General features: G+C 42.3%; 2 protein-coding genes across 9 annotated transcripts; one reads left to right on the top strand and one right to left on the bottom strand.

The window, feature by feature from the left end:
* Positions 1-117,038: 117,038 nt before the first annotated feature.
* On the top strand, positions 117,039-229,082 carry LOC130120534 (PTB domain-containing engulfment adapter protein 1). Of its 6 annotated transcripts, XM_056289111.1 has the most exons (13): positions 117,039-117,150; positions 161,177-161,262; positions 191,054-191,134; positions 208,339-208,400; positions 213,408-213,479; positions 218,929-219,027; positions 219,204-219,341; positions 220,103-220,219; positions 221,412-221,498; positions 222,094-222,324; positions 222,582-222,720; positions 224,685-224,779; positions 228,233-229,082. In XM_056289111.1, exons 3-13 carry the CDS (start codon positions 191,107-191,109, stop codon positions 228,302-228,304), a joined length of 1,140 nt encoding a protein of 379 aa, XP_056145086.1. In that variant the 5' UTR covers positions 117,039-117,150; positions 161,177-161,262; positions 191,054-191,106; the 3' UTR covers positions 228,305-229,082. The 6 variants fall into 6 exon arrangements, with proteins under 6 accessions (XP_056145086.1, XP_056145080.1, XP_056145085.1 ...); XM_056289105.1 differs by lacking the exon at positions 222,094-222,324; XM_056289110.1 differs by lacking the exons at positions 222,094-222,324; positions 224,685-224,779.
* Positions 229,083-230,672: 1,590 nt separating this feature from the next.
* col5a2a (collagen, type V, alpha 2a) lies at positions 230,673-281,609 on the bottom strand. 3 transcript variants are annotated; one of them, XM_056289137.1, is made up of 54 exons: positions 281,276-281,609; positions 256,900-257,121; positions 256,026-256,045; positions 255,850-255,882; positions 255,713-255,745; positions 255,329-255,382; positions 254,207-254,302; positions 252,601-252,675; positions 251,401-251,445; positions 251,184-251,237; positions 250,942-250,995; positions 249,898-249,951; positions 249,675-249,728; positions 249,446-249,499; positions 249,194-249,238; positions 248,529-248,582; positions 248,241-248,285; positions 247,708-247,761; positions 247,461-247,559; positions 246,345-246,389; positions 246,121-246,219; positions 245,943-245,996; positions 245,579-245,686; positions 245,024-245,077; positions 244,614-244,712; positions 244,421-244,474; positions 244,191-244,289; positions 244,034-244,087; positions 243,804-243,857; positions 243,652-243,705; positions 243,427-243,480; positions 243,063-243,107; positions 242,882-242,980; positions 241,970-242,077; positions 241,722-241,775; positions 241,264-241,317; positions 240,891-240,944; positions 240,694-240,747; positions 240,322-240,429; positions 239,991-240,044; positions 239,240-239,293; positions 238,751-238,912; positions 237,711-237,818; positions 237,288-237,395; positions 237,107-237,160; positions 236,882-236,989; positions 236,205-236,258; positions 235,080-235,187; positions 234,513-234,566; positions 234,121-234,228; positions 233,132-233,441; positions 232,655-232,836; positions 232,059-232,301; positions 230,673-231,203 (listed from the first exon to the last, which is right to left on the bottom strand). In XM_056289137.1, exons 1-54 carry the CDS (start codon positions 281,364-281,366, stop codon positions 231,057-231,059), a joined length of 4,494 nt encoding a protein of 1,497 aa, XP_056145112.1. In that variant the 5' UTR covers positions 281,367-281,609; the 3' UTR covers positions 230,673-231,056. The 3 variants fall into 3 exon arrangements, with proteins under 3 accessions (XP_056145112.1, XP_056145111.1, XP_056145114.1); XM_056289136.1 differs by having other exon boundaries at positions 252,601-252,678; positions 281,276-281,608; XM_056289139.1 differs by lacking the exon at positions 241,970-242,077 and having other exon boundaries at positions 252,601-252,678; positions 281,276-281,608.
* Positions 281,610-288,358: the final 6,749 nt, after the last annotated feature.

The raw sequence follows: 288,358 nt of genomic DNA, 5'->3' as shown, positions 1-288,358 counted from the left end.
TTTGGATTTAGATTTAGGCTTATAAGCTCCTTAAACTGGCAATCAAAGAAGTACATTTTCAGCACAGATATGTTTGTTCTAGAGAGCAAAATGTTGTGAATTTCATACCAAGCACCAGTCAATTATTAACATCAAAGGGCCATGGAAAATGTGAAGTTTAAATCGTGGTGTTTGCCAGTTTGTTTCTTTTTTTAATCCTTGCAAATTACGGCATTTAGTCGCCCCGCACAACATCATCATTCAGTGTTTCTTTTCTTTTCTTAATGCTGTAGCAGCTTGAGAATATTATGCAATGAACCATTTGAAGTTTTCACAATATCTCAAGCCAACATACAAATTTGTTTGTGAAAGAGGGGAAATGTTTCCATAATATATGTTTATGCGCATTTTGAAGTATTGCATTAGAAAAGGTTTATGGAAACAGCAAAATTCGAGGAAAAAAACTTCAAAAAGGTTTTGACACAAGGTGGTTTTTGCCTTTTCTGAAAGCGCTAATGCGCTACATGGGAGAAACACCTTTGCCGAATGGGTTCTAGTAGCGAACATTTAACTCACGTGACTGATCAGCTGTTTCCGCTGTTGGCGTCTTCCGGGATATTCCCATAACGCGCGTGTCGTTGTCTTCGTCTCCAAGCAGCATGAAACGTGGCCAGTAATAGCTGACATGAAGCAACAACTTCAGGAAGCAAATTTCCGATGACCTCTCTTCATTCTCTCTCGTAGGTGGCCAAGGTAACTAGTTTTGTTTTCGGTTCGCAACCACTGTAATATTCTCTATTACGACCATGCGTAACGTAGCATATACCACCAACCTCTGACGGTACTATGCTTTACACAGCCTCGTTTATTCGCTCCAAACCAATAGATGGAAACACGCCCAATACGCATTTTATTGTCTTTCTTTTTTTAAGCTCACCTAAAATTCACTTGACGATGAAAGGAAACACGGCTCTTGGCAATTTACACGGGCATTTATCTATTCAGAGACATCCAGGCCTTCCAACTCATCCTCACCCATAGGCGAAACTATATGCAGGTAACGCAGCTGCATTGGGGCCCGCAAGTCTAAGGCCCGCCCGCACGGACCCCTCTTCATCTTTCCACTATAGTTTCAAAGATCTCGAGCACCGAGTCTACGGTATGTTAAAAAATACAGTGTGCCCGTGCCTAATTATGGACTTGCGCAGGGTCACCCATAAGCGGGAAAGTCTCATGGGGGCGGGCGGCATGGAGGCCAGCAATAATCATGTTCATCCGAAATATAAGCAGTGGTAATGGCAGTACATGCCATTGTGTGTGAACTGGCTAAGCAGATGGACTTTAAAGACATAAAGGATTTTGCATCCAGTAAGACGAGGTAGATGGCTGTATACGTGGCAAAGATGAAGCCATAAGGTAAGAAATTGCATTTTCTACTAAGAAATGTGTGTTGTAAGTGTAGCAGATCTTTTATGAGCTTGGTGTGTTTGTGTGTCAAACGGTTCCAGTGTGTGTGTGTGTGTGTGTGTGTGTGTGTGTGTGTGTGTGTGTGTGTGTGTGTGTCTGTGTGTGTCTGTGTGTGTCTGTGTGTGCGTGTGCCTATGTAGCCCCTGTTACCACAGTTTACATGTATGTGTAGGAGAGAAAACATGTGCATGCGTTGATATGAGTAAAGCAGATTGGGGGGATTGGGGGGGGGCATTCATTGGACCTCTTCAGGGGCCCAGCCATTTCTGTGGGCGGGCCTGGGCATACGTACTTCTGTGTAAAAAAAAAAAATCCACACAGAAGAGGTAGCTAGCTGACGAAGTGTCAAGACACTCCCCGCACTCTCCGGGCTTTGCGCTTATGATGTAAGTAAAACTTATTTATTTAATTAATTATCAACCTACACACTTGTGTTTTGATGGGCAGGCCCGCCGGGGCCTGCTTTAGGGTAGCCAACTCCTTGAAATGGAAATAAGGGACAGGGGACAGGGATGGAGGTTGGATGGATGGGGCGGCGTGGGCATAACAAATATAATGTGCCTTACACTATATACATACGCACACTCGCATATATATATATATATATATATATATAATAAGGAACGATTCCTTATTTTAAGTAACGGTTGGCAACCCTAGCCCGCTTTGACCATCTTGCACCGGGGCCCAGCACTAACCCATTACACCTGTCTTCATCACTACCGTATGTATCTCCCTCTCTCTCCTTTCGCTCTCTGACACTATCTCACACACACACACACACACACACACACACGTGTGCACACACACACACACCCACCCACACACACACACATACACATATAGACTGAAGGTTGATTCAGTGCACAGGTTCAGTTGCTATGCACAAACGCAAGAATTGAATCGCTTTTGCCCAAGGTCAGATGTATGTTTAAGCAATAGCTCACAAGGCTAACGTTTATTTCCTCCCTCACACGTGGTGTGATACTGAATTGCGTAAAGGAATTAGACATCATCACCATTGTATACGGTTGTTATGCCACGGCTAACAACCTGTCAGATTGCTTGATTTGAGCTATCCGTTTTATAAACAAATACATAAAATGCAGAGAGGGCGCAATCACTGACTTTCTGATACTGCAAACTCTTGCAGTGGCACTCAGGTTTAGAAATCTGCATGGGCCTGATTTTAAGGTCTTAGCCCAGCCCTTGACTGCAGGCATTCTGGTCCTAGTCCTTCTGCTGACAGGTTCTGCGAATTCTCAGCCCAAGCCTGCTCAAGATGTGAAAACTCTCTCTCTCTCCCTCCCTTCCGCGCTCTGTCTTTCTCTCTTTCCTCTTTCTCTATCGACCAGTGGTAGCTGGCCAGTACAGGGCGCTGGGGCACCGCCCCCTTCAAACATCATGAGACGAAAATCTACTTAAACATGTTAAATATAATTTAGTTGTGTAATGCAAATAATTATGAAATGAAAGTGTTTTTCAGTCTGTGGGCGCCTGTCAGCAGCCATTAAATACTGGTTCCAAATGGTATTTGGTTGATTTCTGTCTGAATACATATACTTCCTGGGTGAGGGGCGCCGGCCAAACGATACCTTATGTAAGCCCTCAAACCTTTGGTGAGCAGGTGACCTGAGGCTGCTGTGTAACTGGTTTCTTTAGATTTTCCACGGAGCGCAGTTCTGTGCACCCAGACGCTCCCACTGTTATTGGCAGCAAATTGGTATTGTTTTATTGTTTTTTGATCTAATGTGATTGGACAATTCTTGTGGCTGTCAATCATGTTCACATCCACCACAATGTCTCATCTCGACTGTCAATCATCCACTATCTACGAACCCTGATAAAATCTGTAGGCTACATTGTTTTGACTTGACATTAAAGCAGCTGTCAAGTGTGCTGTGCCAAGGTAAATTGCACCCCCCTAAAAAAAATCTTTAGCACCAGCCGCCACTGCTATCTACTTGGTTCAAATCATTTCGAGCCATCACTTTAATGGCATGACAAAACAACGCATTTGTATTACCAAAGGACTGTCAACATAAGGATAATTCTGATTTTTGTTTCTTTTTCTTTTTTCTTTTAGAATCAGAGTTGAAATCAGATTGCCAAGTACAAGAACATACAAGGAATTTGTCTTGGTATGTTGGTGCGAGAAAGAAAAATTAAAAGTAAATAGTAAAAATAAAAGTTAAAAAGAATAACAAAATAGATATACAAGATAAAGTAAAATGAAAATGGAAGGTGCAATAAGGTGCAATCAACGCTGGTTCAGAGTTGAACATACAGTTCATCCGGAAAGTATTCACACCCCTTCACTTTCCCCACATTTTATTATATTACAGCCTTATTCCAAAATGGATTAACTTCCTTTTTTTTTCATCAATCTACACACAATACCCCATAATGACAAAGGGAAAAAGGTTTTGTAGAAATTTTTGCAAATTTATTAAAAATAGAAAACTGAAATATTGCATGTACGTAAGTATTCACACCCTTTGCTATGACACTCAAAATTGAGCTCTGGTTCATCCTGTTTCCACTGATCATCCTTGAGATGTTTCTACATCTTGATTGGAGTCCACCTGTAGTAAATTCAATTCAAACGTCGTATCTGGAGGAAACCAGCCACCTCTCATCACCTTGCTAATGCCATCCCTACAGTGAAGCATGGTGGTGGCAGCATCATGCTGTGGGGATGTTTTTCAATGGCAGGAACTGGGAGACTAGTCAGGATCGAGGGAAAGATGAATGGAGCAAAGTACAGAGAGATCCTTGATGTAAACCTGCTTCGGAGCGCTCAGGACCTCAGACTGGAGCAAAGGTTTACCTTTCAACACGACAATGACTCTTAAGCACACAGCCAAGACAACGAAGGAGTGGCTTCAGGACAAGTCTGTGAATGTCCTTGAGTGGCCCAGCCAGAGCCCAGACTTGAACCCCATTGAACATCTCTGGAAAGACCTGAAAATAGCTGTGCAGCAACGCTCCCCGTCTAACCTGACAGAGCTCGAGAGGCTCCGCAGACAAGAATGGGAGAAATACCCCAAATAAAGGTGTGCCAAGCTTGTAGCTTCATACCCAAGAAGACTTGAGGCTGTAATCGCTGCCAAGGTTGCCTCAAGCAAGTACTGAGTAAAGGGTATGAATACTTACCTATGTACATTCAATATTTCAGTTTTTTATTTTTAATAAATTTGCAAAAATTTCTACAAAACCTTTTTCGCTTTGTCATTATGGGGTATTGTATGTAGATTTACATGAAAAAAAAACCCAATTTAATCCATTTGGAATAGGGCTGTAACATAACAAAATGTTGGGAAAGTTAAGGGGGTGTGAATACTTTCCGGATGCACTGTAAGACCACATAGTAGCCCTTGATGCCTGGCACTGGATGTCAGTGGCTGTATTTACAAAAAGATAAATTGGAATTTTAAGAAGTTTTTTTTTCTTCTTTTTTTTACAGAATAAGTTATTTACAGGGTAGTGTAGGTTTTATGCAGGGTGTCCATATACAGAGAGCGCAGTAGGGAAGATAAAAAGGGGTGGTGGGCAGCAATGTCGGGATTTGTGGGTGTCATGGGGCTTGTTAGAAAGGCCTACTGCTGTAGGGAAGAAGCTGTTCTTGTAGCATTAGGTTCTGGATTTTATAGACCTTAGCCTCCTACCAGTGGGGAGTGTTTTTAAGAAATCATGGCCTGGGTGTGAAGGGTCAGCCATGATATTTCCTGCTCACCTCAGTGTCCTGGAGGTGCACAGGTCATGCAGGGATAGCAGGTTGCAGCCAATCAACCTCTCAGCAGAGCGAATGATACACTGCAGTCTGCCCTTGTCCTTGGCAATGGCAGCAGCGTACCAGATAGTGATGGAGGTGGTGAGGAAAGACTCAATGATGGCAGTGTAAAAGTGCAGCATCATTGGTTTTGGCAGGTTGAACTTTTTCAGCTGCCATAGGATTTATATCCTCTGCTGTGCCTTCATGATGAGGGAGCTGATGTTCAGCAACCACTTAAGGTCCTTGGTGATGATGGTGCCCAGGAAGCAAGGATTCTACAGTGTTGATGGGGGAGTCTCACGGGGTGATAGGGGTGACTGGGGCCGGGTACTTTCAGAAGTCCACAACCATCTCAACCATCTTTAGAGCTTGTGTCAATCTCCCACCTGTAGGCGGACTCATCCCCACCAGAGATGAGCCCAATAAGGATGGTGTTGTCGGCAGAGGGGAGGCGTTGGAATAGGTTGTGACCAGGGTATGATGGGTCTGCAGTGATGTTGCCTCCCCGTTTCCTGACTCTTGAGATGTATAAGTCCTGAATGGAGGGCAGGTTGGCACCAATGATTTTCTCTGCAGACTTAACTGTCCGTTGTAGTCTGTCCCTATCCTGTTTAATGGCTGAACCAAACCAGACAGTGATGGACGTGCAGAGGACAGACTGGGTTATTGCAGTGTAGAACTAAATCAGCAGTTCCTAAGGCACGTTGAACTTCCTGAGTTAGCAGAGAAAGTACATCCTCTGCTGGGCCTTTGTGATGATTGTGTCTATGTTGAATGCCCACCTTAGCTCCTAGGAGATTGTGGAACCCATTAATCTATGGGTTTTTATCACAGACACCAGGCTGTTGAGTATGGTGATGGGGAACAGTGTTGGAGGGCTCCTCCTGAAGTCCACTGTCATCTCCACAGTTTGAGTGTGTTCAGCTCCAGGTTGTTATAGCCGCACCAGAGGGCCAGCTATTCAACCTCCCGTCTATATGTAGACATATGTAGACTTGTCACCATCCAGGACAAGGCCAATGATGGTTGTGTCATCCACAAACTTCAGGAGTTTAACAGATGGGTCACCTGAGGTGTAGTCATTTGTGTAGAGGGAGAAGAATAGAGGGGAGAACACACATCCCTGGGGGGTGCCAGTGCTGATTGTCCAGGGTGTCTCCTGTCTGTCAGGAAGTTTTTAGTCCACCGGCAGATGGGGGCTGGTACAGTTAGCTGGGTGAGTTTGGAGTGAAGGATATCTGGGACAATGGTGTTGAATGCTGAGCTGAAGTCCACAAACAGCACCCTTGCGTATGTCACTGGGAAGTCAAGGTGTTGGAATATGTAGTGCGATCCCATGTTGACTGCATCCTCCATTGACCTGTTTGTTGGTAGGCAGACTGCAGGGGGTCGAGCAGGGGGGCCTGTGATTTCCTTCAGATGGGCCAACACCAGTATTTCAAAGGATTTCTTGACCAGACATTAAGGCAATGGGTCTGTAGTCATTTAAAGGGGACCTATTATGCAAAACGAACTTTTTCAGTGTTTTTGCATATACATTTGAGTCTCTGATGGGCCAACTAGCACACAAACTTTGAAGTAAAACAACCCAGTCATTTTGTTGTGGGCAGTCAAATTAAAAAAATTTTGAAAAAAGGTCAGACCCAGCAAGCAAGCCGTTCAAATACCCTTCCGTCCTTTACGTCATGGAAGGAAAATCATTATAATAATCCCACCTTCAGTTGACTATCTCCTCCCACCTGCCTTACATGGCTATAAAGGTCGACATTTGTTGCAGGTACCGCTAGCTAGCATAATGACTTTACATGGAAAATGCACTGTTCTTGGCTGTAATAACCCATACAAATCGCTACATCGGCTCCCAACCTCAGAGGGCAGAACAGCTGAGTGGATAAAGTTTATTTTTGATGGCAACATTCCCGCTAAAGTTGGCAAAACACTGTTAATGTGTGACGGGTTTTCAGGAGACTGTCAATTTTCAATGTGAGAGCCAGGGGATGTGTCGGCCGTACCGCGGGTGCTTTCTCTGTCTGGGCTGCCTACACCATACCCGGACTCGCTTTGTGTCTTTGTGTCCTGATCAATGGGCTAACTTAACACACCTTCGGAGGGCCTCCGCCAGCCGGCCTTGCCGGCGTTCGGATGGTCGCTTCCTCCGGTCCTGCAGAACTTTTTTTTTTTGCAGCGAGCAGAGTGCCAAGTGGGAGGGGCTCTAGCGCCTACTCCTCTCCGTTGCTCCGCTCGTGCCGTGAGGTTCGCCACCCCTCCCCCGGTCCAAGAGCTCGGTGTGTATCTTGCGGCGCTTCCCGGAAGACATTTTCTCAAAATCCTCGCACGCTGAAGTGCGCGCTTAAATTTTTTTTAAAAAAAACAATTTTTTCTCCTCAAAGCAAGGGCCGAACTCCCAACCAGTGTTTACCAAACCCGGCTGGGGGGTCCGTCACCTACCCGTCCGTACGCCCCACCACCAACGGGGTTGTGGTTTTCGGGTCCGCCCAGCCCAGTCTGTTCAGCAGTGCTCGGCGACATGAGACTACCTGGTTGATCCTGCCAGTAGCATATGCTTGTCTCAAAGATTAAGCCATGCAAGTCTAAGTACACACGGCCCGTACAGTGAAACTGCGAATGTCTGTATGCACATTGAGTGATATAAATTATTTTTCACTCTCAAAGATCCTCAAGTATCAGTCAACTCGGTGGAGTGGATTGAAGAGGTTCTGTTTACGTCTCGTTCTCACCTGGTAATGACATCATGGAGTGGGGCGTGTCGTGCAGCAGCTCATTTGCATCAAATTAGCAAATGCTCAATCCAAGTAATCTGACCAGGAGGTCAACAGAGAGGTATAGAAGCATGCTAGAATGCTTAATTTGAGTGATATTTTCAGCAAAAATTCTTAGACATTTTTTGGGGACCCCAAAGACATATTAAATTGTTGAAAAATAACATAATAGGTTCCCTTTAATCCTGTGATATAGGGTTTCTTGAGGATCGGGATGATAGTGGAGCTTTTGAAGCTGGAGGGGATTTCACACAGCTCCAGTGATCTGTTGAAGATCAGCATGAAAATGGGGGCCAGCTGGTCAGCACAGACTTTCAGACAGGAGGGTCACACGCCATCCGGGCCCAGTGCCTTCCTGGTCTTGTCTTTGGAAGAGCTGGTGCACGTCCTTATCACAGATCCTGAGTGCAGGTGGGGGTGTCCGTGGGGAGGGGAGAGTGGCTGACGGGGAGTGCAATTGGTTAAGTGTTGTGGCCAGAGAGGGTGAGGGGTGTGAAATTTGCTTATCAAACCTGCAGTAAAACCCATTTAGATCGTCAGCCAGTTGATGGTTCCCTGCAGTGTGGGGGATAGTCTCCTGTAGTTGGTAATGTTCAAACCTCTCCAGACCGATACTGGGTCATTGGCAGAAAACCTGTTTTTCAACTTTTCAGAGTAGCACCTTTTTGCCACTCTGATCTCCTTTGTGAGTGTATTTCTGATTTTGTTGTACCCGACTATCTCCTCTCCTGTAGGCTTCCTCTTTGGCCTGATGAAACTGCTCGAGTTTTGCTGTGAACCAGGGCTTATTGTTGAGGGAACAAAGTTTTAGTGGGCACACACATGTCCTCACAAAAGCTGATGTAAGATGTGGAATCTAGATGAGAAGATAAGCAACAGCATTAAATATAATGCTCATTATGAAAATGAACTGGCACTCGGGTCTTGATTTTTATTTTATTTTTTTACTTTTTAAAGTGGTACAGGACATCCAAAAGGTTGCTGACCCCTGGAGTCTACCCAACTATAAAGCACAGTAATGCCATGCTCTGCCTGAGGCAAGTTGTTGTATAGGCTTGCATGACTCAAGTTATTCTGATTAAATCTTACTAAATTTGCACTATATATGCAACTGTATACAATGGGGGAGGGAAAGGTTTGAATGTGACGTGGGACCACAGTGGTAATGAGGAAGATTCAGATAATGAGGCAATCTCTTGACATTGTGGGGAAACACTTCAGTTTGCTAAGCCATCAGGCACAGTTAAGGTACTCATGGGTAAAGGACTAGATTTTTCTTAGTTCATATTTTTATTTTCTCCCTTTTCCTCCCAATGTAACATGTCTTAATTCCCTATTTTCCCAAGATCCGACCATTGCAACAACCCCTTTTGTGATTGGGGAGAGTGGCGACTACTAGGGCTGCAACAACGAATTGATGAAATCGATCAAATTCGATTATAGAAATAGTTGGCAATGATTTTCATTATTGATTCATCAGGTCTACGTTAGTGTACGCCCCTGAATCCCAATAAGTGGCCCGCCGGCCAGGTCTGGCCCGCGAGAGCCAAATATCTGGCCAGCGACAACCCATTGGCATTAATGCACCTGTTAAATAAAGTGTGCAATATGTGAAATAAAGTGCATACTGCCCTTCTTTATTTTGACCTCATGCCACACCGTACACTTGACCTATGCCATAGAGTGCGCACAAACGTAAGACGTACTCCTTGTCTCTATAGTCCTTGACTTGACAGAGCCACTCACCAGTTAAGGCATAATCAAAAATTGTCCTAAACCAAGAACATGGCCTGTCCAAAAAAAGCTCAACGTCGACCAAGAAAACCGTCAGTTTTCTTATTTTACCGGACCACACCAATGCCAAACCAACATGCTTGACATGTATGCTGAGTGTAGCTGTCTGCACAGCAGATAATCTAAAGCGGCAAAAACCCTGTGCATGCTGCCAGTTTTAATGCCAGCTGCCCTATAAAATCAGATCCCCGCAAACAAAAAATGGCAAATATCATAACATCATACAAGCACTCCGTTTCTACTATGTGTAAATCAACATCAGCACAAGCAAGTGCAACAGCTGCATCATTGCATGTTTCATGGAACCTTGCTAAAGCTAAGAAGCCATTTGCTGATGCCAAGTTGATTAAAACATATGTAATTGATATGGTTGGCAAAGTTTCAATTCACGATGAGAGAAAAAGAAAAGAAAACCACTGTAGAGCTAGTAAAGCAAGTGCTATTGTCCACTAACACGGCAACAAGAAGAGTAGAACATTTAGCGGAGTAGTATTTTTTCTGATCTACTCACCAATTGGAAGAAAGCAGAAGCCATATGTTACGTTACCGCCCTAGCGCTGCGTGTCTGTAATTTTCCGTCTCATCTGGGACACGACCGCCCGCCAACTGCGGTTCTGATGCTTACGTTTTAACGCCTCGCAGTCGGCAACCAAATGTTCAGATATATGGTAAAAAAACAAAAAAAACACTGTTTCTCCACTTTAGGCTTTGGAGGAGTACTGACACGTGAAGCTTGAGTAACTTGCAGGTTAGCATTTCGTGAGTCACCGCCGCAGGGGGAGGAAATATTATGCGGCACAAAGATATTTTTGTGTGGGAGCGCGAAGTCGTCCGCCAACACTGCAGCCTGATGCAGAGTGGACACTTTTTGTTAATACTGCACCTCTAGCTGTCACCTTTTAATAGCCGTCTCTGCCTCCAATTCCAACTCCCTGCCAAGCTGGAATTCTCTCTCCCTTTCCCCCTTTTCCAACTGGAGGCGAGCAAGACGGACTTTTAACTGCGCAGCCAGCTTAGAACCAGGAGTAGACACGTGATTCAAAAGTAGCCATAGCTAAAACAAACAACACCATACACGGGCTGAATGCTATTTAGCCTCCGCTACAGCCACTGGACCTCACACTTTTCAAAAATCACGTCCACCAGTGGCAAAATTACGGCAAGCCTGAAATAAATGTATGTTTAGCCTTACAAACAAACTCCCCCGGTTCCTGCCTGGTTGGAACGTCACCCATCCATCTTCTTTGAGCGTGCCGGGCTCGGGGCAGCCTTAAAGGCTGAACTTCGGTGGCCTGAGCCTCGAAATGCCTACCCCGACCAGGGAACGTTGTCCCAGCCCAGGATTACGCCTAAAACAAGAAAGGCAAAATAACAAAAGAGTTTCCGATGAAAAGACTGATCACAGCCTAGCTGGACACTCCCCTATTCTAACCAGTTAAGCTGTCTGAGACACCAAACAAATTACAATACTCACCGCGCCCGCCACCAGAAACAAACTACGCACAACAACGACTAACGCACACAAGGAATCCACCTCCGAACTGTCTTATGAAAAAAAAATTAGATATATATCTATCCCTGGTTAACCCCCAGTTGTTACGTTCCCCATTAAAGGTCCAGGGGATGAGGGGAAGTAAAGAAAATAAAAGTGTCCCGGGGAATAAGAAAGGTGGGAGGGGGAACAAACAGATTTATTAACAAAAATTAACCCCAAGTCAATATATACAATAAAAAAGGCAACTAAAGAAACTGACTCTTACCTAACCAGTCTTAGCTAACAAAACAAACTCATATCAGACCAAAAAGGAAAGAAACAAGAACACTAACACAGGTTTCGCCCTCCTTCTCAAGGAGTATAGAGTACTGACACAAGAGCTCATTCTCTGGTTGACAACAGTGGCCCACTGGCCGTCTCACTCTGGCTGCCAACAATGGCCCACTGGCCTTGTTGGGTGTCTCTCTCCAAGGTATATACCCAGCTGATGAGGAATTGGGGTCACCTGGGCTCAATCAGCAGTTCCACAGGAGGCGGGACATTACCTGGAGAGGGACAATTACAGACACTAGGGCCGTAACACCCCTCCCATAAAAACAAACCCTAGGTTTGTATACAAAAGGGTAATTGTACACAACACACGGCACTAGGGCCGTAACACCATATCACTAGCCAGAGACTCGTTCTATAACTGAACCATTATGGAAAATCTATCTATGTTTGCAAGATTTTTTGATGGGAAGACCTTTCAGGAAGAACTACTTTGTTTGCTTCCTCTGCCTGAGCCCACAACTGGGGAAATCAGCTTTAATGGATTAACACAGTTCTTTGAGAAGAATGGCTTGGGTGTGAGCAAAATTGTTTCCGTTGTCACCAATTGGGCTCTGTCAATGGTAGGACAACACAAGGGCCTGGTAAACAGGCTTACCACTGGTAACGCAGTGCTCTTAGCATGTCATTCCATTATTCATAAATCAGTGTTGTGCACTAAACTATGTGAGGAAATGAAAGAGGCAATGGATACTGTGACGAGACTGGTAAATTTTGTTCATGAGAGTTCTAGTCTGCAACATTGCCTGGTCAGAGCATTGCTAGAGAAATGTCAGTGAAACACAAGTATATTTTGCTGCATAATGATGTTCTCTGGCTGAGCAAAGGCCATGTGTTGGAGAGGGTGTGCGACCTACGTGATGGGTTTGTGTCATTTTTATTTGAACTGTGGAGCCAAAAAGCCCAAGAATATCAGAGGTTTTTAAGTGACAATTAGGTTATGGCATGTGTTCTTTTTTTTTTTTGTAACATCATCATGTCTCATCTAAATCACCTTAATCTGCAATTACAAGGTAAGGACCACACTGTTGTGGACATGTATAAAGCGGTTGAAACCTTCCGGTCAAAGCTGAACCTTTTGGAGAGATATATTCATGGAAAAAAGGCACACTTTCCACATCTGCTGGTGCATTGTGAGAAGAATGAAATTGACGAGCCTGGCAGAAAACTTAAAGGAATGATTTGAAAGCTCCCCTAAACTCTCAGGTGACATCCTCCTCTTCCTGAGACAGCTGTTCTCCATTTCGTCTAATGGCCAGTGGACTGCAGAGGCCAAAAGGCTTGTGCCTTCCATAGATGAGGCAACTCTCCAGATGGACGTTTTAGAGATGAGAACATCTGATTTGCTCAAAGCACAACACAAGGACGTTGGGTTGAGTGACTTTTGGATCATTGTGGTTCCCCAAGCTTGATTCAAAATTAGAGCTATTGCAATGCTCCTACTCACAATTTTCCCCTCCACATGCATATATGAGTCACTATTTTCTTCAATGAACTCTATCAAGAACCAGGAAAGAAACAGACTCTCCAATGCACATCTTGGCCAGTGCTTCAGTCTTGCCACAACAGCGTACAGGCCCGACATCAGAAGGATTGCCTCATCCCATCGCTCTCACTTCTCTCACTGAATGGTGAATGAACATCCATTTATCTTTGCTTATTTTTCCATAATTAAATGGTTGGTTTTGGACTTATTTTGTTTCAAGAATGCATTTTTTTTTCTTGTGTGACCCTCAACACAGACTTTGAGAATCTCAGGCCCAAATTATTACTTCTACCACTACCACCGCTAATACTACTACTAATGATAATAATAGTAATAATAGCAGCAACAACAATATCTATACATAAAACAGCTTTTACTGGCGCAATGGGTGAAAAAAACCTCCGGATATTTTGGCCATTGACTAGATTGGCTATTGGCATGCGTAACATAATCATGCCCTTGGGGAACCCTGGTGTACGCTATGTCGCAGAGCTGGCTACGTCACTTCAAGAAAAAAAAAATTGAAACTTGGTGGAGGCAGAGAAAACCGTTCGATCAAAATCACATTAAATTTGAGTATGTGTTAGCTGCAAACCATGTTAAAACTGATCTTGCATGGCACGGGAAGACCACAGTAATGAGAGAACACCTGAAATGAAAACATGTTGGATGAAGGGTTCTCACCAGCAGGGTAAGTACAAAATCTCAATTAAAAGAGTTTAGCGTTTAGACCCATGGCATGCGTTGCATTTTGAAGTGAGGAATCATTCATCTCACAGCAGGTAGTTCTTCCGCTTTATGTACATAATAGCTGGTGTTTGCTCGCGATCCAGCTTGAATCTATTATGTCCAATTTCCAAGAAGAGAGCTAGCCTTAGCCAGGAGCATGTGGACGTGTTAACATTTTTGCATTGCAATGCAAGGTTGAGAGAGAGCGAGAGAGAGAGATAGAGATACTGCAGTGTTGTTAAAGCTGTTTGATGTAGCAAAGTCTGTTAACACTTTGTTTTACGTTTTTCTTTTTTATTATTCATAATTATTATTTTAACAGCATGTCCATTCAAGCAGTGTGAAAAAAAATCTTGTTTTGTGCACTTTATTAAAAAAAATAAGCATACATCTTTTGCACATGTATAGCATACATTTGGGTCTGTTATTTGTGTTAATATTGTCAATTGGAATGAGAATTTTTTGAAAAAAATGATGTGAATAATATTTGTTTCTGTGTTTTTATCCGATTCATTGATTAATCAAAGAAATAACTGACAGATTAGGGCGTCCATGTGGAATAGTGGTCTAATCCGTTGCCTACCAACACAGGGATCGCCGGTTCGAATCCCCGTGTTGACTTGACTTACCTCCGGCTTGGTTGGGCATCCCTACAGACACAATTGACTGTGGGTGGGAAGCCGGATGGGGTATGTGTCCTGGTCGTTGCACCGCCTGCTCGGGGAGGAGGGGGGAACTGGGGGAATAGCGTGATCCTCCCACCCGCTACTTCCCCCCTGGCGAAACTCCTCACTGTCAGATGAAAAGAAGCGGCTGGCGACTCCACATGTATTAGAGGAGGCATGTGTTAGTCTGCAGCCCTCCCTGGTTTGGCAGAGGGGGTGGAGCAGCGACCGGGACAGCTCGGTCGCTGCTCCGACAATAGGGTAATTGGCCGGATACAATTGGGGAGAAAAAGGGGGGGGGGGCAATAATATCATTACAATTCTATAGTTTTATAGGACTACTGAAACTACTACAAATTTCAGTTTTCCATCTGTATTGTGGCATGAAGCAAATTTCAGAGTCACTTTCCACATAGGCTTCAGTGTAATGTGAGCTTGTGTCAAGAGAAATCAACAACCAAACAAAATCTCCCAATATTCAAATCAACAAGACCTGCATTTCATACAAGCAAAGTACGAGCTACATTATGTGTAACCTCTTGAAGTTTATGAGAGACTGAACATTGTTTGGTCTATGTAGCTCAAGATTTTCATGTTGGTCATTGCTGTTGTATGTTAACCACTGAGTTGCATGTATGCGTTTTGTTTTGGTTTTTGATCACTGATCAAACTGGCTCAACTAACTGGTTAGTTACAGATGCTTTAACAACTGCTATGGTGCACATAATGCTTCCAAAAATCTACGTCTTGCTGAAGTAACTTCAAGTAGCCAAGATCACGTCAGAATCTGGGGTCTGTGGTCACAGTACAAAGCTTCTGATGACTTGCTAAAGTCAGTGCACTTTGGCGTGTGTCACCTTCCATAAGTATTTTGCAAACCAGGTCTAGGATACTTTTTCAAATGCCCTGGACTATAGAGTCATTCTGTTTTTTTTTCTCACCCAAGTGTGAATAAAGACAAGGGTATTAGAAATCCTATTGGTCATGTATCGGATGAGGCATGTGGTAGTCTGCAGCCCCTCCCCGGATCAGCAGAGGGGGACCGAGATGGCTCGGAAGAGTGGGGTAATTGGCTGGATACAAAAGGGGGGAGGGATTCCCAAAAAAAAAAGAAGAAATAATTGACAGATTAATCGATTATCAAAATAGTTGTTAGTTGTAGCCGTAGAGGCTACCACATGTGTCTTCCAAACACATGGAGTTGGACTCGCAGGCCATTTTCTTTCACCGCCAGGTTTCTCTGGGAGACTGTACCTGATGTTTGTGGAGACCCATGCTATTTCTCCCAATTCCACCTGCAGTTTTATAGGCGTCCAACCAACTGTAGAAGTTTTTACTTGCAATGGTGGGACATTGTTAAACATACCTGTTCCCCACCCAGGAATATAGCCAGTTATATTCAGTTATATAGCCTGGGCGGCACGGTGGCCCAGTGATTAGCACTGTTGCCTCACAGCAAGAAGGTCCTGGGTTTAAACCCCAGGCCATCCCAGGTCCTTTCTGTATGGAGTTTGCATGTTCTCACTGTGCCTGCGAGGGTTTCCTCCGTGTGCCCCAGTTTCCTCCCACCATCAAAAAGACATGCATGTTAGGGTTAATACTCCTGTCTGTGTCCCTGAGCAAGGCAATGGAAAGAAGAACTGGAGTTGGTCCCTGAGTGCTGCGGCTGCCCACTGCTCCTATGCAATAGGACGGGTTAAATGCAGAGAACAAATTCATTGTAAGAACACAATCCGTTGTAGGAATACGCTGTCAAATAAAGTGGCTTTCGTTATATTCCCTGTGACACCCGATCGAAACAGAGGAAACGGGGATTTGAACTGTTAACCTGCGACGGGATGTGAGTGTATTTTTCCGCTGCACCACCTGAGCACCCGATTACCATTAAATCTAAAATGACAAGTGCTGCTGGGGAATTTATTTGGTAACGATTTACGTTAACTACATTACACAACACATTCATTACACAGCTATAGACAGTGTATAGATATGCCATAACTGATCCAGTGTGAGTCCTTTATCCCTCCCTGGATATAGGTGTGTAATGAATGTGTTGTGTAATGTAGTTAATGTAAATCATTACCAATTATTTTGTCAGATTGCAATTACTATTGCCAAACAAATTAACAGGTGGACAAACAAGTTACCTCTCTTCACATTTGCTCGTAGTTACAATAGGCAACTCAGTTAGCTTTCCACTTTCAAGTAAAAATAATGCAGCGCTTAAATATGAAAAACCAGTGATTTCAGTCTTATTGCATAACAGAGCCTCAGATGCATCCGATACATTTGACAGTACCTCTCGCAAACTGTTCCCTTGCTATCTCCTCTTATTATCTGCGTAGCGCGCCGACTTGGCTCACAAGGGAGCAGGAACATGAGCGTTCAGAGAGGAGACATGTTCATGTATCAACGAGACCGCAAGGCGGTGGAGTGATGCATTGTCCTGTAACTCAATTAAAGGCAGAACGGCAGCAAATCTCAGCTGAGGAATCATTTTTAACTCGGCCCGCTTTTAATCGGTGCCTTTAGATTGTGCAGTGTCGGGTGGGGATGTGCCATTACTCACAACACCTGAGGAAAGTGACAGGGGCAGTAATGAGATTCTCTCCATGCACCGTCTCTCATACATATCAGCCACCGAACATATCATGATGGGAGGAAGGGAGGGATCGTGTTTACGAATGCTCTTTGCGGAGTAAAAGAAAGCACCGTCATATGGTGTTTTTTACTCTACTTCCAAAATCCTGATTTTTTTTTTCTCTTTCTTTTGTGTCATTCCACGTATATAACCATAGGGCTGATCACAGAAGATGAATCGGTTCAACTGAACACAACGATCAGTGGGAGAAGCGTTTCCACACTCATCCAAGTGACTTCATCAGTCTCAACTGACTGCAAGTATCCTCGTATCCCCACCCTTATAAACAGCACTGTTGCATAACGACAGAAACCAAAGATTGGTGCATATGCAAATTGGCTTGACTATTAACTAGAGTTTCAATGGCCATAGTTATAGGCCAAAACATCAGCCTAGAGTTCAGTTGAGACTGACAAAGTCCCTTGGATGGGTGATGAAACGGTTTCTCCCACTAAACTCTGTGTCCACATGAACTGATTCACCTTCTGTGATTTCCTTACCTGGGTTATTGAGCATGCATGAAAACATTTTGGCCGTTTTGTACATGTTTAGTTATAGGGCTGATGTTTTAGAAATGATACATGAATCCCCTTACTGTAGCTCTTACAGCTGCTCTATTTTTTTTAAAAACATTTTTTAACGGAGCAGTCTACCCAAATTCACCAGACACTGAATCAGAAAAATGCAATAAGTAAATGCTTTCATCCCAAGTGCCCTAAAGTAACAGGAGGGTAAGGTGTCATACATGGTTAGATGCAGCAAGAATTGAAACCATAATAACCCTTGTGGTGCCCCCTCACTAAAACCACTGAGCTGCCCGGGGATTAACTCTTTAACGCAACAGTGGAAAATATGTTGGCATTCTTTGTGTGGTTGCCGATACCTTTCATGTGAACAGATTTGATATGTTCCATTGAGCGGAAGCCGCACATTAAAATGAATAGGAGATTACGATGAAATTATGGAAGTACAGTAGCAGTTGTAACTAATTGAGCATTTGCTTGTTGCTTTTGCAATGACATAAACTGTGGTTGTGTTCCTTCGCCCTGTGAGTAACTGTGGTGTTTGAAAAGTTGTAACTTCCAGACCCGGTGGGAGAACTTTCTCGTTTCTCACAGGGCTGCACACTGTGTTAATTAAATCTCAGGCTGTCCTTGGACGTTAGCAAATTGTTTGGATGATTAAATTCAGTGGTATCTCTTCCTCCCAAATCAGGTTAGCACAACAATTCTGTTGGTCATGGTTAAACCAGCAGTCATTTTAAAGTAAACAGTGGAAATTCCTGATGTGCACACTGCACATTCAGGAACCAAGTGGAAATCACGTCATGTAATACTCATGCAAGCGTCCCGCGGTGAAAAGACAGCAACATTTTTCTGACGTGATGCAGCAACCAGTGAGTGCATGCTTTGTTCTGACACTCGCCCTTGAGCTGGTGCTAGATGCATCAGTGTGAATACTTAAGAGGCTTTTGTGTTGAAGGAGATCAATTTATCTCATTCTCTAAGATGTCTCCTCTGACATCACTGCCTCCCACCTGATGTATTCTTACATGTAAAAGGCCCTTTTAAATGTGGGCACTTTTTTTGAAACAAGGCACAGATAACCAAACAAGGAAACACAGATACACAACACATGCACACGGAGACATGAGCACAGGTCCACACATGCACATCTGAATCTTTTAGAAGGGTTTTCTCTCACATCAATTATTCATAGAGGAAATGTGCAATGCTGAAAATGTGAGATAAATACATTCATGTACAAAACAGTATGGAACACATCCCCCCTTTTTCTTTCTTTTTTCCTCCTCAATTGTACTTGGCCAATTACCCCACTCTTCTGAGTCGTCCCAGTCGCTGCTCCACCCCCTCTGCTGATCCGGGGAGGGCTGCAGACTACCACATGCCTCCTCCGATACATGTGGAGTCGCCAGCTGCTTATTTTCACCTGACAGTGAGGAGTTTCACCAGGGGGATGTAGCGTGTTAGAGGATCACGCTATTCCCCCCAGTTCCCCCTCCCCCCTAAACAGGTGCCCTGACCGACTAGAGGAGGCGCCAGTGCAGCGACCAAGACACATACCCACATCCGGCTTCCCCACCCACAGACACAGCCAATTGTGTCTGTAGGGACGCCCGACCAGGCCGGAAGCAATACGGGGATTTGAACTGGCAATCCCCATGTTGGTAGGCAATGGAATAGACCACCCCGCCACCTGGACGCCCATGTAAAAACTTTTACATTTTTGTTTTGAAATTCATAATTTTATATGTCCATCCATCCATCCATTATCCAAACCGCTTATCCTGCTTAAGACTTAATGCATATCATTCTTACATTTATTTATATTTCCCTACACTACCCAGTACCTATGAAAACAAGGCAGGTGCTGATGTCGGAATATCCTGAATAAGAGTCGTGCATTTCAAAATGCCACAGTAATCTTTTGGTATATGCAGCGTTTCCATCTTTCTATGTTGTCTGTTCTATGTTGTCTTATTCACTTATATCACAATATCTTTTCTGGTTGGTTTCCATTATTTTCTGCCAGACTTTGACATTTAAAAAGATTCATCCCTTGGGAAAAATATCCTTCGTTCGCCTATACGTTATTAGCATTTGCATTTCAATCTCATCTAATTCAAAATGAAGTCTTAACAGTGTTGTCTTGATTTAAAAAGAGCTGTTTTAGATCTACAAATCTGAGCTGTGAGCATGTAGCTGTTGAAGGAAACTAATTTGAAAAAGTGAGTTTAAAAGGTCACAATTTAACCTCCACATTATCAACTTTCAGTTATAATGCCAAATAAATTCCCAGACAATGAACAAATCCAAAATAACACTTTTAGAAAGTGGGGTATTTTTGTTGTATAATTCTTATTTAGACTTATTCGGTACATCTGCTCATTATTGCAGATGATTATTTCTCCCCCTCGTCGGAACAGTTCTTGTTCTTGCTTAGATGCTATTTATCCTAGTTTCAGATCTTTGCTTATTTAAGGAACTCGAAACAAAAAAAAAACTAGTCTCAAAGAGCTCAAAATTGGCTGGACAGCCACAGGGAATGGTATACACTGTAACTCGAGGGAAGAAGTATTTGCCCTTGAAAAATTAAGCTAATCAACTGACATTTGTGACTGTGAATGGCCCCTACTCCCACAGTGCCTAGAGTGATAAAGGTCTCATAAGACAGTGAATTAAGACCTAAAACGGATTTAGTTCATTTGGCCATTACCTCCATCTCTTATTCCCCTTTTAAATAATTTGGATGGACTTATAAAAAAAGAAAAAAAGAAAAGAAAACCTCTAAGCCCTACATGAAACACTTTGAAGCTTTAGGTTTGTAATATTTGCTTAAATTGCGGATAATTGAATCATCACACGTTGTGCAGAGTTTTTTTTTCCAATATCATCACATTATTCTTTTTTTTTGCTGCTCCCCAGTTCGTGGGACATAACAGGAAAGCCTCTGTGACTTTCCATCATGAGTAATTTGTTTCCTCTTATCTTTTCAGAATAATGAATGACCTTTGAGTGATTAATGTATGGCCAGTCATTTCCCTGTTAGCTCCACACCCCGCCGCCTCCTCTGTCGCAAGCCGTCCTCACAAGCTCGCTTACTACAAAGTGTGACATTACCGGCCAGATGGTGAGGCCAGAGGTCCCGGAATGTTGTCTGTGAGGTGTTTAATTAAAATGTGTGACATTATGTTGAGTGCTCAAAATTGTTTTCAATGACATAAACTTGTATTCAGCAATGTGGGGATTTTTTTTTTTAGCTCAGACGTCTGGCCCTTTGATTCATAAAACTGTATATCCTCAAAAGGTGATAGCCATAACTAAACGGAGCACTGATTGTTTTACAGCCACAGTCCATTTCATTTCGAACATGTGCCTGCACATTGTTTTTAATGACAATAAATTGAATTGATTTGAACAGTCCTAGACACAACTAAAAGGGTCAATGACCAACATTACTAACCCATAACAATTTTCAAAAAGAGCCCTTCAGAAAGCTGCTGCTTGCAATTTGTTTGTCCATTTGACTTCACAAATAAATCTAAAGTGTAATCCATACATTATGAAACAGCCAAACCTGTCTTATCATAACTTATAGTTGGACCAAAACATCACTAATTGCTTTAATCATCATACATTTTGTACCGTCTCTTCGGGGGGGAAAAGAAAACAAAAAACTGAAAGTACAAAAGGAAGAATTCAGTTTCTCTGTTTTGCTCTTTTAAAAAGTGCTCCCACTAGTTCAGCTTCTTTTTATCTGATACTCATGGTGTCATCAGACAGACTCGTTTACATACAGCCAATCAGATCAAATCAAATTATGAAACTCCGCCCACCCTTACCACTCGTACTTGTCACTCAAAGGTCATCTCATGAATATTCATGAGGACAAGACCACTCCCTCACAGTTCTTGAGATAATTGAGAACCGTTGTGGATAAAAGTAAAATAAAGCAAAATTTTAGTCATTTACAAATAAAATGTTTTATTATGCCATGGTCAAGGGTTTAAACATGAAAAGTTAAATCTGATTTTGGTCTGACTTTGTTTCACTGTTCAAAAGGATACAGGTCTGTATCTGCAAGATGAGTTAAAACATATTTTTACACAAATGTGTTTAATATATAGTAATAGCGATAAGGCCACTATTAAGAGTCATTTGATATGTGAGAGGGAGTCTCGCAGAGAAAGACATTTTCTTTATAGGCACACAAATTGCAACACTTGTATTTGAACCTAGAGTAGCAAACTGACAACTACAGTTCAGGATTGCACAGCAGCTAGTCGGGGGCGCAGCCCATCAATATTAAGTTTGCATGTTCTCACCATGTTTGCATGTGTTTTCCTCTGAGCGCTCCAGTTTTCTCCCACAGTCCACACATGCAAACTAGGTGAAGTCGGGTCTCTTAATTGCCGGTTGAACATGAGTAAGAAAATACATCTGTGTTTCTGCTGCAATGGTCTGCACCCTGTTTAGGCTATCCTGCACAATGCCTGTTGAGATGGGCTCCTGGCACTCATGACCAGAGATTGTATTAAGTGGGTATAGACAACCTCCACACGGTTTATAGACCCCACGGTCCTTGGAAGGGGGTGGCCAGAGTCCAATGGCATGGAGAACCAAGATGAATGGGGACCAACCTTTGTTGCAACCTTCATCCACCTTCACTGCCATTGTGACCTGGAGACATCTTCTGCCAGTTCCACCATTGAGGTCTTTGTTGGATCGCGCTTCATCTGGAACCTCCCCCTTGACCTATCCACCTTGAGTGACCCTACCAGGAGCCAAGCTCTGGATGGAATAGCTCTTGTGATCATTGATACATGCAAGCTTCTCCACCATGGCAAGGTGGCGATCCAGGAGAAGAACACTGGGTATTACACTGGCATGAATATCTCACAGTGCATTGCGATAGTTCATGACAGTAACTAACAATAGCAGAGGGCAACTCATAAACAAGTAACACAACAGAAGCAGAAGATGACATTCACTGCGATGGTTTTTTGAACAACTTTATTTGAAGTGTGTTGTATCAACCCTCAAATGTCTGAAAAGATATTGTACTGTTTACTTACACACTAGTAGTACTCATATGTAGTATGCCATGCGTACTATGTATTTTCAAACCTTGCAATCACAAGACTGGCCATGATAGGTACAGGTTTCGGCTGGAAAAGAGCTCACAGGATGTCTTTTGATAAACAAATGTAGCTCTTGGATGTATTTTACATCCAATCCCTCGTAATGTAATTAAGCACAGATTTGATGTATTGCCTTGCATTTTTAACTGTAAAATAATAACAGATTGAAAAACAGGTAAATGACTCTAATGTTAGTAGTAGTTGTTAGTGGTGACTTGAGTACAGTTAAATGACTTACAAATGAGGCATGTAACTGTTTATCCATCAAGTTAATTTGAGGACAAATCTGACAAAAATATTTTTCCTTGCTCGACAAACTCAAAGCAAAAGTGTAAATTGCAATGTTACAAATGCTGGGAAGAGTGAATTTAAACCTGCCATTTTTCATCACATTTTGTAGATATTACCAGAGGAAATATGTAACCACAGAGCTAAAGTTAGTTATGTTTTATTACCTTGTTTAGTTAATAGCAGAATTTTTTTTCAATGGTTAAGTTTAACCATATCTCATCATAGCCAAATCCAGAGTGAACAGCCAGTCTCAGAATAACGCACACAATGGCGGACTCTTCTGTTCGGCAATAGAATATATTTAATAAAAGTTTTAAACAAGGATAAAACTCGAGGGTTCAATATTTATAGAAATCAAACACATACACAATGCTATACTTATTTTCTTGCATTTTGATTATTATTATTATTTGAGAGATAACAGAATGAATTCTTTCTAATGCAGAGCTTTTCCTCTTCAAAAATTGAGTGCGGTGTTTTTTTGATCAAAGGCTAAAACCTCATAAACATAATGAGCTTATACAAATTCTAAAATTCTTAGACTGGGTTAGAGAGTTAGATATTCATGGGACACATTATCCTACTTAAAATATTGAATACAGTACCTTCTTGTGAAACCATTCAACCTGTCAAGAAATAAAGTAACAGCCCAATGTTTGTTTTAGTGTCTCGTTTGAACATTGGTTTGACCAAAAGCTGCAACAGTCTTACTATTTCACATCTGTATCCATGGGTGGATTACCAAACGGGCCTACTGGGCCCAGGCCAAGAGACCCAGGAGGTCAGGGGGCCCCTAAGCCAGAGCCTCTGCGTCAAGTCACTGTTACTGTCTATGCGTTTATTGTTGCTTATTCAAAGGACTTAGTCATTCATGTCAATAAGAGACCCCCAAAAGTCCCACTGAATGAAACTGCAGGTGAATGTAGGTTTTAGTTAATATGCTGCTGGTATTAATTGTGTATTTGTGCATTGTAAATCCTGTTGAGGCAAAGGTGAATTTAGTTATTGTGTTGATGGCTGCAACTCAGTGTACCTGCCCTGCCAAGGGGGCGTTTCTATGCGTCCATGCCCAGGGGCCCATTTTCTCATAATCCGGCTATGTCTGTATCCAACTGCTCCTTTGAAAAACAATCCTTTCCCCCCCTCCTGCCATACACATGATTCTTGATGGCAGCTGTTGAAAAAGCTTCTTCTTTATTATGCAAATCTCCTAGGTCATGGCACATTTCATATGTTTGCCTTTCAAAAGGGGCCAAGCTATGCTAGCATCTGAGATAACTTCCAGTTAATTGTTTTGGAAGGTTATGTTTCACAGCACACAGCTAATGAATGTGCAGAATACAGTATAAGTTAAAAAAAAAACTTGGTAGTTTTTCATATATGGCAGGTAATTGGGAAAATACAGTCTAGTTATTTACACAAAAAGCAGACATAAAAGATTTGCAATTTGAAATCATTATTTCTCCAAACCAACAAAATCATCCCCATTCATTAAATGATCTTTCATATGTTTATTCTATCAGATATCTAGTCATTGCATTTTGCCCCATCCTACTGTTCACTACATAATATTGGAGTTTAAATAGGAACCCATTCCATGGAAAATGAGAGATACAAATAGGAAAAATAATGAGATGAAAGTTGTGAAATATATCATACAGTTCAGTAACTGAATAAGGACCTTCTTGAGGCATTAGTATGAGTCAATGGCTCACTTGATTTCCTATATGCACAGTGTTGCCTTGAACAAATGCAGTGTTGAGGGACTGAGAATGCTCTTTTAATATGAAGATTGCTCCATACATATGAAGCCAGTGATCTTAACAATAGCAACAGATAGTTTTTCCTTTTTATTAAACCTTTATCTACCCAGATCGTCCCAGTGAGACTGAAAATATTTTAAGAGAGACCTTCCCGAGAAAGCAGTATCATGGCAAACATGCAAGTTGTTGACAAGCAACACACACTGTTGCACACATGCAAAATTATATTACAACTAAAACAAAATAAATTCACCTGTGAATAGGCATGATATGCACACTACTCACTTTAATCCCCGAAGTCAATACTGGTCTTTAAATGTTTTCAAATGCAGCTTGCATATATTCTTTGTCAGGGTCTGATATTTCATTTTAAGTAGCTGCCAGCATTGTTCGGTAAAGTAATCTAGCATTATTGCAACCAGCAGTGCCAAGTCCTGTCTCAAGCTGTTTCCATCCTACCCAGTGCTCTTAATGAAAAATGAGAGCATTAACATTCAAATGTGACTGTTTTTTAAAATAAGGAAGTGGCTTGTCAAGTGAAGTCAAGTAAATTTTATTTGTATAGCCCAATATCATTTTTTTGCTTGTGAACATGTGTTTGAGTTATGGCATAGTAACCTGAAATATTAATTTTAAGAACTAGAAGAGTGCATTAGAGTGCAGATGCCCACCAGGCGTATCGCCCCTTCTCCGATGCTTGGACTTTGCGACAAACCACCCCTTATTTCGCCTACCGAGAGCAGGGAAAATAGGGAGACACTGCCTACATACCGCCCCCCCCACTTCTCCGGTGCTTGGACATTGCAACAAACCATCCCTTATTTTGCCTAATAAGAGCAGGGAAAATAGGGAAGCACTCCCTGTGGATCTCCCCTTCTCTGGTGCTCGGACTAAGGAAAAAAACCAGTTGAGTTGGCATTCAATTGCAGTGTAAAACATGTTTTTCAAAGGTTTTTAATCACCGCAACCATGAGAGGTCCTTGATCATACAGTCGTACAGGCCCAGAAACGGTTTGCTATGCGACCATTTTGGTCTAACCCTAACACTGTCTATTTTCATAATATAATATAGTTAGGTAAAACATTCATGGTTGTGCATGCGCAACTCACACAGTCTATGGCTGACTCAGATTGGACAGCAACAAGAATATGCAACACTTCCTGTTTCGACTGCAACCTAGAGGGCATTGTTCCTTTATAACTTTCACATTTCTTGGATTATCAAAATTCTTTTAATAACTTTTGACCATGTTGCTGCCTTCCATTTTACTACTACTACTACTACTTCCAGCTGCTCCCGTTAGGGGTCACCACAGCAGATCATCTGTTTCATCTCTTCCTGTCCTCTACATCTTCTTCTGTCATGCCAGCCACCTACATGTCCTCCCTCACCACATCCAATAACCTCCTCTTTGACCTTCTTCTTTTCCTCTTCCCTGGCAGCTCCATATTCAGCATCCTTCTCCCAATATAGCCAGCATCTCTCCTCTGCACATGTCCAAACCATCTCAATCTTGCCTCTCTTGCTTTGTCTCCAAACCATCCAACCTGAGCTGTCCCTCTAATATACTCGTTCCTAATCCTGTCCTTCTTCGTAATTCTCAATGAAAATCTTAGCATCTTCAATTTTGCCAGCTCCACCTCCTGTCTTTTCGTCAGTGCCACTGTCTCCAAACCATACAACATAGCTGGTCTCACTACCATCTTGTAAACCTTCCCTTTAACTCTTGCTGGTATCCTTCTGTAACCCTAACCCTTCATGTGACAGTAAGATATTATCTAAAATTTTAGGTAACCATCTGGACTGGATTATAACCTCCTTGATCCATCTTGACCAAGTTGGCTTTATATGCTCCCGCTCCTAGGGAGACAACATTAGAAGACTTGTCGATATTATGTGGGCTACTCCGAATAATAATTCTCCTATGGTTGCTGTCTCTTTGGACACTGAAAGGGCGTTTGACAGGGTGGAGTGGTAATATTTGCCCTCCACCCTGGAATGTTTTGATTTCAATAAGTTCAGTTCATAGATTGTGTTAGTCTCATATGGACTCACCCCAAAACATCTGTGCTTATCAATAGCATCATCTCTCCTACATTTGAACTGGGGAGAGGCACCGGAGAGGAGGACCCTCTCTCCCCTCTGCTTTTTGCAGTCACACTAGAACAGTTAGCAAAGGCTATCCATAGTGATCCTACATTTCCAGGCATTCAAACTGGTGACAAATATCATAAACTGATGCTGTATTCGGATGACATTCTTTTGTTTGTCTCAGATCATGACCACTCTTTCCTGCCTATTTAAAATTACTGACAAGTTCTAATCAATTTCGGGTTATAAATGAACTTGACTAAGTCCAAGGCTTATTCTTTTACGCCATATTGTCCCAAATCCCTCTTCCAGTCAGCCACTTTTGCTTGGCCTAGGAAAGGCATTAGTTATCTTGGTATAATCCTGCCCCCCCCTCCCATTTTGATTTAAAAAAAAATAAAAAAATCGAACCCCTATTGAACAGACTGTGTGCTGATGTAGAGCGATGGACTCCATTGTATGTCTTTATGTGGGGCATGGCAAACATTAAAATTAATTGTGCTCCAAAATTTAACTACCTGCTACAGGCTCTCCCGGTCTGAATCCCACTTAACTACTTTAAACAATTTGATCAACTTTGTAATAAATTCTTTTGGAATAACAAATGTCCCAGATTGAACCTGCAAAAAATGCAGAGGCCAGTGGACAGCGGAGGCCTTGGTGTGCCTAACTTGTTATTTTACCATTACGCTTTCACTCTTAGGCATATGGCACAGTGGGCCTTGCCCCCCCCCCCATTTGCCTACCCTCTTATGCCCATGAACTGTATCACAGCCAAACTAGCCCCACAGAACCGGTCACATCCTATTTTGTCCCATATTCAATGCGTTTGGAAGAGAATAGCTCAGATCTTCAAATTTGACCCTGACCTCCACCGGTCTTCTGGGATCTTGCTAAATCCCAGGCTCTCTAGATAAATCACTCTTCCTCTTGTCCTGGTTTCAAAAAGGTATCACAGCTCTAGGGGACTTGTATCAGGATGAAACATTAAAATCGTTTGAGGCACTTAGACAGGAATTTGACTCACCACACAATTTTGGAAGTATTTGCAGTTAAGATACCTACTGATACAAACTTTGGATCCCCCTTCAATAGCGCCATCGAGCGTTGGTAATCTAGAGAAGGTCCTAAACATTTTTGGACTTGGTCATGAAGCTTCTGCCTACTACTCAGAATGATCCTCAATGATCCTTACGGCCTCAGATTCCAATATTTCCCCTTAAATTGATATGGGAAACTGACTTAAATGTATCAATTACAGAGGCAAAATGGGGAAGAATTCATAGGAATAAAAAAAAAAAAGTCAAATGAACTGTGAACAAGATTGATCCAATTCAAAATTATAAAAAGAGTCTACTGGACAGCTCAGAGTGCTGGAGGTGTCTTGACAAAGATGGTGCTTTAGTACACATGCTTTGGAGTCACCCAAAAATTCAGGAGTCTTGGTCTACTATACATATCATTTTGGAAAAACAATATCAGCCTAGATATCCCTTTCTCCCCCAGTCTGTTTATTTTGGGAGACCCCTCTGCATTAAGTGACTTGACTCCACCACTCGCTGATTGGATGCAGACCACCTTTATCTTAGGATGGAAACTTCTGGTAAAAGAATGGAGAGCCTCCTCTGCACCAGCACCATCTTTGTGGCACACTTCTCTTGGGCAGCTGGCTGATCTAGAACAATTATCATATAGGCTGCTTGATAAGGTGGAGGTGTATCACCTGAAATGGGGGCAGTACTGATCTTATATATATATAGTGAGCATCAGAGGTGGACTTTACCATTAGACAAAGGTCGGCAATTGCTTTAGGCCCTAAGCTACTAAGGGCCTAATAAAATGCCTCATAAACTTATAGTTTTTTTTTTTACTTTTCTCTAATTATGTCTTCCTAAAACTCCATATGCTAAAATGGCATCAGAATGCTTAATTCACGAGTGTCTAAGCCCCCCGCCACAGTCCCCACTACATTTGGACTATTCCATAATCTTACTGCACATCTGCAGAAATTATTCAGGAAGAAAGTAACCAACTTTTGCAAACAAACATCTCAGCGTGGTGTACAGACTTGAAAAATGAAGCAAAGCTACCGTAGCGGTGCTGAAAAAAGGAGGAAGTGGGAGGAGAGCAGAAAGTTTTTGGCAAAACTGCCAAAGGTAACAACCTTTTTCATGGTGGCTACCTAGGACACTAACATTACGAAAGTGCAGTAAGAAGCTGCTGCTTGCACTAGCACTAGTGTTAGCATTGCTAATACTAGTGAAGAGCAGCTATCCATTGCTGCCAGCAATGTCAGCCCAGGTTGCTCAAGCGATGCTGCTGCTACATGCAAGACAATCTTACAGGATCCTTCGACTGGAGATAGTAACAGAACTGCCACGTTCACTCTGATAACTATGGCTATGACAAAGATGGCGATACAGATAATAATCAACAACTAGTGAGTAGCAGTCACCCTAACCAATGTGTTAACACTTGAGGATGAACCAGCACTCTGGCTGAAACAGCTGTCAGACAAAGAGCGCTGCTCAATTGTGCAGAGAGGACCAGTTCAGGTCAAGGATAGAAATTTTTCCAAAAAATCAAGACAGTGCAGATTAACAAGCATTAACAATAACATGCAAATGAAGAATGGAGAGAAGATCAGCAGGTCTTGGTTTGTGTACAGTGAAAAGAAAGACTGTTATGTGCTTTTGTTGCCACCTGTGTGGAAACCAAGAAAAGAACACTCAGCTAAATGGGGATGGGTTCAATAACTGGGAAACTCTTCCAGCCCACTTGAGACAGCATTCGTCTGCTGAACACATCACAAACATGGATACTTGGTGCAATCTATCACAGAGACAAAAAACAAATACAGCTATAAATCAGGTGAACCAAGACCTAATTGCTCTTGAAGTAAGCCACTGAAAAGAGATTTTAAGAAGATCAGTTGCAATTGTGAACCATCTGGCAGAGTGTAATCTTGCATTTTGTGGCCACTCAGACAATTTGTTTGAGTCTGGCAATGGAAATGTCCTTGGGCAAGTCGAACTGATGGCTCAGTTTGACCCAGTCATGAGTGCATTTGAGAAGAATTCTGGCAAAAGAGCTAAGTGACACTTATTTAAGCATTCATATGCAAAATGAACTAATTTCCCTTGTGGCAAAGTGAACAACTGATGCAATGTTACTCGGTCTGCATATTTACACCTGCACAATATTAATCGTCTTCGCCCATCACGTACACCTAAAGGCACAGCCATACTCACTCACACCCTGGTTACATCCCATATTGACTACTGTAATTCTATCCTCTTTGGTCTTCCCCTCAAGTATCGTCATAAACTTCAGTTGGTCCAGCTACCCATATCATTACCAGAACTCCTTCCATAGATCATATCACTCCTGTTCTTCAGCAACTCCATTGGCTCCCTGTTAAATAACGTATTGACTTCAAGATCCTGCTCCTCACCTTTAAGGCCCTTAATAACCTAGCTCCTTCGTATCTTTCCAAACTCCTTCATAGCCACACGCGCTCCCGCACTCTCAGATCCTCTTCCGCTCTCTACTACACCACTACACCATTGGCCCACTACACCATTGGCCCGCTTGACTACCGTGGAGACTAGAGCCTTCAGTCATTCTGCCCCCTGCCTATGGAGCTCTCTCCCACAAGACATTCGCAACATTGACTCTTTGAGCCTTCAAATCCCATCTCAAAATTTACCTTTTCAAACTGGCATATTCAGTCAGATCCACGCTTCATTGAGTTTTGTGCAGATGATGATTTTATACTTATCTGTTGTATTAATGTTTTATTGTCTACCCTGCTTTGTTTTGATTTTATGCTGTCTGATACAGTGCTGCTTGTTTTTTTGTTTTTTGTTTTACTGTGTTCTGTAAGGTGTCCTTGAGTGCTCTGAAAGGTGCCCACAAATAAAATGTATTACTGTAATTATTATTAATTGTAGAGAGAGTAAAGAAAGCCAAATAATATGCAGTAATCGTGGACTGCACTCCAGACCTCAGTCACAATGAGCAGCTGTCAGTGGTGCTACAAATTGTAAATTGTGAGACCTCAAAAGGTGCCTCCATTCATGAGTATGTTGTTGGTTTTCTTCAGGTACTTGACACAACAGGAAAAGGCTTATGTGAGTCAGTTTTAGGGCACCTACATACTCTAGGTTTGGATTTTCCCAACTGTTGAGGCCAGTCTTGCATGCAGGGTAAAAAGCAGGGGGTACAAATGAGAATTCTGGAACTAAACAGCAAGGTGTTATGTGTTCTTTGTGGAAGTCACACACTGAACCGTGATGTTGGTGATGCAGCCAACACATCTGTGACATCTGTGACATCTTTCAGCTTCTTTGGTCTGTTACAGCGACTTTACTCTCTGTTCAGCTCCTCGGTTCACTGCAGGACCATTCTCACAGAACATTTCAAGAACTTTACACTGAAGACATTGTCTACAACCAGGTGGGAGTGCAGGGTTGAAGTTGTTAAAACTGTTTTCTACCAGCTGCCTGAAATCCTGAAGCCATCGGCTACTCTAAAGGAGTACATTACAGAGAAAGAGGATGCAGATGTTGTCTCAACAGCTGGAAGCATCTGCCAGTTGATGCAGAGATGGCCTTTTGTGGTAAGTACCATTTTGTGGTACAATGTGTTGTTACAGAAAAATAATGTGAGCAAGATCCTGCAGAACCCCAAAATTTCAATTGAGACAGTGAAGAAAGAAATCAGGGCACTGACAGTATTCCTTCAAGAAATTTCAAGATCATGGATTCAACTCTGCCAAAACAGATGCCAGGGAGATAGTAGAGAGGCTTGAGGTGGTGATGAGCTGGCCAGGGGTGCATCAAAGAAGACAAACTAGACAATTTGAGTATGAAGGAAGAGAGCAAACTCAGTCAACTGCAGAGGGGCTCTTTAAAATACAATAACAAAGTTGAATCAGTTCATCTGGACACAATGTTTATTGAGAGAGAAACATATCACTCATCTAAGTAACCTCTTCAGTCTCAACTGACTGCAGGTATCACCACCCTTATAAACAATACAGTGGCATAACAACTGAAAACAACGATCAATTTCATATGCAAATTGCCATGAGCATTTCAATGTGTGTACTATTCACAGAGGATTTGGGAATGGTTGCAATCACAGCATTGTAAGATGGCGACGGATGTACTCTTACACCCTCCCTCGGTTCAAGGATGGTCGTTCCCTCTTCACGTAGATGGTCTCTTTGACTCCCTGTTCAAACCAGCTTTCCTCCCTATTAAGGATGTTTTTATATCTCATTCTTAAAAGAGTGGCCACTGACCTGTAGTTGGGCGTAGACTGTGGAGTCGTGGCCTGATGTGTTAGCTCTTCTGTGTTGTGCCATCCTCTTGGCCAGCGTCTCTTTGGTTTTCCCGATGTACAATTCACAGCAATCATACTGGCACTTAACAGCGTATACTATATTGCTCTATTTGTGCCGGGTGACCCAGTCCTTGGTTTCTGGCACAGAAAAAAACTGAGATGTGATGTTTGGAAAATACGCATCTCAACTGTTCCGACCCCCCCGCCACATACGGATCTTGTTAGCTCAGTGGCCCTTGACTGAAGATTTCATTTGCAGGCTCTTAGAAGTAATCCCGCTCTGTCTGCACATGAGACTGAAGATGGTTCCTGTAGTCTGCCATTTTACGCTAATACTCACGTACAAGTTTAAGGCAATCCTCACCAAAATGAGTCAAAATGTTTGACTCATTTCGGCAACCATTCCCAAATCCTCTGAATAGTACACATTGCTGTGGAAACTCTAGTTAAAGCTCACAACAGTTTGCATATGAAACTGCTCATTTTTTTCAGTCATTATGCCACTGTATTGTTTATAAAGGTGGGGATAACGGCAGTCAATTGAGACTGAAGAGGTCACTTAGAAGACTGATGAAACGTTTCTCTCTCAATAAATGTGTCCAGATGAACCGATTCAACTTTGTGTGATTTTCTTACCTGGATTATTGAGCATGCATAAAGAAATCTTCAAAAGACCGTTTTTTTCTGCCTCTTATAGATACAGCCCTTGTCATATTAGAGGCGAAATGTTCACACATGGAAACCTTCTATGAGCTGTATAGATTTCTCTACTCCATAGACATAATGAGAAGCGCTGAGAATGGAAGGAAACTGGATGAATGCTGCCACAGATTAGAGCAGAGAGTGGATATTATAATAACAGTAATAACAAAAGACAATATGCACAGAAAATCAACAGCCACTTCACTGATAGCAGAGATGCACGGTGCTTGTGGAAGGGCATCCAGGCCTTCATTGCCTACAAGCCGCCTCCTCAGACCTGTGGTGGTACACCCACTCTCCCAGATGCACTTAATGACTTCTACGCACGATATAGGAGACTGAACAATGTGCCAGTGGTGAAGACTACATCCCTAATGGATGACCAGGTTCTGCAGGTGACCGCAGATGACGTGAGAAAGATCCTCTCCAGAGTCAACCACACAAAGCTGTGGGTCCAGACAGAATCCCAGGCTGAGCCATCAGGGACTGTGCTGAGCAGCTGGCAGATGTCCTTGCTGACATCTTCAACATCTCACTGTCCCAGGCAGTCACCCCCACGTGTTTCTAAGTCTACCACCATCATACCAGTGCCAAAGAAGTCCCCTGTGTCCTGCCACAATGACTACCGCCCCATTGCACTGACTCCCATCACCATGAAGTGCTTTGAGAGGCTGGCCATGAAGCACATCAAGTCCAGCCTCCCCTCCACTCTGGACCCTCTCCAGTTTGCATACCGTGCTAACCACTCCACAGAAGATGCCATAACCTCTGCTCTTCATCCAGCCCTGTCCCACCTGAAGAGAAAGAACTGCAATGTGAGGATGTTGTTCAATGACTTGAGCTCAGCTTCTACACAATCATACCACAACACCTGATTGGAAAGCTGAGCCAGCTGGGCCTTAACACCTTCCTCTGCAAGTGGGTGCTGGACTTCCTCACGGGGAGGCCACAGTAGGTGCAAATTGGCACGCTCACCTCCAGGACCATCACACTGAGCAACAGCGCTCCACAGGGCGGTGTGCTCAGTCTGCTCTTGTTCACCCTCCTGACTAATGACTGCACAGCATCATCCACCTCCAACCTTATTATAAAGTTTGCTGATGATACTACTGTAGTAGGTCTCATCAGCAACAACGATGAATCATCATACAGAGTGGAGGTGGATCAACTGGCGGCGAGGTGCAAAAACAACAATCTCCCCCTAAATATAGAAAAAATTGAGGAGGTTATTATTGACTTTAGGGAGACTAGCACCCACCGTACCCCTCTGACCATCAATGGTATGGACGTGGAGAGAGTCAGCAGTTTTAAGTTCCTGGGAGTTCACATAACAGAGGACCCCTCCTGGTCCTAACATGTCACTGTGCTCTCCAAGAAGGCCCAGCAGCATCTTCACTTCCTGCAGCATCGGAAGAAGACGAGTCTACCCCCACCCATCCTCATCACATTCTACAGAGGCACCATAGAGAGCATTCTGACCAGCTGTATCACTGTCTGGCATGGGAACTGCAAGGTCTCCGACCGCAAATCCCTACATCGGATAGTGAAGACAGCTGGAAAGATCATAGGAACTGCTCTCCCATCCATCCAGGCATTTTATGAAGCACGGTGCACCCGGAGGGCTCTCAGCATCGTGAAGGACCCCACCCACCCTTTCCACATCTGCTTCACCTTCCTACCCTCTGGCAGGAGGTACCGGAGCATCTGTGCTGCCTCCACCAGTCTATGAAACAGTTTCATTCCTCAGGCTGAGGTTCCTCAAAAGCCTGAACACTTAGACCTTCCATAGAATTACTGTCAGTGTCAGGTGTGCTTGTGATGTCTAGGTCTGTGAAGTACATTTTTGTTTTTAATATTTATTAATTTAATATTTATTACGTGCTATTCACTTTTATGTGGCACTGTGGTCCGTGTGAAATGTAATTGCATTACCTTGTATGTATGGGACATGCATATAAGGCAATGACAATAAAAGCAGGCATAAGTCTAACTTTTATTTATATATCATTTTACTAAAACAATGTTACAAAGTGCTTTAAAAAGACACCAAACCAGACAAGGCAAGTAAAATAAGACCAAATAAGTGTAAAAATAAACACTATGAATAAATGAAAACAAATATCAAACATTTGTAAAAGCTTTAACAAAAAGAAAAGTTTTAAGACAAGATTTAAACGAAGCTGGAGACTTGGTTTGTCTTGGTTCAATAAGAAGAGAGTTCCATAGTGTGGGGGCTCTAAAAGCAAATAAAAGTGAGCAATACAAATTTAAAATCAATATGAAATTTGGGCGGCATGGTGGCGCAGTGATTAGCACGGTCACCTCACAGCAAGAAAGTTCTGGGTTCGAGCCCCAGAATAGTCCAACCTTGGTGGGTCATCCCCCATCGTCCTCTGTGTGGAGTTTGCATGTTCTCCCCGTGTGTGTGGGTTTCCTCCGGGGGCTCCGGTTTCCTCCCATAGTCCAAAAACACTTAGGTCAGGTGAATCGGCCATACTAAATCGTCCCTAGGAATGTGTGTGTGTGTGTGTGTGTGTGTGTGTGTGTGTGTGTGTGTGTGTGTGTGTGTGTGTGTGTGTGTGTGTGTGTGTGTGTGTGTGTGTGTGCGCGCGCGCGCGCGTGTGCGCGCGCGTGCGTGTGTGTGCGCGTGCGTGCGTGCGTTGGCCCTGTGATGGCCTGCTGGCCTGTCCAGGTTGTCTCCCCGCCTGCTGCCCAATGACTGCTGGAATAGGCTCCAGCATCACCGTGGCCCTGAGAGCAGGATAAGCAATTAAGATAATGGATGGATGAAATATAACAGGGAGCCAGTGTAGGCAGGCAAGCACAGGAGTGATATGGTCATGCCTCTTTGTCATAGTAATGAACCAAGCAGCGGCGTTTTGTACTAACTGCAGACGGTGGAGGGAGCCCTTGCTGATACCCGAGTGAAGTGCGTTGCAATAGTCAAGCCGAGAATAGTTAAAAGCGTGTACGTTTTGCAGATCAGCAATTGATAAAAATGACCTAATTTTGAGATAACCTTGAACTGGAGAAAGCATGAATGAACAACATGTTTGATTATTAGAACCGAGGTTAGAATTGAATATTACACCAAGATTCATAGCAGCCTGCTTAAGACTACCTGACAGACCACCAAGATTAGTACTAAAAGGACTGATGGAATTTGGGGGACCAAACAGAATGACTTCAGACTTATCATCATTAAATTTATGAAAGTTTTAGGACATCCAGGATTTAATGTCAGAAAGGCAAGTTGTGAGATTTTCTAGGGTGCTAGGATCTGTGAGTTTTTGTAGATTGTATAACAGGGTGTAGTCAGCATAAAAATGGTAAAACACGTCATTATTTTGAATGACCTGGCCAAGGGGCAGCATGTATATAGAAAACAGAGGGGGGCCAAGAACTGGGCCTTGAGGGACACCACAACTCAACTTAGCCATCATGGAAGTAGTTACCCAGAACAACAGAAAAAGTTTGTTGGTGAGGTAAGAGCGTAATAAACTAAGAGCTGAGCCCTTGATGCGAACCCAAGTCTCTATGCCAGAGGTGGGCAATCTTATCCAGAAAGGGCCGGTGTGGGTGAAGGTTTTTGTTCCAGCCAAGCAGTTACACACCTGATCCTACAAATCAACCAGTAGACTCTTTGCTGAAGGAGACACATGTGTGTAATTGCTTGGTTGGGACAAAAACCTGCACCCAAACCGGCCCTTTCTGGGTAAGACTGCCCACCTCTGCAAGTGATGTAAGAGGATGCTGTGATTGACTGTGTCAAAGGCAGTACTTAAGTCTAAAAGAACTAAAATCGAGTAGTCACCTCTGTCTGCAGTCAGAAGTAGGTCATTAGTGGCCTTAACTAGAGCTTTCTCTGTCCTATGAAGTGCTCTAAAAGCAGACTGGAAACTGTTAAAAATGCTTAGTGTTCATAAAAGAAATTAATTGAGATGAAATTATTCTCTCCAGAATCTTAGATAAAGACAATTTAGAGATTGGTCTGTAGTTACATAAGGACAGGGATCTAAATTAGGTTTCTTCAGCAATGGGTGAACAATGGCATGCTTAAAACTGTCTGTTGAAAATACCTCCTTGAGCAGCTTAGTGGGAATGCTGTCTAAGAAGCAGGTGGAGGAGTTCATATTGGAGTTGTACTCTCTTAACACTGATATTGTAATTGGTTGGAACTGGGTAAAAGAAGCAGAATTAATATGGGGAATGGAATGAATGCAAGGGTCAGGCTGGATTTGGGACCTAATATTCTCTATCTTATTTAAAAGACGAATGAGAAAAATTTCTGACAACTCAACATCAGGTTAAATAAAGAGGTGGAGTGACTATTAATAACAGAGTCTATTACACTAAAGAGAACTTTAGGATGGTGGTTATTTCTTGATATCAGTTCAGAGAAGTACGCTGATCCCACATCCTTAGCTGCCTTCTGACAAATTAACATTTGGTTTTTAAGAGTGTGATGTGCTAATTCAGACTTATCCAAAGGAGTTGAATCAAGTGCAACTGGACTTGGTATATATCCGTGAAGACGTGTCGCCTCTCATCCAAGACGCTTCCTCAGTTCGTGCCTTTCTGACTAGACCAAGCTAGTGAGACTGGCTGGCGATGATACTCAGAATGTACCCTCTAGGAGTCGTTATCAGAGCTATTGATATGCGTGGCTCTTTGTGATCAGTTGTTTACCAACGCCCGTCGCTAACAGAGCCATAGATATGAGTGGCTCTTTTGTGTACCGATGTTATGGCCACGCCCGTCGTCATCGGGGCTATTGATATGCGTGGCTCTCCTGTGCTCCGATGTCTAGCCGCGCCCGTCGCCATCGGAGCTATGGATTTGCATTTGTTTAGCAGCGACGGTCGTTGGGGGTGTTACTTTCGACTTCATTGTTAAGTGGTCATGAGAGTCATTGGAGCCGTTAGTGACCGACTGTTGTTCTTGGAGGCTAGGCTTATTGAGTCTCCTGGGTAGAGATGAAAGGACAGCATAGTAAGTGGGAGATAGGTGGTGTCGCAGACCTCCTCCTCTGCTGAGGGATGGTTTTTCCAGTTTTGCATAGATGGCTTCCTTCATCCCTCTTTCAAACCGTCTATCTTCTCTGTCCAAAATGTGTACGTTGCTGTCCTCGAGGAGTGTGTCTTCTCCTTTAGGTGTAGATAGACTGCTGAGTCTTGTTCTGAGGAGTTTGGCCTTCTGTGTTGGGCCATCCGTTTGTGTAGTGGTTGTTTGGTTTCTCCTATGTATAGGTCAGTGCAATCCTCATTGCATTGTACGGCATACACCAGATTGCTTTTCCGGGTGTGTGGTACACAGTCTTTGGGATGAACCAGTCTTTGTTGGAGTGTGTTGCTGGGTTTGAAGTATACCGGGATGCGGTGTTTGTTGAAAATTCTCCCGAGTTTCTCGGAGACCCCAGAAACATACGGGATGACTGTGCTATTCCTTCTGTTCATTTTCTCCTCCTTGCTCACCTGGTTGGTCTTTTTGGAACATGTTGCAGAATTTATCCTAGAGGATAAATTCCTAGAGGATAAATTCTGAGTCTCATCACCAGCCAGTCACACTAGCTTGGTCTAGTCAGAAAGGCACGAACTGAGGAAGCCTCTTGGATGAGAGGCGAAACGTCTTCACGGATATATACCAAGTCCAGTTGCACTTGATTCAACTCCTTTGGATAACCATGACCTGGATGAATGAGAACATTCACAGACATAATTCAGACTTGTTGACCTTCCATTGTCGTTCTGATTTTCTACAGAGTCTTCTAAGGGCATGAGTGTGATCGTTCAGCCATGAGGTTATTTGATTTTTGTTTCCTAGTTTTAAATGGCGCAATTTGATTGAGGATGGATAGGCACTGATCATTGAATGGATTTAACAGTGCATCTGGATTGGGGGCGGGATAAAGAGGGATTAAAGGATGGTGAATTAAAAGCATCACATAATTTAACTGCAGAGCCAACATTGAGAATGCGAGCGTGTGTTTTAGGATAGTGACTAGGAATAGCGAGCTGTATTGAAACCTTGAAAATTACAGCTTTATGGTCATTTACAAGCATATCCACCACATTAAGACACTCGAGAGAAACCAGATGAGAGTACAAGGTATAAAATGTGACTTTTGGAGTGTGTGACCCCTTTAACAGATTGAACGAGGTTAAAAGAGTCTATAAGATCCAAAAAATGGGAAGGACAACACACATGAATATTAAAATCACCAAGAATAAACACCATGTCTTATTTTAGCATGACAGTAGATAGGTCAGAAAACTCAGAAATAAAAAGGGGGAGGGCCAGTGATTAAAAAACATGAAACCTCAAAGGACATAAAATTACCAAAAGTAACAGGATGACACTTAAGACCTATCTTTAAAAAAAAAAAGAAGCAAAGGCACCCCCTCTTCCAGAGGTCCTGGGAATATGAAAATATGCAAAATCAGGGAGCCCCGCTACAATCGGATACAGTGTCCCCTGGGGATAGCCATGTCTCAGTAACAATAATAAAAAGTCCAGATTATTAGAAATAATAAAACCATTAATGATTAAGGTCTTATTACCAAGAGATCTCACATTCAAAAGGCCAAAATTGTTTGGTGTCAAAGCAGAGTTAAAACCAACGGCGAGTACAGCAAATAGGATGCAAATTGCAGATATTTGCTCCAGATATTTGGTTGTTGTTTATACGCCCTTTTGACCATTACGATCTGCAAATGGAGCCCTGCTGGTTATTCCCAGGTCTCGGTTTGTCACAAAGGGTGATCAGGCTTTTGCTGTTAGAGCCCCCACACTATGGCACTCTCTTCCTATTCAACTAAGCCAAACCAGGTCTCTAACTTCTTTGGAATCTCGTCTTAAAACTTCTCTTTTATGAAAGCTTTTACAAATGTTTGATATTTGTTTTTTTTATTTATACTTTTTTGCTCTTATTTTTGTAACTGTTTTGATTAACAAATTGATTTCTTCCCTTTTGCCCTTACAATGTTTTTTTGTGTGTCATTTTTAACAATTTTATCCTGTTCTGTGAAGCACTTTGTAACCTTGTTTAGAAAAGTGCTATAAATAATGTTTATTATTATTATTACTACACTGCTATGCTGAATACTCGATATTGATTGGTCATTTAAAGCATTGTGTGGCCAGTTATTTCTGAATAGAGGGCCTTTGACCAAACTGCTGTCAAGCTTCAGCCTCATCACCGTTCCTGTCCCATTCCAAATTAATGCGCTTCATGAAGCCTCAGCAAGCTCAACATACAGAAAGAAGACCGGTAGCTTGCGGCCCAACAAAATAATTTTAGATGACTATTTTCTCTTAATTGATTGACTTCTTTTGTTTCACAAGAAGACCACCTCAAGTTGATTATCCCTTACATATTGATTGTCTGTCCATCAGAATTGCCACATTGTCATCACATTTCAAATGGATAAATCAAACACTTATTAATTGACAAAAGTCAGAGTTCAGCTTTAACCTTTGCTCCATAATGTGTCAGAACTTTTTAATTTTTGCTTTAAGATTAGGCATCCATGGATCAGTCATCCAAACGTTGTCTTTACCCACTTCATCCCATTCAGGATCAGTGATGACAGGTATGGGCACCAGTCCATGAATACCGGGATGGCATCCAGCACTTTACCTGTGACCTTGTCCATAGGGTTATTGGTTGTGTCAGGAAGGGCATCTGATGTAAAGTTTTGCCAAATCATTATGTGGATTGACAAAACCATATAGGATTGCTTGAGGCTCACGACTGGATCCGTCGAGGCCCAGGTTAACAACAACTGCCGTTGGTGCTGTGCCCTCACCGATGGAAACTATAAAATCCACTGTGGCGACCCCTGAGAAACAGGGAGAAAGCTGAAAGAAGAAGATCCAATTCAGGATCACAGGAGACTAGAGCCTATTCCAGCAGACATTGGGTTGAAGGCCTACACACAATCATTCATAAAGCATTCATATTTGTGAGCATTTTAGAGTCTCCACTTCGACTAATATGCATATATTCAGACAGTGATGGCAAATTCCAGTACCCACAGGAGCCATGTTGCTCCTGCTATGAGGCAACAGTATACTCACCCCCTAACCAACGTGATTCTGTCTAAGTACCATTAATCATTTATTAAGAGATTAAAAATAAGACTTGTGCCGCAGGCTTTCCAAAGCAGTCAGCCAACAGCTATCACCGCAATTGGCAACAATAACTACAAAACAACTGTGTGACACTGTGTGCAAACTTAATTATATCTCCATTTATTAAAATGCAATAGCAAAAAAGGCCAGTGGTAGGAATGTTTTCTTCCCCACATTGGGGCTTAGTCAGGTGTGGCAAACCAAAATTCAATCCTGAATTCCATGTGACCTTTTGATTTTCACCCCCCTCCTTTTGAATAATTATTCTTCCTATGGGGGAAATTCCTTATTCCCTGTATAATATCTGGTGAGCCATGACATCTAACTTCCACAAATCGTACTCTTACTTACTAGCCCAGTAACTCAGGCTTTGCTGATAGTTCAGTATGTCTAAGCTCCTGCCAATTATATGCACCATTCACTTCACACCATCCACTTACCTAGGCACACTGAGCTCTACCCAGTTGACAGTCTGCTGAGTGTTTGGCCACAGTTGGCCCCAGGTCAGGTCTTGCGATAGACCGGTGCTAACAATGTCTCTTGGGACTTTGGCTGGCCAATATCTGATTGCATTTCTCAATCTGTAGCCTTCTACTGCTGCCCAAACATGTGTTCCAGGGCATTTTACCTTTTGTTTTGTTCTCTTTTCACATACAAAGGAGTTATATGGGGTTTTCCACTCTGACAGGTAAGGAACTGATTGCTGACAGTTGATAGCTCAGCCTCACTTGCTTCGTTCAGACCCTTCAGCACTTGGTGATATGAATCAATGCTGCCAGGTGAATCAGCTTTGGAAAACAACCATTTCATTCCTAAAAGGGATTTCATAAAGCTTTCATGCAAGTAATGCAAACGTGTGGGGGTCTTTACCTGGTTGCTGGTTTTGGGGTGTTGACATCCATCCATCCATTATCCGAACCGCTTACCCTGGTCTCAGGGTCGTGGGGATGCTGGAGCCTATCCCAGCAGTCATTGGGCGGCAGGCGGGGAGACACCCTGGACAGGTCACCAGGCCATCACACAGGGCTGACATACACACATACACACACGCACACATGCACATACATGGGCAATTTAGTATGGCTGATTCACCTGACCTGACCTACATGTCTTTGGACTGTGGGAGGAAACCAGAGCCCCCGGGGGAAACCCACACAGACACGGGGATAACCTGCAAACTCCACACAGAAGACGACCCGGGATGACCCCCAAGGTTGGACTACTCTGGGGATCGAACCCAGGACCTTCTTGCTGAGAGGCAACCGCAGTAACCACTGTGCCACCAAGCCACCCGGGGGCACGGTGTTGGTTGGGCAGGGTGTTGGGTGGGGTGTTGACAGCCAGTCATTAATTGCTGAGTTAATGAATCAAAACCTGGAGGTTTCTAAATTACACAAATACATGTTTTTTTTTTCCTTTCTGTGCTGGGACAGTTTATTCATGGTTCCCTCTTGGTTGGAGAATTTGCTGATGTATGCTTTACCTAACCTTTCACATGAGGGTGTTACTTATTTACTTTTACTCCATTACCAACAATGATATTTGCAAACATAGTGATTTCCTAAATATTGGTTTACTTGTGCCAAGAGTGTGGGGAATCATATTTATCAAATTTCATAGAGAGCCAACAGATTTATGAATGGTTCATGTGTTGAGTGAAATGACCTTGATCAGTTTGTAAATCTGTGGTGTAAATATTTGTGATGGGCTCCATTTTCCAATAACATTGTGGTGCAATCCTGGTTAAGTCCCTGTTGCAGCTGATTGTTTAAAGACATACAGAGGTTTTCTCTTTTATCTTTATATTCCTATTTCACCAGTGGAAGCTGTCTAGAGAAGAGATGGCAAACTATTTGCATGCAGTGCCTAAAATAAGGAGATTGGTGAGGATGGTGAGGATGCAAGGAGTGGAGGTGACGAGGGCATATGAGTTTAAATACTTGGGGTCAACTGTCCGAAGTAACGGGGAGTGCAGACGAGAGGTGAAGAAGAGAGTGCAGACAGGGTGGAGTGGGTGGAGAAGAGTGTCAGGAGTGATTTGCGACAGAAGGGTACCAGCAAGAGTTACAGGGATGGTTTACAAGATGGTTGTTAGACCAGCTATGTTGTATGGTTTGGAGACAGTGGCACTGATGAAAAGACAGGAGGCAGAGCTGGAGGTGGCAGAGTTGAAGATGCTAAGATTTTCACTGGGAGTAACGAAGAAGGACAGGATTAGGAACGAGTATATCTGAGGGACCGCTGAAGTTGGACGGTTTGGAGACAAAGCAAGAGAGGCAAGATTGAGATGGCTTGGACATGTGTGGAGGAGAGATGCTAGGTGTATTGGGAGAAGGATGCTGAATATGGAGCTGCCAGGGAAGAGGAAGGCCAAAGAGGAGGTTTATGGATGTGGTGAGGGAGGACATGCAGGTGGCTGGTGTGACAGAGGAAGATGCAGAAGACAGGAAGAAATGGAAACGGATGAGCCGCTGTGGCGACTCCTAACAGGAGCAGCCCAAAGTAGTAGTAGCATAAAACAAGGAGATTACATCAAAACAAGCGTATACTGTATTGCAGCATGGGACATTGTAATAATAAAGGGTCTTGACAGATATTTTAACTGCAATTACATTTCTTAATGATAATTGTTCTTAAAATCTTTTGAAGATGCATGACGAGATGAAAGAAACTAGTTGTCCTAAAAGACATTTTCATTTTCATTTTTGCTGTGTAAAGAATAAGTGTGTAAAGTAAGAGCGTTTATCCCAATATAATTTTATGAGAAGTGCAAATATCTTGCTATGCACATACAGCAGATTCATACATTTCTACATGCTTCCAGCTCCTAATCTCCCCTCCCAGGCTGCTGCCTAGTGCTTTAATGAAAATGGGACGAGACTCCTTTTAAGTTTTAGATAAAAATAACAGAGAGGAGAGGGAAATACAAACTGCCTCCAGGAAGCTAATAAAAAAAAAACCCAAAAAGAAAAAAAAAACTATCGAGGTGACAAACAAAGAAACCATTGCCAAACAAAAACTAAAGAAAATGATAACGGAACATCAACAATAACCACAGCAGCATAAATAATAAGCGAATAGAATAATTTCAAAAAGTCTGTGCTAAATCATAAGAAATGTGCCGAAACTGATGGCTGCACAGGTTCCTTGTGACATACTACATGCTCACTGTCTTGTGGGCATGTACAAGTCTATACAAACCATGGTCGAGTCATCAGACCAGAATAATAATCAGGAATCTTTATTTGTCATTTCATTCCATGCACCTGCGCACATGAAATGAAAGGAAATATCGTTTTCCCCCCTAAATGGACATTGCGTGGACTCCTTCACATTGCACATTTCTTCTGTTGGCTCTCTAATCAGAACTGCGCATCTTCATCGGACCAGTATTCACTTTCAAGTATGCTACTTGAACAGTTAATAGTTAAAACGTCCCTCAACCATTTCCAACCATGTTATGTATGCTTTACTGTACATTGTACATATACTGGTACGCTCTGTCGTGTACATTTACCTCAGGCATGTAAGTAAGTAACTTGCTAACATCTATTTCAGCATCGCTGATATAGTCTCTGCACCATTGCACTTTATCACCTCTTATTTTGCCTGTATATAGTCAATCCTTGTGTATATATCTGAAGATTGTAGTGTTGTTATTCTATGTTAAGTACACTGAGAGAGTCATGAAACTGGAGTCAGATTCCATGTACAGTGGCTTGCAGAAGTATTCATACCCCTTGAACTTTTCCACATTTTGTCACGTTTCGACCACAAACATAAATATATTTTATTGGAATTTTATGTGGAAGACCAACACAAAGTGGCGCACAATTGTGAAGTACAAAGAAAATTATACATGATTTTAAAAACATTTTACAAATAAAAAACAAAAGTGCGGTGTGCAAAAGTATTCAGCCCCCCTGAGTCAATACTTTGTGGAACCGCCTTTTGCTGCAACTACAGCTGCAAGTCTTTTGGGGTGTGTCTCTACCAGCTTTGCACATCTAGAGACGGAAATTTTTGCCCATTCTTCTTTTCAAAATAGCTCAAGCTCAGTCAGATTAGATGGACAGCGTTTGTGAACGGCAGTTTTCAGATGTTGCCACAGATTCTCAATTGGATTTAGGTCTGGACTTTGACTGGGCCATTCTAACACATGAATATGTTTTGTTTTAAACCATTCCATTGTAGCCCTGGCTTTATGTTTAGGGTCGTTGTCCTGCTGGAAGGTGAACCTCCGCCCCAGTCTTAAGTCTTTTGCAGACTCCAACAGGTTTTCTTCCAAGATTGCCCTGTATTTGGCTCCATCCATCTTCCCATCAACTCTGACCATCTTCCCTGTCCCTGCTGAAGAGAAGCACCCCTAGAGCATGATGCTGCCACCACCATATTTGATAGTGGGGATGGTGTGTTCAGAGTAATGTGCAGTGTTAGTTTTCCGCCACACATAGCGTTTTGCATTTAGGCCAAAAAGTTCAATTTTGGTCTCATCTGACCAGAGCACCTTCTTCCACATGTTTGCTGTGTCCCCCACATGGCTTCTGGCAAACTGCAAACGGGACTTCTTATGGTTTTCTTTTAACAATGGCTTTCTTCTTTCCACTCTTCCATAAAGGCCAGATTTGTGCAGTGCACGACCAATAGTTGTCCTGTGGACAGATTCCCCCACCTGAGCTGTGGATCTCTGCAGTTCGTCCAGAGTCACCATGGGCCTCTTGGCTGCATCTCTGATCAGTGCTCTCGTTGTTCAGCCTGTAGGTTTAGGTGGACGGCCGGGTCTTGGTAGGTTTGCAGTTGTGCCATACTCTTTCCATTTCCGGATGATGGATTGAACAGTGCTCCGTGAGATGTTCAAAGCTTGGGAAATCTTTTTATAGCCTAACCCTGCTTTAAACTTATCCACAACCTTATCCCTGACCTGTCTGGTGTGTTCCTTGGACTTCATGATGCTGTTTGCTCCCCACTATTCTCTTAACAAACCCCTGAGGCCGTCACAGAACAGCTGTATTTGTACTGAGATTAGATTACACACAAGTTGACTCTATTTAGTCATTAGGTTAACATTCGATCATTCAGCAATCATCAGGCAACTTCTGAAGGCAATTGGTTGCACTCAGAAAAGGGGGCTGAATACTTTTGCACACCGCACTTTTCATTTTTGTATTTGAAAAAAAAAATTAAAATCATGTGTAATTTTCTTTGTACTTCACAGTTGTGTGCCACTTTGTGTTGGTCTTTCACATAAAATTCCAATAAAATATATTTATGTTTGTGGTCGTAACGTGACAAAATGTGGAAAAGTTCAAGGAGTATGAATACTTTTGCAAGCCACTGTATATGTGCAAACCTACATGGCCAACAACATGATTCTGATTCTGATCAACTACTGTCTCTCTCTCATTCACTTGAACCCATTTTACCTCTGAGTTTGAACTTCAGAAAGAAGGAATACAATTGTTGGTCAAGGTCAAAGTAAAGGATGTGAAGGGTCTATACGCACAACTGCACACACAAGAAGGTCAAACTTGCATTCCCCTGTCGTGGCAAAGATCAGGAGAGAAGAGGCTCCTAATGCAGATGTACTGCTAAACAGAGGGAGGACACTCTCATGGTACGTTGTGACCAAGCTAAAGCTTTCTTACAGCAAGGTATAGCAACGAGGTTTCTGATCCAGCATATCGCCCAGTCATTTTGATTAATGGAGAAGATGTATGAGTAATGGGTTAGATAATTGGCCCAAGTGATTTCAGCATGCGTTCACTCAGCACACGGGGCAAATGACACCTTTGGGCGGCATGCTCAGCCTACCTTATTATTGTTCAGTTTACAAAGAGGAGGTGTTTATGATGTCAACCGCCTAGCTAACGATTCTGTGAAATGACACAAAGCCAGAGAGCAATGGCTGTGTGAGAAGTGAGACTCTCCATAATCTTCATAATGATGTGTCACCCTTGACTCCAGGTTTCAGAGAGCACTTACATCTTTACAGGGCAGTATAGTGTTCTACGCACATGAACAACAGCATGAGCAGAAGAGATGGAGATTAGGATGTGGCTTGATAACAATTTAGAAATGTTTGTCTGTGGTTCAGAGTCCCCTGCAGAATATGACAAAATGATTTACACAGACGGGATGCATAGCCACAATTAGAAGTACATTACCTCATCGCTGTAAATCTTGCAAACAACATACAAAAACAACTACATCCTGGGGGGGGGGTGGCAGTCTATTCCGTTGCCTACCAACATGAGGATCGCTGGTTTGAATCCCCTTGTTACCTCCAGCTTGGTCAGACATCCCTACAGACACAATTGGCCGTGTCTGCGGGTGGGAAGCCGGATGTGGGTATGTGTCCTGGTCGCTGTACTAGCGCCTCCTCTGGTCAGTCGGGGCGCCTGTTCGGGGGGGGGGGACTGGGGGGAATAGCGTGATCCTCCCACGTGCTACCTTCCCCTGGTGAAACTCCTCACTGTCAGGTGAAAAGAAGTGGCTGGCGACTCCACATGTATCGGAGGAGGCATGTGGTAGTCTGCAGCCCTCCCCGGATCGGCAGAGGGGGTGGAGCAGCGACCAGGACGGCTCGGAAGAGTGGGGTAATTGGATGGGTACAATTGGGGAGAAAAAGGGAGGAAAAACAGAACAAAACTACATCTCTCACTCTTAAAAACAAATGCATGCGCTACCAGAAAGTGAATGTAAATCTTTGCAACAGGAGGCGATACTTATAATAATAATAATAATAGCAATAATAACAATAATAATAAATTGAGTTTGTATAGCGCTTCTCATCTGCAGTGACAGATCTCGAAGCGCTTCATAGATTAAAAAAAATTATAGTAAAAGAAAAAAATAAAATATATAATATATAAATAATATATAATATAAAATAAAATAAAAAGTAAAAAAATGATAGAGAGGGAATAAAACCAGGGTGGGCCACTGTAACAAGAAAAAAAGAAAACCATCTGTTAAGCTCACTGAGCATCTGTTCAATGACGGGGTAGAAAAATGCTCTAGGAAACCCATCTTTATCTGGTTCTGACTCTGACCAGCAGCGCACAGTGTTCACCGGGGTTAGATCTTAGCCTTACTTATACAAAATGTTGTCGTTCTTCCACAAAACAGTACTGCTTTTGTCCACAAGGGTGCGCAAAGTCAAGAAATTCCAAAAGCCTTCATAACAGCTTTAAACTTTTTCAGGTTTAGGCCAAGTAAAAAATAAATAAAAAAGGAAGAAAGGAAACAAAACCAATAAAAACTGAAGCTTTGCCTAACTTTCAACCTCATTTCCGGTCAAATATCCTCTATTTTTCAGAATTTTTTTTGCTAAAACACGAGAATCATATATAATTGCAGTTGTCAGTTACCTCAAGGTGACTTTTCTCTCTATGAAGGTGATACATTGGGACAATTCCCATATGATTCTTGAGAACAATTTCAGTGCCTGCACATCCGCCGCATTTCATCCACTCCTGTCATAGATATGAACAATAGGCACATTGCCCCTGTGGCAAGAACAGAAAGCCAACATAACTACTGCCGAAGGCAAGATTAAGGGGCAGAGAGGGAGGGAGAGAAGGAGCTGGCATGGAAATCCTCTGATGCTCTGGAACTATCCGTGTGGCTCAGATTCGGCTCTGCATGCCGGCACCAGGGAGATTGCACTTAATTGTGTTTGGTTTATTTGTACAGGGACATATCAGATGACATGTGTCACAAGCTTCTAGTTTATACCGTTTTCTAAGGGCTTAGATGGCCTTTTGTTGGAAGACATCTGCAGAATAAATCAAAATGAATAGTTTACACTGAGCCAAAGTCTACAGGGAAAATTAAGACAGAGAAAATTAGATTGGGAGGGAAAAGATGGAGAACGATAGCCAATATATTTAATAGATAAAGCTTTTCTACAATGGCAAAAAAAATAAAATAAATAAAAACAAATTTTATGATAGCATGAGTTGAAATACAGAAGATGAAGGAAATACACAAATGCACACACACACACACACACACACATTCTTGTACTTCTAACTTTGTGAGGACCCCTTATTGACTACATTGATTCCCTAGCCCTTATCCCTAACCTGAACAATCAGACATACATGCCCAACCTTAACCCAAACCCTAACCTAATCTTAATTTTAGCCTTAACCCTACACCAAAGTCCTAACTCTAAAACAGAACCTTAAAAAATTGAGGACCGGCAAAGATGACCTTACTTTGCAAAAATGTCCTCACTGATGTTTAAAAACTTGCATCGGTCCTCAGTAATATAGAAGTACAAGAACTAACACTCAAACACACACTTTGACTTGTTTTCCTAGACTTGTTATTGACCATTCCTTCCTTACCCCCTAACCCTCACCATCAGAACTATGTGCCAAAGCCTTAAATAGACCCTTTGAAGAAGTGAGGACCAGCCAAAATATCCTGTCTTCACTTTTATGTTTAAAAACACTCAGTTGTCCTCACAAATATAGCTGAGCAAGAACACACACACACACATTCAGACGTTTAAGAACACCTCGGTTTCTCAGGGCCAACCTTGGCAAACCATCATGTTTCATGGATCAACGTTTGGATGAATGTTCCTCAATTCAAAATTCAGAATTATTTTGGGAGTTGAAGACAAAATCTTACATTTAATCACGTGGTGTTGTGATGCTGATAAATGTGGATTTCTAATTTGATTAATCATTTCCTGCAAGGAGTGAAGATGCGCAGGGGCGCAACAGGGATGGAGAGGGTGCAGTGCACACAGGTGCCGCATCAGCGGGGGCACCAAAAGACTGTACACAAAAATATATATATCATTTAAAAAAAATAACGTAACAATATATTCTAATCCAAAATTCCCATCTAAGTAATAGTATTTATAAATATTAAACTTTTAAAAAACAAATAAGCCTATAACCAGAAATTGTTAACTTTACACTGTACTTTTGGCGCCCCCGCTGATGCAGCGCCTGTGTGCATTGCACCGCCCCCCCCCCCCCCCATTGCACCCCTGAAGATGTGTCTCCCCGCTATGTAAAACTCTACTTGCATAATGAGTAGCTGCACTGTACCCTTACTGGAAGCTCTTGCAGTGCACCTCATTTCCAGCCCTGCACACTGATGATAACTTCGCTTTTCACTTGGGCACAGGGAATGGGCTGATTACTGGCCTGTACTTAAAACCCTGAAAGCCCCGCTCAGTCGCACCACATTGGCCTCAAAATGGGCTTCCGACGCTGGACAGCAATGGCTTTAGACTGCTATGTCCAGAACATGTCCCAAGAGAGGATGAGGTAGACAAATCATCGGTTGTTTGTTTTGTCTGCAGGTCATTCCACTTGGGACATGTGGGTTTGGTGGATTGCCAAGGTTCATTAAAGCCTTGCTTCACATTCCAGCACATCTTGTGGACACGGGGAGCTTTGTTTCTGTTTTGCAGTCAATTGCCCTCCCTACACACACACACACACACACACACACACACACACACACTTTCCATCTCCTCTCTGCCTCTCTAAGTCTCTTTCTCTCTCTTTTGCGTTCCCTCTCGTCTCGCTTGCTCTGTTTCTGTCTTCTTCTCTCTGCCTCCCTCCTCTTTCCTCTGCAGGGAAAACATACTCAGTGACACCTGGGCAAGGGAATGTGGCCCAAGCTCATCGAAAAGAGAAGTGTGGAAGAGCAGAAAATTGCTCTTGTTGGTCCCTTTAGTGAGGCCAGGAAATTAGATTGCTATGGTGATATACCTCCGCTGCTTCCAGAGAGGCCACCACTTAGCAGCTCGCGAAGCCCGCGCCGATATCAGCCATTTCCCTCTGGTCGAGGGAGCCGACCGTTGCTTCCTGATAACAAAGTCAGAATGCATCAGGACTTAGGGCATGCGACAAGTGTGTGTGTGTGGGGGGGGGGGGATGGAGGGGGGCTGAGGGGGTAAATCAACCAGGGCCACTGGAATAGCCTGCAGGATGAATGACAGCTGCGATTGTTGGCACTCAGTTTTGTTTTGTCACCGCTAGTCCTCCATTTTCAGTCCACATTTCGAATGAGAGGAGGCATGGGGGTGAAAATCCCTCGGCAAGGAAATATGTCGAAATTTGTTTTTCTATACGCGTTTCTAATCCATTTCACTGCCATTTCATTTCTGCCAAAGATGATATTTTGCTGGTCGGTTGTGTGCCCCCCCCCCCCCCCACACACACACACACACACAATACACAGCAAAAAGGGGCTTTTCAAACTTTTGACAAACTGTGATGAAGTTGTCACCATAGTCGGGTCGAAATGACCTGTTCTTTTTCAGAGATAGAGATAGCATCCTACGACCTGTCCTCAAAGTGCAGATACCATAGCAGTGTTTGGTAAGTGAAACATTTTGGAAATGTAAACTTTCTCACGGAGAGTTTTGTTCTACTTTTTTTGCTGATGGAGCGACTATGTTAGAGTAACACACACACACACAATTTTGCTATGGGCGATATAGGTGAGAAATACACCACTAGCAAGAGTTAATGTGTGCATAGGCTGCACAGTAGCCCAGTGGTTAGCACTGTTGCCTCACAGCAAGAGGGTCCTGGGTTCAAACCCCAGGCCGTCCCAGGTCCTTTCTGTGTGGCGTTTGCGTGTTCTTCCCATGTCTGTGTGGGTTTCTTCCGGGTGCTCCGGTTTCCTCCCACCATCAAAAAGACATGCGTGTTAGGGTTAATATTCCTGTCTGTGCCCCTGAGCAAGGCAGTGGAAAGAAGAACTGGAGTTGGTCCCTGAGCGCTGCAGCTGCCCACTGCTCCTGTACAATAGGATGGGTTAAATGCAGAGGACACAATTCATTGTAAGAATACAATTCGTTGTAGCAATAAAATAAATAAAGTGGCTTTCTTTCTTTTCTAAACCTCTTTGGGGTGTTGGGACTACGGTGTGTATTCTGATTGATGCATAGAAATTGCGGCTTTGTTTTAATTTTGCTGATCTCATCAATTAACAGTAAACACATTTAAATGTTTTAACTGTATACTGTCTTGTGTTACTATGCACCCCCCCACCCAGAAGGAATCCCAGTATAAATATTTTTTGATGAGGTGTTGTGCAATTACCCCTTTAATGAGGCCATCTGGTAGCACCCTGCAATAGAAATAGCTCACGATAATGATAATGATCAGTAATATGAGCCACTTTGCTTTTCAGTTTCTTCGACCCCACTGGAAAATGTAAGGATTCCAGCTTTTTTAGATAAAAGATTTGTTCTTGTCAGGATCTGCTGGTGAGAAGGGGTTTCTTTTTTGTATTTTTCTGGCTCAATTCTCTGCTCGTGAAGTCCTACCTGACTCTTAATTTAATTCCTCAGGTATGAATATGAGGATGTGTTTTCTTGAAGGCCGGCCTTGCACATCATAATTTTTTTTTTAATTCTCCTCATCCTTATCTTCAAGGAAAACCTTGCTGTTTTGAATTTTGTTATTTTTGTAAACCATGGTCACATAAAATCAGTAGGAAGAATCCCTGAAATTAAATTTGCCTTTTAATAACCTAGAGAAACGAGTAAGATGCAAAAGAGCTGCATATTAGGGCCAGTTATGTTGCCCAATCAGGAAAATTCAACTCACCTTGCCTTGAACTGTAATTTTTTTTTTTTTCCCTTACAGAATGTCCTTCATTCCCACAGAGGGTTAGTAATCTATCTTGAAAGCCCTTCATATTTTCTGTGGCTCATCTTGCTCGGAAGGGGGAAAATCAATGGCTAAGCTAAGTAATGAAATCCTATTGGCCTGCGGTGGCTATGGCACTGGCACTGCCAGCCGTGCATCTTGGGTAGTGAGGGTCTCTCAAAATAGTGTGCTGGAAAACAATTTCACTTTTCAGAGATGAGCTATAATTCACCCGTTAAAGACCACTTTTTCCATGGCATCCTTATCAATATAACATTTTCCTCCTTGACTACTACTTCCTCATTTGACTCTGTACAAATTAATTTTCATTAGAGAGTGATTCATCATGTCTTTGACAGTTAGGAAGGATCCTTTCAAAACTGAGTGGAGAAAGGTTTCCCTTACACAGATCCCCAACTGCCCTTTTCAAGATGTTTGAGTTTTATTTAAGCACTTTCCCATGCTGAAGTGTGAAATTAAGGTAAGCCAGTTGAGTAAGCAGCCAAGTTGTTATACATAGTGATCTGGTCACTCTGTGTGCACAGCCAAAGAACAGGACTCTACATCCCAAGACAGTGAAGTTAGACCAGACTAATGGTGAGTCATTCAATTACTATTTTCGCATCTTTCACAGGCCTCTAAATACCTAATTTTTACTCATCAGAAGGGTCAGGCCCCTCCATACAGAACTGGCATTTTATCAGAATTCATGACCTTTTTGGGCAGCATGGTGGCACAGTGGTTAGTGCTGTCGCCTCACAGCAAGAAGGTCCTGGTCATGGGTTCAAACTCTGGGGTCGTTCAACATTGGGGGGTCATCCCAGGTCGTCCTCTGTGTGGAGTTTGCATGTTCTCGTCGTGTCTGCGATGGGTTTTCTCCGGGTGCTCCGGTTTCCCCCACCATCAAAAGACACATGCATGTTAGGGTCTATACTCCTGTCTGTGCCCCTGATCAAGGCGATGGGAAAAGAACTGGAGTTGGTCCCCGGGCGCAGCATGAAGGGCGGCAGCTCACTGCTCCTAGCTACACAGATCACAGCTACGATGGGTTGATTTGCAGTAACTGAATTTACCCAAGGGGATTAATAAAGGAAACTTAAAATTAAATTAAATTAAATGACTCGTTATCAGCGTTCTCATATGAATATGGAGCTGCCAGGGGAGAGGAAAAGAGGAAGGCCAAAGAGGAGGTTTATGGATGTGGTGAGGGAGGACATCCAGGTGGCTGGTGTGACAGAGTAAGATGCAGAGGATAGGAAGAAATGGAAATGGATGATCCGCCGTGGCGACCCCTTCGAAAGTAGTAGTAGTTATCAGCATTCTCATGATTTCTCTCATGTTCATCATTCCCTCATGTCATGAGTGGGCATGCCTTACAACTTCACAAACTATCCTTTACGGACGCTTGCATTTTCACTTCATGCCTTTCAAAACTATATAGTCTGTCTCAGAGACTTGCTTTTTAAGTATACGATTGCTTAAATAAATTTGTTAAAGCTGAAATCCATGATTTAACCAATCTGTTCCTCCCTCTGGCAGGAAAAACTACAAACAAGGTGCAGCAGTCATTGATGCTTGCCGAGCAGTAAACAGTTCCCACTCTCGTAAAAATGGTGTCCTCAGACACAGGCAGTGTGTAACAAACTACATTAAAATATATGGGAACACTGTAAGACTGATTGTAGAATTGGCAGATTACCTGTTCAACAGAACCATCATCATTCATCATCACATTTGAATCCTTTTTTTTGTGCTGGAGCAGGAACATATTTGCCGCTGCATCAGTGTGCACAAAAAAATTGCAATAGCTGTATATGGAGTGTGTCTCCAACCATGGTAAAGATGCCAGTTAGTATTATGTGACCTGATTCCATGGACCAGATGGATTAAAATAACAATTTATTAATGAAGAAAATTTACAGATTTCAACTTTAAGATATAATCTTATTTGAATCAATAATATCAGCAACAGGAAATGCAGTGCAGTTTGTGTATGGTATACACAACAGAAATTAATCATGTTTTAAAATTTTCTGCATATGTAGTAGATGGCCCTGTGATGGTCTGGCGGCCTGTCCAGGGTGTCTCCCCGCCTGCTGCCAAATAACTGCTGGGATAGGCTCCAGCATCCCCGCAACCCTAGGTAAGGATAAGTGGTTTTGATAATGGATGGATGGATGGATGTAGTAGATGTGATAGTTCTGTGATAAATCATTATTTTCCTCACAAACCAACTGTGTTTTCAGTGAGGAAAAACTGGCATGAAACCATCTCCAACGGTACTTGTACTATTTAGGAACAAGGCCACAGCGTTGTGTACTGTTCACAATACTGTTATGAGGGTAGAGCAGTGATTATTGAAGGCACAAGATTCCGTGCAACCATGTGGGCACAGTGTGTATCATTGTTTAATGGAACCTTTGGGGTCATGTGATGATGAGAAATTTGCCTGTGACCGCAGTGATGATGAGGTCTGAATATGTGAATGAGTTCATAGAGCTTATATATTAAAAGTACAATGTAGTTGATCTTTGGGAATATTTGAAAATATTTTGCCTCATACATTTTTAATGGAAATTCCATAAAGTCCCGGGCGCAAACATTTCTTAAAACATAAAACAGGATTTTGAGCACCCTTGTTGTGCTGGGTATACGACTCTCGCCCCCTTCCTATGTGTTCCTCCTCAAAGGGAGAAAAATCGTTAGGTGTGAAATTGCGAGCCACTTTGAGCAAAATATGCCCATCTTATCGGCTGACCCAGGTTTAATGGGATTTCCAATTCCATCCCCACGGAGGTGTTCTGGCTGTGGGTGTCATCTTGTGTGGTGAACACACCCAGTCATCCCTTGCTGAAAAGAAATTAGATCCCTTTCATTGCAGTATATTTACACACACATACATGCATACTTATTTCCACATGCATATACTTAGCCATCTCCACTGTACATACAACTGCATAAACATGCTTGAAGACAGCCAATGCATATATGGGCCAATGCAGCCTAATAGTGGGAACTTGGTCCCAGTGTGGTGCAGCACCATGCATAGAGCATGGCCTGGAAACTGGCAGGGCTGGGTGGTCTTCAGTCCCCCTGTATTATTGTAAAGCCCACTGAGGCAAATTTGTAATTTGTGATATTGGGCTACAAGAACTATATGAATAAAATCGATTTGACCGTCGCCGGGGGGGGGGGGGGTGAGGCTGTGTGCTAACCTGACGTGTGAGTCCCTGCTCATTGACATGCATGCACATGAATCAGTCACACGCACATAGGTATTCTAGTTCTACTGTACACGTAAACTCATTGCAGTACATTTTTAACGAGAATAATACAGCATCATCATGCACCGTGTCTCATCTATGACTTTTTGCTGTTATAGTCTTAACAGTAAAACTATTGGCCTTACATCTTCAAGTCAGCTCAGGTGTCACTGTATTTTGGCATGTTACAATTCAGTATTTCAGGTCTACAGCCTACATTTCATTCAGATTTCAGATCATTTTTCAGACCGGTCACAGTCGCATGTACCCGCTAGCTTTGGACACCTGCTCATCCACCACATCTCTGGAAGTGCTGACAAATTCATCCAGGAATCCTTGCAGTGAATTATAAAATTCTTTCTTGTTTTTAATTTTTTTTCCTCCGTTTCTCAGCACCCAATTCGTGTTTATGAAATCGGTCGTGCTCTCATGAAGCTGACATTGTTTCCCCTTCTTCCTCCCAGTGAGCAGCGAGATGGTGCACACACAACATAATGACACAATATTGAAAATGAAAAAACCTGAATAATTTGTTAGATTTTTCTTTCATGTGACCTTGACAATGCATAATGGAACTGACCCACAGGAATTTCACTTTAGAAGCATGTCAGGTCAAGAATAGTCAGAAAAAAATTAGTTAATAGAAAGAAAAAAAAACAAAACTGCAAGACTGCAGGCCAGGCGTGAGGCCCTGTGCAGCTGCACACTTTGCACATCCCATGTGACAGTTCTGCTTAAAGACATACATATACCAACACAGATGAATGTGCAAGCATACAAGGACATAATCACTCACAAACACTCAAAGGTCCTATGTGTAATGCTACTTGAATCCAGGCCTCGAGTGTTCATCACGTGATGAACAACAAATCAAAGGATGCGAGACAAACATATTCAAATAGATAGGTAGCAGACACATAGCACATTTGCTAACATCTGCCATTATCTAATGCCCAGGATATATATCATTTGCACTGGTTGATTCGTAGTTTGCTGATGACTGCAAGCACGAGGGATGCCTTTAGAACAACAGGGTGTCAAACAACAAATACAACTCCGTATTTTTGTTTTTGAGTGCAGAAATCAGGAGAGTGGGGGGATCATGAGTTATTTACCTTGTACCATTCAGTGACCCGTACTGATATTTATTAGTTATATCATGCTTCAGGAACGCCAAAATATTACACATGGAACTATTAACACTTGCCAAGACAAGAGGCCCTGAACCTAGAAACAGTACATCACCCAGTAAAGTCAATTTTATTCGTGTAGCCCATTATCATCACAAATTTGCCTCAGTGAGTTTTATAGCAATACAACATCCTGTCCTTAGACCCTCGCATCGGATAAGGAACAACTCCCTGAAAAAAACCTCTTTAACAGGGAGAAAAAATAGGAAGAATCCTCAGGGAAAGCAATGGAGGAGGGCTGTCTCTCCCATGACGAGCAGACATACAATGGATGTTGTGTGTACACAGTTTACACAATACAACATTGAAAGAGGATGACTGAATTATAAGACATATGAAGAATATGATGAGGAGGATGCCAAGAAGTGCCCAGATGCCACCGGAACAGCCCAGGACCCCGAGTCATGCAACCACCATCACCATGTAGACCTGACAGGAGAACAGTCTACACATACACACAAGAGAGACTCACATCACACCCTTCACATACACAGAAGAGTTCAAAAGATAAATAAAAAACGCACGAGTCACACATCTGAGTGAGAAAAGGATATAATATTGAAACAGGGTAACAAAATTATATGGATTTAAAAGAACTATAAAAGAAAATGTGATGACGGGATGCCAATCAGTGGAGACCTGGGAGGAGGTCCTGGGACCTGGCAGTGCGCTGCAACATGCTATCCCGAAGCTGTGCCGTTACACATCATCTCAGCTAAAAGCATTGCAAAGGCATTGTTTCGTGTAGTCTCCCACGTCAAAACCCTGAAAAAGATTCTGACGGACCAGGGCACATCGTTTATGTCATGTGCATTACGCGAACTATACGAGTTATTGGTTTTAAAATTGATCTGCACAAGTGTTTCTCGTGGAGAGATTTAATAAAACATGCAAGAACATGATTTGTAACTTGGTGCACAAGGATAGACACAATTGGGATAAATGGTTGGATCCTCTGTTATTTTAAGTGTGGGAAGTGCCCCAGGCCTCCATGGATGTTGCTGTTTGGCAGAACCCCAAGGGGTGTGTTGGACCTGATTAGAGAAAGCTAGGAGAGTGGTCCAAGTGTAATGGAGTTGGTGATTCCACTTGTCATTACTAGCTGTCTTACTATCATAATTGAAGGTGCACTGAATTTAATTTATTATTCACTTGCCTGTTTTAATATTATTTTGTTTACTGTTTTAGTTTGTTACTCTTACTATAATGTATGTTACAATGGAGATTTGTGTGTTGTGTGTACTTGAACGCCCCTTTACTGGGCCCCTGCAGACTTGAGAGGTGCGCCCCGTGAACAGCCACCAGTCTGCTATGTCCAGTCCATGTGGTAGGTTGATTTGTACTAAACTCCATTAATATATTTTATAACTTTGTTTTATGTGTACAAGAGTACTGAATTTACTTTATATGTGGAGATAGGCTCCCAATTACCACAGCAAAGGTTTCGCAATGATATTGGGTGGTTGTAATCTGTGTGGAGTGGTTTGTTGAGTGCACCACGTTGTCTGTGACTTTGCTAGCTCAGTTTTAGCTCATAGCTAATCCTTGTGGTATAGCTGGATAAGCAGCAGTGAGTCTAATTAATTCTGCTTTTGTTTTATGATTTTCTGGAGCTGTACTATTTTTGGGAGACCTAATACCGCTGTGTTTATCACCAGGTACATCTACTAATACTACTTTCGGCTGCTCCCGTTAGGCGCCGCCACAACGGATCATCTGTTTCCATTTCTTCCTGTTCTCTGCATCTTACTCTGTCACAAAAAAAAAATTGTAATAAAAAAATGATTAATAATAATAAAAATAAAATAATAATAATAATACCATCCGAAAAAAAACCCACCTCAGTGAAAGTCACAGAGAAGCTGACCAAGTACAAAGATCTGGAGATTGAAATCAACAGGATGTGGGGTATGAAGACCGAAACAACACCAGCAGTCATCGGAGCTCTAGGACTCATGAAGAAGGGAATGGAAAAGTTCACCAACCGTATCCCAGGCAACAACATCCATGCAGTTGAGAGGATCGCCCTACTCGGAACAGCCCACATATTACGACGAGTACTGTCAATCAACTGACATTTGCGCTATAGTGCCTCAGGTCCATAGTTTGGACCCGGCTCTACAGGATGTAAAACCGGAAACACGAAAGAATTAATAATAATAATAATAATTGTAATAATCGAGTTTATCATCAGGTACATGTATTCTTTTATTTTTCTTGTGTGTAAAAACTGTGGACTAGTCTGCTATGTCCGGTCCCTGTATATTTTTTCGAGCTGTACTATTTTTGGGAGAACCCAGCCACTGAGGATGTGTTTCCGGTGTAGGAAGATGGTGGCACGAATTCACGTTCGCAGTGGCCTCACCCAGTGCCATCGGTGCAGTGTCTTTGTCCACGTTTGCATCCAAATTTTTATCTTCGATTGTTGGATGGGAGAGCTGGCGCTGGATTGGCTGCAAGAGCTTGGTCTGTTGTGCTGTGGGCCCAGGGACCGTGGCCTTGCCCGGAGCTGCACCCGAGGAGGTAACACCAAGGGTGGTCTGACAGGACGCAGAAGTGGGGCAGGCTAAGCTAACTGCTAGCCCATGCAGACCGGCAGTTCCGATAAAACCAAGGGCGGTCTGGCAGCAGCCTCACCTGGCATTGACTGGTGTTTTTGATGTTGTCATGTGGAGTGCAACAATGACCGCCACCAGTACTGTTGTCCAGCAGGGTGCCGGTGGAAACTATGCTACTGTTGGGTGAAGGAGAGGAGGAAGGGTAAGAAGAGTGTGGAGGTGCGAGTCAGAACTTTGAATGTTGACACTATGACTGGTAAAGGAACACAGCTGGCTGATATGTAGAGAGAAGAAAAGTAGGTATACTGTGTGTGCAAGAGACCAGGTGGAAGGGGAGTAAGGCCAGGAGCATAAGATGAGGTTTCAATCTCTTCTACCAAGGTGCAAATGGGAGGAGAAATGGGGTAGGGGTAATTCTGAAGGAAGTGTATGTCAAGAGTGTGTTGGAGGGGAAGAGAGTGTCGGACAGAGTGATGAATATGAAGCTGGAAATTGAAGGTGTATTGATGAATGTTATCATCACATATGCCCCACAAGTTGCATGTGAGATGGAAGAGAAAGAAGAATTCTGGAGTGAGTTGGATGAAGTGGTGGAGCATGTACCCAAGGAGGAGAGAGTGGTGATTAGAGTGGACTTCAGTGGGCATGTTGGTGACAGGAAAAGAGGTGATGATGATGCGATAGGTAGGTATGGTGTCAAGGAGAGGAATGTGGAAGGACAGATAGTGGTGGATTTTACAAAAAGGATGGAAATGACTGTGGTGAATACATATTTCAAGAAGAGGGAGGAACACAGGGTGAGGTATAAGAGTGGAGGAAAGTGCACACAGGTGGAATATATATCGAGGAGGTGTGATCTGAAAGGAACTGAAGACTGCAAGGTGGTGATGGGAGAATGTAGCTAGGCAGCATCGGATGGTGGTATGTAGGATGACTTTGGAGATCAAGAAGAGGAAGAGAGTGAAGACAGAGCTAAGGATCAAATGGTGGAAGTTGAAGAAGAAAGACTGTTGTGTGGAGTTCAGGGAGGAGTTAAGACAGGCACTGGGGTTGTAGTGAAGAGTTGCTGGATGGCTGGGCAAGCACTGCAGAAGTAGTGAGGGAGACAGCTAGGAAGGTACTTGGTGTGTCATCTGGACAGAGGAAGGAAGACAAGGAGACTTGGTGGTGGAATGAGGACCTACAGCAAAGTATACAGAGGGAGAGGTTGGCAAAGAAGAAGTGGGCTAGTCAGAGAGATAAAGAAAGTAGACAGGGGGTACAATGAGATGCAGCGCAAAGTGAAGAGGAGAGGTGGCAAAAGCAAAGAAAATGCGTATGGTGAGTTGTATGAGAGTTTGGACACAAAGGAAGGAGAAAATGACTTGTACTGATTGGCTCGACAGAGGGACCGAGCTGGGAAGGATGTGCAGCAAGTTGGGGAAATCAAGGATAAAGATGGAAATGTGCTAACAATCAAGGAGAGTGTGTTGAGAAGGTGGAAGGAGTATTTTGAGGGGCTAATGAATGAAGAAAATGAAAGAGGGATGGTTGGATGATGTGGGGAAGGTGAATCAGGAAATAAGGGGGATTAGCAAAGAGGAAGTGAGGGCAGCTATGAAGAGAATGAAAAGTGGAAAGGAGGTTGGTCCAGATGACATACCTCTGGAGGCATGGAGGTGTTTAGGAGAGATGGCAGTGAAGTTTTTTTTTTTTGTTTTGTTTTGTTTTGGTTTTTTTTGTTGTTTTTTTTTTACCCCTTTTCTCCCAATTGTATCTGGCCAATTACCCCACTCTTCCAAGCTGTCCCGGTCACTGCTCCACCCTCTCTGCCGATCCGGGGAAGGCTGCAGACTACCGCATGCTTTCTCCTATACATGTGGAGTCACCAGCCGCTTCTTTTCACCTGACAGTGAGGAGTTTTGCCAGGGGGATGTAGCGCATGGGAGGATCACGCTATTAACCCCAGTTCCCCCTCTGCCCCGGTCACACCTCCTCACCAGAGGAAGCGCTCGTGCAGCAACCCATACACAGACCCACATCCGGCTTCCCATCCGTAGACACGGGGACACTCGACCAAGCCGGAGGTATCATGGGGATTTGAACCGGTGATCCCGATGTTGGTAGGCAACAGAATAGACTGCCGCACCACCCGGATGCCCCGACAGTGGAGTTTTTAACTAGACTGTTTAACACAATCTTGGAAAGTGAGAGGATGCCTGAGGAGTGGAGAAGGAGTGTACTGGTACCAACTTTCAAGAATAAGGGTGATGCGCAGAATTGTAGCAACTACAGAGGTATAAAGTTAATCAGCCACAGCATTTTTTTTTTTGTGATCAACAATTTTTACTTTAAAAAAACAGGACACAACAAATACACAAACAACAATAACAGGGCGACACATTAGTAACAATGTTTAAGGACTGAAATAAAGGGGGAAAAATTACAAAATAAAAAAATCTTATCTGTAGTAGCTGAGAATGAGAGACAGACATTCCCAAAGGAAAAATAAATAATAGTGGACTGAAAATAAAATAAAAAATATACAACCATCAATTTCTACTAACTTCCTACAGAGGTATAAAGTTGATCAGCCACAGCATGAAGATTTGGGAAAGAGTAATAGAAGCTAGGTTAAGAGGAGAGGTGACGATCAGCGAGCAGCAGTATGGTGTCATGCCACGAAAGAGCACCACAGATGCGATGTTTGCTTTGAGAATGTTGATTGAGAAGTATAGAGAAGGCCAGAAAGAGTTGCATTGTGTCTTTGTAGATTTAGAGAAAGCTTATGACAGAGTGCCGAGAGAGGAGGTGTGGTATTGTATGAGGAAGTCAGGAGTTGCAGAGAAGTATGTAGGAGTGGTGCAGGATACGTATGAGGGAAGTGTGACAATGGTGAGGTGTGCGGTTGGAATGACCGATGGGTTCAAGGTGGAGGTGGGATTACATCAAGGATCGGCTCTTAGCCCTTTCTTGTTTGCAATGGTGATGGACAGGTTGACGGACAAGATCAGGCAGGAGTCTCCATGGACGATGATGTTCGCGGATGACATTTTGATCTGTAGCGAGAGTAGGGTGCAGGTTGAGGAGAGCCTGGAGAGGTGGAGGTATGCACTGGAGAGAAGAGGAATGAAAGTCAGTAGGAGCAAGATGGAATACCTATGCGTGAATGAGAGAGAGGACAGTGGAATGGTCAGGATGCAAGGAGTGGAGGTGACAAAGGCATTTGAGTTTAAATACTTGGGGTCAACTGTCCAAAGTAACGGGGAGTGCAGTAGAGAGGTGAAAAAGAGAGTGCAGGCAGGTTGGAGTGGGTGGAGAAGTGTGTCAGGAGTGATTTGCGACAGAAGGGTATCGGCAAGAGTTAAAGGGAAAGTTTACAAGATGGTTGTGAGACCAGCTATGTTATATGATTTGGAGACAGTGGCACTGACGAAAAGACAGGAGGCGGAGCTGGAGGTGGCAGAGTTGAAGATGCTAAGATTTTCACTGGGAGTAACGAAGAAGAACAGGATTAGGAACGATTGTATTAGAGGGACCGCTCAGGTTGGACGGTTTGGAGACAAAGCAAGAGAGGCAAGATTGAGATGGCTTGGACATGTGTGGAGGAGAGATGCTGAGTATATTGGGAGAAGGATGCTGAATATGGAGCTGCCAGGGAAGAGGAGAAGAGGAAGGCCAAAGAGTAGGTTTATGGATGTGGTGAGGGAAGACATGCAGGTGGCTGGTGTGACAGAGGAAGACGCAGAAGACAGGAAGAAATGGAAACGGATGATCCGCTGTGGCGACCCCTAACGGGAGCAGCCGAAAGTAGTACTAGTAATTTCTACTAACTTCCAAAGCTGGCCTGCTCCAGGTCTTCTGTTACTTGGTGTGGAGGGGTGCAGTAGGAGGACAGCCCTTCTTTTAAGGTAGTCTGTTACGGACACAGCTATGCCTGACCATGCCTGCATAGTGGCAGGCTTGGCTCTATTGAGTAGTGTTGTTGTACACTCAAGAGATGCTATGCTCTGGTAGGACACCATCCAGCACTAAATTAAAGGAAATTTGGGATTAAACCACAGTGTCAGTATGGCTTTTTTTTGCTGCAGTAAGTCCTGCCAGCATTAGTCTTCGCTGATTTAAAGTGAGGGACAGAGACAAATCGTCATTGAGCAGACAAAGGCTGGGCTCAGGCATTATTGTTGATCCTAATAACTCTGACAGCGTTGACATAACCGGTGTCCAAAAATCTCTGATCAGTGAGCAGTCCCAAAACATATGCATCGTTGTGCGCGTGCCAACCAGTGAGTAGAGTTAGGACTGGTAATTAGTTTCTGTCATGTATGAAACACTAATATTGTTCTAAACTGTTTAAGTAGATAACTGGAAAGTGCACAGGGCAGACTTATGACAGTAACGTAGTATATTTATTATTACGCTGTAACAACCTAGCTATCCCGAGTAGAGCGGAGTACCAAGAGAGCGCCCTGGTGGCGATTCTGCCTTATATACTCTTCAGGAACAACCAATAGCTGACCTCCACCTCATTCAGCACCAATCACATTTGAATGTGCACATTCAAAACCAACCAACCCACACTGGTTAATATTCTGTGTTGGGAACACCACAGCTCCTCCCCTGTAAATTCAAACTTCTTTTTTTTTCTAGGATTTTAACATATCCTTTTTGCTCTTAAACTCGTAACCATGTACAGTATTTCTTCAACAGTAATCATACATTACATTACAGATTTCTTCTTTTCTTTTTTCAATAACCAATCTTTATGTCAGTCACAAGTTCAGTCTATCAGGAGGACGTCTGTCTCTCACAGGACGAGTGTTCCTTTCCACAACTGGCGGTGGTGGTTCTACAGGTCGTTCTTCCACAACCTGTGGTTCAGGATGTTCTGACACATCAGTGTCTGCATTGAAATCATCAATCTCCCAAGAAGCTCCATCACGAGAGTCCATTTGAGTCTGATCTGGATTTCCCTTGACACCCAACATCTGGTTCACATGTCTTTTCACACAATTTCCATTTACTTCAACACTGTATGTGACAGGACCCAACACTTCACTTATAACTCCATTCAACCATTTCTCCCCTCCCCTGTAATTTTTTACCAACACGTGTTGACCAACCTTAAAAGACCTAACACGGGGAAGATTTGGTTCAGACTCGGTCTGCATTCTCTGAGAGAACTCTGGTTTGATAAGACACAACCTGGTTCGCACCTGTCTTCTCAGAAATAGCTCAGCTGGGGTCTTTCCTGTCTTAGTATGGGGTGTGTTTCTGTACCCAATCAGAAAATTTGCTACACAGTGCTCAAGCGTCATACCACCAATGGCTCTATTCTTTGCAAGGGATTTCTTAAGATTTTGGACCAATCTTTCAGCTAAACCATTACTTGCAGGATGGTATGCAGGTGACTTGATGTTTTACTCCATTTTTAGTCAAAAATGACTCAAACTCTTGCGATACGAACTGAGGTCCGTTATCAGTTACAACCTCTTTAGGCAACCAATAAGCTGCAAATAAATTTCTCATTGCTTCAATTGTCTTAGATGCAGTAGTAGTGGTCATAGGAACTATCTCTGGCCATCTAGCATAGGCATCTAGCACTACTAAAAACATCTGCTTGTGGTCCTCAGCAAAATCAAGATGTACTCTTTCCCATGGACTCGAAGACCATTTCCATGCTGCTGCTGCTACGCTGCTGCTGACAAATAGTACACTGATTCACTTCACCTTCAATACTGTCATCTAATGTAGGCCACCAGAATAAACTTCTGGCGAGGGACTTCATTTTAACTATTCCCCAGTGGTGCTCATGTAATTCCGACAATAGCCTGTCTCTTAGTTTATCAGGCACTACCACACGGTAACCCCACAATAAACAATCATCCTCAATGCTAAGCTCCAATTTTCTCTGAAAATTAGGCTTCAGTGACTCATCCTGTACATGTTTAGGCCATCCAGTTAACACCAACTGTTTAACCACTTTTAACACAGGATCTCTGTCTGTTTCTTTGGCTATTTCTCTAGCAGTAAGAGGTAAGTCTTCCAGGTAAGAAACTCTGTAAATTGGGTTTGACACCACATCTACATCAGGCTTCACAGGTAATCTTGATAAAGCATCAGCATTGCTATGCTGCTCTGACTTCTTGTACTGGATTTCGTATGTATACGCTGCCAAAATTAGAGCCCACCTTTGTAATCTAGCGGCAGCCAGTGTTGGCCCACCTGTTTTTTATTCAGCACATTTGAATGTGCACATTCAAAACCAACCAACCCACACTGGTTAATAGTCTGTGTTGGGAACACCACAGTTTCATTTTAAAACATGCGATGGGTGTAGCATATGCTCTGTGAATCATCTTATAGTGTATAAGTTAATGCACAATATTTTTAGAGGTACTGCTTATGTTAGACCATATCATTCCCCAATTTGGTTCCAGGCTGACAATATGGCGCTCTCTGACCCACACCCCTTCAACTGCCAGTGTCTTAGTAGAGCCATCACGTCACTGTCTCCCAAGAACCCCACCCAGGACCGATCCATTCCTCCATAGAGTGCTCCGGCAAAGGCCCATTCCAGGGCACTCCATATGTTTTCATTGCAGATCTCAGTCTCAAGTAAAAAAAGAAAGAGGTGCCCGGTAAATCATATTCGTCCCTAATATCTTGGAATGAAGGTGATAGTTATTCCATAGAGGAGATGTTTGATGGAATAAATCTATTTTGCCCATCATCAGCTCCACTTTTTTTCCCCCCACACATCAATAGAAATGGTTACAATGTTCCCGTATCATAGATTGTTTTTGCACCCCCTGCCTGTATATAATGGTGTGGCTTCACACATCCTGCCTCCATAGCCTGCCAAGGGACCTCAGATTCCTGGTTTCTCCAAACTTGCAGTGACCTAATTTGAAAAGCATAATAATAAAAATTAAAGTTCAGGACAGCTAAGCCTCCAGTGAGTTTGGTTCTTTGTAAAGTTGCAAGTTTGATTTGTGCACACTTTCCCCCCCCTGATGAACTGTGATATAAGGGAGTGCATTTCTGTGGCAGATTTAGGTGGTGATGCTAGGGGGATCATAAAAAACAAAAAAAAATAATCCAAGGCAAAATGTTCATTTTGATAGTTGTAACTCTGCCTTGTTAAGACACATAGAGAGAGTCCCACCTCTTCAGGTCATTTGTAATCTTCTTTTTCACACCCAAGAAGTTTCCCTGAACTATTCTACAAAGACTGGGGTAAATATTTACGCCAAGGTACATAAAGGATGTACAGTTAGGGATGTCAGCAGTCAAACTGGAATTTAATGTGGCGGTATTCAATGGAATAAGAGCAGATTTAGTCCAGCTGATTTTATATCCTGCCATCCCTTTAAATAGATCAAAGAGTTTTAGGACCTGCGGTAGTGATGTCTGAATATTAGATATGAAAAGAAGACAATCATCTGTGTATAATGAAATATAATGTCTAGATTAGTCTATGGTTATAAGAGATATTGTGTCACTCTCTCTGGTGGACTGAGCAAGGGGTTCCAGGGACAAGGCAAATAGCAGAAGGGAAAGTGGACAACGTTATCTTGTTCCGCGATGTAAAGGAAAGGGTTGTGATTGACACGTTCATGTGAGAACTGATGCTGTAGCATGACCTTTAGCGTTTTTATCATGAAGATGAAGTTAGGCCCAAATCTGAATCATTTCATGACCAGCCATAAGTAACTCCATTCCTGTCTGTCAAAAGCGTTATCAGCATCAAGAAAGAGAACAGCACAGTCCTCTGGAATGGTATCTGCGACCTTGATAACATGTAGGAGGCTCTTAACATTATCCAATGCAACTCTCCCTTTCATGAATCCCATCTGATCAAAGACAATTAACTTCCCAATTACTGCCTCCATTCGAGTAACCAGTACCTTGGCATAAAGCTTCACATCTCCACAAATCAGTGAAATTGGGTGATAGCTTGAGCATTCAAGTGGATTTTTACCTTTATTGAGTAAGATGGTGATGAGTGCATTTCTCTGGTCCCTGTGAAATGATCCCTGTTCAATGGCACAGTTTATAGAGCCCAATATAAGAGGTTCTACCTGATCCCAAAAGGCTAGATACAGTTCCAGAGATGGGCTGTCCAAACCAGGACTATTGCCTTTTGGAGAGCTTTTACTGCTGTTTCAAGCTCTTCTAAAGAGATGGGACTTTTTAATTTTTAGCTCTCTAAGTGTTCCAGATTAGGGAAAACTAAATTTTGAAGAAATATGGTGCACTTCACCATGTCTACACGGCAGTCTGATGTGTAGAGACTGCTGTAGAAATCTTTGAAAACATTGTTGTTTGCACTGGGATCTGTAACAAAGTCACCTTCTGTTGTACGAATAGCATTAATCACTGCTTTGGATTCATTTTGTTTTAACCAGAGGATTAATAGTCTACTCAGGCAGTTGCCATTATAATAATAGCTGTTTGGTTATATGTAGAATAAACTCGGCCCTGCTTATGGATAAATTTCTATATTCTCCCCTTAACACCTTGAGAATATTGGTGTTGGCTTCTGAGGGTGTTCCTCTCTGCACCTTCTCTACTCTATCTCCTGCTCAATTTCAGAAAACTGCTTATTGTGCTCAGCTTTTAACCTAGAAGCAAAACTAATACATGTGCCTCTTATAAAACATTTCGCTGCTTCCCATAATGTTTGGGGATTATCACATGACCCAAAGTTCTGTTCAATAAGTTCAGCAAGCTGCGTTTTCATTTGTGATAGAAAATCAGCATTGCTAAGCAGAGTCATTACATCTCCATCTGCATGCTTTGGGATAATCAATTAACGGTGTTAAAGTGCATGACACAGGAGCATGTTCAGAGATTAAGATAGGGAGCATGTTAATATGTGGTACATTATTTATAAGAGAATGCCTGACAAATATGGCACCTCCTCCAGGATTGATTATATGACGACCAGAATGAAAGGAATCGGCTTTAACCTTGTCATTACGAATACGTCAGAGAGCCACTAAGTTTAAGTCAACCAGGAAGGATATTAGAGCTAAGGATGAGGGAGCAGCTGCGTTAAGTGCGCCTGTAGATCTGTCAAGCTCTGGGGAGACTGTGGTATTGTAATTGCCAGAAACAGTGCAATGGGGGTCTTCATAATGTAACAGAGCCACACTGATGGAGGGCAAAAAGTTATCAAAAACATTAGGTGTGTAGATACATGCTAATATAGGTTTTGTATAATTAATAGAGAGCAGCACATAGACAAATATACCATCATTATCATTACCATTCTCCATAACCACAAGCTGTAATTTCCTTTCTGCTATAGTCAGGACACCTCTAGCTTTAGTTGACACACATTAATGAGCTATAATTTTATAGTGCTTGTTTTGGAATTGCTGTACGTCCTTCACTGTTAGGTGTGTCTCTTGAATCGGAGCTATAGAAACAAGTTTGCAGTGTAAAAATTCCAGGCAACGACTGCGCTTAATGGGTGAGTTTAGACCTCGAACGTTCCAGCTCAATATATTTAAGTTGGTCATTTAAATGGTGGTGTAGAGGTGTAAACAGTCCACTTTATATGAGTAGTAAAGAAAATAATTAAACTGAAATGTCTCTTAATAGCTAATGGCTGCAGAGTACATTTAACATAGACAAATTGAAAGTTTATCAACTGAACTATATACAAACAGGCAAACTGCCAGATCCTTGTAACACCTAAGGTCTGCATGGAATATGTACTAGTCGTTCCGATGGTGCGCGTACTGCAAGGCCACTCCTCACAACCCCTCTCCCCTCCTATGTCTCATGATGTTCAACAAACAACAGAAAACAAACATAAGAAAAAAAAATCCCCACACAGAAGAGATGTCACAGACTGGAGCACTAACGAAGAATGGAGCACTAACGAAGTCGAAACTAACACCGCCAACGACCGTCGCTGCTTAACATCAGATCACAAAGAGCCACGCATATCAATACCTCTGATAACAACGGGCGTTGCTACACATCAGAACACAAAGAGCCATGGACATCGTTAGCTCTGATAACGACTCCAAAGAGGATAGATATCGGAGTTTCATCACCAGCCAGTCAGACTAGCTTGGTCTAGTCAGAAAGGCACGAACTGACGAAGCCTCTTGGCGAAACGTCTTCACGGATATATACCAAGTCCAGTTGCACTTGATCCAATTCCTTTGGATACACAGAAGAGATGTTGAAATTGGAATAAAAAAGTAATAAATAGGCCGCTCTGATGGCCGAGCGGAATAAACCGTCGTTCTTGCAATCCGCGCGTCATGTGGCTGGGAGGTTCGTATTCCAGACTCGCCGTAACCGGTCACAGCCAGAGCGTTCACGGGGTAAGGCATTCATTAGGCCACCCTTACCCGAGGGATAGTGGGTGTAGATTGGTGTAGTGTTCGGGGACTCGTCGTTCTCCAGCGACCCCTCTGGCCCATCCGGGAGCCTGCAGCCAAGCAACCGAAAGCATTCTCCCTACGCCTACTTCGCGGCCCGAAGGTAATGCAATCCATGCGAGGCTTCGGCGTGTAAAACAGTGAGAGCAGCCGACACGAGCTTGAAGGAAGCTGGTGTTACGACTATCTCCTTCCCGTGGAAACATGAGCCAGGGGAGTTATTCGACAACAGTTCCGGCCATATGCCATTGGGTTAATCGGGTGGGATAAGGGGAAAAACTAAAAAAAAGAAGTAATAAATAATAAAAAAGTGGCAAAGTACACAAAGAGCTTCAGCACTGTGGGCTATTCAGTCCGTGATATAAAATACATAACAATAATCTGCTGGATGGTTATGCTAGTGCTCTTGGCCCTTTAGCTTCCTACAGTCACTCTTCTGTTCGGAATCTTGGGGTGATTTTTGACAGCTCTTTTAAATTTGACAAACAAATAAGCTCAGTAGTCAAAAAAAGTTTTTTTTCAATTGCGACTTCTGGGAAAAGTAAAGGCATATCTCCTTTCAAATGATCTTGAAATGGTAATTCATGCATTACCTCTCGTTTAGATTATTGTAACTCATTGTATGTTGGTGTAGCTCAGTCGTCGCTTCGTCGCCTGCAGCTTATACAAAATGCAGCTGCTCACCTGCTGACAGGAAAGAAGCGACGTGATCACATAACGCCTGTACTGGCCTCACTTCATTGGCTTCCTGTCTGTTTTAGGATCCAGTTTAAGATTTTATTACTTGTTTTCAAGTCTTTAAATGGGCTGGCGCCATCTTATTTATCTGAGCTAATACATTATCATACACCAGTCAGAGCACTCAGGTCAGCAAACCAGATGCTCTTACATGTTCCGAGATCCAGGCTTAAGAATAGGGGTGACAGAGCCTTTGCAGTTGCTGCCCCTGATCTTTGGAACAACTTACTAGTACATATAATATCTGCTCAGACCCTAAAGACTTTTAAATCTTGGTTAAAGACCTACCTCTTCTCGCTGGCATTCAATTCAAGTTGAACTTGACACTGTGATTTTATTGTGGAAATATACTTTTACTCTTGTGTTTTATTGTTTACATTTTAATTTCTTTATTTTATTATGTATTTTTTACATATATTTTTATATTCATATATGTTACTTATTTTATATTGTATTTTAAGCTTGTTCAGAACGTTGGTTCAACTGTGGTTGTTTTAAATGTGCTATATAAATAAACTTGACTTGACTTGATAACAGAACATCATAAATATCAACCAACTTATCTAAACAATAGGAAGATTGACCCCCTCTAAAGAGTGAACAATACGCGATGTGAACGATTTGGCCCCTATGACATAAACTGTCAGATAACCTTCCCAGCAGAATGTCACTAACTTCAGCCAGTATAGTTAAGCAATGTGAGGAATAAACAGCCCTAAAGAGTGAACAATACCAATGTCAGTCCAAGTCCCATCACTGTTGAATAGCTAAGGTAGCAGATAGTCACAGTCAGTGAAAAGTAAAGACTCTCTTTGAGCGGCTTGTCATGCAGCACATCAAGGCCTGCCTCACTGCAAACCTAGATCCCCTCCAGTTTGCGTATAGAGCCAATCGATCCATGGAAGATGCAATCGCTACCATACTCCACCTCACTTTGTCACACCTGGAAGGGAAAAACACCTACGCCAGGATCCTCTTCATCGATTTCAGCTCGGCATTTAACACCATCGTACCACAACAACTGGTGGAGAAGCTGAGGTTGCTGGACGTGGACACTGGTCCCTGTAACTGGGTCCTGGACTTCCTGACGTGGAAGCAGCAGACAGTCAGGGTCGGCAGCCACACATCAAATTCCATCTTAGTGAGCACAGGTTCACCCCAGGGCTGCTTCCTAAGCCCCCTCTTGTTCACCCTGCTAACCCATGACTGTACTGCCAAATTTGACAACCAAATCATCAAGTTTGCAGATGATACCACAGTAGTGGGTCTCGTCAGCAATAATGATGAATCTGCATATAAGATGGATCTGGAGCAGCTAATGGCATGGTGTGAATCCCACAACCTCTCCTTGAATATAAGCAAAACAAAAGAGATGTTGATTGACTTAAGGAGGGCCAGCAGGCACCATCATATACTGCTGACCATCAATGGCGCCACTGTGGAGAGGGTCAGTAACATAAAGTTCCTGGGAGTGCACCTGGCAGACGACCTGACCTCAACTATTAACACCTTGGCCATCGTTAAAAAGGCCCAACAATGGCTCCATCTCCTCCTGAGACTTAAAAAGGCAAGCCTCCCCATTCCAGGGGCACCACTGAAAGCATTCTAACCTACGGTCTCCCTTCCTGGTTCGGTAACTGCAAAGCAACCGAACATCAGCTGAACAGGATAGTGAAGACAGCTAGCAAGATCATTTGTGCCCCTCTCCCCTTCCTGTTGGAGATTTACCAACATCGCTGTTTTTGCAGAGCCTCCAGCATCATTAAAGATGCCCACCATCCTTCTCACAAACTGTTGTCCCTCCAGCCATCTGGGAAGAGGCACAGGAGCATCTACTAAATCCAGCAGAATGCTATATCGCTTCTACCCACAAGCAGTCAGGATTATTAACATACTGTGCCCCCCCACGGTCATGCCCATCCACCTACCCTCTAACCCCCCCCCCACCAGTGCTGATCACTTTTTGACAGCCAGTGTCTGTCAACATTTAAATTGAAATGGCCCTTTAATGGACTGTGTTGCACTTGAATGGACTGGGTTGTTAATTGTGCTTTTTTGTTTTGTTGTCTGTTTTTATGTTTAAGTGGTACTGTTTTTAGGGAATTTTTGGATGTGTATTTTTATCTTTTCTGTTGCAATGCTGTGGGCTGGGAGAAACGGCATTCCGTTTTTATTTATGTGCGCAGGTACATAATGAAAATGACAAACTAAATCTTGAATCTTGAATCTCTAGAGGGTACAGCATGTCGCTAGATCATTTAGCTGTGGGCAACATTAACTCATGGTGGTGGTGACGAGGCATCCATCTTGTCACCGTTGTCCGGCTCCTAGAGCAAAGCGGCCATTTCTTGGTTTTGCAGCTGGTGGAAGTTGAAAGGTGTTTTGAAGAAACTCATCGGCTTCATGTGGCGTCCCAAAGTTGATTGTGTGCCCACGATCTGTGCAGGAACGGCTGGAGCTCAAGTGAATCATCCTCCTGTGGACCGGGGCGAACTCCTTCCGTTTGCTTGTCGTTTCTCTGCTGTAATCCGGGAAGAACAGCAAGGTTTTCTTTTTATGTTTAACGGGCTCCAGGGCTGGGCAATCTTACCCAGAAAGGGCCGGTGTGGGTGCAGGTCTTTGTTCTAACCAAGCAGTTATACACCTGTGTCTCCTAATCAAGTTCCTCAGCAAAGACTCTACTGGTTGATTAGTGGAATCAGGTGTGTAACTGCTTGGTTGGAACAAAAACCTGCACCCACACCGGCCCTTTCTGGATAAGCTTGCCCACCCCCAGGCTAGCTCCCTTCAAATTGGTTTGACGGTCCGATTAGTCCAGCAGTTTGTAGACTCACAAGTCAGCCTCTAAACGCTTCGCTAAACTAGAGACTGAGAACATTCTCCCAGCTTTCGTTGCTAAAACTGGTTGGAAACAATTAGAGTTAAAAAAAAGTTAATTGCAGAACCAATCCAACGTCTTTAGGGCGGGGCCGCCACATGGGGGCGGTGATAGGCAGAAGTCGTGTGCTTGTAAACGCTGTCGTACCAGCAACAATACGCCCATTTCACACCGCGGCCATCTTGGATTTAAAAAAAACCAAGCGGTGAGAAGTTAGCCACGCCCCCTTCTTACTTCATTGAAAACACTGCTGGAAGCAACATGTCGTACTGCTGTGTACCATCCTGCAACTCCTATCAAAGAAGGGAAAGAGATAAATCCTTGACGTTTCACCGCTTCCCCAAACGCCTGCACACCCGTAAGGCATGGGTGGTGAAAATTAAGGGGGATACAGGGCCACATTTTCAGGTAACTACCAATACCTTTACCTAGCTAGCTGGCTGGATAGCTAGCTAGCTAGCTCCCTAGCAACGTTGTTAGCTAGCTTTCTGGTCTAACTACAACCATAACAGTTAACATGTTGCTGACAGTAACGTCAGATATCATTTGTCATTATAGATCACAGACAACACCAGGGTGTGCTCAAAGCACTTCACCAAAGACTGTTTTCGCAAGACGTTTCTTGGGCTGACAAAACTGAAACCCAGAACTCTACCGACCATTTTCACATGGTCAAATCAACCTACGCCGAGGAGGTAGCTAAGTTTACTAAGTTTACTAGCAGACAGACATCACGGTAGGTCATGCAGGGCTATAATAACTAAACGTTACTCACTCATCTGCTGACTCGGGTGTCACCTCCCCAGCAGGTTGACCACCACGAACAGGAACCCTAAAAATACAAGATATTAATGGCAGGTATTATGTTTCATTTCATCAACATCCTAAAATCATTTTCATGACAACATCCAGCTAACGTTGTGCACTCATGTTTACAACTAAATTCTACATTAAGATGCCATATGGCTAAATGTTTACTCCTCCTGCTATTATTGCAACAGACATTATGTACATGTAGGCCTACTGTATGCATTGAGCTGCAGAGGTTGCATGTACATTTAACGTTACTGTATGCATTGAGCTGCATAGGTTGCACCATGTACAGCCAATTAAATAATATTGGGGTGACCAGTTTCACTGTGACAAAAACATTAGAAGGGAGACAGAAGTTTGACGTTGAAAAATGTTTGCTCCTGTTTGTAGTCGCATTGGTGACTTAATAGCGGATGAAGAGGAACATGAGGGCGATAGGTGAGTTGTTACTGTCAGTACAATACAATTTTTCAAACATGTACATTACTGCATTGTATAATATGTATATAAATATATATATATATATACACTCACCGGCCACTTTATTAGGCACACCTGTCCAACTGCTCGTTAACGCAAATTTCTAATCAGCCAATCACATGGCAGCAACTCAATGCATTTAGGCATGTAGACATGGTCAAGACGATCTGCTGCAGTTCAAACCGAGCATCAGAATGGGGAAGAAAGGTGATTTAAGTGACTTTGAACGTGGCATGGTTGTTGGTGCCAGACGGGCTGGTCTGAGTATTTCAGAAACTGCTGATCTACTGGGATTTTCACGCACAACCATCTCTAGGGTTTACAGAGAATGGTCCGAAAAAGAGAAAATATCCAGTGAGCAGCAGTTCTGTGGGCGAAAATGCCTTGTTGATGCCAGAGGTCTGAGGAGAATGGCCAGACTGGTTCGAGCTGATAGAAAGGCAACAGTAACTCAAATAACCACTCATTACAACCGAGGTATGCAGAAGAGCATCTCTGAACGCACAACACGTCGAACCTTGAGGCAGATGGGCTACAGCAGCAGAAGACCACACCAGGTGCCACTCCTGTCAGCTAAGAACAGGAAACTGAGGCTACAATTCGCACAGGTTCACCAAAATTGGACAATAGAAGATAGGAAAAACGTTGCCTGGTCTGATGAGTCTCGATTTCTGCTGCGACATTCGGATGGTAGGGTCAGAATTTGGCGTCAACAACATGAAAGCATGGATCCATCCTGCCTTGTATCAACGGTTCAGGCTGGTGGTGGTGGTGTAATGGTGTGGGGGATATTTTCTTGGCACACTTTGGGCCCCTTAGTACCAATTGAGCATCGTGTCAACGCCACAGCCTACCTGAGTATTGTTGCTGACCATGTCCATCCCTTTATGACCACAGTGTTCCCATCTTCTGATGGCTACTTCCAGCAGGATAACGCGCCATGTCATAAAGCTCGAATCATCTCAGACTGGTTTCTTGAACATGACAATGAGATCACTGTACTTAAATGGCCTCCACAGTCACCAGATCTCAATCCAATAGAGCACCTTTGGGATGTGGTGGACCGGGAGATTCGCATCATGGATGTGCAGCCGACAAATCTGCAGCAACTGCGTGATGCTATCATGTCAATATGGACCAAACTCTCTGAGGAATGTTTCCAGTACCTTGTTGAATCTATGCCACGAAGGATTAAGGCAGATCTGAAGGCAAAAGGGGGTCCAACCCGGTACTAGCAAGGTGTACCTAATAAAGTGGCCAGTGAGTGTGTGTGTATATATATATATATATATGAACTCATTGTCATGTTCAAGAAACCAGTCTGAGATGATTCGAGCTTTATGACATGGCGCGTTATCCTGCTGGAAGTAGCCATCAGAAGATGGGAACACTGTGGTCATAAAGGGATGGACATGGTCAGCAACAATACTCAGGTAGGCTGTGGCGTTGACACGATGCTCAATTGGAACTAAGGGGCCCAAAGTGTGCCAAGAAAATATCCCCCACACCATTACACCACCACCACCAGCCTGAACCGTTGATACAAGGCAGGATGGCTTCATGCTTTCATGTTGTTGACGCCAAATTCTGACCCTACCATCCGAATGTCGCAGCAGAAATCGAGACTCATCAGACCAGGCAACGTTTTCCAATCTTCTATTGTCCAATTTTGGTGAGCCTGTGCAAATTGTAGCCTCAGTTTCCTGTTCTTAGCTGACAGGAGTGGCACCCGGTGTGGTCTTCTGCTGCTGTAGCCCATCTGCCTCAAGGTTGGACGTGTTGTGCGTTCAGAGATGCTCTTCTGCATACCTCGGTTGTAATTAGTGGTTATTTGAGTTACTGTTGCCTTTCTATCAGCTCAAACCAGTCTGGCCATTCTCCTCTGACCTCTGGCATCAACAAGGCATTTTCGCCCACAGAACTGCCGCTCACTGGATATTTTCTCTTTTTTGGACCATTCTACCTGATCATGACTACGATGTGAAGCCCCTTTCTGTGGAAGACCAACTTGACGCAGTAAAGAAACGCATCGCTTTCCTGGAGGACGAAAATAAAAAGCTGAGAAGTGAGCGTTTTGGTCTAGAACGCTTCCAGTGTGCGCCCAATCTGATCAGGTTTTTCACTGGTTTTAAGGATTACCACACCCTCAAAGCACTCTTCCTAGCTTTACAGCCTACTGCAGAGTCCATGGTGCGATGGACTCAAATGCAAAGGAACAGCCATAACCTAGAACACATTTCTGTGTCTGGCTTCCATGCAGAGCATTTATCGCTGATTGATCAGTTTTTCCTGTTCTTGTGCCGTGTGAGGCAGGGCTTTTTTGCTCTGGATTTATCTGTATGATTCAATGTGTCGCCGGCCACAGTCAGCAGGAACTGTACGACGTGGGCCAACTATTTGCTCTTTGTGCTAGGGACCCTCCCAATATGGCCTAGTAGAGCAGCAGTAGACGAGCTAATGCCACCAGTATTCAGGGAATTCTACCCAAACACAAGGGTGATACTAGACTGCACAGAGATCTGCATCGAGACAGCTAGTTCGAAGGTTTTGAACACCATGACATAAAAGTAACACTACACTGAAATCCCTAATTGGGATCACTCCCTCAGGGTCAGTTAGCCTGGTAAGTAATCTATACACAGGATGTATTTCTGATAAGGAGATAACTAAGAGGTCAGGTGTTCTGGACCTCTTAGAGTCAGGTGATGAGGTCATGGCCGATAAGGGCTTCCTTATCAAAGACCTGCTCGATGAAATAGATGTAAAACTTGTCATCCATGCATTTTTAGGCCTAAGTGGACAGTTTAGCTGTGATGAGCTCACAGACACACAGAGTATTGCTGGCTTGAGAATACGCGTCGAACAGTCAATAAGACGCATAAAGGAGTACCACATTTTTGATGGAGTCATACCCTTTTCACTAAATGGAACAGTCAACCAACTGTGGACTGTGTGTGCTCTCCTAACAAATTTTCAGGGACCACTGTTTTAAACCTTTGTTAAATTCAGCTGACAAGAAAATAGTGCACACAAACCTTAAACAGATTGAAACATATTTAACTTCATTTCAGTACAGTCCCATTTTTTAGCCCACACCTTGAGATGAGCAATCACTATCTTAGTTTAGTAAACAATTGATGATTTGAGTTGGTAGCGAGTTCCAGTTTATTGCCACAACAGAATGACAGTTGACCTAAAATATTTTAGTTTAAAATGAACCAACAGTTTTGTTAAAGTTAAAGGACAAAGAATTAAAATATTGTAGATGGGACAATCTAATGTATAAATATTGAATGTACAGTATAAAAATGAAATGTTTTTTTAATTTTATTGTGATTAAACAGCTTCTTTGAATACAGCCCTGTGTGTGTGTCTCTCCTCACTGGCACAGGAGAGGCAGAAAGTACTCGAAAAAGAAAAGATCCAGCTTAGTTTTCATATTCTCCCATTCCTCCGCATCAAAGTAGATTCGCTCCAGGTGGTAGTCATCTCGGCACTTCACAAAAAAGTCACACCACATCATCCCTGCGATTCCCATTTGTCCCATCATCTGATTGTAGTAGCCATGGCTGTGTTTGAGAGCAAAAGATCCATCTGGTCTTAGAGAAAGGTACTTGCACTCCACAAAGCTGTCCACATCAGGACACTTGATTTCCAGCAGTCCCTGAAGCTGACCGGAGTCATCCACCACTTTTCGGTCAGGGGAGGCACCCAAATGTGGAGCGTTGGGGTTGATGGCGAAACCGCAAGTGGAGACCGAGTGTCCAGTTACTTCCTCATACTGTGTAGCTGCAACGGGCTCCAACTCAATTCCTCTCATCATGGCCTGTGTCTGCACAGTCCTCTTCGGTCTCTGCCCCGGCTGCATTGATTTCCGATTGAGTAAGAAGGGAGCGTGGCTAAATTCCCACCACTTGTTTTTTTTTTAATCCAAGATGGCGGCGGCGTGAAATGGGCGTATTGCGTTATAGGATGGCTCAGGCGCAGTCACCGAAGAAAACTAGACAAACAATACACACAGTCAGCGAGCTAACATTAATTATGGTTTCAAACTCACCATTGCACTACAGTGTGTACTTCGTCAACAGCCACTCCAACCAGCCGCTCCCGAAATAACGGTGTTTGTAGAAGCCGTCTCTACTTTGCTTGGCCAACAAAAGTTTCTGGTGTGCCAAACACAAGGGCGAAATCACCGGCGGCGACCTGGTCATCGATGTCCTCGCTTTGCCCCGCGTGTGCGGCAGGAAAGCCTTTTGCTTTCAAAAACTGCACCGGCTCCTCCATTATCGACAGCAAAGGGCATACGACCAGCACCATATATTTCTGTCCCTGTGCGGAGAACAAGTCGCAGACAGCTGGCCAGGCTTGATAGACCCAAGCTTTTCCCGTAACCAGTTGGCACAAGCAAACACGTCTTTCTTGTCCTGGGTTAAAAGTTTTAAAGAAAGCCGCTGTAAATCCTTAATTCCACCAATCTTGTGGACTGAGCACACGTTCGATAAAACGGAATCAAATGATATAACGTTACTCGGGACATCCGTTTTCTATGTTTTAAAAAGCTCTCTCCGCGTTGCACAGTGACTCGCCATGTCTCCAGTTAGCTTCACTACGCAGTAGGATAGGGAGAGAGCATGGTTCCCGGTAAGGCGTGTCCTTGACAATATGTAAGGGGCGTAGCAGTAGGCGTAAGCTTGTTCTCGCCGCTAGTCTGGTCAGTTAAGGGCAAATATGGGGTCAAGGCTGCAAAAAGTCATTCACATTTGAGCCAATGTTTTTCTGTTAATTTAGGGTCCAATAAAGAAAAAAATGCAAGGAGCCCAAAATTTTAGGTGGGGGAAGTCTCTGAAATGGCCACGCCCACTTTTTAGGCCTGGAAATCAGTATCTCGGCTCCTGAATGTCGCAGAGTGATGATCATGGGCTCAAAAGAAGCAGAAGCACCACATTTATATAAGCATTATGAACAAACATATACCCCAAAACCTTTACTTTTTCAGGTATTTACAAAAAACTAATTTTCACTGGTCACATACATGGCCACGCCCACTTTTTAGCCCTGGGACTATATCTCAGGCTCATCTCTCGGAGGTTGCCCCGAGTTGATATTGGGCTCAAAAGATGTGGAAATAACTATTTATATTAGTGCTCTGAACAAATATACTGTATGCCCTAAAACCTTCACGTTTTGAGCTATTCATGAACATGTTCTTTTTTCCATTGAATTGATCAGCAGCATGCAATCAACTTTAGCCAAATCTGTGCAAGAAGGCTATACAGTTTGTTTGAGTAAAAGTGTTACATCTACTCATGGAGTGCTAGTATTCAAGTTGACTCTTTGTTATAAGAGGAGGAACCCAGTAACCACCAAAGAAACAAAGCAAACCATGTGAGGTCCAAAAAAATCTTTATTTTAACCTCACACATCCCATCAGACTGGATTCAAACACTTGCTGAGGCACTTGCAATAAATGAGACATTTCATCCCTCTGCCAGCACAAGAACATGAGGTACACTTATTAGATCTGCAACTACACACCCCTGTTACTTGAGACAATGTATCTCTTGTGGAAACTGTGCTCCACTTGACGAAGAGTTCCTCTCCTTCGGTAGTCCAACCCCATTCAATGACAGGGGGACAAGGGAGTTGTAGCAGGCTGTTTCCCCACAGCCATCCTGCCTGGAATGTAGCTCTCAACAGATGCTGTAGAAGCGCATCCTGACTTGGGGGTAGGTCTCTCAGCTCATCATTAACTGAGTGCTTGAACAGCTGGAATCTGAGCTCATCTATACTGACACAGTTGTACAGTCCAGTCTTGTTGTACCAGCTCATTACCCAGGGCTCAATAACTTCCATGCTTTCCTTAACTGTCTCGATACTAGGGCAGCAACTTAGTCCTCTCAAAGCAGCAGTGAGTTCTGTGGACTTACTGTGGTTTATCCAGGCTTTGTATTGAGCAGTCTTTGAGTGGCCAAAGAAGGCGCTCACAGAATCACAGCCACTAAAAGAATGGAACACAGGCATGGCATCGGCCACATCTCCACCAAGCTTCTTGTGTGCTTCTGTGATTGAGTAGAATTGGCGTTTGCCAGGAACTGCAAAGTCAACTATAAGTTGCAAGTCATTACATACTGATAGGAACTGTGTAGTGAACCCTAGTAGGATGACTACCACATCGGAGTCGACTGTTCTAACTGTAACTGACTTGATCCCCTTGTTTAGCATGTGCATCACATGGCAAACGATGCGGTTGTCAGCCTCCTCAAGCATATCTATGCTGTCATAAAGCTGGATCTCGAAGCTTTCGCCGAAGTTTGCAAGCACCTTTCTGCCGTAGGTGATGCTGAACTCCTTGTCCCAGTTCCACGCTTGTGCCTTAGCAATCCTGGCGAACATTAGATTCAGGGCTACTTTGTTGTCTACATTAGACAGAAAAGCTTCAAAGAATTGCTTAGATTCTGGCATGGTGTCATTCTCACTGAAAGCCATCTGTGAACTACCTGCTGATCCCCGGTTCTTCCTAGTCGCAGTCTTGATACTCATATTCTGGTAGAGGTCAGCCACAATGTCAATACGATTGGCTTTCTTCTCATGACCGATCCTGGCAATGCTGTTCAACACTTTGATTACAAAGTCTTGGAATGTCATGCCTTTGTTGAGAGACTTTGCCATGATTCGTACTTGCACAGACAAATCTATCACAAGTCCTTCTGAGGATGTAGATTGAACTTGTACACCGATGTCCTTAAGAATTTGAGACTTTTGGCTATGATAAATATCTCCATCCTTTGTTGACAAGGCGTCGGGTAAACCTGAAATTGAAATGAATAGTTAAGCTAAGTGTAACTCTTGGGCTTACTGTCAAATCAATTAACTTGAATGTGAAATTGAATCAATGAATATCACTGTATTAAAAATCTGGTAAGACTTAAGTAACATCTAAAATATTTGAATAACTGACTTTATATCAATTAGTTTCACCTGTGAATTCACCACCAAATAACTTCCTTGTCTCTTCTTCTCTTGATCTGCAGGCCTCCTTCAGCTTTGCAAAGGTTCCTTTGGGTGGCTTGATTGCAGGGCTAGCGAGTTGGACTTTTGCACATGAACTTGGGAGTTTCAGGGCATTTCGTGAGATGGTTGCATTGACATCCTTCTTACTTAATACAATTCGCTCCTGCACAAACTGGTCATGCTGAGTTTTGCCGACTGTAAAGACAAAACTGGAGTCTTTACTTATGACATCTGGGAAGGGAATGGATGAGTTCAACCTCATGAACTGAGCTTCATCGAACGGGTTGGTAAGGATACCCTGGTACACCTTGAGTGTGTGGCTTGAAAATGTTTCCTTGAAGGAATCCAGCATTTCTTTGTGCCCGTGTGATGGATCTTGACCTTCGACCTCATCTAGGTAGCGCTGGATTTCGGGTAGCGCAAGTTCGAGTTTCCTGAAGAACTCTTGATCTTCCCGATTGATGATATCGACATATCCAGTGTCAGACTTGATGACCTTTATGTTATGTTCCTGCTTTTGATCACATGCAATCTTTGAGAATGGGTTGTCTCTGGTGTTTACTGTGAAAGAGCCTGAAAGAAATTCCTTGAACAAGTATGGGTGTCTCCATTTGAGCTCTTTGAGATCCTGAAGAAACACTGATGCCCATCTGGCATAGTGTGTATGATCAAGTGCAAAGAAAAGAGGAATGAGCTGCTCAAGTGCACTGATCATCATGATGAAGTTTGCCTCTCGAAAGGATCTTATGAAGATAAGAACCTTCTTGATTGTGTCAACAACATTGTTCCAGTAGTGAAACATGGGGCTGTTTTCATTGGCCACCCAGTTACTCCAAGTCAAACTGTTGTCCTCTAGACGTTTTGCCTGAAATGCTTCATCTCTCTTCTTGGCCAGCACCACAGCCAGGAGTTGAATACAGTATCTAGCCTTCTTTATGGAATTCACATCGCAGACAGCAGTTGTCAGACCTGTGATATTCAGATTAGCTGAGGTTAAGATGGTATCAAGGCCAGTTCCTTTTATCAACTGCCCAACACAGACAAGAGAAACCTTCTCAAGGTGCAGCCCACCCATGAACGCGAAGTATGAATGAGAAAACTCTTCCCCCATGGCCCACTGTATCATCTTCTTGATGGCATAAAGGGGCTGATCGGATCCACCCACTGCAACCTGGCCTGGGTTAAGATATCTTGTGTATGATACTGCTATTCTCATGACATGGAGCTGAAGACAACTAAGATATTTTCTAAACTCATGATTCGTGTGTGTATTGTGCTTCATGCTTTATAACATAGGCAGCGAATGAGATTCATGTCAAATATAGCTTTTTACAACCTTCAGGAGCTGATACGTGAAACGTGACCAGTAAAAATTAGTTTTCTTAAAATATCTGAAAAAGTAAAGGTTTTGAGGTATATGTTTGTTCATAATGCTTATATAAATGTGGTGCTTCTGCTTCTTTTGAGCCCATGATCAGCTCTCTGCGACATTCAGGAGCCGAGATACTGATTTCCAGGCCTAAAAAGTGGGCGTGGCCATTTCAGAGACTTCCCCCACCTAAAATTTTGGGCTCCTAGCCTTTTTTTCTTTATTGGACTCTAAATTAACAGAAAAACATAGGCTCAAATGTGAATGACTTTTTGCAGCCATTTTGCCTTAACTGACTAGACTACGCCGTTCAAGCAACTATCTTGCATCGAGAACTACCCAGACGATTGGTAGGCAAAGATCTCTGATTGTCTGGTATCGCGAGACTAAGCAGTTTGACGCTCAGCGTGCGAAGCCGGTTGGCGCTGTGCTAACTCTGCTGTAAAGTCTATGGGCTCTCTATGCGGGTAACCCGTTTTCCCAATGAAGGTATCCACTTCAGCAAGTTTTTGCCCAGAAAACCAATGGCGTCTGACCAGTCTCACGTTGGACCTTTGGCTACGGTCTTCCATCTGAGACATATTTGAGGGGAGTTTCCCCACTTCATGCTGAAGCTCATTAGTTTGTTGCTTGCTAGCTCTCAAAGTAGCCTGCAGCGCGTCAAACTTTGTGAGAGGACTCCAGGTCTTTGGCCAGTTCACACATATTATCTGTGATATGTTGAATTTGACGCGTTAGTTCTGTTAACTGGGGTGAGGATAACGATGATCGCTTCTTTCACCGCCGACTGGATTAACGTGTTGAGGTCACTGCTGTTCTAGCAACGCGGTCTTAACAGCGTTAGCAATGGCGTCGTCCAGCTCTTAATTGGCATCGTAACCATAGTTTTTTTTCTCATTTTTTTTCAAGGAAAACGAATCGAACTGAACAATTGCAGTTGAAAGACTATGATATTTTTTGACATTCTAACATCCCCAAATCCAATTTACCCACATCCTGACCCCCTCTAGCTACTCCTACCCCGCCCGCAGGCCCCTTCTCAGAACAGAATTAAACCACATTACAGTAGGTTAAATATAAACACAGAAAAGGAAACAAAACAACCAAAAAACATTTTTAGATAAGTAAAAGATTAAAAGAAGTTGAAGAAGCGAGTAAATAAATAAAAGAATAACTACTGTACTCTATCTGAGGTATTTTTCTTTAATGGCGACACACTCGCCTCCCCGTTTGACCCCGGGCTTTTCTTGAGACATTATTCTGCGATGTGATATCAATATTGGTTGAAAGAGTAAATGAAAAAAGGAGCTGAGTCGTTGAGGATGAGCTACCGAGCTACGCGTGCATTGCAGCCGAGCGCCACCTGAAAGTCAAGTTGATCAGCCACAGCATGAAGATATGGGAAAGAGTAATAGAAGCTAGGTTAAGAGGAGAGGCAAGCAGTAGTATGGTTTCATGCCATGAAAGAGCACTATCGATGCGATGTTTGCTTTGAGAATGTTAATGGAAAAATAGAGAGAAGGTCAGAAGGAGTTACGTTGTGTCTTTGTGGATTTAGAGAAAGCATGTGTCATGGTGCCGAGAGAGGAGGGGTGGTATTGTATGAGGAAGTCGGGAGTGGCAGAGAAGTATGTAGGAGTGGTGCAGGATATGTATAAGGGCAGTGTGACAGTGGTGAGGTGTGCAGTTGGAATGACAGATGGGTTGAAGTGGAGGTGGGATTACATCAAGGATCGGCTCTGAGCCATTTATTGTTTGCAATGGTGATGGACAGGTTGACAGATGAAATCAGGCAGGACACTCCGTGGACTATGACATTGTGATCTGTAGCAAGAGTCGGGTGCAGGTTGAGGAGACTGGAGAAATGGAGGTATGCACTGGAGAGAAGAGGAATGAAAGTCAGTTGGAGCAAGACGAAGAGGGAGGACAGCGGAATAGCGAGGATGCAAGAGGTAACGAAGGCGTTTGAGTTTAAATACTTGGGGTCAACTGTTTAAAGTAATGGGGAGTGTGGAAGAGGTGAAGAAGAGAGTGCAGGCAGGGTGGAGTGGGTGGAGAAGATTGCCAGGAGTGATTTGCGACAGAAGTTTACCAGCAGGAGTTAAAGGGAAGGTTTACAAGTGAGGCCAGCTATGTTATATGGTTTGTAGACAGTGGCACTGATGAAAAGACAGGAGGTGGAGCTTGAGATGGCAGAGTTGAAGATGCTAAGATTTTCATGGGAGTGATGAAGGACAGGATTAGGAATGAGTATATTAGAGGGACAACTCAGGTTGGACGGTTTGGAGACAAAGCAAGAGAGGCAAGATTGAGATGGTTTGGATGTGTGCGGATGAGAGATGCTGAATATATTGGGATAAGCATGCTGAATATGGAGCTCCCAGGGAAGAAGAAAACAGGAAAGCCAAAGTGGAGGTTGATGGATGTGGTGAGGGAGGACATGCAGCTGGCTGGTGTGACAGAGGAAGATGCAGAGGACAGGAAGAGATGGAAACGGGTGAGCCACTGTGGCGACCCCTAACAGGAGCAGCTGAAGATAGTAGTAGCAGTACTACTATTTTTGGGAGACCTATCACCAGAATAAATGCGGACTGGAGCCAAGTGACAGTGTGTGCTTCATCTTTAACACAATGTACGAGCGAGAGTACACCACTGCTACACAAGCACCATTAAATAGGAAATTCAATACGTCCTAGACCTGATAGCAAAACTCCATACACTTGTGCGGTTATCAAGGGAGAATTTGCTCCAGGCCCACAAACGTCAGCTAACAGAATTATTTATCAAAGTTTGATGACTAACCAGGGCTGCAGGTCGACGAACTCTTGGACCAACTTGACTCTGCTTGCTTTCTTACAACAGTGGGTTTAACCAAGGGCTACTGGTAGATTCCTTTATCTCCAATGTCTAAAGAAAAGAACAGCTTTCTCTACACCGGGCGGTTTGTACCAGTTCGTGACACTTCCGTTTGGCTTGTTTGGAGCTCCAGCCACATTTCAGCACCTCATGGCCTGGGTGCTGCGGCCACACACTGCATATGCTTCCGCCTACTTGGATGATGTTATCATCCACAGTAGCAGCTAGGCCCAGCACATGCAGCAGGTGGCAGTGTTGCTCGAGTCATTGAGGGGGGCTCACGGCCAACTCAAAGTGTGCGGTCAGGCGGTGGGAGGTACAGTATCTGGAGTACAATTTAGGTGGTCGGGCGATGTGCCCCCAGATAGATAAGACCATAGCACATCGGACACAGGGCTAGGGGCCATTTTGTCCCAGGAAGGGGAGGGAGTCGATCGCCTGTTGTTCTACATAAGCCTCAGAGAGAGCCGAAGTACAGCATCATAGAGACAGTCACACTTGTACAGTGCATCCGGAAAGTATTCACACCCCTTCACTTTCCCCACATTTTGTTATTACAGCCTTATTCCAAAATGGATTAAATCCTTTTTTTTTCTCATCAATCTACTACACACAATACCCCATAATGACAAAGTGAAAAAGGTTTTGTAGAAATTTTTGCAAATTTATTAAAAATAAAAAACTGAAATATTGCATGTACATAAGTATTCACACCCTTTGCTATGACACCCAAAATTGAGCTCAGGTTCATCCTGTTTCCACTGATCATCCTTGAGATGTTTCTACATCTTGATTGGAGTCCACCTTTAGTAAATTCAATTGATTGTACATGATTTGGAAAGGCACACACCTGTCTATATAAGGTCGCACTCTTGACAGTGCATGTCAGAGCAGAAACCAAGCCATGAAGTCAAAGGAATTGTCTGTGGACCTCCGAGACAGGATTGTATCGAGGCACAGATCTGGGGTAGGGTACAAAAAATTTCTACAGCTTTGAAGGTCCCGAAGAGCACAGTGGTCTCCATCATTCGTAAATGGAAGAAGTTTGGATCCACCAGGACTCTTCGTAGAGCTGGCCGCCCAGCCAAACCGAGCAATCGGGGGAGAAGGGCCTTGGTCAGGGAGGTGACCAAGAACCCGATGGTCACTCTGACAGAGCTCCAGCGTTCCTCTGTGGAGATGGGAGAACCTTCCAGAAGGACAACCATCTCTGCAGCACTCCACCAATCAGGCCTTTATGGTGGAGTGGCCAGACGGAAGCCTCTGCTCAGTAAAAGGCACATGGCAGCCCACTTGGAGTTTGCTAGAAAGCACCTAAAGGACTCTCAGATGAAACCAAGATTGAACTCTTTGGCCGGAATGCCAAATGTCACGTCTGGAGGAAACCAGGCACCTCTCATCACCTTGTTAATACCATCCCTACAGTGAAGCATAGTGGTGGCAGCATCATGCTGTGGGGATGTTTTTCAGCGGCAGGAACTGGGAGACTAGTCAGGATCGAGGGAAAGATGAATGGAGCAAAGTACAGAGAGATCCTTGATGAAAACCTGCCCCAGAGTGCTCAGCACCTCAGACTGGGGCGAAGGTTTACCTTTCAACACGACAACGACCCTTAGCACACAGCCAAGACAACAAAGGAGTGGCTTCGGGACAAATCTGTGAATATCCTTGAGTGGCCCAGCCAGAGCCCAGACTTGAACCCCATTGAACATCTCTGGAAAGACCTGAAAACAGCTGTGCAGCGATGCTCCCCATCTAACCTTACAGAGCTCGAGAGGATCTGCAGAGAAGAATGGGAGAAATACCCCAAATATAGGTGTGCCAAGCTTGTAGCTTCATACCCAAGAAGACTTGAGGATGTAATCGCTGCCAAGGGTGCCTCAACCAAGTACTGAGTAAAGGGTGTGAATACTTATGTACATGCGATGTTTCAGTTTTTTATTTTTAATAAATTTGCAAAAAATTCTACAAAACCCTTTTTGGTTTGTCATTATGGGGTATTGCATGTAGATTGATGAGAAAAAAAAGGAATTTAATCCATTTTGGAATAAGGCTGTAACATAACAAAATGTGGGGAAAGTGAAGGGGTGTGAATATTTTCCGGATGCACTGTATATAGTTCTTGTAAATAAAGCCCTATGTTTGCCAAACCTGTGTCCATCCTCCATACCAAACCTGCCCAGTGGCAAGAACTTTGCCACAGTCACTATTTGCAACACTACAATTAAATTTATTTTGAGATTATTTCCCATCCTGCTCCTGGTGGAAATTTACAGGAAGAAAAACTGTTGAATAATGGAACAGAAACAGAAGCAGCTTTTGGCCACAGCTGCCCTAGTGTAGGCAGTAGGACAAATGGGATGATTTTTCTATGGTCCAAGAGAACCAAGACTTGACACCTCCCTGGAGTCCCCGCCATGTTGTGTTCACTACCCAGTTTGCTGCTTCTTGTTTGGTGTTGGAAAGAGTCAAAGCAAATCAACTTTTTTTGCACAGCCCAATATCACATATTATAAATTTACCTCAGGGTGCTTTACAGCAACACAACATCCTGTCCTTAGACCCTTGCATCGGATAAGGAAAAACTCCCTAAAAAAAGAAAAGAAAAACCTTTAACAGGGAGAAAAAATAGGAAGAAACCTCAGGGAGAGCAACAGAGGAGGGATCTATCTCCTAAGACAGACAACGTGCAATGGATGTTGTGTTAACACAATTCACAGAATACAACTTTGAAAGAAGATAACAGAATTATAAAATATATGAAGAATATGATGAGGAAGACGCCAAGCAGAGTCCAGATGTCACCAGAGCAGCCCAGGATCCATGCCATGCGACCAGCATCACCATGTAGACAAAAATAATTAATTAATAAAAAAAATCTGTCACACGTCTGAGTGAGAGGATATAACACTGAAACAGGATAACAAAATTGTATGGATTTATAAGACAAAAATGCCAAGCAATGTTCAGGTTGCGACCACTATGACCATGGAGACCTAGGAGGAGGACAGACTGCACATGCACATAAGGAAGAATTGCATCACACCATTCACAACACAGAAGAGTAAAGAGAAGACAACATTCATCATTCAAGAGTGCACCTATTGGTTGTTGACAATGTTCACGTCATTGAACATCACTATTTATGTGACCCAAGACTAAAGACCCAGGATAATATTAAACATGTTTGATTTTATTGGAACTTCAAGACAAGAAAGACAAAGTTAAGACAGCTCAGGCTAAGCTTTATGACTACCTTACACCAAATGATTGAGATAATGGGAGTGTGCCACAACTCTCGCAAAACTCTGATGATTTTATTCTGACATTGTAAATTTGTCTGCGACAGTGAAATTGCTTGAAAGGTCTTTTGGTTTAAGGCTAATATAACATACATGCCTTGAGATCCTGTCCATATTCATGTATAGGATCTCAAGGCGCAGCCAAGGTGAGGAGTATGTCTGTTTTGGGAACCTCAGAATTGCATCTCTGCTCTTCGCAGATGATGTGGTTTTGTTGGCTTCATCAGAATGTGACCTCCAGCATGCACTGGGGCAGTTTGCAGCTGAGTGTGAAATGGCTGGGATGAGAGTCAGCACCTCCAAGTCTGAGGCCATGGTTCTCTACCGAAAAATGGTGGATTGCTCCCTCTAGGTTGGGGATGAGTTGTTGCCTCAAGTCAAGGAGTTCAAGTATCTCGGGGTCTTGTTCACGAGTGAGGGTAGGATGGAGCAGGAGATTGACAGGCGGATTGGTGCAGCATCAGCAATAATACGGACGTTGTACCGGACCGTTGTGGCGAAGAAGGAGCTGAGCCGGGAGGCAAAGCTCTCAATTTACCAGTCAATCTTCGTTCCAATCCTCACCTATGGTCATGAGCTTTGGGTAGCGACCGAAAGAGTGAGATCGCGGATACAAGTAGCTGAAATGAGTTTCCTCCGTAGGGTGTCTGGGCTCAGGCTTAGAGGTAGGGTGAGGAGCACAGACATCAATAGGGGGCTTGGAGTAGAGCCACTGCTCCTTCGCATCGAAAGGAGCCAGTTGAGATGGTTCAGGCGTCTGATTAGGATGCCTTCTGGTCGCCTTCCTTTGGAGGTTTACCGGGCACGTCCAACTGGGAGGAGACACCAGGGTAGACCCAGAACGCGCTGGAGGGACTACATGTCCAATCTGGCCTGAGAACGCCTTGCGATCCCCCAGGAAGAGCTGGAGGGCGTTGCTGGGGAGAGGGACATCTGGAGTACCCTACTTAGCTTGCTGCCACCACGACCCAACCCCGGAAAAGCGGCTGAAGATGAGATGAGATGAGAGATGAACATGCACTGCCACCATATGCGTTTTTCAGTGTGGTAGTGCTTGTCCTCCTGTACTTAGCCTAACAGGCAGCAGAACTGTCACACATGAATACACACACTCACACACCTTGGTACTTGTGTATACAATGCAAACATGAATGCTGGTTTAGATCTTTGTTCAAGGCCATTTGCATGCAATTTACTTACAATTTGAAAATAATGCCCCAATCCCAATGCTCAGCTAAAATGGGATTAAAACCAACACCTCAACAACTGCTTGTGGTAGAAAAACTCCAATTATGATCCTTGCTTTGATCAATACACAAAAAAACATGGGCAATTATGCTCGACGGTGTTTTACCTTTTATGCCAATATTTGTAATGAAGTATTGATTTATCATTTTCCTTTTTGAGTGTCCAAAAGAACAGTTAACTGACGTCATGGTGGTCTCTCTGTGGTCAATTCTATGTCTTTAATAACTTACATCGCTCAAGAGTTATGACTACTGCATATCAGAATGCTCAAACTCGTTCCCAAATTTGTAATTTTGCTGATAGCAAGGAACACCATTATCTGCTTAAGTCAAACGAATAGATTTAATAGTGTGTACAAGTTAATGGATATAATGTGCCTATGGTATGCTATGTTGGAACACACACACACACACACACACACACACACACACACACACACACACACACACACACACAATTTCCACAGTGCCGTGATATCCCAGCACACTCTGTTCTGGCTAAATGTTGTGTCTTAAATCATTGATTCTGCTTCTGCCTACATCTATAAAATCTACACGCTTATATTTTATTCAAGACTTTCCGGGATAAAAATGAAACCCATCGCAGTCTGTCTTACACACTCATAGATGGCTATTAAAGTGGTGGGCAGAGGCTGCCCACCATTACGAAGAGGAACAGTCATCTTTCTGAGCTCTTTGATCATGCTTGTTCTCAAATATCCTGTTGGTAAACAGAGCTGGAGAATAAATCAACAAGATCACTATATGCCTGAATATGATACAGGCTACAATACAGATATTTCTCAGTTATTTCATGACAAGGCCCTCAGTAAGAGACTGGGGGCCCTTGCGAAGCGGTGCAAAGTGTAGCACAAGTGTCATTGCTAGTTTCCGACTGATGCAGTTGTCATTTTCTTGTCCAGCACCCACGTTGTTTAAATAGCAAATGTACTTGTGCCCATATTTGCACCCATGGGCATGTTGGTCTTAAAATATGTGGTCAGGCGCATTGTTTGCGCATTGCTATCGTGAGGCAGCAGAAAGCGATTGTGCCATTGACTAACAAAAACCTAGTTTAAAGTCAATTGTGCAGTATTTTCCTACTATTTAATGGGCATATTATTCAGATAGTAAGATGTGCCTATATAGGCGGGTACATAATGGGTGTACACTATGCTTGCTACCCATACAGGGACGCTCAGTAGCACACAAACATGCAAAGTCAATCCAGGTTCTATGTATGACCTTGATAAGGAATCCAGCCATGCGGAAACTAATTTAGAAACTATAGTTACGGTATTTCAGTTTGCAGAGATAGTCATGGTCAGTGGATGTATTAAAACTCTGTACAGGTCTTCCGCTTCTGGCCGAATGGAGTAGACTACAAAAACAAGCAGCTCCACTAAGTTATCTAGACCAAATATCGATATCTTGGGCCGCACTCGATAAGTAAACCCTTAGAGCTATAAAAAAAAGGAGACAAGTAGAAGCTACACAAAACAAAAAAAAATCTGCAAACTTCACCTTCACCAACAACAACACCGGCTGAGGATAAACGCTAGATGGTGGACAATAAAAAGGACGTGGACTCTCCTATCTCTGTGAGGACATTTTGGAGTGAGTCACAAGTCTATGAAGAGGGGATGATGAGCCACATAAAGTCACATAGAATACATGCACCATGAGATACAGAAAGACATTTCCTCTCACCAGGAAGAAGTTAAAACAGATATCAACATGCTCCAGAGTGTACAGAAAATACAGGCTCCACACAAAACTCACATAGAGACAGCAAATGAACAGAAAGAAATGAAAAAGTCACTCTGCAATGCATCCAATAGAATTATGTCTTTGGAAAAAAAAACATAAGACACTGACAAAAGAGTACAAGAAATTGCAGCAGAAATGCATAGTCGAAGTCTCAGAAGGCATGGAGGTGGGGAACCTGAGTCACTTTGCAGCTGAATTCTTTTCTGAAGGGCTTAGGGGTGAAAACTTTGAGCCGCCAATCGTGATATATCAAGCACACAGGAGTCTTGGCCTGAACAGGGGAGAGCGCCAACAAGCCATGATTGCCCGCTTACATTATTAATCTGATAAGAAAAAGATCCTAAAATGATCCAGGAACAAGTCTGTGAATGTTCTCATTCATCCAGGTCATAGTTATCCAAAGGAATTGAATCAAGTGCAACTGGACTTGGGTTATATATCCGTGAAGACGTTTCGCCTCTCATCCAAAAGGCTTCATCAGTTCGTGCCTTTCTGACTAGACCAAGCAGGAACAAAGGCCGCTTGCTCTACAAGGGCTCCCTCATACACATTTTGCCTGACATGAGCCCTGAGGATGGCAGACTATGCGCCTCATTCAACCAGGTGATAGCCAAGCTGTGGAGAGCTGGAATCCAGCCTACAGCCTATTTTATCCTGCAAGGTTGACGATAACTATGGACAGCTCCAGGCACTTGTTCAGCAATCCACTGGAAGATGAGAAATTCATCAAAACTAACTTATTTTAACTTCTAGTAAAATAAATAAAAGTGCCATAAAAACTGATAAATTAAAAGTAACAACAATTGGAGCAAAATATATAAAAAATAGCAAAATATACAAAACACACACACACACACACACACACACACACACACACACACACACACACACACACACACACACACACACACACACACACACACACACACACACACCAAGAACTTAGCTGTAGGCTGTTTTTTAAAGTAAGGATTTTAACCTGCATTTCAATGTGTCCAGTGTGGGAGCCTCTCTCAGCTGCAACTATTTTGCAAGCAAAGTGAATGCACGTTTTTATCATGTGTAATGTTTCTGTTTAAACGGCAGATAAAATCAGCTTAATAATGGCGACTGGAAAACAGACATGAGCTAAGCTAAGTTTGCTAGGTAGTATAGTCTCGTTTTTTTTACACCATATAAGAATAGCCTACTACTTACAGCATTCAGGTAATTTATCATGCTTGTTGTGCCACCGTGGTAGGCCAGTTTCAAATTACATATTTGGCACACTGCCCTGTCATCGCTCAATTTAAAGTGTCACCACACAGCTTCCTTCGGCCATTAAAAAGAAAACAAAATCCTTCGGCATTTTGTTTTCCTCTTAATGGCTAAGGTGAACTGAAGCGTGATGTCACTGCTGTGAGAGGGATGTCAGGCGCCACAGTTGAGACAGTATATATTTCTACATTTTAACAGTGAAATTAAAAAGGTATAAATGTAGTACAAGAATGGGCTGACAAATGTATTTTTCAGTTCACCTTTATTGATAGCCTACATTTAGAAAGAAAAAAAAAACCCTGGCTATCCGAATCCCAAATTTTAAACCAAATACCCAACCAACAAACGAAACTTTGAATACTCGGATATTCAGGCCCAGTCTTACAATCTATATCTTCTCTCAACACATTACCTAATATGGACTCTTATCAATTAATAATAGGTGGACACTTTAATTTAGTGCTTGATCCAGATTTTGATAGTTCATCAAACAGACCTGTGACTCTCTCCCAATCAGCAAAAATTATTCATGCATTTCTTAATACATAGAGAATAGTACATCCATGGAGAATCTTGTTTCCTAGCCCAGGACAGTATACTTATTTCTCACCAGTTCATCACTCTTATTCCAAGATAGATTTTTTTCTTAGTAGATTGTCAATTTTTGCTGTTAATAACACACTGTGAATATGAAACAATAGTATTGTCTGACCATACCTCACTCAAACTTCAATTGGCACATGGACATAAGTATACTTCAAGGACATAGCGAGTTGTTAACAATTTACTACTTGACAAAAAATGTTGAAGAATTAAAAAGCCAAATAGATTTGTATTTATTTATCAATGACACTCCAGATATCGCAATATCTACACTATGGGAGGCACTGAAGGCCTATGTTCGAGGGCAGATAATTTGTTGTAGCAACTTAATCAATAAGCAACGCAGAGAGAGAGAGAGAAACTAAGCTTATGGATGAAATTAAAGTGATAGCTCAACAGTACTCGGTTTCCCCTTCACCAGACTTGCATGAAAGAAAGCTACCCCTTCTAACTCAACCAAAGCATTAATATTACAAACATGGTGAAAAAGCTGGCAAAACCTTAGCACACCAAATAAAAGAACAAGCTGCATCAAGACTATTTACATAAATACAGACTAACTTGGGACAAACCACACGGGACCCAAAAGAGAGTAACAGTACTTTCAAAACTTTTTACACAAAATTGCACTCCTCAGAATCTATGGGGGATCCATCACTGACAGATTTTTTTTAAGAACCTGACATTCCGACGATCAATTATGAGAATAAGGCTCTATTAGAAAAACCTATAACCAGAGCAGAAATAGAGCAAGCCATACAAAAGATGCAGAATTCCAAAGCCCCAGGCCCAGACAGCTACATCTAAGAGTTCTATAAGGCCTACAGAAATCAATTTTCCCCTCTTCTACTTGATATATTTAATGAAACACTCATTAAAGGCTATCTCCTCCCAACTTCTAATCAGGCAAGTATCTCCTTAACTCATAAGAAAGACACTGGATGTATTTACTGGATGTAAATAATAAAATATAAGTTAAAATCTTAGCTACACACTTGGAGGGAATTCTGCCAACAATAATATATCAAGACCAGATAGTAGTCATCAAAGATAGGCTGCTATTTTTTAATATTTAAACATTATTCATACACAAGTTACTAACACTTAACATCCCGAGATACTTATCTCGTGGAATGCAGAGAAGGTCTTTGACAGGGTTGAATGGGATTTTATCTTTTTGACCCTGTCAAAGTTTGGATTTGGCCAAAAATAAATTTCCCTAAGTCATTATATGTCCAACCTCAGGCCTCAGTGAAAACAAACAACATCAGTTCCAGTTACTTTCCCCTATCAGTACTTTACTAGACAGGGATGCCCCCTATCACCGCTGCTGTTCGCACTTGACATCAAACCTATGGCTGTTTCTCTGCATACTGCAGACTATGCAGGGATTTAAAGAGAAGGGACAGAACATAGGTGTCATTATATGTGGATGACTTATTAATGTATATCTCTAACCCTTCAAAATCAATGCTGGTTATAATGTAGATCTGGTGTAATATTGGGATATAAGCTTAATCTCTCTAAAAGTATATTATTCCCAGTCAATCTTAAAGCCCAACAGTGCACATTCTTACTATTTGTAATGTCAAATCAGTTTAAATATGTTGGGATAAATATTACTCAAAGTTTTCCTATCTGTTTAAACAAAACTTTTCAAAGTTATATGACCAAACAATGCAGACTTTTGATGGATGGGCTAGCCTTCCTATCTATCTAGTGGGGGCGAATTAATATTGTGAGAATTAATATTTTGCCAAAATGTCTATTCTTCTTTCAGTGCATCTCTATCCACATTAATAATAATTTTTTTAAGAAATATCTACATTTATTTGGAACAAGAAAACTCCCAAGAATCAAGAACTCTTTTTTTATTCTTTTTTTTTTTTTACAAAGACCCAAGACACTAAGAAGCTATACCTAAAATTCATGGCGACCTGGCACAAATAGTCTGTACAGCCTCATTGAGCCATCTGAGAGGGGCCTGGCAGGAGGATCTGGGAGTGGAAATCACAGAACGGTGGAGAAAGAACACATTCATTCCACTTCTGTATGCACCAGACATGGATTGTTGCAATTCAAAATATTACACAAACTGCATCTGTCAAAACTGAGACTCCCAAGATGTTTCCTACAGTAAATCCATACTGTGATCGGTGTGGGGACACACCAGCTTCATTAGCAGACGTGTTTTGGAATGCAGCATTGTTAATTATTGGATGAAAATATTCCAGATTCTGTTCGAGGTTTTACAGAAGGAACTCAAACCAGACCAAGTTCTGGCAGTGTTTGGAGTAAAAATAGTTATGATGGAACTGTCAAATAATGAATATAATATGATACATTTTGTGACATTGTTAGCACGTAGACTGATTTTGTTAAATTGGAAACAGAAACACCCACCAGCCAACTTAACTTTGCTGAAAGATGTCATGAAACACGTACAATTAGAAAAATAAAATTTTCACTGAACAGTGAATATGTTCTATTTGATATGGCAACATTTTATAGCCAATTTCAATAACATAAATCCATAAGTGGTAATTGATAAAATGGTGGTATCTACAATGATATCTGTGACATCCTTTTTTGTGTTTTTTTTTCTTTTTCTCTTTTTTGTACTAGTAAATGTACATGCTATATGTACATAAGATATGTAATCATCCGGGGAAAAAAACCCTAATAAACAAAGGTTTAAAAAATACCATGTACAATAAATTTAACTGTGATACACTACATTAAATAACCATTGAAAGATTTAAAAGCACTAGAGTTGCCCAGTGTCCGTCACAGAATTCAGTGAACCATAACAGCTTTCAGGCATTCCTGATGCAATTCTTTAATCCCAAACTACAAAAAAACCTAGGCAAATAATAGTATAGTGTACAATAGGTAGTACTGTTTCTAATGGACTTAAGCAGAAGGCACGGATAGGATTTTTTTTTTAAATTTAAGTTTTTATTGAGTTTCTTTAAGGAACATTACTACAAATGAACAAGTACAAAGGACCAAAAAAATAATTAAAAAATGAATAAATAAAAATAAGCAAGAACTAAAACAGCAATGATTTAACAAAAGCACAGCATCATCTCTGCAGCATTCGTGACATGAATGATTCAAAAGTCTCAGCACATCAGTCCTTCAAGGAGTCACCAAGTGTCCCATTCTACAGCTCAAACCTGGAAACCAAAGAAAAATCCCTGTGCCACAACCAAAGCAAAAATAAGAGCTAGGTTAGGGCTAGCCAGAGCAAATGCTCATTTGGATATCTTGGTTAAACACAACCTGTCAAAGATGCATTTTTTTATTTTTTTTTAGCTTTAGAGCCAGCATACATCAATGAATAACCTTGGTACAAACAGTTAAACATCCAGAATGACTCGTATTTTGGTGTCTTGCTTTGGGACAACAATGCATTCACACACAGAATCCATGACACCTTAATCAAGCTGGTCTGACAGATTAGATAAATGTGAATATTCTTTACCAGGTTCATTTAGGAAACATTTTTTGGAATGTCTTTGCTCTACATGCTGGTGCTGGTGCTTTTCCAGGGTAAAGCAAATTGTTCCACCAATAGGATTTCTAATACCCCTTCCTTTATTCACACCTGGGAGAGAAAAGAAATAACAAAACAAAACAACAGAATGACTCCGTAGTCCAGAGCATTTGAAAAGGTATCCTAGATCTGGTTTACAAAATACTTATGGAAGGTGACCCATGCCAAAGTGCACTGACTTTAACAAGTCATTAGAAGCTTTGTACTGTGACCACGGACCCCAGATTCTGTCATGATCTTGGCAACTTGAAGTTACTAAAGCAAGACATAGATTTTTGCAACCATTATGTGCGCCATAGCAGTTGTTAAAGCATCTGTAACTAACCAGTTAGTTGAGCCAGTTTGATCAGTGATCAAAAACCAAAACAAAACGCATACATGTAACTCAGTGCTTAACATAGAACAGCAATGACCAACATGAAAATCTTGAGCTACATAGACCAAAAACAATTTTCAATCTCTCAATTACACAGTAAGATTAATTTTCTTCAACCTTGTGAAAGAATACCTAACATTAATTGAGTTACTTTCTAATTTATATAGCTATCTCTAAAACCTTTTCCCTGAAGGTACTGCTTAACACTCTGCCAAATCTTTATTAGAAACAGACTAAAATGATATCAGAAAAAACACACAAGGACAGAAACAGCATGATATAAAATAGGGCAAACATTTATCAGACATTAGGTTGATGAGGAGAAGCGGCACTGACTTGGAACCCCCTGTGATGTGATGTGATGTGATGTGCTTTTCAGGCAGAGCTCTGAGCACAGTGCATACAATATGCATAACAGACACTGCCACTGTCCTTACTCCAATACAAAGTAGATGTTTCTTATTTGTCAATAGATTTTTCTGCTTCCCATATAAAGGCAGCTGACATTTAATCTTCCAAGATCTCTGTCATTACTTGGGTTTATTGCCGTATTGCTCTGAGGTATCGTTGCTAGATTGTACTAAAAAGGTTTATCCAAAGGCGTCATCAAAGGTTACCATCAAAACTGGGTGCAGTTGCTTTTCATGGTCCTTGGTCACTTGAAGGGTGTCGTGTACACACAGAGCTAACTGCACAGACAGAGATAGCTCGCTGTCGGTGTGATGAGGCTGAGAAGCCGAACATGCACCATGCTGCCAATGACAGTGAGCTGTTCTAATCCTTTGGCAACTAACTTGGCTTTAGCAGAGGTGGATAAGCATTGCAGGCCATAACACTTAACTCAGCAGGCATCCTACCACTGCCACATGGCTGAAAAACCAGTATGTGTATGCTGCATTTTAGTAGGCCACTATACTGTACTTAGAGGGCCACAGTGGCTTGCTTTGAACATACAAAATTCTCAGGTATTTTCATTGAAATTCATTTTGTAAAGGGGAAATTTGCATCAGAATAATGGAAATAATAATGCTGTTTTCTGCAAACTCTGCTCCTGCATGAAAAACCCAGCTCAAAGCTTTGACTCACACCATTAGAAGCTGTGCTATTGTTCATGTCAGAAAACACATTTTGTGCCTTAATGTGAGAGAATGAGCCTGTGTGATTTATAGAGTCGGAGAGTCAGTGGTCTGATTTTGAAGGATTCTCTAATGTGAGTCTCCTCCCTGTCACGTGTACATTATAGCATATCTGGGAGAGGGGAGCTATTTTCCATGCATGCAGAAATATAATCTCTGCTCTAGATGTGTCTGAGACTATCTCAGATTTGCCGAAAATGTTAAGGCTTTTGTTGCCTGGATTGTTAGGTATGGAGCATTGTTTTAGTGCCGAGTGATGATTCAGGACACTCACCAGCTTTGTAGGGCTGTAATTATAGATGCCTTTATTGTATTGTTCAAAGAGAGTCATTTAAATTTAAAGGGCTAGGGTGTTTTAAATTGTATGGATATCCTAAACTTTGATTGAAGTTTTTTTTGTTAATATGAATTGATTCAGAACATGAGAACACACCATTAGAAATATCAACCACAGGGGCCAGAGCAAACAACACAGAAACAAAGTTACAGAAAAGCCAGAGATCTGAGGGACCTACTAACCAAGGGTTCATTATTCAGTTACGATGACTCGAGTTTAGAGTTGAGAATTTGCTGACATTGGTTTGAATGGGCCGATAACCTGAGGTTGAATTGAAAGGGTGTTGGTTGGGGATCTCAACTCATGATTTTAAATTGAAGACAATAGGGTTACTCACCTCTGCCTGAATTGGGTTACAAACAATCTAACCCCAAACAACAGGTGTTTTTCGTTGCCCTGATGAAAGTGGTCTGCTGCTTGAAATGCATTCTCTTTTGCTATTGTCTCAGGCTGAACATAGAGTTTCACAATCAGCTTCCTTGTGCAATAATGAGAAAAGAATATTAAGATATATGAGATTAGATGGATAGATAGATAGACAGATCGATAGATAGTATCGACAAGAGATTTGGTTTTAATGCTCCAGCTTGTGTCTCTATAATGGTTGCAACCATAGCGCGCTCATTAGTGCTGGGAAATGGCAGGTAACCTCCAGATTCGATTTTACAATGATGTTATAGTGCTGATATGATGCATAATGCAATTTTTCAAATATCACAATATCATTGATATTTTGGCCTATCATTGCAATTACTTAAGGCCTTCTCATCTACATTTAAATGCGAAAACTGCAATAATCTAAAGAAAACAGTAAAAATGCATTTATTTCATGCCCCATGTGTTACAAAAGCTTAGAACACGAGTACGCTTCCCTGAGTAAACATTCATACAATTGAAATTCAGACAGGTTCATAGGTGTAGAAATCATCACTTCAAACCGCTTCACAGTATCTGTTAATCACTCTTCAGCATTGCAATTCAGGGGAAATACTTGAGCATCAAAATCATCACTGCTTAGTATCGCAACCCCCCCGCCACCACCACCACCAGCCATATTCTTTATTCTTACGTATTTTCAAGCTCTCCTCTGTGTAAGGGGACTTTCATGCCCATCAATATTCAGTCTGTCTAATTTTGACCATTACTTAGATTTACTAATGCATAAGGTACTGGGGCATACAGGGAATATATTTCATTGGGTTAACTATTGGGCAAATACTCTTATAGAATAACAAATATTTCTTACAAGGAGGTTGATTATAGTGATAATGCAAATGAGATCTACAGAACATTATGCCTCAGTGTTTTGAATGCCTGAACAACATTGTGGAGCAAATTCAAATAATGATGAAAGTTTTAGAAAATATGCTGCTCTCTTCATGATATTGACTTACATATGGATTTTTGAAAATTTCGTTCATCAGATTCCCTATACTCCGATTAGCCAAAACATTAAAACCACCGAAAGGTGATAACAAAGGGATCTGCACTCTTGGTGACCTCTATGAGGGAGACTTTCTAAAATCCTTTGAGACCTTAGCCCAAAACTTTAGTTTACCCAGGACACAGCTTTGGCAATACTTACAACTTGGGCATTTACCAGTGGAAACCTTTGGCACAACTAGAATGATGCCACATAGCTCAGATTTGCTTAGCAACACAATCAAAATATTTGGTCTAGGTCATGAACCGTCACATTATTACTCTATGATCTTAAGCCGAGTCATCATCTAAACCTCTCATTCAGTGAGAAGGAATGGGACCGCATCTGTCAGAACTCCAAGGAAATGTCTAGGGATATTAGGATCAGATTTATTCAATTCAAAATACTTAATCGGTTCTATTGGATTCCAGCAAGGTTACATAGACTAGGGCTGAAAGATACAGCAGACTGTTGGAGGTGCCAGAGGTCAGTGGGTATTGTTTTACATGCGTTATGGGCATGCCCTGTTCTCCAAGATTTTTGGCTCCAAGTTCACGAGAAGACCTGTGACATTATGAATGTTGAGTTTACCTTTAGCCCTAGACTTTATGTGTTGGGGGACCCTCTGCTGCTCACCCACTGTGTGGGGCATGTTGCAGAGGGGATCCAGACTAGCATCACTGTAGGGAGGCAGATCATAATGAGAGGGTGGAAGACAACAAAGGGACCTTCCATGCAGGAATGGATTACGGAACTGGGTAGAGTTGTGGCATATGAGTGTCTGTCTTATAGGATGAATAATCGATCAGAGGATTATGCATTGAAACGGGGGACATTTCTAGTTTGTATTAATAACTGAGAAAGACTTGTATGGATAGCGTGGCACAGCAATCTGTTAGAGGAGTAGACCCTGGATTGACTGAGAGCTACATATAGGTTACTGAATTGTGCAAATGCAAGAATGTATGTTTCTGTTATTCTGTGTATATTGTGGTGTGGTGTGTGTGTGTGGTTTTTTTTTAATGTTTTTTGTTTTGTTTTTTCCTCTGTCTTTTTATTGTATGCTGTTATATGTCTGTTACACTTTCGTATTAAAAAAGGTGAATACACTATAAAGGCGGGGACTGGGGCGTGCCAACTTCTGGCATCGCAGACTGGTCCTCGGGACATGGAATGTCACCTCTCTGGCAGGGAAGGAGCCTGAGCTGGTGCGGGAGGTGGAGTGATACCAACCCCTCCATGGCAAGGTGCCAAGTGTGGATGAGATTCGCCCTGAGATGCTGAATGCTCTGGACATTGTTGGGCTGTCTTGGCTGACACACCTCTTCAGTGTCACGTGGAGGTCGGAGACAGTACCTGTGGAGTGGCAGACTGGGGTGGTGGTCCCATATTTAAAAATAGGGGAGGGGAGGGTGTGCTTCAATTATTGGGGCATCACACATCTCAGCCTCCCTGGGAAAGTCTACTCTAGGGTACTGGAAAGGAGGTTCTAACCGATTGTTGAACCTTGGATCCAGGAGGAACAATGCAGATTCTGTCTTGGCCGTGGAACAATGGACCAATTCAGCACTTCCACAAGGGTGGAAGTGCTGAGGGAGTCATGGGAGTTTGACCAGCCAGTGTGCATGTGTTTGTGGATTTGGAGAAGGCTTACGACCATGTATCCTGGTACACTCTGAGGAGGGTACTGTGGGAGTATGGGGTACCAGGGCAGTTGCTACAAGCCATCCAGTCCTTATATAACCAAAGTGAGAGCTGTGTCTGCATTCTCGGCACAAAGTTAAACACATTTTTGGTTGGTGTGGGACACCGCCAAGGTTGTCCCTTGTCTCTGATTCTGTTTGGGATATTCATGGACAGAATCTCAAGGCGCAGCCAAGGTGAGGAGTGTGTCCATTTTGGGGAACCTCAGAATTGCATCTCTGGCTCTTCGCAGTTGATGTGGTTTTGTTGGCTTCATCAGAACGTGACTTCCGCAGATGATCTGGTTTTGTTGGCTTCATCAGGATGCAACTTCCAGTGCACACTGGGGTGGTTTGCAGCTGAGTGTGAAATGGCTGGGATGAGAGTCAGCAACTCCAAGTCTGAAGTCATGGTTCTTTTTTTTGTGTGATTCCCCCCCCCCTTTTTCTCCTCAACTGTCAATTGTATCCAGTCAATTACCCCTCTATTCCGAGCCACCCCGGTCACTGCTCCACCCCTTCTACCAATCCGGGAAGGGCTGCAGACTACCACATGCCTCTTCCGATACATGTGGAGTCCCCAGCTGCTTCTTTTCACCTGGCAGTGAGAAGTTTCATCAGGGGGACGTAGTGCATGGGAGGATCACGCTATTTCCCCCCAGGTCCCCCTCCCTCCCGAACAGGTGGCCTGACCAACCAGAGGAGGCGCTAGTACAGCGAACAGGACATATACCCACATCCGCTTTCCCATCCACAGACACGGCCAATTGTGTCTGTAAGGACTCCTGACTGAGCCGGAGGTAACATGGGGATTCGAACTGGCGATTCTCGTCTTGGTAGGCAACGGAATAGACCGCCATGCCACCTGGACGCCCTGAGGCCATGGTTCTCTACTGGAAAATGGTGGATTGCTCCCTCTGGGTTGGGGATGAGTTGTTGCTTCAAGTGAAGGAGTTCAAGTATCTCGGGGTCTTGTTCACGAGTGAGGGTAGGATGGAGCGGGAGATTGACAGGCAGATTGGTGCAGCATCAGCGGTAATGCGGACGTTGTACCAGACCATTGTGGTGAAAAGATAGTTGAGCCAGAAGGCAAAGCTCTCAATTTACCTGTCATTCTTCGTTCCAACTCTCACCATGGTCATGAGCTTTGGGTAGTGACTGAAAGGGTGAGATCACAGATACAAGCGGCTGAAATTAGTTTCCTCTGTAGGGTGTCTGAGCTCAGCCTCAGAAATCAGGTGAGGAGCTCGGACATCCAGAGGGAGCTTGAAGTAGAGCTACTGTTCCTTTGCATCGAAGGAAGCCAGTTGAGGTGGTTCGGGCATCTGATTAGGATGCCTTCTGGACGCCTTCCTTTGGAGGTTTTCCAGGCACGTCCAACTGGAAGAAGATCCCTGGGTAGACCCAGAACTCGCTGGAGGGACTACATATCCAATCTGGCCTGGGAACACCTTGTGATCTCCCAGGAGGAGCTGGAGGGTGTTGCTGGGGAGAGGGATGTCTGGAGTGCCCTACTTAGCTTGCTGCCACTGCGACCTGACCCTGGAGAAATGGCTGATGATGAGAGAATGAATCTCATTACAATGGCAACTGTCAAGAGTGAGATATATTAGGCAGCAAGTGAACAATCAGTTCTTGAAGTTGATGTGTTGGAAGCAAGAAAAAATGGCAAGCATAAGGATCTGAGCAACTTTGACAATGGCCAAACTATGATCACTAGACGACTGGATCAGAACATCTCCGGATCGTGTGGGGTGTTCCCAGTATGAAGTGGTGCCAGTATGCAATACCTACCAAAAGTGGTCGAAGGAAGGATAACCAGTGAACCGGCGACAGGTTCATTGGCACCCAAGGCTCATTGATGCATATGGGGAGAAAAGGCTAGCCCGTCTCATCTGATCCCACAGAAGAGCTACTGTAGCTCAAATTGCTGAAAAAGTTAACGCTGGCTATGATAGACAGGTGTCAGAACACACAGTCCATCACAGCTTGCTGTGTGTGGGGCTGCATAGCTGCAGACCAGTCAGAGTGTCCATGATGACCCCTGTCTACCACAGAAAGTGGCTACAATCCGGATGTGAGCATCAGAATTGGACCATGAAGCAATGAAAGAAAGTGGCCTGGTCTGATGAATCACATTTTCTCTTACATCATGTGGACAGTTGGGTGCATGTGCAACATTTACCTGGTGAAGAGATGTCACCAGGATGCAATATGGGAAGAAGACAAGCCAGCAGAGGCAGCGTGATGCTCTGGGCAACGTTCTGCTGGGAAACTTTGGGTCCTGGCATTCACGTAGATGTTACTTTGACAATGTACCACCTACCTAAACACCATTACAGATCAAGTACATCCCTTCATGGCAGCGGTATTCCCTGATGGCAGTGGCCTCCTTTAGCAGGGTAATGCATCCTGCCAAGGTGCAAAAATGTTCAGGAATTGTTTTAGGAATATTACAAAGAGTTCAGGGCATTGCCTCTGCCTCCAAATTCCCAAGATCTCAATCTAATCGAGCATCTGCGGGAAAAACAAGTCCAATCCATGGAGGCCCCACCTCACAATTTACAGGACTTAAAGGATCTGCTGCTAACATCTTGGTTCCAGATACCACAGCAAATCTTCAGAGGTCTTGTGGAGTCTATGCCTTGATGGGTCAGAGCTGTTTTGGTGGCACGAGAGGAGCCTACACAATATTAGGCAGGTAGTTTTAATGTTTTGGCTGATCCAGAATATTCTATCTTGAAACTGCTCTCTATGCAGAAATTATGTGATGTTTGCATCACCTTCTGTATATACTATGTGCATGCATGTTAAACCCACAACCTCACTTAGGTTTTCCAAGCATTTGGCAGCAAAGACATATTTCAAAAATAGCATGACTAAGGATAGGGGCTATCATTTACTGTATGATATATATATAGCGTTTTTTTTCTGAAACCGTCAATGGTGTTGTAAGTACTCATCTAATGAGGTGCGGAATATCAACACGGATACAGGAAAAAAGATTTTAGTACATTGCAGTACAGGCCTGTTCAGTACCTACCCCATTGGTTGTTGTAGTTTGAATGTTTTCTCATCTGATTGATTGCTGTCCAACCGAAATTAGGGGCATGACGCTGGGCAACGTAAACTGCATGATTCTTTGTTTAACCACATTAGCAGCTGATGAGTGCACAACACATGAAACAGGCCTGTACTGCAATGTATTAAAATATTTTTTCCTGTATCCATGTTGATATATATATATATATATATATATATATATATATATATATATATATATATATATATATATATATAATCTTGAAATGGGGGGGTCTTGTTCACGAGTGAGGGTAGGATGGAGCGGGAGATTGACAGGCGGATTGGTGCAACATCAGCAGGAATGAGGACATTATACCGGACCGTTGTGGTGAAGAGGGAGCTGAGCCAGAAGGCAAAGCTCTCAGTTAAGCAGTCAATCTTCGTTCCAACCCTCACCTATGGTTGTGAGTTTTGGGTAGTGACCGAAAGGTTTAGAATGCAGATACAAGCGGCTGAAATGAGTTTCCTCCATAGGGTGTGTCTGGGCTCAGCTTTAGAGATAGGGTGAGGAGCTCTGACATCTGGAGGGCGCTTGGAGTAGAGCCGCTGCTCCTTTGCATCAAAAGGAGCCAGTTGAGGTGGTTTGGGCATCTGATTAGGATGCCTTCTGGACGCCTTCCTTTGGAGGTTTACCGGGCATGGCCAACTGGGGAGGAGACCCCGGGGTAGACCCAGAACTCACTGGAGGGACTAGATATCCAATCTGGCCTGGGAACGCCTTGGGATCCTCCAGGAAGAGCTGGAGGGCGTTGCTGGGGAGAGGGATGTCTGGAGTGCCCTATTTAGCTTGCTGCTACCGCGACCCTACCCCAGAGAAGCGGATGAAGATGAATGAATATTGACATGACATGATATGAATGGAAAACAGCAAATTATAGTACCTTGAAAATAAAATTACATAATTCCATGTTTGCACTTCGATGTATTTATGATTTGTTATATTTTGAATATTTTTGACTACTGCATATCATGTAGAAATGTATTCCTTTATGCTAATGTTTCCTTCTTTGCATCCCCTACAGGTCCCAATTCCTTCATTGTAGACAGGGCTTTGGTATTTCTTTCCCTAAAGAGTTTTTTGTTTATCATTTTTGAATTTATTCATATTGAATATTGTCTTCAGCCAAATGGAAAATGCTGTCACCAACTGAATACTGTTGAGACCATGAGAAAATGTCCCAAGTTTGTATGGAGGAAAATCTCATGAACCTGCAAAAGAAGACAAGTTCAATCATAAAAAAAGAGTAAAAGGGACATAATCTGTGCTCCAAATTGCATAACACGATTGAAACCCAAATTACAGTTACTATTTTACATCTGTAATGGATGACTTTCAGGAAAGAAGCAGACCATAGGACAATCCTTTTTTTCCTGTTGTCTATGCCAAGAAAATAATCTTTACCATGGAAGATGATATTGGAAAGGCAGGGTTGGCAATTCTCTGCTGGTGCCCTTTTTTACATTAGTTATTTCACTGGAGATCTCTTCTGACTGCTGCGCTGATGAGCTGCAACAATGATGGATATACAGATCTGTCCTTAGCTCCGCTCCTAATGTGGGACATCATTTCTCCAGATGGAAATGGATAGTGTTGGGATGTTCATGATGAATATTTGCTGAAAAGCAGTGGAGTTCCCTTTTATTGAAAGCAAATGGGGGTGCTGAAAACATCATGAAATATGAAGGTAGCTGCAACAAACTGCTGTTGCACAAGGCAGAAGACCTTATGGAGATTAGGAGGGAGGCCTTCTCAGTGCAACCAGAAAACATACTTTGATGTTTGTTGCTTTGATTTGTTTATTAAGATTCCCATTAGCTTCTGCATAGCAGCAGCTATTCTTGCTACGGTCCACACAGTTTACATTGTGACAATACAAAAATACACATTCACACTACTCATCACAAAACACTAACACAGGGGTTGGCACCCTATGACATGCGTGCCCATGGTGGCACATGAAGTCTTTAACATGGGCACGCGGAGCAATTCAATGACAATTTTTTATATACTTTTTTTTTATAAAAAGTATTTTAATATAAAATTTAGCCTAATGATGAACTAAATTAACAGTTTGATTTCAACTAATACGGAAATAACCAGTTAATCTCAAAATACACTATGTTTTTGACAGCAAGACAGACAGCACACACAACTGACAAATACTCTATCATCCCCCTCCTCCCCCTTCCTCTGATCTGCCAATGAGCATAGCATTACAGTGGTGGTGAAAACATAGCAAAGCTAGATGGCTTTCTTTTTTGCTTTATGCCTACAGCTGACGACGGTAGAAGAAGAAAAAAAAGTAGGTTGTCTAATATTCACCTTTCAGCCGTCTTGGACAAACGAATTCGGATTTATTTCACGAAAGGACAGTGCTGTGTGCACTCTCTGCTGCAAAAATGTGTATCAAACTTCAAGTGTAAAACGTCATTTGGAAACAAGGCACAAGAACAGAGACAAGGCTGATAAAGCTGAATCAATCAAGAGGGCAGTGGCCCAGTACAGGAAGCAAAGCAATGTGTTTACAACCCGATGTGTCACTGAAAACCAAGCTACAGAGGGCAGTTATAACGTCGTACAGTGCATTGCTTAACACGGGAAGCTATTCTCCGATGGAGAGCATATAAACGGGGCTTTCCTCAGCACTTCGGAGGTCATATTTGATGGGCTCCCAAACAAAGACACGATCATCAACAGGATCAAAGAAATGTCAGTGAGTGAATGAATGAATGAATGAATGATGATTTATTTCAAACATGTAATAAGCAGGATTTAACATACAGATAACCCATTGCCAATAATCGCAAGTGATCAACAAATCCACACATCAAACTCAGCTAACAAGTCTTCGTATGCATCAGATTATTTGTTACATGAAATGGAGAATGTATACACTTATTTTTTCCTACCCCTTCTCACCTACTCTTTAATTTAGCTACCATACGTTTCAAACTCAATTCCCACTGCACTGTATAGTTCAAAATCAACGCAAGTTGCACAATACAAACAACTACTGTGAACAATAAGAGAAAAAAGAAAAATCAAAAACACGAAAAAAACAGAAATAGAAAAACACATCCTAATGTCATCTACCAAGAATAAACAGATCTCAGTGCTACGTACAACCCAAATATCCACTCGGTATCATAGAAAGAAAAATGAAAAAAGTAATAAATGTTTAGTTGTGCAAGAACTGTGGAGAGGAGCATTACAGACATGGCTGAAAATGTGTAAGGCACCAGCAAACTCTTGCACTGAAAGATGCATCAGTATGCAGCATAGCTCTTGATGAGAGTGTGGATGCAAATGATGTTCTGTCTAGCAGCGGTTACCAGATATTGCAATAATCAAGGGTAGCACCAAACTGGTGAGATAGAATTAGTTTTATTTTGTGTCCTAGTAATTCCCATACTTTTGCACAAATAATAATAAAATAATTGTGTGTGTGTGTGTGTGTGTGTGTGTGTGTGTGTGTGTGTGTGTAGAGCGCAGATCATTTGGCATGTGGAATCTAGATGGAGAGACAAGCAGCAGCAGCAGTAAATAAATAAGTAGATAAATGTTCATTATGAAAATGAACTGGCACTCTGGTCTGTAGTTTTTTGTTTTTTAACTTTGCAAAGTGGCACAGGACACTCAGAAGGTTGCCGACCCATGCATAACATATTGTTAACTGCCCTTTGTGCAGAAGAGGAAGAGTACACACGTTCTAATGTTTGATGAAAATTGCAGTAATGTGGAATATGTGACACTCAATTGAAATGGCTTGTTAAAAAATAACTATATGGGTTGAACACAACACAATGGAGGCAATATCTATTTTAACAATGTTTCTGTTTCATACACAGTGAAATGGGAAAAAAAACAGATCAGGTGATTGACAATAAAAGTGGGGATCTTTTATTTACGTTATGTTGTTTTAGATGGAGGGCCTATGCCAGTGTGGTCAGTCTTTATTGTGTAAACCCTAATTTTCATTTCAGAAACCTGCGGTTTATTCGAGTATTCAATAGGGTTAGGCGATATGTCAAAAATTTCCCACCAGCACATCGTCAGCCCAACAATCGGCGATTGCCGATACCCCCGCGCGCATTGGCCATTTTCAGCCAATGTAATCATGGAAGAGCTCATTGCGAAAAAGAACATAAAATCCCCTATTTGGGATTATTTTGGTTTTAAATCGGATGCAACCGCTAAGCTGAAGGACCTAAATGAAGTAATTTTCCATCTCTGTAAACAGTCAAAAGGTGCACAAGCATTAATGTGAAAATCTAATTTTACTGAGACATTAAAGCCTATAGGCTACTCTTCTCCAATTAAACAAAACAAATCACCCTGAGATCTTTGCTAAGCAATAAGCTGTAATTAAAAAGTAGAGCTGTCCGATACTATTTAAAAAAAAAAAGAAAAAAGTCTGACGTCAGATGAGGGACACGTCCGCTTGCAGCCTCCAAATGAACAAACAGGTGGGGATAACATAGCTATGCTATTAAATGAGCAGGATGCAAAACTGCACATAGTTTTTGGTTTAGTTCTCAAATATATGATTTATGAATTGACGTTGCTTTTCAGCACCAATCGATCGGATCACAACCACTAAAGACGGCCTGATTGTCATTTTAGTCACTGTAATCACTGCCTTGGTTTGTGAAAGACTCGTGGGAAATCAGTGCAACAACAATGTATATATTGGCCCAACTCCAACTGCCAGTTCCTATTCGCTCAGGTGTTGAATTACACTTTACAGGTTAATTATTTACTGAGTTGAAGTCTCAAGGAGGCAGACCATGAAATTAGCAAAACAAAAGGACAAAAAATTGCCCAAAAAAAACCCCAACCGCTGACTGGACTCCGCCAATTGCTGATCGCCGATATATTCGTTCAATCGCCCGAGCCTAATATTCAACTACCCAATGAGCTGTGTTTTCATACCCAAAACCCACTTGGGCTTGAGAACAACCAAGATAAAATTCAGATACATAACATGGCTGTATGTGCAACTGCATTATCCTTGCATTATCCTATTATCCTTGGACTGACTGAAACCCCACACTATGCGGTACAAAAGAAGGACTGATATCCTAAACATTATAGTTGAATTTATAGTTGTCAATCTATCCCTTGATCACTAAACCAAAATAACTTGGCCTATGAAAAACTACTAAAAAAAATACAAAATTAAGAGTTGTGAATGGTAAATTGCAAAGGTGCATTGTCTTGGACAGTAAACAAAATTAACGGGATTATTGTTATATTATGTGGTTTATTATTAATCCCTGGGGGCCCCTTTGTGTAGAATTGTCTAAAGTGTATCTGGTAGGGATACAGTCACTTGCTCAAGGGCACTTAAACACAGTAGACACCTGCTGTCACAGAGGAATGAATCTGAGTCTTATTGCAGAAGGACAGTCTCTATTTCAACACCTCCTTGCTGGCTATACTTCAAAAATCATATGCTGATAGGTCAATTTTTCAAACTCAGTTTCCACCCCAAAATAGAATTTACATATAAAATACTTATCTTGGACAGTTTACCCCATCTTAGTTCATTAATCCACTTACAAAGTCTGAACTCCAGGCCAAGGGACCATAATGTCCTCCAGTGAAAACACGGGAGCTGTTCCACTGATAAATTAATGATGAATAAGAAATTATGAATGCTGTGACAGGACTGGGGTGGTTTTGCTGTCATATGGACACATTTTAAGCAAGTTGTGGATGGGAGAAAACAAACTGGAGCTGAATATCTGCTAGCTCCGTTGGGATCAGGCACTAATTCCCTGTGAAATATCCACTGAGTCAGTTTTGGACAACCATGAAGTAAAGTTAGTTTAACTGTATAAGCTTTGAACAACATTTGAGTCCACAAAGCATGCCTTTCTTCTATTCTCAATACAGCCACTAATGTATCTGAATACTGTTTTAGAAAGGATTTATTGGAGTTCTAAATATATGTTGTGTAGAGAATTTTTGCATGGATGCCACTGCAAGCTGTTCAGAATGACTTGCCTGTTTTGTAGTATCAGTTTCTGTTTCCTTCATGTTTGTCCCCATACGTGGTTAAAGCTCTGACCCTGAAATTTGTTGAACGTACTAACACCTATTTAATACACGTTTTCCATTCCAAATTGTGTTTGAATTGAAAGAGCCATCAGTGCTATTCTGTCAGCACCTTCCCCACCACTACTGCTATAAAACAGCACGGCTGCACTTTGGTTTTCACCATTAATGTTATGATACATGGTCTTCTACAAGCTTGGGTAGACCTTGCTTATTTGCTAAAACAAATTTGCTTTTTATTCAAACTTTTTTTAACTACTTTATCAATCCCTGTGGGGGAAATTCTTTCTCTGCATTTAACCCATCCTAGCTGTGTAGCTCGGAGCAGTGGGCAGCTGTCGTGCAGCACCTGGGGACCAACTCCAGTTCTTCTTTCCATTGCCTTGGTCAGGGGCAGAGACAGGAGTATTAACCCTAACATGCATGTCTTTTTGATGGTGGGGGAAACTGGCGCACCCGGAGAAAACCCACTGCAGACATGGGGAGAACATGCAAATTTCACACAGAGGATGACCTGGGATGACCCCCGAGGTTGGACAACCCCAGGGTTCGAACCCAGGACCTTCTTGCTGTGAGGCGACAGCACTAACCACTGGGCCACCGTGCTACCCATTCTTCATTACCTTCCTCATTCTTCTATTATTTGCTGCTATGATGAGGACATAAAATGATATTCTGTGAATAATTTTCCCCTGGAAAGTCCTATCCAAAAGAAACCATTGTTATAATGATTAAACCAAAATGAGTAAATGTAAAAGTACTCATTATTTGAATATCCTTGCATTAGCTATTGTCTTGAATACACCAGATAATAGAGAGAATAAAAAATGACATTTGTTTTGCGTGTCAATTTTCACGATGGTAGCTTTACGTTTAAGTTTATGTTCGATAAATATAACCCTTATTCTGCACATCGCCCTTATTCTTTTCAAGCAAAAGGGTGATGGACAGAGCTGTAGCAACTACAGAGGTATGAACTTGATCAGCCATAGCATGAATATATATGTGAAAGAGTAGTGGAAGCTAGGGTAAGAGGAGAGGTGATGATTAGCAAGCAGCGATATGGTTTTATGTCACGAATGAGCACTGCAGATGCGATTTGATGGAGAAGTATAGAGACAGTCAGAAGGAGTTACATTGTGTCTTTGTGGATTTAGAGAAGGCATATGACAGGATACAGAGAGGAGAAGTGTGGTATTGTATGAGAAAGTTGGGAGTGGCATAGAAGTATGTAAGTGGTGCAGGATATGTATGAGGGCAGTGTGACAGGTGAGATGTGCAGTAGAAATGACAGATGGATTCAGGGTGGAGGTGGGATCACATCAAGGATAGACTCAGAGCCCTTTCTTGTTTGCAGTGGTGATGGACAGGTTGACAGACGAGATCAGGCAGGAGTCTCCATGGACTATGATGTGTGCAGATGACATTGTGATCTGTAGTGAGAGTAGGGAACAAGTTGAGGAGAGCCTGGAGAGGTGGAGGTATGCACTGGAGAGAAGAGGAATGAAAGTGAGTAGGAGCAAGATGTAATGCATATATGCGTGAATAAGGGGGAGGACAGCAGGAATGGTGAGGATGCAAGGAGTAGAGGTGACAAAGGTGGATGAGTTTAAATACTTGGGGTCAACTATTTGAAATAACGGGGAGTGTGGAAGAGAGGTGAAGACAGGATGGAGTGGGTGGAGGGGGTGGAGAAGAGAGGTGAAGACAGGGTGGAGTGGGTGCAGACAGGGTGGAGTGGGTGAAGAAGAGTGTGAGGAGTGATTTGTGACAGAAGGGTACCAGCAAGTGTTAAAGGGCAGGTTTACAGCGCATCCGGGTAGCGTAGCGGTCTGTTCTGTTGCCTACAAATACAGAGATCGCCGGTTCAAATCCCCGCGTTACCTCGGCTTGGTCGGGCGTCCCTACAGACACATTTGGCCGTGTCTGCGGGTGGGGACGTGGTGGCGACAGGGTATTGTGTGAGCTCCACCATGGAACAACCAAGAAAATTACCAAGCAGAATTAGCCAACCCAGTGCCTCCACATTAGCCTGGCATCGTCAGACCAATTCGCGAATGTGAAGGGAAACTGATTTTCGATCTCCAAGCGGTGTTATCAAGGGGCGCAGACCAGAAGCTGCTATTAAAGTGACGACATCCTTTTCGTAAACAGAACGGACTGACATTCGGATAAATTCGCTTGCTAGCTAGCGCCATTGACATTTATTGTAAGTTATAATCACTCATACAAACAACTACCCTGCCAAATATGAAACTCTCAGACACACTGTTTCCTGTTGGTGTTCGGCACTACGGATAGGCCGGTGTGACACATTGTTTGTGTTTATACACTACGTGTTATGTTCTTGTTTTAAATGCTGCCGCTGCCGTGCAGCATGCAGTGGACGGGTGCGCCTGACAGCATGAATGGGTTGAACTAGCATGAATAGTATTGTCTAAACTCAGTAGTAGTAGTCACCGTCCACATCTGTTGCTCTCGATGTAATTTTGCGTGTGAAAAAAAGAGAGTGCAATCATCTAACCCATAGTCGCCTAATGCGTGGTATTTCTAACTGTTGGGAGGGGGCGCTATTCTATTGTGTATGTATTCACATTAAAATTCTAACATTGATTTGAGCCCCGCCACTGGATGGATTAGCCCCACCGTAATTTAGTCAAAAAATAAAGAATAAAGAATAAAAATAGTCTGCCCACTGGGTCGGATACGGGTATGTGTCCTGGTCGCTGCACTAGTGCCTCCTCAGGTCGGTCGCGGCGCCTGTTCGGGGGGAGGGGGAACTGGGGGGGGGTAGCGTGATCCTTCTACAGGCTACGTCCCCCTAGCGAAACTCCTTACTGTCAGGTGAAAAGAAGCGACTGGAGACTGCACATGTATCGAAGGAAGTATGTGGTAGCTTGCAGCCCTCCCCGAATTGGCAGAGGGTGTGGAGCAGTGACCGGGATGGCTCGGAAGAGTGGGGTAATTGGCTCTATACAATTGGAGAGAAAGGGGGGGCAAAGTTTACAAGATGGTAGTGAGACCAGCTATGTTATATGGTTTGGAGACGGTGGCACTGATGAAAAGACAGGAGGCGCAGCTGGAGGTGGCAGAGTTGAAGGTGCTCAGATTTTCTTTGGGAGTGATGAAGAAGGACAGTATTAGGAATGAGTATATTAGAGGGACCGCTCAGGTTGGACGGTTTGGAGACAAAGCAAGAGAGGTGAGGTCGAGATGGTTTGGACATGTGCAGAGGAGAGTTGCTGGGTATATTGGGAGAAGGATGCTGAATATGGAGTTGCCAGGGAAGAGGAAAAGAGGAAGGCCAAAGAGGAGGTTTATGGATGTGGTGAGGGAGGACATGCAGGTGGCTGGTGTGACAGAGGAAGATGCAGAGGACAGGAAGTGATGGAAACGGATGATCTGCTGTGGCGACCCCTAACGGGAGCAGCTGAAAGAAGAAGAAGAATCTTTAGGTTTGTTAGATGTGAGTAACCCTATTGCTGCATGGCACCCCCTGTTAAACACTCTCACATTTCTTCAGACTGACCACTGACCCTTAACCTAATCATACAGCATGCAAAAAAGTGACACCAAACAAGAGGTAAAAAAAGAAGCACATCTTACATAATGTAATTCTCAGCCAAATTTATAGCGTCTAGTACATTGGTTCTTCTCAACCTTTTTTGGGCCAGCACCCCCTAGGTCCCTTACCGCCCCCCCTCCCCATCAGTTAAAATGTAGGCTAATCATCTACCCTGAATATTAATGTTAATTATTATTCTGTGTTATATCATTAAAAAAACATGTAATTGAATGCCAAAAACAGATTTGATTTAACTGAACAGTTGGAATATCATTATCATCCGTTTCTCAGGGAGGCAAAGAAACCGCGTGAATAGAAATGTATATTTATGAGCGTTAAACGAAGGCAACGGTTAGAAATTTGACATTTCAACTTTAATTAGGTCTTGTTATTGATCAAAAACAGCAGTCGAAAGCTGCAATTTTGCGCTGGTGCTAAACAAGAAGCATTATTAATTGTTCCAACGGAAAACAAGAGCAGCCTAACAAGGAGAAAGGCCGAGGCTACCAAAAAAACAGAAAGCAGAAGAATGTGTAGGCTATCCTACATATATTATAGCCGTATTTATCCTCACCCTCGAAGGAAACGAGCTAAATTGATGCGGCTTCCGCCTCCTGTCTTTTGATGAGCATTCACGTCCTTGGGACACGAGGCTGTCATGGCCTCATTTGAAAACACTTGTTCACACAATAAACATCGGAACACTGGAAGCTGTGTATTGGTAGGAGACGGTACGAACCCATGGCGGCTGATACCGAAGGCGTTTTCCCTTCTGCGCCATTTTGCTATTTTCATACGATACAAACGCCCCCCAAGAACATCTCAGCGCCCCCTTTAGAAAATATTGCTTCCAGCGCCCCCTGACGTTCTCTGAACGCCCCCGTTGAGAAACGATCTACTACTACTACTTTACACACACGCACACACACGCACGCACACACACACACGTATGAAAATGAGAGAGCGCGAGAGAGATAAAAATTTTACATGCTCAGATAAAAAAAATGAAAAATCACGCGAACAAACGCGTATTAAGGCTGTCAGGTCAAAGGGAGTTTAAGTTTGTTGGGGTGTCCACATTTTTCGTGACACCTTCAGGATGTGAAAAACAAATGGAAGCGCATCTTCTGGGGGGGGTGGCGGGGTTTCGAGCAACCTGGATTTGTGACCGAAGTATTTGCCGAGCATCAGATCATTTGTACTGTTTTTTTCCTGTAACCTTATTACAATCATACTATAATCATATGTTACAGAGGTCAGGGGTTGTGGCGATTCGACTATACGATGACGTCATCAGACCCCCCCCACACACCCACCCACCCACCCGCTTGTAGCGCGGTGAGCGGGGGAGGAAGCAGAGCGGTCGGTGTTGATCCGGAGCAGCGTACCGCACCGGACCGCTTCCAACGGGACGACCTGAGCTTCACCTTGTTTCAGAGTAAGTTTTCAACAGGCTAAACGGGTTCCTTCTGCAATGAGAAAACAATTTTAAAAAGTGTTGTTTTTGTTTTAGTTGGATGCCACGTCCCCCTTGGTGCTTTGCGAACATTCTTTTGTTTATTGCCCCGCACACTGTCGCCTTGTCACTGCTCAGCCTGTTTTGTGTCGATGCGAAGTCGACGGTAACGTTGCAGTTCTTCGGTTGGATTTCTGCTCGCATTCTCTTTCTGGATGCTTCGTGCTCCGGGATTTAATTCGCTCCTGACTACTGTGGGAACTTTGTTTGTTTTGTTTTCTCTCTCTCTCTCTCTCTCTCTCTCTCTCTCTCTCTCTCTCTCTCTCTCTCTCTCTCTCTCTCTCTCTCTCTCTCTCTCTCTCTCTCTCTCTCTAGCTCTCCTCCCCCAGTAAGTTTTAATTTCGTGCAAGGTGGACTCTGGAAAAAGCGGCGTTGTGTCGAGTTGACCCTACTTGGTTGAAAAAGCGATGACACCCTTAGCGTGTGGTGCGTTTGGGGGGCGCATCCTCGCAAATGTCATCGTGTCTGCGCGCGGTGTGGCACGACCGGGCTCGTTAGGGCGTCTCTTTGGGTTGATCACTGAGCGGAGGTCTAATACAGCAGTGAGGGGCACAACATGCCAGTAATGATGCAACAGATCCCCCCCCCCCCCGTGGTTGTCAAAATAAACAAGGATTTGTTTGAGTCCACATCGGGCAAAACGGATAGCCTTCAGCGTCCCCAGTCCCTTTGTACTTGCCACAGTGGTGTGCCCCGGTCCGTTTTCTACTCCGGCGGTGAAATGAGCGATTCGGGCCGCTGCTGATGCGATAGTATAAGAACTAAACGCACTGTGTGCGCCTGATTGTTTTCCAGGCACGAACTTTGTTCTTGTTTCAGTCTCAGACTTCTCTTTTTTAGGTAACAAGTCATCATTTTTTCCGTGATTGTGAAACAGCCTCTGGACGGTAATGTAAATCAGTTTGTTGTCTCACTAACGGACAACTTCACATGCATTCTTTGGCAATAGTTTTAGGCGTGTCGTCCCTTTGCACATTGTGCAAAAGCAACGAAAACCATTAGCCTAGTTTTTTGGGGGGGGGGGGGCGGGGGGCGGGGTGTCGTCTCAGCTACAGTAATTGAATAGATTCTCCGGGAGGCTCTTTAATGTGGAGCGCCTATGGGCTCACATTGTATGCTATGAATATCCCAAAACTCCAGAGCGGTCTCTCTTGAGGCTTCGGGATGAAAAAGCTGCAATCTGGGGCGGCGCTTTGCAGTTTCCCAGCGTTTGTCCAAGGTCGCCTGTTGTCAAAGAAAGCACAAGTGGTCACGGAGATCAGATTTTGTGCCGTTTTGAATAGACGTCAGTCTAATTCAGCGAGATGGGGGGAGGGGGGGTTCCCCGACCCTCGTTTCCATTGTTTCTTGTCCTGTGCTTATCTGTTTTGACTGAGCCCCTCACTCACAGCATTTCTCGGTGTTGATTGATGCGGAAATCTGAAGGATGTCTCTCCTATGTTTCTGTATGTTTGTCTGCTATGGTGGCTCTTGTTTGAATTGAGGAGTGGGACTTCTAATATAAAAACAAGAGGCAGCGGTATAGTGGGTACAGATTAGTAAAAAACAACAACTTTATTTCGATTTTATTTTTTTCTTAATTAATCGCAGGCCTCCGTCTGCATATTCTAGTGTTACATTATGTCCAACAGTCTTTACAAAGTTGCAAGCTGAATAAACTTTGATTACCAATTGATTTTTGCTGCTGTCTTGTATTTCGATCCTGGCTTGTTGCTGCAAACATATTCATAAGAAATCAATGAGTTACTCTTGTCATGAAAATATAAAGTTTTTTTCTTCTTTAATAAACACATGCATGTGTCAAATTATTCAGAAGCATAAAGACTAAGTGAAAAGCTTGAAAATATGTTTCTATCAAGATAACAGAATAGCTGACTTGAAAATAATGTGCCAGCTGGGTAGAAACAAAGATTCCCTTTAAAAAATGGCTTATTTTTTTAGATTGGCATTGGTTAAGGTTTGTTTGTTGTTCCAACTGCTTATGAGTCATGACTGCTTCATTCACCAATTAAGCGAGGGAGTTAACATTAGTGAGCTGTACCCCAGGAGTGTCTGGATGGCCTGTGTTTTTCTGTCAGATAGGCTGGTTGCACATGCCCAGTGTTTAATTTTAAAAAGCTCTCCTGGCACGAGTGGCTAACGAAATATTATAATCAGTGTTTTGTAAGGGCGTGACAGCCCTTGTCTGCCAGTCAGTCACTTTTTTGTAAATAGCTCAAGCTATAAGTTGCCTCCATTTTCAAGGAATGCATCTGTATCACCTGCTTTCATAAGATAATGTGGTCTTGTATACGCAATGGATGTGTGGTAGAGGGATGTGTATAGTCTGCTGCTTCCTGTAGGCTATGTCTTGCCCTGTCCACTTGCATTGTGCTGCCCTCTTGTTCCTGGAGTTTATTTGTCACTGGCGTTATTAATCACACTGTCTACATTTCTGCATCAATGCCACTGTGATGCATGCATGTCTATTCACTCTTCTCACAGAACAAAATGATTCTAATTTTAGGTTCACATACAGGCTGATCATATTTGAAAAATGGCTGTACCCCAGCTTACAGTTCATTATGTAGGCTAGCTAGTTTAGAAGAAAAAAAAAATCAGTCATTTTATTGGTATTATACCCTTGACAGCATGGCAGTTTACAGCTCACAGCCTAGAGTCAGTAGTTTCAGCAGATACTTCATCCATCGGTACGACAGATCTCATTTGACGGATAACATCATCAATCAGCCCATGCGGCCTATTCCTCACTGTCATTAAAAACTCTATTACAACAAGTTCATCTTTCCACCTAGAGCTGTTTGTCGTCAGATCGTTGAGAGGCTGATATCTGCTGATGTGACTTCGACTCCAATCTTTTTTGGGAAAACAAAACCGTTTGTCATTCACAATAGCAACTGGAAAATAACAATAACAATTGCAGCTGTTATCTACACTCAGAACGGGCAGAAAAAGATGATAGGTCTTCTGTTTAGCCGCTAATTATTCATGTCATCATGTCCATGCCAAAACAAAATGCTAATGACATAAGCGTATCAGCTGGGAGTTGCCTAAGCCAAGATAATTGATATTTTTGTCTTGCTTGAGTGACGCATTGACTTGCACAAATGTCAAAGCTTTGGGTATCACCATCGCTGTGATTGAATTAATCCTCTCAGCACTTATTGCATATCTCAATTAATCAAATGCTCTTGCAAACGAGACAGCTGAAGGCGCCTGGGGTTTATGATCATGTCCCCAACTGTATTCTATACGTATGTCCTGATTCTTTATTTTTCATGGACAAGTGTTGAGACAAGTATTTTTTTTTTTGGTTGAATAAAGACATCCTTGTAGCGCTGATGGAGTTCTTGTGGCTCATACAATAGACCAACCTAGATATGCATGAACAGATTTGTAAGCCCAACAACTGCAGGAGTTAAAAAATGAAATATAGCTCAAGTTCAAGGCTCACTTTAATAGATATCTTTTGAATTCAATGCTTTGCTGTCACAACTGAAAAAAAGCACTTCTGTGCAGCTCTCTTCTGCATAGCCTAAATCATTCACTATGCTATGGCCAGCCAAAAGGACGTCTATCTGAGTGTTTGAGTACATCAAGTCTGTTTCGATAAACTGTGCGATGTGGCTAGAGACAGAAATAAAATGGCATTTATTTATTATCCATGGTCTTGCCCTAGAAGTAAACAGGTTGTAATAATGAAGATTATGACCTATTGAAACATGCAACATTATTGTACAGTGAACGCTAAAGCTTCTTGGAACTGAGCATACACATGTAAAAAATGAAAAATAAAATAAAATGAATAACCCTAAATCAATGACCCCCAATCCTTCACACAGACCAAAGTAAACTGCAACTCTGTATAGAAGATAATACAATAGTTATGTATTCATTAAAATGAGGTGTGGGCAAGCATAACATATTATCTAGGACTAAAGCCATATTTAGGAGAAGTTGTATCTTGGCCATCTGATGGGCTTTTTTTTTTTAATGTTTACAACAGCTGATGGACCCAGTCCCTTAAATCCAACACCAAATATGTAAAGGTAAATAAATCTGCTGAATGTGTGAACAAAATGAGTTGCTTGTCTAAGTGAAAACTTTCATTATGATAAATGTCCCATCTTATTGGCCCGGTTCCTCGGATGCAACATTACAGATCAGAGTGAAAAAGGAGTTTCTCTTAAATACTTCCCGTTGTACCTTTGGTACTGTTGATTTAGGATATCTGCCTGGTGCTGTGGAAAACTCTGACATTTTGACATTGTTCCTAGTTTTTCCATTACCTTTTTTTTTTTAACGTCAAAGCTGTCAGTCAAGCATCCCTAAAGTTTTGAAATCCTGTCATCTTTCTGGTGTGCCAATCACAGGATGATGTACTTATGATTCAAGAACTGCATTTTGTTACCTCATGCTAGGGCATTTATGACTGTGGCATTTTAGTAGTCATCGAAGAAGGTTGAATCAGTTCGTCTGGATACAACGTTGTATCCAGACGAACTGATTCAACCTTCTTCGATTTTCTTACCTAGATTATTGAGCATTGAGGGGCATTTGCTATTAACCTGTACATTGTTTGCAGTCACGTGATTCCCATGATGCATGAAATTCAGATGAAGGGCAGGAAAGGATTTTCTACTCGCGGTCTATTCTCTTGCCTACCAAAACGGGGATCGCCGGTTCAAATCTCTGTGTTACCTCCAGCTTTGTTGGGCGTCCCTACAGACACAATTGGCCGTGTCTGCTGGTGGGAAGCCAGATGTGGGTATGTGTCCTGGTCGCTGCACTTGCGCCTCCTCTGGTCGGTCAGGGCAACTGTTCGGGGGAAAGGGGAACTGGGGGCAATAGCGTGATTCTCCCTCGTGCTATATCCCCCGAGCAAAACTCCTCACTGTCAGGTGAGAAGAAGCGGCTGATGACTCCAAATGTATTGGAGGAGGCATGTAGTAGTCTGCAGCCCTCCCCGGGTCGGCAGAGGTGGTGGAGCAGCAACTGGGACGGCTCGGAAGAGTGGGGTAATTGGCCAAGTACATCCATCCATCCATTATCCGAACCGCTTATCCTGCTCTCAGGGTCGTGGGGATGCTGCAGCCTATCCCAGCAGTCATTGGGCAGCAGGCAAGGAGACACCCTGGACAGGCCACCAGGCCATCACAATTGGGGAGAAAAGAGGGGAAAAATACCCCCCCCCAAAAAATATGGTATTTTCTACACAGGAAGCACTATCACTAACTTTCAAAATGCCCATGTTTTACATCATTTACGGTTGCTCAAATCGATCAAACCGAGAAACTATGAGTGTCTTACCAACATTTGTCTTCCATGAGGGGGGAAAATGCAAGAAATTGACTGAAAAACACCAGAAAAAATGGTTTGCGAACCTTCATCTGCGATTGGGAGGAGCGGAATCGGATAATGCACACGTGTGCAGTGACCACTTTGTCAAAGGTAACGTAACTTATGTGGCTATGTTTATGTAGCTGTTCCCTTACTTTGTAATGTTAAAGGTATTGTTGTTTCTTTGCTTTGTTAGAGTTTGTATCCCTGTAACTGAACAACAATACGTAGCAATGATGTAACACTAGCTAACTACAAAGTGTTTTTCAGGGTGCAACTTTATTGCTACAAGTTTGTAGTTACAGGTTTGTTGTTCTTTTTAGGCTGCGCTAATGCTTTAAACGACATTGAGTCTGTAGACTGGACTCCTACAGTTAACCTCTGTTATCAGAAAGGTAAGCCAATGTCAGAGGCATCACATCTACCAGAGGAGAGGATGAAGACCAGAGATGATCCACAAAGACACCCAAAAGGCGCAAAGGCCTTACTGGATCTCCATGAGTCAGCTGAAAACCCAGAGCCAGAGGACATTACTGAGACATTACATGATCAACAAGGTAAATGAATTGTATTAATATATGTAGCCAGTATCTTAGATTATTGTTGAATAAGGCATACATGACTCTGACAACAAATAATGTATGGAAATGTTGAATTAGGCTTACAAAACGTAGATTTCTCAACTCACCTGGTTAAATAAGAGTATAAAAAACAAGAATCTGCAAATAAATTGGACCAGATTACTTGAACCTTTGTAACAATGTTGACAACTAAGAAGATAACTACATAACAATAATTAACATAAATAAATAATTTGGAGAGTAATCTGAATAACTAATCCCTCTCCTTACTGCCATATATTGTATGCAGATGCAGGATGGCAGGCAGACCTAACCATGGATGACATTGAGAGGATGGAGGATGTTCTGAAGCAAATCACAACAGAGCTGGGTGATCTTAGGACTAAAGCATTGGACACAACGTTTAGCCAACAGCCTTTTCAGAAGAATGAAGACAAGACAAAGTTTCACACCAGGCTGCCCAACTTCCTTAGTTTTAATGCTGGTTTTTCAACTTTGTGAGTCTTACATTACCTGTGGCTATTTGTCTGTGCTTTCTAAATTTGAACAAGTAATTTTAGTTTTGCTGAGGTTGAGACTAAATCTTAGCTTTCAGGTTCAAGGTCTCTTACTCCACTGCTCCTAGAGTTTGGCTTAAGTTAATTGGCATACTTCACGAGAGTTTGGAGTGTCCAGAGTGAGATTTACTTCAAGCTACAATGCCAATGGCATTCAGGCAAGCATTTGGATGTAGAGTTGCTGTGCTTGTAGACTGTTTTGAAGTATTTATTGAAAGACCTTCTAATTTGCTTGCTACAGCACAAACATGGTCAAACTATAAGCATCACTGCATTGAAGTTTCGGATTAGTGTTCGCCCCAAGGTTATGTCTCTTACATATCACCTGCCTGGGGAGGAAGAGTGAATTATCAGCAGGTTACTGAAGAGAGTGACCTCCTAAAAACCTGTTGCCTGGAGACAGGCCTGCCTCCAGAAATGGCTGGGCCCCTGAAAAGGTCCAGTGAATGCCCCCCAATGTGCTTTACTCATATCAACACATGGGCGTGCTCTCTCAATCCTACTAAACAGATACATGTAAACTGAGAGAGACTTAGTAACAGGGGCTACATAGGCCCACACACACACACATACACACACACACTCACACAGCATAATAGAACTCTATGACACAATTAAACACACAGGTCAACAAAGATCTGCTACATTTACACCACAAATTTCTCAGTAGAAAATGCAATTTTTTTTACTTTATGACTTCCTCTTTGCCTCTTATACAGCCATCTTGTTTTACTGAATGAAAAGTCCTCTATAATGTCTTTAAAGTCAATCTTTCTAGCCAGTTCACACTCAATGGCAACTATTTAACACCTGATAGTATTAAAGAAAAAAACATTGCTTCTATGCACCTTTGCCTTTGTGCACTGCCTGTTGACACCTATGTCCTATCAGACTTGAACCTAGTTTTTTTGACACTCGCGTTGTCACCTCCTGACTAGATCCTTGCTTGTGTTGTATTAACTCTCAGATGTACGTCGCTTTGGATAAAAGCGTGTGCTAAATGAAATTGTAATTTGTAAATATTACCATTATCATTGCTTATATTTAGAATGAACATGACTATTGCAGGCCTCCATGGGCCCCCCTAGTGGCTGGACCCTTGAAAGCGTTACTCTTTTTCCCCCCTTATGGCCGGCTTTGACTGGAGATATTGTTCTAGCAGACTGACGGTTTAATGTTGGGGATAGTGTAGGATTATATTGTGCTTCGCTACAGATACCTGCTTTCACTAAGGGGATAAGACAGTTGTCAACATACGAGGTGGAACAAACTAGAAAAATAGCTAATGTGCATATTCATGTCGAAAGCATGTTGAAAGGGTTATAGGATTAGTCAGAGGGAAATGTCAGATTCTGCAAAGCAGGGCCATGCCCATCAAACACATAGCAACAAAACCGGGCAAGTCACTGTCATTGATTGATAAGAGTCGAGTTATTTGCTGTGCCTTGTCATTTTATCAGTCTGTTTAAGGTTGGATTAAGAAATGGATTAAGAAATTATGAAAACTCGAGGAACATGGCCTATAGACGGGTTATGGTTGGTAAAAGTGATGCTCTAACAAGTGGTTGATTTTTTTCATTTCAAAGTAAAAGTAACAGAGGCAAGTAGTGCAAACTAATGCAACAATAATTGACAAAAGTTATGAAATAAAATAAACTTCTGATCTTTGGCAATGATTAATGTGGCTTTTTTCTGTCTAAACAACACGCTCAGCCGAGTGGTTGAGATGTCATTTCATGGTATAAAAGAAAATAAACTGCCAGTTGTTATGAAATGAAAAAAGTTTGGATCATTATCTGCTGTTAATGATATAATTATATGTATATGATGTATAAAAATGTTGGTATACTAACAGAGTAATAGCATTATAACAATAAACTTTGTTTTTAGTGAATTTTCTATATAGCCTAGGGGCTAAATTCAATCAAAGATGCTGCGGAGTCACCGTGTGCAAATAAACCCCAAATTAGTGGTAATCAGTTAGATTGGACGAAGGAAACTTGATCTAGCCCTTCACAATTCCAAACCAGCATGAACACAGGAAGATATAAAAGCGCCAAGCTCTGCCATACTCCCCAGTACCTTTTATTGAATTTAGCCCTAGGTCTGAAAAGTTCGAACTCTCGTGAAATTGAATCCAATTTGAAGTTGTACACTGTTTTAGATCTTGTAAATAAGAAATCACTAATACCTTTGTTGTATTATTTATTCCTCTCAATAAACACCCGATTGCCAAAAAAAAAGAAGATAACATTCATCTTACTCATGTGTTTTTCATTTGCAACATATGACTGAATCTAGTGCCTGAGCTGATGTGAGCTAGTGTCCTCTCGTCACGTTACATGTCAATATGTTACTTTGTAACTTGCTGTCCCAACACTTATGGAATTATACTGTTTCTGAAAAAATTCTCAACTTTGGGAATCGCATCATCTCAAAATTACAAAAAGTAAAATTATTTCAACAAAAATGTCATTATTGTTCCACACTACAAAGTCGCAATACTCAGCATCCACAATGTGAAGCTGTGCCTGGACTTGGAAGTAGTAAGCATGGCTCCTGTCCTGTGTAACAACATCCCCATCCTGATAAGGCAGAATACCTTGTCTCCAGCAGACAGGCGCAGATTAACATTGCTTGCAGTGTGGGTACTAAAATCTACAGTGAAAAGAACATGTAAACAATAGATGGACGAGGTTCATTTTGTATGTCTTTTTACTTGGTTCACTCGTTCTTATATGAAGATGGGTGGGTTTTTTTACCTGACATGTTTTGACTGCCAAGTCTGCAGTCTCCATCAGAGGTGTTGCTGAAGCTTCCTGTCAGCTAATTTATGTGGACATGGTTGTCCCGCCTGTTACCGCAGAAATCAGCTGACTGTAAGCTTCAGCAACATTTCTGATGAAGACTGCAGGCTTAGCAGCCAGATCAGGTAGAAAAAAAGAAAACACCCATTGTCTTTATATAAGAAATCAGTAAACTAACCTTAAAAATAAGTATGCATGCCAAAATATTTCCACAGTTTAAATGCTTCCTGTCTTTACATTAATGTGAAATTATGCATTTATATGTCAAACATCTTTTTTAGCATTTTTACAATAAACCATAATATTACCTTTATCTCACAAATCCCAGTTCCGTGACAGTCGCAAGTGACAATCCCATCAGGCAAGGTTCTCATGTATGGGCACTTGAGATTCAGCCAGAGACCACTTTTCATTCAGGAGAAGCCCTCATGCTCCAGACCCATCAGCTTCTCATACACTCTTCTGGCTTGTGCCTCGTGTTTTATCTGTAACTGTAAACGGTACACAGAATAAGCAAAAAATGAAATGGTAATTTAATATTTAGTGTTGAATTTAGAAACTTTGGAGTGGGTCAGTATTGTAGGCAACATTATTACAGTTCAGTGGTTTAAATATTGACTTATCCTGACCCCTATGCTTAACCCTACCTCTGCCTTACCCATGCCTTATAATGTTGTCCTTTGTGCGTAATACCTTGTCGTGACTGTGATGAACTTGTGTGCCTCTGGGTAGCATATGGCCTTAATCAAGCTCATAAATGGCTGTACAGGGTAAGTCTCAAGATTTTTTTTTTTTAAGCTTAGAGGCAAGTATGCATCCAGCTCTTTGTCGATACCAAATCCTGGATGCACCCTGCCTTTGAATTGCCTTCTCTACAGCCTGGACCCAAGTAGGGGTTAGTGCTTCCAGCTGGAAATCCTGGCATAGTTCTCCAAACTCTGGGGGGTAGCTGTAGACTCTCTGGTGTTCTGTCATAAAGTACTGCCCTACTAAGGGAAATGACAGTAACTGACAATTTCTAACACACACTTCTGTAATACATAACATGGAAAATCTATATATTTTTTTATAAAAATTTGTAAAACATTGCAACTACAATTTGTATTGTTTGCCTTAGTTTAAGAAAAACCATATAAATTGCAGTTTGCGGTGTTTGATCTTCGTTTCCCTGTGTTAAGATCTGCAGAAGTGTGTTTAAGAAATTGACAGTTACTGTCATTTCCCTTAGTAGGGAAGGGTAGGCTACAATTATATGCATATAAATCATATACGGTGTCGGAATATGGTGGTGCGAATTCACATTTGCAGTGGCCTCACCCAGTACCGTCCATGCAGTGTCTTTGTCCACGTCTGCGTCTAAGTTTTGTCTTCGCTTGATGGCTGGGAGAGTGGGGCAGGCTAAGCTAGCTGCTAGCCCATGCAGACTGGCAGTTCCAATAACACCGAAGGCAGTCTGGCGGCAGCCTCACCTGGCGTTGACTGTGGTGTTTTTGATGTTGTCGTGAGGAGTGTGGGGAGGTGTGTCGAGGGTGTCTGGCTGGGAGAGCTGGCGCTGGATCGGCTGGGAGAGCTTGGTCTGTTTCGTCCGGTGGGCCCGGGGACCATGGCCCCTGCCTGGAGCTGCGCCCGAGGAGGAAACACCGAGGGCGGTCTGACAGGACGCAGAAGCGAGGCGGGCTAAGCTGACTGCTAACCCATGCTGACCAGTGGTTCCGACAGTCATCCTGGCTGGCGTTAGTTCGCTTGGACAGTGATTTTTTTTTTGCTTAGTATTGTGTTAGTTTGGATATGTGTGTTCTTGTAGTTTTTGGATGTGTTTTTGTCTTTGTGTTGTATTGCTGTGGGCTAGGGGAAATGGCTTTTCGTTTCATTTCATGTATGCAAGTGCATGAAGTGAAACGACAAAGTATTCCTGGTTCCTGAAAAGCAATGATATGTACATTTAAACACCACATCGGCCACTTGCACTTGTTTTTTTTTGGGGGGGGGTTCCCCTTTTTCTCCCCAATTGTATGCAGCCAATTACCCAACTTTTTCGAGCCGTTGCAGTCGCTGCTCCACCCCTTCTGCTGGTCCGGGGAGGGCTGCAGACTACCACGTGCCTCCTCCATACATGTGGAGTCACCAGCTGCTTCTTTTCACCTGACAGTGAGGAGTTTCGCCAGGGGGACATAGCATGTGGGAGGATCACGCTATTCCCCCTGAGTTCCCCCTTCCCCCCTGAACAGGCGCCCCGACCAACCAGAGGAGGTGCTAGTGCAGCGACCAGGACACATACCCACACCCCACCCGTAGACATGGTCAGTTGTGTCTGTAGGGATGCCCGACCAAGCCGGAGGTATCATGGGGATTCGAACTGCCGATTCCTGTGTTGGTAGGCAACAGAATAGACCGCCACGCCACCCGGACGCCCCACTTGCACTTTTCTGTTGTGCAAGAGGCTGTATCTCGCATCTTAACACCAGCTTCAATGGAATACAGAACTGCTCCTACTTGAGAACAGGATTCTGACAACCTTTGAATAGAATAGAAATAAACATTTCTTTATCAAACACAAATGGAAAATTGCATTTTTCACAGTTAATCTGTGGGCGTGTACTGGTGATAGATTTAAAACAATAGCGGCAAGCAATACCACTAACGCTTAAATTGGTGTTGACAGTAACACAAAAGACAGGTGAATGTAAATAACTTACCCTGCCATGCAACTGTGTGAGCTGCACTGCTCCGTCTTGATTCGTGATGATCCACGTCTTTATTGGCGTTTCACCGGACCTCTGAGAGTGGTTAACCTTGTAAAGTAAACAATCATAATGGTAACATCGAGAGGCGCTGCAGCATTGAATGTTTGTTGCTAGGTTAATCCACAGGACAATAAAGAAAAGCCACTCACCCTGGTGAAAACCAAACAGTCATTCTGGAACACCTTGGTACCGAGGTCATGGACCCAACTGCTAACAAAATAATGTCATGCCTCCCTACTTTTTTATGCTTTCATTTGTTTTCTTGATGTCAGGAGGACAAGGTAGTTACTTACATCTACTGCCTGGATAGCAGGCAAGTCTCGCTGTTCTTCATAACATGAGGATCATGTCTAACATATCTTATTTTCTATTTATACCTTTTTTTCCTCATCTGAACCAGCACATTAAGGGCTTTCCACCATCTTGTCAATTCTTCTTTTCACTTCCTGGCTTCCGGAATCATGTGACTGCAAACCATCTGTTTTTTTGTTTTGTTTTTTGTTTTTTTTCTTCAGACCATCTGTTTTGGAGTTTTGTGCTGTCGGAGTTTCGGAGTTCCGAGCTGCGAGACAACTCTTGCCAGAAATAACACGACTCAGTACTGTGTGGGCAAATCACTGAAAACTGGGCGTTGTAAACTCAGCTCTGAAAGAGCAGCCTGCGATACGAGTGTGAATGTTCATCTGCAAAAGATTCAAAATAAAAATTCTCCCTTTCTACACTCAAGTTTCTACATTTCAAAACTCTTTGCCCAACATTTGCACACCAGTTTTCAGATCACCATTAACAAGGTTTCAAACCGGGAATACAAACTCATACACTGGGAGAACAGAGACAAATTTTAAACTCTGAAAATGTGTTGGAGAAACACTTTAAAAAGTGCTGCAGTTGTGAACAAGGAAAACTCAAATAGAAAATAATGTTTGCAGAGATCTGAATTATTTTTTTTTAGCCTATGACAACATTATGCAAGCCTTCAAAACTTAGTCTTGATCTTGCAAAACCTTTTTTGTTAGATTTCAAGCTTTCAAACACCGAGTTTCAACCTTTTGAAGTTTTTTTTTTCCAGTTTCGAAATACGGCATGATATCCATCCCATAAGCTAGTGTTGTTTATCAGTGCAAGACCGCTAACGCTAATGAGCGGTTACACTATCTTATTCTGCCTAAATGATGCAATGGTAAATAGTATGTCTATAGTTACAGTTGGTGCATTGGCAATTAGTAAACCAGAGGGGACACATAAATAAACCTGAGCTGTAGCCAACAACGTTATCTAGCTTCTCTTTCAAACATATAGTGTGAAATCCCAAAGTCGCAAGTCCTTGTTGCAGACAGTCATGTAGTATTACAACAGTGTTTATAAACACTGTTGTGTAAACTGATACTGTAACATCACTGTACCAGTTTACCGCATAGTTAAGATTGGCTAGATTTAGAGTTAGGTACTATTTATGACAATAAAACAAGTTTATTTTTAAATTGCAATATGTTATGTTATCTTAGTTAGGGTGCGGCACGGTGGTGCAGTGGCTGGCGCGGTCGCCTCACAGCCAGAAGGTCCTGGGTTTGAGCCCCGGGGTAGTCCAACCTTGGGGGTTGTCCTGGGTCGTCCTCTGTGTGGAGTTTGCATGTTCTCCCCGTGTCTGCGTGGGTTTCCTCTGGGTGCTCTGGTTTCCTTGGTTTCCTCCCACAGTCCAAACACATACAGGTCCTCACAGGTCAGGTGAATCGGCCGTACTAAATTGCCCCTAGGTGTGTGTGTGTGTGTGTGTGTGTGTGTGTGTGTGTGTGTGTGTGTGTGTGTGTGTGTGTGTGTGTGTGTGTGTGTGTGTGTGTGTGTGTGTGTGTGTGTGTGTGTGTGTGTGTGTGTGTGTGTGTGTGTGTGTGTGTGTGTGGCCTGGAAGTCTGTCCAGAGTGTCTCCCTGCCGCCCAATGACTGTTGGGGTAGGCTCCAGCGACCAGGATAAGCGGTTCAGATAATGGATCTTGGTGAGGACCCTTAAATAACTACACATAACAAATATAAGGGAAAATATCTGTTTATGTTTCTAAATAAAATAATATCGGCTGTTATATCATTATCAGATTTCTAATTCATCATATTGAAATCCGTATCGGTCGGGCTCTAAACACAAATGTCCACACGTTGCATAAAGACTACCCTCAGCGCCCCCAGCTGCATATCTACGGTAGATGCATTGCCACTGCTTTATTATTGCACAGTGCTAAAACCACAGATGGCAATTAGTCTACAGCTATGCACAGTGTCAACTTGTGGTTTTGATAGTTGACTAGTCAAGTATTCTGTGAAACCCCTACCATCAACCTCATGCTCTTTTTCAGGTAATAAATAATTTAACTTGAAAATATTCCGATATTATAGGCCCAGTTGTTTTTGATTTGGTCTTGGTTGATAGAGAATTATATAACTCTAGTACTAAATGCCTTATAATTAGTCAACTTGAAGAGATATAGACTTTTTCATACTTCACGACCTACCTTGTTGCCGTGTATCACAGTTAAGTATACGTGGTTTAATTTTTTTGTGTTACTACCTTGCATGATCCCATTGGTTGTGTTTGTTAAGGCTGATAGCAAGGGGAAATTTGGTGAAAGCAGTTTAAATAAATGGCCATGGTAGAAGTTATCAATCGAAGTAATGTGTGGATTGTAATTTTTTTATATTTTATATAGTTTTGTAAGTTTTTATAAGTTTTCACATAACTATAGCTCCCATGTAAGTCAAATCATGACGAAACTGGTGACTTTTAACACCAAGCACTGAGTTTGCTACCAAAATTTATTGACTGTAACTAACGTGTGTGCAATAAACAAATATAAGTGTTTGTATATTTGGAGAAATTTAAATCAAATTGGTTATAATGATTTTAATGCCATTTAAATCCTACCAGACTGTGACACTTGGACAGTAATTAGGAAATGAAACTTGATTTGTATGTGCATCTGCAAGAGTTAGAATCCCATACTACCCTGAAAGTCCAAATTTAGTCAACCGTCATAATCATTTGGGATAGTCCATTAAAAGTTCGGTGCTAGGATTACATTCATATTCATTACCAGCTGTTGCCCACCCATTGACATTTTGCAGAAATGTGTCTTACTGTCTCTGGAATAGGTCAGATTGATTTTATGAGTAAATCACAACTGACACAAGGCAAGTCAATGATTGAACTTTGTAACTAGACTGTGATGAGCTCGCATCTCCCTCATAATGTCATCGCTTGTCACCTTATTAAGCCCTTTTGTTGAGGAAAATTACTATTACCAAGTAAACTGACACTGGATGGCTGAAATTATGATTAATATCAACTAAAACCCTTAATTTAGGCGGTAGATTGGGTGTCCTGGCAACTTAATGGGCGAGGATGGATGTAATCTCAGGGTCATGGGCTCAGACCTGACACCTCCTTTGCTGTGTCATCCCCTCACTTTCCTTCTTCACTTTCCACATTTTGTTCTATCTCCTTTCATTGTATAGAGTACTGTTTACTCAATCAGAAATACTTTTTAGAAAAAAATAAAACAGAGCCAACAACATTTTGCCTACTCCGGCAAGCTTCATGGTTTCGGGTATTTGCCCATGAATATCTCAATCAATGTTTCAAATTTACAATTAAATCATTTGGTTTATTCACTCAGGCTGCCATTTGGTTTCGTTCTGATTAACTTTTTCCAAAGGATAATACAGCCCCAATTTTCCAACATGAGTCTGTGACTCAGGTTGTTTGGTATCACAGAAAGGTGGGCATTAGCTGAATATCAATGAGGTTTACTTGTGACAGTACGGGCATGGATAGAGTTATACATTTTGATTTATGGAATTGTCTCTACAATGTGATTTTCTGATTAGTGGGCTTCTGCTTTTGTAAGCAATGAACAAAAGGGACGAGAAACATGGCATCTCACAATTATCCCTCCCAGCAATCAAAATTTGATAGTGATGTTACTATATTTAGTTGTTGTGGAGTCTCGGTTTGAATGCCAATTGAGTTTGCAGTTTCAGGTTCCTTTTGCCACAGTTATCCTTCCCCAGAAATCCCAAAGATGATGACTAGCTCCCAGACACATTTACGGAAGCTGATCTTTCACTTTTTGTCAGAATCGATCAAGCTGTAAGTTTCAAAGAAATCATTACGTCTGCATGGTGGTGCATATCATTTGGTTCCTTCTGAGTTTAGGTTGTCCTCCCACTCATTGTGTGCTACCAATGAATTTGTGGCTCCTTTTATGAATCATGGCTTACCCAGTTGATATTGCATAACACCACATCCACTCTGGTGAAAAATTAACAGATTTTGTCACTATACCTTCACCGTAAACCAAAGCACTTGCTGCTCAAAGTGAAGGAAACCGCCAAAGAAGTCGTTCCAACAACCAAACAAAAAAGGGGTTTTGCATAAGGTTTTGAAAGACAACCACAAGTGTGTGCTGAGAATAGATGTGGGCTGGTTGAAAATTCAGAGACTGGCTTCTGAACTTGTGAGAATGGTGATGCTTCCTTTGTGTTTGTCCTAGATTGCTCGTTTTACAGATTTAAGTATGCATCATTAAGGAACACAGTGTAGAGTGGATAAAGGCACCACATATCTGCATTTTGTCATACCTAAAGAGGATTCTCTCCTCTTTAGCTTTGTGGGAGTAGAAAACAGCTTTTAGGACTGATGGTTTCTGTGAACCCGGCAAAACAGGCAGTGCAACAGACGGGCACTGCTGACAATGGTATTTCCATTTGTCTGAGGCAGAGGCATGTCTTTATGATCCAACATCACCAAAGGAATCACTGGCACTTCCAAAACTAATTTGAGGAGCCATCAGGCTGTGATTTAAAATTGATCGTTTGGTATGGCTCTTTTATTTCTAGATGAGCACCATTCATTTCAAGTGGCATGCCCCAATGCTTTGAAACAGACATTTTTCATATCCCTTGAACAACGTGACTGCGTTATCCTCCTTCTGGTAATGAGCAGGCAAGAATTATCTCTATGTTTTTATTAGTATTGTTTAGTGCTTTAGGGGGAAGGCCGATTTCGTGTTCATCCACAATGGGTGATGAGACTGCATATCTCATCACAGCAGGCCTGCAACGTCTATTTGTGCTGTAGGGGTTTTGCCCAGGCTGCAGTCTACAATACGCAGTCAGCCTCTCAAGTGCATAATTCATTTTCGTCTTTACCCTATCGGCCTGGAAGCTTCCTCCGTAATGTTCATTAACATCAGAAACTCATCAGATTTATTTGGGCCCCATGAAAATGTTGCTTCCTAGTGCCAGTGCAATTCGGATTTTGTAGTGGTTCTCCTGCATTTGTGATCTTTGTCATGTTTGCCGATCTCAAAACAGTAACTTTCTGTTACTATTTTATGAAGTAACTGGGCTATCTAAATAAAGTCACCAATATAACTGTTGTTGTGTAGTGAGATATAGAGTTACTTTATGTGGTCAAGCCAGCATATGTAAAAACGCTATAATAGCAGTGCATTATATGTGACTGTGCAGTGTGACTAGAAAGTAGAGCAAGGCAAGGCAGCTTTATTTATATAGCACATTTTATACACAAGGCAGAGCCACAGGTATACTGTTGTTACCATCACTGTCCTGCAGTGGCAGTTCTAGCTTGTATGGCACCCTGGGTTGACCCCCCAACTAAAATTGTATATCTATGCCTCCCCCACCAAAGAAAAAAAAGCAAAAAGCACCGTTCTGCCCTAACTGTAATTTTTGTTCAGACATTTGGAACAACAAAAATCAATCACCATAACATTTAAAACTATATAAATACAAAAATACTAGACTCATAGATATCAAAAAGATGGTTGTGAAACCGACCGTGCAAATGTCACCATTCCAATTTTTTTTGTGCGGGCGCCCCATGCTACCCCTGGCAAGATGCCACCCTGGGTGGCTGCCCATGTTGTCCATACCTAAATCTGCTACTGCAGTTGTGTCAAATAAAGTTTTCATTAACATAAAATAATCTTCTGTTGTTTCTACAAGGTAACGAAACAATACATGGTTAGAGACTGCTCATGTGAATGATGAGATATAACCCAGTAGCTGAGTATGTGCCCGGCAAACAGCTGGTCGTCGCAGTTGCACTTTCATGCCACCCACTGTCACCCACGATGCATGAGGAATAGCTGAAATAGCAAGTGACATCTAAGCTCTTGACGGAGGCAGTGAAGGCAGGATGGCCAATGTCCAGTACCAAGGTGAAATAAATGACAACCTAGGACAAAGACCTGCAGACGGTATACTGATATGTGACCTCTGTCTGGCCAAAGCATACAGCTAGTATCCCTGACAAGGTAGAACCCTTCTACCTCTCACAGCAGCACTTGTCATCATGCGATGGGTTAGTGCTGTATGGCAATAGAATAGTCATAGTTAGGGCCCTACCAAATTCACGGTACATTTCGCTCAATTTCACGGACCTAGTTTCTCGAAAATCACAGATTTCACGGAATCTATAAGAAAAATGCGACATTTCACGGCAATTATTAAATTACACTTTTTATTCACACAGGGCCTGAATAGCCCAGCCTACTGTACACAGCATAACCGTACTGGTGGTTTAATGTAAGCACTGAGCATCCTGCGATGGTGCTTGGCTTCATGCTCTGTCTCTGCGATGAAAATACTTGTCCGTGTTTTGACACGGCCCTCTCCGCGTCCAAAGAGTTCGTCGGCATTGACAGACAGCGCCACGCTACTTTAGCAAGATGTGGTAGCCTAGATTCGGAGGATTTCCAAAAAGCTAGCGCTAGTAAAGTTGTGTCCACCTCTTGTGCGATGTGTTTGTAGTTCGGCAATTCCAGCCTACAGTTTTTGTCAAATCCAGGAATGTCCGTGCTGAGTGAGTTTAAATCCACCGTCAAAATAAGTATTTGTGCAGGGTCAAAAATGCGCACTGCTTTCAGGAATTCGGCCGCTGGTTGTTTAAATCTACTTTGCGTAATGTTCTCGTTTGACTCGTCTCCGAACGACCTTGTGGTTCTTTTTCGGCAGCCCTCTTTTTGTTTCACTTTCCAAGTGACGCTGAATCGTTGCTCGTCGACTGTGATCTAACGAGATATTACAACTCGTACAAAATAATTTCCCGCCATCAGCGTGTAAAATATGTTTTCCAAACTCAATTACTCTGTCGTCTGCAGTCGTTTTTTGAGGCTTTAGATTTCGACATCTTCAGCACGTTAGGGCCTAAGCTAACATGCTGGCGACAGCTAACTCAAACTATGCTAGTAACAACAATGATCATTGCGACCACCCCGGATGCTCATTTAACCAATCAATGTCTTAGACACGTGAATGCTTTTATTCTCGCATCCAAAATGTCAATCATGTCAGCACAGTATTTTCTCAAACTGGTTGCGCACTTAAATTCTGCATTTCACTGCATTTCACGGCAAATGGTCAATTACACGGGAAGAGGCTGATTTCACGGTCCGTGACGCGATTTTCACGGCCGTGAATTTGGTAGGGCCCTAGTCATAGTAGAAGCTATGGGAGCACTGATATTGCAGCATCTACATGAGGACACCAGGGCATCTTCAAATGTAGGGAAAGGGCCAGCGGAAGTGTATGGTGGCCTGGAGTAGAAAGAGACATCCATGCGCTTATCACAGCGTGCAGCATGTGTCCAGCAGCTTAGCACAGTCAGCGCAAAGAACTTCTGATCACCACCCCCATACCCGACTGCCCATGGAAGAGACTAGGTGCAGATATTTGTGAGGTAAACAACCAACACTATTATTCATGATAGACTATTTATCTCGCTACATCACACCTCAAGATCATGTCATGCGATACAGCATGCTCTAGCCTGAAACATATATTTGCAAGGATGGGTTGTCCTGACAAACTTGTGACCGATAATGGCCCACAATTCTTTGGAAAGGAATTGCAGCAGTTTTCCATGACTTAAACCACAATGATACAAAGACTTTGTGAAATAGTGCATATTCTCAGTATGTGGCAGAATAACCCACGACATCTATGCTAGGTATCTGATAGTCTACTCGGATACCTTACCTTAAACAAAAAAAAGAAGACAATTGAAATGAAAAAGGACTCAAAAAATTTGTTTTGGAAGACTGTTTATCAAAACTAATCTGTCATGGAATTTTGTAAGAATTGCCAGTTAGTGGAGTAACACTTACCTGTAATGTTAAAACAGTCAGAAAATATTTACTGAAATTGCTTTGATATGTAACCTACATTGTGTAGAGGCATAAAGAGGTTTTGTTAACGCAAAAGTGGTAGGATGTTGTGTAGTGAGATATAGATCTACTTTATGCGATCAAGCCAGCGTAGGTATAAACACGATATTAGCAGTGCATTATACGTGGCTGTGGAGTTGTTGGTAGTGTGACTATAAAGTAGAGCCACAGGTGTAGATTCATTACTGTCAGTGTTCTGTAAAATAAAGTCTTCGTTAACATAAGAGGATCTCTGTTGTCTCTACAAAGTAACGAAACAATGCAACTGTTAACTTCTTCTGTATTTCATACAATTTTATCGTTTAAATTCTTGTCACTTTTCCATTTTTAATTTGTTATTAGCTCAGTATTATCACGTTTACTTTAAAATGTTTCCTATAAAAGTAAATATTAGAATCACATTTTCGAAGCAGACTGAGTCCATATGTACCTAGTTTTGCGAATGTGATCAAGTTTGAAAATTTGGAAAAATGCTCATCTCAGTCAACTTCGGACTGTAGAACTGGCAGTTTATCGAGATTTTTTTTGTTGTTGAGCGGATTAACAGTAAAATCTTTGGCCTTCTGATCCAGTTTGCATATTTTGTAGTCTGCCTTAGGATGGAGTTAGGCATCTTTTCTTTTGATGACATAAATCTGGATTGGCTTTCATTGCGAGAAAAGATTTGTAGCACATTATGTGAACAGAATCGTCAATGAACATTGGGAGTTAAGCTGCCGTGAGAGCAGGGCATTACATGAATGGTGTAGCGCTTTTATACAGATTTAGAGAATGTTATGCACGCCTGACTCTTAATAAACCCTCATAACACATTAAAGCCAATTGAACAGAGGTTAGAAGCCATGTTCTAGCCTCAACAATATAACTGCAGCATAATAATCACAGACAGTTGAATCAGTTCATCTGGACACGTTTATTGAGAGAAACGTTTCATCACTCATCTAAGCGACCTCTTCAGTCAGTTGAGACTGAAGAGGTCACTTAGATGAGTGATGAAACGTTTCTCTCAATAAACGTGTCCAGATGAACTGATTCAGCTTTCTGTGATTTCCTTACCGTGATTTTTGAGCATGCATACAGGATAATAAAAGCAAAAAAAGTCATTAAGGTCATCTGGGTAGCGTAGCGGTCTATTCTGTTGCCTACCAACACGGGGATCTCCGGTTTGAATCCCCGTGTTACCTCCGGCTTGGTCAGGCGTCCCTACAGACACGATTGGCTGTGTCTGCGGGAGGGAAGCCGGATGTGGGTATGTGTCCCGGTCGCTGCACTAGTGCCTCCTCTGGTTGGTTGGAGCGCCTGTTTGGGGGGAGGGGTAACTGGGGGGAATAGCATGATCCTCCCATACGCTACGTCCCCCTGGCGAAACTCCTCACTGTCATGTGAAAAGAAGCAGCTGGCGACTCCACATGTATCGGAGAAGGCATGTGGTAGTCAGCAGCCCTCCCCAGATTGGCAGAGGGGATGGAGCAGCGACCAGGACGGCTCGGAAGAGTGGGGTAATTGGCCATGTACAATTGGGGAGCAGAAGGGGAGGAGCCATTAAATGGATGCAAGATGATTAAATCCAAAAAGACCTTGAAAATTACCTTGAAGGAAGATAAAGATTGAGCAATTTAAGTTGTTGTGAAGAGTTAGCACTCTGATGAAAAGAAGAGTTGTATTGAGTTTCATTGACAAGTGGTCCCTATTCATGTACCATGGTGGGCTGTGTGCACGTAGGTTTTCATTCAACCCCAACACTACACCAGATGATTTAATTGATATATCCTCCCATGTCTAAAGATGTTTTAATCATATATAGGCCGGCAGATCACATTCAAATTCCATAACAAGGCCCTCTAACTTCTATGTATACAAATTATGCCAGAATCCTACCGATATTTCCATTAAATGGTCAACTACCATCTTTGAATGAACCACAAACTGGGCTTCAGTGCACATGGACAGAAACAAAATGGATTGCTGCTTCTAGGTTTTCATTTGATTTCCATTAGAGGTGGGATCAGATCCAATATTGGTATTGGGTGCTGATATTGATATAATTCACTCATTGGATATCAGACTGACATTACCGATCCACGACGTAACAATCCAAATTTCATAGTCTGTTATTTTTATGAATTATAAAATTTGTAATAATGCAATTTTAAGCCCATAGCTAAAATGTAGTAGCACAAATTGATTAATTAATTAGTAATTACGCAGTTCTACAAAGATATCCAACAGTCCCCATATTTTTATGCATTGTTGTGCACTTGATTTGTTCAAGTGTTTCAAAACATTAAAGGAGTTGTCAGCAATTTGTACCCCTACTCCATTTTTTTTGCTCTTTTAATAAGAAATGCTGTGTGGTTTACTACAGCCTCATGTAACCTTACACACAACAACAATATTCAAGAAAGATATCCATATTCAGGTATCAGAATCGGATCGGAACTGAAAAAAAGTGGATCGGTGCATCTCTAATTTCTATCCAATTGATGCACGCAGCGGCTGTCGACCCCGATTCTGCCATTGTTTCAATCAGACCTTGTAAACGTTTGGTTTACTACTTGTGAATGAGAAAACCAGACAATGCTGTGTCGCTTTCATTTCCTTTTGAAGCTTTCAGTTGTCTCCATTTCTTAAACAAATAACATAATGTTGGCGTGATGGAGAGAGATGTCATGTTTCTTGTTGTCAGCAGAGTGCAAGTGTTGTCACAGTACTCCACACAGCCATGGTGGCAGAAGCTGTTTTGGATTGTACTTTTAAGGAGCTCACATAGTCTCGAAGTACAGGGTGCATACTTGTGCGGATGGATAATCTGCTGTGCTTTACCTTTCATAGTTGAAGTCCACCGGAATATACTAAAAGCCTACATTTCCCACAATCTTTGTGAGCCATATTTTGTGAAACACTTTTTTTGGGGGGGAAGGGGGGGATTTTCTCCCCATTTGTACATGGCCAATTACCCAACTCTTCTGAGCCGTCCCGGTTGCTGCTCCACCCCCTCAGCCGATCCGGGGAGGGCTGGACTACCACATGCCTCCTCCAATACATGTGGAGTCGCCAGCCGCTTCTTTTCACCTGACAGTGAGGAGTTTCCCCAGGGGGACTTAGCGCGTGTGAGGATCACGCTATTCCCCCCAGCCCGAACAGGCGCCCCGACCGACCAGAGAAGGCGCTAGTGCAGCGACCGGGACACGTCCAGCTTCCCAACCACAGACACAGCCAATTGTGTCTGTAAGGATGTCCGACCAAGCCGGAGGTAACACGGGGATTCGAACCGGCGATCCCCGTGTTGGTAGGCAATGGAATAGACTGCCACGCCACCCGGATGCCATATTTTGTGAAACACTTGTATGGTTTTTAGGCGAAAAGCAAACACTGGCTATGCGACAGAAAAGTTGTGTGATCTGAAATTCCCTTTAATGTCGTATTATTCCACCCGAACCGTGGCAGCTGTCTGCCTGTGTTGTATCTGGACTATGCAGTGGCCTCAGGGCAATGGCCCCAATCATGTCCCATCGGCATGGCTATGTTCACTGTAGCGTCATTGCCTAACAGATGTCCTTTATGAGTGGAATCTCTCCCAAATTTAAAAATCAACCATTTAACAAAAATTACCCCGAGTTTGTAATATGTTGGGAATAAAAGTCCTTTTGTCTCTTTGAAAGGGTAAAGACTGTTCCCCTGGGTTGTCATTTGCTCTCATAATATTAAAGAGTTTTTGTTAAGCATTATCCTTGTATTAAAAGTTAGAAATGTCCTCTTAGCCATGGAGGCACTTTTGAGTGGCATTATGGCAGCATTATAACTCTATCCTCCCATGCCTGCAGCTTGTCTTTTACTGATGAGCTCAGACCTTAAATGACCGCATAAAGTCCCAGATCCTCAGGGCTTTGCAAGTTTACATTTGACCCTAAAATGGGAGCTTGTCATTATCTTTTGATCCACTTAAAAGTAGCATTGCCACTAAACTAACTTTTTGATCTGTCTATAAACAATAAACTTGAAAGTTAGATGCACCCAGTAGACAAGAAAAGGCAATGAATAACACATACTATATATATATATCACATAAAATTTAGGTCAATTGAAGCACTTTCTTTCAGGAAAATGACTTCCAAAATGACGACTGAGAGAATCAAATCTTTTTTTTTCAGACTCGTGTGGCTTTCATTCAAAGACATTGACTTGAATGGGTATCGTGACAGTGTGCTGAAAGTCTTTCTCCTGTTTGTTATTGACAGAGATGCTCCAGAAAGTGTTGCGTGATTAAACATTTAAAAAAAAAGGAAAGAAAAAACAAGAGAGATTGTGTTTCTATTGTTCCTGTCCTCAGGGGAACGTTCATCATGCACACTCACATAAACATGGAGCTGTCTGGGGTCATATGAATAGTCTGGAACTAGTCTTCACCCCTTGTTGGCTGGATTCATGCTTGGCACCTGTGCTCTGTATTTAGACAGGTTTCCTGAGTCCTCTGCCTCTGAAACACGCGTGGTGCATTTCGTGTGGTATAATGAGTCAATAATTTAATCCACCTCCACCTTTGCACTTCTGATACTGGTTCTTATGAATAAATCATTAAAGGGTTTTTTTCCTGCAAATAGAAACGGCACATAGTTTTCTGAATGAAGGAGACTTCAAACCCCGACACCTGCTGACATTTTATCAACAGCAACGCCAGTTTTTCACCCTTCATATTTGATACCAGACTTAAAAAGATATTAGAAATTCTGCCTTATAAACACAACTCTGTCATCTGTTAAACCCAGAAATATTGGAACAAATGAGCAGCAAGACAAAAGCTGTTTTAAAGTCTTATGAACTCCAGTGTTGGGTCCCAGTTTGTGAGGCGGACTATTGGCATTGGACATAAGTCAGAATGTTGAACTATATTGAAAGAAAAAGGGCAGACCATTTTTTTGAAGCAATTTCTTCAGTCAACCTACAAACCTTTCAGACTGCGGATGGGAATGGGTCAGGTAGCCATAGTTGGTCAGTGGACCTATTGACTCGCTGGTGTCTGAGGGTGGTCGGCTCCCTGGCTGTGATGCAGCAGGGTTTGTTGTCCTACTCGGTGACTATATTGGCTGCAATTGATTGTTGAGTCTTAAGGAGCTACTGCTGAGCGAGTCATAAAATATTTCTCGCTCTCTCTCTCTCTCTCTCTCTCTTTCTCTCTCTCTCGCTTCATCTTACTCTCGTTTCCTTTTTTCCCCTCTTACCAGGTCTGTGAGGATTTTTCTTATTTGGCCACACAGTGTGGCCCTTAAAAAAAGACCTCCAGAAGTGCAATTTCAGATTTTTCGAAGTAGTTGATGCTCCTTGAGGTGTATTTGTGGTGAATGCGTATTTGTAGTGAATTTTTAAATTACACTAAAAAAAAACCTTGGGCAGCACAGTGGCCTCACAGCAAGAGGGTCCTGGGTTTGAACCCCAGGCTGTCCCAGGTCTTTTCTGTGTGGATTTTACATGTTCTCCCCATGTCTGTATGGGTTTCCTCCGAGTGCTCCAGTTTCCTCCCACCATTAAAAAGACATGCATGTTAGGGTTAATACTCCTATCTGTTCCCCTTAGCAAGGCAATGGAAAGAAGAACTGCAGTTGGCCCCCGGGTGCTGCAGCTGCCCACTGCTCCTCTACAACAGGATGGGTTAAATACAGAGAACAAATTTCTTTGTAACCTGTACAGTGACAAAAACAAAGTGGCTTTCTAAATTGCTTTTTAAAATGAAACCTTGTTTTGCACAGTGCAGCAGTTAAAGCTAATGCACAGTACCTAAGGAATGTTGATTTGAGAAAAGTTCCTATCACAATTTTTTTTGCATCTCAATATAATTTATTTAGAAATGCTTAAATGTATTCATACCTGTAGGGACAATGTGCAGCAGGGATTAGCAGAGCAAAAATCAAGCAAATACAGTACAGTGCCCCATGTCCCTGTGTTATGAATATCATATTTTCCATAACTATTACCATTGTGTAAATTGGCTTCTGTTGCTCTATGTTTTTGCAACTGTAACAGTATTTATCGGAAAATTGACTCTAACAACAACATATTGGACACTTATGTTTTGTACAGGTGTTAAGATGCACCAAATAGTACGCTGAAATACATTTTGTTCCTCAAACTAATGCTCGGTTTGTTTGCTTTTCTCCCCCCCCCTCCTTCTCCTCAATTTTATCTGGCCCCACTCTTCCGAGCCATCACAGTTGCTGCTCCACCCCCTCTGCCGATCCAGGGTGGGCTGCAGACTACCACATGCCTCCTCCGATACATGTGGAGTTGCCAGCTGCTTCTTTTCACCTGACAGTGAGGAGTTTCACCAGGGGGAGGTAGCACGTGGGAGGATCACGCTATTCCCCCTAGTTCCCCTTCCTCCCCAAACAGATGCCCCGACTGACCAAAGGAGGCGCTAGTGCAGCGACCAGGACACATACCCACATCCGTCTTCCCACCCGCAGATACGGCCAATTGTGTCTGTAGGGATGCCCGATCAAGCCTGAGGTAGCATGGGAATTCGAAGCGATGATTCCCGTGTTGTTGTTTGCTGTTCTTGATGTAGTTGGGTCGATGTAGTATATTGTGTATAAAAGATGACTTAACCATTGTTGAGTTAAGGATTTTGACCCTTCTCATTGTTAAGAGGTATGCAATGGGCATAAGAATGGCTTATTGCTGATATTTGTGCAGCTTTGTCAACTGGAACCTCTGTTTTCAGTGCTTGTAACATACACTCACTGGCCACTTTATTAGGTACACCTTGCTAGTACCGGGTTGGACCCCCTTTTGCCTTCAGAACTGCCTTAATCCTTCGTGGCATAGATTCAACAAGGTACTGGAAACATTCCTCAGAGAGTTTGGTCCATATTGACATGATAGCATCACGCAGTTGCTGCAGATTTGTCGGCTGCACATCCATGATGCGAATCTCCCGGTCCACCACATCCCAAAGGTGCTCTATTGGACTGAGATCTGGTGACTGTGGAGGCCATTTGAGTACAGTGAACTCATTGTCATGTTCAAGAAACCAGTCTGAGATGATTCGAGCTTTATGACATGGCGCGTTATCCTGCTGGAAGTAGCCATCAGAAGATGGGAACACTGTGGTCATAAAGGGATGGACATGGTCAGCAACAATACTCAGGTAGGCTGTGGCGTTGACACGATGCTCAATTGGTACTAAGGGGCCCAAAGTGTGCCAAGAAAATATCCCCCACACCATTACACCACCACCACCAGCCTGAACCGTTGATACAAGGCAGGATGGATCCATGCTTTCATGTTGTTGACGCCAAATTCTGACCCTACCATCCGAATTTCGCAGCAGAAATCGAGACTCATCAGACCAGGCAACATTTTTCCAATCTTCTATTGTCCAATTTTGGTGAGTCTGTGCGAATTGTAGCCTCAGTTTCCTGTTCTTAGCTGACAGGAGTGGCACCCGGTGTGGTCTTCTGCTGCTGTAGCCCATCTGCCTCAAGGTTCGATGTGTTGTGCGTTCAGAGATGCTCTTCTGCATACCTCGGTTGTAATGAGTGGTTATTTGAGTTAGTGTTGCCTTTCTGTCAGCTCGAACCAGTCTGGCCATTCTCCTCTGACCTCTGGCATCAACAAGGCATTTTCGCCCACAGAACTGCCGCTCACTGGATATTTTCTCTTTTTCGGACCATTCTCTGTAAACCCTAGAGATGGTTGTGCGTGAAAATCCCAGTAGATCAGCAGTTTCTGAAATACTCAGACCAGCCCGTCTGGCACCAACAACCATGCCACGTTCAAAGTCACTTAAATCACCTTTCTTCCCCATTCTGATGCTCGGTTTGAACTGCAGCAGATCGTCTTGACCATGTCTACATGCCTAAATGCATTGAGTTGCTGCCATGTGATTGGCTGATTAGAAATTTGCGTTAACAAGCAGTTGGACAGGTGTGCCTAATAAAGTGGCCGGTGAGTGTATATATCATATGTTATCAAAGAGCACTTTACAGTATCATAAGTGAGTAATTGCTGACATGGGTGGCCCCAGTGGGAATCCCTGACTGGCAGTTAGTGCTACTGTATGCTGTACTGACTGAGATATAAAAGACCATTGAGAACAATGTCTCATCAGGGACAGGGCCTTTCTTTTACAAACACTTAACCCTTCCCCCCAGCTTTCTCTTTTTCTTCAGTGCTGCTTCATCAGCTGAAAAGCCTTGTACTGTTCTTGTCAACAGCCTTTTCGCTAACCGTTTTCCATCCAGAAGTTTAAACTACAGATTGTCATGTTTGCATAACTTACTGACAATGAATATTTGTTACATTTGTGTTTGACCGTTCAATAAGTTGTGTAAGCACCCTCTTCCTCACTGCTGAACTGCTGGAGAAAAAACAAACATATGTGGACCTGGATTTGAGCTGCTGATGTTGTGGTATGTCTTGGTAGAGGTCTCTTAACAACTTGGTCTGCCATATTTGATTTTTAGCCACAACAGCTTTGCATCTTTGAGTTCAGGTAACCTACCTTATTCCTCCATAACTGGCTACTATGGTGAAGATGTAAAATGTCATGCTGTATCTCTTTTCTTGGGAAAGAGAAATTTGAATATTCATGGATCAGCTGTCATCTTGGATATACCAGCAATAGAAAGCACCATAAATAATGTCTGATCACATATAGGCTTTGTCTTCATGGTTATAGCTTTCAGGGAATTTGCTTTTCCACAAGGTATTTCTGAATGATTAAACAATCTCCTTGTAAGCCGCCCTGCAGAAATCCCAAAATGTTCAATAGAAAAATGTAGAAGGGTTCACAAGAGCTGCTTGGCAGGAGAAATGGGACAAATCTTAAAATTTAATTTTTATCACTTATATTGCATAATGCGGCATGGTGGCGCAGTGGTTAGTGCAGCTGCCTCACAGCAAGAAGGTCCTGGGTATGAGCCCTGGGGTAGTCCAACCTTGGTAGGTCATTCCGGGTCGTCCTCTGTATGGAGTTTGCATGTTCTTCCCGTGTCTGTGTGGGTTTCCTCCGGGGGCTCCGGTTTCCTGTAACAGTATTTATCGGAAAATTGACTCTAACAACAACATATTGGACACTTATGTTTTGTACAGGTGTTTCCTCCCAAAGACATGTAAGTCAGGTGAATTGGCTGTACTAAATTGTCCCTAGGTGTGTGTGTGTGTGTGTGTGTGTGTGTGTGTGTGTGTGTGTGTGTGTGTGTGTGTGTGTGTGTGTGTCTCCCCGCCTGCTGCCCAATGACTGCTGGAATAGGTTCCAGCATCCCTGAGAGCAGGATAAGCGGTTCAGATAATGGATGGATGGATATTGCATAATATCTTTATTCACATATCATATTTTCCAGCTAAACAAGCATGGAAACGTTTTTGCAATATTCCAAGTTTTTTATATATTTTGGCATTTTTTTCTAGATTTTCTTTAATATTAATATTTGTGGCCTTTAGTTCTGCTTAAATATTTTCTATTACTGAACCTCTTTTACAGTCTATTGTTCAGCATTCTGTTATGTTCAATACAGAATTCCATTATCCATGTGTTTTTACTGTCATTGACACCAATTACTAAACATGACTTAAAGCTGTGGCGACTACTGGCCAAAATAGCATCCATCCATCCATTCCCACTTAATTCAATGTAGGATTGCGAGGGGCTGGATGGAGCCTGTCCCATCAGGCTTTGGGTGGAACTTAGGCCAACACCCTGGCCTGTTGTGTGTGAACCAGAGTTCACACACTTCACACTCATGGGTAATATAGATACTCCACTTAAAACATGTTTTGAACTGTATGAAGGCACTGGAGTGCCCAGGGGAAACCCATTCAAACATGGAGAGAACTTGCAGAGTCCACACAGTTAGGCTGGAATTGCACCCAGGAGCCTCTTGCTGCGAGGTTTCAGTGCTTACCGCTAAGTCACTGTGCCACCTAACTATGACATATTTGTGTTGTTTTTTTTTTATAGCCATACCTCTGTTTTCTATCTTTTTTTTCTTTTTTTTTGCTGGCCCGGACCAGCGGGTCAGCCCTACAAACGTGAGTCGCTGACTGACTGAATGATCATGTTTGACACAATCGGGCCGCTGGATCAAGTGACCAGCAATGTCACTGAAGTTACATGATTGGTTGGCCAAGCGCCGAGAGGCATGAGGGAGAGCACAGTTAAAGCACCCCAAATAACAATCAATCTGACAAAACACTCACTGGCAAATCCACAAAAGGATTGCACGGCTTTTGTGGCTGCTAAACCTGCACAAGTAAGACAAAAGGAAACTGTGTACTTTTCAAAGCACCCGCAAAGGGTGAAATGTACCCCTAACTGTGCTGCCAAGCAAATAGCATCTCGGTGCTCCAGTGCTATTTGTATGTATTTAAATTAAGTAATATGCATACATTTGGCACAAAATTGCCTCTTTCTGTGCAAATGAGCCTCATTGCAAAACACCAGCTGTAATAGCCACACGCAGTTAAGCATTAAACTTATTGGCATCTTCAGAGAGTTGGTGGTAACTGACGCCCAGACATTCCAGTGATCATGGCAGCAGTGGTTGTAGCCAGGCAAAGGCATCATCATGCCAGGTGTGCTTGTGAGTAGATAATTCACAGGAAATATCTTAGTGATTTAAATCAGACCGAAATCATTCGCAGATACAGTTTGCCAGGTCAAACCATTCTTACTATACTATTGATGACATGAAGGATGTCATTGAACCTGCCTACTGTGTGCTTGGTGCAAAGCCACCATTTATACTTTGCCATATGAATAATTGCAGTCAGATGCAAAACGAGGGCACATTGCACTGGAGTGCTACACTTTATGGGAATGTTTGCAGTGTAATATCATTAGAGCAATATCTTTTGTGATCGGACCTTGAGACAGGGCAGATAGCGGTTGCAAGTGATGTGCAATTCATGGTGCTGTCGGCGGCCGCAATCCAGTCTTCTGTCAATACAGAGGGAGTCTTAGAAAAACGACAGACATCCACAGATAGAAACAGATGAAAGAGGTGGGGGAGTTAACAGGTAATTAGAATAGGTCTGCCCTGTGAAGGCCTGGTGGCCTGTCCAGGGTGTCTCCCCCCCGCCTGCCGCCCAATGACTGCTAGGAAAGGCTCCAGCTTCCCCACGACCCTGAGAGCAGGATAAGCGGTTTGGATAATGGATGGATGGATAGAATAGGTGTTCTTACAATCAAATTAAGTTCTCTTTCAAATGAAACATCCCAAGATATGAGTGGAAAGCATTGTTCTTGCAACTTCATTTATAGTCTTTTTTTTTTAATCAAACGTAACTTAACCAAGTCCAGTGAATCTACTTCAGTACACTTTAACAACAAATATTACTGTGACCACTACAGAAAATTGCAGGTGAACATTTAATATCCAGAAATTCACATTATAGATACTACCACTGACTAACCCTATAACAAATCGGCCACAATTTCGAACATTGACCATACACAGTTCAGCCATATACTAGGTTTGGGCCTGGTCTTATTTGTCACTCTAGCTTCTCAAACGTCCTATTTATCCATTCAAGTTGCCTTGGATAGCTCACAGGTCTGTGTGTTGGCTGGGCTGGAATGTCTTTCTGGCAGGATGGCCCAAAATGAGGCCCATGAGGAAATCTAGTGTGTAATTGCAGTGCTAACAGCACTCCGAGTTAGCTCTTTGTGCAGGGGCTGAGATAGACCTGGAGGGCGCCTCCCAAGAGATTGTCAGTGGAAGCTTAGCTTGGCGCACTCAGTGTGGGCTACTGCTACAGCAGCTGAAACGATTCCCAAGGGAGGAATTATAAAATGAAATGGTCACAGAATTGCATTTTCTCCTATACAGAGACAATTAGTAAAAAAAGAAAAACTTCAAAATACACAACACATACTGTATTTGTTGTTTTTTGTACACATAGAATGTATGCATCTTTCTTATTCGCTGTCCTATGAGAATAAGAAACAATATAAACATTAACGTATTACAGTCAGTCAGTTGTGTAGTGTGACATCCCAAGCAACTTAGTGTCTGTGCCCTTGACAGCCCCTATGACTCTTTAAGAGAAAATCAAACTCGTTTAATTTTCTCATCACTCCTACAGGTGAGCTCTCATGTCTGTGACAGTCAGCAGCCATGAGCTGTCAAGCAGAAGTACGATGCACAGATTTTACAAAGCAAATTGTAAGCGAATCACTACTTCTCGCCTCCAGTTTTGATCGGAGAATAGTGAACTTGTATCAGCTGCAGCCTAACAATTGTGGTCGGCTCCTTTCTCTCTTCTTTTTGTTCAAATGAGGGCAAACGCTACAGCAGCCACAGCAAGTGGTTAAAGCGTTCTCTTCATTTTCTTTATTAACTTCCATGCAGTGATCCTCTCTTTATCTGGCATGCTTCACGTTGATTGTGGTACTGGGCAATATGGAAAGTATTATCATCATGAAAATGATAGAGAATTTTACACGATATTGATATCACATTATCTGCTTGCATGGGCAGAAATATACCATTTTGAAGAATTAACAAAGGTTCATCACATTGAACTGTTTTGGTGATGGAAAGTATCATATCTTACCAAGACTAGTTTTCAAACAATACTCCCTCAAATATTTCATACGTCATTACTACCTCATTTTGTGAGAAATTTTAGGTAATAGATTCTTATCATTAATTGTGACAACATTGTCAGTCATCCCATGCAATTCCGAGTCACTTGTGACACCCAAAGAGCAGTGATATGCAGAGACTGCAACCCCCCCCCCCTTTTCTCCACAATTGAACCAATTGAATTTGGCCAATTACCCCATTCTTCCAAGCCATCCCGGTTGCTGCTCCATCCCCTCTGCCGCTTCTTTTCACCTGACAGTGGGGAGTTTTGCCAGGGTGACGTAGCGCGTGGGAGGATCACACTATCCCCCCCCCCCCCCCCCCAAACAGGCGCCCCGACCAACCGACCGACCTACCGACCTGAGGAGGTGCTAGTGCAGCGACCAGGACACATACCCACATCAGGCTTCCCAACCGCAGACACGGCCAATTGTGTCTGTAGGGATGCCAGACTAAGCCAGAGGTAACGGGGATTTGAACTGGCGACCCCAATGTTGATAGGCAACAGAATAGACCGCTATGCTACCCGGATGCACAATTCTTGTTTTTTTTTTTTTTTCTCTCTCTTCAAGATCAGTGTGGACATCCTAACCCACTGAATGACTTTTGCCATTCTGCATTTCATCAGATTCTGAACTGGACATACTTATTTTCAGTTCAGGATTTACAATTCACATAATACCAAATTACCATTTTTTATTTATTCCACCTTTTCTTGCTGTGCACCCATACATGGGTACTCAGTTGCCAGTCCACCAGTATCAATACAAAGCCCTCTATTTTTCATCCTTCCAAAACTGGCTCTTCAACCTCGGCCATTTATTTCAGTAAGGATTATTTTTTTCCATTTTCCTGTTCCGCAATCTACCATTCTTTGCTCTGTCCCAGCCTGGATTGTGTCCTCTTCATCTGTCACTGTCCCCCTCACCATCTAAGCGAACCAGACAGTGATGGATGCTAATCACTCCGTCCATGCCCCACCTCCCAATGAGCTCAGCCCAGGCTCCACCAGCCCATCCTATGAATAAATGAACTGTGCTGCTCATTCCTACCATCATGGTCATTGTCAGTGCTGTATCCCATTATAGTTAGGGCTCTGAGAGACAGTCATTGACGATCGAGGATGATGAAGCCGAGAAAAATGTTGCCAATTTTGCAACGCATAAAAACACGAAAAATGGTAAATCACTTTAAAGTGGATTGTCACTTAAATAGACACGAGTGACATATTGGAAACCTTGTGCTTTTGTAACTATTTATCTGGGGTGCAAACCTACAAACTGAAATTCATCCATCATCTTATTTATTCTTTGAGTGTTCAGAAAATACTCAAAGTGCAGGGAATAAACTGTATTTGTGAGTGCAGCAGCTGACAAGATTATCAAATATTGATCCATGTGCCACAAAGCCATTTCATTTAGTGGACTAAAGAGGGGGTGTTTGCTCAGAATTCTCTCGATAACACAACATCAAACAATCACTTTGGTTTCGGCCTCTAGTTTGGTTTGCTATGTTTTTTCATGCAACTTGTCCATGTTTGCGGGGACTTTGGTGTCCGTTGGATTTGCTTGCTGCTTTCAAAACCTATAAAATCTATGTGACATATCTCTGCTCTCTGCTTATTAGATTATGTTGCGTACAAAGATTTTACTTATTTTGTTATTTTGTTTTGTTTTTTTGTTTTTTTTACCACTCCAGTAAAATAAAACATTATTTGTCAGGCTCTTTTCATTTTTCTGAGGCTTTGTGCAGGAATACTTTTCAGCATAATGATTTGACTTGCAGTTTAGATGTGACAAATGAAGAAAATTGTATAATTATGCATATCTTGTGTTCTTAATGGTTGAAACTTTTGTCACTTTTTTAAAGAGAAAAGTGTTGGGTTTAAAATAGGCATTGTGGTTAGAAAAAAAATAATAATGCAGGTTGAAAAAAATCATGCATATTAAGCAGGCTTGATGCACTTCAACTCGAAAACACTAATGCGATTCAACTTTGATTCATGCTTTTCTGCACACTTCCTTCAAGTTACCAAACCCATTAAAGTAATGAGATACAGAATTTCATAGTTCCCAAATGAGAACCCTCGTCAGCAAACACCTAAACAATTAAATACACTTGCAAATTAGTTGCATCACACTATTTGAATGAGAAAGAAAGCTTTTGTATGAGAGATGAATGTATGATTTTGGCCTTTTGAAAACTTGCTGAAATTAGTTTAGGACAATAGTCTCTCTGTGTTCATGTACCATGTGTTGTAAATTCTTGAACTCTTGTCTGATTTTGATTTACATTTCCCACCAAGTGAGGTCAGGGGCTATTATTTTCTATAGTAGTATACCATTGTGGGAAAGTGCCAAAGTCATCTATTCCTTTTCAAAATTTCCCAGTCTAACCTATCCAGGTCTGTAAATGAACATTAATTGATATGTATTACAGTTGGACCGCCAGAAACAGTGCTATTGCAAACATTTATCAAAAGTATGCAGCAGTGTACAGGATGAATTGGTCTATTGTAGCTTACTGTTAATTCAACTTTAGACAAGATATTAATGACAGCAGAGCCATTTACCCTGCAAGCAGACAACTGCATTACTATTGCTTGCAGGAGTTTGTCAAACAGCTTTCCTTTAATGAAGTTGTTAATTTTTTACTATGAGCCCCATTAGGGTACAGTTTAATTGATTTCGGACCGCTGCCATTGTCGTCAGCACTCTTTCCTTTCTTTTCTTTTCTTTTCTTGGGCCAAACAATCAAGGACAGTATGTATTTGATATGTTAATTCTGAAGTGAGGGAGTTATTTAAATTCAAATTAATTTCAAGGCCCAGTTTTGGAAATACAAGTGGACCACCTTTCTCATGAGAATCATCTCATTTATGTCTCAGATGCTGCATTCCTAGCCAATACTGAATGTGACAGTCCGTCTGCCTAGCTTTAAGTGTTATTTTTTTTATATTAATGTTTTTCATCATGAAATTTTTTTCTACCTCATAAGTCATGAGAAAATAAGGGAATTCTGTATTTGACCGGTTCTTATTTATTGCTCCCATTTTTGCCACGAAAGGCAGCTGAAATAAGTTAATACGGTACTGTGGCAGAGCTGTGTACAGGGTAATGACAGTGACCGATGTACACATTTAAATAGCTACTCACTTCACTGAGTTGAGATTGATTGGGGCATATACCACTCTCTGATTGGGGCATATATACCACAGCATAAGAGAGTTCGCCAATTTTGGGCCGAGACTCTGGCAAGGTTATCTGGAGTGTGATTAATGTACTAAAGGAATGGATAGAGGGAAATAGAAAAATAATATTCGTAGGATTTGCGCCAATTCAGTTTGACCTTCCCATCGTAGGCTCAGCGCTTAAGAGTCCACAAGATGCAATCTGTGTGTGCAATATAACAATTTATATCCAAGTGGGAGTTCGCTTACCGGTTTACCAGTAGATCTAACAATTATCTGCAAATACCCTCATTCGGTCCCATGGGCGTTCCGAGCTTTTGCAAAAGACTCATGCATCCTGACCTCATATATGAACCATTAAATCAAGAGGAGCTAGAAGAGACCTGGAGATGTGTTTTGTTTGCTCAGTTATCCTCAAGGCTATCTCCTGTCACAGCCACTCTGCTCACGGTCAGAGAGGGATAACCCCTGGCTAGATTGTTTTGGCCGTTAGCCCATCCGTGAACTCCCAAGTTGGCATGGGGTTTGTCCCTCTGTGTGAGTGGAATCCAGTCCAGCTAAGTTCGGCTCTCACTGCTTTGTATTATACACAAGGAGGTCAGACTGCAATCTTGACTGTAACCACTGAGGACAGTCTTTCAACTTAATAGCCTACCAGAGATAGCGGAGTACTGCAACTAACATCTTAACACTATTCCAATTTTTATTCTTTTTTTTTTAACACAGTTGTTGGCTCTGTACTTCATGATGTTACAGTTAGCCAGCCATAATTTTCCATTTATATCCATCATGAGAGTGGCACAGTTTCTATTGCTTGCCCTGTTTTACTAAATGTACATTTAAGCTTATGAAATCGGACCATTCCATGATACTATACTTGCACGGAACATTAGATCGACCAGCTTCTGTCAAACCATGAATGAAATCTGAACATGAGAGTCAACACTTGTTAAGCTTACAAAGGTCACAGGATGGTAAAGGTCACTTTTCCGAGAATAGTTCCGATATATTATGAATGAAAGGGACTCCTGAGTCTTTCAGCCTTTAAAGGATTCAGGCAGACGCAGATGTGAGATGTCCTAGTGGAAAACAGCAAGGCATCAGAGATGCAATTTGCTCTCTCCATAACATCATGCTGATTCAGCCCTCCAAAATGATAATACAAATCCTAAACTGTTGACTTTTTGCTAATTAAGGTAAGTAGCTTCATCAGATACCAGAATTCAATTGTTTGGGATTTGAATGGTATTTTGCCATGATCCAGAATCTCGCCCCCCTCCAGCGTCCGAACTTAATTTCCATATCACAACCACATTTGTCCTAACAAACCCAATTTGTTCCCAGTGACTTTTTCCCTACTGCAGTTTTAATCCAAGCAAAACACTTTTGACAAGCCAGTAATGTTTAATGCATAGCAGTGGGTTACACCTGTGTTAATTGCCTACCCCAAGCCTTTGTACACTCACATGCATTTAGATTTTTTTTTGTCTTTCTCAATGTAAGCATGAACTTCTCATCTCTTGTAACTCTTGGAATCTCCAATAAAACACATTGTTTACATACACACACAGGAGATCAAGTGCAGGGAATCTCAATTTGGCTCAGCTGGCCCTTCCATGCCTGTCCTTGCTTTTGCACATGCAGTCACTCATCAGACAAAGCTGTTCACAATTAAGGAATCACTTCATCTTATGGACTTGTGCTAGTTTCTATTTTCATTTCCCCCCCCCTTGCTCCTGCTTAATAACAAAACTGACAAAGCTCACTACAGCTTAGGCATTTCTGCACTGGCATCTGTTGTCAAATTGAAGCCGCCAGACCTCACAAGCTCATGATTACTTCAACTGATAAGCTTTGAGGTGAAAAGAAAATCGTCGTTAGCTTGCCTTAACAAGCTTAGAAACACAGTTGAAGCCAGAAATGTAGACTCCATCTGTATTTACCCAGAATGAAAATGATGCGCAGGTAGTGTTTAATCAATAATTCAAATCGGCCCGCTGTTTCATGTACTTGTCAGTCAACAGACTTGCTCTGAGCACATTGGGGGTTAGACTAATTAATTCTACTTCACATGCAGAGAATTACAGTTCAACCTAGCTTGACTGAAGCCGATGTGGAAAATCAATTATCGTTTAAAGTGGGTCAGGTTGTAGACCCAAGCTGGTATCAGTCCTCTTTCTTCTAATGCACACAAAAGGGATGTAATAGTGTTTTGCTACATTTGGTGTGTGTGTGTGTGTGTGTGTGTGTGTGTGTGTGTGTGTGTGTGTGTGTGTGTGTGTGTGTGTACATGTTTAACTATCCTAATGTGGACAAAATGTCCTCATTAGGATAGAAAAACCAGAAACCACCTACCTTGTGTGGACATTTTAGTGGTCCTCACAAGTAAAAGGGTCTATTTTAGGGTTAGGACTTGGTTTTAGGGTTAAAGTTAGAATTAGGGTTATGTTAAGGTTAGGGTAAGGGTTAGGGTTAGGCATGTAGTTTGCATGGTTAAGGTTAGGGTTAAGGGCTAGGAAATGAATGTAGTCAATGAGGGGTCCTCATAAGGATAGTGAAACGAGTGTGTGTGTGTGTGTGTGTGTGTGTGTGTGTGTGTGTGTGTGTGTGTGTGAGATGAGTTGGGTTTGGGGTGTTTGCTGGGTGTCTGGTCCTCTGAAATCTAATGTCAGTCTGAAATTAGTACAAAAAGTGTTGACAACGTCTTGGTTCTTGTATAGACCTAGCTATATTTAATCCCTATTGTGTTTCCTGGATATTCATAAACCTTGTTATTTTCACTTCTGAAAATCCCTGTTGTGCACTGATAGACATTTGTGTTTCACATGTGACCTCAAGAATATCCATAAAGTTGCCTGTGTCAGTAAGTATGACTTTTTTTTTTTACTTTAGCATTAGGTTAAAATCTCTCCTGTGAAGAACTGCAGTTGGTCTACTGCATTTTCCCAGTGGTGTTCATACAATTACTCAAGGAACAGATACAGGGTCCTCTTCGCTGTCCTTTCGATGATGTAAAGCCACTCAGCCTACCTACCATGAATGATGAGTTATTTATAGAGCCGCGTGGCATGGTCACGCTCGCCTAAGTTTCTGCTTGTTACTTTGAAAGGAAACTTTTTTTTTCTTTTCCTAGCAGTTTAAAGATGAGTCTCTTTGACTGTCAAGCAGCTGTAAATTTTGGTGGAGTTCTGAAGGCTTGCATGTGAGGATCAGGATACTGTGGATGTTACGGTGGCTCTGACTAGCTCACACCGTCCACACATGAACCTGACATCTGCCCAGTGCACGTGGAGTTCTCCCCCTCAGGAAGTCAGCTGGATATTGGCCAGTCTGTGGCTGGTACTTTTCTGTGTGTCGCCTGTCTCTTATCTACTACAGCCAGCATAGTATACATTAAAACTGTGCTACTGCTCAGATGAATGGGTTATGTTATCAGTAAGCATAACATTTTGAACCTACAGGGGAAGGAAAGCACCCACATACGCATCCATACACGAGCATGGACACTCTACATCCAGCACCTTTCGCCAGTCTTCCTTAGTGTATCAGAAAATCAAAGCAGACGAAACAGGTCAAAGCCTTTTTTGTCAACTTTTCATGCAGTGTTAAGTCAAGTCAAATCAAGTCAATTTCATTTGTATAGCCCATTATCACAAATTAAAAATTTGCCTCAGTAGGCTATTATTATTAGCCTCTGCCACAGCTTTGCTTATTTATTAAAATTTGACCTTGGCCTGTAAATGCCTGCTTAAAGTACATGCACTGAAATAATTTATTAGATTATTTGGTATAAAGGGCGTTTGCTTTTCTAAGATTATCTAGTGCACCTAAACAGTGTCGTTTGACATGAAATTGGATTTTCATTCAAACTTTCAAGGTGGCGATAGAAATGAATTGACCCTCCCACCTCATTTGGTTTTATTTCTTAATGGAATTGAACAGTCTCAGCCAGGCAGTTTGTGGACCATCTGATTCTCAGGCTCATGCAAGATTAGGCCCTGTTATTTCCTGCCAACAAGGAGCAAAGCAAGTAAGAGTGTCTTTGGAGCTTGCCAAATACTTATTTAGTGCATGGTAGCCAGCTAGCTCATTGGTCATTGAAATTGCTGACTAGAACAGGGCCATTTACTTGGAGGGCCAAGGGCCATATATTACCCCAACTTTTATTTTATATGAGGTGATCCACACAAGCACTATACTGTCAGCTTTTTTGATATTCAAAGTAAACAAAATGTCCCAGCTTGGCCACAGTATAAATTTCTCAAAAATATGATTATTAACACACAAATGCTGACATAATATATACATTGTTTATAATCAAAGTGCAATATAAACAATACCAGTATAAACAATACTGTAGTTTAACAATTTCTGGTTAACAAACTACTTGTTGTAATTTGACATCACAGGATGATGTGGATCCAAAAACATTCCTCCTATATGGAAGATTGTGGGTATAAGAAATATGCTTTTTAATCCCTGTCCTCTGTTACTGGCTTCTTGTGTGCTGATTCAACCTGATTTAAAAATTACTGGCTTTCTGGTCGCTGCTTTCTTGGCTGAGCTCTTTACTTTTGTGCTTAGCCTATAAGATAATTAAGACTTATTTTGAACAGGCTTTTGTATTTTACTTTAAGTTCAACTCATTTAGAATAAGGTAAGAAGCAAGTCTTTGCTGCAATTATGCTTTCATCATTGATAGTTTTTTATTTCAATAAAATCACAGCTTAATTCCAAATGTAAATTCAAAAAGCTTTCAAGATGTAGTCTTACCCTCCCTCAGACTTGTCATGGAAAATGTTTTGCAATCAGTGAAGCTTGAAGAATTTGATTCACCGTAAGGTACTCATTTGATAAGACCTGGATGCCCTTCCTGTTCTTGTGCTGCAAAATGAATAAAAACCTTGAATGGCCCATACATTTAGCTGAACCATCCAAATTTCATATTGAAACTCATTCCACACATACTCACATTCATGTATAATTATTCATTTAGAATAACAGTGCAATGATGATGATGATGATGTTAGTGACTCTTGATGAATAAGTGTGGTCACTGTTATTTGTAACCCATATCACCTACCTTTCAATAATGCCTGAATGATAGCTACTTGAAGTTAAAAGCGGAATCAACAGATACAACAGCAGGTAAATGCCTTTTGTTCCCCACTATTTTATCTGGGGAGAAACACAATGTCAGATGGCCAAGTGTGATAGAAATCAAGCTTAGAACAATATTGAAAAAGTAGGCATTGTAGAACATCCTCAGAAATATGAGTGCTGAAATATGTGAGCTGACTGTGTTCCTGGATAAGAAAAGAGGTGTGTGCACATTTGAAGAATTCCACATCATTTATTTGCTAAGATAATTTGTGAAGATAGGTTAGCATAAATCAAAATGCATGGATATCAATTGTGGAGTCCCTCAGGGGTCAATATTAGGCCCGCAATTGTTTATTCTGTACATAAATGATATATTCAGAGTATCAAAAATATTGAAATTTATTCTATTTGAGGATGACACCAATATTTTCTGTTCTGGGGAGAATTTACAGCAGCTTTTGGAGGTGATCATAACAGAAATGAGAGAATTAAAAAGTTGGCTTGACATAAACAAATGATCAAATTTGAATAAAACAAAGGCTGTTGTTTGGAAATTGTAAAATAAACGCTCAAGTACAAATGATGATAGACAATGTCAACATAGAAAAAGTATATGAAAATAAATTTCTACATGTGATAATAGACCATAAAATCAGCTGGAAACCTCATATTATATGTGCAAGCAAAGCTGGCAAGGAGCATTGCAGTCCTGGGAAAAACAAGGCACATTCTAGATCATAAAGCATCTTACACACTGTATTGTTCACTTGTATTGTCATATCTGAATTACTGTATAGAGGTATGAGGTAGCATCTACAAAGGCAACCTACATCCATTATGCATACTGCAAAATAAGTGTCATAAGGATAATTAACAATGTAGGATTTCACAAACACACTAACACGCTGTTTTTAAAGTCACATGCCTTGAAGTTCATGGACTTCATAGGATTTAACACAGCACAAATAATGTATAAAGCAAAAAATAATTTTTCTACTGGGTATTATACAAAAAACCCCAATGATAAAGCAAAAAATAAATGAATGAATAAATAAATGGGGTTTCCTGTTTAGCATATAATTTCTGGTTCTAGCACACCCACAAAACGGCGTGATCAAGGTAACGAAGCCGAATGCCTCATGCATGACTGAATGCATATTGGGCATATTTTTCTTTAGGATCCAGCGAGGCTAGTACATCTCACTTTGACAATGGGATTGTTACAACTTCGCCATGTCACTAAATTATGTCACTGCGGTGGGCTTAACACCCTAAACACATTTCACTTTGGCTGTTGATATTCAACTGTCTATTATGAAAACAAATTTATGCAGCATACTCTTTGATCACTTGAGAGGAGATTAGTATGACAGTTGGTCTGTTGCCTCTACTGTTCCATTATTCAAAATCATATACTCTATGGGATGCCAATATGCCACTCAGTTGAATGCATCTGGCAATGAGTGAAGCTGTGGAGAAAATCCATTTTGCTCTATTCTTCAGCTGGAGAAAAGCTGGAGGAATTCTTATCATGTCTGCTTTGTTTTTGTAGCGATGGGAATGGCAGTGTGTGAGGAGGGGGAGGATTTGAGTTTGGCAGGACATTTGCTCAAAAGAAACATTTGAAATAACGTTTTCTAATCCGCTCAGTGATATGAAATCGGTTGGGTATGAATTGGCAAACGGGTTTTTCTCTTATAAGACATGCACTGCTGTTTTTTATATAATTGTTATCAGTTCATCTTTTTCTTGTGCAATAAAGCTGGTTGGTTAAGGCCAGAATATAAATAAATCTTTTGACTGCTGATGCTCCTTAAATGTGTGTTCATGTCAGACAAATTTTTGCTGAGGTGTACCACAGTGCTAGAAGTGGGAAGTTGCTGTGTAAGTAATAACTGTAGTGAACACAATGTCTTGGTTCATAGATGCAAAACTGTGTGTGCTTTGGGCTTTAGTGCTGTTGAGCCAAATCATTAATTTGACGCATATTCTGAAAATCAGAGCACAGCAACAAAATATTAAATATCCTTGGTCACTGAGGTCAGAGTAACGCAATATTTATTACATTTATGCATATTATTCATCCTATTGCTTGCTTTTTGAGTATAGTATCCACAAAATCCTTATAGGCTCAGCAATGAGAGATTGGGGTTGGTGCATGATGGGAAATCTTACACACTTATTCATCAAGCAAACAGACAATCTCCCTATAATTGTATAATGAATAGGCCTATTTTTACTGTTGTTTTAGTAAGTTGTACAGATCTGCTGATACTTGTACCAGATATCAGGCCAGTATGAGACTGGAATTATCAGTATTGTCGAAGACGCCTGGGTTAAAAGCCTCTGTTGTTCCTTTTCCATATTGTTTGTCAAAAGTATTCGATCTCTTTTGGGTTGTGTATTTTATCATCCTCATACCTTATTTATTGGCAGAGAATAAGGGACATTGGTGCATCCCCTTGAAATTCAGGCATGAGGGATGGAGGTATGGCTTGGTAGAAAACCCACTCTTAATGTGTTTCATGGTCTAAATGTGAAGAGAAAAATGGAGATTTGCTTTTTTTTTTTAATCTAGCACAGCTCTGACTGATACTTCAGCATCTCATAATCACATTCATTCTACAAAATACCATATTTGTATGAGACCAACAAACTTGTCTTTTTTTCAGTTGTCCCACTGATCTATACCGAGGGCAAAATCACAACATTGTATAAAAGGGGCTGTCGTATCTCCAGTCTCAAGTAACAGTAATTATCTAGAGCTAATAACTTGTCTTTTTTTCTTTTCTTCCCTGCCAACAGAAGATGCAGCACTCATGAGAGTCCATCAGCGATTAGATGAGTGAGACCCAACAAAGAAAACCGATCATCAACGATCCACAGTATCAGTAAGGCCCCTTATCTGCTATCTATGACACACTGCAGAGCTGTGTACAAAGCTATCGATCGCCGCCTACACCTTCAATCCTGCTCAGCTCAGGGGCTCCTAAAGCAGCCTTTACATGCTCATTTTTAGTCCAGTGGATTTCTACATGGTTCTTATGTTTAGGCATTGTGACGTACAGTTCAGACTTCTTATTCCCATCAGGGTCGCGTTTCACTCTGTGTGCCATAACAGAATTTGGACAGTACTGGCATTTTGTTGGCATCTTCTAAATCTTTTTATGGTGAGCATTTATGTTTGGCCAGAGCATCTGTGGCTTCTGAGTTGAGGTGCTTTTTGTGAATTTATTCACTTTTACTAAAGAACACACTGTAAAAGATAGCCTGGTCACATAAGTCCGTGACACATGGACATGGCAGATATACAGATTTTGACAAAGCCAGTCAATATCCATGCGTGCACTCGTCTGTGCTTACGCAGGCAATAAAGACTTTCTTTTCTCTCTCACTTAAAGGGACCATATTTTTATCTTTCACCAAGTTTGCACTCAATGTCCTTTTTCAACAAAAGGTTGTTTAGCCAATATCATATTTTCTTTCTTTCCTTCAAGGATAAACTCAGAAATACACTTGTATCCGAAGTCTGCACCAGCCGTTCTAAGTTAAAGCGTATAAAGATGCTGGGTGGGGGCATCCGGTATCGTAGCAGTCTATTCCATTGCCTACCAACAAAACAATCACCGGTTCGAATCCCCGTGTTACCGCTGGCTTGGACAGGCATCCCTACAGACACAATTGGTCGTGTCTGCGGGTGGGAAGCCGGATGTGGGTATGTGCCCTGGTCGCTGCACTAGCACCTCCTCTGGTCGTTCGGGGGGAGGGCGAACTGGGGGGGGGGATAGCGTGATCCTCCCATGTGCTACATCCCTCTGGCAAAACTCCTCACTGTCAAGTGAAAAGAAGCGACTGGCGACTCCACATGCATTGGAGGAGGCATGTGGTAGTCTGCAGCCCTCCCCGGATCAGCAGAGGGGGTGGAGCAGCGACCAGGACAGCTCGAAAAAGTGGGGTGATTGGCCAGATACAATTTGGGAGAAAAAAAAAAGGTGCGCGTGTGTGTATATATATATATATATATATATATATATATATATATATATATATATACACTCACTGGCCACTTTATTAGGTACACCTTGCTAGTACCGGGTTGGACCCCCTTTTGCCTTCAGAACTGCCTTAATCCTTCATGGCATAGATTCAACAAGGTACTGGAAACATTCCTCGGAGAGTCTGGTCCATATTGACATGATAGCATCACGCAGTTGCTGCAGATTTGTCAGCTGCACATCCATGATGCGAATCTCCCGGTCCACCACATCCCAAAGGTGCTCTATTGCAGGGGTGCCCACTACGTCGATCGCGATCGACCAGTAGATCGCGAAGGCAGTGCTGGTAGATCTCCATGACATTCGAAAAACTTTTTTTTTCCAAGACATTAGCCTATCATCTGTCCTCCATTTGGCATTTGCCTTTTGATTGACGTAAAGGACGGCCAGTCTGCTGTTGCCTAAAACCAAAGATTCTAGAGCGGAACCTAAAACTTTGTTACATTAGGTTACTATAACAACCAGAGCCCTTATCTAACGTACCTTGAAGTTCACATACCCACAACGTGAGCTAACGCAGAACTGCATCGAGCTAGCTAGTTCAACTCTCTAAAAAAAAAACTCTACAAAAAAGTGAAACAAAACAAAAATGAGTGGGGGAGCCGGACCTAGCAAGAAACAAAAAACGTACTGTAGCGAACTGCTGCGGCCGGGAAGCAAACTTGTATCGCCCGCACCGCAGGAGACATCGCTAACCGCTCGACTAAAGGGTCAGACCCGCCAGCCAGTGGCCAGCGTGTCATTTTACAGTACCATTTCCATGTGGAATGGGAGGAGGACTTTTTTTCACCATGTCTTATTCCAAATGCGTTTGTCTCATCTGTCAGTCTAGCATTGCTATCCCCAAAAAAGGAAATGTGGAGAGGCACTTTCGAACTGTTCATAAAAACTATGACAATGACTTCCCTCCGAAAAGCGAGCTGAGAAAGAGAAAGGTGAGGGAACTAAAATCACAGTTAATCGTGCAGCAGTCACTTTTCCCGCAGCCGCATTCAAAGGCAAAGGCAGCCACCGAAGCATCTTTACGGGTGAGTCACTCCATCATTAAGCATAAGAAAGCCTTCCAAGATGGAGAGATGATGAAAGAGGCCTTCCTTGAGGCAGCAGATTCGTTGTTTCGGGACTTTAAAAACAAATCAGAAATAATATCTTCAATCAAAGCTCTCCAGTTATCAAGAAATTCCGTCACAAGGCACTGTGAAGTGATGGGCGATGATTTGACACAGCAGCTTTGGAGGGACATCGTGGACTGCGAGTGTTTCTCGCTACAATTGGACGAGTCTACGGACATGAGTGATACGGCCCAATTGTGCATTTTCATTCGCATGGTGTTTCAAGATATGACCGCAAAAGAGGAGCTGTCCACAATGCTACCCATGAAGGAACACACGCGGGGAGAGGACATTTTTCAAATCTTCAAAAACTTTGTGGATAAAATCCAGCTCCCAGTGTGTAAACTGGTGTCAAACACCACGGACGGTGAGCCTGCTATGGTGGGCCACTCTAATGGATTTATTGCCAAGCGCAGGGAGGACGATGCTTTCCTGGACTTCCTTAATTACCATTGCATATTACATCAACAAGCATTATGCGCAAAAATGCTAAACATGAAAGAGATCATGGATGTGGCAACCAAACCCGCCTGTTCTATTCGAGCGAGGTCTCTTCAAAGACGGTTGTTTCGTAGACATTTGGAAGAGGCCGACTGTAACTACTCTGACCTCTTGCTACACACTGACGTGAGATGGCTTAGTAGAGGGAGATTCTTGCAGAGATTTCGAGAGCTCTGTCCGGAGATTAAGGAGTTTCTCCTTATCACTAAACATGCGGAACACAAGCAACTTAATGACAATCAGTGGCTGCTAGACTTGGCGTTTTTAACTGATTTAACCAACATGTTGAACGAGCTTAACTTAGAGCTGCAAGGAAAAGACAAAAGCGTGGTAAACATGATCAGCTCAGTTAACACTTTCAAACGGAAAATGCAACTTCTGTCCTCAAAGTTGCAGCGCCATGATTTGGGAAACTTCCGAAACCTCGCAGCAGAGCTGGAGAAGCAAGGGAGGGCGTGTGCGCAACTTGACAGTGCACGCTACACAGAGCAGATTGAAAATGTCCGGTCAGACTTTGACAAACGGTTTCAAGACTTTGCTTTGCTTGAGCCAATCGCTACATTTATGTGCTACCCATTTGGGGAAGATACAGAGGTGGATTCCCTCGCCTAAACAATGGCATCACTGTTTCACCTGAACTCATCTGCAGTGGAGGATGAGATGCTGACAGCACAGGCTGACATTCAGCTTAAGTCCAGGGCGCATGGAGAGTTTTGGAACTTACTTACAGAGGACAAGTACCCAAACATGAGGAAATGTGCAACCTCCTTGACGGCATTATTCGGCTCTACTTATTTGGGTGAGTCAGCCTTTTCTCACATGAAGATTATCAAGTCCAAATACCGTTCCACCATGACAGATGATCATTTGGAGGCCTGCTTGAGGCTGGCTACCAACAGCTACTGTCCGAACTATGTAACCCTGTCTGACTCCCTCCAGTGCAGGTCATCATCAGAGTAGAGAGGTAGAGATCACAAATCTATTTAACACAGCTGTAAAGGTTCATGCAGTGATGCAATTTCAACATAGTGTAGTAGCAAGTGCTTGGTATGATTATTAAGATTCAATATAAATGCAAATCCATTGCAATACTGTATATGTAACACAACATGTATATAAATACACACACTGTATATAAATGTTCATATACTATATGTAAAACATGTAATGGGTATTTTTATTATTATTATTTTTAATATGAGTAGATCATTTTGACCTGGTCATTTTAAAAGTAGCTCACGAGTCAAAAAATTGTGGGCACCTCTGCTCTATTGGATTGAGATCTGGTGACTGTGGAGGCCATTTGAGTACAGTGAACTCATTGTCATGTTCAAGAAACCAGTCTGAGGTGATTCAAGCTTTATGACATGGCGCGTTATCCTGCTGGAAGTAGCCATCAGAAGATGGGAACACTGTGGTCATAAAGGGATGGACATGGTCAGCAACAATACTCAGGTAGGCTGTGGCGTTGACACGATGCTCAATTGGTACTAAGGGGCCCAAAGTGTGCCAAGAAAATATCCCCCACACCATTGCACCACCACCACCAGCCTGAACCGTTGATGCAAGGCAGGATGGATCCATGCTTTCATGTTGTTGACGCCATATTCTGACCCTACCATCCGAATGTCGCAGCAGAAATCGAGACTCATCAGACCAGGCAACGTTTTTCCAATCTTCTATTGTCCAATTTTGGTGAGCCTGTGCGAATTGTAGCCTCAGTTTCCTGTTCTTAGCTGACAGGAGTGGCACCTTGTGTGGTCTTCTGCTGCTGTAGCCCATCTGCCTCAAGGTTCGACGTGTTGTGCGTTCAGAGATGCTCTTCTGCATACCTCGGTTGTAATGAGTGGTTATTTGAGTTACTGTTGCCTTTCTATCAGCTCGAACCAGTCTAGCCATTCTCCTCTGACCTCTGGCATCAACAAGGCATTTTCGCCCACAGAACTGCCGCTCACTGGATATTTTCTCTTTTTCGGACCATTCTCTGTAAACCCTAGAGATGGTTGTGCGTGAAAATCCCAGTAGATCAGCAGTTTCTGAAATACTCAGACCAGCCCGTCTGGCACCAACAACCATGCCACGTTCAAAGTCACTTAAATCACCTTTCTTCCCTATTCTGACGCTCGGTTTGAACTGCAGCAGATCGTCTTGACCATGTCTACATGCCTAAATGCGTTGGGTTGCTGCCATGTGATTGGCTGATTAGAAATTTGCGTTAACGAGCAGTTGGACAGGTGTGCCTAATAAAGTGGCCGGTGAGTGTATACATACATACATACATACATACATACATATATATATATATATATATAAATCCAGTGAGTCAAGTAAATTCATTTTGAGATAGTACAAGCCTGTTTCATACTATATATATATATATATATATATATATATATATGATTATCATGATCAAGTGCTAGTTCAGCTGTGAGTTAGAAAATTACCCCCATCTAAAAGAGTCAGTTATGTTACTATTCACAACAAATAAACACATTATTATTTTGGATATTTAAAACATCAAGCAAAACAAAACAGCCCCCCCCTCCTGTAAGGCCTTTTAATTGTTTTTGCAATTAGGCCTGCCAGGCGGGTAGCCTGCAGGGGATTGTGTGTTTGAAACAATGGAGACAGCACCGGGTAGACAGAGAGGAGCAAATATGGAGAGCAAATGAAAGTGGCATGCTGCAAAGTGGAACCTTTGATGTGAATGTACTAGAAACTGGTCTAAGTTTTATTTTCCACTTTTTTTCCCCCTTCTTACCAACTTTCACTTGGTTGTGCAGCCTCTGTGGCACAACCATGCAAGCCTCTCAAAAGCTGGACAGATGTGCTGTGTCCAGCCGCTTCTGAAACACGTATCAATGTTCCATGTGTTGTGCTGTGGACCGTCACGTTTTATACAGAAGTTCCTTGTGAACGTCTCATGCATAAGGTATGTTGTCAGTGGCCATGCTCAGTGTAAACGTGGTTCAAAAAGTCCTTGCCACGTCCGCGGTGGCGTAGCGGTCTAAGCATCGGCTTGGTGTCGATGCAGTTGCCCACTGGGGACTGGGGTTCGCGCCCCGGTCTCGTCAGATCCGACTATGGCCGGACTCGATGAAGCAGCAATCATTGGCAACGCTGTCTTCGGGAGGGGGGCGGAGTCGGCCTGTGTTCGTCATGTGAATGCGTCTCTGTGTGTGTCGGAAAAACAGTGGTTCGGCTTGGATTCGCCTTGTCACGAAAGTGGGGAGGCGCTTCCTTTGAGACTGCCGGCCGGAGAGATGCAGTTGGCGAACGCATGCAATACGAGGGTGGGTGTTTGAATAAAAATAGGGTTCAATTGGCCACTAAATTGGGAGAAAAAAGGGAAAAATCAGAAATAAATTTAAAAAAAAAAAGTCCTTGCCGATATATAGGCTTATTTTGAAGTGTAGCTCCTCTGGACTCCAAGTAGTCAACACATTTAAAACAGTTGCTGACAGTAAAATATGGCCTAATATAAATGACTCTGGACAGCTTTTACGTCGAAGCTAGGGAGTGTCTTATCATGCAGAAACAGAGGTGTAGATTAGAAGTAAATTATTGAGATAGATTTGCCCCATAAATGGGCCACTGAAATCCCTCTTTGAGATTTATGTGTATGTCCTCCAGTTAAAGCTGCAGTTGTACCCCCGGCGGAACAATTGCAAATGCTATGGGAACCCAATACCATGTAATATAATACACTATATTACACATTCAGGTATTTGTTTCTGTTGCACTAATGACAGGTTTCGACAAGTCTTTTTTTCTTACCCCACACTTTGGCAAACTTATTCATCTTTTAAGTGTTCATCATAAAATAAAGAGCTTTAAAGACCCAATCAATAAGAGTAGTAGGACACCATGTGTTGAAACTGTGCCTGCCCATTACGTTAAAGACCCACTCAGTAAGTGCGGCACGCCATGCCTTGTTTCCACTGTCTGTGTTAAAGGTTTAATTCCTTGGACTGACATGTCCTTGAGTCATGAACCCTTTAAAGAAGGGTTTGATTGAATTAACACGGACACAATGATATATAACCAGGGGTTCTACATCCATCGTATAACTGTTGGGAGTAGGATTGTGATGAAAATATCGGGAAACAGATTTGAAACTGAGTTATGCTGAGTTATGTACACGTCATACTCTTAAAGGACATTTGTGAATATAACTGTATTTATATTGGTAAATATTAGATTTAGCTTCAACATTAGATATTTTTTTTATGATGTCAGTATTGATTTTATTTCCTATCAAATGCACAAGCCTGATGTTCTTTGTAATCAGCTTAAGTGGACTAGAATAAAATGACCTTCGATAATGAATTCTACTTTTGACAGATTGTTAATATTTGTGTCTCACACATAAATAGAGTGGTGGCGTTTTGGTCATCACAATAAGCAGGAAGTTTAAAACAAAACAAAAGGTTGTCCGGGTAGCATAGCGGTCTATTCTGTTGCCTACTAACATGGGGATCGCCGGTTTGAATTCCCATGTTGCCTCTGGCTTGGTTGGGCATCCCTACAGACACAAGTGGCCGTGTCTGCGGGTGGGGAGCGGGGTATGTGTCCTGGTATGTGTCCTCCTGGTATGTGTCCTCCTGGTATGTGTACTCCCCCCTGAACAGGCCAAGGCGCCTGTTCGGGGGGGGAGGGGGAACTGGGGGGAATAGCGTGATGCGTGAGCCTCCCACGCTCTATGTCCCCCTGGCGAAACTCCTCACTGTCAGGTGCAAAGAAGCGGCTGGTGACTCCACATGTATCGGACGAGGCATGTGGTAGTCTGCACCCCTCCCTGGATCGGCAGAGGGGGGTGGAGCAGCAACTGAGACGGCTCGGAAGAGTGGGGTAATTGGCGTAGTATAATTGGGGAGAAAAGGGGGGGAAAATAAAAACAAAAAAACCCCCCAAAACTTTGCTCTGCCGAACTTGACACATCTCCTTAGTTTGTGTTCAGTTCTTCAGCTGTCAGGCCCTTCAAGTTCATGCTCCCATCTCTGACAGACTGTAATGGCATGAACCAGCCAAAGGTCTCAGCCCCCAAGCATCTTGCAACACAGCACTCCAATTTACTCAAACAAATAGTGAGTGATCCCAAGAGTCATGCCAGGGAGGTTACCCGCATATAGAATGTGTGATGAAGCCCTCTGTTGTTATGACTGTAAGGCTTTAGAGCAGTATAATGTATCAGTAATGGGTAATCGGATTACAGATGACGACATGCTCCAAAATCTGAAATGCTAAGGCACCGTGATAAAAGCCCAGAGGAATTTTTTTATTTTTTTATTTTAAGATTTCTCATTTATCTGGGTGGATCCCGGGAAGCAGCAATATTTGTATGCTGCAAGGCAAATATTAAATGTTAAATCTTCCTCTCTGCTACATCCACTTTAGAAAAAAAAATCCATATTTTTGACCTCTGTCCAAAGCTGTGATCTTACTTGCTGTCAGGTTGCCACTTGCCATATCAATTTAGCCTTCACAACACCATAAATTAATACTAGTTTACATTGACTCCAAGTGAGCTGCTGCAGAACTTCAGACCACACTAGTTTTATCCGAGAGAGAGAGAGAGAGAGAGAGAGCAGCTTAATTGGAAGACCTAAAGAAATAATGCATATGGAGGCGAAATAAACAATGCAATTAAATCTCCACCAAACAATGCAAATGTAACAACACCATATTGGAATTTGCTTGAAGTGCTGGCTGCTGAGCTGCTCATTTAAATTACCATTGATTCTTTGATGGGAAAAAATAGAATAACCCTCTGAACACAATTTAGGTCTCACTTTGAATTCTGACAAGCCTCATCAACAAATTCCTTGTTACACATGTGAATGCTGGAGCAAGATGAACAATGTTTGAATTCAGACTTAAATATAATCACATTTGATCAAATTTCAAGACAAGACCCGGTGTTTAACACCAGAAATTAATCTCTGTATGACAACCTTCCATCCTTTGCTTGTCCTTTTATCTTGGAAGTATGAGTACAGCTTTATTTATGTATGTGCTATATATTATCTTGTTGATTGAGCCTATTCAAGACTTCAAAATGAAACGTAAAATGATTTTTATAAACACAACTTTGAGCTCTGCTCTGCATTCTGACAACCAGTTCAGGGAAAATGTTTTTTTTTTTCATGTAATATAACACCATATCCATTGAAAAATGGGTGACTGTACTATTTATTTGTTTCTTTTGCAAAAAAACAATAATCAAAGTTCTTCCAAGAGTATGCTGATCTACAGAATTTTGTAGTTAGCTTTGCAACAAAGGTAACTAATAATTGTGACAATCAGGAATCAGGAGCACTTTATTTGCCATTTAATTTCGTGTACTTGCGTACATGAAATGAAACAAAATATTGTGTCCCCCAACTCACAGCAGTGCAACACAAAGACAAAAACACACATCCAAAAACTAGAATAACTACAAGAACACATACACTACCGTTCAAAAGTTTGGGATCACCCAAACAATTTTGTGTTTTCCATGAAAAGTCACACTTATTCACCACCATATGTTGTGAAATGAATAGAAAATAGAGTCAAGACATTGACAAGGTTAGAAATAATGATTTGTATTTGAAATAAGATTTTTTTTACATCAAACTTTGCTTTCGTCAAAGAATCCTCCATTTGCAGCAATTACAGCATTGCAGACCTTTGGCATTCTAGCTGTTAATTTGTTGAGGTAATCTGGAGAAATTGCACCCCACGCTTCCAGAAGCAGCTCCCACAAGTTGGATTGGTTGGATGGGCACTTCTTTGAGCAGATTGAGTTTCTGGAGCATCACATTTGTGGGGTCAATTAAACGCTCAAAATGGCCAGAAAAAGAGAACTTTCATCTGAAACTCGACAGTCTATTCTTGTTCTTAGAAATGAAGGCTATTCCATGCGAGAAATTGCTAAGAAATTGAAGATTTCCTACACCGGTGTGTACTACTCCCTTCAGAGGACAGCACAAACAGGCTCTAACCAGAGTAGAAAAAGAAGTGGGAGGCCGCGTTGCACAACTGAGCAAGAAGATAAGTACATTAGAGTCTCTAGTTTGAGAAACAGACGCCTCACAGGTCCCCAACTGGCATCTTCATTAAATAGTACCTGTTAGAGCCTGTTTGTGCTGTCCTCTGAAGGGAGTAGTACACACCGGTGTAGGAAATCTTCAATTTCTTAGCAATTTCTCGCATGGAATAGCCTTCATTTCTAAGAACAAGAATAGACTGTCGAGTTTCAGATGAAAGTTCTCTTTTTCTGGCCATTTTGAGCGTTTAATTGACCCCACAAATGTGATGCTCCAGAAACTCAATCTGCTCAAAGAAGTGCCCATCCAACCAATCCAACTTGTGGGAGCTGCTTCTGGAAGCGTGGGGTGCAATTTCTCCAGATTACCTCAACAAATTAACAGCTAGAATGCCAAAGGTCTGCAATGCTGTAATTGCTGCAAATGGAGGATTCTTTGACGAAAGCAAAGTTTGATGTAAAAAAAATCTTATTTCAAATACAAATCATTATTTCTAACCTTGTCAATGTCTTGACTCTATTTTCTATTCATTTCACAACATATGGTGGTGAATAAGTGTGACTTTTCATGGAAAACACGAAATTGTTTGGGTGATCCCAAACTTTTGAACGGTAGTGTATATCCAAACTAACACATATATCCAAAGCAAACAACAACAAAAAAACACTGTCCAAGAGAGCGAATGCCAGCCAGGATGACTGTCTGAACTGCTGGTCTGCATGAGCTAACAGTTAGCTTAGCCTGTCCCGCTTCCGCGTCCTGTCAGATCTCCCTCGGTGTTTCCTCTTCGGCCGCAGCTGCGGGCAGGGGCCGTGGTTCTTGGGCCCACTGGACGCAGCAGTCCAGCCTCTCTCAGCCGATCCAACGCTAGCTCTCCCAGCCAGACACCTTCGACACACCTCCCCGTACTCCACATGACGACACTGAAAACACTGTCAAGGCTAGGCGAGGCCACCGCCAGACCGCCTTTGGTGTTATCAGAACTGCCGGTCTGCATGGGCTAGCAGTTAGCTACCATCTAGCTTAGCCTGCCCCACTTCCGTGTCCTGTCATCCCTGGATTATCTCCAATTAGATTTTTTTTTCATATGGTATATAGGCTTGCATCATTTTGAGCAAAGAATATGACCTATTACATTTTTATCTTTGCTGTTCTTCTTTGCACATGCTTGAACAAGTGCAGTAAGCCTGTGTTTCCAATTTGCAGACAAAGGGCCTTAAGTATGGCACTTAAAATATTCATGGGACAGAGTGGGATTTATCCACATCAGTATAAAAATACCATGTGGCGAGTGACAGGCTTCAGGGACTGTAACTAAAGTTGCCCTGCAAAATGCCTGACTATGTCTGTCTCATATATATATATATATATATATATATATATATATATATATATATATATATATATATATATAAAATAAAGTTGTGAAAAATGCTGTTTTGCAGAGTGAAGCCCAAGTGATTTGGTGGAGTTGATATAACGGTATGGACAATGGGGTTGCTTTGTAGCAGCTGAAGATGCAAAAGAAGCATCCATTTATCATGGCTCCCAGATGATCACTTTTGACAGATCTGTATAATCTTTATCCAAACATTTCAGAGAAGCCGTGGTGCCCTTCCAGATACACTGTGCTTTGTCAGCTGTTTCCTCTCCCCAGGAATTCAGATGACCCAGTGAATAACTGGACTTTTTGGTCAGAGCTCCTCTTACAGTGAAACTCATCCAGAAAACAGTTGTTATTCTTACATTCATAGTCCACTCATTTAATGTTTATTCATTTAAGTAACACGCTAAAGCTAGAAGCCAAAGAACTGAAACTCCTGTCTGATGTCATTTAGAGAAACCCTCTTGCTGCTGAGTAAAATTTGCTTAGTTAATTTTGTGGATTTGTTTTCTTAAAACAAAGCCAAAGCCTGTATTCCTGTAAAATCTTGTTAGTACTTCCCATAAGGTTGGTTTTCTGTCCTACAATAACAATGGGGCATACCTAGATTTTGTGGTGAAGTGAAGCATTTCTGTTCCATATTGGGAATGCAGGAAGTCTCCTCTCTGCACACCCAATTTTGTTTTGGACACAGGTTACAGAGGAGAAAAAGGTCATCCATGATAACTAAATGAGAACTTGACTGTATAAGCATTTGACTATTCTCGTTTCTCATTTTATTATTATGATGTCCTTTTGGAAAATGGGCGATCTATTTCTCAACATCATCCAACATCAAGTCTTAACTCCCCTGATTTCTAGCTTCACCTCATGGTAGAAAGGCCTACAGACTTTGTGTTTGAGAAAGCTGGCGATCCATTCAATTCATTCATTTATTTATACCATTGCGAGAAGGTTCATTTCATCTCATCTCATCATCAGCCGCTTCTCCGGGGTCGGGTCGCAGTGGCAGCAAGCTAAGCATTGCGAGAAGGTTAATTTTTTAATTGCCATTTTTTATTGGAAGCCGATAGGCACGTCGTTGCATCATGTTGGTGGAGTCATTACACAAAATGTGGGATTCTTCACAGAGATATTTGATACGCTCCACCTTCTGTGAGATTTATAGTGGAATGCCTGAATCCCCTTGTGTCTTATATAGAAACACAGACCTAAATGGGTCAGGGCACCATGTTACTCTGCTTTTCATCCCTGTTGCATGGATGTACCTTTGTAGGTTATTTCTGATTTGAAACTTTTTTTTTCCAGATACTGACAGACTCACAACTTTGATGGTATAACTGTCCAATAATTACATTTTGTTCTTAACAGTACCATTTATTCTTCTTTTATTATCATTATTATTATTATTATTATTATTATTATTATTATTATTCTAAAGGGTCTTTATCTATGAGGAACAGGAAAATATGGAGCTATTTATTTTTGTGCAATGTGTCCCATACATAGCAAGTTTAACTCAGACATACCAGCTTAATACAAAGAGACCCAGATGAGCTGTGCACAGCGATAATAACCAGCAGGATTTGTAACTTGCAGCATGAAAATCCTTGAAGTTCTATTACAGATTGACACATACATCCCCAAAGGCACCAACTCTGTCAGAGTCAGAACAGACAGGGTGAGGAATGCTCATGTGCCACTGAGAAGATGTTGTTCTCGCCCCTGAACCGTCCTTATCTGATGAGCCAAAGCGCTTTTGTCTCGATGAATAGTTGGAGTGTGTGGCACACATGATGTCCCTGGAAAATAAATGAGGTATTGTGGGGAGGATACACCATGCTCTTGCTGTATTCGAAATTTTGAAATCTTGACACTTGCTTTTTATATCCTGAAGACAACCATCCATCACCAGTGTCTGTCACTGAGCTTCTTTCAAAATCCTCAGTGGCAAAAAGTGTGACATTGCCAGCCGTCCATGTTTAGGTATCTATTGTGATGCACCAAATATCTACTGTGAACATTCACATACCTTAAATTAGGACTTTGTTTACTGGAAATTGCCCCACAGGCATAATTTGAGGTTTTGTTTTGTTGGGGGTTTTTTTTGGGGGGGGGGGGACACAAGGGCCCGTCAAATATATCATACTGATGAGGGGTGAAAAGTCTTCCTCGTGAGTCTGTTTCCAGGCGGAGGTTCATTCCTCAGCAACTGCTAATTTACTGTCAGACTTTCTCAACATTGTGTTTACTGCTCCCTGAGCTTTCCCTTAGTAGGTGCCCATCCGCATATTCCATCACAAATGGTGAACATGAACAATTTCCGAGCAGTTTATAATTCTTTACCTCATTAAAAGATGAAGTCAACAGGCAGAAAGGAAAACGACAACTGTGCAGAACAGAAGTGTAAATGAACAATGTGTTCATTCAAATTTCCTGCTAGGTTTTTGTGAAATATCCCTTTTACTGTGTGTAGTTCGTCATAGCTATTCTGTATAATTGGAAAGTATCTTCCCTGGCGTCTTGATGCATGCTCAATAATCCAGGTAAGAAAATGAACTGATTCAACTTTCTGTGATGTATTTCCTGGTCCTAATTTTTAACTGTTTTACTCAGATTAAAGTTGCAGTGATTGCTTAATGAGGCATTTATCATGAATCATTTATTCTGCAATGATTTTAAAAATTCCAACCCAACATGATTTTTAATTATCCTAACCTTTTGGGTTATATCATGTCTCTCATCCAGCTGAATGATGTTGTCAAAAAAAAAATCACCAAGACAACAAATTATAATGAATAGATAGATGAAAAGATAGATATACATGGCTGAGGTTATGTTACATATTATTATTGCATGTGGACTCTATTTCTTTAAGACTGTTGGTCTTGAAATTTGTCTCTCGAGTGAGGGATTATTGAGGTTAGAAAACATGTTCGTAAGTATAATCACAAACACAACCTTGACTGACAAACTGCGTTAAATTACTTAAGTGAGGAGGATCACAACACACAAATAGACTTAAAACCTGCACAAACACAGCTGCTCAAAATAGTGTCACGCCATCCCCGGTGAGCACATTTTGTGCTAAGAGATTTTAAAATAAATTTGAAAAGTACGTTTTGTTGGGGGGAGGGTTTTTGGTCTGTTTTTTTGGACCTATGCAAATTATTATGTGTGCAGGAGATATAAAGCAGAATGTCCAAAGAGTTTCACCAGGTTTGCTGTTTGTTTTGTCTGTATTGTTATTACTATATTGATCTGTACTGTTATACAGCCCTATTACAAATTGATAAGTCAGATAGGGATGTCAGACATGTCAAAGTTTTACAATTTTAAAGGATAAGAGTAGCGTTACTCTTTTTTTTCTCAACTTTCATATTTCACTATAACTCACAGGTCCAAATTAAGGATGCTCCAATCGATCGGCTGCCGATCACTATCAGCCAATATTTATTCTAAAAAGTTTGATCGGAGCTCTCTAGGAAGGCCGATCAGATGATGCAAAATATATGAGACATTTCTCTGTGCATGGCAAAATACCCAATTTCCCCTCAGGGATGAATAAAGTATTCTGATTCTGAAGAAGCTCGCTAAAATGGCTTCAATGGTCTGGCAGTTCTACAAGGTGTCTGAAAAAGACAATAAAATCACTATATGCAGTGTGCGTGAAGCAGAAATCTGTCGTGGTGGAACACAACGATGATATTTTAATCCCATAATTGATTTTTATTGCCTTATATAGGCTATGATGGTTTCTTATGCTTTCTTATGCTTTGAAACATAGTGCATAATGTTGAACACATTTAGCTTTTATTCTATAGGAAGGCTAAAATATTTGCTAAACTGCTCTTTAGCCAAGTGTAGGCTATTTTATTGGATTTGGTTTCTTCATAATCTGCATGACCTAATAAGAGAATGGAATATAAAATAAATAAACAGTTGTCAATGTATGATACTTTCTCAGCTCTTAATTACAGTATTCCTGCAGTGCTATTAAGAATAGATACTTTTATTGTTATAAATAGTAAAAAAATAAATAAATAATGCTGTGCCATAAATAGAGGACTTTAAATGGAAGATCCTCATCCACCCTGTGATCAGCGATCGGTGATCGGTATCGGCCAATTCTGATTCTGGTGATCGTTGATCGGCCCAAAAGACCCTGATCAGAGCATGCCTAGGCTAAATATGTTATATAATTTGTTATACATATTTTAAAACTCCAATTTATGTAGAATAATAGTCTCAAAGCTAATTATGACTTTCGGTGGCTTTATGAACTTGACATATGCTATCGTAACCTCACTAGCACATACTTGGTCAACATGCACAAAATGCTGAGGCACTGAAGCATTATGTATACTTGCAAGTTCCTATTCTGTCTTTGTTGACTCAGGAGATTGCAAGGAATTTGAAGGATAAAAAAAGAAAAAATCAGAGTTCTTAATGCTCCTGAGGGGGGGGGTCACATTTCCCTTGAAAAGCACAACATTGCGGTTTTCTGTGGCTGTAAAAACATGTTCGTTTTCTTCCCAAAGGAAATATCTACATATAAAGGGTGCTTAGTTAGAGGGTGCTGCCCTCTGCTGAAAAACTTCCCATGGTTGTTAGGGGTGTAAGAAAATATCAATAAACCTGAGTTCGTGATATTATGTTTTGTGATACTGTATCAGTTCTCAAAAACACCATATTGATTTTTAATTAATAGTTAATTTTCAAAGATTCCTGACCATGATTCATTTTGTGTTGTATTCAAACCCCCGGCCGCTAAATAGCAGTGTCATAATCTATCTTTAGCCATTTGACTCTTCCACTACAACGTAACAATGTAAACTGAGACAGGAATTAGCATAAACACAAAGAACACAAGCTTATGAAATCGCAATATATCTCCTTGCTTAGCGTATCGCAATATATCACAATATATTGAATCATAACCCTGTATCGTGATACCTATTGTATCGCCAGATTGTTACACAGCCCTAATGGTCGTGTTAAACCATGATGGCAGCAAATAATTAGTAGTTTTCACTGTACCTATAACATTGAGCGAATGCATTGAGCGAATATAAGCATCTGAACATCTATTTTCTTATTTTGAGGTTATTTTATTGGACTACCTTGTACCACCCAGCTTGGGAAATCCTGTAGTCTCAGTTCTGATTTTTTTTCTTTCTTTCGGCTATGTCCATAGTAAGTCTTTATCGTGCATGACCACAGTTTAGTTTCTTATATGACTTTTCGTTTCTAAATTTCACCTCTCTGTGAACTATTTATCAATTTTCTCCCAGCACATGTCATTGAAAACCACTATTATTTTTCTCTTTCTTTCTTTTCTCTCCTTTATGTGTTTTTTTTCCCCCCCAACTTACTCTGTGTTAACATCGGGCACAGTCTGGCCTTTTGAGCTGTCTGGAGCAAGTATGTAGCTCTCCAATTATTTGGTGAGCATACCCTGTGGACACCTTTTGTGTTTTCACCTTTTACCTGGTGATATTGCAGTCTTGTCCATTCTAATTAGCTTGACGGGGTTGTAGAGTCGGCAGGAAAGGCCAGTGCATGACCTATTGAGTTTTGCTGTTAACAGTTTGGGGGCAGACGGGTTTTTGTGGGATGTGTTGATTTGTAAAATGAATGTTTATCGACACGGATGGCTGTTGAACATCTACCAACAGCTTGTTGCGTATGAAAGGTGCCCTTTAATGTGCTCATGCATGTGAGCAAATGTGTGTGTACACTGATATCTATGCTCTCTGTGAGAAAGTGGTGTTTAATTTGGCTTCTTTGGTCCTTAAGTCCCCAATCTGGGTTTCACAAACTATAGGTTGGGAACTAAAATAGGCTACAGAAGTTCGGTCAGCCCTCATCCAGTGCAGTGGGTCTCTTAAAACTCCTTCCTTTACATTTAAGGAATGACTGGAATTTGAGAGACTTTTGCCACTTATACTAGATTTGCTAAGTTTACTAAATTGACTAATTAGACTTGAACACTCGCCCACAGACTATTTTGTCTCCTCCACATTCGCCTGTATTAACGGGGAGTGTTAAATATCTCCAAATTCCTTCCTTCATGTTGTTCTTCATCAAGTACCATGAAGGTCCCCACCTTCAGCTCTGGAAAATGTTGGGGCAAGCCACTTCCTTACCTTACAACAGCTGTCAATACAAGACCCAAACATGAAATGATACAGGGCAAAGCTGAACAAAACCCAATGAAAATAAAGTGCACTCAGAAAAGTCGAGTTTGGGAGAACGAAGTCCCCTCCCTGCTTTGGCTGTTCTCAGACACTGAGGCAGGAGATCTGCCAGCCAGCAAAAACATGCTGCCACCCTGCGCGAGATAAACCTCCAACCGGAAATCTAAAGCTAAAAAAGACAAGGGCATGATTTCCGTGATATCAAATGGATCTTTATAAATCGCCAGATGTCTTTGTTTTTGCACCTGTAGCCGATTTCATTTTTTTTATCTTTCTCAGCATTTTACTCAGCATTTTTCTCTTTTTTGCCTCATCATTTATTCCCTCTCTTCCTTTGATTTACCTAAATTCCCCAAAATTTGTGAGATACATCTTAGACACGTAAAATTGTACTACATGATGCAATTTGATGTACAAACCAATCAGCCAATTTACTAAAAGTCCAAGGTTAAAGAATATTTAAAAAAGGGCCTTGTTATTTATTATTTAGACATTTACAGTTATGCTGGATGAATTATCCATCCATCCATTACCCAAACCGCTTATCCTCCTCTCGGAGTTGCGGGGATGCTGGAGCCTATCCCAGCAGTCATTGGGCGGCAGGCGGGGAGACACCCTGGACAATTATGACAATTAAGAATTATGGCTGGATGAATTACGACAGTCACATTTTAATTGAAGGGATATATGTACGTATATCTTTTTATTGTCTGTGTCAAAACCACCCGTATACACTTTCCTATTCAACTTTTGAATAGGGCTTTTAGACCACTTAATTTTAAATGTTAAAATTGTCTTTGGCAAAAGTGCCTTATGTCCAAATGTATATTTGCGTTCATGTTTTTCCGCAAACAATGTGTGATCTTTTGTTATTTCCACCAAAATTGGTGTCAGACCATTTTCTGTTTTGGGTGTTGTTTTTCAAGCTCTAAAAAAATGGCCAAACCTTACTCCTTAAGTATTTCCCTTGTCTTGAGAGCAAAGAAAAGGCTGCGAAACATGCAGGGAGGGGCAGAAGGCTCCCTCGAGGAGCAGATCCCGCAGCCGCAGGCTTTTCATGATCCAGATAAGGAGAGATATAACCAAGACACCATCTTCTTAGCACTGCCACCAGTGAGCGGAGAAATTGCCCGTCACTTTCTGCTGTTTGCCAGCTCTGACATTGTGCTTTCTCTATTTCCGTTGACTTGTGCTTCTTACTTGTTGAACTATCCAAGGCAGTTCATCTCCAAGCTGTGGAAAAGTGTCGGATTTCAGTGAAGTATAACGCAGTTCAAGCTTCCAGAGTGTACGCCTTGTTGAACTGCAGATACTTATGGAGTAGCAGGGGACTTTCTAACAGTGTTATTACTTTGAAAGCATTTTGGGCTTTGTGGTGAAAATATGAGTTATTTATATGTATATATGTATATTTGTTTGTGTGTGTGTGTGTGTGTGTGTGTGTGTGTGTGTGTGTGTGTTCACACTGCTGCTGAGCGATATCAATGTTCCAAGAAGTTGACCCGAGGTTGTTGTTGTTGCCTGATGCCACATTCAGTGATTTATATCATAGCTGCAAAGTCATCCAAATTATGCACCCCCAGTACATTTGATTTTTATAGGTCATCTCTGGTATACCGCTGTGCATCTGTACAGAACCATCCTTGTTGAAAGTGGTCTTTTTTTCTTTTCTTTTTTTTTTCGTGTAGAAATCTGGCCACGAAAAAGAAAAACAACAACTTTTGAATAAACTGTGGGTGGAGGAATTTGCTTTGAACGTCAGGTATCATATGTCTGAGCGAAAGCTCCTTGTTGAGTATGCAAACCTCATCATCTCTCCTTACTGCAGTCCTGAGAGTATCACCATCTGGCCCACAGCTGAAAACTATTAGACTCTGCTGGAACTTCCTTCCCACTATTCCACCCCTGTTTTAAGGCAAGTAACACACTTTTATTTTAGCGCTCGGTTGTTTTGCACTTTTCTGTTGGTACAAAATTATTTTTTTTTTGCTTTGCCCTGTAAAAAGGAAGTCTTTTCTTTTTTTTTTTCCTGGATCGTCTTTGTCAGCCGTTGGTAAGGCTGCTTGCTGCATTTGATTCGTGGGACTGTGATTCAGGGAGAGGCAGGCTTTGGGAGAGCAAGCTTGAGTTGTAGCGTTGATGTTGTGGCCAGTGGAGCTGCAGAATTCCAGAGCTAAATTCATAAACAGATTGTTGTTATGATGTCTAACGTGCTGCGCTTTGCAAGCTCAGTTCCAGAGCCGCAAAAGCAAAGCGTAGAAAACAAAGGATCTTTGTTGCTTTTCTTTTTCTGTGGAATTATGTTGGGAGTGCAGTGCATGTTTCTATCGCATGTCAAAAGCTGGCTGCCTTTTTAGTGCATATGGGTCAGATTAGTGACTAGTACAGAGGCTTTGAAAAATGGGACATGATTTATTTTTATTTTTTTGAGATTGTATTCTGCTTTTTCGCTACGCTTATGCATTTGTGTGCCACTTCGCCCCTGGATTGGTCTTTGGGCTTGAGAGAGGACTTCACAGGGTCAAAGTAGGTCAGTCATTTCCAGAACGTTTGTTTCCCATGCTAAATACCAAGTGTTTGAGTCACTGAAGATGAGTTGCGAAACTCGAGGCATGTTTTTCTGTCGAGTTTCATAGTGTTTCTTAGAGGTTGAGTAACATGTTTTTCCCCCCATTTATTTAAAGTATTTGACTGTTTACTGTTATAGAAACAAAGTCGGACTTAACATGTTGGTGCTTTATGACTTCGGTAGATCATAATTTCAGCTCAAAGGTGGCGGACGTTGTAGGCTATAAACAGGCTGTTGATTTCGAGTCCAACCTTCACAAAGAGTCAATATACTTTGACTTCTTTAATGCCAAAGAAAGCATTTTTTTCTGGTGTTTAGTGACAATATAGACACTATATGTGTTCACTCTTGATTAACAGACTTGATCATGTTTATGTAGCATCATAGATTTCCTGGCTGTTAGCAAGCCTTAGATGCTATCATCAAGTTGATCACACTATGAGCCAGATATAGTTTGCTGTATATCATCATCTCGGAGTAGTTTAAATGCATTCTAACATCCAACACACCCGCCATATGTGTGGAAACACACACACTCACATGCATGCACACATGCACACACATACAAACAGAGAAACGCAGAGTTCCTGAGTGGAGCCGAGCATACCTGACCCGGTGTTCCACCACAGCTGGCAAACATCGATGGGGAACTGAGGAAGTTTGCAGCTTGGTGCTATGACTGTCTTTGTGTCTCTGTGTGACCTGTGTGTTTGGGGGGGGGGGTAGAGTTATCCCAAGGGGCTGCTGATGAATCAGCAGATGGAGAGCCATCGAAAAAGGCCAAACACAGCAACCGCCAATCAAAATGAGTGACATCACAGTCAGGTGTCAGGTGCCAAGCGTTATATTGAACCACAATACCCCGGCAATGTACACTCACACTTATTGACTTCCTGCTGCAAGGGCATTCCCAAGTGGTTGACAGGAAAGTATTTGAAACTGAGAGTGCTTCTGCTTTTTAGCTGTGAAGAGAATTCACGTCCCTCTGTTTATGCATTCCTTTGTCTGCTATGCTCTTTGGAAAAATGCAAAGAATGGGCATGAAAAGCGGCGGCGGTGGAAAGGTTTGGATAAAGTGTGGTATTAAAAACTCACAAGGTTTGATCGCAAACAGGAGCGACGGTAATTTCAAAGCTGTTGCTAAAGACTCACACAGGTCATACAATTTTAATGCATCCATTAATGTAGGCTAAGCATCTAGCACTGCACACTGAAGATTTTACCACCAGAAAAAAATGAGTGAACTAAATTTAGCACCTCCAATATCAGCTATTCACATTTGTGAATGTGGAATGAAATGTTGAGATTATGGCCAGGTTTGTTGTATCTCATCCCAGGCAAGTGTGCATCTCAGAAATGTGTCATTATTTTCTAAGGAAGTTATATATAGCTTTCAATGTTACTACCAGTTAGCAACATGATCAATTATGACCACATTCATTGGCTGATTTTACCAGCCTGCCTCACACAACAGCTAATTTCTAATCATTTGTTTGTTTGTTTGTTTGTTGTTGTTTTTGTTTGTTTTGTTTTTTTTGTTTTATTTACCCGGCAAGTGAAAAGTGGCAGCATCTGCAGCAACGTTGCTACATCGGTTCAATACTCTTAAATTGCCACTTCAGATTTTTCAGAATGGTTTACTTTGTAGAAACTGTTTTATCCGTCTTTGTTAAACTGCAGACAACGTTGTCTTTGTTCATGCCAGTCTGCAGTGGTCTTGATGGCAACACTTTGGTCCCTTAAGTGAGCAGCAAACTGTCCTTCTCAATAGCAAAGCTATTCTGTTTTGGCAGACTGTGGATTATCCCCGTCCCCACCCTGCAGCTTGTTCCATTTGACTTTTCTCCTGCCCTTCTGAGGGCCTCCATCACAAGAAAACACTTCCTTACATTGAGGGGGGATACGGGAGTGGTTTTGTATAAAAAAAAAGCTTGTATAACTTCAAGGCTTCTCTATATATGTTATGCCACTCCTCGTGTTTAATCTTATTTCTTATGCAACACGTGTGTCAGTCTGACAGGATAATTACATATTACTGATAACTTTTGTTGTTTTTTTTCTACCCAAATTCAGAAGTGGTAGGGTCTCTTTTAGGAGTTCCTTTGTTAAGAAGGTTGATTTGGTGTTAATTTGATGTACCCCCAGTCTCTTCTTTCATGGTACAAATATAGATTAGTCATTTGCATACATGGAGTATTGAGCATGAATGAAGACAATTTGCATACAGTATCTCTTACGAAAATGCAATTAAAGTCAAAACAGATGGTGACTTGTGAATTGTTCATAATATTTTACATAATATGTTGTATTATATATTCTTCATTGATTAACTTACTTTTAAGGCTGTAGTGTGTTTATCCTGTTCTCTAAAATGAGACTTTAATTCAAGATCCATATATTACAACATATACAGCAGTATTTTAGTACACCGGGTCATGTACTACATTGTAGTGAGCCGTGTATTACCTTGTGGTTGAGCCAGGTATAATCGATGTAGCAGTATTTCTACTACAGTATATTAGCTAATGCATGTATTTGAGGTAACCCAGGTGTTTTGTCAAATAACTCAGGATAAAGAAGACTTGTGTCCTTTTCTGTGGTGTCCTTAAGCTGCTTCCAATCACTTTATTTCATTATTTCCTTATTCCTCTTCATGCGCTCTTCCTTTGATGTTCAATTTACTAGTCTAAGGGCGCTCTTCAGATTTTGCTAGACGCCCAAAAACTCCCAGATTAGACGAAATGCAATCTACCATAGCAGATGTTCAGAAATTGGGCTGGATTTCAATCATGTTGTGACAAAGCCTTGAAAAACACTTTGTAGTTTTATACTTTGCTTTGTGCTTTTATGCTTCATATGTATACACTACCGTTCAAAAGTTTGGGATCACCCAAACAATTTCGTGTTTTCCATGAAAAGTCACACTTATTCACCACCATATGTTGTGAAATGAATAGAAAATAGAGTCAAGACATTGACAAGGTTAGAAATAATGATTTGTATTTGAAATAAGATTTTTTTTACATCAAACTTTGCTTTCGTCAAAGAATCCTCCATTTGCAGCAATTACAGCATTGCAGACCTTTGGCATTCTAGCTGTTAATTTGTTGAGGTAATCTGGAGAAATTGCACCCCACGCTTCCAGAAGCAGCTCCCACAAGTTGGATTGGTTGGATGGGCACTTCTTTGAGCAGATTGAGTTTCTGGAGCATCACATTTGTGGGGTCAATTAAACGCTCAAAATGGCCAGAAAAAGAGAACTTTCATCTGAAACTCGACAGTCTATTCTTGTTCTTAGAAATGAAGGCTATTCCATGCGAGAAATTGCTAAGAAATTGAAGATTTCCTACACCGGTGTGTACTACTCCCTTCAGAGGACAGCACAAACAGGCTCTAACAGGTACTATTTAATGAAGATGCCAGTTGGGGACCTGTGAGGCGTCTGTTTCTCAAACTAGAGACTCTAATGTACTTATCTTCTTGCTCAGTTGTGCAACGCGGCCTCCCACTTCTTTTTCTACTCTGGTTAGAGCCTGTTTGTGCTGTCCTCTGAAGGGAGTAGTACACACCGGTGTAGGAAATCTTCAATTTCTTAGCAATTTCTCGCATGGAATAGCCTTCATTTCTAAGAACAAGAATAGACTGTCGAGTTTCAGATGAAAGTTCTCTTTTTCTGGCCATTTTGAGCGTTTAATTGACCCCACAAATGTGATGCTCCAGAAACTCAATCTGCTCAAAGAAGTGCCCATCCAACCAATCCAACTTGTGGGAGCTGCTTCTGGAAGCGTGGGGTGCAATTTCTCCAGATTACCTCAACAAATTAACAGCTAGAATGCCAAAGGTCTGCAATGCTGTAATTGCTGCAAATGGAGGATTCTTTGACGAAAGCAAAGTTTGATGTAAAAAAAATCTTATTTCAAATACAAATCATTATTTCTAACCTTGTCAATGTCTTGACTCTATTTTCTATTCATTTCACAACATATGGTGGTGAATAAGTGTGACTTTTCATGGAAAACACAAAATTGTTTGGGTGATCCCAAACTTTTGAACGGTAGTGTATATATGTGTGTGTGTGTGTGTGTGTGTGTGTGTGTGTGTGTGTGTGTGTGTGTGTGTGTGTGTGTGTGTGTGTGTGTGTGTGTGTGTGTGTGTGTGCGTGCATGTGTGTGTATAGTATATATATAAAGTGTGTGAGTATATATATATATTATACACACACACACACTGTTAATATCTAATTTATTTTTTATCTTTTCTTTTTCTGATGATATGCAAGAAAGTTAGTTTCCTTGATAATAGGGAATGTCAGATGGAAAAAAAATATTCCTTTACTAGATTGCCTGTGTAAAAGTAAATTTGATTTGTGGAAGGTTGATTGAAACAGCTGTAATAAAGCAGTTTTTGAATATTTGCATGTTTTGCCTTAATAGCATAGTAGATAAATTGCTCTAGGGAAGACGTCTCTGCTTTGGGAAATATCTATCTAACTATCTTACTGTATGTGGACTTTTTCCTGCAACATGGAAAAAAATGACAATATACTGTGTATTTCACAGAACGTTGAGTCAGTTCATCTGGACACAACATTTATTGAGAGAGAAATGTTTCATCACTCACCTACATGACCTCTTCAGTCTAAACTGACTGCAGTTATCCCCACCCTTATAAACAATACAGTGAAATAACAACTGAAAACAAAATCGGTTTCATATTTTAATTGCCGTGACTTTTCGATGGCCATGTGTACTATTCACAGAGGATTGAGTAAGAGTTGCAATCACAGCTTCGTAAGATGGTGACAAATGTACTCTTAGCCCCCCCGCCCCCCTCGGTTTAGGGATGGGGGATGGTCGTTCCCTCGTCACATAGATGGCCTCTTTGACTCCCCATTCAAACTAGTGTTCCGCCCAGTCAAGGATGTGCACAAATCCTCATCCTTGAAAGAGTGGCCACTGGCCTGTAGATGGGTGTAGACTGCATCAAAAATTGGTCTGCCCCCAAGGATCGGGTCCCCCGGCTCAAACAGAGCAATATAGTGTACGCTGTTAAGTGCCAGGAGGATTGCCGTGACTTGTACATCGGGGAAACAGAACAGACGCTGGCCAAGAGGATGGCACAACACAGAAGAGCGAACGCGTCAGGCCAGGACTCTGCAGTCTACACCCATCTAGAATTTGCACCATCTTACAATGCTGTGATTGCAACCATTCCCAAATTCTCTGTGAATGGTTCACATTGCCATTGAAAAGTTGCAGCAATTTGCATGCGATACTGATTGTTGGTTTCGGTCATTATGCCACTGTATTGTTTATAAGGGTGGGGATACCTGCAGTCAGTTTAGACTGAAGAGGTCACTTAGATGACTGATGAAACATTTCTCTCAATAAACGTTGTGTCCATATGAACTGATTCAACTTTCTGGGATTTTCTTACCTGGATTATTGAACATGCATAAGGACACTGTGTATTTGTTACGTGTCATGGTCTATTTGTTGCTATGTTGTGACAGTAGACTCTAATCATCTGCCAGCGAGATTGAGGGCCTAAACAGTGAAATCAGCTGGTGTCTTGAACCAACGACAGCTTACATTCTTGCGGCCTGTCTAATTAAATGATACAAGTAGAGTAACCAAGTAACTTTGAGTTTAAACATGAGTTGTTGTTCTCACAATGGTTGCCCACGTTATGTATTGCATTCAAAATGGTGCTGAATGTTTCTACTTGAACCAAAGTAAATGACACCCCCACTCATTACACACCGGCCCTGCAGGGCACTCACACTCACGGTCCTCAGCGTACTATGCCGCAAGTACAGGGAATATCTACTGAAGGCATTTTAAATTGATAGATGTTGGCAAATATGTGTATCTGCTACCTTTCTATATGCATTTCTTCATCTTGCTTCACTTAATATGTTTTTTATTATTCACGTGGTAAACAATAGACGTCAGGGTTCAAGTAGAATTACACATAGCTGGCTGCACAGCTTGACCTGCTCCGGAGACGAGTGTGTCCACACCAACGCATCTAAACACCTCCCATCTCCCAGTCTACTGACAGTGAAAAATGACATCAACGCGGATGTTAAAAGACTTAGGTTGGCTGGGTGTGCGTGAAAAGGAAAACTATGTCTGCACATCCCAGGGAGTCTTGGCAGAACTGTCACAGAGCTAAGAAAAGTTTTAGATGAAGAAAAAGAAATGTCCACAAACAGCATTTTGCTGCCCCTTGCTTTAATTTGCCCACACCACTTATAGCAATGCTATGCCAACGCTGTATTTGTGAAGCGCAGCGGGGGCGACTCAAAGCATTGGACCGCAGTGTACTGTGTACGGATGTCTCTTTTTCCTCATCTCAGTGCAGATGTGAACACCGATGGATTTCACTTTCTAGTCAACGGTTTCATGATTCTAGCTTAATATTGTACACTTATGAGTACACACTCACGATTGCACACACAAACACACACACACACACACACAGACACACCATGTATATTCCTGATAATTATTTTCTTCAATGACATTTGCAATATGTGAGAATGCTGTAACCTACTCACAATTTGCACATACTGAAACTGTTCTTGTTAGAGTTGCTGAAGAACCCAGTCCAAATCGTCTCCAAGTCATCAGTTGTCATCCTCCTTGATCAGTATGGATGCACATTTGACACAGTGAATCACTGGAATCTGCTGTTGACACTGACGGACACCGCCGGCACAGTGCAAATATGAATCCAGTTGTACCTGACAGGGAGGTAATATCACGTATTATATTGAGGGATGGGGTGTTTACCCCCCCCCAACAGGTTACAGAAGTGCTGTAAGGCTCATTGCTCGGCCTACTCTTTTTTATATTCCGTACCATCTTGTTCAGTTCAGTCATCTCGCCAAACGGTTTCTCTTATGTCAATGACACCCAGCTTTACCTTTCTTTTCTATCAGATAATGCTGCGGTGTCTGCTCGGGTTGCCGCCTGCTTCACTAACATAGGTTGGCTCAGATGAAGGATGGTGGAGTGAACGCCCATCTTTCATAAGGGATGCACACTCGCTTCCTTCATTCAGGAAAGGCCTAAAAAACATCTTCTCTCAGGGCCTACCGTAATTCACTGATGCATGGCTGTGATGCTGATTTATGACATTGTACAGCTGTTTGTGATCGGAAATTCCTTTTATTCACTTCAATAATGGTGACCCACTTGTAGTACGCTAACACTAATTGCGCTTGACGTGACACGCCGTCTCTGCTGCGATATGATTACTATTCAGTGCTCTCTTGTGTGCTGTAGGTTGACATGAACATATGTTCTAATCGCTGATTCTCTTTTGTATAAATGTATCTGCTCAATTAGGAAATGTAAATACGTATTAGCTGTGTTTTCCTCACCGTGCAGAAAAGGCACCTAGTAGGGGTGCAATGATGCATCGATCTGGATCGATGTATCGATTCAGTTATCAACGATCCATTCTCATTGATGCAAAGTGAAAACATCGATCCATATCATCATCTATAAGATACGCCTCGGATGTGAAAATGTTAAAGCTCAATATCCCTAAACCACTGAGCACAAGGATAGAGCCGTGCAAATCCAAGGTGACGAAGAATAGATGGGCATGGTTTATGTTCATAATTGAAAGGCTATCAAGGGTTCTTTAATTGATAAAAAAAAATACACTTGAACATGAGAAATGTGGCACTTTATAGTGAACAGCAGGAAATCTATTTTTGTTATTTTTATTAAAAAGACTAGATTGCTTTTCATTTAAATGTCTGGAAGAACTCAATAATAAAGTTGTCAAATCATGTTTTAGTTGCTTTTTGTGAGTTGATATAAATGTAACTGGTTGTGTTAAATGGGCATATGATATCGTCTCATATTGATCGCAGGCCCCTGAATTGAATCAAATCAGAATCATATCATGGCAGACTTTATGATATCAGCAAATATCATATCATTGTCCAAAGAATCAATATACTATCGTAACATGATGAAACTTGTGACCCCTAGTATTGCCTTATTCCCTTCACTCTCTTGAATACTAACAAAAATATTCTGCTTATGGGCGTCCAGGTAGCGTAGCAGTCTATTCCGTTGCCTACCAACACAGGGATCGCCGGTTCGAAACCCTGTGTTACCTCCGGCTTGGTCGGGCATCCCTACAGACACAACTGGCCGTGTCTGCGGGTGGGAAGCCGGATGTGGGTATGTGTCCCGGTCGCTGCACTTGCGCCTCCTCTGGTCAGTTGGGGTGAATTTTCGGGGGTGTGGGTGGGGGGGGGGATAATGTGATCCTCCCACGCGCTATGTCCCCCTGGCGAAACTCCTCACTGTCAGGTGAAAAGAAGCGGCTGGCGACTCCACATGTATCAGAGGAGGCATGTGGTAGTCTACAGCCCTCTCTGGGTTGGCAAAGGGGCTGAAGCAGTGACCGGGACGGCTCGGAAGAGTGGGGTAATTGGCCAAGTACAATTGACTACTGGGGAGAAAAAAAGGGGGGGGGTTTGCTTATATTGTGTTATGCCTTATGTATCATGTATCGTATGTATCCACCAGCCAGCTTTCTTGAAATTTACTGTGCAAACTCACGTCGGCTAATAAAAGAGATTCTAATCATGACTCTGACGTGAAGGCCCTCCCCCCATGTCCCTGTTTATAGTCTTCAATGAGGAATTGGAGCTGACAAACATGACATCTCTGAAATCTCTTCAAACTATTTAATGCCTTGGACAGATGGAGTCTGCTGCTTGTCTGCAGATGGATTGTGGTTTCTTTTACCTCTTTTTTTTTAACTTTACTTTGTTTAGTGTGTTAGCAGTCATTTGGTGCAGTGGCCTTCATAAGAGCCCAACACTGTGGAGGCCACAAACATCAGCATGCTTAGTGACATGAGCAAAATAAAAATGGTGATTTAAGACAAGTCAACTTTATCCTGAAGACCAGCGTGTGCTGCCTCTTTTTCTTTTTTCTTTTTTTTACCTCTGAGGCGCTCAACATTGGAATTATATGACAAGTAATGGGAAGGCGCATGTTGGGAAGCTGGAAGTGGCTGTCCACTGCACCTAGGATGGGTTAAATGCAGAGTAGGAATTTTTTTGTGTGTATAGACAATGACAAATGACAAACAATGTGTCTTCTTCTTCTTCTTCTTCTTCTTGTTCTGCTTCTTCTTCTTCTTCAGATGGACTTCGTAATTTGATATGTAATGTTGACTTAATTGTAAATGTAACATGGTGCCAGGTTGCTCATTGCGATGTCACAGGGTACCCATGTTACAGCGCTACTACGGGTCTAAGAACTGTGCAAGGGGGGGGGGGCACGGGACATATGACCTAGTTTTGTTAGGAAGATTAAAATGTAATGCTGCAGAATGTTCCCGAGGATAATGGTACACAATCTTACATTTCACTGTGTAAAGCTACTCGGTGCTGTTGAGGAAAAACACATACTACTACTACTACTACTACATATATGATGTTTTTTTTTGTTATTAATCAAAGTATTTGACATGTCCTGCCGAAAAACTATGAAGACAGTGACTTCTTTTTTCCTCCCAAACTAACACCACGAGATGTAGCCGACCCTCCGCAGATGGTGAATGGGATAGGCCTTAGTAATAAACAAGAGTAGTGCAGAGGGGCTTAAGTTTTCTTTGGCCTGAGTTTTGACGCTCAGACTACCCACAGACGTTGCCTCACTCTGAGGGGGCGGGGCGTGTCTGACGTTTTGTTTGTTTGTCTTTAGGCATTTTCTTCTCTAGGTGAAGGCTTGAGTGAGCTTGGAGCCGTTCTAACCTAGTTCCCCTTGTTTGTTTTTTTTTCTCCCCAGGTGGAATATCAGCAGACGCTCAAAAGGGACTACAAAAACGCAAGTTTTCCACTATGAACCGAGCCTTCAACAGGAAAAAAGGTGAGCACACACCACCTTTAATTTGGTTTACTAGACCCGGTAATGCTCGTGTCGCCTACAGCGATGGTCTGATGTTCTGTCGTCGTACTCGGGCCTCCGTCTTGGTCTGGCAGTGTGGAGATGTTGATGTTGACACCAGTCGCTTGTCGTGGTGGCAGGCCGGAGAGTGATTTAAGAGATGAAATGAAACGACAGGGAATGCAGCTCTCACTTTGGAGAATCTGTTTGGGCATGTCCAGCATTGTGTTTGCTCAGTCACAAACAAAGCTATGAATGGAAAATCTGATAGAATTCTTATTTCTGACACCTGACCACACACACTTTCCAGAAGGTGCTGGGTAAAGGGACATTTGCAGAATTCTCTGTCTGTAAAACTAAAATAAATCAAATATTTTAAGTGGTTATCCTTATTATTTTTTTTCATACAGCAAATCTCAGTGCTCCATTCGAAACAGATATGACCCTGAATGTGCAAAAAGCGTTTCATGTACAGGTCAGAATTTCTGATGGTCACAGATTTTGGTGTAACCCTAGCAAGATAATCCTGCAGTAATGTGCATATTTTGGAGAAATCTGACAGTCATCTTGAGCAACCGATATCAAGCCTTATAAAAAAATTTAATCAAACAAATTGTTTTAGTGCCTGTCACATTCACTTCTGCGTTCAACGCTCAGCTCCCTTCTTCTTCTCTTCCTTTTTTGGCTGACTTGATGCATTCCCTGTGCGGGCACCATTACATATGAATACTTACCGCCTGCACCAATGAAAAATAGCTCAAAGAGGAGCAATCGTGAAACAGTAATACACTGAATGGTTGTTGCTCTGAAAATGCCAGCAGGGAAAAAAACAAACATCGAATGCGGCATTTTCTAACATGAAAAATTACAGATAACAGCTTAAAATACACATTTTCCATAGCGATATATTTATAAAAAAAAGCACGCAGAAAATGTGTACTGATCACAAGCTACTATAATTTGATGGAGCAAAAAAAAAAAAGAATAAAATCAAGACAAGCACCATACACACACTAAAATGGAACTAAACAGACCATTATCACAACGTCCACACATGACAAGTAAAATGTGGAGGAAATGTGTGTGTGTGTGTGCGTGTGCGTGCGTGTGTGTGTGTGTCTGAGTGTGCACGTGCCCTTGAGTGTGTTAAGTTAGTAAGGTTTAGTGCTATGTTTGGTGTGCAACCCCGGCATGCTAATAACATTTTTATTGGCTCAGTGCAGTTCACAGACTGCCTTTAGGTGATCCTGCCCAACGTGGGAGCTAGGTCAGAGCTAAGGCTACCGTTTGCACAGCAGTATGATGTGTTTCACCACCATCTGGTCCTCTCCCCTGGCATGAATCAACACACCTGGAGAAGCTTTGGACCGCATTTGAGAAGTATCCGCGGCCCAGGTGGTGCTGCATGCTTAAATGATATTTGGGTATCTTAATTCACTCTGTCCTCATTGTGACGCCTCAGGGTTGGCTCTATCTTGTCCTTCCTCGTTGGCTGTGTTTTTTCCCTTTGCTCCAGCAAGTTGATAGGTGGAGCCAAGACCTTGTCAGAGATGCAACACACCTGAGCAGGCTGGGCTGAGGAGGCTATAAATCAGACCTGCAAGATCTCCCCCCTCTCTCTCTCGCTCTCTCTCTCGCTCTCGCTCTCTCTCTCTCTCTCTCTCTCTCTCTCTCTCTCTCTCTCTCTCTCTCTCTCTCTCTCTCTCTCTTTTCCCCTGGCCTGGCCACTGACATTGTCATTTGTTTTTACTTTGTGTTACACACACACACAAACTGCATACATACTGACCTGCTGACAGACACACACTGTTATATTGCTTATTTAATTTATTTTACTAAAACATCTAGCATTATTTTGAAGACTATGTTTGGTCTCCCTCTTTTATCACATGCTTTTGAGCCAGGTTGTGACACCATCAAGTCCTCTATTTTAAGAGCTAAAGATGGTAATCACAGGAGGCACATATCCCCCTTAGCTCAAACTGAAAACACTCTTGATTGTATGATATTGAAATGCGCCTCTGCACCAAGGTGCTCCACTGTTTTCATTTTGACCCAGGCTTTTTCTGTTGTGTAAATTTAAGCTGATATGAAGTCGTATATCTCACCTGCTTTGTGAGGGCAAGTTGGCAAGGGGAATTCATGCGGGGGAGCAATGCACAAGATGAAAGCCCATTTGCTAGCTGAGAAATAAATTAGTCCCTGAAAAGTCTCTGGAGAAAGGGACAGACGAATAAAAAGGCAGTAGGCTGTTTGCCATTCACTGCTTTGCACTGACTTTGCCCCAAAAAATGCCCCCAGACTGGCTAGAACACAGTGTCCACTCCTGTTGGTTTGTAAGGGGAGCCACAAAGGACATGCCCATTCAACCATCTGGTGTGAGTCTGACATTAAAGCTCTGTTACCCAGGGATGGTCAGACTTTCTCCCAGACTCTCCAAACACAACTCCAGCTCCAGGGCTATCTAGCCACCAACAGACACCCATCTCCTCAGGCAACTTTCTAGGTTTCATGTCTGCAACGCTAGCTACAGATGGGCCTTGGTGCATAGCACAGGCTGGTTTTAACTCAGTTAATTTTCTCACTAGAGGTTTTTTTTTTCTGCCATGCTTTTGATAGGTGGTTTTCATGAGACAGCACGAACATGCAAATACATCAGGAATCAGGAACACTTTATCTGTCATTTCATTTCATGTACTTGTGTACATGAAATGAAACGACATATCGTTTCCCCCAGCCCACAGCAGTGCAACACAAAGACAAAAACACATATCCAAAAACTACAAAAATACATATATCCAACAGATATCCCCCTTGAATATATCCAAACTAACACATATATCCAAACTAAACAAAAAAAAAATCACTGTCCAATACAACGAACGCCAGCCAGGATGAATGTCGGAACTGCCAGTCTACATGGACTAGCAGTTAGCTTAGCCTGCCCCGCTTCTGCATCCTGACAGGCCACCCTCGGTGTTTCCTCTTTGGGCACAGCTCCGGGCAGGGCCGTGGTCCCTGGGTGCACCGGAAGCAGCAAACCAAGCTCCCTCAGCTGATCCAGTGCTAGCTCTCCCAGCCAGACACCTTCGACACACCTCCCCGCACTCCACACGATGATACAAAACATGGCAGTCATTGGTGTGCATGGAGTTCATCATTCTCTCGACCTCTGCATGTTCCTTTATCCTCCTTCGTAGTTGTATAAGGCTCCCTGACCAGTACCACCTGACCTCTTCATCACACTACACTGAGCTCTTCAGAAGCTGAGCCTCTTTATCATCTCATTTCCTTTATTGAAAAACCAGCATGTTGCTATTAATCCTCTAGGTTGCACAGTTGTACATTTTTCGTCGTCCAATTGATTCTCTTTTATCTTCTCTGTGTGACTTATGTTAATCTAATGCACCTAGAGAAAATTGTTTAATGCAAATATGCAATCATCCCTCATAATTAGTTGGTATGCCTTTCATGTAACAATGTTTTACTACCAATGTTTTAAGTGAACTTGTCAGACAATTGGTTTTGCTTTAGCACCTCGGGGAAGGAATTTGGACCACTCTATTGACTGAATCGGAATAAATTCACATCAGCCTAGTAAGATACTTTTCTGCCTCATTATTCAATGAATGGATTCTTTCGTAAACATGGCTTTTTCAATTTCACAGCAAATTTGACTGCAATTATGGATGAAACAATCCTGTACCCTGGAAACATCTGAGACAGACCACTTTATTTTCCGCTGATAGTAACACAAACGATGTTCTTCACATCGCTAAAACAGAGTCTACTTACTATAGTGGTTTCATGGTTTTGAATTACTCACAGTAGGGCCCATAATCTCTCTCTGAACTGCATTACACTCATTTTGAAGTATATTATTGTCTTTTTTGGCTTCTCGCATGGCTCGCTTGCATTGTGTTTATACTGGTAGACACTGATGAGAAAGTCATGCATGGAGCTCTAGAAAAAGGCCACAGCTTTTCTACCATTTTGATTGTTTTTTGTTTTATTTTGTCTCATTGCTTCATGTTACATGAAAGAGTACCTTACAACTAGCGATTTATTCAATGTACCCCCATTGATAGTTTTTTTTTTTTTTTTATAAATTTATTTCTGATTTTTCCCTTTTTTCTCCCAATTTAGTGGCCAATTGATCCCTATTTTAATTCAAACACCCACCCTCGTATTGCATGCGTTCGCCAACTGCATCTCTCCGGCCGGCAGTCTCGAAGGAAAGCGCCTCCCCACTTTCGTGACAAGGCGAATCCAGGCCGAACCACTGTTTTTCCGACACACACAGAGACGGATTCACATGACGAACACAAGCCGACTCCGCCCCCCTCCCGAAGACAGCGTTGCCAATGATTGCTGCTTCATCGCGTCCGGCCATAGTCGGATCTGACGAGACCGGGGCGCGAACCCCAGTCCCCAGTGGGCAACTGCATCGACACAAAGCCGATGCTTAGACCGCTACGCCACCGCGGACTCTTCCCATTGATAGTTATAATATGAAGCTACACCAACAGTTGTGGGACTTGCAGTCCTGTATACATACCTGTATCATCATCTCAGCAGATATAAATAATAATAATAATTACATTTATAGAGTGCTTTTCTAGACACCAAAAGCACTTCACATTGAAGGAGGTAATTCACTTCAACCACCACCAATGTGTAGCACCCACCTGGGTGATGCATGGCAGCCATTTTGCACCAGAATGCTCACCACACATCAGCTTGAGGTGGAGAGGGAGGAATCGTTGAGCCAGTTACATGGGGGATGATTAGATGGCCAGATGGAGAGCGCTAGGTTGGGGATTTTGTCAGGACACTAGGGAACCCCCTACTCTTTGTAGTAAGTGCCATGGGATCTTTAACGACCATAGTGAGTCAGGACCTTGGTTGAATGTCTCATGCGAAGGATGGCATCTCCTACAGCACAGTGTCCCTGTTGCTGCACTGGGGCGTTGGGATTTGATATTTGTTGTTATTATTAGGACCAGAGGGAAGACTGCCCTCTACGGGCCCACCCACACCACTTCTGGCAGCAACTCAATTTTCCCAGGAGGTCTCTCATCCATGTACTAGCCAAGCCCATACTTTTTAGCTTCCGTCATTTGGCAGAGCCAGGCTACATGTTGGTATGGCTGCTGGTAAATGAATGTTTAATCAATATGGGCCTTTGGCACAGGTAGTTTGCAGCTTATGACCAAGCTAACTGAGCTCTTTCACTCTGTCCGTGTGGCCAATGTCTCAACATTGAGTGGAAATACTTCATCCGTTATTTTGAAACAACTGAAAGAACAGGCCCCTAGGTATGAATGTGTGTGTGTGTGTGTGTGTGTGTGTGCGTGTGCGTGTGTGTGTATGTTGGCCCTGTGTGATGGCCTGGCGGCCTGTCCAGGGTGTCTCCCCACCTGCTGCCCAATGACTGCTGGGATCGGCTCCAGCATCCCCGCGACCCTGAGAGCAGGATAAGCGGTTCAGATAATGGATGGATGGATGAAAGAATGGGTTTGCAGTGTGACAGAGGACCAAGGTGTCCAAACAGACAGCCAATACCAAAGGCCAGTGGCCTTAGCTGTGAGTTGGATGGTTTGCGTGAACTTCAGGCATTTTTCAGTATCTAGTGTCAGGCAGATTCACATTTCTTTTTTTCTTTTTGTTTCTCCTTCTTTTTCTTTTTGTAAATAGGCGCTCAGTGTTATCAAGGAAAGCTGTGAGGGACTGAATTGCATTGTTATCACGTGTTTCTCGTAGTTTGTATGCCACATGTGGCTTGATGCGGGGGGCATGCTCCCAATCAGCTTCTATAGGGCCTCTCGCCTGTGATGGCTGCGGCGGAGGATGTGGAGGTTAGCGCTGACAATATGACCATTCCCGTGATTTACCTACTCCTTTTTCTCCATGTCCAGACATGTTTTGTGGACTTGATCACGTCCACCAGGTACTGACCCGGGGGAACGTGGTCATTTTCATCCCCTATGTTTAGTGCCCTGTGGTCTTGGACGTGACTTCAAATTAAACTGTGGAGGGGCTATGTAATTCATGTGGTCTGTGTTTGTCTGTATTTTAAGTTTGCCAGAGTTAAGCAGGCGTTTACAGCATGAGCCTTCTTTTAGAAGTCAGTTATTTTAATGGTCTTTATTCACATAATAGAAACATATTACATCTGTTTTAACTGTCGGTAGCGAGAGAACTACAGGTTTACTTTGTTTTTTTTGCTTTTGTCTTATATCATTTATTCATTCATTTATTTATCAATGAGACTTTAGTTCATTTTTCAGTATCTAACACACTGTATCAAATTTCAATGGATAAAGTCTAATGTAGGCCTCGATATAGTAAGAAATTACTTTACAATGACCATAGTGTGTTGAACTGCATGTTTGCTTTCTTCTAAGTTGGGGCACTGGTATAATTTGCACTGAGAGAGATTTCATGTTGGTCATGTCTTAGGCATAGGATAACTCAATTGGTAGTGCCAAAGAGAGAGTGATAATCAATCTTAAAATAGTTGAATTAATGGAAATTAATATCCTTAATGATGTCACAAAGTATGATGGAATGGGGTAGGATGTCAATTCCCAAAATAAGCTGGAAATGTCCTCTATCAATCATGGAGCATCAAATCAATTAGGCACCCACATGGAAAATTACATTCAGAGGTTACATTGGCCTTTTGATTTCCTCCGGACCATGTTGGCTGACCGTTTCCAGAGTTAATAAATACCGGCTGAGCAAGTGTTTAATTTGAAAATGCACCCTGAAACAACTGTATGAACTTTAAGCTACTGAGCCACTTAATGGCACCTAGTACTGCAACTTGATTTGGGCAAAAAAGCAGTGGATTTGGCCATCCATCCATCATCCAAACCACTTATCCTTCTCTCAGGGTTGCAAGGATGCTGGAGCCCAGCACTCATTGGGCAGCAGGCGAGGAGACACCCTGGACAGGCCACCACGCCATCACAGCACCGACACACACACACACACAATTGCTTGCTTGCTGGTTGTCCATCGTGCCCGATGATGACCATCTTCTTCTATTTGTGGGTCCTTTGAGGACTCAGATAGCAGAAGATATCTGTGCAGAGATGGTTTTTAAAGTGGCATGGGGGGTGCGCTTCTCCCAACGCCACATGACTTGATTGTAGAGGAGATGGTTCCGATGGCAAGGGGGATCCCTAGACGACCGACACCTCCACACAACTGCAGGCGGCCGCCGGAAATCCAGTTTTTCGGAAACCGCCTCGAAGCGTGCCGCCACAGCTTGCTTTTCTGTTGGGGTAAGCTCCCTTAGCCTTATGTCTTCCAGACTCACCCACAAGGCAGCGGGGCAGTGGTTGATAGGTGCCAGGGCGTGTCCACCAGGGTGGGCCTGCACACCATATCTCTGGGGCCCACTGCTGCTCCGAGATCCCCTGCCAAGTTAGCCTGGGGCCGCAAGACCCCAGTTACCACGTGTGGCCACGGGGAGGCCTGGCAGGAGTCTTGGTGAAGGAGAGGCTATGTACTGGCAAGGGAAGGCTTACATGCTAGGATGCTTCCCTATTCGCCACAAAGGCCAGCCAGCGGCAGCAAGCTAAGGGCAGGAAGGACACAAGCGGGTTGGAAGAACACATGCACCTTCCCTCCAACTACACACTGCTGCACTAGACGCATCACAACACCCTGTGTGTATGTACACACACACACACACACACACACACACACACACACACACACACACACACACACACACACACATTCACACCTAGGGACAATTTAGTACGGATGATTCATCTGACGCTCGTATGTCTTTAGACTGTGGGAGGAAACCGGAGCACTCGGAGGAAGCCCATCGTTTCCCCCAGCAGTGCAATTCAAAGACAAAAAACACATATCCAAACTACAAGAATACATATATCCAACATATTCCCAAAAAATAAATAAATAAATAAATTAGCTGTCCAAGAGAGTGAATGCCAGCCAGGATGACTGTTGAAACTGCCGGTTTGCAGTCATATGAAAAAGTCATATGAAAAATGCAGTTTAGTTTGATCATTCCACTGTAATTGGTGCATGCTTTTTGTGGATTTTCCTATTTGGATTATGTTTACCAAAGTCCCAAATAATATGCCCTACCTGGCTTGCTAAGAAGATTAGTAAGCTAATGTCATTTTTAACACTCTGTTGGAGTTTGACAGATTCGGAGCATTGTTTGAGCAGTCTCACTCGCTGCAACTTTCCTTATATTTTCAGCTCCAGTCGACTTCATCTTGGTCTTCCCTGCCAGATCCTGTTTACAGCTTCAGACTGTCAGGGGGGAGCGCTTGTTCGGTGTTACTGCTGATACATTTAAGCTGGTCTGGTGAAATTAGGAGTCGCAGAGTATGCCTTGGTAGAACAACCCAAAAATAAATTAAATTAGTAAAGAATTTATTTGATTTTATGAAGCCAGCTGTACTTGAATAGGAATTTGGTGGTTTTCACATTAGCATTGTCCAAACTCACCTGAGCAACCCACCGTAGTTATAGATAGGCTCATGCTGTATGCACATTGAACTGTCCTGGCCACCTTCAGCATAACACTGGTATAGATAAGGGTGTCTCTTCTTGACAGGGAATGATTTATGAGCTATGGTCAAGTTAGAATCTCTCAGAGGTCAACCAGCCTTAATGTCAGTACAGTGCTCATGTCTTTTGCATTTTCTCCAGCCTCTGGAAGAACACTGCTTGCTGAATGAATTTTGGTGTCTGAGCCATGGTCCAAAATCAGTAAAACCTTATGACTCGCAGATCTACCGGTATGTGTCTTGATGCATGCTCAATGATCCATGTAAGAAAATCAAAGAAGGTTGAATCTGGATACAACATTACGTTTCATCACTCAACTAAGTAACTTCTTCAGTTTAAACTGACTGCAGGTATCCCCACCCTTATAAACAATACAGTACAATACAGTCGCATAACGACCAAAACCAACGACCAGTTTCATATGCAAATATGAGTGTGACCATTTACTAGAGGATTAGGAAATGTTTGCAATCAAAGCATTGTAAGATGGTGACAGATGTAATCTCCACATAGACGGCCTCTTCGACTCCCCATTCAAACCAGCGTTCCTCCCTGTCAAGGATGTACACATCCTCATCCCTGAAAGAGTGGCCACTGGCCTGTAGATGGGTGTAGACTGTGGAGTTCTGGCCTGATGTGTTGTGCCATTCTGTTGGCCAACATCTGTTTATTTTCCCCAACGTATAAGTCATGGCAGTCCTCCTGGCACTTAACCATGTACACTATGTTGCTCTGCTCGTGCTCGGGGAGCCGATCTTTGGGGTGGACCAACTTCTGGCACAGCATGTTTTGGGGTTTGAAAGCGACTGAGACGCGGTGTTTGGAAAATACACATCTCAACTTTCCCAATACTCCCACCACGTACGGAATCACCACTGGTTTACGCTTAGGCAGATGTTGTCCTTCTCCACTGGCCGTTGGTTTCGGTCGCTATGCAACTGTGTTGTACTGTATTGTTTATAAGGGTGGGGATACCTGCAGTCAGTTTAGACTTAAGATGTCACTTAGTTGAGTGATGAAATGTATCGGTCAACAAACGTTGTATCCAGATGAACTGCTTCAACCTTATTCGATCTACCTACCGGTATAGTTTTCCCTGTGCCCAGATCTGTGTCGAGGGTAATTCCTGCTTGGAGCCCATTTGAAATGCTGTTCCGCAAAGCAACAAACTGCATGATGGAGAACTCTGCATGCCCAGCAAATTCATTGTCAGTCATTGATTGAACGCTGCGGTGAATTAAGCTATTGCCTGCCCACATCGTGTGGCCACAGAAAAATTGTACATGCTGACATCTCTACACTGAGAGCACAGCTCAGCACTCAAGGTCTAAAAGGCAATGACCTAAAAGAGTTCTCAGCGATCAGGCATAGCAGAGCCTCCATAACACTTCCAAAGTGGAAGATGAAAATAATGTAATTTATTGTCTGAACAGTTGGACACGTACATTTTTTTTCTATCAGGTGCTCTCTATGGAGAAATACTCAACATTATGCAGTGTACCTTTGCTGCATTTGAAAAAAAAAACCCCACATCACTCTGTTCCTCCACACGTTTTCCTTCACCCACTTGTTAGCCCTGTCAGAGGTCAAAGAGTGCCTAAATTAGGAGGGGGCTTTTGAATGAGCAGATCCTTTTGAATTTTCTTTCAGTGCTCGTTCCATTGAGATCGAAGAATGATCTCTAGAACAGCTGTTATGAAGGAACATTACAATGTTTGCTTTCACTGTTGAACCTGGTCCACAACAATCAAAGAAGGATTAGAGAAACTGGAAAGACAGCTTTTGGCTGTTAGATGAGGAATGTTTTTCAATTTTGATTTAGGTCTGATAGATCAAGCTGTCAATAAATTCCAATTGAATGCAAGCACACAGTATGTAGATCATTATGGAAGACCATGGTCTTTTTTTCTTCTTCTCAAAAACATAGCCTTTCAATAGATTCCCCACCCCCACCCCTTTTTCTCCCCAGTTGTATCTGGCCAAGTACCCCACTCTTACGAGTCATCCCGGTTGCTGCTCCACCCCCTCTGCCGATCCGGGGAAGGCTGGAGACTACCACTTGACTCCCCCGATACATATGGAGTCGACAGCCACTTCTTTTCCCCTGACAGTGAGGCATTTCTCCAGGGGGATGTAGTGCGTGGGAGGATCACACACCTCCTTCCCCCCCGAACAGGCGCCCTGACCGACCAGAGGAGGCGCTAATGCAGTGACCAGGACACATACCCATGTCCGGCTTCCCACCCACAGACACGGCCAATTGTGTCTGTAGGGATGCCCGACCAAGCCGGAGGTAACATGGGGATTCGAACTGGTGATCTGCGTGTTGGTAGGCAACAGAATAGACCGCCACACCACCCGGACGCCCAGTTACACCAGGAGTTCTTTACTCACAATTTTTGTTTTTTAGTGGTTAGGACCTGAAGGTAAAGGTCATCACTACAGCATAGCTTATTTAATCTTATATTGCCCCTTAATGATTCTTGATTGCAAGTTAGAGGTTACTCATTGTTTTCACTCGCCAAATGATCAGCCATTAATATTTGTCTACTCAGTTTAATTAGAATGGATGCCAGGGGGCCTTGAAATACTGGTAGCAATATTTTAAGCACCAGTTCCCAGACCCACTAATCGATCAGCCAGGTTTTCAAGTGAGACAAATGTGAGTTTAACTGGCCATTTGATTTCCTGTTATAAATAAATAAATAAAAAGATTGGCTACAGCAATTGCCCAGTTTTGATTTTTCTATAAATAATCGGGTAGTGAAAACTCAATTGACATAAATGTGGAAACTCAACATTCAGGCAGTTAAGAAGTCTTACCTCAGTTTTCACTGGCAAAATGACAAAGGCACGAGTGTAGCAAATATGAGGGCTATGTGGCTTTAATGCCTCGGCATGTTCTAATTGGTGAACTCTGCACAGTTAAGTCTCTCAGGGGTGCACTGAGATGCAACATACTCATCTTCTTGGTAGCATTTTTCCAGTACACTGTAGTGTGACAGAGAATCATTGAGACTTCACAGGCTGTCACTTCCTCTATTTTACATCAGCTGAGTCGCTCCACAAAACATGCAACACCCTCCAGCTGTCATCCTAGCCCCAGAGGTGTCAAACACGCACAGACTGACCTTCAAGTGCAGACTCATCCTTACACATCGAGTTTATTTCCCCACGGGTGCAACACCAGTGGCCCCTTATGTCATTCCCTTCTTTTCTGTGCTCTTTTTTAGTGGCCATTTTATACAGTGGAGCAAGAGAGTGTGAGAGCGAGATGCGGTGTGGTGCCCCTCTACACCGCGTTCCCATTAATCAGAACAGTGTGTGCTGACACCTAGAAAAAAATGTCAGTCTACCTGCTGGCCCTCTCCCCGTCACGTCTCTCATTCTTGGAGTCAGAATTTACAGTTGCTTAGTGCTGTCTTCTTGGAGAGGTGGAGATACATCATCCCTCCATCAACCGTTGCACCCACAGACCTACCAGGAAATTGATTGCAGTTTTGATGAGAAGCTTGCTGTGGATGATGATGGTGGTGCTGCTGCATATCTGCTGGATATACTGCAACTGGAAAAAATGTAGGATTTAATTCAAATTGAAGAAAAGAGCACCAACTGTATTAGGCTGCTGATGGAAAAAATGAAATATAGGTCTAGTCTTTGTGTGTGAGTGTGAGAGAGAGACTGTGCGTGTGTGTGTGAGAGAGAGAGAGAGAGAGAGAGAGAGAGAGAGAGAGAGAGAGAGAGAGAGAGAGAGCGTCTGTGTGTCTTGATGTTAGTGCTGATGTGAGTAAAATATATAATTCATTATGTTGCACATTACACATGCTTAAAAATTAAAACATACAACATATAGATTTCAAATCACAGTCAAAATGTGTAATACAATTCAAGATTAGCAATAAATAAGTGAAGTTCCAGCATTACTTCAAATTATTATCTTTTGTTTAAAGTTAAAAAAACACAACTTTTCTCTCTTAATAAATTGTTATATTATCCATCTGGACCATGGAGTTTGGTTACATAGTACTAATCAGTATCTGTACTATGGTTGGAGACAGTCGCGTAGCTGTGGGTGGACCTAGGTGGGCCTGGGCCCGCCCACTTGGCACTGGGGCTCACCCAATCAGAAGGATTCCTTTTTTTTGCTGGGCCAAATAGTGAATAGCAGTCAATTATTTCAGTTATCGCAGTAGTAAGAGTTTTTGAGCGGCAGTGCAATTTGCACATGCCAGATAGTGAGCAGCCCCTCCTCTTTCACTCAGTGTACAGTCTGCACATTGCACAGAGGAATAGAGGCCTACTTTCCGCTAGCTAGCGGCTTGTAATGTAGGTTAAGATAAAAATCATGGCTAAACAAAACAGTTTGCTTAAGAAGACGTGAGGAGCAATAGGAAGAGAATTCAGCTCAAGTATAGGCATCATTCTCAACTCAACACCCACACCAAGCCCCGTCGTCCCCTGCTGTAATCATCCAGAGTAAGCTCATGTACAGTTTCAGACTGCCTATTTCAGTGTTATTGTTTACTGGGTATAGTTTTTGTTGGGTGTACAACTGGATTTAATGTTGATGTTGCGGCGTCTGCCATGTGTGCGTGTGTGTGTAGTGTTGTGCAAGTTTACACTTCACAAGAGCTAACTCAAACTTCAATTCACAGATTAATATGAACTAGTTCATGTTCATAGTTCACAATTTAAAAATTGTAACCAAGTTCACAGTCCCAAAAATGAACTAGTGGATGTCAATTTCTTCCCATTTTTTTTTATTTTTTTTTTAATGAGCTATTCCGATGGTTGGATGCTTCAACTCGCTATGTCATTTCAAATGCATTGCCGATGTGGCTGATGTTTGGGCTTTTTTTTTCCAGACCCGGCGGGCACAATTTGCATAAATATGTGACTTTTTTTTCCCCTTGGAATCCGTACTGATTTGTACACGAAACTCCTTCAAATATTCATATGAACTTGCCTCAGCAGTACCGGTAGCTGCATCTGCGAACTGCCGGTTGCACTAGCCATGCCACGTGTCGTAAAACACAGCACGTGAGTGTCGTTCACATTCATTAGTTGCAAACGGATAGCTTCGGTTCACCATTCACCAAAAACACATGCACATTCAATGTGTGCATGCACAACGCTGTGTGTGTGTGTGTGTGTGTGTGTGAGAGAGAGAGAGAGAGAGCGGAGCGAGAGAGAGAGATTTATATATATCAAGTGTGTCTTGCTCGTGCCCAGGACAAGTTGATCTCCAAAGGCAACCCCATCCCGACTGCGCACAAGTCTCTTGACTGTATTTGTATTGCAATCACAGCATTTTAAAATGGCGACAGATGTATCAGACAGATGTATCGGTCGTTATGCATCTGTTGCCATCTTACAATGCTGTGATTGCAACATTCCCTAATCCTCTGTGAATAGTACACATGGCCTTTGAAACTCTAGTTAAAGGTCACATCCATATTTGCATATGAAACTGGTCGTTGGTTTCGGTCGTTAGCCACTGTATTGTACTGTATCGCTTGTAAGGGGCGGGGATACCTGCAGTCAGTTTAGACTGAAAATGTCCCTTAGCTGAGTGATGAAACGTATCGGTCAATAAACTTGTATCCAGATGAACTGATTCAACCTTCTTTGACTGGCCACAATGCACACACAACGCTTGTTCCATTTGAATATGGCAAAAGCGCTCTCCTTTCCCACACACAACTACAACTACTTTCGGCTGCTCCTGTTAGGGGTCGCCACAGCAGATCATCCGTTTCCATCTCTTCCTGTCCTCTGCATCTTCCTCTGTCACACCAGCCACCTGCATGTCCTCCCTCACCACATCCATAAACCTCCTCTTTGGCCTTCCTCTTTTCCTCTTCCCTGGCAGCTCCATATTCAGCATCCTCCTTCCAGTATACCCCGCATCTCTCCTCCACACATGTCCAAGCCATCTCAGTCTCGCCTCTCTTGCTTTGTCTCCAAACCGTCCAACCTGAGCTGTCCCTCTAATATACTCATTCCTAATCCTGTCCTTCTTCGTCACTCCCAATCAAAATCTTAGCATCCTCTCCCACACACTATTAATCAAAATATAGGATAATTAAAAGGGTAGCCCCATCACCAAATTCAGTCATATTGGAGTCATGCTATCATTCCCAAATCCCAACGTTATTGCTTTGAAGTTGTGCATGAAAAATTGATAACAAACTTGTTATTTAATGATCCGAACGTCAGATTTACATTGAAAAAAGTACCTACTGGGACCTTAAACAGCCCAAACATAGGCGGTGCGTATGTAAACCTCTTTTCCAGTCTGGATCTCAGTCCTGACTGGGCTCGCGCAGGTTCCCCTGCTCCAGTGGTGCTATAAGGTGTCCATTGTCATGCTTTCAGAGGGCTGATGGAGCGGCGGCTGCGGGAGCTGTCTGAGTTGGACCCTTCCTTGACCCAGAGCCCAGGACAACTGACCCGGTGCTCGCCCGGTGTCGGCGGCCCTGTGTGTACCTCTATCCATACGCTTGATTAATAATGCTGTTGCATCTGTCAGCTGCGTGTGTGTGTGTGTGTGTGTGTGTGTTTGTGAATATGTGGCCGCTGTGCCAGGCTATGATACGGTGTTAATGTTCGTCTTGGTGCTTGTAACACTACCTCTGATGATATATAAGCCTTATGTATGATTTAACTGTGGTGCATTCAGACAAGTATAGTTGTAATGGCCTATTTTGATTAATATATTCGTTTCAGAATCTATTAAGTATGATTGGTCTTGGACGGGCTAGGCCCACCTGATTTTCTGTGTCTACCCACGCTGTGATTTCTGTCTACACCACAGGTTGGCGATATTCTCCTGTCTCCATATATCACTGGTGACATTTCTTGTTAGTTTTGTCTTGGTGAAATAGCATAAAGAGTGGGGCAGGTCATAGGGAGATGACCTTATGACTTTACTTGACAGTTTATCAATAATTGCTTTTGCAATTAAAGTTTACATAGTCAACAGGGCTTAGTTACATCAGTACGTTTGAGATACACTTCTAGAAAGGACTCAAAATATCTTAAAACACGAAAATCCTGCTATCAAAAATATCGCCGCAAATTACATATTTCACTGCCCATGCAGAGAGCTTTTAAATCAAAATGAAATAGACCAACGAACCAAAGCAGCCGCACTAAATAAAGTGTGGAACACCAAGTCAACATTAATTAGAATAGACATTGAATTTGTCAAGCCACTTAGCCAGCGACATCAACAATCCACAAAGTCATTAGCCTCTCCATGAGGAGGACATCTTAGAGACGTGGTGTGCCGTTTGCACCTCGTGAATCTTCGATTAGAAAAACCCACCCAGAGAAAGTTGAGTGCCTCAAGGTCACAGTTTTGCATCTTTCAAGATCCATTAACATGGCTGTGAGCCATTTGTGAAATGAAAAGAAGAAAAAAAATCCTCTATCAGTAGCTGTTGAAAGAAAATCTTTGTTGAACTACACAACCTGAGCTGATGGTAGCACTCCTAGACATTTAATGACCTCTCTTTAAAGACCTGTTGTGTTTATCCGCAATATTTGTTCTTGAACACTATGGAATCTGTGACATCCAGCAGCCGCTCAGCCGTCATTCGATGATACTCACTGGCTTTTTGAACAGCTCATTAGCATCTCAACAGTTCTGAACCCAGATGATTTACAACTAGGCAAAAGTCAGCCCGGGTGTCTAGAAACCATTGTGACTCAAGTCACAATTTAGTGTTTGTTTACTGGATCTGCTTTTTTGATTGACTTGGTCATATGCACATCCTGACCATACTCTCAGACAACAATAAACATCATTTTAAGACTCCATTAATAGCCAACAAATAACTTGTTTTTTGTTTTTTTTAGACCCCCCTCCCCTTCTTTTTTGTCCCCAATTGTGCATGGCCAACTACCCCACTCTTCCAAGCTGTACCGGTTGCTCCTCCGCCCCCCCTGCCAATCCGGGGAGGGCTGCAGACTAACACATGCCTCCTCTCATACATGTGGAGTCGCCCGCTGTTTCTTTTCACCTGACAGTGAGGAGTTTCGCCAGGGGGACGTAGCACGCGGGAGGATCACGCTATTCCCCCCAGTCCCCCTGCACAGGCGCCCCGACTGATCAGAGGAGGCGCTAGTGCAGCAACCAGGACACATACCCACGTCCGGCTTCTCACCCGTAGACACGTCCACTTTTGTCTGTAGCGACACCCGATTAAGCCAGAGGTAACATGGGGATTCGAACCCATGATCCCTGTGTTGGTAGGCAATGGAATAGACCGCCAAGCCACCCGGACATCCCAAATAACTTTTTTTTTGTGTGCTAGTAAAATGTTCATGCAGTCATAATCGTTTGGCACATTAAGGGCCTGTTTTCCAGAGACAGATTAAGCCTAGTACTTGGCTAAACTGATTTTTGTATAGAAAATCTCCATTCGGATTTCATTTTAATCCAGAACAGGGTTTAATGTGTCCTGGAAAACAGCCCATAGTGCTTGGCGTTAATGTTTTGGGTGGACAGGTTCTGCAACTATATTGAATCATGTTAGTCACATATTAGGAAATTGTTTATCACTGATGTAACTTTTTGGTTAGACTGAGGCTCTTTTTTTTGCTGTTTATTATTTCAGATAAATCATGGATGCACACCCCAGAAGCACTGGCCAAGCATTACATAGCCTACAACGCCAAGGTACGTGTCACCCTCTTATTTTTTTATTGAAAAGAAAATGTAACCCCAAGGTCTATGTCAGACGACTGTTTGTGAACTTCAGCTCTGCTTTTAATACCCTGCAGCCACACAGCCTTCTCAGTAAGCCCGGACAGATGTCTGTTAACCCAGATATCATCAGGTGGTACCACTCCTTTTTGACCAACAGGTCCGAGTGAACCAGACGTAATCCGAGTCTCAAGTCTTTAAGACATGCGTTCCTCAAGGATGTGCGAGTTCTCCCATTCTGTTTACATTTCATACAAATGATTGGACAACCAGTCATCCCAGCTTTTTTGTTGTCATGTTTTCTGACGACACTGCCATCCCGGGAGTCGTGCATACATTTCTGGCTTTAGTTTGGAGGTTAAAAGGTTTGCACAATGGTGTGATGACCATCATCTCATTGTAAACACCAAGGAAACAGAAGAAACGGTTTTTGATCCAGGAAATCTGCAGGATCATTCCCCACTACTGATCCCTAACACTTGTATTATCCAGGTTCATTCTTACAAATACTTGGGCATTAGGGCGGCAAGGGGGGGGGGGCAGCTCCCCTTAGTGGAGAGTGCATCCCCCCTCCCCCAGTAATGGCAGGTGGCTGTGTAACATCTTAGACCCAAGTGTATGCCTAACTTTTCCTAATGTACAAATGCAAAAAAAGAAAACACACCTTTATTTTAAACAGTGGGCGGGGCTGTGTGGAATGTATATTTTTAATAATAAAGTGAGTAAACACTCCATTCCTAATCTGCTACACATGCACCTTACAAACAAAACAATGACGTCATACTGTAGCGACCGGGGGAAGCGGTTGCTCTGACTGTTGGCGGTTCTTTGCTGGGGGAGCGCAATGGCTGATGGGACTGTTAGTGTTAGATTTAAAATTGTGTTTTAATGACATGGTGTTCATGTTGTGGTTATTCTTGTGTTGTTGTTTTGGGGTTTTGACTCAGACTAAGTAGGAGACCGTTTACTGACTAACTGACTGTAGGACTGTGGCTGGGACTGATGTCGCCATTTGGGACTTTTGGGGGGGTGGACTTGTTACGTTATTGTCAGTTCTGGTCCGTTCTGGCCGGTGTGAATAAAAGAGCACTCCCGGGGTCGTGCGGTGTACGGGGCATGGGGGTTGCGATTAAAAAGAGATCTCTGCCTCTCCGCTCATTCTTCCACGCTGGCCTGGCTCACCACAATACTTTTTGTTTTAGTTGGCAGCCCCCCTACTTAAAACATCTTCCTGCGCGCCTGTACTTGGGTGTACATATTGACTGTAATCTGTCTTGGAAGGTCCATGTGAATTCGGTATGTACTAGGATCCAACAGCGACTCTACTTTTTGTGCAAACTCAGGGTGTTTGGGGTTGGACAGTGGGTATTGATGTTATTCTATCATGCTGTGATGGAGAATATATTACGTTAGGGAATTTCAGCTTGGTTTGGTAACATATCAACCAAGTTAAAGTCACAATTAAACAGACTGGTTCACACAGCAATGAAAGTGATGGGGATGAGGGAGCATCCCTCCCTTCAAATGCTCTTTAAGAAGAAGACTATAGTTAAACAGGCAAACAAACAAAATTATCGCTGACCCCTCTCATGTCCTGTATTCAGAATACAAACTGCTCCCGTCATGTAGACGCTACAGGGTTCCCATTAAATACAGGAGAAGATACCTGAACAGGTATAAAACCTCTTTCATCCCTCTATCAGTGAATCTCCGTAACTCAGGACATAAGGGGTGTGTGAAATGAGGGGCGGTGTTGCACGTATTTGAATGCACTTTATGTCTGCACTTGTCTGTGCTACACAATTTATGTCTGTCACTGCACTGTATTGTATGTATGTTTTTACATGGCAGCCTTTATGTCCCAGACAGATTTTCCTGGGGAAAACTAAAGTAATCTTGACTCTTTTTGAATCTTGACCAGTAGAGTGGTTGTTGAACACATGACAAGGGGTTTTTACTTTGAAAAGCACAGAATGGAGAAACTGAGTAAGAAAGTCGTGTCTACATGTCAGCTTGTATAGGCTTACTGCAGGTACTTAACCAGTCAAACCGACAAGCTCTCTGTTCGTGGATAATGCTCAGGCAATGCCGGGCCAGCTCAAAAAGCCACTAATACCAGGAGGCAGTTCTCCTTCAGCAGCCAGCCGTACACCGTGGGAGACGGCCCCTTGTCTCCAGTTAGCAAAGGAGGTCAACTAGCTCCAGGTGTGTGGCCCTGGGTTGGGGCTGCCTGCTTTTCTCTTTTCCATTTGGCATCAGATGGAGACAATGGCACAGAAGCTCTCCAGCACAATTCCCTTCAGTCCCTCAAGCTCATCCATCAACCATGTCGTTGAGAATGTACACGATGAAAATCATTTTCCACTTAAGTAGATTTTCCTCTAAAGTAGATATCACTAAGCTATGCAGATCTGTACAACACGTTGTTGTTGAAGTGAATGATTCTTATATACATCTCAGAGCAGCTGATGTGTGTAGTCCCTGCTCTTGTAGGAAAAAAAAGATATCTTTCACATCTGAATTGTGAGCTTGATAGAACTTAATACACGTCTAAGTAAAAAAAGAAAAACATAAATTTGTGGTTCTGAAAGGGAGTAAGTTGCAAAATGGCACAGTTTTGACTGGAAACATGTCTGGTTACAAAACAGCAGGCTTGTTTAGTCTCCCTCAGATCTCCAACAAACTTATCTTAAAGGAAGTCTGTCTCACTTGGGAAGCAGCTCCCTGTCAGACCAGTTTTCTGCTCTGTTTCACCAAAGATGTGTTCTCGTATCAGGCAGAGAACCTGTCAGCATGCATCCAGAGCCCACCAAATGTTATTATTGAACTGAGGCACCAGTCCAAAAGTACCACACCTCCCTACCAGCTGCTCATGTTGCGGTGTGCAGCAAACAAGCAGAGGGAACTGACAAGAGACTCTCCTGAAATCAAAGTGTTGTCAGCTCCACAGCTCTCCATGTTGAGGGAAGTTGATGTCTTGCAGAATAGGCTGAGATCTAAGCAAATGACTCATCCCTGCAGGAGTTGGAGAGATTGAGTCTGCCAAATTGCTGAGACTGAGCCATGCCTTTTCTTCCTGTTTTTAGGGGCACTTCGTATAGCTGGAGTAAAAATTTCCCAAATTTAACACCCCTATCTGTCTGTGGTGCCATGTCCTCTCGGCAGGGGCCGTGCTTTTGGACTGAACTTATCAGCTATGAGATCAGCTTTCCTACTTTTGTTTGAATGTGCTGTCCCTTTAAGCTAACTGACAAGATCTCCCCCATAGGGAGCGAGGGGCAGGAATGAGCCCTCTGGAGAGTTTATGTACCAAGTGATGGATTAGCCCCCCAGGCTTGGTTTACCTAGTGAGACCTCCTTAATCGAAGCCAAAAACGCACTGGTCAGGAACGAGCACCTCTCCATTTCATTCTGGGCATCTGTCAGTGCCATCACATTACATATACAGCACCCCAGACATGTCCTTAACTATCCATGGAGTGCATTTGTCACATCGGCATGATATGCTGACACTTTTCCATCAAGCATTCATCTGTTTTCCAGTCCTGTGTATAGAGACAAAAAATTACATTTTGCTATTCTCTGTCAGCTCCAAACAGGGCCCATAGCTCATCTGTATGAAAATGCATGTTCACTAAGTATTCGTCAGAGCAATAACGGAGGCACTGTGCAGTCATGTCTTATGCTAAATAACATGCAAGGCTATCATGTTTAATATTCAAGTACTTCAAGGCCAAATCTTGACATTTTTTGAGTTTTATAGATATATCCAAAAATATATGCACTTGGTTGTTCTTAGAAATTTTGCACATGATCAGTGACACTTACCATGTGCACCTCTTCACAACATCAGTGGTCAGATTTTCCCCACTATAAAAAGATTTATATGAATTTGTTATGCTGAACTAGGAACGGTGTCATATTGACAACCTGGGAGTGTCAGGACACGCTCTATTACACATGAGCCAAGCATGGTGGCACCTCACAAATGGTGCATCAGACACTGGAAGACCTGCCACGGACTATACAGACGACATGTTCAACAATTTGTCTGCCAAGTTTTAAAATGACATGTACAGGAAAGCAAACCTAGTCAGGGGACTTTTGACTGGGTCTTTTAATTTGCAGTAGAGGAGATCATTGTCTATGTTGGTAATACTTTGCTTGTAAGGACTGACCCCAGAATCCATCATTTCTGATATTGGACCTGCCTGTTGAAGAGACTCGGAGGTGTGGCTAGAGGCATTGAGACAGATAGAGTCGACTTTCCAGGCAGTGTCCACTGCAGACGCCACAGGGGTTCTCTACAGATGGCAGGTTAAGGCCTTAAAGGTTAATGGCTCCATCTGTTGGAGAACATCAGAAGTACTGGTCCGCTGAAAGTGCGTTTATATGCCAGTGTGCGTGCACCCATGTGCATGCCTGCTCGTGTTCACATTCATGCGTGAATATTTTCACGCCATAGCAAATGGGAAGGGGATGATGTAGTACGCAGCATTGCGTATCCAATGATGTGAGTCTGTCATGTCCCCGAGAGACGTGAGCATGAAGCCTCTCTACCAATCTACATTCAGTTGAACGTCTTAAAACTGCACAGATACAAAGTAATGTTGAATAAAATCACCTTTGTTTTTGGGTTTTTTTTTTAATGATAATTCCAAGCTGTTGATCTCTTTGTACACAATATTGAGATGAAACCTGATGCTCTGTGGATGAAGTAGATGAATTTTTTTTTTTTTTTTACCAATTTACCATCAAAGGAGTATCTCCTTGGATATACATGTTCTCTACAGAAAAGAAAGAAGAAAAAAAACGAAAATGATGTGCATGCCCTAGGAAGGCATGTGTCTGAATTTTCTTTGTGACCTGCTGTTATCATTTTCATCATATCATAGACACACATTCTGTATCTAATGTTTTTCGTTTTTTTTCATGCACTCATATCACTGATGTATTTTTCCTTGTTCATTGGCGTTGCAGTTCCTTGGAAACACAGAGGTTGAGGCCCCAAAAGGCACAGAAGTTGTAAAGGATGCTGTCAGAAAGCTAAAGGTAAAGTTAACTTCTGCACATTTAATGTCCTGTTTATCAGGGTAGTTGCAGCCTAAAGGGTGGAAAAGCAAGGTTGTGACTCTCACAGTGGCAATATGAATCATTGGACCAGCTCAGAAAATCTAGACAGGGAAAGTGAATGACAAATACTCTCTGCTACTATCAAGGTGCCCTTGGCATTATTCAGTGGGCACAAATAGAACGTGGTTGTATAGAGTAACTCCCAGCTGTACATGTTCAGTATGCGAGTGTGTATTAAGCAGGGAGTTGCAGAAAAATAACAGATGTGCTTAGTCAACGCTCCCTGGGTAAAGCCCTTTAGTGCACGACACAGAATCCATGGGCCAGATCTATCTTGATGTTCAACAGACAGGCCATTGGAATAGCAATATTCAGCAACATCGGCAACCACTGCAACCAGTACAAATCAATGAATAGTCTTTCTTTTTTTCTACTGATTTTGTAATCCTTTAAAGACACTTTTGATTGTTTTTATCATCCATTTTTGTTTTTTCTTTGAATGCTGCATTGTTCCTTATATAATTACATAGTTCTTTCTACTTGATCCGTGAAGCACTTGAAAATAGTTTTGAATTGTGCCATATGAAAATGTCACTTTTATGGTCATTAATTAAGATTTAATAATGAAATGGAGGTACAAAGACAAAATCTTGTTCATTTGAGTATGGACACGTCGACGTCTATCAGAGTTAATGTACCCTACCACAGATCATACACTTGGTGTTTGTGGTTTTCTGTCCCCATCCATTTTGCCACATACATTGGAGTATAGGAATAATATAATTAGCATTATGTGAGTATTGTTGTGCATACTGGGAGGAGTTAGACCCATTTACTCTTCTGAATGCACAGCTTTAATGCATCTAAACAGCAACTCTTGCCACCAGAATTTTATTTGGAGTATTTTACTGTTACGAATTGGACATTATCATTTTTTGAAAGCATTATGTGAAGTAGAAACTAATTTAATGCCTTACAGCAGTGTTTCCCAACCCAGTCCTCAAGGAACCCCTATCCTGCAGATTTTCTTTGCAACCCTGAATAGGTACCTGTTTGTAGTTATTCAACCAATCAGCAATGAATTATGTCAGATGTTGCCCACCTTGCATAATTAAGTGCTGTGAGATGATTGGTTGAGTAAGTACAAGTAGGGCTACCTATGCAGGGTTGCAATGAAAATCTGCAGGATAGGGGTTCCTTGAGGACTGGGTTGGGAAACGCCGCCTTACAATATGTATACATTCCTCACAAACTGTACCTTTATGCAGAAGAGGACAGTATCTATTTTACTAACTAAATAATGGGACAAAATCATCTACAAACTTAAGCCTAATGATTGTCTATGAATTTAGTGGCAAGGGTAACACCGAAATAAGTAATTTTACAGAGACTCCATAAATGACATAAGGTTTACTGAAAAAAAGCATACTTTTCCTAAAACTTGGGCTTTTGATGACCCATAAAAACAGCAAATGGACTGCATTTTACATAGTGCTTTACAATTACTGCCACATGTTTACCCATGTATGCACACATATTGCGGTGTCAACCACGCAAGATAACAACCAGCCCATCGGGAGCCGTTACATAGGACACTTGGACATTTTTGCCAGAAAGAGCCAGGGATTGAACCGGCAACCCTCCGGTTACCTGGTGACCTGCTCTACCTGCTGAGCTGCTGCTACACAGCTCGTTATTATTTTTGATGAGCCCTCCAGTGTGCATAATGTAATGGTGACAGCTTTGTAACGCTCTGGATTCTGCCCAGATGATGGTAGCTCTAAAAACCTCATTGAAAAGGAATCGTGTTTAAACCTTGGACGAACACGGACCCATTGCATTCCTTGTAAACAACACCACCATCATGCTTTGCTTCAGGGAAACCATTTTGCTGCTAAGTAAAAGCACCTGTGCACTTTTTATTACGAAGGACAAGCTTTTACTTGAGGAGTTGCTTAGACTAGCACTTACACGTCATCTTAATGAACATCGGTATGATAAAAAGTAAAAAGAAAAAAGTCGGTGCTGTTTAATTTAAACACAAAAACCTTTGCCATCGGAGATCTGGTTTGTGTTGTGGCTCTGGTCTGTGTTTGCTGGCTTCTCCGCCGGCTTCCCCTGCCAGGATTTGTGAGGCCACTTGAAGGGGAGCCTTGTTTTCCAAACCCCGACTTCTTCTTTTGTTACATTATATTTGATCTACAAAGGCCTTCGGGTGGGTGGGGTCTCGGGGTTGGTTTCTTGGACACACAGACATTGGAACAGGCGTGGTTATCTAACTGAAGAAAACGCACGGAGGAAAGAAGGGGTCACAAAAAGTATGTGAGTCAAGAGACGGCCTTGAATGGTATTATTCTATGAATCAGAGCCAGTAGTTTTATGGTTATGCTGGATGCTGAAGAACTCTCCCCTGCGTAATAAAAGTAAAACTGGAGTTATTTTATTTGGCTCCCCAGGTTCTGTCAGTACATCTCCCATGACCCTGGACCACTGGGTCCATATGTCAAAGATCATGCCAAGAATCTTGGCGCCCTTCAGATTAGGGCCAAGTGATATTGGGGGGAAAAAAGTCGCCGCGGTAATTTATTTATTTATTTATTTGGCTCTATGTGTGGCACTGTTACAGAATAAAAAGGACTTTTCACCACAAATATGTAGCTTTTAACTTTCAAAGCTCCATTTAGAAAGAACAACACTTAAGTAATGATTAGGGTGGTTTTAGAGGGGGGGAATAAAGCAACTGTCCAAGAAATTATATTTGTTAGATGTACTAGAATACTTTAATTCAAGATTATTCATAAAAAAGTGAATTTTTTTTATCCTAGTTAATATTTTCTATCCTAACAACACTGATGCACCCAATTTGCCTGACATTGCGTCCTTTACAGTGTGGCTATTGCACATGTGTACATTGCAATGTCTATTCTGAAATTATATGTTTTTTCTCTGTATGTCAGATTCAACAAACACATTAACTCTGAAAATGTAGCTTCTTTCAGATTAGAACTGTAGCATTTCATAAACAAGGGAAAAAAGAAATCATGGATGCCGTTCTCTCTCCCTGCATACATAGATTATTGTACCATCCTGCACATACAGCTAGCTGTCAATCATCCTTGTCCTCCCTGCGGCTTTTCCACTGTCAGATGTGTAACTGGTACCAGGAAGTGGTACCACATCACTCCTGCGTCGACCGCTTCGCTTCGTGCCGGTTAGTTTTAGAAGGGATTGGAGAGTTTATATAAAGGGCCAGCCTATGCAGTGCTGGGCCAAACCAGCGCAGTGTAGGCTTGTCATTTCCTACATTTCCAACCTCCTTTGCCCCCAATCCATCTCTAGGTCACTCAGATCCTCCAGCCAAATGTTCTAGCCTGCCGTACGGTCTTAAATCTTGAGGGATTGTGCTTTTGTTGTCGCTGCCCCGAGGCTGTGGAGCAAGCTGTCTTTTATATCTGCTTCCATAGTCAACACTTTAAATCCCGCTTACAAACCCATTCGTATTCCCTCGCGTTGGACTCCACCTGAGCTACTTGTTGGTCATGTCATGTGTAAGCCTTGTCTCGTTACTGCTGTGCTTTGTTCCGATTAGCCACTGTCACATTTGCTTATGTTGAGCAGCGGTTTCTCCACTCTTACTTGTTATTGTACGTCACTTTGGTTATTTCTATATGTGCTCTGTACGCAAACCTGACTTACTACATCCATCCATTCATTATCCAAGCCGCTTATCCCAACGGGGGACGCTGGAGCCTATCCCAGCAGTCATTGGTTGGCAGGTGGGGAGATACCCTGTACAGGCCACCAGTCCATCACAGGGCCCACACACACACACACACACATTCACACCTAGGGACAATTTAGTACGACCAAGTCACCTGACCTACATGTCTTTGGACTGTGGGACGAAAAATGGAGCACCTGGAGGGAAACTCATACAAACACGGGGAGAACATGCTTACTCCACACAGAGGACGACCCGGGATGACCCCCAAGGTTGGACTACCCCAGGGCTCGAACCCAGGACTTTCTTGCTGTGAGGTGACCGTGCTAACCACTGCGCCACTGTGCCACCTGACTTAATACAGCTCCACACAAAGTTACTAGATGTTAAAGAAGACAGTAATACACTTGAACTATATTACCCTACCACACTTTGTTTTGTCCATCCATCCATCCATTATCCAAGCTGCTTATCCCAGTCGGGGTCGCGGGATGCTGGAGCTTATCCCAGCAGTCATTGGGTGGCAGGCGGGGAGACACCCTGGACAAGCCGCCAGTCCATCACAGGGCCAACACATTCACACCTAGGGACAATTTAGTATGGCCGATTCACCTGACCTACATGTCTTTGGACTGTGGGAGGAAACCGGAACACCCAGAGGAAACCCACGCAGACACGGGGAGAACATGCAAGCTCCACACAGAGGATGACCCGGGATGACCCCCAAGGTTGGACTACCCAGGGGCTCGAACCCAGGACCTTCTTGCTGTGAGGTGACCATGCTATAATCATTGCGCCACTGTGCCACCTGACATAATACAGCTCCACCTAATACCAAACAAAGTTACTAGATGTTAAAGAAGACAATCACACACTTGAACTACATTCCCCTACCACACTGTTTTGTTTTTTTGTTTTGTTAGTTTTTTATTTTTTTTTATTTTTGAGCAGCTGTCACTGTTTTTGTTTATTGGTTATTAAGGATTTTAAGTTAAGAGGTGAAGCCGGAAAAGGTAAGAACAGCCGATTTAATGTTCTTATGGCTCCCATTCTTCCTGGATATGGCAGAAAGTTAATAAACACTTGTTTTGTGCGGAGATTAATGTGTGGGTACTGACAGCTTCCTCTAAAGCCATTTCCTTATGTAATGTCAGGTCTGATGATGCATCGTCTGCAGAGCTCACACTGCACCCATGCACGCTCACATTTTATTGCAATAGACATTTTCAATTTTTTACCTAAATTCACAGCCAAGTTTTTCCAAGTATCCATATCCATTTGCATCATAGTGGTGACAGATGGTAATTTATACATCTTTTAGAGAATACCAAACAAAAATTCAGTTTCTTTCAGTCGTATTGTGCTAATAACCTTATCAAGATAACAGATGTGTTTAGATTCTACTACTTTTCCTAGTCTTTCAAAGTGCTAATATATTCTTCACATAGGTTTGTTGCAGTTTAAATACAAAGCATTGCTTTCCGTTATTTTAACAATGTTTGACAGAAATGTTATTGTCCTCATGATGCAATAAGTTATTGTAACAACTTTTAATGCACATACCTGAGCATTTTCCTTTGCTTTGCTGTAATCGCGTGGCAGCTTAAATGTATAAATGTATTAAAGTTGTGTTATCCCCTTCCTAGTTCCTCTGGATTGAATGAGCGGATCAATACATCTTTGACTCATAATGTCTCCTTTTGGCAGTTTCAAAGGCATATTAAGAAGTCGGAGGGGCAGAAGATCCCTAAAGTGGAATTGCAAATCTCAATATATGGAGTGAAGATCCTAGATCCCAAGACAAAAGTGAGAGCCAAGCTTTTGAAATGTGATTGTAAAATGTATTGATTGATGTTGTAAACTATTTGACACCATGCGCTTTCAAGAAGAAAAGCATCTCATATCGGTTTATAAAAAGTAAAAAAAAAAAAGTATAGTTATGGCATTGGTTATTTTTGTTAAATGTTGTCTTTGTTTTGCAGGATGTGCAGTATAACTGTCAGTTACACAGGATATCCTTCTGTGCAGATGACAAAACTGATAAAAGGATATTCACATTCATCTGCAAAGACTCAGAGTCAAACAAACATCTCTGCTATGTGTTTGACAGTGAGAAATGTGTAAGTATCCTCAACTTTGAATAGTAATCTGTTCAACTGCAAGGTCATGTATTCCCCCTCAAACTATAATATCTCAATGTCAACATACATGTCGAGGCAAAAATCAGTCACCTGCAGTAAAATATTTGTTTTATAAAGCGGCTATAGTAAACTTTATGACACTGTACCATAGTGTAAACTTTATTTTGCGTTAGGCGATAATTATATATTTGCCCTGTGATGGCCTGGCCGGTCCAGGGTGTCTCCCCACCTGCTGCCCAGTGACTGCTGGGATAGGCTCCAGCATCCCGCGACCCTGAGAGCAGGATAAGCAGTTTGGATAATGGCTGGCTGGCTGGCTGGATGGATGGATAATTATTTAAAATGTAGATATCTTGTTGTTCAAGACTGCTGTTACTCGAGATTATACTGTTGCTATCAAAGCTCATTTTTCATCATTGCTATACCTGTGAGTCACTTTGTCAGAACTTTGATTACATTAATTAAGCCAAATTATGCTTTCAATTAAATGTTGACATCGATATATTTAGACATCATTACGTCAAGTCACATTTAGTGAAGTGCTATTAGCTAAACAAGTTCATTGAAAACAGTTTATAAGTGCAGCAAAAGACTAAAGTAAGTTAAAAAAAAGTATAAAAAGAGAAAAAGCACTATAAATTGATCTGACGATAGTGTTTGATAAGAGAAATCAACTTTAATGTCTATTATGTACATAAATTAATGTCACAAAGGAGGCTTTCATTAATCCTGTATTCCAGGCAGAGGAGATAACCCTAACTATCGGCCAGGCCTTTGACCTGGCGTACAAGAAGTTCCTGGAGTCTGGTGGCAAAGATGTGGAAACACGGAAACAGATAGGAAGCTTGCAGAAAAGAGTAAGTTCCTGAATGAGGGTTCAATGCGGTTGGCAGGTTTGCTCTTATGAGCCGGTTAATTTAACCGGAGATGAGCATGATCAACCCGTGTCCTGTTGTTGACCTTGTCGCTCGCTGATGAGGTGGTTTTTGATTAATTAATAGATTGCATGAACAAAGAAAGTTAGGTGCTTTCATCAAGAAAACGGAAATGATGAAACTTGGCAATAATTAATCACTTTTTGGTGCAACAAGGTGAAATGCAGTATATTGAAATCAGCTGGCCTCTAACTGCTTCGTTCGTGTACAGTATTGATTTATCCAATTGAAGACTGGCCATTCACTCTGAAATGTGCTGGCCTAGCTTCCAATGCAAGGTGGTGGATGTATGTTGAAGTTAATTTGCATCTGTTGTGGTTGTAAATACAGAAGTGTGTGGATTTGGACGTTCGGGTAGCATGGTGGTCTATTCCGTTGCCTGCCAACACGGGGCTCACCGGTTCGAATCCCCATGTTACCTCTGGCTTGGTCGGTGTCCCTACAGACACAATTGGCCGTGTCTGCGGGTGGGAAGCCGGATGTGGATGTGTCCTGGTTGCTGCACTAGCGCCTCCTCTGGTCGATCAGGGCGCTTGTTCGGGGGGAGGGGGAACTAGGGGGAATAGCATGATCCTCCCACGCGCTATGTCCCCCTGGTGAAAGCCTCACTGTCAGGTGGAAAGAAGCGGCTGGTGACTCCACATGTATCGGAGGAGGCATGTGGTAGTCTGCAGCCCTCCCTGGATCGGCAGAGGGGGGTGGAGCAGTGACTAGGACGGCTCGGAAGAGTGGGGTAATTGGCCTGATACAATTGGGGAGAAGAAGTGTGCGAAATAAGATTTTTTAAAAGCTTTTATTGGATTAAGATTATAGCGATAGTAAACAAAATATGATTGCATTGATTTTCATATTGGATTAAGATTATGCTATCCCATCTTTTGTCTTGTCCTTTTACCGTATCATATCCTTGCAATGAGGTTGTTTTATCGACAGCTCAGACTTGATTTTAAGATGATCTAAAATCAAACTACAGATTGCATTTCTGCAGTTTGTGTTCCAAAACAGTTTGTGTGTCAGCATTTTCGAGCTAGCCTTTCGATATAACACACGGTTCATTCCATCATGTTCGTAACAGGTTATCAAATGATGCAACCTTGTTAATGTGTTTTCTCAGATTCAAGAGCTAGAAACTGAAAACACAGAGCTCAAGAAGCAGCTTCAAGATCTCGAAGAACAGCTGATGATAGCTCATGTGCCACCAGTAAGCACACACTGCACGGGAAAGCGCCTTGTCAGTTGTCAGACCACCCTAAAGTTTTCACATACATCCTAAATAAACTCAATAATGTCTGCAGATATATTGTTCAGTCAACAGATTTACTTAGTGTTACAGCCATTCTTCGTCATCTAGATTTCAATTGTTGTATATCTGCTTGAAGTACAAAACCACAAACACTTTAACTTGTGTTATCGACACTCAACTTGCCTGAAAACTTGCGCTTTTCTTACACAGTTCTTTCTCTGGGGTGCTTTGGATGAGAGTTTTCTGATATTCATTCAAATGCATTCAATTGAAATGCACAGTCATTCCAAGCCCAAGCCAAGGGTGCCAATCCTATCTGCAGACAATTGATGAGGGCCTAATCTGTGCTTGAAGCCAAACAATTACACATCTGATTGGTTTAATGAGTAATGTGATGCATTTACTGCCTAATTGGAGCAAGTGCCAGCACCCACAATAGCCCTCTGTGAATGCAATTACCAACACTTTTCCAAGTATGCAGTATGAATGATATTGTCTGTTTTTAGCCATTTTCCCAACTTACCCTGTCCTGTCTGATTTTTTTGTTTCTCAGCTGCTGCACATAAACTCTACTAATGAAGCGTACATGCTGCAGAGGCCCTCCTCTCTCTTCTGGTGTCACAGCCTCAAGTCCCTTTCCTGTCTGGAAATCTCCTCTGTCACACTCACCCCTATGAGCTCACCAGAGTCCAACTTCTCCGCCGGGCTACTAACCCCTCCGCCCGCCAAACCTGCTCTCCTCCCTGCTAAGCCTACCGAGGGATGCAGCATCCCGAGGCCTCGTGTAAACACCCTAAACTTTTATTTCTCACGTCATATTCCGCGGCTGTTTTTGAACGGCTTTGCTCTCTCTTGGCGTTATCTTCTTCTGCCTTTTTTCTCTTGCTGTGTCTGCTTTTCCTTTCCTGGGCATATTTCTCCTGATCTTTGTTGATTGTGTATAAGTAGTTCTGTAGTTGGCACATGAGCAAGAGATTTAATATTAAGAACTAGACCGCCCTTAGTCTGACAAAATCAATTATTTTAAATGACTTTGTACAGGCAGGTAGTATCTCCATGAAACCCCAGTCTACAGACATCTTTGATATGGTTCCCTTTTCCCCTGTGACACCGTTGGTGCCCATCCCGGCCAGTAACGGTTGCCCACCTCCACCACCAACAACATTGCCACCGGATATAAGTGAGTATGAATCTTGTCACGCACACACATTTTATTAAGGTCAATACCACGAAACTTAGTTTAGGTGTTAGTTTAGTATTTATCAGCTAGATGACACAAGGTTCAAGTCTTTGTTTCCCTGTCTCTGGATTTGACAGAAAGATTAGATCATATCCACTAAAATTGATTGGGCTCCCAGGGGTGTCTGGGTAGCATGGCAGTCTATTCTGTTGCTTACCATCACGTGGATCACTGGGGTTCGAATCCCCATGTTACTTCCGGCTTGGTCGGGCGTCCCCACAGACACAATTGGCCATGTCTGCAGGTGGGACACCAGATGTGGGTATGTGTCCTGGTCGCTGCACTAGCGCCTCCTCTGGTCGGTCATGGCACCTGTTCGCTGGGGGAGGGGGAACTGGGGGAATAGCGTGATCCTCCCATGCGCTACGTCCCCCTGGCGAAACTCCTCACCTTCAGGTGAAAAGAAGCGGCTTCCGACGTATCGAAGGAGGCATGTGGTAGTCTGCAATCTTCCCTGGATTGGCAGAGCGGGTGGAGCAGTGACCGAGACAGCTCGGAAGAGTGGGGTAATTGGCCAAGTACAATTGGGAGAAAAAAATTGATTGGACTCCCTAGGAGTTAAGAGTAGCCTAACATGCAAAGTTTTAAATGGTGGGATGTTTTCCCCGTTTAGTGGTCGAGCTAAATTATTTAAAGGCACTGTCAATTCCTATTTGAATCATGGCATCCATCTTTCAACGATGTGATGAAGGAAATTGTATCGAAGCAGACAAGTTGTGCAAAGCCAACAAATTCAGATAGAAAGGTTGGGGATGCACCGCACGTATGCAGACATCTGCCAAAGTTGGAACGCTGTCAGTAGATAGAAGTTTGCTGTGATCACTGCAAAGTTTGTTGAGGACTTGAGGAGTGTAAGCCAAGACTTTAAGAGGCAGGGCATCAGCTAGCCCGGCGTCTCTGTTATTAGATCAAGATAATCTGGGGAGGTTAGGTGGGGGCATGAGTTGTTTACTTTGTTCCAGACACTACCTGTCAGCAACCCCAGCTGATGTGCACTGGTCATATTATGCATCAGGAAAACTGAAATATTACACATAGCCCCTTTACAAGGTGAAGAGGAAAGTTAAATCTGGGTAACTTTCCAGTTCACACAGAATATTACATTGCAGTAGTTGCCATGGTGCAGTGGTTAGTGCAATCGCATAGCAAGAAGGTCCTGGGTTCGAACCCCGGGGTAGTCCAACCTTGGGGGTTGTCTCGGGTTGTCCTCTGTGTGGAGTTTGCATGTTCTCTCCGTGTCTGTGTGGGTTTCCTCTGGGTGCTCTGGTTTCCTCCCACAGTCCAGTAGGTCAGGTGAATCAGCAGTGCTAAATTGTCCATATATGTGTGTGTGTGTATGTGTGTGTGTGTGTGTGTGTGGTCCCTGTGATGGACTGGCGGCCTGTCCAGGATGTCCCCCCACCTGCCGCCCAATGACTGCTGTGATAGGCTCCAGCAACCCTGAGAGCAGGATAAGCGGTTCGGATAATGGATGGATGGATGGATAGTTGCCATGGATTTGTCTGCACTCCTGCATTAATTAAATGGCAGCTTACCATTTGCCAGATAGATTAGACTGTGCACTTTTTACTGTACTGTTTTATTTTTAGTTGCTTGTATTGTTTCCCTATGACACTCCCCAGCAGATGCCAGGTGTAACATCTTAGAAGCCTAAAATATAACCCACCCGTGAGAGAGTGTATTATGCTGAAAACAATAAATTTCAGTACATAGATTTTGTTCACCTCTAATCACTGCTTCATATACAAGCTCAACTGAATGCCTCGAGTTTCTTTGCTTTCGAAATGTCTTTATTCTGATTTTTATAGAATGACAAATCATGCACTCAACGTTCAATAAAGGATGTTTCCCTTCGGTCAATATACAGGGAGTTGGAGTTTAAGGTCTGCTGTCTATTCTTTTAGGGAAAGACCTGTTTGGTGCCGAACCATTTGATCCCTTTACCTGTGGAGCAGCCGATTTCCCGCCGGATATTCAGTCAAAGCTAGATGAGATGCAGGTGACCGCACATCTGTAAATTCAGTGTCTCTTCAACATTTTCTCTTCTTGTTAGCATCACTAGCAGGTGTGGATGTATTTTGGTTTGTGCTGCACAAATGCTCTCCCCGCCCTGTACTCATGACCTTTTTTTTTAATGCGTTTGAGGTTTATAAATGGTACTCATCAATATGGAAACTTGCACTATGATTAACCTCTGTTTAGAGGCATAGTTATTTATAACCTTAGTCAAATGATGAATTTGCATTATGTTTCAGTGGGGGCGGCACGGTGGCCCAGTGGTTAGCACTGTTGCCTCACAGCAAGAAGGTCCTGGGTTTGCACCCCAGGCTGTCCCAGGTCCTTTCTGTGTGGAGTTTGCATGTTCTCCCCGTGTCTGCGTGGGTTTCCTCCGGGCGCGCCAGTTTCCTCCCACCATCAAAAAGACATGTATGTTAGGGTTAATACTCCTGGCTGTGCCCCTGAGCAAGACAATGGAAAGAAGAACTGGAGTTGGTCCCCAGGTGCTGCAGCTGCCCACTGCTCCTATACAATAGGATGGGTTAAATACAGACGACAAATTTCATTGTAACCTAACCCATAACCAAGTCTAGAATCTTACAGTGGACAACCACCACTGCTGAACAGTATAGAGGACACACCAAAATGATCTAAATGCCTTTATTATGGACTTAGTATGTAAGAGAACATCTGAAGCACATTCTAGTATAATTACTAATGAGTGAAGAAGAGCACTTGTCATGTCGGTTTGTGTTGTATTCAAACAGTCAAAAAGGTCCAAGTTCCAACAATTGCTTTGTTTTTCCTCTTTGGCATGTTTTTCCACGTTGAACATGAAATATATGAATTGGGCAGCCGGGAGTCATTTCTGTACGTGATTTTTAATAAGCTGCATTACTACTGTGTGTGGAGATGTATAGGAAATTAAACCATCTTCACATTTCCTACCGTTAAAAGAAAAACAGTGCTTTATTAGTCACTTTTTTCCTCTATCCATTGCTTTTTAAGATATCATCTGTTTCACTAATGTCCATAAAGGACAGTGTTTTGATAGAGTTGATTCTAAACAATGCTTAAGTGTTTAAGGAAATTGCCTCAAACTTATTTTGTGATATAACTTAAACTCTGGTCTAACTGAACTAAATGAGTAGCCTACTTAAACCGTCTGCACAAACCCAAATCTGTTTTCCAAAAAAATAAATAACAGGAAATCTCTCAGCTCTCGTCGTTATTGGTGTTGTGATAATTGTATGCTGTCAGCACATGACCTTTACGCAAATACCATTAGCATTTTTCATTTGGATGTAAGCATAGCACTACAACCTCTTGACCTGAAGTGAGGATTAATGTTATATCGCAGGACAGTTTGTATTTGGAAGCCAGTCAATATTCAGCTGGTGTACATGATGTGTCTCAGATAATTACCGAAATTACTTGGGATGGCGTACTATCACACTATCATTGGAAATTCATTGTCCATCTGATCCACTGCTATCGCACGTCCTCTGGGCTTATGTGAAGCAGATATAGGCACCCATGTGTCACTGGGTGTGGATATTATTCGAGCTTTACTTCTGACCAGTCATTACAACAGAGGATATCTCTAACGCGTGCACCTTCAGCCAAAGACGTCAGACTGCTCATTGAAATCAGCTGGCGTGGTGACTGGTTTGAAAGAAAACCCGCATGCTTATAGGCACTCACACTGTTCGCCTACGTCTGTCAAGTATGAAAGATGGCTAATAGCAGATTATTGCCAATAGGAGGTGATGTTGCACAGCACACTAACTTTCAGCATTGACTCCTGTCCTCGTCCCATCCTGTCTTAGTTCTGTTCTTAACATTCCTTATCCATCTCTTCTCTCCCTTTTTTCATTTGCAGCGTCAGAGATGGTTTGTACCTTTTATTCTAATGTGACCCACAAGTGACCTTTGCTTTTGCTGTGATGGTGGTTGTGTCTTTGTCTTGTGTTTGCCTTCTGCATGTTTTGAATACTACTGCATGAGTTTGTTTTATTTAAAGAACAGAGACGTGCAACTGCAGCATTGGTTTATTCCCTTCCTCACTAGCTAGCTGGCACAACTGATATTTGCGAACTTGTGTAGATGAGAAGTCCAATAGTGTGACAGTACTAAATCTTGTACTTTTTGGTGTACCCTGCTACGTTAAGTACATTTGTTTTTCATTCATCCATTTTTATTTTCGAGTATGGTTAGCAGCAGTCGATGAAAGGTTGTACAACAGAGGGTGCAATAAGAATAAGGGATGTGGGGGCCAGGGGCGGCACGGTGGCACAGTGGTTAGCGCGGTTGCCTCGCAGCAAGAAGGTCCTGCGTTCAAGCCCCAGGGTAGTCCAACCTTGGGGGTCGTCCCGGGTCGTCCTCTGTGTGGAGTTTGCATGTTCTGCCCATGTCTGCGTGGGTTTCCTCCAGGGGCTCCAGCTTCCTCCCACAGTCCAAAAACATGTAGGTCAGCTGAATCGGCTGTACTAATAGATGTGTGTGTGTGTGTGTGTGTGTGTGTGTGGGGTGGGGGGGGTCCTGTGATGGTCTGGCGGCCCGTCCAGGGTGTCTCCCCGCCCGCCGCCCAATGACTGCTGGGATAGGCTCCAGCATTCCTGCGACCCTGAGGGCAGGATAAGCGGTTTGGATAATGGATGGATGGATGTGGGGGCCCTCACACTTTAGTTCAAATTACAGTTTTTTTCTGTCTCTTCCACCATCTTAATTTCTTTAAGGTGTCCACATTGTGGTCATCGCACTTAGGGTAAACCTACAATATTGAAGATTTAATTCCAACAAATATCATTATTGGATATCTTTGTTTCACTGGCTATTCAAGACAATAGCTAATTCACAAATATCCAAACCGTGAACACTTTGGTAAGTTGTTAATTTTAACGGTGATAACAGTCACCATTAAAATGACGTTCAAATGGATAAATATACAGCGCATTGCGTTTTATGTCTTCAACATAGCAGCCAAAGGCAGAAGAATAAGTGTTGGTGGTGTTAAGTAGTGATAAATTTGTGGGAGAAGTGGAGGTGTTGTGGCTAACAAGCAGTTAAGGCAGACAAAATATACAGGTGACTTTCACCAACAGATAACACAACATCAGTAGCTAAAACTCAGGTTCAACCATGGTAGGTTTTGTGTCTGTGGGGAAGCTGCTGATGCAGCAGCGCTGGTTATCCGGTTGACTCCGAATGGATCTTCTGGATTTAGAGCAGTCCCAAACCAGTGGCGCTACCAGTCAGGAGATTAAACACTATCTTCAGGATTGTAGCTTTTAAGTGCTTGTTGTGGAGAACCCTTCACCAATTTGGAAAAATAGGCCAATATGGCGATGTCTGTTCTGTATTTAACATATCTTCAGCCCAAGTTCTCTCACACGAGCACAGTTTGTCTGTGGGGTGCCCGATCCTAACAGTTATTCTCCTGCTTGTCTTTCAGGAGGGGTTCAAAATGGGACTGACCCTAGAGGGCACCGTCTTTTCTCTTGACCCCGTAGACAGCCGCTGCTGATGCCAAGAGGACACTGTTTGTGCTATACTTTTAACTCATTTGTATGAAGAAGTGCCCAAATCCAGTCCACAGTTTAGTCAAGATGTCTCTGTTTTCATCTTGAGGTTTATATGTATTTGCATTTAGCTTGATTTTCAATAATCCGAGGTGACTTCAGATCTGATATAGAAAAGAACTATTTTTGTAAAAACTCATTACGAAGGAGTAGTTTTGAGAACCTTTGCTTGCACAGGCAATGAAGGATGTAAATAGTACAATATGTCCCATGGTACACTCTGTAGCAGAAATTTTCATACGGTACAACTTCTGTGTCGACTCTCATGAAATATGCGCCATTTTAGTTCTGTATTGTTGACACATTCCTCTTTGTATGCCAGAAATGATGTTTCACAAGTAAATGTAATCTGTCTCATTAACACTTGTAATGCCAAATGTTCAGATTGCACATTATTTCGCTTAGCTTCTTTTACTTAATATTCTTTTTACACATCATGTAGCTAATTGTAATTAATCCATTCTGATCATTTTGATTTATCGATTTATTCACCTATTTTTTTTAGGCATCCAGTTGTTGGATTGTTTCGCATTTTAACAAGTTGAGATTTCCATTTCAGTATTTCCATGTATTGCCATATATTTACTTTATTAAGTTAGTGTCCTGTTTTCTTGCACCAGAAAGCACTTTTGTTTTTTAAAACCTCTTTCCATATTCAGTGCTATTCTCATTACTTTGTATGCATTTGCTGTTACAGTTATTAAAGAAAATGTTACCGCAGAAGTGACGTGTCCCTGTGATCAAAGTCGTCGCTATGAATTCCCTGAAGCGATCCCACTAAAGTGTCCTATTTGAACTTGACGCTGTCTCAAATCAGAATCAATTCAGCAGCCTTTACTTCATTGTCGTCGCTGCACACGGACCCGGTCCCAGCAAAACCATAAATCTCAGCTCGGTTTCGGAATCACACCACTCAATCACTCATTGACTTTGCCGTTCTGAAAGCGCAGCACCGCGTTTCTGTTATTTCTGCGGCGGCACGTTTTTTTTTTCCTTCACCTATCCTTTTGTGTTCCTCATCTCTTCGAGGCAGGGCGTCCTCTCAGGAGGTCCGGGTCTGAACCTGCAGCCGCATCTATGACAGGCTGAAAGCATCCTTTTAATGTGCATCCAATCCGAAACCTCGCCGCTCTTATCAAATAAAAACAGGCAGAGAGAAGTGTTTCCAGTATTTATTTCAAAGGTGTAAATCTCATTTGCCTCCAGTAAGAAACGTGCCACTCCTCTCTGCCCCCGGGCTGCAAAGCAGGTAGTCGAGCCTCGTAAAGGAGAATATATACATGTTTAGAATCTATAATAAATACTCAATCAAAATAATGTTTTTGCCTCAAACAAAAGAGATCCGAACCAAATGGTAAAAACATAACTTTTTTTTTTACATTAAAAAAAACATTCAAGCAAAATGAGAGAATACAGGCAGCTCACATGAAACAAGACTATTTTGCAAACAAATGAATGTTGTTGGTCTATCAGTCCTTTAAAAAAAGAAATTAAATAAAGAGACAAAAAAAATGAAAGGTGGAGCGCCTAGTTAAACCTGAATTAATATGACAACAGTTTTGGAGATTAACAAGCATTTAATTGTTGCATAGCAAGCAAGCAATACATGGAGCAAACAGGCACTTGAAGCCACCGTCTTCTCAAAACATGTATGGAGAGGCTTTAAAGAGCATACAAGTCCAAGACACTGAAAAAAAGGGGGGGGTGCGCTGGCATGCATAGAATAAAACATTCTGTGGTTATTGGAATTCCTGAAGGACGAGAAAAAAAATACAAATCACCAAAAACCATTCACACGACGCCGTGTTTTCTCTTTTTTTTTCTTTACCTCTCCATCATCGACAGAAAGCTCTTTATTGGCGTTCCCGCACCCTGCCCTGTGGCACGTGGTCAGGAGAAGTGCACGCAGATCACACTATACTTTACAAAACAGCACCTGTGAAAAAGATTTACATTTGATCTCATCGTATCCCAGTTTCGGAGACGAGGTAGCTAACATTGAGGAATCGACAGTCTCAGTTGTTGTCTTTTAATCATCTATGCAGTCGGTACAGAGTTGAAAATAAACCGGATACAGGAATGAGTTTTATCAAAACTGTCTTAAGATAAGAAGAGAAAAATACCCACACCGATGAGTCGTGCATCATCGGCTGCAGCATTTTCTCTAATAGCACCACAACTTTCATTTTGTACTCAAATAGTTGGTATGGAGAAAAACAGATGAGTCTACGATAGGAGTTAGGACATCATAATGGTGGGGTAAACCACAAACAGCAGTTATAATCAACATTATAAAGCAATCATATTCGTAGATCTTTGGTAGCTTGTTTAATCTTTTGTTTCTTTTGTCGTTTTTTTGGAAAAAAATAAAACAAACCAACCTAAAATCGGCAGGTCAGATCTTTGGACTGAAGCACAGTCAGTGACTTCAAAATGCATGAAGGCCAAAGGTCAAACATGACAGAGTAGACAAAGGAATGATTTTGAATCTTAACATTATTTTATCTTTCATTGTGAATTTCTTTTTAAACATTCATCTAACTTACAAACAAATCTTTGATGTGTTGAAGTTGTTTGAAAGGCACAATAAATATCTCGCCACAGGGCCAGAAATGTCCTCGGTACTTTTATGTACAACGTGGCTGATCGCATCAGCTGTCAGTTCAATAGTCTCAGGATGCATCCCTGCAGTTGGATTTACACAAAGCACACAGGCCCAATATCGATGCCAAACTCTTGGCCTGGGCCACCAATGTCCACGGGAGCAATATCCATGATGGGAAGTCTTGCTGTTTTCTGTGTCCTGTATTCAAACACTGTCTTGCCCCAGTTGCCATTAGCTTTCTGTAAGGGAGAGAAAAACAAGCTCAGCTTAACATTTCCCTCAGAGCACTTGAATTGAAATCTTGAAGGTCAAGTCCAGTCAATTTTATTTGTATAGCCCAATATCACAAATTACACAGTTCCCTCGGTGGGCTTTACAGCACAATATCCTGTCCTTGGACCCTTGCAAGGTCTTGATGTAGAAAACACTAATCATGATTTTGTTATAGTCTAACGACCATGGCTGTGTAGACTCGCTAGCCCCTGGCTAACGGGTTGGACCCTTTAATTGACTGGTTAGCCCGTGGTGCAGGGAACCCAGGTTCGATCCCACCGCTGCCACCAATGTAGCGAAAATTCAGGGGCAGCTGGGGATCAAACCTGAGTTCCCCGCATCACGGGTGACTGCGCTAACCAGTCAACTAAAAGGTCCAACCCATTAGCCAAGGGCTAACGAGTCTACACGTCCATGGTCGTTACACTGTTACACTTTGATATGCTACTTTTTTTTTTTTGAATCACATACATGTGAAATGAGTACCCGAACACCCGAAACAGTCCCTCCAAAAGCAGTTAGGGATTTGACTCATCTTGCTCAAAGGCACTTTGGCAAGGACAGACCTTTTTGGCTATTGAAGGTGGTGAATCTGTGACATTTGCAATCTGCTTTCTTTGCATATGACACTGCATTATCCTCTCACCAGCATCACGCCACTAAGAAACCTAACCATTTCTCAAGTGTGGGATTAGCTTGTGACACACACAATACGTTTGTCAAAACACCAAACCTATCCGATGACACGGGGCTAACTAAATGCTTGAGGAGTGACTGACGACTCAAACCATAGCCACTGCTGAAACATGGAAGAGACTCACCTTGCAACTGTCCTCAACCACTGTATATCTGAACCGGTTGTTTCCCTCCGCTTTAAGCTCCAGGTCGTTGGCGCCTTTGAGGATCACGGCTTTCTTATAGTTGCCATTTTTGTCATCCCTGTAGCCCACAGAGTTCTTGCAGTGGTAGGTGATGGTCTGGGAGGCCTCTTTGGAGAGCAGGCGGATGAATGTCATTTGGACTGTGACCGCGTTTGCTGACTGATCTTTGTTACCATATGAGAACTAGAACCAGAGAGAAAGCAAGACATCACGGTTGTTTTTGTAGTTAGAAAATATTTACAAAAAAAGATGTTCAGCATTGCTTACTGCAGATTCTAGCTCACAAACAGGTGTGACACATTTCAAAACGCGATTGCAATGACAATTATTTCTGACTGTGAGAGTGAGGCAGATCAGATGTTCTACCATGTCACTTAAGATTTGAAGATTTGAAAAGAAACCACCATAGATTTTTAACCAACTTCAAAAATACAGCCACCTCGACTGAATGTGTTTCAAAGAAACTCTGCCTTTCTCTTTTACGTTTATCTCAGCAAAAAATAAATAAAAATGCTGCAGTGGCTAAAAGTGCTCACATGCATTCCACCGCTGATGTCTGCTCCGAACCACACAGGTTTGTTCTTCGAGGAGCTCCACCACATTTTACGAGGCATGCTAGCTGGGTTGGCAGAGATGCAGGTCTCGCCTGTGTCCATGTTACAGTACACTTTGATGGCATCTTCTGAACTGCCTTGGTTAGGATCCACCCAGTATTCACCTAGGAAATGAAGTGATCAACGATTATTGCATGCAATTTGCACAAGGATCAAGGCTAATCTCTTCACCTGTACATAACCTGTGTTAGATTACTCCAGTTGATTCATAGTTTTACAGAATATATTTATTTTCTTCATCCTGCATGCATTTCTGATACAAGATTTGTATGTTTCCTGCCAACATCGATATGCTCATTTAGGTATCACTATAGTGCAATGTAAAACTCTTCCCTTTGCTTTGGCTTTTTGATTTTTTTTCCTTTATCATTCATGATTTCCAAAGGTATTACAACTCACCACTCTTCTTCATGGGGTAGCACTGTTTCAGGTCGTCACAGGTCCTGGCGGGGTGCTTCCTGCTGCCATCAGGGCTCTTCATGCTGTCAATCTGGCTGCTGAGGGCCTTCAGAGTGGCTTGAACCCCGGGGTCCACTGGCACAATGGTGGACGAGTTGCTGTTGGGTAGAGCCTCATCCTCGCTGAACTCGGGGGGAGGTGGAGGGCCGTCATCGTAATCGTAAGATCTACCAAACAGGTCGTCCAAAGCTGCTATGGGGGGTCCTGGAGAACCGGGAGGACCTGGGGGACCGGGCTCTCCCGGTGGGCCCTTTGGATAGAAGGATAGTAGAAAAGTGCATGCTATTATGATGTGTTTATTCTTAAATAGCTTAATAGCAAGGTCCCTTTTTTGAGAGCATAATTTCATGGTTTTAAAACAGCTTTTAATGTCTTCACATCATACAGTAATACACATCATTTGTCCTACAGGATAGGATGGAAATGTGATTGGAACGATGATACGTAATACGTATTTTTTTTTCATCCACAGTAATTCATATTATATGATTGTTTTCTGTTCTAGTTTTCAAATATCATTCATCAAAGAAGGTTGAATCAGTTCATCTGAATCCAGATGAACTGATTCAACTTTCTGTGATTTTCTTACCTGGATTTATTGAGCATGCATCAAGACAAATTAAGTTTCATATTTTCTCTTATATAATTCTCACGTTTTCATTTATTATTATTATTATTATATGATTTGGATAGTTAATACAACAGATACATTTTCACAGTAATATTACATTTTTGAGTGCCATTATGTGTGAAAGGATGTCTTGATGTATGCTCAATAATTCAGGTAAGACAAACAAAGAAGGTTGAATCAGTTCATCTGGATACAACATTTATTGACAGACTGTCAATAAACGTTGTATCCAGATGAACTGATTCAACCTTCTTTGATATGAAAGGATAATATAAAAAAGATGAATTGGATCATCTACCTCTGGTCCAATATCACCGGAGAGACCACGAGATCCAGGTGGTCCCATAGGGCCTTTCTGTCCGTTATACCCTTCTTTTCCTGGAGGCCCAATTGGTCCGGGTGGGCCCTATGCAATATACAGCAACACATGGTATTGGTAGCCCTTCTTGAATTTCAGAGGATTACATTTCAAAATGTCTTGTCTTCCACTTTGAGAATCAAAAGGCACCATAAAACATTTAAAATGATATTAGTGAAAGCAGTGTCTATCAAAAGATTACTTGTGAAGGTATAAATCATTTTAAAACAGTGGAATTATGGTCTTTATGGTTTTATCGTCATGATTTAGAGCTAACAGCTTGTGAGTTTCATGCAGCATTTCTTTTCATTCTCTATTGATGGTGTATTTACCCTTTGGCCGCTTGGTCCAACAATTCCTGGTGTTCCCTGCTCACCAGTTGTACCCTGAAAGTAGAGGTAGATTTAGGTGTTTTAATTTGATATATACACAATGTATTATTAGACAAAGTGTTCCCCAGTACGGAAACACAAGGACATGTGATGGTGACAGACATACTGCACAACTTGGACGCTGCTACCAGGAATACTTTGCAATTTCATTAAATGTACTGCCCTTCCATCTAATCACACTTTCCAGTGGCCTTGCAGTCTTCCATAAAAGTCATGTTGTGATAATCACTGCACATTGGTCATTGGAGGAAAACAACTACCTGACTTTTGTTTTATATTTACTCCGACAGACAATGTCAGTGTAAATATAAAACAACGTCTAATGTACTTCAACTTTTAAAGAAAACCTAAGTTTGCTTTTGCTCAGTCACTCGTGATTTCTTTTGTTGGAATCAGACTTTCGATTACACGACCAAATGTGAAATTTTGTAAGGACAAAGATTTGATGAAAAATATCCTGTGATGAAAATGTTCTAGGTTAGCTCTTTAAGGGTTGGCGTCACTTACAGGAGGTCCAGGAAGACCCTGCAAACCAGTGAAGCCACGGTGTCCCTTCTGCCCTCTCTCACCGTGGTCTCCGATGTCTCCCTTATCTCCTCTCGGGCCTTGGGGTCCCTTAGTTAAAAATATGCACATGCAATTCACATTAACGTTGGATATGTTTTGGCATAAATTGGGTGAATCAGATATTACCATTACTATCATGACTTGAACTACAAATCCTGAATTTACATGATCATCTACAGTTAAGGACCCAATCTGTAATACAATGGATCACTTCCCCAAGAGACCTGGTATGAGAAATAATTTATGCTTTTATTTTATTTTTTAATTATTTTTTTCTCCCCCTTTTTTTCCCACAATTGTATGCAGCCATTTACCCCACTCTTCCGAATCGTCCCGGTTGTTGCTCCACTCTGCTGTTCCGGGGAGGGCTGCAAACTACCACATGCCTCCTCCGATACATGTGGAGTCACAAGCCGCTTCTTTTCACCTGACAGTGAGGAGTTTCACTGGGGAGACGTAGTGCTTGGGAGGATCACGCTATTCCCCCCCAGTTCCCCCTCCCCTCTGAACAGGTGCCCCGACCGACCACAGGAGGCGCTAGTGCAGCGACCAGGACACATACCCACATCCAGCTTCCCACCCACAGACACGGCCAATTGTGTCTGTAGGGAACGCCTGACCAAAGTGGAGGTAACACGGGGATTCGAACCAGCAATCCCCATGTTGGTAGGCAATGGAATAGACTGCCACGCCACCCAGACGCCCTTGACTTTACGCTTTTAAACGTATGATAGAGCTCATAATGCTAGGGCTATGACAGTGGTAGTGTGGTGAAAGCTTTTCGATTAGTTTTTAATATTCTGAAAGAATCATGTTTGCAACACAGAAGTAGAATAGACCAATAGTTGAAATAATGGTTGGATACCAGATCATGAAAAATGAAAAAAGCTAATTTTACATCTTTAGGTCTACCTCGTCCAGACGCAATAGAATATACTAAGAAACTGATATGCTTAGGAAAAAAAAAATCCAAAATGGATTCCTTTAATCAATTTGGCATACCAGTCTGCAAAATGTCAAGATGTCCTCAAGATGTGAATCATACATTTCATTATAAACACTCACCGGTAATCCTCTCTTCCCGGCTGAGCCAGGTGGACCAACAGGTCCTCTTGAGCCCTGCAAATGAGCAGATATACTACGTATGAGACGTGTTCTACAGAATCATGAAATGAGGATAACTTCAACTGGGATTAGAGGGAACGATGCACTAATATTTTGAAAATTAGTCTTTTTCACCAGGCAAATATCAGAATGTGGGGAAGAGGGTTTTCGTTGATGCAGTGCTTCGTTTTAATCCAAAATGAAACATTAAAATTGCTAGCATTAATCACAGAACATAACAGCTGAATGAAACCTTGTAAGAGAGTTTTTGTATAGAACTTAACTTAAAGTTGAACAAGTAATGTTAATGTGCCAAGTAGTGATAGATATAAAGAAACTTTGTTTCCCTCTATTGTAACAAATGTGGGGTCAAAGCATACATAGTTCCAAGGTCTGCCTTTACCATAGAATATGTAATGCTTACAACTTATTTCCAATGAAATTTAGGCGAATGGCAAAAACATGCCAACCATGAAGCCCCTTCTAAAATTTAAGCAGTGTCCAATGCGTGCAATCTTTGCATTGCTTTTCACTACCTACATTTTAACATAAGTTGCAAAGGCAACAAATCTTTCTCTCATAAAATGTCAAGTCTTAACAAGATTTCGAAAAAAAAGCTTCTCATAAAAAAAGCGTACCGCATCTCCTCTCTTTCCAGCACCACCTGATACGCCAACTGGACCTGGAGAACCAGGAAGTCCCTGAGGCCCAATTAAACCCTCTGGACCATGATCTCCTCTATCACCCTGGAAAAGTAACAATTGATGGTTACTTGTAAAAAAAACCAAACACAATATTGGGTCTTTTCAAATTCTCTTTGTCAAGTGAAAATGTAGCATTGGAATAGTATTAACTATCCTTACCCTTTGGCCCAAAATACCATCCTTTCCTGGTGGACCATCGGATCCAGCTGGCCCCTAAAAAGGGAAATGTTTTGATCAGTAGATTAACAAAATACATCTCTCTGTAGAGATGAGAAAAAAAAAGAATTACTCAGATATTTTATCTGAAAAAGCTCGACCAGCTATAAAATGTTCAACCTACATCAGGACCAGCATCACCACGAGGCCCATTAGCACCAGGAGAACCAACTGGGCCTGGGGGGCCTTTGTCTCCACCTGCTCCTGCCGTTCCCTGTTTTCCTGGTGGACCCTGATTAGAGCAATAAAATCTTTAAAAAACACCTTCAAAAGTCTTTAAATGTCACATGCAAATTCATAGTTATGTTCTGTGATCTGTTCAACAGTACTGGAGGAATACACAGTGCTCATTAAAGATATATCCAAATACAATGCAATTTGACCACAGGTTCATGCTAACACCAAATGTACACAAATCAGCTCAATTAATGGAGTCAGAATGGCACGATATGTTTCCTTCTGAAACTCTTCAACAAAATAACTTGCAGATGACATAAAGAAGTAAGCCAGTACCCAGTGGAATCATACAAAGGCATATGACACATACCGCTGGTCCTGGAAGGCCCGGCATCCCACGCTCACCCCTCTGACCAGGCAGACCTACAGTACCTCTCTGTCCTGTGGTTCCAGCTGGGCCTGGAGGGCCATCAGGACCCTGAGGAGATCACAGAGAAGACGCCATTCAGACTCACACACAGTGGATCCACTGTCTGAGCCAGGGTTATGAGAAATCCATATGTCCCATCTTGAAGTCCCACTGCTAATCGAGTGGCTATAAAACACTGATCCAGGATGATACTGTACCGACCCACCGCTGACCCATCATTCCACAACTGGAGAAACTGCAGTGAATAGTTGACCCAGGCCGTACAACAACTGACACACCATCCAAATCAATTCAATTTATGTGTATTAAGGTTAATAAGGTTGAAAATGGCCACATGACCTGAACCTCTTTATACCCCACAGCATCTATGAAGAGAATAGGTTACGAGCGATCCAAACATCAGAAGAAGAGGTAATAATAAAGTATTTATGGTGTGGGCACTGGTGCATTGTTGTCACTGTAACATTTATGAGAATGCTTTTTTTACATAGGTCAACTCAAGAAAAGATCTTAATGACTTTTCTTATCACACCAAAACACAAAACAACACTGACAGTTCTATGCAAATAGCTCTAGACTCTACCCTTAAAATGTGCTTGCATGTAATACCAGGTATGGCAGAAGTAGTCTTTGTAGTGAACATCTGTCAAATATCTAAAAGGTGAAGCTGAGCACACTGTCGCAGAGGCAGAGCAATGAGTCAAATGACTCACATCGTGCCGAATGTACAAAGAAAGACGCAGCACCAGTCGCTGGCATAAAATATAAGAAACTGCTGTTTTCAGCACTGGTTTAACACCTTTTTTCTCCAAAGAAAATAGAGTTTGTAGGCGTGTTGATGTTGGAGAAGAGCAGAAAGTAGTTGAAACAAATAGAGGCATCCTTCTTGACGCATGTCAGCTGGCAGCGGTATGTTTAGCCTTAATGTTATGCAGTCACAAGTTAGTAGGGTTTAAAATAATGTCATTGTGTCGGTTTACCGTGGGTCCATCTTCTCCAGAATCCCCTTTGTCTCCAGGGCTTCCCGAAGATCCTGGTGGTCCTCTCTCTCCTTGTCTACCAGGGGATCCGTGGTCTCCGCGAAGTCCAGGAGGACCTTCTTTCCCAGGAGGTCCCAGGGGCCCAGCCTCTCCAATAGGACCCTGACACAAAAGATTGTTTCTGATCACAAGATAGTTGCAAGTGGCCATAAAGGCAATGCATATAATATGACTGACACATAGTATGTATACAATTTGTTCATATGAGAATTTATGCTTCATAAATGGTCTGTAGAGAGTTAATATTGACCCAATTAAAGAGAAGCTAATCATAGCATTCTTAACGTAAATTTTGTCATCAGAGCAAGGCCCTTGAGGTCATTTTCCTCAGTTCAAAGTGGACAATTCATGGACCTTGTAGATGTGTAGCCTTGTCAAATACTCATTATCTATATGGCCCTTAACAGGGTTTTAAATCACTATACTTACAGTTGGGCCTGGTGGGCCAACCCTTCCTGCTGATCCAGGGAAACCAGTAGGGCCCTGGGATGAGAAAGACAAAAACATATGATCAAACACTGAAAAGTTTAAAAAATAAAACACTTATTTCAGTCAGGACAACTTTAGTCAAAGAAAACTTTTATTGTCATCTGCAGTAAGTTATATTTGGTGGTATATCAGCAAAGATCCCCCCCCACCCCATAGGCTACAGAACAGAGCAGACGTCAATGATAACAGAAATGACATTAATTAAGTCAGACACAGCATGAAAAGGAGGATCTGGAGTGGAGGCGGGTTGTAAAGCGGCTTGCAGAAGAATCAGGAAGGACAGGCAGCCTAAATCTGCTTAAATAAGGCACCCTGTATGAGATTTTCCAATTGGTCGCATAGAAGGGAATCAACTGAGCCATCAGCTGATGTGGGCTGGCTTCAAGATCAGCTTCTATCAGCTGATGTAGCTGGGATCGTGAGCTGAGCTTGACTTCATGGCCTGCCTGAACTAACGCTATGCTCTATGTATTCAACAGTGACATACTCTTACAAGATACTGAGCAGCACGAAGCTCAAGTGCATCATACAATAATATAAAACTGGCAGGCTTTTTGAAGCACTTAATTTTCCAAGTCATATGCACATACACTTGATATTCTATTTGGAGGTGAAACCTCTCTTATGCTCATATTAAATGTTGATTTAATCAGTTACATTGCAGATCTATAAGAAGGCAAACAATACTTACTGGTGCACCCTGTGTTCCTCTTCCACCTTTCAGTCCAGCAACACCAATGGGCCCCTACAGAAGCAACACCTCATTAGGGGAAGCATTGTCAGTAGCAGATAATCAGGATAGTTTTGACATTAAAATAACCTCTTGAGGTTTTGTAGAAGAAAAAAAATGTATCAGTTTAAATATTTAATGGGGAATTCACACCAGATAAAAGCACAGAAATTGCTGCCGTTTGTTAAGGCAAACCATTTTTTCCCTTCTCTTGTGAACATGTCTGAAATACTGTTCCACTAATTGGTTCATAAAAGTACCCTAAAACAATACTTCAAGGTTTGAAACTCACAGGAGGTCCATTAGCGCCTGCCAAGCCCTGGGGTCCTTGAGACCCGGCATCTCCCTTCTGACCTGGTTCACCTGGCTCTCCCTTCACGCCAGGCTGGCCATCAGGACCCTACAATAGGCATCCACCATTAGCATCATTTGCCAAATGTAGCCATCTCTATCACCGCTCTTCTTGATGACAGCAAAAGTAGCTCCAAAAGGATCTGTAGAGACCCTTATTGTTCAGCAAAATATTCTCTCTCTTTTCTTTTGGGAGAATATTTTGTTCATTCAAATGTTTGAATGAACAAAATATTCAACCAAAAGAAAAGACTAATTATCATTGCATTTAAATGATTTGCAAATGTATAACTTGAAATTAATGACAGCTTACAAGAGGTCCTGAAAATCCAACAGCACCAATAGGGCCAGGGTCACCTCTAGCTCCCTGGAATAAAAAGTATATATTTATTAGGGCATGCACTTGAGTCCAAATGTTAATATCATATGTGATAACACAACACATTTAACCCAAATAGACTTTGGACATTAATATAAAAACATCACTCTCCACCTATAAATCATACTCACTGGAATTCCTCTGGATCCTGCAGGTCCGGGTGGTCCCTTTGGTCCAGGTTCTCCCTGTACAGACGTCACAATTTGACTGAAAATCTTACCATCTGCCAGTGGCACTGTGCTTACTCATGAAAACAGTTTTTGTAAGTTTGCAAAAGCAAATAAAAGCAAAGCGTTAACCTTCACAAACTAGTAAAAAAAAACTATCAAATAGAACCACAATAGCATGGCACAGGTAGGATTTAACAGCATGTTGGGCACGCAGTGGAAAATTGACAGCCAGAAGGCTTTTCAATCCAAAAGAACAGTACAATTGTAACAAGCTCCATGCAAACTTTAATTAAAATGAAATAACACCTGCCTAATTCATAAAACAAGTCTTTACCTTCTCACCACTAGGTCCCGCAGGTCCAAGTGGACCCACAGTACCTGGGGCACCCTGTTAAAAAAAAAAACACATGCTGTTAAGAACATCCATTCATCATTGTTATCAGTAGCTTGTCCAAACAACTGAGCGGGCATGTGTTTGTTGGACAGAACATGTTGTGGCGAGTTTCAAGGCTGTATGTCTCTGCATGAAACCACATCCATCACAGCAGTCTCTCAATCACTTTTTTCCAGTCATAGAAAAGTGGATTTCATCTCTGGCTTGAGACACTAAATACTTAAATTGGTTGCGATTTCTTCCCAACAAATATGTCAAAGCTTTATTTGCAGTCGATAGATAGATAGATAGATAGATAGATAGATAGATAGATAGATAGATAGATAGATAGATAGATAGATAGATAGATAGATAGATAGATAGATAGATAGATAGATAGATATTATCATTCTGCTTACCCTTGCACCATCATTTCCAGGTGTACCTTCTGATCCTTTCTCACCAATTGCTCCCTACCAAAGATAAGAGATAAAAATGTAAGTCAAATAGGACCTTTGCCATTTCAGAGGACAAGAGACCATTGGAATATTGGAACAAGGCTCATTTGAATCAGCACTTCTTGCAGTGAACATGTTTTTGATACCATGACAAAAAAGATGTATCTTACTGTTGACGTGGTGAAGGCCAGTGTTGATGTGATACTTACTCTGTCACCCTTTGGCCCGGGTGGGCCAGAGATGCCCCTTTCTCCTGGCATCCCTTGGAGACCTGGGGGCCCAAGATCACCAAGTGCACCAGGAGGACCAGGGCTACCCTTTGGACACAAACAAGCAGGTTAACAGGTTGTTTATACTAACACATATCACTGATCTAGCTTGTTAAAGCTTCACAGTATTTGGTAAGGGGGAGATTCTTCCAGAGGTCCGAATGAAAGCTGAGTGTAAACTAACTTATCTTTTAAACTTGTTAATGCTTTAAAGAAAAGCAATCAAATTAAGATTATTTTAATGTATATTTTATTCCTGTGTATATGAGAGTGGTGAACATCCTCCAAAAGCTCAAAATCAGATACCAAATTGGATGAAGTCAATTATAAACCTGAATAATATTCTTTTTTCTTTTATCACCATATACTCTCATCATCTTGTCATGGTCACCCTTAGTATCTTTCCTAGTTCATTTTCTTTGGATTTTATTTATTTATTTATTCATTTATTGCATGGCATACAACATTGGTATTCTTAAGTGGTTGGGAAAACTCTTTTTTTATTTCTGGCTTTGAGAAATTGTAAATTGTCCCTAATAAGGGCAATACTATCCAAAGGGCAAAGCAATTCTGTTAATGTTTTGAATTTGGTTGGCTGCAATTTTGCTGTTATTTCTTTCACACTTAAAAGTTCATTTCTTATGGGTCATTTATACGTTGACTGAATTCTATGACCTTTGAAACCTCAAAGCCTTCAAAAAAAAACAACAACAAAATGTTTAAAGATATATACTTATCAATGTGAAAAAGATCATTTTTGAACACTGAGGAATAGTTTGTTGAATATTCACGAATTTAATGGTACTTGTAGTGCACTAACAAAAATTATTCTGTGATATAATACTACTGTACCTTTGGCCCGTCTGGGCCTGCGGCTCCAGGGATTCCCTTGGGTCCTTGCAGACCAACTGCACCAACTTCTCCTCTTTCTCCAGGATTACCACGTTCTCCCTAGAATAGATATGGAAGTTTAAGTTTCAGTCTGCCAGGTGCAACGTCTACTGAGGAAAACACAATGCACGGACATACATACCTTTGGTCCAACTTGACCCACAGCACCCAGCTCTCCAGGAATACCCTGAAGGAAACAGAGGATGGCATTTTCAGTCAAAGACAAACCCTGTCCCATAATGAGCTCCTAATGGGAAGCCTGGTTTGATTTGTCCCCCTAAGAAAATATATGAATGCTCGCGATTCAGGCTTTAATAACAATAATGACCAAAACTGTTGCCGGTATTTTCAATGGACAAGAGCCACCTCACTTATGTGCAGTTTAGCAAACAGCAGTGCAAGTATTTAGTAAGATTTAACACAACAAACAGTTGCATGTATCTGAGGAAACATAACTGCCCACACCTATGTGGTACAAATACATACACATAATTTATCACACTTACCAGGTCACCTGGTTTTCCAGGTTCTCCAGGTGGTCCTTGGTTTCCAGGCAAACCCTAATACCAAAAAAAAAATATTGTCAGGTATCCAGATCTGAGCACCTCTGTAGCAACAAAAAAAAGTCTAATCATTGTCTGTCTCCTCTCAGCTTTTCACATCTATGTTGGTCTGTTACTCTATTCATCATTTTCACTTTAAACAGGTTGGCAAAAATGGTGACAACATACCTGGAACCCATTTACTCCTGGTGGCCCTTGCTCCCCTCTGTCTCCTGCAACACCCTTTGAGAGAAGACAAACTTTAAGTGTAATTTCTGATATCAGTAAAGTTAAAAGAAAATGTTCTAAGTTATGCTATTGATTAGAAAGCAGAGACTCACAGATGGGCCAGGTGGGCCAGCAGGGCCAACTTCACCATCCTTCCCAGGAGGACCCTGGAAAAATAAATCCGCAAAATTATCCATTCCACAAAAGTAATAAACAGAGATGCTAAATTCCACAAAGGTCTGTGAGGCTTTCATGTCTGGAATAAGTTCATATTCCTTATTATTCTGTATTTTCAACAACAGAAAAAGTAACACACAATTTATCATCACCAACCAATACTCACTCTTTGACCTGGAACTCCTGGAGATCCTAGTTCACCTGTCTTTCCAGGGTCACCCTTTTGAGTTAAAACATATTTTTTTATATTAGAGGCAAAGGGAGAGATCATGGGACTGTTCTTGTCATTATTAACACTGAGTTATGAGATTCCAGAGCCTTACATTAAAGCCCTTAGGGCCTGGCAATCCCATCGTTCCTGCTGGCCCTCGGTTTCCAATGGATCCAGCGGGCCCTGGACGGCCATCTTCACCTGGGGCACCCTTGACAAGAAGCAAACCATACTTTTACCCAGGCCATTACCTCTTGTTACCTTGCACGGAATATGCCATTACAGTTCGGAAAATATATTGTGCTCCTAAATTGTGCTTTCTAATGGAGGAACATGACCTACCAGTGGTCCTGGCTTGCCCTCTGCACCTTGGACTCCAGGAGTACCAGTAAGACCCTTTGAAGAATAAAATAAGAAATTGAGTGAAGGAACAAGAAATCAATTGGACAGGAAGGTTAAAAAAAAGAAAACAGTACATGCAGTGAGAGAATTGTGAATTAGTTTTAAAGTGGAAAGTGAGGCTAGTCGACATTACCCTTGCCCCTGGTAGACCGGGTTCTCCGGTACGTCCTGGATCACCCAAAGAGCCCTTTGGCCCACCAGAGCCAGAGGTTCCACGATCGCCTTGAGCCCCCTGAAGAGAGAGAAGAAAAAGATACTGAATTAGAGGAAGACTCATTTTTATGGCCAAACGGCCATAAAAGGGAAAGGGAAAACCAAATAATGACAGTACACAGTGTGGTCATGTCTCTATGCAAGACTAATAAAATGTTTGACTCATAAGCTGCAAAAGCCAGCCACCACAGAGATAGTATCTTGTTCTACTCCTGTTGTCTTGCTTGGGGAATGAGGTCCAGCATGTTATTATTTCCAATATGGTCCAGTATGGTTTGAAAGCAATGTTTTTTTTTCCTTCAAACTAAATATGTACTATGTATGCTTTACCTTAGGTCCAGGCAATCCATCAGCACCAGGGAATCCTCTGTTACCAGGAGCTCCCTGAAAAAAAAGATATATATATTACTTCAATCCTGTACTGTACTGTTTCATTCTTTTCTAAAATATTGTAAAGAATTTTGCGTCTATAGAAAAAAAAAACATTGGTTACATCCCAACTAAAACCAGACAGATTGACTACAACAAGGCATTACATTCTTATACTGGATCCTAAAAGAGGGAAGCAGTAATGAAGAAAAGTCCTATCAGCCATCAACAAAACAAAAAGGGCTTCCCCTGGATCTGTCAAGGACATCAACATCATCAAATATAACAAGTAAAACCACTCTCCAGCAGTCCATAAATCAATATATTTTCTGAATAAATGGGTGCATTTCCAATTTCCCATTCCAAATTGTGGAATTAGCTGAAAGTGATTTATTGCGGTCCCGGTGAAAAATTATTAATTTTCTAGATTGAACTCGTTATTGAGTTGACCTCTCTCCTCAGAGAGCAGCTCTCTGAGTGATGAATATTACAGAAGGAGGCAGAATGCTGACTCACCCTCTCGCCGAAAGGACCGGGAGGACCTACGGAGCCAGAGTCTCCACGTGGTCCTCGCTTCCCTTCCTCACCCTGAAGTCCAAGTCCTCCCTGGGAACCTTGAGGACCCTAAAAACATAAATACATTCAAAAATATCCTATAATACGAAGCTAAGGCTGTCACCAAGTCAGTAGATAAAACAATATCTGTTCAGTTAGTTCAGTTTCAACAAAGTCCAGTTTAACTGATTTAAATAACTGTCACGGTCTGAAGAATTTTACCTGGGTAATATTTGTGAATTACTTTTTATTTTACTGATATGCAAAATGTGTGCCTATAGAGTGAGGTGAAAATCTTGTTACTGTCATTATTGATATAGCTTACAGGTTCTCCTTTGGGTCCAGCCTCTCCTTTGAATCCTGGTACGCCCACATCTCCCTTATGGACAAATTAGAGTGTGAGTCTCTTACAAATCACACAATCCTATATTTACAGGCCTTGTCTTAGGTTCATGCCAGTGTCAATATAACATATAATGATGTGGAACCTAAAACAAGCCTACCAATTGTCCTTTGATGCCAGGCTGACCGGTGCTTCCCTGGGGTCCTGGAGGGCCAGGAGGACCAGAATGGCCACCTGGACCTTGTGGACCGACATTACCCTGTGATCAAGAAGAAAATAAAAAAAGTCTTCTAAAATCATTGGTAGCCATAGTTGAAGTGCCCTGAGTGTATCCACTTTGTACACAGTAAATACATAATCTGAATTCAAGGACTGTTTACATACCACGGGGCCTTTGGAACCGGGGCCACCATCTGTCCCCATAGCTCCCTATGAACATAACATTTGTCCAGTTAGATCAACAAGAGAATGCATTGGGCAGTATGTGGATTTATTCAGCAAACTCATAAACTAGGCAATAGGGCTGAACAATACTGAAAAAATAAATCAGCATGGTGATATTTTGGGGGGGGGGGGTTTGTGATTATCTATGGCAATATCAAAAAAAAAAAAGGAGTTAATAATAATTTCACCAGATATATGCAGCTTTTAACTTTTCTAAGCAACATTTGCAAAGAATTTATCACTCTAACAATGATTAGAGTGATTTTATAGGGCGAAATAAAGCAGTCGTCCCAAGAAGTCATTAAATCAGACTATATTATTTTGTCAGATGTGCTAGCATATTTTTCATTGAGAGTAGTCATAAAAAAGCTGACCTTGCTGGATTTCTTTTTCTATCAAGCAATAAGAGTTTTAATATAACTGATGGGCTGAAGTCGCATTACGCTGCATGCTTTGCAATGTGACCATCGACCACTGCAATATTGATTCTGAAACAATATGTTGTTTGGGCCTACTAGACAACTGAAAGAGGTGGAAACCAAGCATTTAAAGTATTCCAAAAATTCTTAATAAGGTGCTGAAATGAAAACAGAAAATAAACGAGAAAAATAGTCCATGAACTAACTTTTGACATAGACCTGTGTAGTCGAAACATTGACAAGAAGAATGAATTTCTACAGGGGCATTTAAGCAAGCGTAAGACCCTAATGTTCTTGTTTATTGGAAAGCAACCATCTGCATGCAACAAAGTGAGGCAGATGATTAAAGAATGCATTCAAATCATATGGATGATAGTACGTCCTTATGATAGTGTGTCACTACTAAGTCTGTGAATGTTCTCATTCATCCAGGTCATGGTTATCCAAAGCAATTGAACGAGTGCAACTGGATATACACAAAGTCCAGTTGCACTCGATTCAATTCCTTTGGATGTCACTACTAAGGCAACTACTTGGCATGCTTTTCCATCCAAGTCCCACAAGAGGTTAGTGGGAGTATCACTACTTAAGACCGAGTACAGCTGATATGTAAGTGTCAGTAGAGCAAGCTACTAACTCGAAGGCCAGTTGGTCCAGCCCTCCCTTGGTGGCCTGTCTCTCCTCTCTGTCCCTGTTGGCCCTCGGGACCCCGCACTCCAGTGGGGCCGGCTTGTCCCTGCAAAGGACAATAACCATCTTTTGAATTTGGCAATGAAGAATGAATGAAACGTGTGGGATTTTTTTTCCCCATTGGGTAATGTCGCACTATGAGTAGATAACTCACAGTAGAGTATCTTCTATGTTTCAAATGTTTCTGTACTTGCCTTCATTCCTGGGTTTCCTGGATAGCCAGGTGGTCCACTTAAGCCCAATGGACCCTGTTAATCAGCAACAATAATATTACAGCTTCATAACATCACACTGATAAAGTAAATTATAGAAACTATATAGACTGACATTAAAAGTTAGCTTGACTGCCACTAACAAGCTTGTTGTTTTGCCACCAGCCTGCCTTTATGAATTATTAAGTTATCAATTCTTGCTATATTACAGGCAATTAATAAAAGAGATATAGATAAAGGAGATGCTTTTGAGAATCAACATGGCAAAGAGCAGGACAGACTAGAGCAAAATGAAAAATTTGATGTTTAAAACTGCTGAATTAATGATCTAGAATTGTGCTTCAGGTGGGGTATCACCAATACTAAATACGTTTGTAACCCTACAAACTAATTCTCTCCTGCCATTTTCCTTTCAGTCCTACTGCTTCATATTATCTATATCAGCCAGTTAAATCTGTCATCTCTGACACCAATATTAAGCAACGCTTAGGAAAATATATCCCCCCCATACGTACCATTGGACCTGGTTTGCCGGTGTTACCAGCTGAACCGCGCATCCCCTGAAAGACAAAAAAACAAAAAAAACCATGGGGTATTTAAAATTGTCTTTCATTCACGTGAGAGTATATTTTTTTTAGGAGGAGGAGTAGCTTTTCTCAAGCACTTTACATCTCATCATGGGGAAAAAGTGTGTCATATTCATTTCAGTGTCCAACGTGTCATCTAGAAAAATATTGTGACATCAGTGAGAAGGAAATATTTGTTGTTACAAGCCTCTCAAACAACAGTTATTATGTCCTTACTGGTGTGCCACCAGGTCCAGAGCGTCCCCTCTCTCCTGGCATCCCAGCAGGGCCCTAGTATGAATAACAGGTTGAAAACGTAAATACAAAAAAAAAAAGAGAAAGAAGTGTACTCATACTCTTACATAAAGTGTGACTATGGGAGGAGTGGGTTGGCACATGATGTGCTGCAGGACCGTCATGAAGTTACAATGCTCAAACTACCCTGCACAGATCCTACTGTCTCATAGGCTGGTCTACAGGAGTTGAAGAACATCATCAAAACATATTAAATTGTCCTGCTACTCCATTGGAGGCGATCAGTATTTTGAAAAGCAATTCCAGCTCTCATGTTAAAGCTTGTATAGTGAAAGCACAAGTGTGATATGAAAAAACATGACAAAGAAAAAATAGCTCTTTTTAGAGAATTCATTGGGTAGTGGGGATGGAATGCATAGGAAACACCCACGGCAATTAGCAGCAAAATTAGCTATAGGGCTCTGAATCTCTTCAAATAGTATTCACATGTATGTGGTTTAAAACAGCAGCTGAGTCCATTATTTTGGCTCGGATGTATTTTGGCTGGGTTGTCATTAGACTGTGTGTCACTATCTATTGGAATAAGACCAAATATGTGGGCGTCCTATCAAGATGTTTGGAGGTCTTATTTTGAGAGCAGGACTTACCATGGGGCCCGGTGCTCCCATTGGACCAGTGGGGCCTGTGGCTCCCTGCAAAATGACACCAACTGCATCAGCTTGACTGAGGCACAATGACCGTGATGCTTGGTGGGATGATTTACAGGGGTTTTTGCAAGATACATTTAAATAATAATAATAATAATAATAACAACAATACAACAAAATAGCATCATCATGTTTAGGCAAACAACCAAAGACAAAAGCAATAAAAAATATTTTGGTCCTTTTCCTTTTTACCTTGGATCCAAGAGCACCGGTTTCACCTTTTTGGCCAAGCGGACCAGCATGGCCCTGAGAAAATATTAATTGATAGAGACCAATCAATCATTTTGGGTTTTTTGAACCACTTAAGTTCTATGTCAAAGCTGATTTTATTTTCTTTGTTAAGCAAAGATGATTGTCATTAATTGCACACCGTAGTAGCCTAGATAAATTTCCATCAATATTCCACACCAGCTGTACTCACTCGATGACCTTTCATCCCTGGAGGCCCGGGAGTCCCCGGAAATCCTCTGGCTCCCTGTGCGGCGACATAAGGAGTACCTTAGTAAATCTTTCCCATCGCAGGGACATGCAAGATAAGTGAATTGCAGAGATTCACAATGGATGTAGCATTTGGCCTACGTTATCTATGTTTTTTTGTGGTTGTGCGGTAACAACAACATACACATAAAGAGAAAAAGGCTTACCGCGGAGCCAGGGAATCCCATCTCACCACTATTTCCTGCTTTTCCGGGTTCTCCCTGTTTGAGAACAGAGCATTTAGATTTCAGACGTGATGTGCGGCTGCAAAGTTCAGATAGATTTGTATTGTATCAAATCACATTTTTTATTTCCCTTCCTTTTTTAAACATTTTTTGTGGTGTACAAGGCAGCTTTTCCTTGACCGTAAGAAAATCAACACTTTCTGGCTGAACTGCAGAACCCATTGATTTCCATGGAAAATGTTCAACTGTGAAGGACTTGACACTTAACCCATGCCTCACTGAATGACACAATGCACTTTTATGATCGACCAGTTTCAAAGTTGCAGAGAATTTTTTATTCACGTCTTAGCCAGAAATGTCAAATCTAAATATCAGAAACTCTTATTTCATTGCTTTGAATATTTTACTGCTTTGCATCACTTCTGTATTACATTGGATGCACGTGACAAAGGAGAGGTGACTCTTCATTCTGTTTCTTGCACTTAAATAATAAAGTTTTACCGCTATCTTCTTGAAACATCATACTTTCAATGTTTTCCTTTCTTTTCTCTCTCTTTTCAGCAAAAATTAGTTAAAAACGTCCAAAAACATCCAAGTGTCAGAGGAACATTCAGTTCATTTTACGGTGAATTTCCTCAAACGCTGGCTTGGAAAATTGGAGTGTTTGCTTGTCATTTGTATGTAAATTAGACCGAACTCTAAAATTACACAATCCAATCAACATTGATTACAATTAACATCTTTCCAAAAACCAAGAACCAGAGAATCAGGATTCTAATCTCTGATCAAATTCAAACACATGTAGATTTATAGAACGACTCCACATGAGACATTACCATTCAAACACTCAGCCCACAATTAACCTTTGACCTATGTAACAATCTCAAAAGGTCACAGAAAACAGTTTCCTTGTCTGTGCATGACCCCAGCTTTGATTTAACATTGAAACTGGAGGGGTATGTACACGTGGGATGAGATAGAGATGTAATCTGCTGTAGCTTTGCAGGCAGCCCAGTCTACACTTACATCTTCACCTGGTTTCCCTGAAGGACCCTCAGGCCCCCTTGGGCCAGATGAACCCTGAAACACAGATTTAGACTGTTACGATATGCATGTTATCATACCACACACAGCTGATAATCCAAAAATTTGCTGCAAAAAAACAGAAACCTGAGAAGAACAGATGATGATTATAAGCACTCAATTGTCATATCATCTAATCATTCGGGCTGACCAAATTTAAAACATACAGATAAACAGTGTCGTACCATATGTCCTGGATCACCAACATCACCAGGAGGTCCTGATGATCCAGGTGGACCCTGAGAAGTGCAAGGGAAACAGAATAAAAATGGATTGAGACAGCAGCACAAAGAAAAAAGAAAACTGTAGGCTGTGTCAGTATTTAGAATCCAGCAGCATGGTGACGAGATGGATAGCTGCAGTTATCAGTCTAGTCATCAAGAGAGATTTCAGTTGACTTACGGCCTGACCGCTCTGGCCGGGAGGTCCTCTTGCGCCCGCCTCTCCCTAAAACAAAGATTTTGCTGATTAAAATGATGAACGGATTTGAAAATAACCCTCAGAATAAGGCAGATGGTAGAAATCAAAATCTCAAGATCAACAGTACTTTCTAGGAGTAGGATGGTGACATTTATGTATGCATTACAGGGAAGGACTGGGCACAGTCAGGATAATTGAGACATTCAAGATGGATTCTTTTTTCTTTTCTTTTTTTTTTGTGGATTTTTCCACCATTTTCTCCCCAATTGTACCCAGCCAATTACCCCCCCCCCTTCCGAGCCATCCCAGTCGCTGCTCCACTCTCTCTGCTGATCCGGGGAGGGCTGCAGACTACCACATGCCTCCTCCAATACATTTGGAGTTGCCAGCCACTTCTTTTCACCTGACAGTGAGGAGTTTCTCAAGGGGGGGTGTACCATGTGGGAGGATCACGCTAGTCCCCCCAGTTCCCCCTCTCCCCCGAACAGGCGTCCTGACCGACCAGAGGAGGCACTAGTGCAGCGACCGGACACATACCCACATCCGGCTTCCCACCCGCAGACATGGCCAATTGTGTCTGTAGGGACACCCAACCAAGCCGGAGGTAACGCGAGGATTTGAACCGGCGATTCCTGTGTTGGCAGGCAACGGACTAGCCCGCTACACTACCCGGACGCCCCTAGATGGATTCATTATTGATGGAAAAACTCCAGGCACACCATGACTGCAAACCTAAATCCTGACTACGCTCCCTTGGCCAGGGTCCCTGTTCCCATGCCACAGTCCTCTCAGCCCATTAGTATTAGTGCAATCACAAAATGAAAAGTCCTTTTCGCTCACTTTCATTTACTTTCAATTAAATCAGATATTACATCCATCCATATTTCCAGATAGGTTGGTGAAGTTTTTTTTAATTTTCAAGAAAATGTAGTTGTTAATTGAAAAATAAAAAATCTATCTAAGGGCCAACCCGCCATTACTCACATGGCCATTCAGCCTTGATAAAGGTTAACTCACCTGTTTTATCATGATTATATGATTAAAGCTCCTATGTATTCATCAAGCGCACTTCTTGTATTTTACTCTAAAGAAATGTCAACAATTTATAGCCCAGTTTGGTAGAAAAGCGTGAGCAATACCAGTGGCCTGAAGTACTTTCCATCTGACTGGAGTTCTTCTTACCCTTGAGCCAGATAGCATGCCTAGCTGACCGGCTGACTTCTCATCAAAACCCCCAGCCATCTGGGCCGACAGACCCTGCTAGGGAACCAGAGAGCAGTAGGTTCAGGTTAGTTTGTCAGCTCATATCGCACACAAACATACACGCTGTGTTGTGGAGGTAGAAACACTGCTGGGCGTTTAAAGAGGAGAAAGAGGAAACATTACACAATGCATTACACAACTAAAATTAAATTGGATACAGCAGTAAACGACAGCGCAACCAAGCAAGCAGGAAATATGGAGTGAGCAGAAAAGCTGTGACGGACGTGTACGTTAAACCCTGAAACCGACAGTGTTAACATGGCAGTGTGCTTCAGACGGGAGACAGGGAGGAATATGTGTGTGTGTGTGTGTGTGTGTGTGTGTGTGTGTGTGTGTGTGTGTGTGTGTGTGTATGTACTAGGTTTTTCTATCCTGATGGGGACATTTGGTCCCCATCAGGGTACAAAAAACTGAAACAACCTACCTTGTGGGGACATTTTATGAGTCCCCATGAGGAAAAGGGTCTATTTTAGGGTTGGGACTTGGGTTTTAGGGTTAAGGGTAGAATTACGATTTGATTAAGGTTAGGGTAAGGGTTAAGGTTAGGCATGTAGTTATGATGGTTAAGGTTAGGGTTAAGGGCTAGGAAATGAATGTAGTCAATGAGGGGTCCCCACAAGTATAGGTGACATGGTGGTGTGTGTGTTTGTGTGTGTGTGTGTTGTCTAGGGGGTGGGAGTTCCTTTTAAAGATGAATCCTCTCCTTAGAAACATAAGGATTGGGCTCCATACCTTCTGCTACTGTAACACACAGAATCTACCAGATTATAATACTACATGGTGAAGTGAGTCCGCCCAAAAGCAGATGTCATCCAGCATTGTTAACACTGTGTTTATACAGTTTCTTTACATTGGTGCAGGATTGAGTGAAGACCTTGAGATTTTGCAGCGTATCAAGCTACACTATAGTCCTGTATTGTGTTGTGCTGGTTTTTGAGAAAACAATGCTACAGGACAGCTGGCCCACCGGGGGCGTTAAACGCTTTTCCAGTCACCAGTTGCTAATTTTCTATGAATCGATCAATGTCAATAACAGACATTTGCAGTTTCACATCGCTGCCTCCTTCGCAGCCCAAACACACTGGTAAACACTGACTCTGGCTTGTTGTTGTGAAACAGATTAGTGCCTGAGCATCAGTTGTGCAACATGATTAATCAGCATTCTTCACAACGTTCTCTCTCTTTTTTTTTTTTTCTCATGGAAGATTCTGTGTAAGAACTGACTGACATTTATACATTGTGTGAGGGTTGATGGGGGCTGTTCACTCACAATTTGGTGTTTACGGGTGTGGTTGATGCTGGTTCATTTTTCTGATGTGTGAGAGAGATCATTCTCATAGATAATACGCCATTTCACATCCATTGTGATATGAGGAATGTGTGCAAACATGCCTGTGTGTGTGTGTGTGTGTGTGTGTGTGTGTGTGTGTGTGTGTGTGTGTGTGTGTGTGTGTGTGTGTGTGTGTGTGTGTGTGTGTGTGTGTGGCTGTTTGCAGCATGCGAGGGAACATGCCGCGCAACTTACTCCTCCTGGGTGTGATGGATGTCCTGACGGTCCAGGCTCTCCGGGCTGCCCCGGAACACCAGGCTCTCCGTCATAACCCGGAGAACCTCGTAGTCCCTAGACATTAGAGACAGATGCTGAGTGACTCCCTCTTCTGCCAAGCATTCACAGTTAGAGCTAAGCTTTTCTGGCCTGGATCGTCTTTTTGGCAGTGATATATGATGTCATTCTGGCTCGGAAAAAAAAATGGCACGCCTTAAATCTGATACGTTTATGAACCCTGAGGTATGGAATCTGTTAAAAGTAGCAAAGGGCACTGCTCATTTGCTAATATATCAAGACATTAGATGCTAATTCTACTTCCCCCAAAATGCTGTCTTCAACTGGATAAGAGCTCCACCAAGAGGGGTGAATATTCCCTCATCAAGCTTTGCAGTCCTTGCTGGCTAGGTTCATTAAACAGTAGATCAACTGGAAAAGTCTGTTTGTGAATGCATATTAGTCCCTTGCCCTTGAAGGAGTGGATTATATATTTTCACGTATATTTTTGTTTGACTACTTCATTGAGTAGTAACATTAAACTATACATAATTACCCCTAGTGCTCACACACCGTCGTTTTACCTCTGCAAAGTGTTGCTTGAAACAATTGAAATGAGAAAATAGACAAGTACAAATTTAAATTTCTTTGATTATAACTGTAATTCTTGATGGCAGTTATATTATGTTAGCAAAATTTATAACATTAACTTGTTGGGAAGTGATGAGGTTAATGCTGTAATTCAGTAAATATTGATGCGGTTTATTGCTTTGTGCGCTGCAGCACATCAGATTAACTAAGACAGAGGGGGGGAAAATAAAGGCTGAAATTGCACCAAGGACGCTTTAATCTTTGCTATCTCTGATGATGCTCATCAGAAAGAGTCCTATCATGTTGGAGTTGTGTTAGATCACAGTTGGATCGCTCCACAGCCAGTAACAGGGTTATTTATAGTGTTGATACAGGATCTGCTTTTGTGCCAGTGTAACACAAATACATATTCTCATTCCTCATGGAGGTCTGTTTTGGTGTTTACTGTATTCCCCCCCCCCCATTCTCTGCAAATGAGCATCATTTGGACGGACAGTCATAGGTGTGACATACAGGCCTTCCTTTATGTCCACGATCTCCTCTTTTCCCTGGTGCTCCAGGTGGACCCTGTTGAAATGGAGATGGAGGGAGAGGAGATGGGTCAGACCCCAGACAGATAAAAGTGCACATGCATGGCAGCAATACAAGTAAACCCAGTGGTGTTCAGCGATGGAGCAGCCCGCTGCTCTCTCTCTCTCTCTCTCACTGGTGTGTTTTAGGTGAAGCTGTGCAATAGGTGATTGCGCTCTTATGCCATCTAGTGTCAGTTCATGTAGTTGAACGTTAACGCCAGAGAGAACATTTACCTTCTGTGGCCAACAAAAGCATCCATCAAACCTGTGAATCCCTTCTAGTAAGAGACAACTACAGGTGCAACAACATGATGTGGAGACTCACCATAGGTCCAGGACGGCCCCGTATCCCGACAACCTGTGAGAAGATCGTTCCAAGTTAGATTACATTACTGAACCGGCCCGGACACTTTGTCCATATTGTAGGTCTATGTAAGATGTTTTGATGTCGAGCCAACTTACAACTGGGACCTCTCCAGGCTCTCCTTTCTGACCCTAAAGAAAGAGGAAAAGTGTTGGCTTGTCATCATCTGGTGATGAGAGTTTTACAACTGATCTTTCGTGTCATTATGTGAGCAGCAGAAGTAAGGATAAAGTGGTAAACTTCACGTTTCTGGGTCACCGTATCAGATGCTTACCTTGTAAACTCTGCCACCATCTGGATTGGGGAAAAGAAATGCATGAATATTGAAATGGTTTTATTATGCACAACTACAAAATGAACACGTAAGCAATGCAAACACTCATAATAATAATAATAACAATAATAATAATAAATAATGCATAATAATAATGCAAATAAATAAAAAAAATATAAATGATAAAATGAAGTTTGCTAGTGTCGTTTGAATTGTGGAACTGAGGCAAAGGTTGCAGCATGGTCTACTAAGTCAAACCTAAACTAGAATTGCACCCAGGGATATCAGTTTCAGGACCACTAATCAGGTCAGTTAAGTTTCAATAAAGGGATGCTTGCCAGTAAGGAAGATAGCTACTTTCCCACTGATGTCATCCAGTCATAACACACATCATTCATACAACACACACATCAAAAACTGATACACAACAGGCCAATAAGCTGACACTGATTCATTATGTTTCACAGAGCAGCGATAATATTTACATTGTCAGCAGCAAGGCTTGTCAAGCCTCGGGACACCGAAACATTTTTCATGCTGTTCATATTGGTTTTATTTTATTATTTTATTTTCAGGGTTTCCTGTGACCTAGACTTACTTGCGGTGCCCCACAACAAAATCTGAAACCCAGATCAATTTATGAAAAAAAGTGCATGTAAGGACACACACACACACACACACACACACACACACACACACACACACACACACACACACACACACACGCATGCATGCATGCACGCACACATGTGCACACACCAATATATGCATGCACACACACACACTTCCAACCACTTCTTGATCGTATCTCTTGTCCAAACTCAGCTTGCCATCCCCACAAATGATCTGAGAGAGGGGTGTTTCTGTGTCTCACCGGGTCTGCCCTGCCCTCCACCGCTGGACGAATCTGACTGACAGATAGGACAGCACTCGCCCTCGGGTATGGTCAGCTTTTCACAGTTGGTCAGCTCATCACATTGGATGTCATCGCAGAGCACCTGACCGTTGTCACACACACAGATCCGGCACGGCTCTGGTTTCCAGATGTCCCTGTTGGTGTAAACCTGGCCGTCGGCGGTGCAGCCCAGTTCATCTCCTGTAACACAGACACAACACCAAACTGTCAGAACAACCCATTTCTATCCAGCTGAGTTTGATGTTTTATAAATCATAAGCAAAAGGCTCATATGGATTGTGGTTTTGTTTTTTGCTTTGTTTTTTTTTTCCTTTCTTGAGCAGGATGTTTGAAATTGATACTGTCGTTCACATTGCTTTTTTTTTGTTTTGTTTTTTTGTTTTTTTACCACATTTCCTGCTCCATACTCATACAGTCACACATATCTGCAGCTCTGAGCTGATCGGATGTGTTGCTGATTTGCTATTTAGCATCTGCAATGGAGTAAACCAGGGTTCGAGGGAACAGCATTCTCCTACCCTCAACATTTACTGCGCTGGTACAGGGATATAGTAAATGTGACCCCGTAGTCCTTCCCATGACCTTTCTCCTTATATTTTAGTTTTGTCCAAGTTCATAAACCCGAGGGCAAGCGGTAAACCTGCCGCATGAATGTCGACACACTGCCTTAAAGGCACCTTTGAATAGTTTGTTTTGGATTCATTAGATGAGATTGGAGACAAGACTGGACAAAGCTTTTCGTCAGTCTAGCCAAGTTTTTCAACTCATCCGGAGCCATAGGTGCATCCCACACGCCAACATTCTCATTTGGACGGCTCTTTATTTGCATTTTTTCACTAAAGAAGATAAGATCATACAAACGCAGACTCTCTTGATCTAAATGCCAATTTGGACCTTTTCAACGAGGTAAGCTGAGGTTTAAGTTGGACAGCGTAGGAAAGTTGTTGCTGGGACACATCCCGGCTGTTACAGACAACGCAGCGCCAGGAGTGAATGAAGGTGAACCGCACACAATGTAGACCCAACCAGAACCAGGCAATGATCCGTTTAAAGCATCCTCAGAAGTTCTGAGCAGTTGCTCCTAAAAAGAGCCATACCAGACCCGTACTTCCTCCAGCCGTACAGACGGACAGGAAACGGACGAATGCAAAGTTAAATGGGGCAAATGGAGCAAAATGCAAAGGAAACCGTGTTGCGGCGATTCTCATATACGCCCCCTACCATAAATCCGTTTTTAAGTGTGTCATGCATTTTACTTTCTAATGTAAAACACATGTTTCCATTTTGCTCTGGATAAAGACTCAGGCAGAAAACAGGTTGTGGAAAAGGTGACCCTTGGTTGTTGTAAAGTCTCCCGCTGTTAGACATGAGCTAATTTCCTCCAGAGGCTGCGGCTCAAAAATCTGACTCATGTTCAAAAGGAGAAGGCCCACAGCCACCTATGAAGAAAAGACATCTAAGAGACATTCAACTGGTGCGGAGACTAAATCAATGTTGTTGGGGGTTTTTTAATGTTGACTTAAAAATATGTAGGAATTGTTGACGATATTTTTCAAAAGGTGTAATACAAGGTACACTGTGTTGCAGAGGCCCGCTGAACTGCATTTGCACTGAGGCGCCGATTTCTTCAGGCACGTACTGTACACAGCCACAGTGACATTGTTCAAAAGCAGCTGAAATCATCTTTTCTTTATTTATTCAACGACACACACACACACATATATATATATATATATATATATATATATATATATATATATATATTACTAATTTCTGATGGATGCAACTTGAAAGGGTCAAGTGTGCTCCTGAAATACAAGACGTGCATGTAGACGTCTCAGCCTCGTCCCAAAGGTTTGATGCTCCATTCAAGTCTTTAAAGACCACCCTTTCTGCTGCGGTCATGTAATCTGAACCAGATCTGTCAGAACTGAGTCACGGCTCCTCCGAGCTCTCTACCTGTTCCTGCTGTGAACAGCAGGTGGCAGCGCTGAGCTTCAGACTGCAGGTAAAACCAGGTTGAACAGCCACAGGGTTGCGAGGATGCGGGGAGATACTAAAAACAGCAGTCAACTACCCCTGTTGAACATGTCAGTATGACTAAGGGGTCAGATATGTTCCATTGCCCCAAAGTGGTCACAATCAGGGCTAGGAAGGGGAAATATGATCCCAAATCTGTGGATGAAGTTGATTTCTGTGCTCGACCTCATAGTGCATTCCAGATAGTGCCAAAACCATAAATGTCAACGTAAATTCCCAAAAGCACGTTTGTTCTGGATGAAAATACAACTGAACGGGTCTGTCTTTGACCACCGGGGTGAGCATGGCAGGAGTACAACTTGGCGCTGGCACGCCATGTTTTAGCATGTTGTACTGTATGTAGCTTGCTATTCTTCAGAAAATGCTGCACATATTATTAAGAATAGCAGGGTGTGCTGATGAAATATCATGTCTTAATAAACTTGCTAAATGAGGAAAAGTACTGTATTTCTCCATTTGCCTGTACATATATCACTGGCTAAACGGAGCTGGGAACACATTATAAAACACTTGCCCTCCAGAACCGAGACAGCTCTGATTTGTACAGTGCTGCACTGTTGGTTAATCGGTAAAACTGAATAATGAGGTGTGAAACTTGAGTTTTGGGGCAACATCCAGACGCTGTGTGTTTGACCATCTGTTTGGACAGACATAGGCCAAAAAGCAGCAGTCACAAATAATTTGTTAATGGTAGTTTGTTTTGACCTCAGAGGAATGCCAGATGGGTGGGGTCGGCCACAACAGGACAATTCTGATCATGTCAGGTGAGCTGTCCTTTGCAAAGAAAAAAAGGGAGCCTGTACTTACTTGACTTTTGAGTACTTATTGTCTAACTATTTTGGCAGTACGTTCTTCCTGTAGTAAAAACCATACAAGTGGCACCTAAGTGGGTTTATTAAAAAAAACCACAGCAGGCCTAGTCATCAGCGTCTCAATTAACTCTTTGGGTAATGAATTGTACGCGCAGTAGGCAAGCTTAAAATACAGTACATGCAACGACGAAACACATCACACAGCAGACTTTCTACAAAGGATAGCATCAAATAAGAACATCTGGACTACTACCTGGGATCCTATTCATAGACCCAGTATTGAGTGATGAAATGCGTAGCGCAGCCTCGCTTTGCACAATCAGCCAGAATAGAAAAGACACATGAGGATGTTCTTGGAGCAGGATCAAACCAAAGCCATCCCTGAATACTGCTGAATAAAGCTGGAGGTGGGATGTCTGAGATTCAGTAAATTACAGTTAAACTTGTCCTGACGAGACAAAAGTAGGACTTCAAAAATATGCCTGATTAAATAAAACTCAAGGATTAAATGGTTAAATAACCCCTGGATGCTGCACAAACGCGGCAAGGTAATCAGATGCAAACAGCTTATCACATAATTATGGGTAGCTTAAGCTACGGTAGTACTTCAGACCCTAAATTAACTTTCTGTGAAACGAGAGCAAGGCGACTACACACACACACACACACGCACACACACACACACACACACACACACACACACACACACACACACACACACACACACACACACACACACACACACACACACACACACACACACACACACACACACACACACACTTACAAAGATTCAAAATTCCGTTAGTCAAAATCCTATTCTCCGAACCTAATCCCTAAAACAAACTTTAACCTTAACCATGTCCTTAAATCTTGGTTTGACCCCAACCACAGTTCTAACCTTAACCCTGAAATGAACAAACAAAAGAAGAAGAAAAAAAAGTGCAAATAACCCAGATTTAAACCCAACCTCAACACCTAAACTTAACCTTGCGCCTAATTCTGATGTCATAGTTGTACCATAGCCACAACCCTTTCCCTCATACCAGCACTGACCCTTTTCCTCATGTGGACCAAGATGGAGACATTTGGTCCCAATCTCACACGCACACGCACACGCGCACACACACACACACACAGCCAAATGAGCGGACAACACTTTATTTTATTTTACCAGGGAGTTTCACCTTCACCGTGTGTTACACAGGATAACAGAAAATGACCTCTTGACACAGAACAGCCATTGGACTTGTTTGTCATTCGTTATCGCCACACTTTCCCCCAGTGGCTTTGTTGGCTATGGACTGGGGCTCGTGTCAGTGTCTGCTCCTGCAGCTGCAGACACCCAGAAGAAATACAGTCTGGGGTGCATTTTCTAACCCAATCGATTATTTGACAATACTGAGAGAAAATACAAAATATTGTTCCACAAATGTCCTGAATGCCGGCAGTGTATTTACAGAAAATTCAAACTTATAAAAACTCTAAAAGGAAAACCAGTATCTGGACTAGTTTGTCGTGAGCTAAAAAATTACTTTCTGCTGTGTTTTTGAGGATTAGGTGCCATGTTTTTGGAAAAAAATAACGAATATTATCACAAGTTAGTTATTCCACAAGGATACGTCGCGAGCACCTTTGACCTGTTGAATTTCTGTCAGCATGTCTTTAGATTTTTTTTTTCCTTGGCCCTAAACCTTTATGGATTAAACCCTGTAGGAAAATCTCAAAAATGTAAATTCATGGGGGCGTCTGGGTAGCATAGCGGTCTATTCCGTTGCCTACCAACACGACGATCGCTGCTTTGAATCCCCCATGTTACCTCCGGCTTGGTCGGGCAGACACAATTGGCCGTGTCTGCGGGTGGGAAGCCGGATGTGTCCTGGTCGCTGCACTAGCACCTCCTCTGGTCGTTCGGGGGGAAGGGGGAACTGGGAAGAACAGCGTGATCCTCCCACGCGTTACGTGCCCCTGGTGAAACTCCTCACTGTCAGGTGAAGAGAAGCGGCTGGCGACTCCACATGTATCGGAGGAGGCATGTGGTAGTCTGCAGCCCACCCCGGATCAACAGACGGAGTGGAGCAGCGACTCGGACGAGTGGGGTGATTGGCCAGATACAATTGGGGAGAAAAAGGAGGTGGGGGGGGGGTTTAAGTTCACATACATCCTAACATAAGGTATACTGTGTGTAGATCCGCTTGTGTTTAATGCTTGGATGTGAAAACATGACATCAGTGATGTCTTACCGGGCTGTCGTCTGCAAAGCAGCAGAGAGATTTTTTTTCTGTTGGGGCTTTTAGAGACTTAAAAAGCAGGGCGTCGGGGAGGGAAGGGAGCTGAAATTTACTGCAAGAGAAGTGTGGTTTGCAGAGTGGTCTTGAAAAAATCAGAGGTTGGGGGGGGGGGCGGAGGAGGAGGACGTTCACTTTTTCCCTCCTCTCAGCAAATTCATGGCAGGTCCCATACTTTTCCGCAGGCGCCGTTAAGGAGGCTGGTTAATCGTGACAATGGTGAAAAGGCATGCTCCCTTCTGGTGGCGGTTGCCTGATTCGGATTTTCCACCAGTCAGCTAAGAGGGCAGACGGTTTCCGCTCCTGGTTCCAAACATGGAGTCTGGGGCTCTTCAACATGACTCATGGGGATATGCTGTAGCTTCTCAACTTGCACCGCTCACCAGACATCAGTAGGTGAACAGTCAACCACACCATCCCTCATGAACTCATGTCTATGAGACCTCAACAATGGAAAAAATGTCTGTTGCAAAAAAAAAAAAAACTACTGTGGGATTATACTAATAGTAATGTATCTGGCAGATGTGCAGGAGAAAGAAAAAAAAGTGGATAGTTTATGGATTTTCCCTGGCTAATATGGAAATACTCATAACAGTGTTTGGAGAGTAGCTGTAGCAGCCAGAAATTGAGGGGTTAGAAAATGACCTTATGGAAACAATGAGTCATTTAAACTGGATCTCTCCATTTCCTAAAGCGAAAAAAAAAAAAGAAAAGAAAAAAAAGATGGCCGTGGCCAAAGTCAAACCCCCTAACTGAGGACCACACTGTTCTTGAGAGAGAGAGCGAGAGAGGGAGAGATACAAGCTGGGAAAGAGGATGCCCTTTGGATTAGATTAGTTGCTTATAAAATCATATCATATCTAATTTCATTTGTATCCATCTTTGCTCGGATCGTTTTCTTTTCCCCCCCGTCTCACTGAGACCAGCGTGCCCTAGATGACATGGATGACACCCCAGAGGAACATGGCCTGATTTCTAGGCCAGATGTAGATGAGTTATGGCTGCTGAGGGGTGGCAGCTGTGCACGCCTGCTTTAAAACCCCTTGTGTCACGGCCCAACATAAATCTTCTCTCGGCGAATGACCTCTGACCCAACCTGCATTTGGTCTGCAGATAACCCTAACGATGAGAACAGTTGTTTGTCATCCTAGCCCAGCGCCTTGAGTTCTGAGCGGTCAGAAATGAGAACGTGCCCTCATCTGCCCAACGTTTACTTGTCTGCACAGCATTGGGCTTCAAAGTCAGCCAGCACTCTGTGATTATCCCTCACCCTTTTGTGCTTCGTTTTAATGAGTGACCCAAGCAGTTACCTCCCCTGTAAAAAAAATAAAAAAAAAAAAAAATCATTAACATCTTACGCCATAGAGAAAAGTGTCAAGGATGAGGCGGACAGTGTTGACAGGGCTAGCTCTCTAGAGGTTCGGTTGGGGCCTGCTCCTCACCTCGGTTTCCTCCAACACAGCTCTGTATCTCTAGGGAGAGGGATGAAGCCCCGGCCAGGAAAGATGAAATGGATAACTAACTTGGTGATTACATGTCTAAGGTTTTCCTTCGACCAGGCCTGTCTCAAAACTCAAATGGGGCCTCTTTTTAAGAAACAACCACAGTCATGCGCTGCTCTCATCCCACGTCCAGCCTTGGGAGGATTGTGGTTGTCCATAAATTGCGTATCCCCCTCCTCTAGTTTCTCTCCGTTCTGCTAACCTATGTTGCAGTTTTCCTTTGCCTTGATTTGACTGATCCGCCGTTGATGAAGTTCTTCCTTGACAACTAAGAGTCATATATAATCCAAGACTGACTGCTAAAGTCACAGACCAGCATCCACCTCCCTCAAACAAAACAACACATCAGCACAGAAATACCAACAACCATTTTGGACTCACTTAAACCAGCTATGACAGCAGGAACATATGAAAGTGTAGAGGAGAGTAGAAAGAAGAACGTCGATGTAATGGGAGCAAAATCTCTTATTCATTTTAGTGTATATGGTCATACCGGGTTAATGGCTTGTGTTTCTTTATGCAATATGGAAGTACCTTTGTGAATGAATGTATTTACAACATTTTGCAATATTACAAAATACCAAAGAATGGGTTTTGCCAGATATAACTGATCTGCCTGTATGCATGCTGAAAACATATATAGTGTGAAAGGAAAACATAGCTGTGCTGTAAATGGTTCATCTGTGAATTTTCCTCAAGACAAGAATATATTCACAAAATGTCAGTTTTGTCAGTATAGTTTTGTGAATAAAAGCCTGAGATTCCCTTTCTCTGACCCTGAGCTTTCACAAAAGTCAAGGTGAGACTTGCTATGACTATGAAATACTGCTGGAAAGTACTGCTGTATTTGAAAGTATTGAGCATCTCTGAAATTGTGATGGCCGAGGGGAAACAAAGTGCATTGTATAAAATATGAATTATCGTCAAAAATGCTCCTTTTCTTTTTCTTTTTTTGCGGTTTTATGTACGGTTGCATCTGGGTTACCCTGCAGCCACATGATTCCTTGATGTGTGCTATTCTTCGTTGTTTTTTTTTGGGGGGGGGGGTTTGCAAATCTCAGTTAAATTGCAGACTGCTGGCCACAAACATCACCAACATATCATTTGTGCTGTCATAACATAGCTGGCACATAAACACAAGGGAGTGCTTGGCAGGGATCAAAGCACATCATCTTTCCTCGTGTTGGAGTTCTTAAACCTGATCCCAGCGCTGTACACTTTACATCACAATCACTATAATTAGTCGAATTTCACTGAAAATGAGTGCTAATGGAGATTTTAACTGCTATTTATAGACCACATTAAAAGATAGATGACTTTCGAGCAACTAAGGTGGGAGTTCATTAAGACAACCACGTAACTTGATGCATTTGCTGAGAGTACTATAAAGGGTTCCAATTGCAACTCTGAACGACATTTTATACATACATACATACATACATACACACATATATACACACATATATACACACACACACACACACATATATATATAAAACTTTGTTAAAAGAAACACTCAATCAATGATAGGAAAGGTGCTCAACAAATATGGAGCAAAATAATCCAGTGATTCAAGTAAATTATTTTGTATCACTGGATATATATATATATATATATATATATATATATACACACACACACACACACACACACACACACACACATATATATATATAATGTTACTATAAATACAGTCACCTTGTATCTGCTCACTGGTGTCAACTACTCACAAATGTCACTGACATTCATTGCATAATACCTTTAGATATTCAACACACACAAAAATACATGTACATTACAAATGGTGGCCATAATTGAAGTGGCCAATGGGAAAAGTTAATTGAATAATTGAATTTGTCGTAATACTTCTTCGCTTACATTTTTGGTGTGAAAAATAACTGGTGTAGCTGGAGGATGAAGTGTCAACGTAAAGACCATATAACTTTCCCAGGTGGAGCTGCTTGACTTGCAACCATATCATCCAGGCCAAATCCTAGCGAACACTCAAACATGTGGTTTTCATATCCTCTCAGGTTGACTGCAGTACACACTGATCAAACCGAGCAAAACACATTGACACACTTATGTGCCGCGCCACATGAACTTTTCCTTTGCAAAAAGTGCTCCGGCTCACCCCTGGGATGAAGCCATGCAAAGTGTAGGGAGGCCTTCCTGCAACCTTCCTGCAACATATGTTCAGCTAGTAAATCATTCTCTTTAAAAGAACATTTACATTTTCACCCCTTCACCATTCATGTAATCTGAACGTTATCTGCAGTGCGCGAGCCCACACTTACACACACACACACACGCGCGCACACACACACACACAATTTGAGTGATATGCTGCCAACGCTTTTCAACTGCGAAAAGACCTCTGTATTCACTTCATCACACAAAAAAATCCAGATTACTCCAGATTACAAACTCTGATGAATAATAAAATGTAATTTCACCACTTTCAATGTAATTTGTGGTCATTAAGTAATCATAATTAGAAGTGACTGTTACTCTAGTATATCTCATTAAGTGTCATCTCCTGCCAGCAAAAAAACACATACGTATCTTGCATACTATGTTAGCATATCAGTCAGCTATCAGTCAGCAGAACTACAGTTGCATCACTTGTAGTTGCTTTGAACGAGGGGCTGATCTGTTTATGAATCCAGCCTTGAAACAAAGTAAAACAGGTGACGTCAAACATTCCAGTTTACCAGAATCCAGCGCTAACATATACAAAGGTTTGTGGCGCCCCTGTGTTTTACATCAACTAAGCGTATAGCCAGATGTGAAAGAATAAACTCTGGGTTCTCCACACAGGGGGAACATGGAAGAACGTTGTCTCCACGGTAACATTCTCTCTCCAAACAACTGAGGCAAACAGGAACAGGCTGAAGACGATTATCTCAGACTTGTTTAGCACGAAAATTGCAGGGAAATTACATGATGTGATGTGCACGTTAATAGCGAGAAAGTTAAATTACACTATTTTATTGTGACAAGCAAGAACATGTTGGCCTCCAGCAAGACAGATATGACTGGGTTGAAGTGATACAGGAATTCATGTTTGATTTTTTTTCTTTTTCTACCACTTCACATTTCCAACATTCTTGGCTGCTTTCCAAAGGCGGTCCAGTACAAATGCTACGCTATTTTTTCCCCCAGTTCCTTCACTTTCACAAAGGCAGTTGAGGGTTTAACGCTCTTGTAGCTTAAAGGTGGTTATTAGAAATGAACCTGAATTGATTGAAAGCTTCTATTACATGTCTAATTGATAATGTCTATGCAAAGGGTGTTATTCGTGCAAGCAAGGGCTATAGCGTGAGCCCTCTCTGAATCTTTTGCCCACAAGCCTAACGCCTACCAACATAATTGATGACAGTTTTACGGTTCATTGAGACGATGCAGTCAGTGGTCCAATAATATTAAGTTTCTGCTGTTTGAAAGGGATATACAGGAGAAGCAAGAAAAAGATACTCGTGCAGTGATGGTATTAAAAGCGCAGCAGATGTAAAGAGTATGTCTAATACGTTGATGCAGAAAATGCTGACACACTGCTTATGTCTTAGTCAGAGTAGTGCAAAATATTTAGAGAGAAGCCCGTGGCCTGTGCTGGCCGGCACATTGTCTCTACCGTGAGCACATCTGCATGCCTTTGAAAGTGCAGGCCTGGGCGTTGGCACAGAAATGCCTTCTGCCTGTTCTGTTTCTGGGACTGTCTGTCTCTCATCGTCTCTTTTTATCTCTCTCTTTCTCTCTGATTGATTGTGAAGGCGCAAAAATAATCCCGGATCTTTCGTGGCCATCGTGTTGGAATCAGGACAAGTTTTTGCCCATCCTGAAGAATCTGAGCCATGTGGCGTTCTCCAACAAGGAGCCCGCTTGTTCTCTAAACTTGATCTCGACACCGCCATTACAGCAAGGTACACCTCAATACACGAGACAACCAAGATGAAAACTGAATTTAAAACAAACCCGGTGCACATCCTTGATAGGGAGGAACGCTGGTTTGAATGGGGATTCAAAGAGGCCATCTATGTGAAGAGGGAACGACCATCCCTGAACCGGGGAGGGGGCTGTCACCAGTTTACAATGCTGTGATTGCCACCGTTCCCAAATCCTCTGTGAATGGTACACATGGCCATTGTAACTCTAGTTAATGGTCACGGCAATTTGCATACGAAATCAATGTAAGGGTGGGGATACCTGCAGTCAGTTGAGACTGAAGAGGTCTCTTAGATGAGTGATGAAACAATAAACGTTGTGTCCAGATGAACTGATTCAAATTTCTGTGATTTTCTTACCTGGATTATTGAGCATGCATACAGACGTTTCTCCCACTAAGCTTTATGTCCAGATGAACCGAGTCGCCTTTCTGAGACCAGTAAACCTATAGCACAGATAGGCCTCAAGTAGAGCACTAACTTGTTGCACAGTTCAACATTTACCCAAGAGATGCAAAAAAAATGCCACAATATCTACAGTACTGTAAGGTTTCCAGGACTTTGTGCGTTAGTACGATTAGGCCAGCAGGAATCTCGAGAGGTCAAGGGGCAACTGCTGTCTTAAAACAGTTTGAACAATCAGAAAGCTGACTCACTAAAGCCATCAGATGGACTATACATGCTGGGTCATTATCATTCTTTAAGGGGGGGGGGGTTGTTTTATGAGTTATCCTATATAATCCGTGAGGAGGGACCGCCAAGGCAAGAGAGATTTACTGCCGCCACATTCTGTTTGACCTCCCTGCGGCAGAAGTAAGAGGTTGCCTCAGCCTCTTATACCAAGTGGTGGTCGACCTCCAGGCAGCGACTTCTCCTCAAATCTTCCCTTTTTCTTTTGCATTAACCTGGGTTTCCTCATATCCCTGTAAATCTCACTCCATCTCTCTCCTCATCCTGCAATAAGTCGTCTACTCCAACTCCCTGTGGATGTATCCTCCCATCCCTGGCTCTTCCTCTCTACTTCTCTTTCTCATCCCTTCTCTCTATTTTCACCTCAGTACATGTTTCATGCTGTTTCTTTCTCCAGTGAGCTTTCCCTCCATCTTTTTCATCTTTCCAGTTCCACAGCAATGCTTTCAACTCATGCACATACGTATGTATATCTGTCCTTGTTTGTCTAGTTCTCTCTCTCTCTCTCTCTCTCTCTCTCTCTCTCTCTCTCTCTCTCTCTCTCTCTCTCTCTCTCTCTCTCTCTATCAGATCTGTCTTTGTCTCTCCCCTTTTCTCCTTCTTCATCCTTTCTATCTGTTTATTCTAAAAGCTTGTGGAGCCGCTGAAGCTGCCATGGCATGACAGCAGCGTTGTATCACGTAACGCTTTGCAGCTCCTCCAGCCAAGCAAAGGATGAGCGCCATAAATATTTACATCCTCTCCTGTGCTATGTAGCATCATGGGTCCACATGCTTGAAATCATTTACATTTACACTAGACTATGGATATCGATCTGAATCTTTTCGCATGGGCAGTTTAGAAAGTCGAAATTCCTAGATTGTCAGACAACAAGCAACCAACAGAAGGGAGTGCAAGAGTCAAACCAATGGCACCAAGATAGCAGATGTAACAGCTATTACTGCTTCCCTAGATTATTTCTGGACCACGCCAACCTTGGCTCTCCCGCGCAGAAAATTACCTCAAAAGCTATTCAGAACAAAAAAACAGAGAGGGAATCACCTTGTTTGAAAGGCATGTGATGTTAACTGATTTAATGTGCCATGGTTGTACAAACAGGGTTCGGTCCAAAAACACTGCAAACAAAGCCAGTGCAATGTTTCAGCAGAGGTGCTTAGAAGTGGAAGTGGAAACGGAAAATGTTGTAGAAACAAAAAAAGACCAATATACTGCTCAGGCAGTGTCGTCAAAAGATCAAATGATAATTGATGTGATCATTCGAGATATTTCAGAAATAACTCAAACAAAATGCCACCCCTTCCAAGTCAGCTCTTTACATCAACTGCCCCCCCCCCACCCAAGTACTCTTGCCTCTGGCTTTCTGCACCACCCTATCTGCACCTCCATATCAACATGCACACTACTGCTCGCCCTTTTCCCTGCACTGCTGGAAGGCTGCTGTCTATCTCCACTTTAACAGGACTGCACTCCGTGTCCAGACGTTTCTCCCACCTGGCCTAAAAATAGTCGAATGAACTCACATCTTCCATCATGTCTGCAGACTCACTTATTTCATCAAAGAACTGTCTAAAAGCTCTCTTTTTGCAGGCAAGTTTATTAGTATGACTGTAATACAGATTTGTGTCATTGTCCGGTTATTTTGAAATTCTCTGTTATTTCTGTCACTATTGCGGGATTTACTTACTGCATATTTACACTTATTCAGTCGAAATAGCATGCAGTCTTGCCTATGATGTGATTACTTATGATATGATTACTATTCCGTGCTGGAAGAAGATACTAGTACTGCAGGTCGACACACGAGTATATCTGGTAATTGTGGAATCTCTTTGTCACCTTGGATAAAAGCATCTTCCAAATGAGAGGCTGTAATACAAAACGTGTTCTCCTGCTTTCTCAGATTCTTTTCGGGTACATTTTTCTATTCTTAGCTTCGATATGCAGAGCCCAGATGGTCAACTTCCAGGTCTGCTCATCTTAAGTACTGGGTCAGTGGATAATGGTTAGGCCAGTTGATAAAGTAATTTACTAATCCTCTGCAAGAGCAAACTATCAGCGATCCTGAATGTGTACAAAACACTCTTTTAAAGACAACTAAGACTAGTGCTTTGATAATGTGGCTATGCATGCTATAGCCCTGGTTGATGGTGACAAGACCAGTGGCAGTGGAACTCAAGTACATGTCATGGAGGGCCATGCATATGCAGGTTTTCTCGCAAAGCAAATGCTAAACTAGCTGTTTTACTGTTGAGTGCACATTCAAAGAGACAGGGAAAGACTAATCAGTGAAATCAGCTGGTGATGTGTATGGTTGGAATGAAAACCAGCATACACATAACCCCACCCCCACCCCCTCCAAATCGCAAGTGATTGAGCGCCACTGAACTAGGCTATCTAAGCAGAGGGAGCCGCCTCAGAAAGAGGTAAACAGTGGGGCCCCTTCCCTGAGGTGACATCACTCGGGGACCGAGGCCCCAGGGAGCTGACAGGATTTATCACTTTCTCTTTCCTGCTCAGTGGAGCCTTTGAAGTTTACTGCACCCTACATTTTTTCTAAGCGGGAGACAGAGAAACAGAGGCGAAAGGGGTCAAAGGGACAGTGGTACTAAGCTTGGTGGGCCAAAGGTTATGGTGGTCTGTCTATTGCGATATCAGAAGTGCATCACTCTCTCGAGATGACTGAATTGATGAAATTAGTTCAAGTCAAAGACTTTGATTCATAGCGTGACCCAAGTCATAATTATTTGATGGTTGGTTCATGCTGGTAAAATCAATATTTTAACTGCATGCACCAGTTGCAGACATAGTCTCTATTCAAAAACTTTAGGAGACTCTAATGGTGCAGTCATATGAGGAAATACATTAAGTCCAAAATGCCTAATAGAATTTCATGTTGTCTGGGCAAATGCAGAGCTAATTCAATAATGGGTATCAAATTATGTACAGGGTCACACACACACACACACACACACACACACACACACACACACACACACACACACACACACACACACACACACACACACACACACACACACACACACACACACACACACACAGTGGCTTGTACTGCTGCTGTTATGGGAGATGTCCCTCTGAATTTTTGTTATATTAAATGCCCCAAAATATTTACTGCATTCCAAACGGTTCACTTCACAGATAGGTTTGCTATTTTTGAGCCCAGATGTCATTAACATGTCAGGCATAATTTAGAATCCTGCAGACACAAACTTCACAGACAGCTACGCTTTTGAGAAACTTGCCATTTTGCTGAACCTTCTCCCCAGGTTTCAACACAGTACAATGGGCAGTCGTTTCAGCCTTCAAAAACAATGACATGTCTAATGTTCAAAGATGGGAAGCTCAAGGTATCAACATCTCTTTTTTTTAATTTCATGCTTAGTTAGAATATGTATTAAATAGACACTAAATCCAGTTTGGATTAACGTTCTGCAGCTGACAGTACATTCCAGTCATCTGTGCTCTTCTGCAACTGAGAGCATTAAGTCCTGAAGTGTTAGTAGCTGTCACATATTCCCTGAGACTGGAAAACTTTTTTTGCGGAATCATAAAATAAAGTCACCTTCACTTGAAAGAAAGCATGGTTTGGGACCATTTCTGCTAAACATATTAGGATAGGTGTGACTGTACAGTGATTCATAACGGTTTTTGAAGGCTTTAAAGGTCGCCTCAGTGGTACTGTGTTGAAGCCAAGCAAGATGGATGGATAGATGGACAGATTGATAGATAGATAGATAGATAGATAGATAGATAGATAGATAGATAGATAGATAGATAGATAGATAGATAGATAGATAGATAGATAGATAGATAGATAGATAGATAGATAGATATACACATGCAAATACAAATACAAACACAGATACAGGTACATATTATCACTCTCACAGAAAGAGCAGAGCAATATTTCTATTCAATTAGTAGAAATTTCTTGGTTAAATGAACACTGTTGGACATTATTGGATACTATTGGATACTATTGGACACTACTGGACACTGCTGGACTGTAAAAGGCATATAGTCCTTCCTCCCCCAATCTTCAAGTTGGGCCCGGATTGAGTTTTTGCATTGTCCTGATTTCCCAAGTTTAGGCTTATTTCTTGGCAGGGTAACTATGGTTTGTTTGCTGAATCCCCTCCCTTCTGTCGGTAACCAATGCATAATTTTTTCATCATGTCATGAACAGCTGTGGGAGCCTCACACATTGTCTTCGCCTAAAGGCAGAACCAGGACAGACTGAAAGCAAGAATCTTAATTGGAAGCAAACTGTGTTCTGTTTTAAAGAGATGTCCCGTTCACAGTGACACTGACCTAATTTCAAGGATAAACACCAAAATACGTGACAGCCCACATTATATGTCTGGTGTCTTTCTTTGACTTGGAAGACAGGCAGTGGTAAGATGCTCAGAACAATAGACGTGCTGCGGTACAGTAAGTATCGGGTCCTCTCTGAAGTGTTGCTTGCTTGCCGCGTCCCCTTTCAAGATAAGTGGAAGTGTCAAAGCTTTAGGTATCGTGGCGTGTTTACAATCCATTAGTTAATCACCTAAATTTCTAGAGTTCCCCTTAAAATATACAGCCGTGGGCGAAACAACTGGGTGAGATAAGCAAGTGACTGCTTAGACAAATGTCCTACAAAAGTGTCAAAATTAGCTCACACGCTTTATTTCTGAAGTGTCAGATTAACAAAGAAAAGGAAAAAAAGCCAGATCCTTTGCTCCACATCACTCACACGTTGCCAGAGTTCTCTAAGCCCACCATTACTTGCCAATGTCTCAAGGGGCAGTCATTACTAAGTGGGAGACAAAGCTAATGTTTCCCATGTCTGTCTGAAGTTTCACCCAATAATCACAGTGGACATTAAGAGGCACAACCCGGAGCCCAAACATGTGCTTTACCAGAGGAAATTCCCGTTTGACAGGACTTCCTGTGTAAAAGATAGACCAGTCAGTTGGGGGGGGGGGGTAGATACTGAGAGTTAGAGACAAGAGCCTGCCCTGGATGACATGTGCCAAACAGTGATGTGAGCAACTCCAACGCTATTTCCAAATCCTTCCAGATCCTCTCCTCCATCCCCCCTTCCCAACCCAACCCAAACTCAAAGCAGATCATTACACTCATCTTCCCCCCTGTCCTGCCGGTCCCCTTCTCATTTAGCCCCCTTGCCCTCCCACCCCAGCACCCCCCGGCACCTCTCAGTCCCCCTCATCTGAATATTTGGGCCACACCACTGAGACAAATTAGGTTAATACAATGAGGTTCGCGTTTTCTTAACCTTCTGCCCTTTCTCCTTTCTTCACATCCTCAAACCCTTTACTCTGAAATGCTAGTGCCCATCTATCTGTGATAAGGAAACCAAAGCAAATTCAAGGTTGGGATTAAATCCAACATTTAGTCCTTCAAATTATTTTGGTTATATGCAGGCCAGAATAATGAAGTACAAAAACACTGCACAGCCAAATTCCAGCTGTGTTAACCGGAGATGTTTACTGGAGGGAATTTACCATGGTCAATTTCATGAAGCCTGTGGAGAAAATATAGCTAGTTTTTCTTTCCAATGCAGAGATCTGACAGTAGTTCTGCAGGCTATTGTTTCTTCATGATAATCCATGTAGCATTGTTTTGTAATTTATTCTCAAAGTATGTGTATGGAAAACCCGAGTGATAGCATTCAATTTCAGCCATTTGGATCTCATTTTAAAGCTAGTGGACCATAAACTGCATTTCAATCTGTTATTCTTAACGGAGAAACGTTTCGAAGTTTCACAGCCATCTCAACTTTCAGCCTTGGCAATGTTGCACTTTTTGACAAATGTAAACAAAGTAAGAACATTTTGTTTGCTTTCATCTGACAAATCCATCTTGAATTACATGTTAAATGCATGTTATATGATATTTCATGGCTAACCTAGGCATTTTACTTTCTTTTAATGATCTCAAGCTCCCTCAGCTCATACGGCAGCAATTTCCCCCTTTTGGTGAAATCATCTGTGTTAAATGGTAGCCATGAGTCACTGAACACATGCAGACATTTCCACATCCCATTTTGTCTGGTTCACTGTGAGCAGTGTTTGCTCGGGAACATCGACTGGACGCTGCGGGCAGCGGGTAAAGGACAGCACAGACTGACATTGTGTTGAAAGAATGCACCCTTCTTTCTGGCAAATAACTTATTTCCATAGTAGACATGCTTGAGTCCATCACCCTGAATGACATCATAATGTCTATTTCTATATGATAAATAGTGAACAGCAAAAGACGAGAATTCTGAATTTTAAAATGGACAATTGTCTGGTATTTTTACATGCAACATATTTTACTGCTACAAATGTTTTAACACTTATGGCCATTACTTCACTGATCTGCATTTGACTTCATCCCCCATGTACTTTGTCAGCATCACTTATTCACATCCTTAAAATTATTCTGCATAAAGCTTACTTTGCAATCCGCATTTGAGACTCTGTTGATAGAACCACACAAGCACAGATTCAATTAATTTTCTTGGGTTGCAAGCCAAGGATTGAGCAAAAACTCCTTCCTTCAGCACATTATATTTATCAGAAGTTTCAGGCACTCAAAACTCGATGCGAGGATGAAATATGTCTGCTTTGCAGATGATATGAGTTTAAATGTGAGAGATATTTCAAGGCATGTCATGTTCGACCAAGATCTGGCACTGATGAACAATGAAGACTCAAGTGCTGGAGCTCTCTTGGAGAGAATATATTTCTCCTCTGAACATGTGCTTCTTGGAGTTGTCCGCTGGGGAAAATTTGTATAAACTCATGAAAATGTTACATTTCGCCAGGCATACTCTGTGCTTTAAGACTGTGTTTGAGTGAGACATCGTACATCTATCAAACATATAACAGCAGGAATAAGTCTTCTTTTTTTCTCTCTTTTGACATTGGCCCAAGGAATTCAGACACGTGGTCCAACTAAGTCAAAGCATACATCATGCACAACCAACATATTGCAATGGGCCCTCATTCAAAGAATCCATTGTTTCCTCCATGTTGTTGATAGACATCTTATACTATATGCCTAGTACACATGATAACATTTCAATACACCTTTTGGTTTTATTCCACACAGTGTACTCTGTCCTAGATACAACAGGAAGCCAATATTTTTTTTTCCTCCCTTTTTCACCCCAATTGTATCCGGCCAATTATCCCACTCTTCCGAGCCATCCCGGCGGCTGCTCCACCCCCTCTGCCAATCCGGGGAGGGCTGCAGACTACCACATATCTCCTCTGATACATGTGGAGTCACCAGCCGCTTCTTTTCACCTGACAGTGAGGAGTTTCACCAGGGGGACGTAGCACGTGGGAGGATCACTCTATTCCCCCCAGTTCCCCCTCCCCCCGAACAGGCACCACAACTGACCAGAGGAGACGCTAGTGCAGTGACCAGGACACATTCAGCAGACAAGGCCAACTGCACCTGTAGGGACGCCCGACCAAGCCGGAGGTAACATGGGGATTCGAGCCGGTGATCCCCGTGTTGGTAAGCAACAGAATAGACCACCATGCTAATGAACTTACGCATACGTTCATTTAGATGAAAATGCTAGGGTGAAATATGGGGGGGGGGGGGTTCTGCAGACAGTAGAAAATTGGGAAAATACAATTATCTTGGCTCTACTGCAAGAGCTATGTTTGAGGAGGTACACCTGGGTTCAAAACAACCCTGACGCATTTCAGCACGTACACATGAGGCATTTGACCATTAAGATAATCAGCTGTCCAACAAGTTGTTAAGTGTCTAAACATAACATAGGTCACAATGCTGCTCGTTGTCACTGGCCAGCAACCGTGTAGTCCCACTGGTTTTACGCATGGCAGCCGTAATATGCACAACCTAGCTACAGCTTGGTATTTAAGTTTCACCGCAAGCTGCAATTATGGCCGGCAGCCGCCATTCTGCGGCATTTAAGCAAGTAGGCCCAGTGATTGAGAATCTGTCAAAGGAAAGGTTTGCAAGCATTTTCAACCACAAGTCTCACAACTTTGTGGTGGTCTAAAGAAGAAAAGTCACATCTAATTAATACTGGACTTTCCAATAACTAACGTGGTAACGATTACAATAAGCAATTATGTCACTTCATGTCAGACCTTACTAAACGGTAGACAACTGTTTAATTTTTTGGTCTGATTCATGCACACAATTCATGCACTGATGATGGCCATTAATATGGACTGATTAAGGGTATGGCTACTGATCCATTACCTGGCTAAAGTGGTTCACAAAACAGAGCTTTCCACATGGGACAGACTATTTCACAAAATTGGAGGATATAAAAGAATTACGCCAGTCTTTGAAACAGTCACCGGGAGAGAGAGAGAGGGAGAGAAAGAGAGAGAGGGAGGACTGTGTTATACTACAGCCTGGCAGCCTACAGTGGCTAAGCTCCAGAGGGCAAAAAGTCCACCCACCCCCGATTTGGTGAAAAAACTAAACCAGCTGTGTCAACACTTAAACACTGTACAGGCTAATTTCAAGGCCTCGGGTTCCTCAAGAGCATCTTACGAAAGAGATCGATCTGGTCCAATTGACACACATCGATGTGCAGTATTACTTTTTCTCCGCTGATCGACACTGATGTCGTGCGCCCAATGTTGATGTTAAGGAAATGCCAAAGTAACATCAATCTTTCAGTAAAAGCATTCCTTCAAATGAGCAATCATGGCTCACACTTTCAGTATGGTCTTAACTTGATGGAGATCGAATCTGTTTTGATGCACTGAAGAGATCAGGCCAACAAATTACTTTGATTACTAACATGTGACATGATTTGGAATCAGATTCAGTACTGAATTTTTTTTTCTTTTTCTTTTATTTCTTATTAAAATGCCATATTTTTACTCGTTATTACTTCATAATTTGAAGCTTGTTGTCAGTTCCAAACTGTAATGACCACAGCCGATCTAAGCTCTAAGGTCCTTGAGAAACCCCATGTCTTATGTATTTTCAGATGTTGTCCTATCATCGAGGCCTCCCAACAGGTTCAGGTTGAGTGGATGATGGAGTGAATCAGAAAAGGAGTGCACATCGCAGCCCATAAAAAAACCTGTCAGGAGGAACTGTAATTGCAGGGTCTCCAAAGAGATAGGGGAGGGGGGGTTAACTTTAAACTACAGAGGTGTGCAGAGGACGTAGAACACCTGATCTTCCCACAAGCCATGCAGTCAAGTTAAGCCTGTAAGCCCTACATCCTTCCATGCTCTAAGCGCCCTTAAGCGATGCTGACACGCTGAGCCTTACATCAGCCGTTGGACCCCCTCCCCTTCCAGCTGCCTCCAAGGCTAAGCCTCGTTTTAATATTCTCCAAATACTGGCAGAGCAACTCTTTTAACATCTGGAAGTCATCCCCCCACCCCAACCCTCCATTTGCTGACTGCAATAATTTGGTTTATATGCAGTTCCCATGGAGTGGCCCTCGCGGGCACGAGTCGCTTTAGGAGCCCATCAGCACCATCGTCTGCACCATCAAGTCATCTCGGGTTCACCGCCGTTGGCTATCACATTAGACAACTGATAACACTTTGCATTTCTGGCTGAAGACCCTCAAAGGTGTAACCTAAGACAACGCACAATGTTGTGGGGTTTTCTCCCCCCAAGTTTAGAAGAAAGGAGGCGTGTAATCAAGTCATTGCTAAAAAATGCAGCATGTGTTTTTAATCAAAGCCGTCTGTGGACCTGGTTGAATTCACATGTTTGGACAATTCAGCTTTGGTAGAAAACAGCCCATTTGTTGAGATATCAGTGATGTGGCAACAACAAATGGAACTAATTTGGGGGTTGCGGTGACCTCATGTAGGTTTTTTTGATTTAGAATAATAGATTTTTTTATGTATGTTTTGGTCCCTTTTTCTGCCAAGGCTGCCAAGGAAGGAAAGACACGTTAAGCTGACTTGCAGCATATACACAAAAAAAAAAGAAAAGAAAAGAAAAGAAAAACACCGAATAAAATGTACCTTTGTTAACAAACTGCGGAAGTTACACTTTACACTTTTTACAAAGACTTAAATACCCCTCTTAGCTTTCAGTCCCTTTGATGTGCAGTGCTAAGTGACATCTTTGAAGATGCTTTACAGCTTTGTCCGCTCGTGGGAGAGGTCTTGTTCAAACACACACACACGCGTGCGCACACATGCATACATTTGGAGCATGATTCCAGTTACTGTAACTTTGTAACTCCTGGTTGTAGTTACTAAAGTCAGTGATGTGTTGCCAGTTTTCTTCTTCTCTCTTCTGTTCTAAAAAAACTCCAGATTTCACTTGTCCACCTATATATACTCCCTCCAAAACCACATTCAGGTCAGTGAGGGGTCTGCTGGAAATGTAGCCCGTGTTTGGCAGTGGCGTCTTAACCGTGAGCTTTTCAGCCCAGCACCCCCCCTCCTTTTTTTTTTTCATCTGCCAACCTTAAGCCCCTCCATGAGTGAACAGTCAGCTCCTGTGGACGCATGAATCATTTATCCAAATCTGTAATAAACAGCAGGATTTCAACATTTGCTCTAAACATGTTTCCAGTCATCAAAGGACCATATTGGATGCTACACCACTGGAAATTACACCAAAGTCCCACCCACCCACTCACCCACCCCACCACCCCCTGACAAAAAGACTCTCGTGCACCATGACTTGTTTTTGCTGTCTTTTTCCGTCATCGGGACGTTCCAAGTTTTCCGAGACACAGTGTCTCCTCGCAATTGCACACTTTCATCAACATTCAGCCACACTTAATTTGAAGTCAAAATTTCCCATATAAAAACCTCAATTAAATACAGAAACGCTGGTAATTGTCGACACTGGCACAAACAATACCCATACACCCATCCAAGTGTTGGGTATTTTAAAGTATTTTAAAGAACACGTTTGTTCTGGGTGAACTTGACTTGTCCAACGTTTCCTTGTTGAGCATGTTTTCTAAAGGCTTTTTTTTTTGCAAAAAGTGAAAAAGAATTGGAAGTTAAAGTGCCGTAAAAATCATTTTAACTGCACATATAAAAAGAAAACAAGTAAGTTGCAGTGATGCTGTAGCACAGAGGTGTGATAACCGGCTCTCACACACACACACACACACACACACACACACACACACACACACACACACACACACACACACACACACACAAAGACCTTTGTCTCACAGGCACGGGTGAACCATATTTTCCCTTTTGTCTCCAAAAAACACCCATCCACTTTCCACTGTTATTGCAGTGCTGAACAGCGATCTCCTCATCGACCGCTGGTCCGTGGAAATGGGCCTACGACATGACTGTGCTCTGTTTCACATGAACAAATATGGAGAGAGACAGCTCCCTGGCAAGCTGTGCAGAGTTACTGCTGATGACGGAGCTCCTGAGAGCTATAAACCTACTCACACAAAAAAACATAAACTCACTAGAAAGTCCCACATGAATATCTCACACATCTCGCTGAAGTCATCCCTGAAGATCATAAAAACACTACCCAACAGCAGAAAGTAATAGCTCATTATACAACTGATGTATGATTGGTAATTAAACAAGAACAGAACAGAAAAATAGAATAGAAACTTAGGAAACTGTCTGTCTTGGGTGCAGGAAAACACAATATAACATATGGAAGGAGTCAAAGCCACAGACACCACAAACGGAAGAACTCCACTACAAGCATCTCTGTGAGGGAAAAAAAAAAAGTATCATCATTGTACCAAGTGGCTAAGATCATGAAAAGTGCAAGCAGGCCGTTGTAACATCCCCCACAGGATGGCGCTCTTTCTGGGGACCCACGCCAGAATAATTGATCGTCTGAGCCATACTCCTCGGTAATAGCGGACTAATTAAAAGAAAAGCTTGCTATGAAACAAAATAAACCAAAAGGCTATCCTTAGGGAATAATAGTCTGAAAATATTAAACACTGTCAGTCATACAGTACTGCTTAACCAGAGAGAGAGAGAGAGAGAGAGAGAGAGAGAGAGAGAGAGAGAGAGAGCAAACCAGGGGCCCCCTAAAATCAGCTTGACCTGCTCTCAGCTCTTAGCTCATGACGTCATTTGCAAAAACAATGGAGAGACTCTGTCATCACCGGAGATCAAACACACATTCTGCATAAGGGGGGAGGGGGTGAAGGGGGGACACTCAGGTGTTTTGGCTTTGGGAAGGGCCAGGTCAGGTCTAGACATCAGCAACCCACACAGTCTACCATGTCTCAGTGACTCACTGAGGTTAACAGCATCTCCGCTTCTCACGTCTCCTCACATCTGCCCCGAATTAACATGCAGGCTGTGTTCCCTCTGAGACGCGTGAACCCTGGTGTTGAAATACTTTCTGCAGATGTACAACACAGTTGTGGGTTGGAAAAAAAAAATGTTGGTAACACTTCATGAAGGCTTTCAATGTGGCAGAAAGATGCAGGGGTATAACCTCTCTACCCTGCCCTGTGCGTGTTTGGTGCCTGAGGGTGACATCCCCTGCAACAACTGGCTGATGTACACAGCGCTGCTTCTGAACTCGCTGGGCTTTTGCTTTCACCATTAACAACGAAATCCACTCACATTCCTCTTCTAAATCTTCTAGAAGCTTGAAAGAGTCTCGAAAGACCATGTTCTGTAAGGTCTGCCCCAGTCCCCCCTACCTTACATGTTTCATGTCACTATCCAAAACAGGAACTCACAACAACACGGCAAAACAACCCAGACTGTTCAACACAACTCGCTCTGGCACCTCGGATGCAACAGTAGAGTGAGATGAACAAGCAGCAACCCGACTATCTAATTAAAAAGAAACGTTTACCTTTATCAACAACAAGCTTATGTAAGGAAGATTTGGCAAGTAACATTTGATTTAATCTACTGGCAAATAAGGAGATGTTTTCAGTCATGCCAAACTTCTGGCCCCACAGAAACAGACAAGCAAGCACAAGTCCAACAAACCCACGTTCACCGTCCACTCGGTCAGGGAACAGCCGCCAGCCACTTTTAACGCTTTACACCCATCAGCAAGTAGGGGATAAAATAAAATGTTGTTTATGTTTTACTTACCACTGTTCCCATCTTGGCATTTGACAATCAAAACCTGAGCCACCGAGAGCACAAGAAAAAGGAACGTCCTTACATTCACAAAGCTGTTCATGTCTATAAGAAAGACATGAGCCTCCCTTATGTGCAAAGCAGTGGCAAAAAAGGGATGAAAGAGAGAGGGGAAAAAAAAGGCTCAGGTTATCACTGCACCACCATGAAGACAAGAGTGCCTCTCCTTGTAAGCAGCAGGCAGACCCAGCCCCGACTGCGCGAGTGCCTTTTTTCCTTTTTTCCTTTTTTTTTTCTTCTTTGCAGTGTAGTTACAGCTTTAAACAAGAAGAATGCTGGCGAGCCTAATTTTCCTCCCCCTTTTGTCAGCCCTCTCCCATAACCATCCTCTCACAGGCTTTTGTGGCTGTGGGAGAACTACACCCATGTTCACAAGTTCTCATACTTTCCAATGAGTCGCTCTTGACTGTTCACTTATTTAAAAAAAAGGGGGGGGCAGCCTTAATTCTCAACTGGAACGTAAGATGCCAAGCAACAGATAAGGACAAAAATAAGGACTTTGTTTTAAGCTGCAACTGTTATTTAATTATTTTTTTTTACTTCTCTTCTTCAGAAGTGGTTGCTGAGCAAGATCATAAAAGTACTGTTTTTTTGGGGAGGGGTTGTTTTTTGTTTTTGTTTTTCTTTACAGTCTCCGGGGCACCAAACATAGCAGGGAGTTGGGAAGCTCTTTTACAAGACAATTAAAAGCAGCAATAGAGTTTATAACGCATTGTCTTTAGATGGGAAATGTGAAGGAGAGAACTTGACAGACATCACCTGAAATTACCCCAATTAGGAACAATTGCTGTTACTTGATGACCTGGTTTGCACTTTGCTAGAGCCCATCAATGGCAAATTTGGCTTTTCTACCGTCGGATTTCCCGCAGGAGGAATTGCTGTATCAGTAAAGGAAAAGAGATTTAAATGGCCAAACTGAAATCGAGGGACCGTCACTGTGGGTGGTCATGATTGTAGGTGGCCATGACGGGGAATCCTGGGTGTAAATTTAGAGTAAACTGGAAGGTCAGCACCCCTCGTCTTATGGCATGTACGTGGAATCTGCTTCGTATGCCTGCACCAGTTTAGTATTTTGAACAAGTGTAAGTACCCATCATTTTACACCAATCACTGGTTAGCTGTCCAAGATGAAATACCATTTTCATCTAACATCTCTAGTTCTCCGAAGGTTTTCTTGCCTTTGCTGATGTTGAATATGCCACAAACCAGTACTGTGAGGTCAATACCTGGTGCGGAAAAACTAAGCAGCTGTTCTGCCGTCTCACTCTGTAAAAGCAGCACAGTTGCAAGAAGACGTTTCATTTCTCGGATAAGATGTGGAGGAATCTGCAGTAGTTCAGCTCCATGAGTCACTGAAATGGCCCGGAAAAAAAGTGCTTGATTCATCTGTGGGAAATTAAAGATGCCAGAGAGACATGCACAGCCAGGGTCCCCAGGGGAGCGGTGTTTCAAGGGTCTATCCAGTTGTGGTGAATGTGGATTTGGAGTAATAGGCTCTACAGACAATGATTATGACGCTATGAGCAGTATCAACTGATACTGAATAGTTTAACACATAACTACCTCCATTTAACACATGGCAATTAAATAAATCTGAGATAAAACTATTAAAATTGATGGAGAAGACATCAATTTCCATCTTGAAGTGGACATTCTGTGTCCATTTTGGTTGAATACTGTCAAGGACTCACTGTTTTTTTGTTTCCCCTCCTCCAGTCTGGTTAACAATCTGGTTTGGATGACTGAAAGGCAGAATTTCTTCTCACTTCACACCATAACCTGTGCAAAACCCCAAAGCTAAAGCCCATCAAAGCCATAAAGAGGAACTAGAGCTCTAAGTACTCATTGGAAGTCCTCTGGATATGTATGAGGAAAATCAAAATGAAATTAACATCTTAATTTACCTCCATCCAGTTTAACTAAAAAGACACCAAGTTACGCTGTCTAACACTGTCACACATCAGGCCCTGGTGCCTGTACGTCACAGCATCTAATGACAGGAAACAGCTGTTCTGCACTCCTGAGGTGCTAAAAGCAGCGGGTGGTTATTTTCCATCAGACATGGACATGGGGCCGGTCAGAAAGACTGCACCAGAACAAAATGGGAAAAACAGTGGTCTTTGGCCATAATAGAGACCGTCCACTGCAAAAACTCACAGGACGAGTAACTATATTTTTGGATGAAGTGGCGAAGGAGAGATGTAGCATGGCGATGGTAACATTGGCAGCAGGGTTGCAGCCAAGCTGCCAAAGATTGGGTCATGACAGTAAAAGTTGCCAAAGGGAGGGTATGTGCAGTGGGAATCAATTTAAACGAATCATAGCTGGTCCGAAACTGCCTGGTTAGAAGTGCTATTTCATTCCTCTGCAGTCAGCCTTGGTCATTGTGCTTGCATGTAGCATTGCAGCAGACTGTGATTATGCATCGTCATCTGGCATAACACAATGCATTATTCTTTAAGTGTTTTGTAAGATATTTCCTAAAAGTTGTGCCTATGAGCACAAAATTAAGATATATTGATATAAAAGTTTATAATATGATAATAATAATTACATTTACATAGGACTTTTCTAGGCACCTTCTAGGCGCTTCACATTGAAGGGGGTATCTCGCTTCAACCACCACCAATAGCACCCACCTGGGTGATGCACGGCAGCCATTTTGTGCCAGAACGCTCACCAAACATCAGCTTGAGGTGGAGAGGGAAGAATCATTGAGCCAATTACACGGGGTGATGATTAGTTGGCCAGATAGAGACAGCCAGGTCGGGAATTTTGCCAGGACACCAGGGACTCCCTACGCTTTGCGATAAGTGCCATGGGATCTTTAACAACCACAGTGAGTCAGGACCTCGGTGTAACGTCTCATCCGAGGAACGGCGTCTCCTACAGCACAGTGTCTCTGTCACTGCACTGGGGTATTGGGATTTTTTGATAATTTGTTGTATTTATTAGGACCAGTGGGAAGACCACCCCTTACTGGCCAACCAACGCCACTTTCGGCAGCAACTCAGTTTTCCCAGGTCTCCCATCCAAGTACTAGCCAAGCCTGTACCTGCTTAGCTTCCATCATTTGGCAAAGCCAGGGTACATTCTGGTATGGCTGCCGGCAACTGGCGTAATTTCTGACTAAATTCACATCAGTGAGCCTCATCAATAAGAACAATTGTGTTATGTTTGTTTGATTTAAACAATTGAGAGGAAAATCACAGGACGGCCAAAAACAACCCCTTGATAGGAATGATAAAACTGAATTGTACAATTCAGTAATGAACAGTGGCTCATTTATATCTCGCTTTCCTTTGTATGAACTGTTGCCAGTTACAATCAAGTACCAACTGACCTGCAGCTCTCCCTGCTGGTTTATGAAGCCAGAATGTAAAAAGATAACTTGATACTGGGATGAAGATGTGGAGATCTTTCTGAAGTGCTTGTGAGAGGTATTAACGGGATCTATTGTCCAAAATAAATGATGCATTTGGTGGATTTCTGATGGTAACTTGGAAGCATGGTTTGATAGTGTGAGCATATGCAATGCTCCAGCTGAACTATACCATACAGGACTGTTTCAAATTCGACTAATGTTAAACAGATCTTATAGTGTTAAGACTGCAGATCTAAGGAAATGCATGCATTAGTTTTTAAAAACTATAATGGTAAAAGTAATTTTAGGCTCAAATGCTCAAAACATTTTCAGCTGGAAATTTGCAGGTACTTCCGTTTTTCAAAACAAAATTTGATGACAGATGAAATCAGATCTTCATCGAAAGGCCTCATTTGTGTTGTCCGCTCCAAGTTCTTGGATTACTTCCTACTTCTCCTGATAAGCAGCAAACCAATCTCCATCCCTTGGTTTCATTTTACATAAAGGCACAGCGTTATGGACTGATGTTGAATACCAAAATTATGTTGTCAGCACTTACAGTAATACAAATGGGAAAAAAATGGAATGATTGCTTAGATTCAGATCTCAGGAGCCAATGTGACTGCTTCCTGCTTTCACATTTCACCAAAAATGCCTGTGACCTTTCGTTGACTAGAGTTAGGGGAGAAAAAAAAGAGTTGGAGAGAGGGGGGGGGTTCCTATCCTTAAAGTCATGGTTCAGAGTATTTTAGGAGGCAGAAACTTTGAGTTTGTGAGACTTTAAAGATTCATTTGATTTTCTTTTTTTTTTGTTACAGATAAAAAAAATGGTGATGTAAGAAGTAGTTGACAGTAATTCTGCTCCCTGATTTGAACCCGTCCTCTCTCTCTCACTCCTCCTACGTACTCCTCTACAATACTGACTCCTCCTATTGCAAAATACTTTGCATAGCAATGTGACAGAATCATCTTTACAGTGAAATGGCATCCCATGACCACTGACAAAATAACTCAGCAGAAGTAACAGCTACGATCACATGATACTATTCAAACCACTCCATCTTAATTTATAGCATCATAAATTCCCAATTTATCAAAGTTGCTGGTCCGGTCAAGCTATCGACGGGTATTCCCCTAAATGTCCATTGTTTTCAGATTTTGATAACAGGTAAGCTTGTTTACCCATTTCATTTGCCTAAAAATTATGCTGAAGTACTCTTCAAGTGAAACTAGTGCCACAACACCATGGGTGTTTTCAGAAACCTCCACTGATTATCTTCCATATGATGGCTGTATATCTCATACTCCTAATGTAGACACACTGAGCTTAGTTTGGATCAAATGTTGTAGAGTGTTATGGAGGGGCTTCTGTGGTATGGGGCCCAAACAACCCCAGCCTGGGATTTGAAAAGAGGATGGAAATAATTAGCAGTGTCTAAGTCTCCAAGGATACGCCTGCCAAAATATTGCAATAAACAGTTTTCCTAGCAAGAGCTTGCACAGAATCAGAGCCTGAACTATATTCTTTGGTTACAGCAGATGTGCATGACCAGGAACCGGCATCGTATCCATCCAGGATTTTCAAAGCCCATACATTTTAATCCACAAGATAGGCTTCTTTTGACTTCTGTTTCTTCCCTGTAAACCAAGCTATTGTGTTGGAAAGGGAGACTGTGTGAGCAGATGGAAGGCACATGTCATACATATAGTAAGACGCTGTGCATACATGCCATATTGTGGAATATGCAATGCTGTCAAATGGGATCTTTTATGACCCAAAGATTTGATATTTTAAGCAGCTGCACCAAAAGATGCATTAAATATATTTGGCCACGAAACAAAAATGATGACGAGGTCGATATCTTTGATTCTCTATTTGCATATTGAGAATACCAGTTTTATCTCTGTAGGACAAAACTGCTGCAGTCATGCAAAATCATCATTTTTGTTGCATGAAAAACGAGATTCCTCTCTTGGAAACCTTGATCGGATTGGCAGAACAACTGCTTCAGAATTCTCCATGGCAATGTAAGCCGCAAGCAGACTTCCTACAGAGGAAAAACCTCCCCTGTGCTATCTTGTGCTTGTACTGTAACAATCCTCCCGCAGCATAAAACTAAGCACTGCCTACAGAAACAACTCTACACATGAAGGGATTCTTGCTGCCAAGGCTATGATGACTTCCACTTTCCTCCCAACACGCAGCTTCATGGGCTTTCTTCATCTGCTAAAGTCATCTATCCCTCCTTTTTTCACTCACAACACATTTGAGACCCATAAAACAGACAAAAACAGGAGATGACCTGAACAAGAAAGAGTTTTTCTCTCTCTGAAAGCCAGTATTCACATTTAAAAGGAAGCAATAACAAATAAAAACAATAAGAAACATTTATTTTTTCGACCCCCCCAAAAAAATAAAAAATAAAAAAAATAAAACAATACTGGCATATAGAAAAGACTCAAAATGAATTTGTACAAAACACGCATAATATATGTAAGCTATCAGACATCAAAATAACCGATTTACTTACACATGATAGCACCTGTCATCACCACAGTGGTGTGCCATCCTGCTGTTTACCACTATACAGACTTACTAAACACTGCCACTGTTATAATCACTTTGTTGATGGGAAAATACAGACTCTCAGCTTGTGAGCCACTTGCAAGCAACGTTTTCTTTGTGTTACATCTCTGTGCTGCTGAAGTTACAGCCAGTCACAACTCTGCAGTCCACCGCAGAAACGTCAACCTTTCAATATTGATGCAAGACATGAAACCCACATTGCAAACTGATCCGTCCTGCCTAACAGGATATTTTGGACTTTGGAGTGGCTCTCATTCCTGTAGTGTTTGTCATGAAGGTTAAAAAGGAGAGAGGAAGAAAGGAACAATACATAAATAAATACAAAATTGACTCTTGAGGGTGCTACAGTTCGAGGTTTAAAGTTGACTAAAATCAAATGTACTTTTTTATGCCTAAAGACTTTGAATATGATATAATAAGATATTCAGCAACAACCTTTTTTTTTTTTGGAAAAGAATGTTGTTTATTATACCTTTATCCATAATTGTCAAATTGTGAGGGAGTGGTCTAGTCCTCATTAATATTCATGAACTGGCTTCCAGAGTGACAATTACAAGTAAAGGCTAGTGGTAATGGTGGGCGGAGTTTCATAATTTTATTGTTTGATCTGATAAGCTGTATATAAATGAGTATGCTCAATAACATCACGAATATATAAAAAAAATGGCTGAGAGAAGCTGAACCGGGGGGAGCACTTTTAAAAAAGAAAGATTAAAACATTAATTTCTATCATTCCATTCCATTAACCAAGCCGCTTATCCCAATCAGGGCCGCTGGATGCTGGAGCCTATCCCAGCAGTCATTGAGCGGCAGGCGGGGAGACACCCTGGACAGGCCACCAGGCCATCACCACTTACACTTATATTTATATTTTTTTTCTGTGTCAAGGGACTACAAAATGCATGATGTTTTAAGCAATACGTGATGTTATAAAAATAAATGTGTTTAATTTTTGGTCCTATTTTAGTCTATACATCAACAGCCTTCATCATAATACAAGCCCATTGTTAAGTGAGCTCAGCAGTCAGCGAGGCTTATTAAATATTATGTGAGTTTTGAAATTACACGGTGTTGTTAGTCTGTC

This window comes from Lampris incognitus, chromosome 11 (assembly GCF_029633865.1).
Source record: "Lampris incognitus isolate fLamInc1 chromosome 11, fLamInc1.hap2, whole genome shotgun sequence".
Lineage (NCBI taxonomy): Eukaryota > Metazoa > Chordata > Actinopteri > Lampriformes > Lampridae > Lampris > Lampris incognitus.
This window is presented reverse-complemented; position numbering and strand designations above follow the sequence as displayed.

What these genes read in the sequence shown, in the direction of transcription:
- LOC130120534 (XM_056289111.1), top strand. Translation starts at nt 191,107, where the DNA reads ATGAACCGAGCCTTCAACAGGAAAAAAG. An exon ending in ACATAGCCTACAACGCCAAG is followed by an intron (nt 208,401 to 213,407) that starts GTACGTGTCACC and finishes TTGGCGTTGCAG; the next exon opens with TTCCTTGGAAACACAGAGGT. An exon ending in ATGCTGTCAGAAAGCTAAAG is followed by an intron (nt 213,480 to 218,928) that starts GTAAAGTTAACT and finishes TCCTTTTGGCAG; the next exon opens with TTTCAAAGGCATATTAAGAA.
- col5a2a (XM_056289136.1), bottom strand. Translation starts at nt 281,366, where the DNA reads ATGAACAGCTTTGTGAATGTAAGGACGTTCCTTTTTCTTGTGCTCTCG. An exon ending in ATCCATCACACCCAGGAGGA is followed by an intron (nt 252,679 to 254,206) that starts GTAAGTTGCGCG and finishes CTGGTTCCCTAG; the next exon opens with CAGGGTCTGTCGGCCCAGAT. An exon ending in CCGGCAAACCAGGTCCAATG is followed by an intron (nt 247,762 to 248,240) that starts GTACGTATGGGG and finishes GCTGATTAACAG; the next exon opens with GGTCCATTGGGCTTAAGTGG.